At 45.2% G+C, this 224,644-nt stretch overlaps 5 protein-coding genes, 1 long non-coding RNA gene and 3 other non-coding genes across 13 annotated transcripts in view; 5 read left to right on the top strand and 4 right to left on the bottom strand.

Annotated features, from left to right (window-relative positions):
- Nucleotides 1-2,998: 2,998 nt before the first annotated feature.
- On the bottom strand, nt 2,999-55,807 carry LOC126545971 (2',3'-cyclic-nucleotide 3'-phosphodiesterase-like). Of its 3 annotated transcripts, XM_050194024.3 has the most exons (9): nt 55,718-55,807; nt 55,569-55,620; nt 28,857-29,145; nt 23,923-24,079; nt 18,285-18,459; nt 11,209-11,318; nt 5,895-6,180; nt 4,843-5,125; nt 2,999-3,482 (listed from the first exon to the last, which is right to left on the bottom strand). In XM_050194024.3, exons 2-9 carry the CDS (start codon nt 55,615-55,617, stop codon nt 3,383-3,385), a joined length of 1,449 nt encoding a protein of 482 aa, XP_050049981.2. In that variant the 5' UTR covers nt 55,618-55,620; nt 55,718-55,807; the 3' UTR covers nt 2,999-3,382. The 3 variants fall into 3 exon arrangements, with proteins under 3 accessions (XP_050049981.2, XP_054918445.2, XP_050049989.2); XM_055062470.2 differs by lacking the exon at nt 55,718-55,807 and having other exon boundaries at nt 55,569-55,656; XM_050194032.3 differs by lacking the exons at nt 55,569-55,620; nt 55,718-55,807 and adding an exon at nt 35,186-35,480.
- A 340-nt stretch (nt 55,808-56,147) lies between these two features.
- Nucleotides 56,148-118,686, top strand: Gnf1 (germ line transcription factor 1). Its single transcript, XM_050193995.3, has 23 exons — nt 56,148-56,231; nt 56,507-56,719; nt 57,008-57,062; nt 57,209-57,292; nt 61,005-61,213; nt 63,100-63,174; nt 63,638-63,755; nt 64,154-64,246; nt 67,210-67,295; nt 67,504-67,635; nt 72,670-72,849; nt 78,955-79,254; nt 80,965-81,103; nt 81,984-82,087; nt 83,370-83,472; nt 91,309-91,391; nt 95,534-95,671; nt 100,860-100,955; nt 103,650-103,748; nt 108,313-108,467; nt 109,519-109,782; nt 111,623-111,836; nt 115,026-118,686. Exons 1-23 carry the CDS (start codon nt 56,229-56,231, stop codon nt 115,227-115,229), a joined length of 3,147 nt encoding a protein of 1,048 aa, XP_050049952.2. The 5' UTR covers nt 56,148-56,228; the 3' UTR covers nt 115,230-118,686.
- A 2,130-nt stretch (nt 118,687-120,816) lies between these two features.
- On the top strand, nt 120,817-130,744 carry LOC126546035 (vacuolar protein sorting-associated protein 37B-like). 2 transcript variants are annotated; one of them, XM_050194109.3, is made up of 5 exons: nt 120,817-121,023; nt 121,414-121,561; nt 122,421-122,592; nt 124,782-124,864; nt 126,227-130,744. In XM_050194109.3, the coding sequence occupies exons 2-5, from the start codon at nt 121,424-121,426 to the stop codon at nt 126,488-126,490; spliced, it is 657 nt and encodes a 218-aa protein (XP_050050066.1). In that variant the 5' UTR covers nt 120,817-121,023; nt 121,414-121,423; the 3' UTR covers nt 126,491-130,744. The 2 variants fall into 2 exon arrangements, with proteins under 2 accessions (XP_050050066.1, XP_050050057.1); XM_050194100.3 differs by lacking the exon at nt 120,817-121,023 and having other exon boundaries at nt 121,146-121,561.
- Nucleotides 130,745-131,221: 477 nt separating this feature from the next.
- On the top strand, nt 131,222-131,293 carry TRNAA-UGC (transfer RNA alanine (anticodon UGC)). Its single transcript has one exon. It is a non-coding gene; the product is annotated as a tRNA-Ala (tRNA).
- Nucleotides 131,294-135,749: 4,456 nt separating this feature from the next.
- On the top strand, nt 135,750-135,822 carry TRNAK-CUU (transfer RNA lysine (anticodon CUU)). Its single transcript has one exon. It is a non-coding gene; the product is annotated as a tRNA-Lys (tRNA).
- Nucleotides 135,823-138,790: 2,968 nt separating this feature from the next.
- Nucleotides 138,791-138,863, top strand: TRNAK-CUU (transfer RNA lysine (anticodon CUU)). The gene has a single exon. It is a non-coding gene; the product is annotated as a tRNA-Lys (tRNA).
- Nucleotides 138,864-141,396: 2,533 nt separating this feature from the next.
- Nucleotides 141,397-159,426, bottom strand: LOC126546049 (uncharacterized). 2 transcript variants are annotated; one of them, XM_055062446.2, is made up of 5 exons: nt 159,037-159,426; nt 152,468-152,679; nt 143,680-143,775; nt 142,724-142,811; nt 141,397-142,690 (listed from the first exon to the last, which is right to left on the bottom strand). In XM_055062446.2, the coding sequence occupies exons 1-5, from the start codon at nt 159,134-159,136 to the stop codon at nt 142,554-142,556; spliced, it is 633 nt and encodes a 210-aa protein (XP_054918421.2). In that variant the 5' UTR covers nt 159,137-159,426; the 3' UTR covers nt 141,397-142,553. The 2 variants fall into 2 exon arrangements, with proteins under 2 accessions (XP_054918421.2, XP_072143292.1); XM_072287191.1 differs by having other exon boundaries at nt 141,397-142,684; nt 159,037-159,425.
- Nucleotides 159,427-199,081: 39,655 nt separating this feature from the next.
- Nucleotides 199,082-209,544, bottom strand: LOC126546104 (uncharacterized). The gene is made up of 4 exons (XR_007602519.3): nt 209,290-209,544; nt 206,559-206,608; nt 201,170-201,274; nt 199,082-199,287 (listed from the first exon to the last, which is right to left on the bottom strand). It is a non-coding gene; the product is annotated as an uncharacterized lncRNA (long non-coding RNA).
- A 12,613-nt stretch (nt 209,545-222,157) lies between these two features.
- LOC126546084 (uncharacterized) overlaps nt 222,158-224,644 on the bottom strand; it is a 16,239-nt gene continuing 13,752 nt past the window's right edge. Inside the window, exons 3-4 of the mRNA XM_050194172.3 lie at nt 223,390-223,491; nt 222,158-222,381 (exon numbers count right to left, since the gene is read on the bottom strand). Coding sequence (XP_050050129.2) covers nt 222,232-222,381; nt 223,390-223,491 — 252 coding nt within the window. The 3' untranslated portion in view covers nt 222,158-222,231. The remainder of the gene's footprint in view (nt 222,382-223,389; nt 223,492-224,644) is intronic.

Consider the following 224,644-nt stretch of genomic DNA (forward strand, 5'->3'; position numbering starts at 1 on the left):
CACCCCAGCCCATTCTTATTCTTCTGGTTATTTCAGTCTCATGATCCGGATCCGTGGTCACTACCTGCCCTAAGTAGATGTATTCCCTTACCACTTCCAGTGCCTCGCTACCTATCGTAAACTGCTGTTCTCTTCCGAGACTATTAAACATTACTTTAGTTTTCTGCAGATTAATTTTCAGACCCACCCTTCTGCTTTGCCTCTCCAGGTCAGTGAGCATGCATTGCAATTGGTCTCCTGAGTTACTAAGCAAGGCAATATCATCAGCGAATCGCAAGTTACTAAGGTATTCTCCATCAACTTTTATCCCCAATTCTTCCCACTCCAGGTCTCTGAATACCTCCTGTTAACATGCTGTGAATAGCATTGGAGATATCGTATCTCCCTGTCTAACGCGTTTCTTTATTGGGATTTTGTTGCTTTCTTTGTGGAGGATTACGGTGGCTGTGGAACCGCTATAGATAGCTTCCAGTATCTTTACATATGGCTCGTCTACACCCTGATTCCGTAGTGCCTTCAGGACTGCTGAGGTTTCGACTGAATCAAATGCTTTTTCGTAATCGATGAAAGCTATATATAAGGGTTGGTTATATTCCGCACATTTCTCTATCACCTGATTGATAGTGTGAATATGGTCTATTGTTGAGTAGCCTTTACGGAATCCTGCCTGGTCCTTTGGTTGACAGAAGTCTAAGGTATTCCTGATTCTATTTGCGATTACCTTAGTAAATACTTTGTAGGCAACGGACAGTAAGCTGATCGGTCTTTAATTTTTCAAGCCTTTGGCGTCCCCTTTCTTATGGATTAGGATTATGTTAGCGTTCTTCCAAGATTCCGGTACGTTCGAGGTCATGAGGCATTGTGTATATAGGGCGGCCAACCTTTCTAGGACAGTGTTCCCACCATCCTTCAACAAATCTGCTGTTACCTGATCCTCCCCAGCTGCCTTCCCCCTTTGCATAGCTCCCAAGGCGTTCTTTACCTCTTCCGGTGTTACTTGTGGGATTTCAAGTTCCTCTAGACTATTCTCTCTCACCTTATCGTCGTGGGTGTTACTGGTACTGTATAAATCTCTATAAAACTCTTCAGCCACTTGAACTATCTCATCCATATTAGTAACGATATTGCCCGCTTTGTCTCTTAACGCACACATCTGATTCTTGCCTATTCCTAGTTTCTTCTTCACTGCTTTTAGGCTTCCTCCGTTCTTGAGAGCCTGTTCAATTCTATCCATATTATAGTTCCTTATGTCCGCTGTCTTACGCTTGTTGATTAACTTAGAAAGTTCTGCCAGTTCTATTCTAGCTGTAGGGTTAGAGGCTTTCATACATTGGTGTTTCTTGATCAGATCTTTCGTCTCCTGCGATAGCTTACTGGTTTCCTGTTTAACGGCGTTACCACCGACTTCTATTGCGCACTCCTTAATGATGCCCATAAGATTGTCATTCATTGCTTCAACACTACGGTCCTCTTCCTGGGTTAAAGCCGAATACCTGTTCTGTAGCTTGATCCGGAATTCCTCTAGTTTCCCTCTTACCGCTAACTCATTGATTGGCTTCTTATGTACCAGTTTCTTCCGTTCCCTCCTCAAGTCAAGGCTAATTCGAGTTCTTACCATCCTATGGTCACTGCAGCGCACCTTGCCGAGCACGTCTACATCTTGTATGATGCCAGGGTTCGCGCAGAGTATGAAGTCGATTTAATTTCTAGTCTCACTGTTCGGGCTCCTCCACGTCCACTTTCGGCCAACCCGCTTGCGGAAAAAGGTATTCATTATCCGCATATTATTCTGTTCTGCAAACTCTACTAATAACTCTCCTCTGCTATTCCTAGAGCCTATGCCATATCCCCCCACTGACTTGTCTCCGGCCTGCTTCTTGCCTACCCTGGCATTGAAATCGCCCATCAGTATACTGTATTTTGTTTTGACTTTACCCATCGCCGATTCCACGTCTTCATAGAAGCTTTCGACTTCCTGGTCATCATGACTAGATGTAGGGGCGTAGACCTGTACAACCTTCATTTTGTACCTCTTATTAAGTTTCACAACAAGACATGCCACCCTCTCGTTAATGCTATAGAATTCCTGTATGTTACCAGCTATGTTCTTATTAATCAGGAATCCGACTCCTAGTTCTCGTCTTTCCGCTAAGCCCGGTAGCACAGGACGTGCCCGCTTTTCAGCACTGTATATGCTTCTTTCGTCCTCCTAACTTCACTGAGCCCTATTATATCCCATTTACTGCCCTCTAATTCCTCCAATAGCACTGCTAGACTCGCCTCACTAGATAACGTTCTAGCGTTAAACGTTGCCAGGTTCATATTCCAATGGCGGCCTGTCCAATGGCGGCCAGTACTGTATGTACTGTAGCATATTCTAGATGTCTATCCAGAAGCGACAGACGGCTTTACGGTGTTGTGCTTGGCGTGATAGCACTGGCATTCGTGAGGTAGATTCCACCCCTCCTCAGATGTCGGAGGGGTGGAAAGGAGAGAAGATTCGTGCGGGGGAGTCAATTTCATGTCAATCAGAGCATCTTTGACATGTTTTTACTCTTTGCGCCATCGGCCATTTCCGATACCACCTTTCAGTCACGCAGACTACAACCGATTTTCGCGTTAAGTGTAAAGTTCGGGATGCCAGGAAAGTGGTACGTATAGTTTTTTGCAAGGTTTTTGAACAGTTCAAAAGCATTTGCTGCATCAAGCATTTGTTACAAAACATTTTCCAGGGTTGAATTATACAACAGAGAAGAATTTCTTACTATGTTTGCTTGTGCAAAAAACAATGTTTATGATTTTTTTTTTATATACAACGGTAGACTGCACAAAAATAACAGTAATTGAGAACCATGCAGGTGCTTCGCTAAGGTATGTTACTTGCTTACCGAAGCCTGGAAAATATATGTGTGTGCATGCAGTGACATGCTGCTGAAGTGCCACATTTTACTTCCAATTTTAGGCTGTTTAGAGCTGAAACCACGAGATCAAAGTCTGGTTACCAAGAGTAAAAATTTTATTCAACAGAAGTGTACACAATAGTGATTAGCTGCCACATATACACATTTCGAGGGCATTCATTAGACAGAAAAATCTCAAATCACAGAACGATAGGCGCAGCTTATCACAGTGTGAAATAGTAGACCTGTACATTGTATTCCTTTTTTATGCTTGCTATTAATCTTTGCTCAGTTCACGATGTGATAAATAGCATTTTTATAAAGCGTAGAAAGGTGTTGGCATCAGTGAGCATGAATGTTGCAACATAACTTGAGGGCCTCCAGTCTCTGGCACTTGCAAGTCATGTACGATGGTGGAGTATCCATCTCAATACGCCGTCTTTGGTGACTGCAGATGCACTAGCACCAAGGCACTGTCACACTCAGCGAGGTCGGTTGAAAGCTCTGTAACGACCACCACTATTGTATGGCCGTCTTGTGGAGCTAGTATTTTGTGCACCTGACGAGCTGCGGCCACCGAGCCTGAATGGAATAAAAAGCAGTTCAAGCCAGGTTAAATTGGAAGCAAGTCCACATTTTAGATAGGACAGAGAGAAATTCTCCTTACTAAACTGCACATATCATTGCCCGGCCATCAGTGTAGCATGTGTATCCAGGATGATACGAGCATACCTGGTGAAGCCAATGTAGCACTAAAAGAAACCAGACAGAGAGAACAGAAGACCGAACGCCACAGATGCTAGGTAGTGCCCGTGATGTTCAGTTTTCCTTTTTTTTATTTGCATTACAATGGCTTCATCACCCCCCCCCCCCCCAACCCCAAAAAAAAAGAATGCACACAAGTAGTGGGCACGGACTATGGAAGCAAAATAAACTGTCTGGTAAAGGCCAGAGTGTTCACAAACTAAAAGAGCCTCATGAGGGGTGTAAGCCGGAGTATTAAGTGTCTTCAGCTTGCTGATAATTTACATTGGGGTTTTCTATTTATTACTTTATTATATATGTGAAAACAACATGAAATAAGTAAAACTTCAACCATATGGCATTCTGCCATCCACCAGTGCATTAACATTCATCTTAACAAAAAAAAACTGAACAAAAAAAGACGTGGGCTATCAAAGAAACGACAAACAGAGGTGCTCAATAGCCCACGTCTTTTTCGCAGTTTTTTTGTTAAGATGGAACCATGCCAACTCGCCCAAGTCTCAGTTTTGATGAAGTGCATTAACATTCTTGGGAAACTTGTGCAGCCCCACACACACATTTTAATTGTGTCACTTTTTTAGTACAGCATACTTGAGCTATCGCAAACTGCTCTATATATGCTGACAAATCTCATGGTTTCTGTGTTTGCCTATATTGAGATAACTGCCGCTACGTAACAAAGATGCGAAATAAAATCTAGTCTTTATACGAAGGTATAAACTGGTTGTGAAATTCTTGTTCCTAGAAACTTCTCGTTATTTATCTTTACAACAATTTGTGAGACCTTTGAAAGTCCCTTTAGGGGGTTGTTACACAAAGGAAATATTCACCTTGACTACATGGGGAGTGTAGAAGACAATGACATGCCTTTTTTCAGGCAACGCGGATACATGAAACTCCTACAGACAGTGGGCTTTCTGTTTTCAAGCCAAAAAAGTCCCCCATGGCTGGTGATGAATTAGCTGCCGAGCCTTCACAGTGCATCATTGGGCTTCTTTGATTACCCATCCTTGACAATCCTGGACTACCCAAGGCAGTGATTTCAGCCAACTAGAATTGGGTGTGCAGCATCTCAGGCATTTGTGGAAAGACTGGGATGACAAATCAAAAGGGCCCACTGGTGCACAATTAAAACCTAGTCGATGAAAGTTGTGAGAATGAGAAAATGGCATCTTACGATGTCGTGTGGGGCTGGTAGTAGCCTGTGAAGACAACATCCAGCTTTACGGTCGCACGGTCAACAACCAGAAGGCAGGCATCATCAGTTGGCGCCGCTGATCCATAAACCTCAATGCCACTGACACTCTTCGCACATTTCACCCCCACCATGGCAGATTCAGACCAAGATTGCAACCTTGGTGACAGTAGCTCCAAAGAAGCAGCAACAGCCTTGCTGTAGCTGTACTCAGTCCCATCGGTTAAGCCAAGGGGCATGAAGGTGATCCTTGACGGGGGCACATCTTGAAAAGATGGAAATTGAAATGTAGGCAACATCAGGAAATCATGCATTATAGACAGTTCAGGTTTTGGGAAAAAATTCTGAGTTTGTAACCAAGTGGCACACACAGTTTACTAGTTTTCATAATGCAGGTAATGTAAGTGTTTTCCCTCTACTTTTCTTATTGACGCACATATGTCAAACTACATTCTTTTTGCATCACGCTTATTCAGTGCATTCATTAGTATAGCCACTCAGCTGTCTAGACAACCTTACTTGTACCTTAAATGGATTATATTTAAAAAAAAAACAGAACAGTACAAATTCCATACTTAAAAGGATGAGGTCTGGACACTGACCAAAATGGTTTAAAAGAGTTATTTACATTTCAGCTCCCCCTGGGAGCCTTGTTCACAAGGCTCCCGTGGACAAGGCCGTTGAGAACAAGGCTCCCAGGGGGAGCCGAAATGTAAATAACTATTCTAAACCATTTTTGGTCGGTGTCCAGACCTCTTCCTTTTAAGTATGCATCATCCCGACCAGACGGGTTTCCGTCATACTCTCAACTTCATCCAGTACAAATTCCAATTTGACTTACAGACTTTCTGCTATTGAGAAACTCCCAGCCATGCTGGACCTTCTAGCTATTGCGAATATTTCAAATGTCATAAGACAATTGTGACACTGACTGTAGACATTTTCAGGTGTCTCGTGGTTCATACTAAGTATCTGTTTTGTGGGGGGGATTTCAGAGCCGAATTGCATAGATAAACTAAAGTCCCCACTTTTACCTTTAAAAATAACCTTGTCTCCAAGGCATAAATTGCCTTCGTCAGTGCAACCTTTCGTGGGCGTAAATTTGGAAATGTCGACAGTGCAGGCGACTTCTTCCCACGTTTGGAAGCCGAGGCTCAAGGACAACTGCCGTGTCACTGCCTCTACGCCTCCATCAGCTTTGTCCTCACTGCCGAGTAATGCCACTTTCTCACCGACATCCACCATGGCAAACACAAAACCTCGGGTGACAGCATAGCCAAACGCACAAAGTGTGTCACGTCGGCCGTAGGCGTGCCTCACCTGCAAATGTATATTGAAAAACACAGCACTTGAGCTCGCAGAGGAATTTATTTCAATGGGTAGGAAGTATTTAGACAAATGTTTACAGTCTGTCTGTAGGCAACTTTTAAGGCTTCTCATTGACATTGTCTGGGCTACTAAACAAGACATCCATAGATTTTCCACAGATGGCGAATGGACATGTGCTTTACACTCCTAATCAACCTACTGCCCATAGCACATCTATCTTTTGTATATACTGGAGGACAACTGGAGAAAGGCAGGTGAGAAAGATGATGTCTTTATTGGAAGCTGAAGAGCGTAGTATAGCCATAAGCTTGACAAACTACTACATTTGTAAATGAGTGGCAGGTGTCTAAAAAAGGCAAAGCAATAAAATATCCGAGCACACCTAAGCACTCACGAGCTGATCATGAATGTCCAATTGAACGTTGCTGAAAAAGTTACGAATGACATGGTGACATTTCCTTCCCTTCTTTACACTGCCACCATAACTTTTGTGCAAGAAGGGTAGTGGCATTGTAGATGTCAATTTCACCTACCAATAATCTATAGACAACATGGCTGGAGAGTGCAGCAACAGTTTTGACCCCCTCCCCCTCCTCACTCGCCTTACTCAATTCGCAATACACTTCTCACACCCTTGCTTTCTCTGGTATGTACACACAATACTCACAAAAAGCTGCAGGGTAATGTAGGAAATTGTTTGTTTATTATCCATGAACACTTTGTACACTTAGCACAACATTTATTAAGGATATATTGAATGATGACATGTAATTTTGCAACACAGTCTTTTCCAAGAGAAACTGATATACACGAAACTGCTGCCACACTCAGCATATCTCAGACTAGTGAACTTGTCCAATTTTACCGTTGGTCTAACGAACAAAAGTAAACAGGTGGAATAAGAGACACTCTAGCAAAATGCTGCAAACAATTTTTTACCACCTCACATAATTCTTTAACACATGCATAAATATAGCACAAGCTTTTTTTTCCATTCTGCCTCCATTGGAAATGTGGTTGTGGCAGCCAGAAACTGAAACCATGGTTATTAAGCAACTATGCTAGGTACATGCAGTCATCTTGCCTATACAACTGTGGCACAATTTGCAACCCTGCTGATGCATGAAGGAAATATAGACTGTCAGGCTCCCCCAACAGCAAGTGCTAAAAAAAAATAATGCTACCAATAGAAAGGCCATCCGCTATGAGAGCCCTTAACATACGCACAATCCATGCTGAAGCTTGGAATGATAGAAAGCTGAACGAGTCGATAAGGATTCATGCTTTAAGGTTAGGTGTATAAAATATGGACAAAAGAAGAAACTGAAAGAACAACACAAACATTGGCTTTATATCGAGAAGTTTTCACAGCGGCAAAAAACAACGAAGACAATAACTGCTCTTGGGAAGGCAGCACCAACTCATCAAGCAGTGACACGGGTATGCACTTTCTATAGATATTAGTTCAAGCACAATTCTTTGTGGAGGATAACTGAAGGCTAGCTTATGCGTATGCTAATGGAATTAATAATAAAACAGTGCCAAAGACCCAGACAGATAAAGGAAACAACAGGATGGTGCACGGTTTTGCTTTTAGAGCGAACCTCTTAGGGCCAAATTCTGAAACCTTCCTTTCCTTGGGCCACTTTATAACCTTATTCCAGGAGCCTTTCCTGCTTCCTTACAGCGAAGGATGCATGGAGGAGGCAAGTGTATTCTGAAAGCTTCCTTCACCCGCCCTCATGAAAGAAACCCTTTCGTTAGGTATAGAACAGATTCTATGTGTCAGAGTTCAAGGGTATCTGTCATAAGTGTCACGAAACCTCTTTGTTCAGCAAGAGTTATTTCGCCGAATACCTTTCTTACATTATAATGGTAACATATAAACACATACACTTTTTCCTGATTAACATTCAACGCTAACACGCGTAAGGACGCCTTGTGAAAGGCAACGAGGACACCTTGCGAGGGATGCCGCTTTGTTCAGATATACTAAGTTCTCACTTTGTGCTGTTTCGCCCTTCCGTTCTCAACTGATAGTTACATTTGCTTTAGATTTCTCTCATGATGCTTCGGCAGTAACCTATTGGTGACAGTTGGGCGCTGTTCCTCAGATCAGCTCTCAATTTTTTGTTGCTGTAGGCTTAACAAAAGAAGCTGTACTAGCTCAATATGGCTTAGAGATTCAACGGTCTGTGCAGCAACCAACGCATGCCCTGCGGTATCTTGGAGACCACAGACAAAGTTTGCTTGTACTTTGCACTTTGAATAGAGAGCATTACTGCCTGCTCAAACTCGCAGCCGCCGTTTTCTCCACACCGGCCAGCCGGCCACCGGAAAGTAATTGCATGTGCGCAGATGAGCATCACGTGGGCAAACATTGCGAAAAGGCCCTCGTTCAGCGAAACCAGCAAGGAAAGGAAGCATGAAGGTAGCTTCGGGCCTAGCTACGGTAAGAGAGTGCCAAGGAAGCATGTATTAAGGACGCCTTTAGAAGGAAGCTTTCAGAATTGACATAAGGTGGCCTAAACACGATGAAGGCTTCCTAAGGTTTCAGAATTTGGGCCTTAGGCACCCGTTCCTGCGTCAGCATTGGTGTCGTACCTCGTAACCAAGCGAATGAGCACAGTGAAAGATGAGAGCAAACGCAGAGCGCTGCGGGCGATGAAAGATGACGAGAGCGGAGAGAGCGTGAGGAAGAAAGCGGACGAGGAGGGGGCAATGGCACAATCAGTCGGAAAGTGGAGGAGGAAGATAGAGCAAAAGCATGAGAACACAAGCGTAGTCCCGCACAATGCTGACTATGGTGACAATGGCTATTAGATAGCGCCAGAGCAATGCGCATTGTTAGGGTGCCTCGATGCGCTCCCTTGCCTCCGCTCCTTTTGCGGGGACATGCACATTGATTACACGATGAAAGACGGCAAGAGGGAAGAGAGCGCGAAGAGAAAAGCGTAGGAGGAGGGTGCAGATGAGCCATGAGGGGAAAAGCAGAGGAGGAGGGTATGGCAAAGTAAAAGCGCTGTGCCACGCAAGACAGACTATGGCAACGATGGTTACAAGATGGCGCCAGGCTAGCACACGTCCTTAGGGTGTCTTGATGCGCTTGCCTTCACTCCGTTCGTGAAGGCGCACGCATCAACGCATTCTATGTGTTGTCTGTTCACCAAAGCGCTGCATGAGTGGAGATCGGTATGCGGCGGTTGCTGTGAACCGTGCCCATGTGTAACCCACACACACTGCCTCTCGCAATTTCCCGATTAGCGAGGCAGTCACGCCACACTGCACTCCGTTTGGAATGTGCCACACAAGACATTGTCCACGCCAGCCAATATGTTGCGAAATGAAAACCCGTATAGAGCTGCACTCAAATTTCGCATTAGGAGTCTCATAATCATCGGTTAATTTTAAAATGTTCTTCTGTTTTTCTTTTCCGTATCTTTTTCTCTGCATTCATGGTGCTGTTTTATAATTATGTTACCAAACCAGCTCGCCCCACTGTCCCTACTTTAACAACGCCATTACTGTTATGGCACTTCTCAACCATAAGATGCTATTTATTCCCATAGCTTAATGAAATCGCTATCTTCACCTCAACCTTAAGACACTTTTTCATTCCTGTGGCTGACTTTTTACTATTTTCTTGTTTATAGTAAGCACATGTGTTGACCTTTTCATTCCTCCTGTGCCAGAGCTTTAAAGGGACACTAAAGGTTACTATGAAGTCAAGTTAAAGTGATAAAGCAATGCTCTAAAACGTCTAAGGCGTCAATGTAATCGCAAACAGAGCTTTAGTAACCGAGAAAGTGAGGTAAATTCATGACACGATTTGAGACTCCCAGCGACATTCCGGTACTAGCCTGATGACAAAGGCACTCCTCATCATAATTTATTTCACTAGTACTCAATTATTCGTATTAAAAAGATCATTTCATTAGATTATAAGATGGAAGAAAACGATACTTGTCTACTATTCGATTCTAAAAAAAATAATATTTTGACGTTACCCTTGAGTAGCATGGGTGATCGAGAGGTTTCGCTTTTGCTCGACTGCGCCACACACGCTTTGAAGTTTCAGTTGTTTCGTTATCGCGTCGTGCTGCGCTGGTTCTGCTGGCTCGCGAAACTTGCATTTGGAACAAGCAGCAAGAATGCCACATTCATGTGATGTCGTGGGATGCGCCAACGGTCCACGGAACTTGGCCAAGGGCAGTTGCAGTGACGAATCCAATGTTACTTATCACTGTGTGCCAACGAGTGAACCTCTCCATTCGAAGTGGTTAAATGCCGTACCTCTGCCACAGCGCGCTGGCAAAGAGCTGAAAAATCACGTAGTGCGTTTGGTGAACTTTCGTCCAGAGGATTACAAGTTTAACGACGACTTACTGAAGTCGTGTGGAATGTCTTTCAAAGCAGGCCGCCGTCGTAGTAGTACACAATGACTGCGGCAGCGCGAACCCTCAGCAGCAGGTCACGTTCATCATGCTTAAATCGCTGAAGTCATCGTGCTTAAATCGCTGAAGTCGAGCCCAGCATTGCGAGCCAATCTGTCATTGTCAGAGTCGTCCATTGCAACGAGCGTCAAAGTTGGCGTCATAAAATAAAGAACCAGCTTAACGTTACGTGCTTTCCCTTCCGCTAGCCACCATAGTTACTTTCGCGCTGCTGTCGGCTCCTACTTGGCTCTGTTTCTGGCAGCGCGTTTGCGTTTTGCACAGAAAAGCCGTAGTGCCACCTGCGGGCGCCCTTTTATTCACCGACGGGGCTACGTCCCTATGAGACCATGACGTCACCACTCCTCGATCGGAGGGCGGGCGATTTGAACTGTGCTAGAGGTACGCGGACGCTTCAGAATGAATTTTCTCTTAAAATAAGTCTCTTCTTTGCATGAAACAAGTGTTTCGAGGTTTCTGAGATGGTATTTGAACAGTCCACGTTGACTTAATATTAACCTTTAGTGTCCCTTTAGTGCCTAACCATCCATTTCTTACTGTATTCGAGACAGTGCTTGACCCATACCAGTTCACTGTGGCAGTACTCCCTATCGCGCTCATCCCGTCCAAACCAGCACACTCTTGCGACACAGAAGGGGAAGAACTGCGTCCACTGGACAGGCTTGAGCCCTATGCCTGCAAATGAAAGCAGGTTGGGCACTTGAGCATCAACTGGCAGGATAAATCCAAACGGTGCAATAGTAACATATGCTTGACAACATTTTCATTACGCCCCATGTCTCCTTGAAGTACCAGAAATGCTGCAGACTCTGCTTAAATGGAACTCGTTGGCAACAAAACAAACAAACAACACAAAGGGGTTCGTATTGCTTTCTATTTCTATTGCTGGTTTTTCAGATTGATTTGACACTTTGAGAGGTGTCATAGTTGCCTGCAAAGTTGTTTTTTTGTATGCATGTGTTTTTCTTGCCCCATTTCCAAGCATTCGAAGCCTGTTTCTGCTTAGGTACTTCTTGTTTTCTGGGATAGGTAAGCACAGAAGATTTAGAATCTATCCTTTCACATTACTTTTTTAGTCCTCTCCTTGCTGCTGCTTTGCTTCCTCATTTCCAATAAAAAGGAAGCTCAAGAGCTGCCGGCCCCTACCACAAAGAAGCGCCCTGCCTGCAGTGGTACCCTTGTTCTTAAATGAAACAATCGTAATCGTAAAGCTATTATACTTCTCAGACTTGTAGATGAGCTTTGAAAACTAAGCACTTTACGACAAAATCATAAAGCTTAACAGGTATGCATGGCATATTTTCCCACTAGGTGCTTTTCATTACAGTATAAGGTTGGTCAGACAGTTTCCTAACCAATGTGTTGTTGCCAGCACTGCTGAAAAGTTTAAAAAATTAAATTATGAGGTTTAACGTGCCAAAACCACTTTCTCATTATGAGGCACGCCGTAGTGAAAGGACTCCGGAAACTTTACCACCTGGGGTTCTTTAACGTGCACCTAAATCGAAGCACACGGGTGTTTTCGCATTTCGCCCCCATCGAAATGCGGCCACCGTGGCCGGGATTCGATCCCGCGACCTTGTGCTCAGCAGCCCAACACCATAGCCACTGAGCAACCACGGCGGGTAGCTGAAAAGTTCGGGTGATAATTGAGAATCCATAGGCGGGAGATAGTGGTACCCACATGTATAGTTTTTAAGTGTACATACGCTATATGGCTGCTTTTCCTGCATTGCCACAGTGATGCGACTGCACAGATTTCAGTGCTCTTGGCAGGAGACAGTACATGTCGCATGCCTAAGTTCAAGAAACACTTCAGAAAAAATGCACTCTCAAATTATTTTGCTAGATAAACTGCCTGAAATCATTTATGAGTATTGCATACCCTAATGAAGCATATTCACTCTGCTTGCACATAAACATGAACAGAATACAAAAATGTGGGGTTTGTTTTTGTCTGTTCTCTCTTTTGACACTGATGACAGAACCAGTATGACACACGAATTCCTTGACCAATAGCTAGTGCAATCATTGTCAGTGTTCAAAACACATACTGCATACTGTATCAAAAGGTATTAAATAAAACCTGACCCAATATCTTGATAGTGCAAATGGCACAGCGCTGGTATACAAAGTGAGTGAGCCAACATTAGATCCCTTCAGATGGGGCTTTGTTAGACTACTGTTCATTCACAATGGCCCTGTGCAGTCGCCATAATGGCTTCCAAATGGACTACCGTATTTACTTGTGCAAGGCCCGGACCCCCACTTTGGAATGTCAAAAACCCTGAAAAAAAAAAAAAAAAGGTTTCACTGAGCGTCACAGACTACTAGATGGCACTAGTTGGCCTGCCGACAGTGGCAGTCACCATCATCATATCCCACATGGAAGCGCTGGAGATGAGCTGGATTAAACTAGGTGGAACTGAACTGCAACTTTGGTCGCCGATTCGACTATGTGGCACTGGCTGTAGGCCTAGCCGGCAGGTGGCAAGCAATCGCAGGAAATTCCCGTTTAAAATGTTGGTAGGAGTAGACAACATCGATGATTGGGTCTGGGATCACGTGCACAGACTGGACTGGCAGCCATGTGAGTGAAGCAGAGTTTCGGTCCTTGGGCGACAAGCTGGCAGCTAGTGTGAACACCTAACAATCAAGCTTGCGCTTCCTGGATGGATTGGCACAGGCTCGGGTGTGGGTATAAAGCCAATAAAGTTCCAATCTAATTTTGCGCATCACAGTCTGAACTGACAATGTTGCAGAAAAGGTTGCGTGCATGGGTATCAGCACAGAGACTCGCAACACCCATCGGTCTGCACGAAGAGTGCATGATGTGAGCGAAGAGCCTCGGCCATCCTGAAATCTCAAGTGTGTTATATTAATGGAGCTAAACACTGAACAAAAGACTGCAAACAAATCTGCTGGGCTGGAGCTAAAAAAAGAAAAAGAAAACTACAAAATCGATTTTTGCATTACAATTTGTTTCTTAGGACTACCCGATTATTCAGACATCTTCAGTGTCCAAAAAAGTAACGACTGTAAACGTTTTCACAGTTGGCCGCCAGTGGTTGTCTTATTCTGCATAGCAGTTAGGGCACAGTTCGATGCTTCGTTGAGTAGCCATAAGCCTGCCTCATGTGCAGCCTTAAAAAAAACAGAAGAAAGAAGGTGCACGCTTTGACACATGCAAATATGGTAGTCAATTCAAAACGTGGAAATAATTCAAACTAGGCTTCTGCTTATAGAGATTCTTACTGGAGAGAAAACCATTTATTGCTTAGCGAGACTCAAAGAGAAACACGAAATCAGCTTAGACTGTTAAATTATCTTTTGAAGCCTATTTTCGTTAATGTAGTAATAATGGGCTTATTATTAGAAGTGAAAATGAAGGTCAATGTTTGAATTTAGGACGAGTGGCGGTACATAAGTATAACATTACGGATTTCAGTTTTTGCATTTATATACTGTACAGAATTGTGGATGTTCCTTTTTTGTGCGATATTAATGTTACCTTCGAAGAAAGCTTGTTGTCGTCTCAAATGCACTGTTTATCACCAACAGGAGGGTAGGCCTCGTCAGGCATACACAGCCTTTAGCCTCCCTCCTGATGTGGCAATGCGTGTTTGGATGCTGTATATGAAATTGAAAGAGAGAATAAACTTGAAAGTAAACTTGAAGGTCGTTTGATGGGAGGGTAGCGAAAGTTCCCGAAACTTATACAAAATCTTTGGCTCCTCTAGATAGAACACAACGTAGTGCATTTTTACCGATAAGCAATTAACTAGGCATTAGCAAACGCCATCGAAATCCATGGTGTCCCTGCAAGATGGTATGGGGACTTCAAAGCGGAGTCACCACCCGTCTTTCCTACTTGCACCTTTTCTGGCTGACCAAGCTTCTCATGGACTGAGTGGCATTCTTGACGTTACAGAAGGGTAATTTACTCATCCAAGTGAAAGCATTTTTGTGTTTAGTGCATTTAAAAAGACAGAGAATTAAAGTGGGCTTCCTCTTATAAGGTCTCCTATTGCAGTGAAGCCACCTCAACACACGCTCGACTACATATGCACATACTCACGGATATACTCTTTCTTCCCCTAATTTTGGGGTGTTGCTAGCACCGTACAGAGGCTATCAATAGTGAAAATAACACAGACTGGAAGTTTGCAAGCCCACAAGTTTCCCGTCCTGCATCATTTCCTGCTTGCTCCCTATCGGCATATGCCACACATATGCTTAAACAAATTTACTAAGACGTTCTCTCTCCTTTTTCCTCTTTTTATCTTTTAACCACCTTTCTCCCTGTGTAGGGTAGCAAACCGGACGCAAGTCTGGTTTTCCTCATTGCGTTTTCTTATTCTCTTCTCTCTTTCACAGACACCGTAAATCATATATACATTTAATTTTCACTAGGAGTGATATTTCGGGTATTACCTGCCGAACAATTCGTTCAGAGCAGAGCTACCTTCTATCATCATCATTAGCCAATTTTATGTCCGCTGCAGGACGAAGGCGTCTTCCTGCGATCTCCAATTACCCTTGTCCTGTGCCAACCGATTCCAACTAGCACTTGCGAATTTTCTCATTTCATTGCTCCACCTAGTCTTCTGCCATCCTCAACTGCGTTTCCCTTCTCTTGGTACCCGTTCTGTAACCCTAATAGTCTAATGGTTATCAAACCTGCGCATTACATGACCTGCCCAGCTCCATTTTTTTTTCTCTTAATGTCCATTAGAATATTGGCTATACTCGTTTGCTCTCCGATCCAAACCGATCTCTTTCTGTCTCTTAAAGTTATGCCTAGCATTCTTCCTTCCATCACTCTTTGCGCGGTCCTCAACTTGGTCTCGAGCTTCTTTGTCAATCTGCAAGTCTCTGCCCCATATGTCAGCACCAATAAAATTGCACAACTTCCTTTTCAATTATAATGGTAAGCTTCCAGTCAGGAGCTGACGATGTCTGCCGTACATGATCCAACCAATTTTTATTCTTCTACGAGTTTCCTTCTCATGATCGGGGTTCCCTATGATTAGTTGACCTAGGTAAATGTACTCCTTCACAGACTCTAGAGACTGACTGGAGATCCTGAACTCTTGTTCCCTTGCCCGGCTATTCATCATTATCTTTTCTCTCTGTTAAGGCACTCAATAATTTCTTGCAACTCGTCTGCAGTGTTGCTGAATAGAACAATGTCATCAGCAAATTCAAGGTTGCGGAGATATTCGCCATTGATCCTTACTCCTAAGCCTTCCCAGTTTAATACCTTGAATACTTAATTCTTCCAAACACGCAGTGAATAGCATTGGAGAGATTGTGTCTCCCTGTCTGACCCCCTTTTTTAGGTACCTTCCTGCTTTTCTTGTGTAGAATTAAGGTAGCTGTGGAACCTCCGAGATATTTTCCAAGGTATTTACGTAAGCGGTCTGTATTCCTTAATTGCGTAATGCCTCTATGACTGCTGGCATCTACTGAATCAAATGCCTTTTCGTAATCTATGAAAGCCATACAGAGAGGCTTATTATACTCTGCGGATTTCTCGATTACCTGATTAATGACATGGACCTCTATAGAGTATCCCTTCCTGAAGCCAGACTGTTCCCTTGGTTGACTAAAGTCCAGTGTTGCCCTTATTCTACTGGAGATTATTTTGGTGAATATTATATATAATGCTAGGAGTAAGTTAATGGGCCTATAATTATTCAATTCTTTAATGTCTCCCTTTTTGTGGATTAGTATAATGCTTGCATTCTTCCAGTTCTCTGGGACCCTTGCAGTCGATAGACACTTCGTATAAAGAGCCGCCAGTTTTCCAAGCTTTATGCCTCCTCCATCTGTGATTAAATTGATTGTTATTCCATTTTCTCCTGCCGCTCTTCCTCATTTCATGTCTTGTAAGGCCCTTCTCACCTGATCGCTAGTCTGTTTTTTACGGCTTTTTCAGTCTTTCTCACGTTATAGTTTCGAATCTCAATTATTTTGCCATGTTGATCAGTTTTAACAGCGCTGCGAATTATGTCCGATCTCTTGAGTTGGGCACTTTCATTTTTGTCGTTTCTTTATTAGGTCCTTTGTTACTTGGGAGAGCTTGCCCTACTGGTTGCCTTGGTGCCTTGACTCCCACTTCAATAGCTGCCTCTGAAGCCAGCTTAGTTACAGTTTCATTCATTATCTCTATGTCATCATCATCTCTCTGTTCTAAAGCTGCATATTTGTTTGCAAGTACCAGCCTGAATTTGTTTGTTTTTACCCTTACTGTCTCCAGGTTGACCTGTTTCTTCTTGACAAATTTTGCTCTTTCTTCAAACTGAGGTGAATCCTAGCCCTCACTAACCTATGATCACTGCACTTTACCCTATCACTTCTACATCCTGCACTATGCTGAGGTCGGCAGAAAGTATGAAATCAATTCCACTTCTTATTTCTCCATTAGTGCTTTTCCAGGTCCACTTTCTATTACTATGCTTCATGAAAAAGGTGTTCATTATTTGAAGCTTATTCCTTTCTGTGAATTCTACCAGCATCTTTCCTCTAGCATTCCTAGAACAGATGCCATAGTTTCCGATTGCTTGTTCCCCAGCCTGCCTTTTCCCCACTTTTGCATTGAAGTCACCCGGCTGTTACTACAGTATACCGAGTTTGCACTTTTCTCATCGCTAATTCAACATCTTCATAAAACTGATCTACTTCATCACCATTGTGACTGGATGTTGGAGTGTACGCTTGTACTACCTTTAATCTATACCTCTTATTAAGTTTGATTACGACTACTGCTACCCTCTCAGTAATGCTGCAGAATTCATCAATGTTGCCCGCTACGACCTTATGGAATAGGAATCCTACCCCATATTGCTGCTTATCTGGGAGAGCTCTATAGCAGAGGACATGGCCATTATTCAGCAAGGTATAAGCCTATCCAATTGTTCTAATCTCACTAAGGCCGATGATATCCCAAACAACGTCTGATAGTTCCTGAAAGAGTCCTGCTAAGCTAGCCTCACTCGACAGAGTTCGGCTGTTAAAGGTTGACAGGGTCAGTTTCCATTAGCGGCCGTCCGCACCCAGATTCCTAGGACCCCCTGCTGCATTGCACGTCTGACTGCCACGTTGGTCAGGTGCTCTACAGCTGCTGGCGACTGGGGGCCATGGATTATTTGTAGAATTCATCAGGAAGGTAGTGTCCGAATACTGCACCAGGGTGGCCAATTCCTGTTCTGGTGAGGGAGTGTGTGTTCAAGCTTAGTGGGCCTTCCTAATTTGGTTGTACCTGGATTGGTAAAGCCCCACTCACTCTCGGCATCTTTTGCCAGTGTCAGGCGTCACTCCAAGCATGCAGATGTAGTGCACTAGAGGAGGTTAAACTCAAGCTCACTATCGTCAAAAAAAAAGAAGAAAAAAATGCCTTACAGAGGGATACGAACTTCCGACTATGGCAACCGAGCATTTGACATAGCTCAATCAGATGATGGACGAGGCCATGTCACCAAAAGTACTGTCTGCGAGACGTTGCCAAATTTCCGCGACTAACTGCAAAAAGTTGGTCTTGAAAAAAAAAAAAAGCCCAGTGGATTTACAGTATCTACGAAAGCAGTCATTTCTACATTTATCTTTGCGATCCCTGGTGCACTCATATGAATCGCTCACTCTTGTCGCCATTGATGAGCTCAGCAACCAGCTTCTTGTAACGACGCAGCAGGGATGCAGCATCGCGAGGCCTAGACGACCAGCCCATTGCGTACGGGTACACATGCTCCCACTGCTTCAGTCGATTCTTCATGTAATGTTGGTCCAGCCCCTTGCTGTTGGTTACTGCTAGAACCTGCAGACACGTCAATGTTGGTCCTGTCATGTCAAACTGGTCCTGTCACGGTTTCCTGCCCAAATGAGACCCGCCAACAGTTGAACAAGCCTAAAATCAGCTACTAGACGCGAGAGAAAATTCGTTAACTGGCATCATTGCTCATGGTGTCAAGATTATTTCTACGTAGTCGGGAAAGCGATGGTTGAAAAGCTTTTGAAATTATCCACCATGTTTCAAGAAATAAAATGTGCCGAGTAAATTCTGCAACGTTTCAACACAACATTTATGTTGTCAAGGACAAGGATTGAAAATCGGTGTTGCCATTCTTTTCTTTTATAGCTATAGCGAAAGTGACACCAATTTGCTAAATGAAAACATATTCTAAATAAATTTTCGAACTCTTGGCCAAGGAATGTCAACATAATTCCGACAAGAAAAAGCGCTATTCAGTAAATGCACAATTTGTCGCTAAGCAAACAATGTACTTAAAACGAAAAGAAAAGCTGTAGTATGTATTGTAACTCCAGGGCTTTTTTTTTTACCTACACTTCGTGCAGGCTCATGCAGATGAGTGCAATGCTGGGTAGAGGCTATAGCGTCGTATATTGTGCTTGGCTTACTAGACTATAGCCATTCAGAGCTGACTGCGTGATGTCTTCTGCATCAGCAGATGAAAAGCACCTGGCTCCGCACTTCGCCTGACTTCACAGTAACTGGCTGCGTGTATTATATATATATATAGGGAGTTTCTTCAAAGTTCAGCACGCAGGACCTAACGTAACATACACAGGAAAGAGACGAACTTTTTGGAAGTCTTCTTTACTTAACGTTTTCGGCTGGTGGACCAGCCTTCGTCAGAGTACAGTAACGCATGTACAACACATACACAGCTTTAAAGGAGCCGTATCACGAGCAGAGGGCGCGCTATCTGCACTCAATAGACCATACACTGCGCATCATAAATCATTATCATTGTGCATCATAAATGATTATCAATGACACGCATTTTGGGATACAAACAATGAAATGCAGATGTGTTCAGGATACAATATATACAAACATGACTCTCGGGCAAGTGCCAGCGGTTACCATGATTATGTGTAGTGAAAACGAAATGACGTACACATGCAGATACAAAGGCGTGATGTTTAGCACATGGCATCTCTAAGTGCAACCTCGAATTATCTAAAAATTGACATGTTAAGCGTACAACTTCGAGCCACAGCGACATACGTCAAAAAAGACACATGTAAAAAAAAACGAGAGAGAGAAAAAAGCGTTGAAATGATATATGTACACTGTGTGGGAAGTGTATATTTGTGCTCAATCTAAAGTTAGACAGGTTAGTTTTCCTTTGTTTTCCTTTATTTCGGACGAGACAGTGTTAAATTTGTTAATCAGGTAAGATTCGCGTATTGTTACTTTGAGATTGTTAAATGAGTGGCCCGGCATGTTAACATGTTTCGAGAGTGGTAGATTTGGTTGGGATTTGGCATGCGACCTGTGGTTGTTAAAACGGATCCTGAAAGGCGTTTCAGTCTGGCCTATGTATTGCATGTGGCAAGTGCCGCACTCGAACAAGTACACTACGTTATATGAATCACAATTGAAACTGCCTTTAATAGTGAACACGAATTGGCTGGCTGTGCTGGTAGCAGTCAATGTAGGTGTTATATGAGCGCATACTTTGCAACGTGGTTTATTGCAGCGGCTGCAACCGGTCGGGTTAGAAGTGGCGATTTTTGAAGACGTTAGTATGTCACCTGTGTTTTTCGAACGTCTATACACGACACGAGGTGGCTCAGGAAAAATGGCTTTTAACCTGTCACTTTGAGTGAGAATGTTATAGTGTTTACGGAGTATGCCTGAGACCTTGGGTTATGCGGAATGTACGAGTATCAAATTAGCCGACTGGGAGCCACTGGGCTTGTTTCTGCCTTTAAGAAAGTCAATCCGGTCATATCCTGCCGCTCTGTGTATCGCGTCATCGATAATCTTTTCTGGATATTTACGGTTGAGAAGTTTCTTTTTGAGTTCCTGGCAACAAGAATAAAAATCGTCTTCTTCGGAACATATGCGCTTAAAGCGCTGTGCCTGTACCTTTCCCATGTTACGCTTCTGTACGGAAGAAAGGGTTCTTTCAAAAGGCCTCAATTTCTGCCCAGCCGCCGGGGGCTTTGACGAATTCCAGTTAATGAAAGACATTGAAAACTTCTCCCGAAACTTAAGACTCAAAAGAATATTTTCATGACCGCGCTAGCAGCAAACAGGATCACCGAACTATACCGTCCGTGACACACTGGACGCCTGCCTCGCAACGGGACAAATGCCTAGACCTATATATCAAAGCTGTTTCTCGTGACATGCTCGACAGCTACAAGACGCGCCCCATTCCAGAGAAATCTTTCCACTAGCGAATCCGATGCTCTTAGAAGCCTAAGCACACTCGATGATATTGTTATTAAACCGGTGGACAAGGGTGGCTCGGTCGTGATAATGACAAAAGAAAATTACAAAAAAGAAGTCGTAAGACAGTTATCTGACGGCACATTTTATAAAGAACTTCCCTCTGATCCTACCGACGAATTCCTTTCCATCATTAAGGATACCATAAAAGCATTGGTGAAGCAGCAGAAGATCGACGATAAAACAGCACGCTCCTTGATCCCACTTAGTCCAATAGCCGGACGCTTTTACCTGCTGCCCAAGATACATAAACCAGGTAATCCAGGCAGTCCCATTGTATCCGGCATCAGAACAGTCACAGAAAACATCTCTTGTTACGTCGACAGTCTAATCAAATTTATTCCAGCCACATTTTCTTCTTTCATTAAGGATACTAATGCTTTTCTTAATGACATAATAGATCTAATCATTTCTGAAGGCTCGCTTCTGGTGACGATGGATGTCACTTCCCTCTACACGAATATTCCCCATAGGGATGGCATTCAGGCTGTCTTGAAATCCTATGAACACCTCCAGTGTAATAGCCCGGTTGATAGCTCAACCCTTGAGGTCCTGCTTAAGTTAGTTCTCGAGTTTAACGACTTCGAATTTAATAATTCTCATTATGTACAAATTAGTGGAACATCGATGGGAACGAAAATAGGTCCTAACTATGCGAACGTCTTCATGTGAGTGCTCGAAGACGCGTTCCTTAATAGTGTACGACTAAAGCCTATCTACTTTAAACGCTGCATCGACGATATATTTTGTATTTGGACGCATAGCGAAACAGAACTCTTAAACTTCATTGCGGCATTCAACCAGGCACACCTCGCTATCAAATTCACACATCATTACTCATCGTCGTCTGTAGACTTCCTTGACATCACGATTACTATTGCCGATGGACGCCTAATCACAAAACTTTACAAAAAGCCAACTGATAATCATCAATTTGTTCATTTTGAAAGCAGCCACGTGCATCATTGCAAGACTGCGATTCCATATAGCCAGGCACAGCGCTTTAAGCGCATATGTTCCGAAGAAGACGACTTTAATTCTTGTTGCCAGGAACTCAAAAAGAAACTTCTCAACCGTAAATATCCAGAAAAGATGATCGATGACACGATACACCGAGCGGCAGGATATGACCAGATTGACTTTCTTAAAGGCAGAAACAAGCCCCGTGGCTCCCAGTCGGCTAATTTGATACTCACACATTCCGCATCTAACCATAAGGTCTCGGGCATACTCCGATAACACTATAACATTCTCACCCAAAGTGACAGGTTAAAAGCCATTTTTCCTGAGCCACCTCGCGTCGTGTATAGACGTTCGAAAAACACAGGTGACATACTAACGTCTTCAAAAATCGCCACTTCTAACCCGACCGGTTGCAGCCGCTGCAATAAACCACATTGCAAAGTATGCGCTCATATAACACCTACATTGACTGCCACCAGCACAGCCAGCCAATTTGTGTTCACTATTAAAGGCAGTTTCAACTGTGATTCATATAACGTAGTGTACTTGCTCGAGTGCGGCACTTGCCACATGCAATACATAGGCCAGACTGAAACACCTTTCAGGATCCGTTTTAACAACCACAGGTCGCATGCCAAATCCCAACCAAATCTACCACTCTCGAAACGTGTTAACATGCTGGGCCACTCATTTAACAATCTCAAGGTAACAATACTCGAATCTGTATTCCGCACCAACCATGACTGCGAGCTTTGCAAATCTTACCCGATTCACAAATTTAACAGTCTCGTCCGGAATAAATGAAAACAAAGGAAAACTAACCTGTCTAACTTTAGATTGAGCACAAATATACACTTCCCACACAGTGTACATATATCATTTCAACGCTTTTTTCTCTCTCTCGTTTTCTTTTACATGTGGCTTTTTTGACGTATGTCGCTGTGGCTCAAAGTTGTATGCTTAACATGTCAATTTTTAGATAATTCGAGGTTGCACTTAGAGATGCCATGTGCTAAACATCATGCCTTTGTATCTGCATGTGTAAGTCATTTCGTTTTCACTACACATAATCATGGTAACCGCTGGCAGTTACCTGAGAGTCATGTTTGTATATATTGCATCCTGAACACATCTGCATTTCATTTCTTGTATTCCAAAATGCGTGTCATTGATAATAATTTATAATGCGCAATGATAATGATTTATGATGCGCAGTGTATGGTATATTGAGTGCAGATAGCGCACCGTCTGCTCGTGATACGGCTCCTTTAAAGCTGTGTAACATGCGTTATTGTACTCTGACGAAGGCTGGTCCACCAGCCGAAAAGACTACTTCCAAAAAGTTCGTCGTCTCTTTCCTGCGTGTGTGTGTACACACACACACACACACACACACACACACACACACACACACACACACACACACACACACACACACACACACACACACACACACACACACACACACACACACACACACACACACACACACACACACACACACACCCTTGCCTGAAAGTAAATGCCAATGTACGAGTTTCCTTTTATCAACAAATCTAGAAAAGCTGCAGCTAAATACATCGCGAATGCACAGTGCACAAAGACAACTTTTTTATGCCTATAATACAGCCTGGAGTCTGAAACAGTCTGCATCACTCATGAGTAAGACAATTTCATCTTCTTAGAAGATTAGCTCACCTTCCTCTGTGACCTATTTTCATGCCATCACCTCGTTGCAGCGACATTCACTATCATCACTATATCAGCACCAATCAGCACCGATAGTCACAGACAAAAGGGCGCCTTGGATTTGCAATGCCAACCTAATTGCATGTTATCTGCTGCCTACACTCATTGAAACCGCAGTGTAGAAAGTAGTTTTCATACTACACTACAGCTCTAAAAAATGGCTTCGTGTAGGTGAATGGAGCTACTTTTTCTACACAAATTAAAAAGAAAATGCCGATTTCTTACACTAGCTACACTCGTTTAGCCAGTGTAGGTAAAAAAAAGAATTGCCCTACTGGCAACAGAAGTCCACACGGCACTTACCTCAGGCTTCAATATAAAGTTCTTGTCGATATCAAGGATGATCACCGTATAGCCATACATAGCAGCTATCTTTAGGTACTGGGACGTCTCCCACACTGTCATGTTGGTGTTCCTGTTGATGATGACTGGCTCATTCTGCTGCATGTACTCAGTAATCCTGCAACGCCCAGACAGAGTTTAACTGTGCGTGATCAGCAACAGATTTATGGTCATCAGATTTACGGCCATTATTTACAGATCGAAAACTGGGCAGCAGGGTGGAACCAACCTTCTCAAGTGACAACGCACAGTACCCTGCAGAGACCTGTCATGGCGACGTAGTGGCTTTGGCATCGCACTGTTAAGCCCGAGGGCACGAGGTCAAATCCTGGCCACAGTGAGCGAATTTGGATGGAAGCGAAATACAAAAACGCCCGAGTGTTATGCATGGAGTGCACATTAAAGAACCTCAGGTAACCGAAATTTATCAGGAGCCAGCCCCCCCCCCCCCCCCCCCCCCCTACAGCATAACTTATAATGACCATAACGCTGTAATCATATCGTGGTTTTGCCATGTAAAACCCAATAACTAAATTTTTGCCTCACAGTGGGACGACTGGTTCCACACTACAGTTTGAATGTCTGGCACAGCATAGTTTAGACTGTGATATGCAAAATACTCTGCAGGTGCCCTCATCATCTTTCTTTCTGCAGCTAACAATAACCAAACAATGAATGACTTAATGAAAGTTACATGTTGTGAAACGCACATGGTCACTTAAGTGCAAATGACCGAATAACAGCACCATTTGAATAGAGTATGTGCAATAAAACGTGCTCACACAGCACCCCCTGCAGTTGATTGTCCTACTTTTAAGCCAAGCAGCAAGATAGACATTCCTGACAGAGATGTCCAATTATTCCTATGTCACCTTAACTGACCAAAGCAGATCCTATGTCCGTAAACTTCATGACCTCAGATTTCCATGTAATTATCGCCCTTCTTCAATTACGTTCATCTTTCATTGGTACCCATTTTGCTAGTAAGATAGACCACAGGCTACCAGTTGAATACATTACAATACTTTTCTACTGCACATCTCCTACTTATGACGACAAAATCATGTAGTACCTGCGTTTCATCTCCAATAACTGCTGACTTTGATCTATTAAGGGGCCCCTCACCAGATCTGGTCATTTTGGGCCGACAAGCACAGTACAGACAAGGCGTGCTAATGATCATGTCTGATAAATATTACACCTCTACACACCATGGAAAGAGCTTAAATTTCAAACCAAATGCCGTTTGCCCTTCTCGAGGGTGCCGCGCTCCCAGCTGGAGAGTTGACATTAATCACCTAAGTGCGCCTACGTTAATGGCCATGCTGTGACATCACTCTTAGTGACACGAGGCTTCGAGAATTATTCAAGGCAATATCAGTTATTTGTTTATTCGTTTAACCTCTTGCTTCAATAGACAAATTAAAGTTTAGAGAAATAAAACATACCAACTGAATGTCCCCGTGTTTTTGTTTTATTTCATACCATAGCAAAAGAGATGCACTTCCGTTTCATCTGCCTGTTCCCACGTAGTGCAGTCGCGCACACAGAGAAAGAAACCACCATTTTTTACTGTGTTCCAGCCCCGCGATCACGCTCTGTCGTCCTCTCATGCCTATGTCAGTGCTCGCAATTGTGGCACTGACTTATACCACTAATCGGCTGTTCTCATGCAGAGGGAACAAAATCGTCAGCTGCATGAAACGAGACAAATCAGCTCGCGTGCGAGACTGCCACCAGGGAACGTATTCTGTGACAATCACTTTTTGCGATAGTACCACCTCAGCTGTCAAGCGTGAGCTGGTTGGCTGGCTGAGCAAAATCGAATGAGCTGATTGGCTGGTTAAGCACTTCGTCAAGAGAAGGCAATGGTATCACCGAAGAGATCGTCGCAGAACACATCTACGCAAGTAACACTCAACAAGAACGCACGAGACGGCGAAAAAAAATAAGGCGAGGCTCGCGACGTATTTGTCATGCTCCAGTGCGAGAGAGATCAGGGAAGGGATTTCGCTTGCGGAGGCCAGACGGGGCAAGTGAAGACAGTGTCTATGTTGGTGATGATGCTCACCTCATGAAATCATAGGTTCACAGCACTTCAAACATATCTCTGCTATTAATGAATTTGAAGAATTCTTGCAGTAGAACACTTCTTAGAGGGCACGTAACAACTTCCAGCGCATAACCAAAAATTTGCTACGTGGCCTGGTGTGGGGCTTTTCAAAAGAACACCAAAAAGAAACACCTGAGTAGGCTTTAACTGGTAAAGTATGTTTTTTAAACTCTGTTATGCCACAGATTTCAGAGTATTTCGTTATACTTGGACAGTTGTCATTCTGTTAATCTTCTTGTAACTTGATAAGTTTCAAAAAGCTTTGCAGTTTCAAGATCTCTTTTGGCTCTCTCAGAATACAATGTAAAACTACAGATACAAGCAGATGCCACCAAAATAAAAGAAGTCACGACAAGTTGACGCAGGAAGCTCATGGCAGCATTGCAACCAGTCGTACGCTTTTGTGTATTCTTTTACCTACCTAAGCATCTATTCTCACAGTGAGAGTGGCTGTTTTGGTATTGCAGAAGGGTAATTAACGAATGCTGATTGAATAATCCTTCTCATTAGTGTCCTCTTTAAAGGTCGTTTCACCAGGACTGAGCCTTGTAAACACATGTGTGCTGTTCGTAATTGATCACGCGGCGTACATTTTGCCTGCATCATAGGCCGTGAAAGCACGTGAAAAAATCAACAAAACCTTGCATGCTCTTTCTCGGCGGAACCGTTCTACTCGCCAGCAGAGGCGACGTTATAGGCGTGCCGCTTCTGCATCAATAGTAGAACCTGCAACGCAGCCAGCGGCGGCGCGAACGACTGGGGGATTCATGTGAAACCCATGACAAGCATGCAAAACTGGAAGCAGGTAACAAGCGGAGGCAGTTAAGAGGAAGCTTTTTAATTAGCTCGGGACCAACTACAATGCCACCTATTCGAACATATGTAAAGCACAGAAATGCCTTTCAGAGATAACCCCTGGACAGATTTTCATTAAATATGTTATATCTTAGAGAGAGTTAAATTCTAGTGACTGGTGAAGCAGAATTTCGATTAGGAGCCTGAATTTATTTCGAAAGAATTGCAGATAATTCCTAAGTTCGAAAAAAAAATTTAAGCACCAAGTTTACAAATTAGTAACTCTGCACCAAGAACAGATGTCGAAGTTCTGTAAGAGTCATATGTTAAAACATGCAAAGTGTACAAATTTGATACATTTTTATTTTACGTGACTTTGTTACAATGTTTACGAGGGTCTTGCAGAAGTCATACTCACACATTAGTGGTATAATGCATCAATCCTGTCAGTCTTAAATGTACTATTACATGTAATTCACAGAATTGCGATATCATTTTTCATTGTCGAGTTAGAGTTGTAAACCTGATAGTTGTGTTTTCTAAAAATTCACATTTTTCGACAATGTTTGTTAACAAACTGATGGCCTAAATAGAAAAATTCGCTTCCTCCTCCAGCCACTAGATTTTAACTTTTTTCTTTTGAATACAACAAATCCATCAAATTCAGAGCATTGGTTGCCGAGAAAAACTAATTCTCCTTTCCCATGTCACTTGCGGGAGCTGATCGATGCAAAAGGAAAGAGCTGCTCTGTGAAGGGTAAATTAATTGCTATGTCTTGGTTTTCATTTGCTTCTATTTCGGCTGCAACTAAACAGACCTTAAAGATTCTTGCAGAAAGGCGCTCCCCGGGACAACACTTTACAACTTCCATTGTATAACCTAAAATTTTGGCGTCATCTGGTTTGTGAGGAGGCCCGTTAAACGTGTTAGTCTTGATCCTTTCTAGCCCATTATCGCCATTCCGCGACACCAAATCTGAGCTAGTAAATCAGAATGGGATGCTTAAGAGAGAGAAGGCCCGATTTTGTGAGGGCTTCCTAATAAAAGAAAGTAAAGAAGGAAAAAATGTAGGTGTGCCACCTTCTCGAACCCAAAAAACAATGCTCTGCATGCACATGGAGTCTTCTGATCGCGAACACCCCAAGAAATTTAACTTTGGAGGCTGCACCCATTACCGTGCGAAAATTGCAATGGCTTTTGTGGGGATGCGCGACTCTCGCGCGTCCCCTGATGTTTTTCCCGCATAGCGCGTCTCCTGCAGGGCGGCTTCGCCCGCCGCGTGGCCTGGCGCCCGCGGCGGTCGGAGTGGTTGAAGCGCAGTGCGAGAGATGGCGCTAGTGTTGCGCAGCTGCTAACGCCGCCGACAGGCGAGGTTACTTGGGCGCCGGAAGACAAGGCGCTTCCTCTTTCCCGGCGGGTCGGCGAACAGCGTGGACATTCCGCGCGCGCGCGGCGGACCATGCTTCTGCGAGACCGTCTCGCGTGGCCGCCTTGGACACCATTCGCGTGACCGTACACGCGAACGACCAGGCGTTGGGATCCAGCACGAGGCGAACATATTCGCTCGTTTTCCGGTCGCGGTGAGTCGGACTTCTAGATTTGTCGCGCGCCCATCGGCATGTTTTGCGGATGGCAACTCGGCTAGCAGGCATTTATCTATGAAAAGTGCAATAAATGCCCTTGTGATTGTTTGCACTACTGTGTTGTCGTTCCTTTGTCCCAAGAGTACGGAGGAGAACCCCATATTTCCCACACTTTCGCTGCAATGGATACTGACTGTTTGCAGGCTGGCATAAGATGCGAGAGAAATTTGCGGATATAAAGGTATTGTTTCATGTTGACACCCATTTCACCATATCGTAACTGAACCACAAATTTCGCCCAGAAACATCAACTGGTGTGAAACTAATTTTTGAAGTTCTAAAACCTTCCCTTAAAGAACTTCCAAAGGCAACTCAAGTGCTTTTTTCTTCAGGCGCATCATACTTTTGCTTGCAGAGATTGTGCGACTGCTCCAGAGTCTTCTTGGTCCTGGGCGGAGCCATGGGTGTGAGGAACATCTTGTCCGCCCAGTATAGGCGGCTGCCCGGGTACAGCTCGTGCAGTCGCGAGGCCACGGTCCCTTTACCCGAGCCCGGAGGGCCACGCGACAAGAACAAGATGCGGCCATGGCTGCGCAGGAATTCCATTGTGTCATCGTCCACAAGGCAGGGGAAGTCCACCACGTCCAGGACGTCGATGTCATCCGTGAACAGCGTCTTGCTCCCATGACCACCTGTAGATTGGATCGATCGCACGCATGGGAGCTCAGCTACGTGGCGCGTGTTTTAGGTCAAACATACCATATATGATGTGCCAAAAAAAACGATTCGACGTGATGCACAATTACAAGCATGTACAGTTAAACCTCAATATAACGAACTCGGTTACATGAGCACTTCGTTATGTAGAAATTAAAATTTTTTCATGCAAGTAACTACAGTCACCAACAAATTTTTCCTACCTGGAAGGGGCAATAAAGATTTCCAAGGTACCAGGCCAAAGAAAAAAAAAAAAGGATTTCAATGCAAAAAAAAAAAACTTATCCTCTTGTTGAATTTGAGATTCGGTGACCAGATATGATTTCTTGCAATGACAACGATATCTTGACGTTAGCGCTGTAAAGTGAAGTGTACAAGTTTCGCGTTCATTCCAATGCAGCCGTGGACACTAATGGTATCTTCGACTGAATCCCTCTATTCCCCCAACAAGAGTCTGGCAGATCCGGCATTCCACGAACTCGGAAGTAGCTAGAGGGGACAAGCACGTAAGCTGAACATGTGACTAGCTCTCAGAGGAGGAAATGGCAGATGCGAAACCACGTCGCTACTGCCTATGTCCGATGTTTCATCTATCCGAAGCTCCCGGTGCTGCCAGGAGAACTGGTGGACACGTCAGTGGGGCAAGCATTCGTTGAGATGCCAGCATGCAGTGGTCTAGGTTGCCTAGGTTAAGGTGGACCATCGCCAACAGCTGCGACACTGTTGTGACAGTGTGACGACGTTGCCGGAAATGCTCTCAATCTCAACAACTACTCTGACGAAAGGGCTCGGAGCAGCTCAGAGCAATCAATGATGGAGGAGATTGAGTGATCTTTCGAAAAGAACCAGCCGAATGCAAGGGGCGCACCCTCTTTCAAGCAGCTGAAGACAACGCCGCTAGTGAGAGCGGTTTAGAGCGCTCCGAAACGGCCAGGCGAAGATGCCATAAGTATGCACTTTGCCAGTGTGAAGCCACGGCCCGCCTAGAGGAGACGCATGCTCACCTGCCCACTCCGTCTATAGCATGCATTGGATCACGTTACCGCGCGCTCACCCTGCACGGGTGAGCGCGCGGGTGAACTGAAGTTTGTTATATCGTGGGTTAAGTGTACTACAAGCTGCAACTCTGCGATGAAAAACAATCCAATGAGCAGCGTCGTGCAGCGCTGTCATGAAAGGCTTGTTTCACACGTTCTGCCTATAAGCATCTGCAGATACCAAATGACCATACTGCACCACTCTACCGTCGACACATCAACGTGTATTTCGCACCATGCTGCCATTGGCCAAATGCATGCAGTGCCGCTGCGAAATTTCCCAAGTGCGAATTCCGCCACGCTACCTGCCGCAGCACCCACTCGGGACCGGTTTCTGTGGTCGCTGCAGTTGAAATCACAGGTAAGTCGCATCGCATTAAGAGCAATCTTTTCGACGTGCGAGGAGATAAGTTTGACGCACCCATGCTTTCCATTCGGAAGACACTAGTATGATTATGCATGTGATCCGACGTTTTATCAATTGTGACAACAACGACATTCAACAAGTTTCAACGGGTTGTGACAAGTTCTAATAGTCGGAGCTGCAATCTTTCCGACACCGTGCTGGACTATATGAATTATGCATCTCCTGCATCACTTTACTTGGTTGTTCATGCTGGAAAGCTATATAGATAGCACTGTGCTGGCATTCCAGCGTGGCCACGTAGAGAAACTCAAACATGCCTATACTCTTATTATTTCAAAGCTGTTCTATGTCAAATTATTTGGCACAAGATGGCTGAAGGCCTGGCCTGTGGAGAGAACGAAGCCAAAACTACTGTGCATTGAATTTTGCGCCGGAACCTTAACGCCCATAGTTCTGTGTGATGATGCGAAATTCGAAGTATACCTTCTCGTACTTGGACCATTTTGGAGAAGGAAAAGTTCTTGAAAGTTGTTGCATTGAGCCTTTAGATCCCCGAGCTCCCTTTCACACACCTTGGAGATGGTACTAGTGGCGTGCTCAGTTACTCATTACGGGGTGCGGTTTCTCGAAGCGGGACCAAAGAGAGGGTTGGGGATGTCTTAAAACCCCTTGAACTTCGAAAAGTAGCGACACTCCTCCTCCGCCTTCACTCCTCCTCGTTTCTCCTCTCTTTCACGCTCCCTCCTTGACTGTGGCGCCTCCTTCACTGCTACGACGCCAACGTGCGCTCCTCGCCACTCCATAGACGCTTCTCGAGTGAAAATGGTGCTGAAGCACGACTAAACAAACGAAGCCGGCGCGAGCGCCCACGTGATGCTATTAGGCCAATAGGGATGCGGCGCTGGCCTCGGCCAGAGTACGCAAGGAGGAGGCGGCATTCTTCAAAGCATGGTGCTATACTTTACGAAGTTTAAGGGGCTTTAGGATGTCTTATCTCTTGTTTTGCGAAGTTACTGTTATTGCAAGCCTCCCACCACAGTATTGTTGCAATGTATTTGGACAGAACCATGCACTCAAGAGAGAGACGAAGAAGTGCTAGTAGACTGTCTGCTGGGGGGTATGACCTGTGGACCAGCCTTCACGCTTACCACTCACATTTCACATGTACTCTTCGTAACTGTTAAGTTTTGTTAAGCCATCCCACTGACTTATACTAAATGGTTTTCCCGCTCATTAAGACTTCTGGGAATTATAACTTTACAGGCAGCCACGCTTCAGATATCTCCGTAATTTACTGCACTAAGCCTCCAAATCACAAAGATTGGTTCTCGGCAACGTATATGAGGGAAAACAAACACAATGTCAATGTTAGAACAAGTGAGCCCTCATCTTGGTGCCTTAATAGATGCAATTTTAAACTGATAATTATGCCGACGGGAGTGCAAAATTAGGCAGATTTAGGCACCTGACTACTAAAGAGTCCGTTTGAAGTGGGGAATAGCAATCTAGCATTACACTGTAAATTCCAAGCTCCGTCGTCCACTATTTTCGTTGGCGAATCTTTCACGAGCCAGCAAGGCAACATGACGAAGTATGAAAAAGAAAAAGAGTGAGTCAGATCTCAATAACAAACGCTCACATGCACAGCCACGGTAGCTCTGGAAAGCGAACACACTTGGCGCACTCCAGCTATGCAGCGTGGCTGAGGCAGAGCATGTTTTATTCAGCCTTAAAATGTCACACTCACTAGATACAATGTGCTTGACGTCGTAGAAATGCGCCACGGCATCACAGTACGAAACACGCATTGAATTATGGCTGTGAACGTGTCCCGTAACTTCTATCTTCGTCGCTATAGACACATTTTAGTTTAACATTAACGTTACTTTTTCACAAACGAACTCTGCAGAAAGACAGTTTAAGTATAGTGTGGCAGCACAGTTTATGTGCGGGACGCATTCCATTATGCTTTGAATTTTGCATATAGATAGCGCGCACCTTAGTGATACTATCTAATCATCAAGCTTTGCGTGTGCGTCCAAAAAGTGTGAGAGGCAGCGCAATGAAAGCTGGGAGTAAAGCACCGGGAGCGCATTGCACAGTGTATTCTGCAGGTCTGCCGATCCGCCGCGAAATCAGCACATGCAGCACAAGCTGTCGACAATGGCCTCCGAGATCTCCCAATCTCAGAGGCCGCACGGCGACGCACCTATCTTCCTACTTCGTCGATAGTGGCGCTGCCATCCTGAATGTTTCTGCATGTCTATTTAATGTGTTCTTTTTCGTGACATCCCTGCACGTTGCAAAGGGTTAAGCCACATTACATCATCACCATAAAGTTTCGATGCGTTCGAAAACTCTGCATGGTTATCCATAATGCTCTGTCGTCGAAAAGGCCTAAGGCTAAGCGAAAACTGTTCACATAGTCACTTGCGACGAACGAAGTGAATTCTACAAAAGCAACGCCAAATTCAGTTGGAAGTGGGCGGCCTGGACTGCTGCCATGTTTTACATAAAAATGCAACTCCGGCGATCTTTGATGTGTACCGACCTTAATAAAATATTGAACATAGGTTATACTTTACACTCTCATTATCTGTCGCAAATGATATGGCTGAAAGTCATTTAGCTTTCCTAAGAATAAATTTAAGATTGGTTGAGTGTTCCCGACTCATGCCCACGAATGTACGACTTTTTACAGGACACATTGGGTTTGTGACGTCAATCTACACCGCCACTTCGCTCAGAAACGGCAAAGCTGGCGGTTTTTATTGCGAGAGCAATTATATGGTCACTCTAGGCGCATTTCTGCTTTCTGCCTTCGCCGTGAAGTTTGTGAAGTTCGGTATAAAGTCTAAGGGCGTTAAAACTGTCGCCGCGCGCCGTATGAACGCGTGTGAGGGTGAGCCGGCGAACGCAGCTTAATTTCGCGTGCGTGGGCGAGGAACGCGGGCCGGATGCGTGCCCTCTCCTGTCGTGCGCGAGGCCGGGGGTCAGGTGATGAGGGGGGGGGGGGGTTCTTCTCCGGCGGCTGGTCAACACCCTCTAGAGAGAGGTGTTGGGCTGGTACGGCGCATCGATGTGTCCTCCTCGCCCGCCGCTCCGTACAGAGTAGAAACAACTGCGGCGTCTACTACGGCGTTGGGCAGGCGAATCGCGGACGCCGTATTGGATACCTTTGGCGGACGCCGTAGGGCTTGTCCTGTCGTCTTCTCTGCCTGTGTCCCTGTTACATGCGCTAGTCTTTTGATTAATGATGACGCACCAACTAGCCCAGCTTTCTGCCTTGATCGCCGTAGGGAAGCTTTCCCGGCGCTCGTGCGTCTTGAAAGCGATCTGCGACGTGGCTTAAGTGCGCGCCCACGTGGGCCTCATCTTCAAAGCGATCTGCAATGTTTCCAGAGTGCGCGCAGTGCCGGTAGCTTCGTATGCGCTGTGCGTTCGACGTTTCGTTCGCGTTGAAGTGACAGATGCACGGAGGTCAATTGGCTCGCGGCTGCTGCCGCGATTCCTTACTCCAGCGTTTTCAGACAGTTTCCGCTTTCATCGAGCGATGTATGTTCCTGTTTACCTGTGCGCGCGTAGCACTGTGCTGGTTAATTTAGTTAAAACACGTTGACGGGCTATAGTTGGTTAAAATCCATCACAGAATGTGTAAGCGCGATTGAATAAGGGCGTGCAAAGAAGCAGACAGATAAAGACAGCGCTGTCTCTGCGTATGTTTCTTTCTACGTCCTCGTTGAGTTACGTTTACACATTCTATCATTGTTAATTTAGTTAGTAAGCGAATGTTTACAAGCTTATACTGCCGATAAAACTGCTATCCTTCTTCGTACAGCTATGTACTAATTTGCTATCGCAATTAGTGCTTCGCCTTTCGGGCGAAAGTGCGAATTTTTTTCTACGAGACGACGTCCGACAATCATTGTTTTGAAAGGCGTGATAACCGGTCCATCTCTGTCTTGCCGCAGCACAATGCGTTGAGCTTGGGCACGTCAGTTGCTGCGCGCGGTGGCGGCGGCGGTTCAAAAGCAAACGACTAACCTTGAGCGCTCATATCGCCACTAATATCGCCGCTGTCTAGTTCGAAAGAGCTGGAAAAGCTCCCCGTATCATCAGAAGACATCGCCAGCTTCGCTTTTTTTTTTTTTTTTTTTGAGGGGGTGGGGGGCGTTAGCACCACATGTCCTGTTTAGCACGGCATTATACGGTAGTGTAGGATCTGACGTGCTTGACTCATTGTGACGTCAAACAAAGCAGCTATCCGTTTCGGTACCTCGGTTAATGGATATTTAAAATTACTGATGAGTTTCTAAGCAAACTGAACCACCCGACCGGAGACCGGACTATCAAAGCAACTTGAAAATGGCAATATCGTAATGCGCATCGAAATGCCATGCGCATTTCTTGATCCCGCTATTCCGCTAAACACGCGCTAAACTAAAGCTGTCTAGTAACTTCTATCTTATTAATCCCGCTCACTCTCCAATTCAATTGTTGCTATGTGACGCCGTCATGGAGGAAGCAGCAGCGCATAAGGCGCCAAGCGTATCTAGGCCAAAGAAAGTTATCTTTTTAACAACAACGCATTCATACTACAAATGTCCATACCGGAGAATGGTAGTTCATCGGTGAAACATTTGCGACTCGATGCCATTTCGGTCGCCTGGCCCTTGAGCCGAAAATTCCAGTCCGGAGTTGACGAACCGCTGCTCCCGGCGTTCGTGCGAGAATGACATATGACAACTACCGCGGGATGTTGCACGTGACAGCTGCAGGGGAACCCAGTGAAACCTTCGTGACAAAGCGAAATCACGAGTATGAAGCGGGTGTCCAGCTTGAACAGCGCTTATATGGGCGAACGTTATCTGCGTAAGATATGTTGCACCGGTTTACCCCCGCCCCCCTCACTGTTTCTCAGTACGGCCGATTACGATTTTCCATTGTCTATGGCTTGACGACTCGCACATTCGCCTCTAGATGTATTACTCGCTGCCGCGTCCGACGCCGAGCGCGCTTCGCGAATGTGCTCCTGCTGTTTTCGACTGTGTGAGTTCGTACATCATACAAAAGATAGGCAAGATACGCGTGAATTAACGATTTACCCATTGCCTCAACTCTAAATAGATGTTCGCAGAATGCTGAAACTTGGCAGACATGTACAATGTTCGTAAAAAAAATAATTAAGTATATTTAATATAGTTCCTCAATTTCGTAAAGTACTTGAGTAGGATGTTCTCGCTGCGCAACACTCCACATCCCCCCCCCCCCTTCCCCTACCAAAAAGTTCAATTTCTCGAAATTTCGAATCTTGGAGATTTCTCCTGTTTTTGCGGGCCAGCCGTCCTTGAAAAACAGGAGGCAATTTAAAGGCGAACGAAATTTTCGACCGCGCAAAAAGCCTAGTTTTAGATAGCTTAGACATGCGGTAGCCTATGTGCAAAATATTACGCTTGAAATGCAGTTCAATCCGTCGCAAAGAGCTCGCAAAAATCGATGTTTTTCATACCGAAACTATAGTGCTTACTACGCAGTATACCGAAACTGAGAAAAAAAAAACGACGCAATTATCACCCTGTGGAAGTAACGTACAGTGAGTGAGTGAGTGAGTGAGTGAGTGAGTGAGTTAGAACTTTAGAATGCGGAGAACCAGCGCCCGTGCTGTCTGCTTTCCTTGCTTGTATTCCGTTCCGGTGCACCCGTAGGGACAATTAAGGCTGTTGCGCTCCCGCGATGTTCTTTTAATGCGAAGTATTCTGCGAGTCCAGCCGGTTTTCTCTATGTGGCTCTCTACGCTCAACAGCGGGGCCTCGATGCGTTCTGCCTGCACTTGAAGAAGTGCGTATTGGGGTGGCCAGCGAACAGTGCGGTATTCGCAAGTTCCGTCGCCTATTAGCCCTGAGAACGAACTACAGGGGCGCTGCGAGCGCCGTTCGCGTGACGTCAGGGCACGGACTCGCGCCTGTCGTCTGCTACAGTTCGGGTACTGTTACGTTTCGCCTACGACGCGCGGTATAGCCGGCGCGGATGCAACGGACGCCGGGGCTTCGTTCAAAGCGGCGGACATTTTGGCCCGTTCGGAGCTGCCGCAAAGCCTCCCCGCCAAGCGCGTCCAGGCGTGTTTCAGTGCCACGTGTCTTCGTGTGTGCGTGTGTGTGTGTGTGCCCACGCTTGTCAAAGCGCGGCAGCCGGGGAGAGGAGCTCCCCAAGTGTGAAGCGAGGAGGTCTGACCGGCGCCCGGCCGGCGGATGCGTCACTACACTCGTCCCAACGTGTCTCTCAGCCTGTCCGTGCCGCGCGTCACGTGGGCCTCTATCAGGCGTTCCCTCTTGCCCTCGACTCCGAGACTATAAAAGCAGCTGCCCCCGGACGCCGAGAGAGGCTCCGATTTCTTCTGTTGAGTAACGTGCTCTCCCGTCTCTCCACTTCAGTCGACCTGACCGGCCGCTCTTCTGCGATGCTAGAATAAACAAGTTGTTCTGTTAGCAGTCGACTCATGCTTTACCGGGACCTTCGGATGCTTCCAGTTGTGCCCCAGGCCGCCAGGCCAACGCTACCCTTGGGGCTTGCGACCCATTTGCAACAACGGGCGTCAGCGCTGAGATTCCAACAGTACAGTGACTAAAGTTCGGGCGGTATCCGGGTATCAAGGCAGAAAGCTGGGCCAGTTGGTGTGCCATCATTATTCGAAAGACTAGCGCAAAATATCAGGGACAAAGACAGAGAAGACAGCGCTCGTCCTGTCGTCTTCTCTGTCTTTGTCCGTGCTATTTTGCGCTAGTCTTTTGAATTTTCGTTTCTTCGCCGTCGTTATCTCTGCTTGTGTACTTATGGCGGCCGTCTCCAATATATTTTTACGACTTCTTCATTCGCGAAAATTTATTTAAAGAGCTCATTTCTTAGACGACAATGTAGCTCTCAAAGGCAACGCTACAGTGCCAGCCGAAGGAGCGCACACCAGCCTATTGCGGGTTTTTCATGCGCGGATCCACAACCGCAAAAACGTAGTACATAAGAATCCAGTTATGACAACATACCTGCTGCGGTGCAACAAGTACATCACAAACGACTTCTGCACTAGAACTTCTACAACAGTTACTTTGATTTTAAACCACTAAAACAGGTTTGCTCACGACGAGTGGTTCATGGTATAATATCGAATTTTCGCATTTCTTCAGAGAAACGCTCGGCAGTAACATGAGGACATAACTAACACTGCAGTTGAGATTCTACAATCACTACTTTCTTCTTTGTCTGCTTCTCAAAATTAGGCGGTTCTTCACGTGTTTATATTAAGTGGCGGTGATTTCAAGTAAAGCTAATGAAGGCTTACAGCTATTTGCAGAATACGAAAAGGAATGTACCAATATATATTCCATTTTCCGAGCTACATGTTCAACTCGATCACTTGAGAAATTTACTGGTGCTTGTTGCTTGAGGAATATACATGACGAACCTGGCGAAATGACACAGGCTGCTCGGCCCAAATTTTTTAGTGAAATATGCCTTTTGGACCGTATGGTTGCAGTCAGAAAGAAGTCGAAGCGTCAATTGAAAGTATCATAACTCCCCAGTGGAGGGTCAAAATCAAGTGAAATATGTAAGGCTGTGGTGTTTTCTTTACGAAGGTTTGCGAGGTTCTCCTTTATGTACCAACGGAGCGAATAGTTCTCCGTTTGTATAATTAAACAACGTTGGACAAGGTGCTTGAATTTTCCTTTTCTAAGCAATCTAAGCTGCGCTGTTGTAGCTCGAGAATACTTTAGGCATTCCAACTGGCGCTGTAAAAAATGCTTTATGGTTTCAATTCGAAGTTGCAGTGAACTGTTGGGTTTCGCGGACAATGGGCGCCTGCCATACCGACAGTCGGATGCTACCGTTGCGTGAGGGGTGTGCCACACTGTTGATAAAGGCTACTGAGGGCCACCATGAAACATTTCATCTCTTGCAATTGATTGGCTCTTGATCTTAACCACGAAACTTTTCTCTCAAGTGATTGCTACTATGGTATTTGTGAATTAACTATGTAAATACTCTACATCACGCGCCGTCGTGTTAGCAGCCATTAGCAATTCGTTTTTTGGAGGCCTGTTTCATAGAGGGTTTGTGAAAGTAGCAGCAAGCTTTTTCATAAGAAATAGTCAAGTATGACCATTTCCATAAGTTGGTCAAGTATGACCAACTTCGCGTGTTGAATTTGCACACATTCTTTATACGCAAAATTTATGGTCAGATAAAGCGCATATGTGCATTGTAATACCAGTAGACCTTTTCAACGCTACATAGCTTGCGATATCCAAGCCGTAAATTTTCTCGACTCACGCGCTTTTGGAGAAGAAACTGTGATTCAGACATGGCAGCAGAAAGAAGCCGACATACCATTCAATAAGTACGGCTCGACCCACCCACACGCCAGGCATACACGAAGGGAACGAGCGCGCGCGGCAGCCGAGCGAGCCGCAGCGAGCGGCGTCCTGGCTGTGACGTCACTCGCGAGAGGGCGCCACTCCAAATTCTCGCCGCTAATAGGTGGCGCGCAAGGCGACTCATGGCTAGAGTCACTGGAAAAAATTTCAGAGTACCGCAAAGGTCGGGATTTGACTGGCAACACTGAGCGGCCACCGCCATATAACTTCCAAGCCGACTGCGTCGCGGCAAGGCCGCCGTGTTGGAAGAGCTTGATATTCGGTGACACATCGGGTTCTCATAGGCATAGACTGTCACCTCATAGGCAAACTCATAGGCAATATGACTGTCACCTCATAACTCGTCTGGTTTTTTCCCCTAATTGTACAGCTCTTAAATTTTCGTGCAACATCGCCAACTGGAAACAAGAGTCGCAAGGATTTGAGAAATTAAGCGATCTACTAAGGGAGAGAGCCAAGGCAACAGCCAAACAGGAAGGAAAAGCGAAAATAACAAATTTAGCCGTTGTTTATTAAAATATTCATCGATCAACATCTTTTTATTTAAAAAGGAAGTAGAGAAAACGCCGCCGGAAGTGGAGGACAATTCCGTGTGTTCTGAACGACGCTTCTACAGTTATCATTCGAGCCGCTTAACGTTGCCACTTCCCTACTGTGCTTATGTAGATGTTTTTCTAACCTTCCGCGGTGGGCGCAGTACGTGTAGAGTCGCGGCTTCCTGCGCCATACGCGGTTGTACGCTACTGGCGGCCACGCATCGTTACGTAACTTCCCAAATAACAATACGAGTCGGTTGTGGCACTTAACTTGTTAGAGCAGTAAATGAGGGATCCAAAAGAACTGTGATTGTTCTGCAAATATATATTTCTGTATATTTCTTCCAGAGATAATTAAAAAAACGCTACTACAGCCGGATACAATTTAAGAGGAGGCTTTAGCTCGGGCCCAACTCCGAGGCCGCCTATTCAAATACACGTAAAACGCAAAAACGTTTTTCTGAGATAATCCCTCGACCGATTTTAATGAAATTTGTTGTATTTGAGAGATGCAGTTAAATTATAGTGACTGTTTGAAGCGGAATCTCGATTTAGTGCCTGAATTTTGTTAAATAAGATTTTCAAATATTCTACAGTTCGAAAAAAAAAAAACAGAAGCACGAAGTTTACAAATCCATAGCTCTCCATCAAGAACAGATGTCGTGGTTCTGTAAACGGCATCGATTAGACCATTCAAAGTGGACAAATTTGATATATCATTTTACATATTATGTGCATTTGTTACGTTGTTTATAAGGGTTCAGCAAAAGGTGTATTTCCATATTATTAAATTTTTTGAGATTCATATGTAACATATCACTTTTGTCCGCTTTAAATGTACTATTAGATGCAATTCAGAGGATTGTGATACCATTCTTCGTTGCCGAAGGACAGAGTTGTAAACGTGATAGTCTCGTTTTCTGAAAATTTTCGATTTTTGATAATTTTTAATAAGAAATTGACAATATAAAGCAAAAGTTCGAAACCAACAGTCACTAGAGTTTAAGTTTTTCTTTTAAATGCAACAAACCTCGTCAAATTTGGCGCAGCTGGTGCTGAGAAAAACGAATTCTCCTTTTACATGTATTTATATAGGAGCACCCGAGCTAAAGCTTCCTCATAAGTCTGCAATGAAGCCCCGCCCACGCCCTCATAACCGCCAGCCACTGTTCCTCCGCGAGGCTGCAAATAATTCGTATATACTTCAAACCTCTTCTTTTACCCAAAAAAGGCGGTAACTACAAAAATAAAATTATTAGCGCGTAATTTTGTACCTTTCCCCTCGCCTACTATAGTGGGATAGCGAATGCTTAATTCGTTATTGAACTGAAATAACATGCTTGCTTGGCTACAACTATTTGTTGAGAAGTTTCACTTCAGTTGGCAGTGAAGTTTCATGAGTAAAACGGGTTCAGCGGTGAAATGAACTGCACCGCACACTTTTGAAGAGCGAAATGCTCAGACTCCATACATTTTGTCCATGTCTGTTGCACACCTCATTGCTTCCGCCGATGAAGAGACTCTTCAAGAACAGCAGACGCTCCGTAAGTATCAAGTACGATGCCATTTTGAAAAGACCGCATGACGACGATTTTGTTTGCTTCTGTGATATTGGCTAGCAAAGTAACAACTCCGCGCGGTCCGTGTGCCTTTGTTGCCAACTGCTGTTTTTTTTAAAGTTCTATTCTACTAAAGTAATCTTTATTTTACACTTTCGCTTCTTTACTTGTTCTTGGCAGTGTTCTTACTGCGCGAGTCCATTTGAAGTGGTTCTTTGTTTGCCAAGTAAAGGAGAGGTGTATCGCATAGGCTACCTGTAAAATACACCTTATTTCATTCCTCTTTTGTGGGTTTACGCGTTTTTATGGCGAATGGTGGGCGTTATTCACATTTGTACTAGTAAAGGTACCGCCCCTCATTTGCATAGAAAAGTTACCATAGGCGTTTTTGTCCCTTTTTGAACGGTTGAACTCATGGCTTAATGGTCACGTCTCCGTCTCGCACTCCGGAGACCCAGGTTCGATTCCCACCCAGCCCATCTTGCAAGTTTTTATTTATTGCCTTCCGGTATTTTTCGCTCACGACCAACGCCGCCGACACCGACTAACACAGGCTTTTCTGCGACACGAGCTCCTTAACGCTGTCGCGTTAAAATACGAATGCGCAATTTGGCCACGGCGGCCGCACTTTGATGGGGGCGAAATGAGAAAACACCCGTGTACTTAGATTTAGGTGCACTAAAGAACCCCAGGCGGTCCAAATTTCTGGAGTCCCCCACTACAGCGTGCCCCATAATCAGAAAGTGGTTTTGGCACGTACAACCCCATAATGTAATTTTTGTTAACACACAATTTACTGAAAATAGTGGTTAATGCTTGAAAGCACACCGAACATAAGTCGTGAGCAAAAATTTGGAGGACGCTTAAGCTTCGCGTTTAAGAGTGGAACGCGATAGCATTCAAATATGTCTGACTGCTTCTCACGCTTCCCGGCAACTGGAGTGTATGTAACCGTAATGTTTAGCGGGAAACGCTGGCTACGAACGCTATGCACGAAGGCGGGCTTTGTAGTAGAAACACGGCCTCTTGCGTAGGCCGCGATGCGGCGGAGGCGAGCGCCAGCTGGAGGTATTGCAAGGAACCGGGCGCTCCGCTCCGTGGCCCCTGAGACACCCACGCGCCTGCGTGCGCAAATGGTAGACGCCGCGGTCGCTCTGTGAATTGTGGAAACGCTGGAAAATGGGTTTGTTTGAGTTTTCGCGTAATAGAATAATTTTTTTCTCGTACAGTCAAATTACAATACGAGAGCTGTCATGTCTGTAGGTTGTGTGTATGTCATAGTTTACGGTTTTCCCACGCATTTTAGCTTGTGAAATTCAATTAGTTCAGTAAATTCTTTGAGTCACATGGATGGCCTGGGTATAGGTGGTTCGAAAATCATTTAGCCGAAGCGATATTCGACGCCGGACACTGGACGCAGGGTTTTCTGCAAAAATGCTGTTCCTTACTCGTCTCACACTATGCAGACGCATGCGTGTAGTGTAGAAGACATTGCATTTAATCAACGTTAACTAGAGGCAATATTTTTTTTAATATTTGCCATGAGCGCACACATCTTGTTGAATACATCATCAGTTAACTCGAACTGTGATATCTCAAAATATCGGCTAAGTTGAAATTTTTTTTTCAGAACCCGGCGTCAACTCGATGCATTTTTTACCTATCTCGAAATGATTTTACGAGAAATTTGATCATGCGCGAGAAATCTAGCGGCTATTGGCGTCTATATCGAAAGAATCGATATGTGGTGTATGCCCGGCCAGGGTCTTATATTTTCGTGAATTCGCTTATCTGGAATTTCCGTTCATCTCGAAATCTTCCTTGGCTTTTACAACTTCGAATTAACGAGACCTTACTGTACACACTTTATTACCGATGAATTACCTTCAGACACGGCACAAAAGCAGCAGCAAACTTTCAGCAGCACAGACCGACAAGTAACACATCTTGTTAGACCGCAGTAACGGCTTCGGTCACTTTGCTGTTACCGGTTTGGCCCGCTTTAGGAACTCGCACGAATAAGGTTTATCGAAGGAACTAACCCCACTGGCATATGACGTCTCGGACAGTCGCGAAGAGGGCGGCGCAGAGGCGCACACAATTTCTTATTGGTCTGAATAGTTTTTTTTTTCGCAATATGGCGCCGTCCCATCATTCAAAAGCATATTTGCCGTAAAGCTTGATGCGACATTCGTAAAATAGCAGAACGAGCCTTAATCCTGAAGCTTAACGAAAAAAATTCGGGGAAGTTGTAGCTGCAGGTATGCATACGAGTGAGTGAAAGAACTTTACTTGGTCCACAACAGACGCGAGTAAACTCAACGTCACCTGGCTAGGCCCACTCGGGGACCATCAGGTGAAACCTGATGGTCCTCTCGCGGGCCCTCTGGACAACCAGGATTTGAGAGGTCTGGTCCTAGGCCCTAATGCGCTTTATCATTTCCTCTTGGGTGAAAGGGGCACCGGCACAGGCGCAGCCCCACAGGACATGCTCGAAGTCCGCATAACCACCAGTAAAACTGTTGACTCAATACCCCATTCACACGGGAAAACTAAAGTGCACTTTGAGCAGGCGCACTTCAGCGCGCTGAGTGACATTGTGGAGGCGCATTGCTACACGATAAGGAATTGGTGGCGATGGCGATCGGGAGTCAGAAAGCAATGCATATATTTGCAAACAGCCCGAGAGCGAGAGTAGTCCTTCGCTGTATTATTTTTTTTTTTTTTGCAGTGGGGCACATTTTATTAGCTTGTGACATCAGCAATTTAAAGGGACACTAAAGCGAAACAATAAATCAGTTTAGACTAATGAAACATGGTCTGAGAACCCTGCAGGCAGTCATTTAAAAAAAATAGTTTGATTATTAGATGAGAAAATGAAGGTCCAAGTATCAGTATTTGAATTTCGCGCCGAAACCCCAGCGCCTGTACGTCAGCGTGGCGTCAGGGATTCCAAAGTATGTTTTCGTATTTGGGCCGCGGTGGCTGAACAAAGGTTCCCGAAACTTGCCATGTTTAATATTTGGTTCCTTTAGAACACAATGTAGTCAATCTATACCGCTATATATAATTAGTAGGCCCTAGAAGATGCCATCAAAATCCAAGACGTCACAGCCCCCAGGCGCGAGAACTTAAGTAGGCGTCGCCACCCGTATTTCGTTCTTGCGCTTTTTCTGGATTACCAAACGTCTTATCGTTGTGGAGTGGTGTTTTTGGTGTTGTAGAACGGTAATTTACTGATGCAGAAGAAATCATTTTTCCCTTTAGTGTCCCTTTAAGAGTTGCTCCTGACTCTACTTTCAATATTTATTTATTGTTTACTCATTACTAACGAGGCTACATACTTCGCAGCCGAGTGCGCTCTGAAGCGTCACTAAGCATTCCCGTGTGGCAGCCCGAGAATGACACTAGCGGCCAAGTGCACTCGCTCAGTGTGCACTTGGATTGCCCGTGTGACAGGGGTATTACTGTACTTTCCCTATTTTACGTTCAGGCGTTTCCGAACGGTCCGATGCTTATCAGAAAAAAAAAAAATCAAACAAAACGGAACCACTACGTGCTATATGAATTCGCGCGATCATTCTTAACTTGCCAGCTCAGATGGTTACGAGGTCGCGGGTTCGACTACCAGCTGCGGCGGTCGAATTATAGACGCGTGGGGGCATAAGTTGCTCATGTAATGAGTTCTCCACTAGAGCGTCCAGTACTGCGCTGCATGGGGAATTTAAGCACAATAAATATATAAACGAGTTGTTTTTTCTTTCTCGAAATGAGCCAAATCCACAAACCGAAACTATGCCACTAGAACTGCAATGACAAGAAAAAGAAGGCAACTTTCCTCTTGAAAAAGTGTCGCGAAATGGGTCAAATAACGCAAGCGAACTATGTGCGCAGATCTTATTTCCAATAAAAAATACGCCAGATCCGGCTAGTGTAAGGATCAAAACGAGCCACATTCGTCCAACTAATAAGGGAGCGCTTTCCAAACAATGTGAATGAGCCAGCATATCGCAGTTTCATAGCAAGTTGTGTCGATTATATTGTTACTGCCTTTAGTTGTGCTCATGAAAAAAAGAAATAGTGAGATAATACAAAAAAGGATGCTTATGCTTTGAAGAAGACAAACCTCCCCTATATATGTGATTCCCGGTGTTTATGAAGCATATCAGTACCCCTAATTGCCAATGCTCGATTGGTTATTATACTGAAATCGCACCGAAGCGTTTTTAAAAGTAGTTTCCCACAAACTTTTCGGACCAAAACCATATGGAGTCCACTGTTGTAATTCGAAAGAAGCCAAACCCAAGTTTCCATCCCAACGTCGGTCAGATATGCTGCATAATTGCTCATTGCTGTTAAGTTGTTCTAGCTGACATGTAAAAAAAATCGCATAATACATTTAAATATCGTTGCATTTCAGTCCGGTAACACACTTTCGCGTTTTCCTCAAATTCTATTTAGGTGGATTTGACTTATGCGAAAAAAAAAAAAGAAATATCCGGCTCTCACGTGCTGTTGGAATCGACGTAAGCGAAGCTTTCTATGCTGCCTGCTTTCATTGACGATAATCAGTGGTGACGTTAAAGGCAAATGCGCAATTTCCTTAGCGTTTAGTCCAACGCGAGAGTGGCGAGTTGATGTTAAGCGTTAGCTTGCGTGCACCACTGCTATTTGTCTGCGTAGTACACATGAACACGCAGGGAGACGTGCCTGCTTGAGATGTTGTGCCCCGTAGTTCATAATCTCCGAAAGCGTTCAGCATTATCATCGCCTCGGATGGCAGGTAGCATCGTGGCAGAAGTGTTACATTTTAATTGAATTATAGGGCTGTACGTGCCAAAACTACGATCGCATTGCGAGGTACGACATAGCGGCGGACTCGGGATGAGTTTTTACTTTTTGGTGTTCTTTAGCGCGCACCTAAATTTAAGTGCACTAGCTTTTTTTTTTTTTTTTTGCATTTCGCTCCCTTCGAAATGCGGCTGCCACTGTCTGGATTGAACCCGCGACCTCGCGTAATGCCACCGTCGTCAAGCTATCGCGGCGGCCACAGAAGCGTTGATTTGACGTGGACCACTTCCGCAGTGTCGCACCTTACGGTGTTTTAATGCGGCTTTGCGTCTGCACGCTCTGCATAAGTTGTCCGCCTGACGAATTTGCATGGCGTTTATTTTCAAAAATAGCAGAACTGTACCGTACCGTACCTTCAGCTGGCCCGCAACCGCTGTTTCCTTGCTTTCTCACGTCTTTTCCCTCTTCCGCACTCCCGCCCTCTACCCCTCTATTGGAACTACCATCCTATATAGCTTCCCTCTGGACTTCCACGCTATTAGAAAGGTAAGTGCTGCAGTTTCTGCAATGCTTTTGAGGGGGGGGGGGGGGGTCACGGATAATTACAGCTGTCAAGAGGCTAATGTGGCGGTACCCAGAGAGCTCCAGAGGGCATTGTGCATGCACATGTCACGCGATGGGAAAGTCGAAACAAGTTTCTCGCGTCGACTTTCCTCTCTGTCACGCTCCTGCCATATATATACACGCTCTGAACCACCTCCCGAAGCGAATTGCATTAACACAGCAGGAGCAGCACAAAAGTCGAAGGAAGAGGCAAAGAAACCTTCGCTTTAAAACTCCTCAAACATACGCGGTTAAAGAGATTCCACAACACATATCTTTGATAAACCTGTTTCTGCTTCTCCTTTTATACCTCGCATTCGTGCTGAATCGGCTCTGCGCAAGCCGGTCTGCGACAAACCGGCGCCTTTGTTCATCCTGTCGCAAATATGCACGACTCCCTCTCCCGGCCAGGAAATTCTGCAGCCGACGACGACTTCCATCCTCTCAAAAGCGATTACGTACCGCGTCCTCGCACCAATGTTTCCTAGAGATTAGACAGGGAAATCAGAGAAAGGCGCGAAGAGCAGGGGCGTTGCAAAAGCGACCGCGGGGTCTTTTGCCGCGCCTGGGCGACTTCGCGTGAACGCTCTTGCCCGGTTGCACGAGTGACCTGCTCGATCTGTTATTCGATTTGCATCAATCGTGGCAATGGCGCTTCACGAACAAATGTGCCTACGTTCGCCCCCTGTCGTGGACGCATGTGCAAGCCATCACCCATATGCGTGTTGCCTTGCGTGTGTACGGCGCAACGTGCGTCGGCAAAGGCTTCGGCTCTGCAGGGAGGAGCATCGTCCGAGTCTCCAGCGTGTAAAATGTTTGCATATACAGGCACAACGCTCACTTCTCAAGTTCTCATGCAAGGTGACTATACTTAATGCTGTATGTCAGGATAATTAAGGTGCGATATTGTCGATCGCACCGACCGATAGCACAGCGCGCTGCTATAAGCACGAGGCCGCGGGATCGAATCCCGGCTGCGGTGGCGGCCCCATTTCGATGTGGCCCGCAACGCGAAAACCGTGTGCGGGTTCTTTACCCCAGGTGGTCGAAATTAATCCCCCCCCCCCCCCCCCCCCCGTTATATGGCGTGCCCCAATCATCATATTGGTGTCGGCACGTAGAACCCCTTGAATTTAGTTTTTAGGCCTAGCACAGTTGGCTTTATTATTACTATTACTTTTTGAAGAGGTTATTCTGCTGCCAGTCGAGCAGCGTTAGGCCGGTGTGCATACCGCTCAGCTTTTCCCTAGGTTGAATCGACCTGCTTCGTTGCTAGTGTGATGCGGTCTTATGAGATCATTTAGCACGAGAAACTGATACCAACAAACGGCACGCCGCACGTGGAATCCGCTCAGTGTACACCTGTTCATCTTCAGATGAACCGGCATAACCCTGCCCGACCGGCAGCAGAAAAGCCACTTCAAAAAGTAATTGTAATAATAAAGCCAGCTGTGCTAGGCTTAAAAATTGAATTCTGGGGGACTGAATTAATTCTGACCACCTGGGTTTCCCTAACGCGTGCATCCATGTATCTCTATTTTTAGGCACGACTGGGCAAAGGTACTTTGAAATTATATCACGATACAGGTACAAGATACTGAGGCGATAAGTATCCGAAATACAGATACAAGATACTAGTGGATCAATTGTACGCATCCGATAGAATACTCGCTATTTGTATCTTAAGGTATACTTCGATACATTAGTTAACTCTTCATATAGACACACTGTAGAGAACTCTCACAGGTTTACGATAGCTGGCTTGTAATTTAACTCCTATCAGACCTCGTTCGTTTCGAATTTCTTTGTTGACATGTATAAGCATTGTTCTAACAAGGAACTGTATACCGCGGTTCCGTAACGCTCTTTATGGGTTTGTGAAAACGTTCATCAGGCCCGGTATTTTCGAGCGATCACTTTCAGAGATACCGTCACCCAGCGAGATTTCGCGTGATTTGGCGACAGATGCGTCGGCGCCTACGGCCGACAGCGCTCCTCGCATATATAGTGTCAAGTACGCTGTCTATAGGCACAGCTTCGAGAGATACGTTGTCACCGATGCGCAGGGTGACCAGTCACGTCAAATCTCGGGAAAGTGATCACCCGAAAATACCGCTCCAGGTCAATGGACGGTACGCTACTGCACAACCATTTTTTTTCCCGTGCTTCCCTTATAATGAGTGGTAGGAAGTTTATATATATATATATATATATATATATATATATATATATATATATATATATATATATATATATATGTAGTGATCTACAGGCTGCTAAACTAAGGCGGGTCAGCATCTCATTCTTCTTCGTGTTTGCTTATAAGTATAGTTTCGTAATCGCCCCATATCGAGCTTCAGATACAGTACACGCATTTCAAGCTCAACGGTAATGCCTGTAGTTTGTTATGTTAATGACAACGGCAGAAAACGTTAGCACCAATGTTCGTTAATGTGCCTAACTACGAGCACCTGTGTTGATGGTATTTCGAAATGCTCAACTTACAATTTGTCGCCGTCAGACGACGGGGAAAAAAGAAAACCGGCAGACCGCTTAACTGCAGGTGACGCTCCATCTACGATAACATGTCGAACACCAACAGTCGATAACACGCCGAAAATCAACCATATCTGTGACATGGTGCATTGTCGTGTGACATCCGCCTCCTCGTGCGCCCCTAAGTGGGCCATTCTCGCCGAATGTCCTTCCTCAGACGACTTAAAACGAGGCAGTTAAAAAAAACAAAAACAACAACAACAACAACCCAGCGTGGATGGTCTGGCCATTCGGGACACTATCCTGATGCAAAATGCCGTGAACGTCGAAAGAGGCAGACTTGCGCAGCGACTTTTTTTCGGTAGTGGAAACGTTGGGATTTTCTATACTGCGACAACTGTTGCTTCGTCTCGAGAGTCGCGCCCGTACACCTAAGTTTCGCCGATATAGCGATGATCGCCGACGTAAAAGACACTGGTTAGTCGCCAGGTTTCACTCCCGCTTAATTTTGCTTTTTTTTTTTACCCAAAATTAAGATCGAGCTCAAAAAGGTCGCTGTTCTGACACTATTGCTGAAAACAAGTCCGAGTCGAAGAAGGTGCTCAAGTAGTTCCGGAAAAGACGCTTCCAAAACGTATTAGCAAAGGGGCAGGATCGCTGGGAGCGCTGTTTTGCATGCGCAATGGGATTATTCCAAAGGTCGTGAAAGTGTTTGAATGCGCTACAATAAATTACTTTCCTGGAAACGGAGCCAGTCTCGAGCAACATTTTTGATAGCACTCCGTACGATAGTGTGCGCTAATTATGACGGAGTTTCGACAGTGCCCCCGACAGCACCTTTTAGGCTACGTTCACGGTCTCGGAGCAGGCGGAAGCGGGAAAAAAATTGACAAAATCCGCCCGCCTAGGCGGAGAAAAAATTGGTCTCGGACCGGCTTTTTCGCCACGGCGAAGTGGAAGACGGTTCCGCTTCACTGGAAGCTGCACTAGCATGTAAACATCCGGTCGTAAAATTTAACATTTTTCGTTGTTTATTTTTAGGAAAAGCAACTAGCTAAAGCTATCGAAACTATGTCTTGTTTATCTTCCATGGTAGACGAAAGTTAAAAACGACACGCGCAGTTGCGCGAAATGATAGCTTTTAGTAACTGATGGGTCAATGAATGAACGTATGTATTGAAATAGTGTGATGAACAGCGCCACCATGCGGACAAACGTACGCTTTAGATGGATGTGGGCGAAAGCGGCAGTGGTCTCCGCTGCAGTGGCGAAACAAATGTGAACATCTTGTACGTGTGCGCAAAAGATTTTCCGGTCGCTTTGGCTTTTCCGCCCGATTGCCATTTCTCAAGTGTGAACGTTAAGGTCACAGCAGGATAGAAGTGACTCGAAACGTTTACGTGCCTTGGAAGTATATCGGCATATCCGCCCACATGCACCAGTGTCTCTTAGAAGAACTTTTTGTTGGGAAGGAAGGAAGGAAGGAAAACTTTATGTGGTCCTGCAAGTAGTGATAATTAATCACTAAGCGGGCCGCTCCCACGTTGGGACCGGAAGGCCAAGCCTCACGGCCACATCGTGAGCCCATCGTGAGCCCAGTTGGCCCATATTAGTGAACAGTTTTATAACTGCGCAAACAAACAACCACAGAGAGAGCGCACACAGAGACGGCTCTCTCTCTCTCTGTGGTTGTTTGTTTGCTAATATGCACCTGTATGTTGCGGACGCCGAGCGTGCTCTCGATTTCGAAACTACCCGTGACCCGGTGTAACTGCACTGCACTTATTTAGAACGAAAACTCAACCGCAGGGCATCCGCAAGTTACTGGCACATTGTCAGTCAGCGCCAGTGAAGCGGGCTGCTGATGAAGCAAAAAGGCGAGCTGACGCCGAAAGGAGCAAGTCAAGACAGCGGCTGGCGAAAAAGCCTGCAAAGGCGAATGCATGGCAAAAGAGGCAAAAGAAGACTTCACATGTGAAAGTTCTCACGGAAAAAAATCAGGTACGAGAAAACAGAACTTCGCAAGGTTTGTTCTTGTGTTTAGTTTTCCCTGACGAATGACGTGACCATTACCTACTGTTATACAGTAGGTCGTGGACGTGACGCATCCTTACCGCTTGGTTTGGAACGGTTAGGTTAGCTGTACTAATTGAAGTGTGAACTGAACGCAACTAATAATCTTAGCAACTGCATGCAACTCCACAACGCCCTTATAATCGCTGGCGCTTTCACGTCAATGCTGAAAAGTGGAAATACTATCTACAGAAGCAAAAAAATAAGGAGGGGGGGGGGGGGGGGGGGGGGGGGGGGAGACAACGCTGTATTTTGGGCAGGTCAAAGTAATACAATCGGCAAGAAAAAGAAAAGCGAATGAAATATTGGTTCACGTGATTTACTTTAAGCGGAAGTATTTCACTACGGGCAGCAGTCGCTGCAGCGACTGCCAAGTTTTTTTTTTTCCTTGGGGACGCTGAAGTAGAGAGTTACAAAAAAATTATTTCGCAGCGTAATATATCAGCGGTGGACGATATAAGGTGGATAGTGAGAGCTCTGTAGTGAGAACTACTGAACGGTACAGGTGGCTATGATTACTTGAGTTCCTTTTATTTGGTAGCTTTGAGGAACAAGCTGCAATTGCGGAGCACATCTATTGCGTTATGAAAGTGTATAGGCCAGCCTCTAGATGCCATTCCTTAATTAATGTGCCGCACCAATGTATTTCTACGCAAAAATTTGGGACGGATGTATATAATCGACATATTAATGATATAAACGCCTGGCTCCAACCCGCATTAGCAAGTTACATGAAGGGCTTAAAATAAAAATTTTTAACCCCCTTTGGCATCCATCAACGTCACCTCTGAAATTCTTTCAAAGCACATACGCGACGCTTGCTATGCTTGGAATCGCTGATATAAAAATCATCCTATGCAGTACGTGCGTAATCTCGTGCAATGTTTTTGTTTATAGTGCGCCCGTTCAAAACGCGCTTGTTGGTCAACAAACGTAAGGCGAATATATATATATTAAATCAAGCAATTAAATGATTAATAATAATTAATTAATAGCATTGACAATTATCGACCTGTATCTATACTTCCTGTGCTATCAAAGGGACTCGAAAAAAATGCTAACTTTCGTATTGATAATTTTTCGCAAAAACATGGCTTGCTAACCGACTGTCAACACGGGTTTAAGAAAAAACGGTCTACGGTAACTGCTTTAAGTATACAGAAGTAGCTTATTCTAGAGAACATTGAAAAAAAAAAATTCTGACTTTAGGGTTATACTTAGACTTCAGCAAAGCCTTTGATAGAGTCAACCATAAATTGCTGCTGATAAAGCTGGAAAAATATTGTCACGTGGTGGTGACGTTGAAGAACACAGTAGCAATACTGTGAAAGACAAAACTAACTTTTATTGGGCGAACCTGTGCCCACAAAAACAGGCTACACTTATAGCACAACGATAACGGCGAACACGGTCGGCGATCGTCGAAATTCTGATCAGCGGGTCAAGCGCGTCGGCTTTTATATAGCAGTCGTCGAATGTCACAGACTAATCGTTGGGACCCGCGTGCCTACCACAAAGTTCTACACCATTCGCGTCAGGCGATGAAATCAGATAACACAAGGTTCGGCGACAACAGACAGCGGATAGAAGCATCACTTTCCAGAAACTTCGGATACATGCAGGCGCGTCCCGCGCTGTGCGATAACATTTGTTAGGTGGCGAAACGTGGTCGCCTGATAAAGATAAGTACACGTGTCACACGAGGGCAGATGACGATAATCGTCATCTGCCTTGATGCGTTTCCTATGCTGATAACGGCACGCGCGTTATCAGCATAGAACAGTTTACACCCTTTGGAGTGCCCCTTCTGATAACGCGCGTGCCGTTCGTTACAGGGAAGTTCCGGGCTCGCAGCGTTAAAGAAAGGAAACGCATCAAGGCAGATGACGATTATCGTTGTGTGGCAGAAGGGGCACGCCAAAGGGTGTAAACTGTTCTTAGAGTGCAATATGGCTTAATTCCGAGGAATAACACTCGAACTTACCCGATCCTATTTAGAAAGCCGACATCAGTTTTTTTAAATTAATGAGAACAGATCGCAGATAAAACCTTTGACAGCGGGTGTGCCCCAAAGTAGCATCCTTGGCCCGATACTTTTCCTGTATTACATTAATGATAATGTACAAGTAAGCGATATGTGTAAATTTGTCGCGTATGCAGATGACTGCTCTGTTTTCTTTACAGGGAAAGATTTAAAAGAAATAACGCCTATAGCAAGTTCCGTTTGTTATGGACTTCGAGCATGGTCTAAGGCAAACAGCCTCATCCTCAATGAAACCAAAACAAAATGCGTTATTTTTCATGCTCCGGGAAGTTCTACTGAATTACCAGATAATATTGTTTTGGGTCCATATAAAATTAACATTGCATCATCCATAAAAACCCTAGGCGTAATATTCACAGCGCAGATGTCCTGGAATGAACATGTTAGTCATGTTTGCTCAAAGGTACGAAAAGTTGTTGGTGTGTTAAATTGGAATCGAAGTGCATTACATTATCAAGTTAAGCGTCTCATTTATCATGCTTTTTTCCATTCACACCTCAGTTACTGTTCACTTATATGGGGTAACACTACAGCGCAATATATTCAAATACTGCAAATACTTCAAAAGAAAGCGATTCGGGCGATAGCGAACGTGTCTTTTTTCGAGCATACGCAAGAGCTTTTCCAACAAAACAGAATAATCGGAGCTCGTGACATACATAAATTCAAAACATTACTAAGTTATAAAAATGCTATGCAGTAAAAACTCGATTCATTACTTACCCTGGCAACTTTACAAGAAAATAGAAGCACATATTCATATCGTCACCAGGCACCATGGCAGATCCCTTTCTCACGTACTAATTATGGTTGTCAACGCCTTAAACACACACTACCTTCCCTACTTAACTATTTCAACCAACAAAGTGTTGATGTGTTATCCCTAAACAAAAATAAAATATTGGACTTATTCTTATAGATGTGTATTGTTAACTGCTCTAACAATTCTGCAGAACTTATCATGTATTCTCGTTGTGTCTATAGTTCACACTTGTAACTATTATTCCTAGAAACCAGGTTTCCGCTGCATCGATTGTGCCTGAACTACGTGGGAGTGTTTTAGTTGTGAACTGGATGCTGCAAGGGCAGTCTTCGCGTTTCTAAAATTCGAGGATGTGATGACGCCCTGGGCTACGTTGCCGGAATGTCTATCGCGAAAGCAGCAGCCTATATGCAGGTTTTCTGTTTCTATTTTTTTAACATAGATGCACATATATATTTGCAGGTATGTAAAATAATTTCTAAAAAAAAAAGAACGTTTCCTGGTGGAAACTTGTGTTTATTGTACACTTCTATGAAATTTGTTATATTTATGTGTGTATCTGTATGTATATATATGTGTATGTATATATGCATGTGTGTATATATGTGTATGTATGTATGTATGTATGTATGTATGTATGTATGTATGTATGTATGTATGTATGTATGTATGTATGTATGTATGTATGTATGTATGTATGTTGCTTTTGCATTCTTGCGATATGCGAGATTGAGTCTGTGTTAAATAATATGGAAGATAACAGATTGTAATTGTATACTGGTAGTTATTTTTCACAACTGTATTGTAACTAGTTTCCATAACATGAAAGTATCTGCATATATTTGTTTAAAATGCTGTTATATCCTCACTTTATGCGTGATTGTATTGCACACTAGCCGCTACCGTGCCCGTCTGGGAGACCGGAGCTTTGTCAAGCCGAAGAAATTTCGGCTTTTTTTCCGGCTCTCCCCTTTTCACCTTGTATGCAGTGGTGAAAATAAAAATGATGATGATGATGATCATAATTCCAAAAAAGAAAAAAAAAAGAGAGAACTTATAAGTAGTCAACATCCACTACGTTCTGCCACTGATGCCTTTCAATAGATCGAATAGGTATCGCCAGAGTACTTTATGAAAAGTATCAAAGGTTCCCGGTTATCACGAAACAGACACTAAAGAAAAAAAAGTATAGGATATGCGACTAAGGCTTGCACGTTTTCTTGAAATATCCTGAAAAGAAATTTACTCTAAATTTTCAGAACATACCAGTCAATCCACGCGGCAAGATGAACGATCTTCTCGCATATTTTGATAATTGAACCATGGCACTCTAAGCGTTGCAGCGGATGCAGTTCAATTTTCGCGGGTTTCGCAACTAGAGCCTCGTTTACTTTCGCTCTGGGCAAACGGGTGGAAACACGACACCGAATGCACTTCCAGGGGAAGCTTCCGGTAAAGAAACCTAACAGCGCAAGCACTGCATTTAGATTTTTCATGACGAGCCGTATGTGGCGAGCAAAGCAGCCGAGGGCCCCGGCGTCTGCACTTTCGATTGCACACGCCGTCAGGCGCCTAATTCACGCTTCTTCTTCGTCAAAGCAGTTTTTTATTGACCAGCCTCCTTCGCTAATGCGTTACGATAAATCCGTAGCTGTTCTTGCAAACACTACACCATACTATACCACAAATACCAGCTTTCTTACCTGCAGGAGCCGGCGGCTGACAACTGAAGCCCTCCTCGTTTGAATCCATTTCCTATAAGAGCGGCAGCGCGTTGAAACAAGTGGTAAAGAAACAGAGTAAAGAAACTGAACCATAAATCGCGCGTCCAAATGAAACAACTCTCACCAACCTTTATATGGACTGGACCCGCCCGACAACCCCAGACCACACTTCACAGCTTCGAAACGAAACTATGAGAGACTAGCAACAGCGAGCAACGAGAGTCATCAACGCAACTACAAAAAAAAAAAAAAAAAGCTATTTGAAAAACAAGCAACAGTGGTGGACGTGAACGTAGCTCTCTAAATCATTAAATCCTGTGCTCGCGTCTGTGCGTTACATATATATTCTTACAATGATATCTTTATAATTGTTGCAATTATATCAATTATGGCCTAATTCTTCGCAAAGAATCAGCGAGGTAATCAAACGCACTGATTCAAAGTTTCTTGAGCTCTGCTGGCAACCGGTCCCAAGACATGGCGCGAAGCATGGCTACAGTGTAGCATGGCGCGAAGTGCTGTTTTTGTTACGGTGGTATCGTAAAATGGGAGCTTGTTTCGTTCGTAGTTCCCGTGTTAAAACCAGCCATACTGCGGCGCTTTTCTGATGCGGTCGCGCGACAAGCAACAATCCTAATAATGGTTTGTATTCTCGCTCTACGTCTTTTACGGATGTCAAAAAGCCAGTACGCGCAAGTTACAGATTCATCGTGCGAATCGTGACAGTTAATCACAGTTCGAGATTCGGCATCGCGGCATGTCGACTGCATGCACCTGTACGTTCACGGTCGCCGACAGGTTCTCGAATTTAAATGTCTCTGTGGTAAAGTAATTCAACGGAGTGTTCCTCGACACTTCAGTCGTATTCCAGCGCTAAGTTGTAGTTGTTGCCCTTACAAACGGAAACTCAACCGCAGGACATTCGCAAGTTTTTCACTTCTTCTGGGTCAGCGCCTGTGAAGCGAGCTGCCGATGATACAAAAAGACAACCTGATGAGAAAAGCAAGCCCAAACAGTTGGCGAAAGCGGAGAAAGAGCCTGCGAAACCGAAGGCCGTGGAAAAGAAGAAGAAAGCTTCACCTGTGAAAGTTCCAAAAAAAGAAAAACATGAGCCGGCAAAGTCGGCGAAGGTACGAACACTTCACAGCTCTCTCTTTCTTAATTTCTTTTTTTTTTTCTTTTGAGATATCTGGTTATCTTCAATCAGGCAAGAATGGCGATTGGTGACAAAAATAACGAGAATCAAGGAATTTTCTCGTTTGTTGAACTTATCAAGGCTAAAGTACAGTCTTTTGTGATGCTGTTAAATAAACTTGCACTTGTTTCATGGACTCCTTCTCAGCGTCTTAACATTCCACAGTGATGTGTTCACCAAAACAGACTTCAGTGTTGCTGCTCTCTATTTCCCTGCTTTTTAGGAAAAGAAGGAATCTGGAAAAAAGCCACGGCAGAGGATTGTCATGCTTGATTCCGGTTAGTTGACTCTTAATGAAGTTGCATGTGCATGAGCTGCATATACTCATAATACAACTGTCTCAAAAATTACTAAAGTACAGAGTTCTAAAAAGCTCTTCAGTGACAGACGTCATTAAAAAAAAGAGGGCCTTTATTTCGTTCAGATTCGGAAGATGAAGAACCAATCCCCAAAAAGGCCAAGAAGCAAACCAAAGAATGTAAAGCTGCAACTGTTGACTCTGATGAAGGTAGGTGCATCATTCATGGCTGACAATGCCTTTTTCTGTTCTCTGTGACAATGAATGTGAAGCAATATGCTTTTTCATTATTGCTCCAAAATAGCAACAAGCTGTCTGGTTTGATAAAAAGGAAAACTACTGTATATGCATGTGAATAATGCAACCATTAATATAACATGCTTTTGATCTCTCCAAGAAAGAAAAAACTATATATATTATGCCCTTACTCATGCCATGAACCCAAATATAACATAAAGTTCGTTCTGGGGCTGGCAATCTCGAAAAAACAAACTTGCTTTGTATTCATGCGAGTTTGGCAACTCAAGACAACAGGCACCAAAGAACTGCACTGCTGGTCTGTGACCTCGCACAATGTTTATTGCTATTCACTCTCCTTAAGGAGGTTAGAGAAGGCTGTTTTAGAGAAACGAGGAGAGAAAATAAACTAGGGGAATTTAACTATTTATGTACTGTACAGTCAGGTAAAAAATACATAAATGAAAGCATCTGTGAAAATGTGAAAAGCCACAGTTTGCTTGTGTCATTTCAGTGAAGTTGGGGAACCACCAAGCACAGTTAAGAGCAAAGGGGTTTTTGTACGTCCTTTCGCTTCACCTACTCCATTGTTTTTAACTCCTCATCTCTTAAGCCATACCCTGCTGCTCGCTCATGTCTAAAACCAGTGACATGCAAGAAGAAAAGTTTGCCACAGGTGGCCCTCTTCCCCCCTGTGGACAAGTGGCTGTGGTCACTTGAAGCACTGGTCAGACAGAAGTGTTGATAATGGGAGCTGGTTTAATCCTTGCAATAGCAACTGCGTCTTCTTTCCCATTGTGCAGGATTGTAAAATGGTGTTCAGAACGTTTGAGGGCGGGAAAAGGGCCGTCGTAGTGGAGCTGAAGAGAATGATGAGGCGGGTCAACACAGACAAAGTGTCATGCTTATTCATATGAGCAGAGGTTGGCGATGGACGCAAGTTGTGCATGAAAATGCTTATATCCTGGACGAAGGAAGATGGATCCGAAACATTCGGCATAGATACGGGGTTGACGAGGCCACCGGCCAAACGAAGGGTGCAGCCATAAACCATCTCGCCTACAGAGCAGCCGAGTTCTGGTGGGAGTGTTGACCGAACATTGAGCATCACGATAGGAAGGTGCGATATCCAACCCTCCGCGTGAGGCTGAGTGGCGAGTGCAGCTTTCAAGTGTTGATGTAGCCTCTCGACGCCGCCGTTGGATGCAGGATGGTAAGCAGTTGTGCGAATGTGCGCACAACCCAGAAGGGATGTTACAGACGTGAAAAGTGCTGATTGAAACGGTCTGCCTCGATCAGTGGTCACTGTTGATGGTGCTCCAAAATGGCTAATCGATGTAGACAAAAAAGTATGTGCAACTGTCTTTGCCGTTATGTCAGGCATTGGAGCTGCTTCAGGCCACCATGTGTTCCTATCAATACATGTAAGCAAATGCATATGACCATGGCATGGTGGCAAAGGGCTAACGATGTCCAAATCAATGGTGTCGAAACATACATTGGGGAGAGGGAATTGACCAATGGAGGCTTGATGTGTCATTGCACCTTGATACATTGACACGCTGTGGAAGTGCTGACCCAGTCGCTTATATCAGCGCGTATGCGTCACCAAACGTAATGTTTGGTGATAAGGTGTTGCGTGGCATGTACGCCTGGATGGCAGATTGAGTGCAGTGTATAAAAAACAGCATGGCGAAGCATAAATGCGGGTACTGTTAGGTGAAATGTTGCATCAGAGTGTGACGTCGTGGTCATGAAAGTTGACTTGCTCCAAATGGAGGGATGTAGAAGATCAGAGACATAGAAGTTCATCGTTGGATGCTTGTGCTGGCGTGAGTGAAAACAAGGAAAGGTGAACAGAACTTGTGGCTTTGATGTCAATACGACTGAGAGTGTCCGCTGCCCTGTTAAGACTGCCTTTGACATAGTGTGCATCTGTCGTGAATTCGGCAATGAAAGCAAGATGTCGGAGCTCTCTAGGAGTACGGGTGGCACTGCAGGACTGTAACGCCAAAATAGGTGGTTTGTCGTCAGTAATAATTCTAAATTGTAGCCCTTCAAGGAAGTACCTGAAATGCTTCACTGCAAGGTAGGCTGCAAGGAGTTCCCATCCGAAAGTACTGTATCGGCATTCACTGTAACATACCTGGCAAGAAAAGAAGGAGATGGGGACTCTTGCACCATTAATCCACTGATGAGTGGCTGCCACGGCTTCCAAAGAAGCGTCCACCATAAGGCTAGTGGGAGCACTCTGTGAAAGGTGACGCAGGAGGGCAGCTTGTGCAAGTTCGCTCTTAACAGCGGCGAAAGCTTGATCAATGGCCGTGTCCCAAGGAAGTGCGGTAGACTTGGCTTTCAAAAGGCAAAGGAGTGCTTCAACAGGATGCACCAATTTAGAGCATGCAGGGATGAAACAGTGATAAAAATTAGTGTGTCCGAGAAAACGTCGCTAGCCATGTGTGGACTTTGGTGGCAAGTAGTCGATGATGGCCGGAACCTTGTGAGACAGCAGAGTGATGCCATGATTGGTGATGTGATGTCTGAGAAAATCGATCTCCGGAACCCCAAACTGACATTGGTCAACATTGATGACAAGATCGTAATCACAAAGTTGAGTGGAAAGTTGGTGTAGATGTGCTTTGTTGGTTTCAGCATCGGTGCTGGTGACGAGAAGATCATCTATGTAGGCAAAACAAAATGGTAAGCCTCTGGTGACTGCTTCTGTGAGATGTCGAGAGGTTTGAGCTGCATTGCGCAAACCGAAAGGCAAAAAGGCCAAATGGGGTAGTTATAGCAGTTTTTGGATTGTCGGCTGGCTCAACGACGGTCTGGTGATAAGCTTTCACAAGATCGATTTTCGAACATATTGTTGTGCCGGTTAAAAAGGCAGTGCAATCCTGAATATTGGGTAGCGGGTATCGGTCAGGAACGGTGACTGCATTCAGTGCGCGATAAACACCACACGGCCACCAGTCATTTTTGTTCTGAGGCACCATGTTTAGTGCTGATGACCACAAGCTTGATGACGGACGAATGATTTTTAGTTGCAACACATGTTCGAATTCATTGCGGGCAACTTGAAGTTTGTCAGGACTGAGTCAGCGGAGGCAGCAATGAATGGGCGTGCCTGTGGTAACAATACAATGGGTTACAGTGTGTTAAGAGGTTTTATCCATTGGAGGCTGTGTAGAAATCTCCAGGAACTCGTTGAGTAGACCTGCATACGGTGAGGTGGGCAGTTTGATGAAAGTATGGTTGAGAGCATTAGCATGCTACAGCAAACCGTTGACTGACAGATCCGAGATGTTATCCACCAGGCCACAGCAGCTCATGTCTACAAGCAGATCAAAATGGCTCAAGAAATCAGCCCCTAAGATGGCATAGTGGACGTCTCTGTGGGTCTGCTCAACCTCTCGCTCATGTCTAAAACCAGTGATGTGCCAGAAGAAGAGTTTGCCACAAAATGTTCATAAACCCAGCTCTGTACGCTAGCACTGGCCTACAATTCGATTTTTATCTCATGTGATTTTGCCTTGTGACAACCTGGCATGGATGTCAAGTGATATTACTCGAAAATGTTGTAATGTTGTGTGTGGCTCTGTTGAAGCTTGGGACGTGTAATTTTTGTAATGTAATGTATTGCATGCAGCCCTGCGAGTCATTTGCTTTGACCTTTTCTTTAAAGGCTTGGAAGACCCAGTTGCATCGAAGCCTACCAAACTATCACAGGCTGCAGTTTCAAAGGATGCATCTCCAAAGAAGCCTGTAAGGAAAGTCAGTGGCAAGGAACCTCCAAGTCAGAAACTTGTGCCCGTTTCTGCTGATGATTTTTTCACAAGTGCTTCCTTAAGCCCCGCCTCCAAGTTGTCACTCAAGGCGGCTCAAGCGAAAAAGGTGCATACCCTCTTTAAACACCTTCGTATTTTATTTAATGTGAGCACGTAAATGGAAAGTTTTATTTCATGCACATTTGTATAATGCTCATCATTTGTATATTATAGCTAATGAGGTTTGCAACATGCTTTGTTATGGGAGCAGTATACATTAATGAAGCACCTATGTTATGCGTTCATTGTGATTCAGTGGGAGGGGTAACTTTCTGCCCATTCACTTACAACAACAATCTCGATCAAAGAAAGGAAGGATACATACTTGCATTCGCATATACAAATATTTTTATTATCGGCACAAAATTCAGGTATATCACATGCTCACAGAAGCACAGGGTAATTGTCGGCAGGATGTTGCACAGCAGAGTTGTTTACTGCCAACTAAAAGGAAAATGGGAACAACAGTGTGGTTACACGAAGTTAAAACATGCTGGCATATGTTGACCACAGGCAGCAGCCAGAATGTTGGCATGTAAAAGCTCATACGAAGTACCATATGTTATACGAGTTTCAGTCATATGAAAACCTTAATTTCCCAAATTCTTATAAATATTATTGAGTGAATGAAAAACTCTTCTATCTGATTTTTTATACGTAATCTCTCCCTTGCTCAATACGAGCTTGCAGCACCTGCAGAGCGCCTGGACTCCCGCTGAAAAAAATTTTGTTTGACTGTGCAACCATTCGTGCATTGCTTGGTGTACCTTTTCATCTGATTGAACTCATTTCCCTGCATTGCCGCCTTGAGCAGTTCAGACAGGTGATAACCACTTATTGCGACATCTGGCGAGTAGGAGAATGCGGTAGACACTCAGCATACAGGCCTTGAATGCTTGCACCTGTCATTGGGCTTTACGAGGACCAGTATTGTCATGCTCTGGCATCAAAGCTCGGCATGCTTGACCCAGGTGACAAGCATCTTTCAGAGATGACACACCAGTTTAAATTTTCTCTCTCCATTCATGTACCTGCTGCTGTGACAGACATGCATTATTGTACGTTCACTCTTCGATGAACTTCACTAGATTTTACTTCTTCGCAAATCTCGGAAGTAACAATTTTATTGTGTGGTAGTACATGCCTCGAGTGTGGCAGCCACACTGACACTGTGACGTTTGTTCAGCTACACACTTCTGCCACCTACTCAATATGTTTTGCACCAGTGACAGCAGCTTTTCAAACTTTCAGGTCAGTGGTATGAAATTTTAAAATCTTATTAAAACATTATAATTTTATAAATGTGTTTGTATGGTGGTAAACAATAATGCATAGCTAAGGGGAAAACATTGAAAAGGCTTTTACTTATCTGTTCCAGACACGGCACCTGGAGGTGCAACTTGTTTTATTTTGTGTTGAGTTAGTGTTTGTGTTCTGAGCACGTGTATGTGTGCGCACACACATGCACACACAAATGACAGCTAGAACGCAGCAAGATGTAGCATGAACACTTTGTTGCTAAATGGCTCCATGTCACAGTAACTGCTTCCATGTGCATGGGAGCACCACACTAGCCATGCACAGATTACGGCCTCTCAAAACGCCTATAACTAGCACAGAAACAGCCATGAAACTACACTTGTGGGCAGCTATCTGAAACTAGGCTGGCCTATTAGGCGCCGTGGGAATTGGTCGCTGTAGTGAGATGACATGATAGTTGTTCTAATGTGTTAATTCTTTGTTTTCTGAAAATATCTTGCAATAGGTAATTCTTGCCAGCAGTAGATAACAATTCATCACCTATTGAGGTAAATAGAGGGACGTCCAAAGCATATGGCAGAGTTTCTTTTAATACATGCTGCCCACAAACGCACATCGGGAGCTGCGAGTTCTGTAGAATGTTCTCAACAGTGTTTTTGCAACAACGTGTGGTGTGTGCCACACATTTTGCAGGTTTCGACTTCAAAGGAGTCTCATGATGACAATGATTTCCAGAAAACACTAGAAACGCTTGATGAAAAGCCAGAGGTGAGCAAAGCCTTTAGTGTCCCATAAGTTCTGCTTGAAACATTTGGTCTACAGAAAGGCCACTAGTCATTTCAGTTGCCACTGGCCTCTACTATTGAAAAAGTGCAGCAACTAATATTTGAAACCACAATCCCAACTGTATCAGTAAATGAAAGTGTGATATTTTATAGATGTGCCTAGTAGGCGAAATAGTATTGTCTAAAATTGTTGGTGCAGTAGTTACAGTAAAACCTTGTTTAATCGGATTTTGTGGGATTAAAAAAAAATATATGAGTGATCCGAATGCCAGACTATTGAAAGAAACATGACAACAGTGAATATCTACACACACTGCATTAACATGCCTTTATTTACTGAAATTTGTTTGCCCTTGTTTCTATATTGAGCAAAATCTACATTGAAACTCCAAAAAGGTGCAGTATGTTCCTCTGTAGTCTCACTTTGACGTCAAATATTGTTTTAGGAAAAACAGCTGGCCACACGTTCAAGTCCCCGGAAGGCCATCAAAGACACTGAGAGGTCCCAGAAATCTGGAAAACCTACTGAGAGTCCCAGTGAAAGAAAGGCGTCACCATCAAAAGGTGGGAGTCGTGTTTGCATTGTATATAATGGTGCCAGTGCTAGAAGTATCGAATTCTGCAAAAAAGAAAAGAAAAAGAAAAGAAGCTACAAATGATACCGTGATAGTATATCTTTTTAGAGGTGTGTCTGAGATTGTCAAGCCCTCCTGTAATAATTACAGTGACCTTTTTAAATTTTTTTTTATTATTTTGCCTTTCAACGTTGCCATATACTCTCAAACACAAGCACCCGTTACAAGAAGATGCATGACTGATTCGGCACTGTCACTTCTTTTTCATGCTAGTGTGTGAATTGCACATGTAAATGGAACATAATTGTTTTAGAAAGCTTCTAATGACAGTGTCAAGGGCATGATGTTTTATATTTGAAAAATTGTGAAAAATTTTCGTTGTTTCAGGTAATGCACAGAAGCCAGAAACTAGCAAGAAGCTGGAGAAGGAAAAGGCCCCAGTCAAGCTCACACCAGAGAAACGAAAAGCTGAATCACAAGGTGTGCACAGATCTCATAATTTGTTGAGGCTGCATAGACATGTGACAGCGCTCATGCTCCCATGTCCTTTGACGACACCTATTGCACTTTTGATCGTTGCTCAGGGGCAGTGGCGTGCTGCTGCTCTGCACGAGCGTACAGGTTTGGTTATGACCTGCAATCGCCACATTTCAAGTTACGCTAAATGCAGAAACTGCAATGTATTGTAAATGCGCTTTACAATACATTGTGCTTTAGATGCCTGTTTAGAGCACCTTAGAACACATTTTCTTGAAACCTGAGCAGCGTGTTGCAATGAGTGTGTTGCCTTGCACTTGCAGGGAATATACTACCAAACGAATTTTTGAAAAGGGCCTTACATAAATGGATATATTAGTTTGTTTTGCCCCACGGCCCCTCAGCTTATTAGTAAATCTCGGCTGCGGCGGTGCTTATGGCAGTATTCTAGCTATTGCGTATTTTTTGTTTTTTTCCCCCATACTTTCTGCTGCATGCTGTCAGTCACCTTCCTATGTGGGCCTCTGCAGAAGCTGCCCTCGACTAAGCAGCAGTCATAGGCTGCGGGGAGCGTGTCAAGAATCTCTACTGCCCTGTTTTGCAGTAATCCTCGGGAGACCTAGGGCCGTATTCTGTAACGATTCGCTTTGGAACCGATTCGCTCTGGCTGTTGTATCTGGGTTACATGACTCGGAGAAAGAGTGGAACGTCGCAGCATGAAGGAGACTAATGAATGAGCGGCGTTCTGCCGTTAGGTCACGTCATCATTTTTATTTGTACTTTGGGGGCAATATAGTAATTGAAGGATGTTGCTAGTTTTGTAAAAATATATTGGCTTGTATACAACACTTGCACATTTAATTTCCAATATTAACTGTGAGCTTCCGACGCAGTTGGCTGGTGGTTTAATTTTTTCGTTTGCGTCTTTCTTTCCTCTCTCTCTCTCTCTCTCTCGCTAGGTGGTGCACCATACGTTAAGCCGCAGCTCTAGGAGGATTTCGTTCAGCCGTGGCTAAGCTTCTTAGGGAGGGCGGTTGCGATGAGAGTTCGGTTTACACATCCCACAACTTCAAGAATCTTGTCACAGTCAAGGAAGCATTTTTGACTGCAGCTTTTTCCTGCACCATAGAGCGAAATCTCACATCCCTTTCTCTTTTTCCTACACCGTAATGACGCCAGCGACAGTGGTAATGACAACTGACTGACAGTTGCAACAACCCAATAGCTTCTACATTCCAGATGCACTGCTGAAAACAATCCGTGACAAAAAAAACGTAGCACGCACAGCACTTGAGTAACAGTGCCAATGCTACTAAATCTTGTGGTCCATGATATTCTAGTTCATCACAAATCCATCACACTATCTTTTTGGATAGCCTAAAATGCCTTCAGAGCTCTCCTTCACTCATGTCGAACGCGTCGGGCCATTGCCTCTTGTCTTTGGCCAACGCTCACTGGCAACACAACAAAAGAAGTCGCTATCATAGTCTCTGTTGTCTCGCCAGTCAGTGGGAGACTAGAGAGAAAGAGTGTGTGATTCAGAAGGGGAAGAGGCGCTGTTTTGTGCAGCCCTTTAGGGAGCACGACTCAGCGCCTTGGGAAAGGGGAGGGGGACATAAAGAAGAAAGAAAAGAGAGAAGGTCGAGATGATTGCAGAGCAGACGGCCATGGTTGCCCTAGCAACCCTCAAGATCATGTTTGCGACTGCATGCAACCCTTGAGCGATCCACTTCTCCGCAGTTCCACTCGTAGCAGACGATTGGTTCAATTCCAGATGATTGACAACCTGTGTGACGACAACAAAATTTATAGTCACGCCCACCAGGGACGACAACGAAGTGCCGACCAATGGCATTCGTGAGAGCAAACCGGTTCCAAAGCAAACTATTACTGAATAAGGTCCGGGGTCTAGGAAAGTGTGCATGCGTGCACACGCAAGTAAGCAGAGTTCAAAAATCGCCCTATGGCCGGCATCACTGAGCTGCTGCCACCTGGCATCACCTGGCTGCTGGCTGGGAGTTTGGAACGTGGTTGCAAGAAACTTTTATTCAACTGCAGAGCTTTCCGAAAAACCCATATGGGTTCCCTGTGTAGCTTTGCAGTGTTGTCAGGCGGATATTATTTACCTTTCACGGAACTTCCATCACCTTGCGGATTTTCTCAGAACTCATTTGCCGTTACTAAAGCGCCATGATATACCACAACCGTAATTTTATGGTGATAATTTTATCAGGAAAAATGAGACACAGTGTAATCTTGAAAACTTTCATGTATTACAAAATTATGCAGAAAGGAGAAGGGTTCACTGCCATTTTCTCTGCGTGGCTGAGACAGATGTACATACGCACATTTTCTAGCGTGATACAGAAACTGTGACCTTGGCATTTAAAAGAAGGTGAAATTCCTGCCACATTTTCTTTCCCCCTTTTTCATCTCTCTCCCTCTTTTTCTTTCTTTCATACTTTTTTCGCGCAGAATTGAGGGGTCTCTCCTAAGCTTTTCCTCTATGGCAGGGTCAGAGCAATGCTGGTCGGATGAGACGCCACCACATGATTTGGCACACTGCTGAGAGCATTGTCGGAGCGCAGTACGTTCGAATTAACCGCTGCAATTGCTTGCACGTTCGAATTATCCGGCGTTTTTATTCAGTGGAATGCACAACTTTGATGGGACCACAGCGTGAGTTTGAATTAACAAGATTTGACTGTACCATAATACAGTATCAGCGTGTTACATTTAAAATATTTTAGCCCACTCTGTTGCCTTAACTTGACCAAGTTGAATATCCCCAAGATATGTTCATGCTTTTCTAGGAACATTTTTTTCACGTCGAACCTTGTGTATTCTGGACTAGCATTTCCTGTCCCACTGATGTCAAGCTAATAGAAGCTGACTGCATGTGATGTCCTTGTGCTTTTTAAAACAAGATACCCTTTTCTGATGTAATGTTATCAATTTTTCATTAGTTGCTGCCAGCCCACTGTCAAAGAAGCCTGAGGAAGCAACACCTGGCAAGCAAGCTGTGAAGAAAGAACAGCCTGCACCTTCTAAGGTATGCTTTATTTCCAAAAGTTCATGTTTAGTATGCACAAAGAAAAGTGTGGCGGGTTAGTGTGAGTTGCATGGATTTCATCTGGCATGGAAAGTACAGTACTTTGAGTTCTGTAGGTTCAAAGGTAACGTTGGACAGCTTCGTGATGCTCTGTAGATATTGAAAAAGTCATTTCTCTGTTAATGTTTTTTTTTTAACTGTTCCAAAGGAAGAAGTACCCAAGAAAGGGAAGCCGGCTGCTGCCACCACGCCTTCCTTTCGGAGAGGAAATGCCGCTAGCTACCAGAGTTACCTCAACAGAGAAGGCCCGAGGTTGCTGGGAACACGAGACATACCAGAGGTGCTGTCGGCATAGCTCTGATTTTTATGTGTTGTCCAGTTCCTCAATCATTGATGCTGCCAGCACAAGGAATCATGCATGATACATGTAGTGATGGAACCACACCTGTTTGATTACCATTATTTGTGAATTTAGATCATCAGCATCATCATCATCATCAGCCTGGTTATGCCCACTGCAGGGCAAAGGCCTCTCCCATACTTCTCCAACTACCCCGGTCATGTACTAATTGTGGCCATGTTGTCCCTGCAAACTTCTTAATCTCATCCACCCACCTAACTTTCTGCCGCCCTCTGCTACGCTTTCCTTCCCTTGGAATCCATTCCGTAACTCTTAATGACCATCGGTTATCTTCCCTCCTCATTACGTGTCCTGCCCATGCCCAATCTGCTCTTTTCTTATCCCTTAACGTTACACCTATCATTCTTCTTTCCATAGCTCGTTGCGTCGTCCTCAATTTATGTAGAACCCTTTTCGTAAGCCTCCAGGTTTCTGCCCCGTACGTGAGTACTGGTGAGACACAGCTTTTAGATAGCAATTTAGATACGTGGCCTAAACAAAGTCAATACTGATGGCTTTCGTGCATGATTTCTTGAAGAAAAAGAAAACCATGTTACTTGAATCAATGCTTGCATTCGATATCACACTGACACTTTGCTTGAGTGCACGTGCAGTCGAAACCACTTATAACGATGCCGGCTTTAAGGGGAGACGCGGGTCGAAAAACGGCGATTTTCATCAGAAAAGTCAGTTTTATGTTTTTGACTGTTTCAGCAAGATTGATCCCTCCTCTTTCACATATAAAGAAATCAGAGCCGTAAATGATAGGGAAATTATAAATAAACTCGGTGAAAACACCCGAGGTGGCGAGAAAAGGTGCAAATCTGGCCCATTTTTCAGCGCGCGATGCGTCAAATCGCGGCGTCGCAAGCTATTGGGCTTGTGCAAGGCAGTAGGCCTACGCTTTTTCTCTCCGAGGTCGGCTTTGCCGCGTCACAATCTCGCCGGGAAGTAATAATAAAAACATTTCACCGCCAAAACCGAGCGCTTTCGCTGGATTTCTAAATCACGTGGTGCGATTCCGGCCACGCCATTGGCTGCTAGCGCACGAGGCGGCCGCAGGTTGTCTGCTCTTTCTGCGACGCGCCGCTCTCTCGACGTGTTCCCAGGCTTTCAGGCATTTTTCTGCTCCTTGTTTCGATGGATCCCGTGAAGAAACGCGATTTTCAATCTCGAAAGCCTCGGTCGAAGCACAAGTTCAAGGGGACTCGCCGCAAAGTAAAGCGGCGTGCAATGGAGACGTCCGCGGCAGCTAAGCCTAACCTAGGTGACGGCGACGCTTTCGACGGTTCAGAGCCGGCCGGCCGCTCAAGTTTCGTTGACAGCGCAGACGAATTCGTCAGCACATCGGAGAAAAAGTAGATAATCTTCGACAATCAAGATAGGAGCGGCGAGGAGACGGCAAGCACCTTTATCTGCGAGATCGGCGTCGGGAACGTGAGCGCCGCGGCATGTCCGGCGTGCGGACGGCGCGACCTTTTTATCCGTGAGTTGGCCAAAAAACGGAAACGACTCGCGTCGTTTTTGTGGTTATGTTGCAACAATGCAGCGTGTACCACGTCCGTTAATCTCGTCAACGTATTCGTCGCGGCGTGCATCTCCGGTAGACGACGCTAACGGTGGAGCGCGCCCTTCGGCCAGCCCAAGAGAGAGTTTCGCCGTGAATATCAAGGCAGTGGTTGCGGCGCGCGCATATAGAGCTGTACACAATCAACTCGTCCGATTTTGTGCAGTTCTTGGTTTACCAAAACCGATGCACCATAAATCGTTCACCGCCATAACAAAGAAAGTGCACCTCGCTGCTACAAAAGCAGTGGCTGAACTTGGAGTTGGCTCGGAAAGTAACAGCGCAGGAAGTGGGTCAGCATGGTGCTCACGAAGACTTTATGAGAGAACAACATATGGCGCTGGTGAATTCTAAAGTAGTGCACTGGATCTAGATACCCTGGCCTGCATTATGTGCAATTTTTATATAGATTTCAGTGCTACAACACAAATAAAGAACTTTTATAACTTTCAATCGTGTTTTTCTCAGCTTCATATTTTTGGCCAAACATGGCTTTTGTGCATGACATTTAATGTATTTATTGTGGTCCAATCAAGACCAAATTTGGTGTGCATCATCTTTAAGATGTGTAGAATGCACTGATCTAGATTTTAGTGCAACCAGTTTATTTTTAAGAATGGAAATGTTCAATACCCTTGGGTACCAGTCACTGAAAACGAAGCATCAGATATGAAATTATCTCAAAATGTTGCCTGTCAAGGGAATTGCATTATCTTGGTTATTAGCACTCAGTGGAGTGTTAGGGACAAGAAAAGCCATTTTGCACTGCTATATCATGCCAACTGCTAGGTCCAGTAGCTGCACAAACATGCACTGTTTTTCACTTATGCATGGCACTTAGGACATGAAAGCATCAAGCTATCCTAAAACTAAGAACAGATTTGGAATGAGGATATCAAGCTATATAAGTGGTACAATTTTCATTTGTCTAGCATTAATATAAAAAAAAAAAGGTTTCTGAGGAGCGTCTCCCCTTAACACTATATCGGTTATAACAATGAGAAGCTGCTGTACCGTCAACTTTTGTATGTTTTTTATGGGGAAATAACCTGCTTACCCGTAGCTCAAATGCGCACCACCCTCCGAAACGTTAATGAACCAAGCCAACTGTGCTGCTCCCAGATTGCTCGCTGGCCCCTCATTCTGCGCAGTTCTGCCAACGGATTAGGTCGTTCACGCTCGTCTTTGTTGGTTCCGTCAAAGTCATTCCTGGCCACATGGTTTCTCGGCGTCGTTTGTCTTGCCATCAAAATGGAAGATGGCTGATCTGCCCGCTGTTCATTGGCAGTGCACGACGTTGCTGGTGAAAAAAAGTGCACTGCTATAGATTTGGAAACTAAGTGCTTCTAACCGAGGAGGCGATTGTTGCAAACGTGCTTGCATCGGATAGCGACAGCAGCGATGGCTTGTTAGGGCAGGCTGCCACAGCGTTGTCCTCACAGAAGGCCCAGCAGATGAATCAGTTCCTCCAGGAATTTGTTTTCAGAACAAGCCTTTCACTGCACTACGTCGAGCACCTGGATGCCTTAAAGAAGGATGTCAGCGAGCTTCATGTAAAATAAGCGAGGCTGATAGACATGGAGTTTTCTCGTGCAAGCCAGGGAAAAGTATGTTGGTGGCGAGATGCTTGTGGCGATCTCGCCGCAACGTTTCTTCTGGATTTCTCAAGGTGACAGGCTGCCGCAGCAAGCTTCTCGCATTTTTTAAGGGGGGACACGGGTCTTGAGGCAAAAGAATCGTGAAAAAAATAGATTTTTTGAAAATAACATTTTCAGTGCCATTTTCAGGGCCATCAAAGTGATGCCTCGATGTAGCTCGCATATTGCTTGTCGCCCGCGTCTCCTCTTTGCAGTTGTTATAACTGTGCTATTCTTGAACACCGACAGCAACGACTTGTTACATGTGATCGTAACATGCAGGAAGCAGAGTTAAACAGTTAAACGAGTTAATACAATCAGCAGCCAGATGGAAGAGGGTGGTGGGGAGGGGCACTGCCCTCCCCGCCATTATAGTTTTCTCACAGCTGCTCTGCCATCCCCCTATTTCGATTTTTTTCATGCAGCCCGGTTATAACAACTGAATTTTTGTGGCACTTAAATGTTGTTATAAGTGGGTTCGATTATATATGTCAAACACATAAAATTCACTCACTTGCAATCATGAGCCCAACTGTGGTTAAGTTACCCACGTGTCCACTTGTCCCACTCACCAAAAGTGCAGCATGCATGGACGACTTTTGTCCAGTGACATATTCTGGCGCCGTCTTATAGTGTGTACATTGTAGCTCAGTCTGTTCGTTTCGTTGCTGTTGAGCGAGAGAAGCAGCAATGTCAATTCTGGCACTTGGATTTTGTTCACATGATTTAATCTGGCTGGACCACTTAGGGTTAAAAAAAAGAAAAGAACTACCGTAAAGGTTCATCTTTTGTGTAAAATAAAGATATTGTGGGAAATATAATTTAATAAAAGTGATAATGACCGAATATCTACTACCATCTACATTGTGTGGAGGGCTTGTTCTAAGCCAAAAAGTGACGATCACTCATGACGAGCTGAGGTCATCTAAATAGATCCCTTACGAGGAAGCTTTAGCTGCTAGTCACTTTCTAAGCACTTGGGAACGCAGAAATTGTTTTTCTTGGCAACCACTGCACAGTATTTCGTGAGGTTGGCAGCATTTCAAAGAAAAAGTTAAAATATAATGACTGAGAAGCGGATATCTTTATTTAGGTTGTTCATTTTTTGCAAAGATCCTTGAAAATACCCAAGTTAAAAAAAATGAGACTACGAAGTTTACAACTATCAAACTCAGCAATGAAAAACGATATCACAGTTCTGTAAACTGCACCTAATAATACATCCCTGTGAAATTTATTGCTAATTGGCGAATATAACTTTTGCAAAACCCATGTAGATATTGTAAAAAATTCATGTAAGCTGTAAATTAATAATGCCAAGTGTGTCTGCTTTAGATGCTTTAACAGATGTAGTTTACAGAATTGCTATATCTATTCTTGGTGTAGCTATGAATTTGCAAACTACATGATTTTATGTGTCCTTTTTTTTTTCTATATATGTATTACCAATTTTTGTCAAAAAACATCAGCCCCTAAATCAAAATTTCACTTGATACAGTCACTAGAATTTAACTTTCCAACAGAAATGCAGCAAACTTATTTAAAATTGGTCCAGGCATTTTTTTTACTAAAGAATTTTTGCATTTTGCATGTATTTGAATAGGTGACATCAGAGTTGAGCCTGGTCTAAAGCTAGCTGTTACAGGGTTAGTTGCGATAATAAATATATATATATATATATATATATATATATATATATATATATATATGCAATCGGTAAACTGCCCAGCCCTAGTACTGAGGCCTGAAGTGTGCAACTCAACGCTGCAGGGCACTCCTGGCTGCCTGAAAGGTGTGACATTAGTGGTGACCGGAGTGTTGGAATGCATCGAGCGTGATGACGCTAAGGAACTGTTGGAACGCTGCGGCGCCAAGGTCACGCAAAGTGTCAGCCGCAATACCACCTACGTTGTTGCGGGCCGGGACTCGGGCCCAGCCAAGATACGCAAGGTACGTAATTTGCAAACTTAAGATTATGTAGCACTATGTGGGGCATCTCTTTATTGGGTTCCGAGCATTGCAGTCATTAGAGTTTTAGCTTGTAGTCATTGTTGCAGCTTGCTATTATTACCTTTTACGGTTTACCGGGTTACTGGAGCCATGGACGGCAGTAGCAGTGCTGCTAGCGGCATCTTGTGGCACTTTGTCCAACTGCAATGTGTTTGAAGCGTCTTTGTCTTGTGCGAGTGTTCGCTTTGAAGGAAAATCATAGTAGGACTGCGTGCTGTCAATTGTGCTACTGCCAACACTGTACACCAGAACATAAGTAGGCTATCGTGATCTAAGTAGGCTATAAGTAAGCTGTCGTGATGATCACTGCAGTGAGCATCTTCAATTTTCCACCTCTGGCTACCCGCAGGCTACTCGAGCCAGCCAGAGTGCCTCTGTTTTTCTCGGGTTGCTTCATCCACCATTTCATTCACTCGGGCTGGATGGTTCTGGCTACCTGTGGGCTGCCAGAACCAGGCAGGACGATTTCGGTCTGGCTGCTCTCTGGAAGTTCTCTGGCTAGCAGATGACAAAACGAGGCAAAAAACACTCGCCGCCATTTTTGTGGAGACTTGATGGATTGCAGCGTGACCTCTTCAGAACTTTTACCTCGCTTAGTGAACTTGCTATGGTCACCTTTGGATCCCATTACATCTAGTGTTATCTTCTAAGGTTTGGCTTGCACAGTTTTGCTTTGTGAGGGCAGTGTGATATGAGCCATAGAGAACCGTTTGAAGCTTTTTCTTGTCTGTGTATTCTGTGAAGGCTTCTTCACGGCTGTGAACAGTACACCTTGCTATCATGCATGCATGCTATCTGCGTTGTGTTCTGCGCAAGTTGTAGATGCTCATTCCCACACATTATGGTGCCTTTTCGGTTCATCTTTCTCTGGTGGTATCGCTTTTTACAGCTCTCACATATATCTAGGGATACCTCCTTTTTCTGAAGTTAGCGAGGGCATCGCAGCTAGCCATTGTTCGAGGGCATCGTAGCTAGCCAGTGTTCACTCTGTCTCTCCCTCATACATTTGTCTGGCAGCTCGAAACTGATGTGTTCTAACTAGGTTAGGTTGCACTGATTGATTAATGGCCACTTGTACATAAGCTTATTGCTCTCATGGTTGACTAATATAGTAGATCCTCGTTCATACGGTTTTGGCAAAAACCATGAGAAAAAACGTACTAACCAAAAAAACGTGCAATCTGAATAACTAGAAAATTTTGACAGACTCAACTATTGTTGACATCTACGTGCCGCGAAGCATCACGCAGATCGTTGTAGCATGAGGTGCCGATTCATGCCAAGCTGGCAGTGCTCTGGCGGCCTGTGGGGTGGGTGTTTTGTTGTTTTTCTATTTCATTGTGTTTTAAGATGGCGATGGGAAACCGAAACGAAATCGAGCTGGTGGGCAACGCTAGATGCCGCCGAAGCGAAACGGAATGCCCACATCGTGCCGCCTGCAACACGGAACAGCGGCGCGTTTAGATTATCACCTACTAAAAGCGTGCTGTACATTACCAATGGCACTACACACCATGCGCTGTAAAACAGATAGGTGAAGATGCGTATTGCAATAGGTTTGGCGGCGATAGCTGTGAATGCGGCGTGCGATGACCCAGGTAGAGATTTGCTGGTACCAGAATAAGAAACTGTGCGCATCATCATTATCATGTGAGACGGGCAGCAATATACTGTTCTTGATTGCGCACACCTCGTGCCTTTTCTTGTTCATGTGGGATCTAGCGGCTGGAAAACTTATATGATCGCAATCTGCAGTCAGGAACAGCGGCGCATTTCGATTATCGTCTATTAAAAGCGTACGCTACGCTTCCGAGGGCACCACGTGCTGTGAAACAGATAGGCGAAGATGCTTATCTCAGTAGTATTGGCAGACAGCTGTGAATGCCGCGTGCGATGACCCCGGAGAGGATTTGCTGGTACTGAAATGAGAAAATGAGTGTGTGCTGGCATTTGCACGTGAGATGGGCGGGTGAGTATTGCGGTGAAACTGCCACGGCGAGCAGCTGTATACTGTTCTCGATCTCGTGCACCTCGCACATTTTCTTGTTTATATGGGATCTAGCAGCCGGAAAACTTATCATGCGATCGCAATTTGCCGACATTGGTGCCGAAAAATAATTCTTTCTGGTGACGTATGAACCGGTAAAAAATTATTGTAACTCTATTGGGTCCTTTTCTGTGTTCTCGATAGTGAACTTGGGTGCCGGGAAAACGTACGTAACGGGAACGTATCAACGAAGTTCTACTGTACTGTTTCTTGTGGGAAACTTTTCGCTGGTCACATGCGGCATGCATTTTCATGCACCAGCCACAGCCCCAGCTCCTCGAGTGCAGGGGCAGAAGAGAAGCACTATGAGCTGAAACGAACTTTCTGAAATCGATGCCCAAGCAGGTTGGCATAGAATTTTATGTGTATAAGACATGCCTGATATCCTGCTTTCTTGTGTCTTGTCAAATGATGACAAAATACCAACACATCAGTGTCGCCGGTGGGGCATCTTTTGGGGCATGATCACTTACGCGCGCTTTTGCATCTTGGCATCGGACGCGTTGGAGGCCATTTGTTGTGCTGTGCAAAGTGAGGTGCCCAGTGCACGTCCTGTGTTGAGTTGCGTGAAATCTCGCAAAAATGATCGTATCCCTGAATGCAACTGTATATTTTCAAGCTGGCAACATATAAATGAACAGACTGCACTGAGCGCAGCTGGCCTTGTCAGCCGCTGCCATCCTGATCGCATGTTCACATTGATCCCGCGGCCAGCTGTCCCGGTGTTCAATTTTGAAAGCTTTGGGCAGGTTCAGTTTGTCTTGGGATCCCAGCCCATGTGACTTCTTATTAGGACTGAAACTAGCTGGCTGCCGTCTGGCTGCCAGCGGGTTGCCCAAACTCCAAAAATTGAAGAGGCCCACTGTTAGATTTGTGTGACCTTGCTTCAGCTTTGTGTGAGGGGAGAGTGCCCTTTTGCTTGAAGAAAGCTCTCACTAGTTTCCAGGCTTCCTCCTAGCCTCCTCCTTCCTTTCCTCACATTCATTTCCCTTCTCCCTATTCACTTCGCTCAGCCATCGCATGCCTTTGTCCCTTTGTTACCGTCTCATAGCGCTTTCCCTCTCTCAAAGTTGTCTCTCTGCAGCACCTGCTCCCATCACTGGACGTGTTCGCAGATGCATTCGACAGCGTTTTTAGCATTGTGCCAAGCTAGCTATCTTTGTAAAGTGCCAAGAGTGCTGTCAGCCACATATTCAACACGTTTATTGCCAAGTCTCGCGAAAGTGAAACTATCTCTAAAAGTGATCACGTAAGAATACTTCCCCGGCACGTATGTAAAGTATGAATGCATGTGAGAACTTATCCACCAAAAGGCACACATCATATCAGATACGCATGTTGCGTGTCCACACATGCAATTCAGAGCTTTGTATGTGCGCGAGCACACAAGACTTCTCAGGCATCTGTCGTGGGGTTTCTGGTTTCATACGGCTTGTTGTATCATGCCGACACTGCTGGCTGACACCTCGGAGGAGGACTACACCACAGATGCTGCGGTGCTTGTGCCCACGTTTGCGGATATGTGCTGCATAGCATCGACAACATTCAGAGATTCGTCTGTGCAGGCGATGCAAACCATAGGTGAACTTAGTCGCCAATCGATTTTTTTTTTTTTTTTTTTTTTACGGAGAGGGGTCGCAGAATTTTTCACATACTGTTTAAAAAATGAATCTGGGACCTCAGTGTAGTGTGATGCAATGCTAACACATTTCTCTCGTATTTACAGCTAAATTGCCTCTGATATCTTTTCCCAAATTCCTTACAGGGCACAGGCCTGAAACAAGGCATGCTTATGGCCACTCACTGAAGCCTCAAACTGTGCTCAGACTGCTGTGTAAAATAATGCAACTGCTAATGGCCAACCACGAGCGCTTTTATTCAGTTTTACTTGTTGCTTTGGCTGCTCTCATTATTTGTGAAAGCGCTAATGCACTTTTTAAAGACAACCAGACTAGATGAACATCGTGAGTGAATATTAATCTGCAAGGGCGCACACAATGACTCTTCTTCTCTCTATCTTTTCTTGTTCTTTCTTTACCTTTCCCCGCATGTACAGCAGCCAACTTGGCATGACCTTAGTTAACCTCCCAGAATTTCCTTCTCTCTCTCTCTCTCTCGTTCAATGAGTTCACCTCATTTACACTTTCCCAAGCTGATTGTCATGTCACCTTGAAGCTCTTGACAACATTCTTGGAACAGAACTGCATGCAACGAATTTGAAATCCTCGCACCCACTTCTTCCAGCGATGCCCTCTTAATGTGCCCGAAAGCACTGTGCAGCTAAACTTTCTAAGCAATGCAGCTAAGCGCAGCTTTTACCCTTAAAGCATGCTGGATTTATTTCGCTTGACTGTGACCCAATGCATATCCCATCGTTGGCACAACAGCAACTGTAGCACAGTTAAACCTCGTTAACGAAGTCCATAAAATTGGCAATTTGCTTAGTTATATATAAGTTTCGTTATATTGCAATTCAATCTTTTATGCAAATAAGTTCAGCCACGAATTAATTTTTCTTGCACGATAAGGGCCACAATAGTTTCCAAAATATAGGGCAGTCAGAAAAAGCAAGCTTGAATAAGAAAAAAAGATTTTGTTTTGTTTTGTTGAATTAGAGAGTCAGCGATGAAAGATGTGGTTTCATGCTTATTGACAATATCCTCACATCAGCAGTACGAATTAAGCGAAGACAGCCATGCTTTCTCATCCATTCCGCCCCCGCAGCTGATAGTGTTGCCCGCAGTGGGAAGGTGCAATCATGAGAAGCACCGGGAGTGCAAGGGAGGAATGCTTTGTCTGCCTTTCACTTCAACGCATCTCTGAAACTTGGGATGATGCAACCTCCAGCACTCCGCAACGTCCGCAAGACGACAGCGCATAATGCCACACTATCTCCCCTTGCCCGGTCTTTGCATACACAGCAGATTACCTCTACAACGGCCTGCAGGCTGCTAATGCGCTCAGCCATACGCAGCCACAGCCACGCTAGAAAAAAAGATGTGTGCCGGCTATCCCCCTGCTTTAGTGCGCACTTGATCACGTTATTGCGAGTGAGCTCCCTCCTTTCCCCTTGCTCGCTCGGGAAGACAACACTTATCAAAATACCGTCTTTCTCAAAGCATGCAGCTCGCAGGGTGCAATAGGATCTTGTCGCACTTGGACTTTATACGGAGGAACATGACACTGCTCCACTTCGGCTGTTACTCTCGGTCGCGTGTGAAGTGTGTGATTTGAGCAGTGCATTTGCAAGCAATCGATGTAACATAACCATTTGATCATCCACATTCGCAGAAGTTTCCGTTTATTGTCTAGGTATTCAATTACAGTGGCAGTGAAATTTCTTTATATTGAAATTATGCATAAACACACTTTGTTATGTTAAGGTTTGAAATACGTGGTTTTCTATGGACAAGAAATGATAAAAATGTTAGACACCTTTTTATATCGAGAATGTCAAATGATGTATTATTTGTCTAACTTTGTCCTTCCAGCATGTGTTATACTAAGTTTCGGTCACGAGAGCAAGGGATGCATTTTTGTGGGTAATTGCAGAAACCACTCCCTTTGTTTGTTGGCAAAATGGATTCAGATTTCAGACGCCTTTCATGTAATAAATATGCATGATTGCATATTTTCATTGTGAATATGCGCAGTGAGAGAAGTCTCTCTACTCTAGCCTTCGTAGCGTAGTTCACTATCTATGAAGTGGGTTATGATGTCATCTAGCAGTGGCTCGCAAGGATTAACCAGCATGTGTGCGTGATACTTAGTGAATTATTTTCCCCAAAAATGTTCTCTCTCCAAAGTGGTGTGTAGCTCTTGCAGCCTTACATGAGTGAATGTGGTATATTATCAAAATTTCAGTATATTGTGCAAGAGGTTTTTATGTTTTTTTTTATGTAGCTCTTATATTGGAAGTTCGTGCTTGCATTGTTCATGCACTCATTGCCTCTCATGCAAATGTAAGAACCTTCTATTCATTCGTCATTTCATTTCAGGCCGAAGAATGTAAGGTGGAAATAATAGATGAAAATGCTCTGTACGAGCTGATTGAAAGTCGTTCAAGTGGTGATGGCAAGCGCAAGGCTGAAAAAGCAGAAGCTAAGGAAGAGCCAGAAGAGGCAGATACCCCGAAGAAGAAACGAAAAGTGGAGCCTGAAGACAGTTCGGAAAACCATCAGGAAAAGAGGGCACGAAAAGTCAGTGAGCGTGTCATTTCCTCGAACAAGAAGTCAGGAGATACTGCTGCCGAGGACCCACCGTCGGCATCCAGCAGCCAGAAGACACGGACATCTGCTGTAAGCTACTCCTTAGCCTCCCCTTGCAAATCTCCCCTTGCAAATTTCTCCTTGCAAATCTTTAGCTGCAGAAGTTTCCAGGGAAATACACTTATTAAATAAAAGAAAAAAAATAAGATGGGCTAGATATTTTTTGGAATGCATTATGTAACCGCGCAAATGACAACGGACGAAGAAGGAAACATACAGGACAAGCGCAGAAAATAGGGTGCCGAAAGTCCTGGATGTCCTGCTTGTCCCGAGTGTTTCCTTCTTCGTCTGTTGTAGTTTGCGCGGTTACATAATGCATTCCAATATCGACCACCAACTAGCCCACCTCTCACTGTTAAATAAATATTTTTAGTTGTCTGACATTGTGCTTTCGGTAATTCGTATCGCAGACTGCATTTAAATCATTTTGTGAATGTTTACGGCAAGGTGTAGAGCTTTTTGAAGAGAATGGAACATACCCTGAGAGGGCTCTTGATCTCTTCGTACTTGTAGATGGTCATCTGTGAGTTGAGAGGTAGCAAAAAAGTAAATTTTAGTGGTTTGCAGGTGACGTCTCACAAACAGGAAGACTTTTGCCACAGCACCTTTTATGCAAGGGAGCCAGATCCCAGGCGTCGCGAGAGAATAGAGCATTCTCACAGGCTGTTTCTGTGTGCAACTAAAAAGTGCTGATGCCATCCAACAGGGATTCTATGAAAATATTGTATCACAATATAATTTGACCGACTTGTAACAACACCAGTTTTAACAATACATCAGATATAACGATGAACAGCAGTTGCACCGTCAACTTTTGTCTGTGTTCTGTGGTGCAGTAAACCGCTTACTACAGTACTCCCATGCCGCATTATTGGTTATGACAAATAAATCTGTCTACTGGGTGCGCCAAAAGTAAAAAAAAGGCAAATTTCTTTAAAGAAAGAAGAAAGGGGGAAAAAAGAACGCGAGCCGCCACATTCGCCTGTGTACCCTTTGTGCCTTTGTGCCGCACACCCCGCACGGCATGCTTTGTTCACATTGTCCTACGCATTGCCGGCCTCGTGCACCGCTCTCATCTTGTTTCCACCCCTTTAATGTCAGCGCACTCAGCCATTCTATCGGAGAGGTGGAAAGGAGACAGGAGAGCATTGGCACCAGTCCGTACCTGCAACAAAGTTGCACGATTGTTTTTAGACCTACCAAATCATGATTTACAAAAGAAAAGTGCAGTAATTAACTGGCCCCACGGGTACCAGTACAGATGAAGGTATACTGTAAATAAAATGGTTAGGGCCCACAACAGTGCTAGAACCATGACAAAAACGAAACTGCTTTTATGTTTATGAGAATCCAGCAATAAGTATGTGCAGCCCTGCTGTCAGGCATGTTATAAGAAGGAAATGTGGTTTATTATTGATTCTTATACAGAATAAGCAATTCAATATTCAGGACATTTGGCTGTCCCGACTGGGTCAAGTCGGGGCTCGAGGGTTTTATTCAAAATTGGAACTGTCTTGTTAAATCCGGGATGGTTAGCAACCCTGTTTGGAAGCTACAACAGTCAATACTGTAGCAGACAAGGTCGATGGTGCATCTCAAGAAAATTTTGTTCTTGAAAAGATGGTGGTATCATGACGAGAGCCTGCTGCCGCCATAGTAACCGAGTTCAGAGCCAGAGTCATCGCTGAAGTATGCTGCTGATTTCTTGCTTTCTCTCACCGATACCTGTCCCTCCTGCAGGAGATGTGGGTGGACAAGTACAAGCCACAGACGACCAAGCAGATCATCGGCCAGCAGGGAGACAAGAGCAACTGTGGCAAGTTGCTCCTGTGGTTGCGCAACTGGCACAAGAGCCGTGCTGGACCCAAGAAACCAATTCGTGAGTGTTGCTCTGCTGCGCTTCCACTGCCCCTTTATGTTCGCTGTATGTGGTTCTCGATATCAAGTGCCTAGTACTTGCCTGAATAGTAATATATATATATATATATATATATTATACACACACACACACACACATAAAAGGGCCACTGAAATGAAGCCTCAGTGCCAGGGTTAGTGGGGGTAGCTGTTCCCCCATTTGGCTTTCCAAAAGCTTGTTCTTGTGGCTCCTTGCTATGATGCGTTACTTCGTGTAGTTCAAAGTGAGACTGTTAAGTAGGATTTGCTTTTAATGTGGCACCAAGATTCTTCTTGGGTGGCTCTTAAGAATGAATCCTTTTTTCTTTTTTCAGATTGAATTTAAACAATACTTGTATGCAGTATTTTAGCAGGCCATTCTAGTCAGTTACATTGTTTACAATATGGATACTTTTATTTGCAGCTGCTAAAAACACTTGCCTCACCAATTGGTGCCCACTTGGGATCACGTTTACTGCAACATCAGACCTTGTAATGTTGAACATAGACCCACTTTTTCAGTCGTGGCGATATTTGTTTAAGAAGTTACTAGAATTGCCCATTACTATGCTTAGTGCTTTATTACTGTAAGGAGTGTTAGTAGAAAGGTTATGGCAACCTCTACATGGTTACCTGAACCAACTATGGGGCGTAAGGTACCTGTTACTGTGCCAAAGCTCGGATGGACATACACACTTGTTGAAAGCCAGAGAAAGTGATGCTCCCTGTCAAGAAAGTAGTCCTTTTAGTCGCAGAAGCTTGGCTGTCTTTTACAAATACTACAATGTAGCTTGTTGTCTGCAAGGCGTCAGACCAGAACATTGTCCTTGCCTGTGCTCTTCAAAAAAATGTGTATAACGCAGCTAAATGGGGAGGAGGTGGAGGCGATGGTTCCGCCTTCAAGGCAGCACTTCTGTCTGGATCCCCTGGCATCGGCAAGACCACCACTGCTACACTCGCAGCACGGGTGAGGCAACTTTAGAGTAAAGCCGGCTGCTGACTGGTTTTTCAGTATGCCTTGGTGGCATGCATTATTGTGTCACTCTCAGCCAGTAAAGCACCCTTTATTCAGCATAGTATTTGAGTAAACATCATAAATGTACAAGTTTCTGCACATCCGGACATTGACTGTTCTATGTGCACAACTTTACATGCTGCTCATAATGCACGTCATCTTTTGTGGTCCTCAGCTTCATGAGAGTCTGTCAACACACAGGTTAATTGGTAAATGAACAGCATCCACTGTTCAAGATATGCCATTACCTTACTAAACTTCAGGTATTAAGATTGTTTGACTGGCCTGCTAGCTTTCCTTATACAGTCTACGCTCGTTACAACAGACCCGCGTACAATAGACGTTCGGATATAACGAGCCATATTTCAGCCTTCGTTCGTTCTACCTATTTTGTTAATGCAATGAAGTTCGCTTTTAACGGACCGCGTTTTGGCTACAGTGGAGGAGAGTAGCAGAACTTTTTTCAATATTGGCCGATAAAATGTTGATCCGATGATCCGTTGATCCGAAACCAATGATCGCAGCTCAATATTGTGTGCGCAAAGGAGGAAGGTGGTGTGGAAACGCGCTATCTTTTTTTACTCACAAGGCACGCGGGGGGGGGGGGGGGGTTCACTACGGCGGCTGCTGCTTACGGTGCGGCCACCGTATCTTGAAAGCGATCTGCGATGATGAAGTGCTCACCTGCACGGGTGGCCATATATTGAAAAGCGATTTGCGATGACAAAGTGCTCGCCCGCACGGGCACCTTATCTTGAAAGTGATCTGCGATGTTGACAAAGTGCGCCCAGTGCCAGTAGCTTCGTATGTGCTATACTTTCGACGGTTAGTTCGTGTTGAAGCCAGACACCGCACAAAGGTCAATTCGATCACTGCTGCTGCCACGCTTATCTTGCTTAATTTGCTATCGCAATCAATGCTTTGCGTTTCGGGCGAAACTGCAACATTTTTTGTTTGTTTTTTTACTTTGAAAGTTCGTCACTCTCTCTTTGCAATAAAGTTGTTAGACATCGCGATGAAAGTTTCGGAAGTGAGGCGTTTAGGGTATTACTGACTTCAGATACAACGGACGTTTTTTGTTGGATTATCATGGTCCGTTGCAACGAGAGTTGACTGTAGTACCAAAATAGGACAGAGATGTGCAGTGCAGTTTCCTTGTCCAATGCCCATTCTGTCCTGCTGGTTGTGACTTGTATGTAACCTTAAATGGAAATTGGCCTGTCTTGAATTGCAGGAAGCTGGCTACAGCATTTTGGAGATGAATGCTTCAGACACTCGTTCTAAGAAGAGTCTTGTTGAACACGTGGCTGAGACCCTGGGGAACCTCACGCTTACAGGTGTGTTTTAAGACTGCTATGTCGTCTTCATTCGGCAGGAATATTGCTGCATGGGTTTGTTTATTGACATTACAGGTTCATTAAAGGGTCAAATGAGTAAGGGACGTAAAATGCAAAAGGTTACAAATAGAGCAAATAATGAAGAGTATTACATTATCAGACAAAGCAGACATATACATACAGTAGATCCCCAATTTTACAACTTTCTTGGGACCATGTGAAAAGCGTTATATAATTCAGGCATTGTATCATCTTACCAACAAGAATGATGTTTATAATACAGTCTTACGCGAAACAGTTGTGAGGAGCTTCAATTTAAGCTATGGGCTAATAACCTGCAGGACTCAGAAACCAAAACAGCTTATTTAGCGTACCGTGTATTGTGATATGCGCCCACCAGGATGTTAAAGCATTATTCTCTCATTTACAGACTTTAACAAAATTGGTCAATTTCTTACAGTCTTTCTTTGAGCCACTCAGCAAGGAGGTCACCTATGACGTGGTTGCCTGCACAGACGAATCTCTCTATGCTGTTGCTGCCTCGCAGCACATGTGCTAACGTAAGCACGGACATGGCAGCATCTGTGGGGTTGGCGTCGTCCAAGGTGGCAGCCAGCAGTGTTGGCATGATATGGCGAGCTGTGCGAAACCGGAAACTGCGGGGCAGACACGCGAGAAGGCTTCTGTGCTCACACGTAAACAAAGCTCCCAACTGCACGCATAGACACGTATCGGATACAGTCTGTGTGCCTTTCAGTGACTAATCAATCCGATCTTCGCACATGCGTTTGCGTTTTCCATATGTGCTAGGGCGGTGTTCTCGGGTGATCACTTTCAGAGGTTGTTTCACTTTTGCGAGACTCGGCACCAAAAACGCCAACGGCTGCTTACGTAAATGCATCTGATGGCAGTAGCAGTCGCTGCTAAGAGAAAACAGCAAGAGAAAGAAAGCACAGTGAGACAACAATGAAGGGACGAATATGGGCAGTGGTTGAGTGACATGAAGAGGGGAAGAGAAATAGAATGATGAGAGGGCAGCGAACAACGCTAGGGAAGAAAAGAAGAGGCTAGGAGGGAGCCCCGAAACTAGGCGGAGCTGTCCGCATGCGAAGGAGTGCTCTCCCCTTCCGACTCCAGGAGGGAGCTGCCAGAAGCCAGCGGCACTTCTCTTGCGTCGCCATTGGGATCGCAGTTTTATGTGGGCTGTTGTATGAAATGGGGTGTGCGTAATCTTGCCGTCATTAAATCGAGGTTTTTAATACAGTGTCTCTATGGCTAGTTTGCTGGGACTGCACTTATCTGACGTAAAATCGGGGACATCACAGAATTGGCGGACATATAACCAGGGTTCCACTGTACTTAGAAAAGGAACTATTCGTGTGCTTATATTTGAAAATATTAAAGCTAGTCAGCAGAACAGATGAACATAGAAAGCAACTCACAAACATTGTTATGCATAAAGATGAATAAAAAAGCTTTGCAGTTCTTCATGAAAAGCATCATGATTGGGTAAAGAGGCACTGTTGTCGGGAAGACTGTTCCAGATTTTTATGGCACAAGGCAATGCTGATCAGTTGAATGACCATGTGTTACTGAAGATGTACGAGAAACTATGGTTATGTAAAGTGCAATGCACTTTCGCGAGTGATAATTCAGGTCAACATGTGTGTGTTCAGAGGGCTGCCTGCCCTTAACCTTTTGAGGGTCAATGGCATAAATATATGGCACCGCGGCGTAGAGTCTGCATTGCCATAGTCATCAGCGGTAATCATATGTGGATAACAGTAACGCCGGAACACTTCTTGCCTACTTGTGCCTTTAAAGCCTTTATTCTTGCGTTGACCACCGCATTGGCCGCGTGCTTCCGTAATTGTGCAGTCACCATCCATGATTGCGTCGATAGCGGCTGTGGTTTTTTCCGCAGTGGTTGCGGAAAACAGTAGTTTTGTTTTCACTCGGTACGTGCGTCGGCCGTGTACCTAAAGAACTGTGTAGTGAACAGTAGTTTCGCTCTGACTCTGTGTGCATCGGCCGCGTGCCTTCAGCACTGCAAACTTGCCGTTCATAATGGCGTCAGCAGTGGCCGCCGTTTCCTCCGCAGCAGTTGCGGCCAAGAGTTGTTTTGCTTTGACTTGGTGCAGAGCTGTCGAGGATTAAGAGCACTGACTACATCGCGATATACAGACGACCTGTTGGCGATCAGCTCACTAGCGAAAAAAGAAAGAAAAAGTTGGGATGTGCTCACGGTAGTGCAAAGCGTGTCACAAATGAAGGTGCGCACCGCGGACGTGCTGCAAAGGAATTCGCAAGGCCTCGATCGCTGCTGTGTGAGCCAATGTGTCACGAGATGACGAGAATTGCAGCTTCCGCACTGCTTTTGTGGGAAATAGAAACATCATTTGCTCATTCATCACCAAATAAAAAGCGTGTTGATGTAGTAAGCATTTGCTAACTGTTTTCTGGATACCCTCGATAATTCGATGTTCGGTTAATTCAGAAATTTTTTCAGTCCCGTGAAATCTGAATTAACGAAGTTTTACTTTATATCTATTTCAGTGTATCTACTTTTTTAGTCTTATAATAAGTATTTATGGAAGCCCATTTGTATTCATGAATAAGCAATGCATATTTACCTACGGAAAATATGTTTTGTCACTTTATGGTCTAATAAAGAAGATTGCCGTATACATTTTTCGAAATGAGTCAGTCTGAATATCTTAAATCTGCAATAAAAAAATGAGACCCCGGGGGTCACATTTGGCGAAAAAAAATTTCCCTCAAAGGCTTAAAACAGTTACTGTTAGAGCTTGGCTTGAAATGAAGTTCCATCCAGGGTAAACAGTACACATTGTTGGTCAGCAATCCAATGAGGAGACACTTTTTGAAGTAGTGGCAAAACAGCTAATAATTTCCATGCTTATGGCCGCTTTTCTGCTTGCTTAGCGCAAGGTTGCTGGTTAAATTCCCAGCTGCAGCAGGAGCATTCCAATGCAGGCAGAACGCAATAACGCTTCTCTTCTTATGTTTAAGTAGTTAAAGAACCCCAAATGTTCAAAATTTAATCTGGAGCCCTCAACTACAGCATCCCTCATGACCACTGTGCAGCTTTGGGATGTTAAATGTAAATCAAGCAATCAATCAATTTATCAATTGCCTCTTTGTAGAAGACATCTGATGCCATTATACTCTCGCAGAACACATATCGGAGCTGATATCTTAATTATCATCATCAGCCCATTTTATGTCCACTGCCGGACGAACGCCTCTCCCTGCGATCTTCTACTACCCCTGTCCTGTGCCAAGCGATTCCAACTAGTGCCCACGAATTTCCTAATATCATCGCCCCACCTAGTCTTCTGCCGTCCTTGACTACGCTTCCCTTCTCTTGGTGCCCATTCTGTAGCCCTAATTGTCCAACGGTTATCTAACCGGCATACTACATGACATGCCCAGCTCCATTTTTTTTCTCCTAGTGTCAATTAGAATATTGGGCTATACCTGTTTGCTCTCTGATCCAGACTGCTCCCTTTCTGTATCTTGAAGTTATGCCTAGCATTCTTCGTTTCATCGCTCTTTGCGTGGACCTTAACTTGTTCTCAAGCTTCTTTGTCAGTCTCCAAGTCTCTGCCCCATATGTCAGCACCAGTAAAATGCACTGATGGTACACCTTCCTCTTCAGTGATAATTTTGAAGCTTCCAGTCACGAGCTGACAATGTCTGCTGCGTGCGACCCAACCCATTTTTATTCTTCTATGAATTTCCTTCTCATGATCAGGGTTCCCTGTGATTAGTTGACCTAGGTAACGTACTCCTTCACAGACTCTAGAGGCAGACTGGCGATCCTGAACTCTTGTTCCCTTGCCTGGCTATTCATCATCATCTTGGTCTTCTGCATATTAATCTTCAACCCCACTCTTACACTCTCTCTGTTAAAGTCCTAAATCATTTGTTGTAACTCGTCTGCAGTATTGCTCAATAGAACAATCTCATTGGCAAACCGAAGCTTGCTGAGATATTTGCCATGGTTCCTTGCTCCTAAGCCTTCCCAGTTTAATAGCTTGAATATTATACTTCTTCCAAGCACGCAGTGAATAGCATTGGAGAGATTGTGTCTCCTTGTCTGACCCCTTTCTTTATAGGTATCTTCCTGCTTTTCTTGTATAGAATTAGGGTAGCTGTGGAATCTCTGTGGATATATTCCAAGATATTTACGTAGGCGGTCTGTACTCCTTGATTGTGTAATGCCTCTATGACTGCTGGTATCTCTACTGAATAAATGCCTTTTCATAATCTATGAAAGCCATATAGAAAGGCTGATTATACTCTGCAGATTTATCGATTACCTGATTAACAACATGGAAGTGATCCATTGTAAATTATCCCTTCCTGAAGCCAGCCTGTTCCCTTGGTTGGCTAAAGTCCAATGTTGCCCTTATTCTATTACAAATTATCTTGGTGAATATTTTATATAACACTGGGAATAAGCTAATGGGTCTATAATCTTTCAATTCTTTAATGTCTCTCTTTTTGTGGATTAGTATAACGTTTCCATTCTTCCAGTTTTCTGGGACCCTTGCAGTCGATAGACACTTTGTTTCCAGGCATAATGTCTCCTCCATGTTTGATTAGATCAACTGTTATTCCATCTTCTGCCACTCTTCCCCATTTCATGTTTTGCAAGGACCTTCTGACCTCATCGCTAGTTTTATGGGAGGAGTTTCTGTATCCTGTTAATTACTGTTCCGAATGTAGGCTTTCCAACTCCTCTGGGTACTGCACAGGTCAGTATAGAATTCTTCCGCTGATTTTACTATATCTTTGGTTTGTCCTATGGCAAGTTTCCTTCTGACCGATTTCAGGCTGCGTCTATTTTTTATGGCTTCTTCAGTCTTTCTGACGTTATAATTTCGAATATCTCTTACCTTTGCCTTGTTGATAAGTTTTGACAGTTCCTTCAAAGCTACTTCAAAGCTACTTATGTGGGCTTTAGGCAGCAGGCACAAAATATGGCCGTGCTTTAATCACTTTTATTTAGTTATTGGGAGCTTCTAATTAGTTTTTTTTTGCAGTTTACCGTTGACAAAGTGATCAAATTTGGCTACTTGAATCCTTGCATTCTGAAACATTAGAGAGTTTTAGAATAGTGACCCCATGTTTTGGGGCCCCAAAGAAATAGCGTCGAAGCCATTGCGCATGGGCAAGACGCAAACTTCATTTGGGTTTTGCATCGGGCACTCTATTCAGTGAATTTTGCATCGAGCACTCTATGATTTAGTGGGAGACCCAAAAGCTGCCCCGAAAGCTTTGCATCAACAAACATGGCAGCACATATCGAAGCAACAGCTCTAACCTAGCACCAAACTGGGCTTGATTCAGGGTAACACCTCAAGTTCGTAAGCTAGGTTAAGTGACTGCAGTTATCGCTTCGTCTCAACTAACGTGTGTAATGAAGATTGATCCATTAGATGCTGCTGATTCTGAATTCAATTGTCAATTTCATGGCTCATAGGCCTAACACGGCTTAATGAAGCACAACAAATTGCTTGCTGCTGATAGAATAACATCAAAATTGTAATTGAATCCGAAAGCACGAAATCAAAATGACTTTTCTTATCATAAAACTGCATATTTTATTTAATTATTTACACTAGCTTTTCTTTGATGCCGTAGTGGCGCTGCAAGTGCAAGACGTTATATGCAAACACAAAGCCCTATTCTATAACTCTTCACTCCTGCGTGCCCCAATGCTAACACCCGTAAAGCTCCTTGGTGCCCTTAATTATTGGGGCCTCTATTCTAGAACTCTATTTTCAGTGCTGCAGCACATACCATATAGGCTCATGTAAGGACCATGCCTGTGCGAGGGTCACACCCCCAACCTGGCAGCCTAAAATTTTGAAAAGATTTCCAATAATGAAGCCATCACATTCAGTGTCCCAATGATGCGTGCACGCACCGATTAATTTTCAACCGCCGCTTACTTCCGTGCGCTTCTACAAAATGGCGAGAGCTGCGCATTGACCTCTGATGCAACAGCACATCCGGCGATCCGGGGTGGGCACAAGTCGCCGACTGCGCCAGCACCATATTGAGCAAGAGGTTCGGTGCCTTGTAAGGGCGGTACCTCATCAAAATTGCGAAAGACGGCTCTTCTATGAGTCTATACGGTAATAAAGCAGGTTCCCGACTTATTTTAAAGGGACCCTGAAATGGTTTTCACGATTTTGTACAAACATACTGAGTCGTTAGGGTAGGTGCTTCTGATCATTAATTGCCGCATCCAAGTGCTCTGCATAAAGGCTGTAATTTATTATGAAGTTTTAAAAATGTATGTCGCTACCGATCGCAGCAGTATGCCACTCGGCTGAGTTTTCTGCCCCCCCCTGACCATGTGACGTGAGGTGACCATATGACGCCAGTAGGGTGAGATATCCTACTGGCTGCCCAGGCAGCATCAGCAATAATTTTTCCAACTTTATGGCAGACAAATGTTGTTCGTAATAGTTGGAATGTTAGTTAATTTGTTTCTATAAGAAAGAAAGTAGCAGAAAGAGAACGCGCTAGGACAATTTATCACTACACTCATTACTTCCGACACACAGCAAGGGTCGTCTGCTTGTGTTACAACGTGCTCCTTGTTGATGAAAGCTCCGTGGTCAGTGTTGGTCTCGACCTTTCTTTTCGCAAGCACCATGGTTCGCCCTTCTTAGGTTGTGGGCTGCAAACGTAGCGACTGGCAATATGTCAAGCTGCGACATCGGGTCCCTCTGCAAGGCAGCAGACGAGCGGAGTGGCTGCAGCGCATGGGACTGTCGGTATCCAATCGGTGCCAGGATTTGCGCATTTGTGGCCATCACTTTACACCAGAGTATTACTACCACAATAGTGTTTCGCGTGTGTGGTATTCAGATAAACACAAGTGCAAGCTGATGTTTCACGGGATTAGCGGAGGCGCAAACGGTCTGCACAGTGCAGCCATCTGGTCGCACTGGTCTCAACCAAACACAGAAGTGTATTCGACTTTGCTGCTGGCGGAAATTTTTGGCAGGAGTGTAATCATGAACACATTGTTTTTCTAGACGTTTCAAATGTTTTACAGATGGTTAGAGCAATATTCTTTGGCTGACCTTGCAGACCGATGAGGGCGCTCACGCATGTCTATGCTAAAGCTCCTTCATCACAGCAATAAGAGTATGGAGGGGCCTTAGTTTACGCCTCCACCCATCCTCCGAAATGCCCAGCTCGCCTGCGGTTACCGGAATACCAGACACGCTTGGTGCTGCGACAGAATGCTCACAATGCCCACAGCTTCGATAACCCTCGCTTGGAATCGACTGCCAGGCGACTGGCGGAGAGGTCAAAGAGGCTTGGCATGCTGATTCCAAGACAACCAGAAGTAGACAACACCATGATGCAGAGCCAGTGAAGGCGTAGCTTAGCCCTGATCACTCAACAAACGAGTTGAGGAGAAAATGCATGTCTATAAATGAGGGAAACTTGTAATCGTCTGTAGCTATCTTAATATGAGACGCTTCACACAAATTGTACGGTGTATGATATACTGTAGCTGTACCCTACGTGCCTACAAAATTTGTCCAAACCATTTCAGGCACCCTTTAAGGCATATTTAGTTAAACTGAAGAAATGTGCCTCAGTTCACTTTATGGTAAAATCCAGTTGGTGTGCAAAAATGGGAAAATGTTGTCATTTATATTTTACGAGCACCACTTTGTATATCTTCTTCTTCTTTGTGTACCGTTTATCTGGTGCACCATAAATTAAAAAGTGCATTGTGACATGTCCACGAAAAACTGAATGTCCACATTTTTTTACCAGGATCTGGCATGACATCCAGACATGTACTCATCATGGATGAAGTGGATGGCATGGCAGGCAATGAGGACAGGGGTGGAGTTCAGGCAAGTTCCAGCGCATGACCATCGAACTCATGGCGTTGTCTGCTGCAAAGTCTCGCTCTAAATTATGGAAAGCTGTGGCTGCTAAAACCTTTAATTGACGAGATGTATGCTGAATAGGAGCCTTTATTGCTGTAAAGCTTTTGTTTTCGTTCTGCTTTGGCTGTCCTGGAACTTTTCGTCCATTACTGCACACCAAGTTTGAGAACTTAAGACGTCTCTCAAATGTGCTCTTAAATGTGTTGCCTAGCCAAACACGACGTTGGAATGAAAGATTATATGCAAATTTTGCCTTGAGGTGCAGCTTCACAGCAATGCGTTCTGCACTGCCATGAAGCCACACCACGCATCAACGGAGAGCAGCAGGGAAGGAGGTGTGATAACTGGACATACAAAACAAAAATTACTTCTGTAGCTTGTGGGATTTCTTTCGGTCTACCGGGGCGCAGTCGTTGCTGTGCCTAAGGCTACGGACTCATTCGCCATTGCGAGGAAAACCCCTCCCAAATGACTGCCCCTCTACCGCGCGCCGTTTCCCCGGGCGCCGCGACCGCGTCCCGCGACGTCATGCTACGCGGCCCTGCGATTGGGTCGTGGGGCGTGACGTTGTGGGAGATACGGGGTTCTCCTCCGTACTCTTGGGACAAAGGAACGACAACACAGTAGTGCAAACAGTCACAAGGGCATTTATTGCACCTTTCATAGATCCATGCCTGCTAGCCGAGTTCATATCCCCAAAACATGCCGATAGGCGCGCGACAAATCTAGAAGTCCGACTCACCGCGTCCTCGCGAGCGAATATGTTCGCTCCATGCTGGATCCCAACGCCTGGTCGTTCGCGTGTATAGTCACGCGAATCGTGGCGCGTTCCAAGGCGGCCACGCGAGGCGGTCTCGCAGATGCATCGGTCGCCGCGCGCTCGCGGGAGACGTCCTCCGCCGCGCGCCGACCCGCCGGGAAAAAGCCAGCGCCTGTCCCTCGGCGCCCGAGTAACCCCGCCGCGACGGTGGCGCCATCTCTCACACCGCGCTTGTACCACTCCGAGCGCCGCGGGCGCCAGGCCACGCGAGCGTGCGGGAAAAACAGCATATCAGGGGATGCGCTATGCGGGAAAACATCAGGGGAGGCGCGAGGGTCGCGCATCCCCACATCCCCCCAACCTTAAATCACTTCTTATTCCGGCGAAACATGTGACACGGTCTAACATCAACACGTGCTTCGCGAACAAGGTGGTACATGCAACAGTGGCCGCGCCGGGGAAATGTCCACACGCTGTCCATAACATGCGAGCTGACTGTCCTTGGGGTACACCGCTGGCGTCCGCCGGTCACAGCAGTAGCTTTGCGACTCGACGGCACGATCCCAGGCCAGGACTCCGGAGACGACGACGCAGTAGTCGGTACGAGCAAGCGTCGCTCGCGCCGACGCGCCCTGCTGGCAAGAGCCGCCGTAGCTGTCGGTGACCGCTGGCTCCTTTGTCCGCCGCCGAGGGTTGTGAGCTGGATGCAGGAGGCCGCCGAAGTCGCTGCGCCGAACTGGCCACAGCATCACCATCGCCCGGGGTGACTCGATCGTAGTCCGGGGCAGCAGCGCAGACGATGTGCAGGTGGCAGCAAGCCAGGGGTGACTCCAATCACGCTGCGTACACTCAAAACACTCGGCAAACACTAAAGTAGTGCAAGGGAGAGGAATTCTGCATGCGCATCGCCCACGTGGTACGATGTTCAACTCGGCTAGCAAAGGATCGGGCAGCTACTCAGATGCTAAGTTCACGTGAACGAAGCTCGCTTCCTTGAGCCGAACGAGTAATTTCAATTCGTGCGAGGCTAAACAGAATGAGGGAAGCAAATTGCAACGCCTCAACGCCACGGTCCACCAGGTTGTGTCCCTCCACGTGCGACAGGCAGCTTCGTAAAGCCTTAGGCCTAAAGCGTCGCTACCCTGACAACAACCGGCATCCAAAAACAACACCCAAAATGGGCGCAAAACAGGCAGCCGCGAGGAGACGTCAGCTCTGTGAGGTGGTCCTACTCCGCTCGGTGCACACAGCATCCGAGTTGACGGCGCCCACCGTCCCAGACGGTGTCGGAGCGCCCGGTGCCAGACCGCAATACCAGTCAGCCCGTAGTGGCACCCGTGGCCCGCGGCCACCCGGCTCCCTGAGCCGCGACTTCATCCGAGTCAAAGAGATAGAAGAAGCTATTTACATAAGAAATTCGGACCGCCCACGAGGCTTCCGTACTCACTCGCTTCAGGCTTGCCACTACTCCGCGGGCGCTCAGCCTCGCTCTCCCAGGATGCAGACCACGTGGCTCTCGTACCGACGAATGTCATTAAAAAAAACACTTGCGAAAAGGCTTAGCATGCTAACATGTTCAAACACACTACAGCCTCCGTCGCCTCGCTCAAGAAAGCACGCCGCCGATGCTAGCGATCAAAATCCACGCTAGCCCTACGCTTCGGTTCAAACAAAGGTCTCGAACGAAGCAAAACTGTTAAATCTATCGTCCGATGCCCCAAGAGGTCCACGTTGGGCAGCCAGATGTGGGAGATACGGGTTTCTCCTCCTCCGTACTCTTGGGACAAAGGAACGACAACACAGTAGTGCAAACAATCACAAGGGCATTTATTGCACCTTTCATAGATCCATGCCTGCTAGCCGAGTGGCTATCCACAAAACATGCCGATGGGCGCGCGACAAATCTAGAAGTCCGACTCACCGCGAGCGAGCGAATATGTTCGCCCCATGCTGGATCCCAACGCCTGGTCGTTCGCGTGTTCGGTCACGCCAACGGAGGCGCGCTCGAAGGCCGCCACGCGAGGCGGTCTCGCAGAAGCATGGGTCGCCGCGCGCGCGTGGGACGTCCACCCGTGCGCCCGACCCGCCGGGAAAGACCCAGCGCCTGTCCCTCGGCGCCCGAGTAACCCCGCCGCGACGGTGGCGCCATCTCTCACACCGCGCTTGTACCACTCCGAGCGCCGCGGGCGCCAGGCCACGCGAGCGTGCGGGAAAAACAGCATATCAGGGGATGCGCTATGCGGGAAAACATCAGGGGAGGCGCGAGGGTCGCGCATCCCCACAACGTAGAGGGAAGAAGCCCCGACTGGGGACGATCGCCGTGCGCGGGGGAGTCGTGCTGCGACAGGGACAAGCGCCGGTCACGAGAGGCAAGCTGCAAGGTACGTGAGCGACCAGCTATTTGTGTCCCCAACGGCCCCGGCCTGGGGACGTTCACGTGCTTTGTCAGCTTGCGTAGGTGTGGCTTGCTGAGTGGCTCTGCATTCCGCCCTTGCGGTAGTCTCAGGTGCTCAGTGCGTCACATTTTGCGTGTCCGAACCGTCGCAGACCATTGTCGGTGACGGGAAGCGCTAGGTAGCGTTTGCGAACGCATTTCGGCCCGCGTGCGCGAACCATGGTTCGACGCGGCGTGTAACCAGCCTTCCCTCGCCATCGGGGACCGCGGGCGCCGAGTGTACTCCATGTGTTTCGGTGCAGTCTGGTACGTGTTGGCCATTTGCGATCAATAAACGTCTTAACTGTCCTGAGCGCCTTGTGTTCCTGGGAGAGCGCCCATGCGTACGGCCAGAGCCGGCCAGGCCTTTCGGCTCGGTGCTCGAATCTGCGGTGGGTTTATCGCCGCACGCCGTCGTGCTGCGTCGTGAGGCTCCACTTCTCGGGGGCCACTTGGCGACGCCGTGCGCGGAGACGTACAGTGAGCCCACAAGCTTTACACTCTGCTGAAAATGACTCAGGATTGCTTTTACAAAGATTTTAACATTGTTGTAGGAGGTTATTTGCACCTTTTTTGTCTCCTTCTAGAAGTTGTTCTGATTTGGAGTACAGGTTGCACTTGCGAAGTGACAGTACTTAGGTCTCAAAGTTACAGTCAGGGCTACAAGAGATGTAAGGTAATTACTGCGCTAAACCAATGGCTTGTGCAAGTGGTCAGCCTGGCTTATCATAGCAGTGACTAACTTGGCCAAACTGCTGCTACAGTATCCTGTAATTCTAGTGCGGTGGACCTTTTCTTTTTGGAGTATTATGGGATGCTTATAAGACAGTGTTGTATCTGATTTGCGAACTCGAATGTTAGGATGTCATGCTTATTTCGTGCTTGTTCATTGCATTTCTTGTGTCTTTTCAGGAGCTAATTGCCCTGATCAAGTCTTCACGAATTCCCATAATATGCATCTGCAATGACCGCTCACACCCGAAAATGCGCTCTTTGTTGAACTACTGTTTTGACTTACGATTCCAGCGACCGCAGGTCAAGCAAATTCAGGTGGGTAAAAATGTGCTTTAAAGGATGTTAGGGTTTTAAGGCTAATCCCTTTCTTTGCCTATTTCACCTGCTTTTTTCATCTCGGCTGCACAAGGGAAATAGGCGGGGAGGAAGTACGCCGTCTTCCATTGCACGCAAGGCAACGGTGGGGGATTCTACTCTAGCAGCGAGGGCGTATTGCTTGGCTGAGCGCGGCCACATAGGCCCTATCTTGAAAGCGATCAGTGATGGAGACAAAGTCTAGGTGTGCCAAGGGCTGATAGCTTCGTGTGTGCTGTATTCTCGCTGCTTAGTTTGTGTTGAAACGAGAGGCAGCACGAAGGGTCGCGCTTTCTCACGCCAGCGTTTCGACAGCGAGCGTCCGAGGTCATCAAATGAGATGTGTTTATGTTCGCTTGTGTGCGCGGGACACCATGTTTGTTAACTTTTTTAGTAAGCAAACGTTTGCAAGTTTATATGGCCGATAAAACTACTATCCTTGCTTCGTATAGCTGTCTAATAATTTGCTTTTGCAAGCAATAGTTCACCATTAGGTGAAACTGCGACCTTTTTGATGTTAGCTATCGGTCAATAGCAGCCGTCTAGGGAATGTTGCATATAACGACATATGCAACATACTTCAAAACTATGTAACATAGCTTCCAAAGTGGTAAGGAGCAGGAAAAGAGGATGTTTGAGGAAAAAGTAACTTCACACACTCAGCTTATAAACTTCACGTGACAACTGCAAAATTTGTCTGCGATCTTTACTGCAATGTATGCTATCCACTGAATGTGTTTTATCACTAAGACCGACGGGTGGTTCGGGACGCGTTTAATTTCACTGCAAATATTAGTAAGGACATTTAAACTCAGCTAAGGCTTTCTCTTTCATACCTGTCTACACTATACTTTCTCCAGTGCCAGCAATGATTTTTGGGCACAGAAAATGAAATGTTGAATTGGGATAGACATGTAAATTACAATAGAATCTCGTTACAACAAACTTCGTGGGACTGACAAATTTAATTAGTTATTTCGAAAGAGTAGTACTGAACAACCATAATTTTCGTGTCAGTAACATAACACAACAACAAAAATCATGTACATTTGCAGCAGATACACATGTTGGTATGTAAGTAATAAACGAAAACGCTGGGCACAGTTCGACTACAATTGATTGCTGGAAAAAGTCTGTTATCTCCTTCTGACGAGTAGACAACAAGAACTGCAGGACAAATGCCTCCACATCCTCGACTATTCCTGTGAATGTCATAGGGGACATCTTTGAAGCACCCAAGGAATGATCGGGTCTTCTCGAGAAAAACTAGAACATCCGAACTGGAAATAGGCTCTTTCTCTTCATGTGTTGATCCAGTGTCGACATCATCTTCGTTGCTACTACGTTTTTCTTGCTCACGCACTTGATTCACCATGTTTTCGCTGGTGAGCTCCGTGGATGTGGCTGCCGTGCTGTTGCTATCAACGTTATCATCGAAGGAGGTCACCACGGTGTCTATGGGAGCTTCTTGGTAAGCTCATTCCACAGCTCTCAGTTGAGCTTCGCTGTGTCCTCACAGTCTCACGGTGTAGCTGAAGCCTTCAAGAGGCCTGCCTTTCACCAGCTGATCGTGCTTGCCTTGATGTTCCACTACAACCCTGTAAGCATTTCTGCAGCTTCACGGGTATTGACCTCTGTGGGCAGCTTCAGTGGAATATTACCTAAGCGGGAGGCACTGCATAAGCAACTTCCGAAATTTGGCTTTCACACATCTGATGATGCCCTGGTCCAAAGGTTGGAGCAAAGAACTACACTTCAGGGGCATCAATTCAAGTTGCACATTTCTCAATCGCACATTCACTATATGTGCCGAACAATTGTCAACAATTCGTTAGGTTGTCAAGCTGCACCAGCCACTGCGTGAATAATTCTAGTATCAGCCACGCTTAATGACAAGTTGATGCCGATGCTGCCGGAGCTGTACCCATTGAAACGAATTCTCCCAGTGCATGGCTGCTGCTGCGGATGATGATCGTAGATGCAAGTAAGATTCAGAGATTTGGTACCGAAACTTCAACATAAGTTTGTGACGATGAAGCGTCTTGGTGATTGATTGCTCGACTAAATTACGTACATTGTTGTGAAATATTTGGTGTTCTGAAATTCGTAGGACTGAAAGTTATTATGTTGAAAATTTAGGCATTTTGTGGCGATTAAAAAAAATTGTACATCTGAAAATTTCGTTAATCTGACTTTTGTAATAATGAGATTTTATGGTACCTGTTTCGAACTCTCTTAAGGTTTGCTTGGCAGAAAAGATTACTTGTTGGCTCAGGAAATAGCAATTAGAGGCAAAATATTCTTTCCTCAGCTTAATAAGAATAGTGATGTGTGTGAGTTGGTTTAAGTCCATGGTGTAAATTTCTGCAGCCACATATGTGTGTTTTGTGACCAATAAATTCAGTTGGCAGTCAGCACTCGTCATAGATATGTATATATGCGTGTTTTGGGACCAATAAGTCTATTTGGTAGTCAGCGCTCTTGTTTGTACTCTTGCAATTCATCTTCCTTTGTCCTTTTTTTACCTTTATTTTTGGACTTCAGTGCTTTGCGCTGTAGAATGTTACACTATCTCCTCAGCTTCTCTTGCTCCTGTACCGCCACGCTGTTGATGTCATTATGCGATGTATCAAACTTTGTGGTCTTTTCATAGATTCTTGCTGCTCTTTTTCCGCAAAAAGTCAGTCAAGTTTACAGCGCTGAATTGTTCTATGCTTTCGAACAGATTGTAACTATACTTTCTTCTTTTTCATAGCTGGAAACTAACCCCTCTTAGTCATAGCTGTGAGCTTTGATGTTGTAGGGAAATTCTTCGAAAGTTAGAAAAAATGTTGCCATCCCTATTTAGGTACTTTTAATCTTAGGGCTGATATCAGGCATTCTGTGACTCTTGCTTCCAGTAAATGTGACCTGTATGCTACTCCAGCTGTGGGCAAGCATTCTCTCACTTGTGAGCTTAATCTAGCGAGAATCGTTACTTTGGATTAATTGCTCTCTAATAGTATAATCAATGTCTCATTTTTCAAACTCTCTAGGGACCTATCAATGTCCCATTTTTCAAACTCTCTAGGGACCTAAAAAATTTTCGTAAGATCAGGCAGGCTGCAAAAACGAATGCATGTAGAAAACACACCATTTTATAAGTATTCCTTGGATGGAGAGGGTGAAGGATGGAATAGCAGACCACTACAACTCTTCCATTGCATCATTGAAATTGGCTGTGAAGAAAACTACTGAAAAGAAAAAAAGAAAGGCATACATGCCGACATCTGATACTGCCACTAAAGTAGCCGGCACTATCTTCAACTGGGTCAACGCCAGTCAGAAGGTTGCCTTTTACTACCCTAGTGGCTTGAAGAAACTGTAAATTCACTTTTGTACCACGTTTCGCTTGCACACAATAATGTCTGCTTGAATTTGGACTCGGGTCATGTCGTCATTGTGCACTCATGACCGCGCCATCAGTAGTCACGTCACTTCAGAGCTCGGCAGCAGCACAGGTACTGGCTCTTCATTTTCAGTCTTGGAGTCGTGTGAACCTTCACTTGATAGACAATTTTATTGTCGGGTAATTATGCACAGAGGTGGAGCTTGTTGTCAGCATTGGCAAATCGTTCAAATGTTATCTCAGTGGGAATCGCAACACAAGCAGCGTGCAGGTCGTTGATTGCAAGTTCCATGGCAGAGGACTGACCGGGCATGCTGTCGTCATCTTTGGATGTGATCGCCGTCTAAGGACCAAGCATGAACCTTACATGGTGAAAACAGCTTCGAAGAGTGTCTTGTAACTGCCTTCCATGCGTCTGAAGGTACGCCGACAACAGACCTGAGGTCACCATTGCAACTTTTGCCCCTTCCAATATCGTCACCTTATTTTTCAAAAAAATATGAAATCATCTGCTTGGACATGCTGAACTCCTTGCTCATGTTGGTTTGTGACCGGCTGCTTTCAACTTGCTTGATGATGTAGGCGGTTTCCTTTCCCATCAACCTACAGTAGGGCTTTCTATCTGTTCGAAGCCATCAGCGGCGACGAAGGCAGAGTCGGCACCATTGCTGACAGCAGCAAATCGCTACAATGAAAAACGGCACCGAACAGCAGGAAGCTTGTTGGTGAACGTCGAAGCAGCTAGACCTTGCATTGCAGAACGCATGACAACACAAAGAGACCACACAACCTCGCACTAAACACCATATGGCCAAACACAAAAACTATGGTAGGAACAATGGCTCTGCCAGCCGTACGAGGAAGGCAAAATGCAACCGCTCATCTTGTGCTTTTACGTTTTCGAGTTCTTGTGCTCAGTGCATTTTCCTATTTGACAGTGTTTTCTAGTTAGCCCAGGAAGAAATTCTCAAACATGTTTTATCAGATCAGTGTCAATGCCGTTCTTTAGGTTTACTCTCTGAATTTGTTACGTCACAGTGGTGCCGTGTTCCTTAAAAATCACCGGACTTGCGCTTGGTTGCCATTGCTGTTTCTGCCAATGTTCAGACATCGTTATCATCAGCCTATTTTATGTACACTGCAAGATGAAGGCCTCTCCCGGCAATCTCCAATTACCCCTACCCTGCACCAACTGATTCCAACTAGCGCCTGCAAATTTCTTAATTTCGTCACCCCACCTGTTTTCTGCCATCCTCCACTGCGCTTCCCTTCTCTTGGCACCCATTCTGTAACCTTAATGGTCCACCTGTTATCCATCCTATGCATTACATGGCCTGCCCCTCACCCGCCGTGGTTGCTCAGTGGCTATGGTGTTAGGCTGCTGAGCATGCGGTCGCAGGATCGAATCCCAGCCACGGCGGCCGCATTTCGATGGGAGCAAAATGCGAAAACACCCGTGTACTTGGATTTAGGTGCACGTTAAAGAACCCGAGGTGGTCAAAATTTCCGGAGTCCTCCACTACGGCATGCCTCATAATCAGAAAGTGGTTTTGGCACGTAAAACCCCATAATTTTTTTTTTTTTTTTACTGGCCTGCCCAGCTTTATTTTTTTCTCTTAATGGCAATTAGAATATCGGCTATCCCTGTTTGCTCTCTGATCCGTACCACTCTCTTCTTGTCTCTTAACGTTACGCCTAGACATAGTGAATTCCCAAAGACTTAGTTTGTTCATGTTGTTCATGTTTTGTTCACATTGACAGGCTGCGTTGATGTCCATTGCATGCAAGGAAGGTCTCTCTATCAGCCCGGCCATTGTACAAGAGATTGTCATGGCCTCCAACCAGGACGTGCGACAGGTAAGTGTAATTTTTCTGTTATATTTCCCTACACTTAAGAAGGTATGCAGTTGTCAACTGATAATTTGGGCACCAATAATTTGGACTTGCTTGATTATTTGTAAAGCTCCGCCAGTAGCCCCATAGATTTAATGTATAAGTAAGACTAAAATTTTGGACACCTTACAGCACACCGTGCGATAATTCGGATTCCACCTGTGCAGCCATGTGATAATTTGGCCTCTGATTTGGCCAGAAATTGCTATATTTCTGTCTTGATATGTCGCCAGCATAGTCATCGGCCATATTGCCAGCGCCTCCTCTAAAGCAAAGCTTCCGAAGGCTTGTTGATGTAGAAATCACCAATAAGAACTTGGTGCGTGCATCGACTGTACTTTGTCTGTCAAGCTACAGCATGACAATGGTCAAGGTATGGGCCATGATTTTGTAGCAATGCCTTCCGCTCAGTTCTGTGCCACTTTTATCATCCACCATTCATGGCCGGCTGATTTTGTTAACACATGTGAACCGTCGCTCTAACCACCGACTATGTGTGAAAAGCGTGAAAAAGAATGCAGTTGATCCCAGGTGCACGTACTGTAAGGATCAGGCGAAATAGTTCTATATGTCGGTGGTGGTGGTGATAAACTTTATTGAAAGGGTAAAGGGTAAAGGGGTGGTTTGAGATATAAAATTGGCCTATCTGAAGCTTATCTCAAAGTTCCTCACGTCATGGGCACTCTCCTCGTGTCGTGAAAAGCGGGAATTTACCAATTTGTTTCTCCAAGGCCATCCAACTCGCAAAACTTTTCTTTTTTCTCTGCATGTTACTCGCACTGCGGTGTGGTCTTCGATAATAAAACTGATCACAACTTTTCTAATGGCCGACCATCATACATTGGCAACAAGTCAAACAGCAGACACTTATATGCAAAAGAGGCTTTCGGCCTCAGAACACCCGAGTCCATTCCCACTGATGTGTCCGTTGCGTCGCATTGTGTCACGTGAAGTTGCTGTGAACCTCTCGTTTTAAGACTCTTTGACAGGTGGCAAATCGCACCGAACCTGATAACGAAACAGCGCCTTCTCTTTACCATCAGTGCGGACCTCGGTTGACCAGCACGGCGTCAACCATGGTTACGCGCTGAGCGATTGTTCAGTAACATCATGCGCGGTCCACCCTCTCATTTGTTGTGCAGATTGGCCTTACGATAACCCACCTGCAGGAAAAATGGGGAAGCCCTTCTGTATTTTAGGGGAAAACTGGAAAGCAATACTTTCTGTCCAATAAAAGATTGCCACAAAACACAGGTCCACTATCATAAAAACCTCATTGGTTAAAGTACTATGCAATATACGCGTAGCGCTTTTGCATGGCATTTCCAAAGGAATGTTACGACTGTTCAGTATAGACCATAATTCGATATGTCCAAGTTTGGTATATCCGGGATTAACTGTAGGATAAGAGGCATTGCTAGAAAATTGCAGCCACAGAATGCCTTGGCCAAAGGCAAGCGTATGTGTGTATGGCAACGTGTTGACAAGTTTGGGTCATATTCTTGGACGATCCCTCTTTAAGATACGCTTTAATTTTTGCAATATTTCGCGTGACTAGCACCGGGTGCGTCAATGAGTGGCAGCATTTCCATACTGCCATAAGGTAGTGTGCCTGGCACTGTGCCGAGAATGCTGTCGCTCGTAGACACCAGTGCATCTTGAGCTAGTCACAAGAAAGTTGAGGTACTCTTCCTGAAAGTGGCGATACCAGAATACAGCACTCCGTTCTTGGCCACTTGTGGAATAAAGTCACTTATATTTTTTTGAAAATCTGGTATTTCAAACTCCCAATTATCTATACCTTGTGTTGGTTCCCATCGAGTCTGAGTTATCAGTAAATGACCGTACAGGTATCCACAAAAGCTTACAGGACAGAGGATTTGCAGGGAAGGGGGCGGGGGTACTGAATATCCATAAGGCGGGGACACACAGCCTTGAGCTGAAGGTTTCGATGTGTAGTGAGTGACCGTTGCAACCTCCACGGTGATATATCGGATTAGAAGCACCATGCCTTAACAGAGCAGGAATGTGCATTTATTGTGCAGCCTATGTCCTGGGAACTTTTGTGGCTGTCTGTATCTGTTGCTGATATGATTTGTGCAAACTTTGCTAATTCCTGTCATGTCATTGCATTTGCTTGGATGTAGACGCAGTTGACAGTTTATTGGTAGTGTTTAAATTTTGCTTGTGTAGGTGTCTGGCAGTCTACACGGTACAGGGGTGTAGAGGAGGAGAGGTGAAGGTCAGCTACCTGCCTCGTCCATCTTCCCAGGCTCTTCTGCTTAATACATTGAGATGGGGGAAAAAAAAAAACATTTTTTTAGGTTAGGCTAACACATGAAATTGTCAAGTTTCGTGTCATTCCGTTCGTGGTTGTTCTTGTGTCATGTGTGTACAAAGTAATGTACGCAGACAGAAGGATGAACAGAATAACAGACTTCCTGAGGGTGTTTTTGCATAAATGCATAAATCCTCAATGCATAAAGCTAAATGTTTCGTTTTCTTACACTTCTGTACAAAGCACGGGAAAAACTAATTTTATGTTTATTTACATTGTTGTTTTCTTACCTGTTTCCATTTTTTGTTGTTGTTGTTGTTGTTGTATTATTGTTATTAATTAATGAGTGCCTTCGGCCGAAATGGCACTTTTGCTTTTAGGCACTGCACAACCTCTCGCTTTGGAGTTCCCGAACAAAGAGCATGAGTGTGGCACAGGTAAAGGCTGATGCGGGCAAGGGCACCAAGGACATCAAAATGGTGAGGCCTTCCGTAATTTCGAAATCCTACCTGACATTTCTTGGCTGTGGCAACTGTAGAAAGCAAAGGAGTGCTGATGGCAAGGCTCCATTAAAACCTTTGAGAATATACAGTATAATCTTGTTGATACGATTCGATTTCACACGATTTTCCGGCACTAACGTTTGCTATTGTAAACACAAAAAACGACTCAATGCAGTAGCTCTTCTTTTTTATTAGTTAATACAGTCTCGGAAAACAATCTTTCGGCACCAACGTTCAGCACATTGTCAAACTGCGATCGCATGATTCGTTTTTCGGCTGCTAGATCCCATATGAACAAGAAAAGGTGAGCTCCACGTGTGCGATGGAGAGCAGTAGGCGCTCACCATAGCAGGTTTGCCGCCGTACTTGCCCACCTGTGTCACGTGAAAATGCCAGCGTGCACTCAGTTTTCTTTTCCAGTACTTGCAAATCTCCTCACACATCGCATTCACAGCTATCGTTGCCAGCCTTATCGTGATAAGCATCTTCACCTATCTGTTTCACAGCGCGTGTGGCGTAGTGCTGTTGGAAGCGTACTGCGTGCCTTTAATAGGCAATAAACCAAACACGTCCGCTACTGCAGGCAGCGCCAACTGCGGGTCACATTTCACTTTGGTAGCATTATAGCCGACCAAGTCGAACTTGAGGAGCTCGTACGTAAGCTTGCCCAACCTGCAATAACAACTATGCGCGTCTCGGGCCACTCGAGGCACCACCAGCACGGTGCATCAGCATCTCGTGCGTCAATGTTTTGCATTACATTCGTGTCAACTACATTTGAGTCTGCCAAATTTTTTGTGACTTCGGATCATACGTTTTCCCCGTCATGAAATTTTTTCTCACATTTTTCTTTTTTTTTCACCCAGAACACATGGACAAGATTCTACTGTACATGTTTCCTGCATCGGATATGTGGTTTCTTCTTGGCTGTTCGCAGTGAAATATCCTCTCCTTTCCTTTTGCTTAGCCATAATTGCCCCTCATAATATAATTAAGCTCATATTATATATGCAGGCTTTTACAGTGCTTAGTGACACCAAGGTTGGCACGCATATTTACAATGTTTCATGAATAATGAACCAGATATAAGTGGTTACTCCAGCTAAACTGCTGATTTGTTCGCACTCAAAATTCGGACAGACATGGCATTTTCATCATCATCATCAGCCTATCTTATGTCCACTGCAGAACGAAGGCCTCACCCTGTGATCTCGAATTACCCCTGTCCTGCGCCAACTGATTCCAACTAGCACCTGCGAATTTCTTAATTTCATTGCCCCATCTAGTCTTCTGCTGTCCTTGACTGCGCTTCCGTTCCCTTGGCACCCATTATGTAACCCTAACGGCCTACCAGTTATCTAACCTACACTTTACATGACTTGCCTAGCTCCATTTCTTTCTCTTAATGTCACTTGGAACATTGGCTATTTCTGTTTGCTCTCTGATCCACACCGCTCTCTTCCTGTCCTTTAACATTACGCCTAACATATTTCATTCCATCACTCTTTGTGCACTCCTTAACTTGTTCTCGAGCTTCTTTGTCAGTCTCCAAGTCGCTAACATTTATGATTTTATCCTAAATGCCAAATCTTTAGAGGTTGCTTACGCTTGTCATATTGACGCCAATAATCGTATGATTTTTCATTCATGTTCTATTTAGGGCAAAACTGATCTCAATGAAATGCATAGTTGTTGAGCCATTTTTCAGAGCCTGACATTTCGTACTTACACGATTAGACTGATCTTCTGGCAGCAGCACGACAAGTAAAACAGCAGGTGAAATTTTGGCCGTCGTTACATGAAAATTTCATAAACGTATGTGATTAACGTTGCTATTTTTCTTCTAACCTTTTCTTTTGAACATAGAACAGCATGCCTTTTCACAGCGTCTCTACAAAACAAAGTCAGCTAATTGTTCTTAATAAACAGTACATCGTGCGTAAAAAAAATTTTTTTAGTATTTTCAACCAGATTTTAGCATTTGCTGGCCTCGATGGTAGTATTTTTTACGTTCAAAGGTTCGCAGGTCTGCCCTTTGCAGTATACGGTAGAACCTCGTTGTTATGTTCCTGTGTTCACAATCGACAACACAAAAAATGACCCAATAGAGTTATGCTCATTTTTTTACCGGTTCGTATGTTCTCGGAAAACAAGATTTTTGGGCACCAACGTTCAGTGCGTTGCCCAACTATGATTGTATGATAAGTTTTCCAGCCGCTAGATCCCATGTAAACAAGAAAATGCGCGAGGCATGCGCGATCGAGCACAGTATATAGCTGCCCAACACAGCATCTACACCGCAATACTCGTCCGCCCGGCTCACGTGATAATGCCGGCGCACACTCAGTTTCTCATTTCGGTACTTGCAAATCTTCTCCGGGGTCATTGCACGCGGCATTCATAGCTATCACTGCCAATCCTGTTGCAATAAGCATCTTCACCTATTTGTTGTGTTTCACAGTGCGTGATGCCGTCAGAAGCGTAGCGTATGCTATTAATAGGCCACAACTGCCGTTCCCTGCTGCAGACTGCGATGTATACTTTTTCCGATCTCTAGGTCCCATGTGGACAAGAAAAGGTGCAAGGCTCGGGCAATCGAGAATAGAATAGTAGTAATCGAGAATAGTATAGTATAGCCTTTCTCACGTGAAAATGACGGCGGGCACAGTTTCTCATTCCGGTACCAGCAAATCTCCACCCGTGTCGTCGCACTCCGCATTCACAGCTATCGCTGCCAAACCTATTGCGATAAGCATCTTCACCTATCTGTTTTATAACGCGTAGTGTGTAGTGCCATTGGTAGCATACCGCATGCTTTTAGTAGGCGATAATCCAAAGGCGCCACCATTCCCTGCTGCAGTCGGCACGATGTGGACATTACGTTTCACTTTGGCGGCATCCGGCGTTGCCCACCAGCTCGATTTTGTTTCGGCTCCCCATCACCATCTTAAAACACCACACAATAGGAAAACAACAAAACGCGTCACGGGCTGCCGGAACACCACCAGCTCGGCATGCGTGGGTGTCTCATGGCGCAACGATCTGCGCGACGCTTCATATTACGTAGATGTCAACAATAGTTCAGTCGGTCAAAATGTTTTTATTTATTTGGATCGTACGTTTTCACAGTTTATGTATAAGTTTTCTCTCACTTTTCCTTTTCTTTCCCAAAACGTATGATCAAGGTTCTGCTGTAGTTGGTTTAATACCGTGTCTAAGTGCAGTGCTTGCTTGGTCCATCCAGAATAAATCTGAATTATGCATAATGTGTGGGGATTCTGGACAAGAAATATAACTGGAGCAGCAGAATGATGATGCTATCTGTCGTCATTACAGTAAAATACCGCTCGTGCTTTTTTTTTTTTTCTGGTAACAGTGACAGATGCCACCACTACATCTTCTGCAAGTGGTTTTAACTTGTTCTGCGTGTTGGCCAAACAGATGGCTGTATGAAGATGCTGCCATGGTAAATCACATAGTTAAATGCAGCACTGGTTCAGTCGGTGCTTGTGAATAAAAGTAGGGTGCCCTTTTCTGTTAGCACAGAAGCACAGATGTCTTCAGTTTACCTGCATAAGCCACTGGCTAAGCCAGCGGCTAATGAAACGGATGTTCCATGTCTGCCTCCATGCCACAAAGCAGTGCTGGCCGATGCTCAAAGGCAAGGCAAGGTAGAAACGTGCATTGCAACTACTTGAGCAAGTAGAGATAAAGGGGGTGCTGCCATTGCTCAACTGCTAGAGCACCATAGGCATTGTGTGGTGATTGTAGGCTTGATTCCCGTCAACGACATGCTATTTCTTTCTCCACTTTCATTTTTTTCCCTTTAGTGTCTTTATCTTAAGCATGCAAGAACATAAATTATGTTAAACTTTCCTTTGCCGTAGAGCACTTCATGATTTCCCCGTGCAGTGACTTGTGGCTTCTTTGTTAATGGCTTAAGTCAAGTAAAGCCCTTCAGTTCTGCATGTTCTTCCTGCTAATCATATCTAGAGCGCTTTTGAACAACTGTTTTCCAAGGAGTGTTGCAACTCTTAAAGCAGTACGCTGACACATAATACATTTTTGAAGTTGTAGAAGCTCTACAACATCCTTCTCGGATGTCTAAGAATGGCTGGGAGTGTGAAGATTGTGAAACGCTTCTGAAATATTCTTATTTGATGCTAAAGTCAGTCTCGAAATGCTTGACCTCGCGTCATTGGCACCATCATGATGTCATGACACAGAGGGATATTTGCTGAAATTAAGTAGAAGTTGGTTACGCATGATAATTTTACTCATAAAAAAAAATAAAGAGCACTGCATAAGTTTCTTCTGGCTGCGCTCACGTGTGGCAGCCGTGGCAGTTGCAGGAACGATGTATCGTGACGCTATGACACATCCACCTCCTGGGTGCTTAAACCGAAACTGGTGCTGTGATGCTCACCAGTATTTTTTTCTAGGGTTTAGAGAGCTTGGGCCTTCAGATAACGCAAAAGAAAAGAAGAACAAGTAAAAAATGTCAGGTCAGTAATTTAACTTCACTGTCTCTTTCTTCCAGGGACCATTCGACGTAGTGCGCAAGATCCTATCGAGCTCTGAGGGTGGCCAGTCTATGACACTGAATGAGAAGGCAGCACTCTTCTTTCATGACTACAACATGGTGCCGCTGTTTGTTCAAGACAACTACTTGCATATTCAGCCCCTGGAAGCCAAGTGAGCCTACTTCCCGCTTCTCTTGAGGCTGATCAGCATGGTGCATTTGACATGCAAATCGTGTATGGCAATTTTAGTTGGGCCAAGTTTCTGACATGGCCTTGTGCAGTTTCGTGTTGGTGACAGCATTCACTGGGGCCTAGTATATACCACGTGACACAGGCGCATTGAAACTGTTCCACCAGGCAGTTGTCTATGTTGTGTGCAGATTGACGGGTGCTTGAGGTAAATTTGACAGTTTGTATGCCTAGATAGGTATTTGCATTGTCAATGTATGTTGCTTTATTTACATATATTAGCTATCTTATGTATTGGATAAAAAATTCAATTCTGGGGTTTTACGTGCCAAACCATGATCTGTATGAGGCACACTGGGGTGTGGGACTCCAGAATAATTACGACCGTCTGGGGTTCTTTAAAGTGCATCCACAATTACATGGGCTTTTTTGCAAATTTCGTTCCCATCAAAATGCGGCCACTTGTCCAAAATTTGATGCCAAGACCTCGTGCTTAGCAGTGGAACGCCAAAGCCAGTATGCAACCACGGCAGGTATTATGTGTCAGGTAAACCCATGACCCTAAACAGAACTGCAATGGACGCATGGAAGGCAACTAAAATTGCATTTTTGTGCCATTCGATATAGTGGCAACTTTTTTCATGGCCTCAGTTTTTGTGGCATTGCGCGCACAGTTCATGTCCGAAACACCGTGCAGCATCCCGAATTTCAGTTATTGCAGTTACATATTGGTGCTAGGGGTAGGCGACAGTATGGCAGAAATCATTGGTAACTATGTTTAACACATGTGCAAAAAAATTAGTTTGCTTTGCTATAACCGATGCCATGACGAATCCCACTGTTGCGACTTTGCAATGTCAGGAGAATGCCCCACTTTAATAAAGCAGAACTAACCAGATTATCATTACTTGGTTATATCCCTGTTTGTTATATCAAGGTTCGACTGTATACGGTAATCATGATGACTGGCTAGGTGTGGAGATTTCGTTTTGCCTTGTATCCACATAACTTGCATTACTTTTTCCCTTGGTCAGGGGTGACCGTGAGAAGCACCTCCGATTGGTCAGCGAGGCGGCCGACAGCATCAGTTATGGCGACGTAGTGGAGCGGCAGATCCGGCAGCACGGCAACTGGTCCCTGCTCCCCATGCAAGCTTTCTTTGCCAGTGTGATCCCTGGAGAGCTCGTTCGGGGCCACATGCGTGAGATGGTTAGCTTCCCAGCCTGGTTTGGCAAGAACTCCTCCACGACAAAGCGACACCGCCTGCTCCGCGAACTCAAGCATCACACGTACACTCGGTGAGGACTTGTGGTGCCGAGACTGTAGGTATGGCACTGAGCCTGGAACAGCAGCGATCTGCACAGAAAGAAAGCTAGTCTGGTTGAATTACCTGTTAAGTTACCCAGCCAATTGCCATTTGCCAGTTGTATTTAGCTATGACCCCTGCATATATATATATATATATATATATATATATATATATATATATATATATATATATATATATATATATATATCATAACAGGACAATAGGCTTTTGGCTTTGGGTATAACTTTGTTAAATTAAGTTGACCTTTTTGTTTACCACACAGTTGAACCCATTTATAAGAGTATTCAAGTTTCAAGAAAACCCAATTGTTATAACCAGGTTGCATGAAAAAGGCAGAGGGAACAAACATCGAAATAATTTTATGTAATAGTTCTGCGGAAACCCGCAAGATGGGGAGAAGTAATTAATAAAGGGGAAAATCAGACATCCACCCGTTCGTAGCAATTGCTACAAAGGAAACCTGTACGGGTTCCTCGAAGGGGGGGGGGGGGGGGGGGATTTCCTTTGAGGAACTCATACGGATTTCCTTTGTAGCAATTGCTATGAATGGGTGGATATCTGATTTGCCCCGTATTAATTACTTCTCATTTGCCCTGCCATCTGCTAGCCGTCTGGTTAGCTCAGATAGTAGAGCGGCTGCCCCGGAAAGCGGTGGTCGCAGGTTCGAGTCCCGGACCAGGATTCGCCCTGCCATCTTCTAGCCGCCTGGTTTGCACAGATGGTAAAGCGGCTGTGCCGGAAAGGCGGTGGTCCCGGGTTCGAGTCCCAAACCAAGACGAATTTTTCTTACAATTGCAAGGCTTTTCTTTCAAGAAATCCGTACACGTTTCCTTTTTAGCAGTTGCTATGAACGGGATGTCTGATTTTCCTCCTATTAATCCAAATAATTTAGTTGAACAGAAATAAGTGCAGTGGCCCCCACTTATAGCATCACCAGTTTTAAATGTTTAAGATACTCGGATGTAACAGTGAGCAGCTGCCGCGAAATCCAGGAAAAGAAAAGAAAATGTAAGCCACTACGCCTGCCTGCATGCTCCACACCTTTATCATACCCGCCTTCATTCGTCGCATCGCCCTCCCCATCACCGACCGGCCTCGTGCACCACTCTCCTCTTTCCCTTCCACCTCACTGATACACAAGTCGACTGCGCCGCTGTCAAAGGAGTAGAAGAGAGATGGGAGAGAGCCGCCCAAGGCTGGCGGTGTGTGTGGCAATGTGACAGAAGTGTACCATGCAAGGTGCGCGACACAAAGGTGGGTGCCACAAAGGTGCGCGGCACGCACGTGGGCGTGGCGACTCACCCTTCGTTTTTTCCCCTAGGATCTTGCTTTCTTTTCTCTGGCACACGCACCCAATAGCTATATTTAATTTTTATAAGTGATAATGCGATATGGGAGCATTGTGCTAAGTGGTTCATTTCACCATAGAACCCAAAACTTTATGGTGTATCGGCTGTTCTTTCTTCCTTTTTTCCATGCCTGCTTTGATGTTGTTGGAATGCCATGTGTAAGGGGATATCTGTAGTGCTGGTACTTCAGGAAGACAAGAAAGAGGAACAGAGACAGAGTGAGACAAAAATGCAGCTTATTTTTCTATTCAACATCTGTTCATCCACCCTGTCTTTTACTTTTGAACATTTACAATACTAGTCCCAAAATGTGCCAATGCATGCCAAACACTCTTTATCTGTACCTGGCATCGTTGTAATGTTTTGCACATTCTGGCAGAAATGGGCTGACAAAAGCCAATGGAGCTTGTATTCAATTCCGTTTGGAACCAGTGGCATCCCTGTTTTATCGCCGTGCAGGGTGTCTGCTGACCGCACACAACTGTCCATGGACTACGTGGGTCCCTTGCTAGAGTCGCTGACCAAGCCGCTGATCGACAAAGGCGTGGATGGCGTGCCAAGCGTTGTGCACCGCATGCACCACTATTACCTGCAGCGAGCCGACCTGGACAACCTTTGTGACCTGGCTTTGTGGCCTGGCATGAGGGACCCGATGGGACACATTGACTCTAAGGTATGGCCATAAAGAAGCTGCCTGTGCGCCTGCAAACGTATGGCGAAATTTTATACCCTCTAAATAAATTGTCTTAACTAAAGGGAAGAATTGCTTGAGCTGTATTTAGTAAATGACCCTTCTGCAACACCGCAATAGCCTCTCGTACTGCATGAAGAGGCTCGGTATGCCGGAGAAGGTGCGAAAATGAGAGATAGTTGGCAATGCTGCCTTCAAGTTCCCGCACTAGCTTTCCAGGATGTCGTGGATTTTGACGGCGTTTGCTAAAGCCTGGATGAGTTTTTATTGGCGCAGATGGTTTACATTTTATTATAAAAGAATGAAGGGCTGAATTGAGCAAGTTTCGAGGAGATGGAGGGAACTTTATTATTGCAGAAATCGTTGCGCGGTTTATTCCTGGGTGGTTCCCTCTGACAGGGCTCCACTGGCGATCACGGCTCACCAGGCCTGGTCGAGGAGCTTTAGTGAACCACAGTGGCCCAAATATGAAAACGAAATTTGTGACGTCAAATTGACTGTACCAGCACTGCTGGAGCTTTGGCACAAAATTCGAGATATGCAACTTTGACCCCCCCCCCGCTTTCTTTTTTAAATATTGGACACAACAATAGCGCGAAATTAGCGAAAATAAAGTTCTAGAAGAACTGTTTGTTAGCCTAAATCAATTTGATGTTTCTCATTAGTGTCACCTTAACCTGTCCGCTTAGCTTTTAAAGGGGCCCTGAACCACTTTTTATCCAAGCGGAGAAAGGCATTTGAAGTGAAAATAGGCTATTTCAGAAGTGCTTTGCCTCAAAACGTACTTCAGTGCGTTCAGCAGAAGCGGAGTTATTGGCAATCAAACACGGCCTCCGCTGTGCTCCCGTTCCTTCTTCAATGCTTTGCACTGCGAAGGCTATGGCGCAGTGGGGCGTGCCCACAACACTCTGCCTTCCAGGTGTCACTGTGGCGCGCAGTTCAAATTTCATTTTAGATGTTAACGTAGCCACCACGACTTCTGCCTTTGGTGCCTATGACGTGATAAACCTAAGCCAAACACTGTTGTCCTCAGTGAGCCGCAGTGCGCTTAGCCAGTGGACTCGTGGCGAGACCTCGTGGCGAGACCTCGCGGCAGCCGCGGTATCTATGCCATATAGCTGACCGCAGCTTGATGTCAGCTGTCAGCCAATAGCAGCTGTCTAAGGGAATGACGAAATAAAGTTTCCAGAAGAGAGTGTGGACAGGGCCTTCTGTTGAAAAGAGAGCGTTTGAGAGAAAGGCGAGTTCGCAATCCGCTTGCGAGCTTCACGCACCGCATACGACAGCAAAACCACAGATGTTCGCACCAGCGTATGATACCCGCAGACGATGTTATTTCACGAATCCCGAGGGGTGGTTCAGGGCCCCTTTAAAGCTTTCTTTGCAAAGCTATAAGGTTTATGATGCTGCAAGGGTTAGTTTGTTAACAGGGTGGGGGAATGTAGAGAGGGAGAGGAGGAAAGGCATATGCAGGTCATCACGCTGATTGATTGGTTGTTTCAGTGATAATGTCATCTCTGCACACCTGCACTTGGTCACCGCAAAAGGGACACGTCTCAGTGGCGCGTGTTACACTGGTGCTCCAGTTTGGTACTTTGTGTAATGTTGCAGAGATGGCCACTCAATCGAGTGGCCCCTCGATGAGTGAGGAGTGTCGCAGACAGATGAGGCTGCTTTAGCCCAAAGATGAGAAGCTTGATGGCGGCAAGGGGCAACCAAGACAGCTGAATGATGGGAAGCTTCGTTTACTTCAACAGTCATCTATCTTAAATGGTTTCTTCATAATTTTAGAATTTCCATCGTACACGAATATGGTCTAACTAATGTGATATATGAATGCTCTGAAATCTTCAAAGTGTTGCCTTTACCAAGAACAGAGTTTGTACAGCAAGAAGATGACGTAAATTTAACAGCAGTTTTTTTTCATGCACAAGCGAGACGGAGACACATTTGCATATTGCATTGCCCATCTTGTACTATGTATCCTCTTTTCCCATGACTCTTTTGGCAATGTCTTCACCCTTCCTGATGTGTAAGGTGCTTGTAATAGTGCTTCTGTTTTCAAGATCCACTGCTTTACTTCACTTAATGCTGTGTATTCTGTACAATACCTAGCTTTTTTTTTTCTTTTTTTAACTGTAGCAGCTGTGATGGGCCGCTTCACCTTTGACACTTCTGTACATTCATTCAGTCACTCCAGGAAACTAGCTACATTACATACCCTATGTAATTGCTTTGGCTACCTGCATGGAGGTTGTCTAAAAGGTTGTCAACCCACCAGAGCACCAATCCACTGGTGGGTCGGCACTTTACCCATCTGTTGGCACAAGACCAACAGAAGCAGTAAGGAATTTCAGTCCAAGCTTACTCCTTTTAACGTAATGTCATGGATACCGCAAAGCTAGGTTCTGTTCCTGAAACATAGTATGCAATGTTGTCGTGTTAAAAGGAACTCCGAAGGAGCCCCATTGAGTGACTTCAAGGTAGCAGGAAACAAACGTGATTTTGATGAAAGCAAATGTATATGTTCATCTTTTCAGTGATGTGACTGCGCTACAGTGAACTAATAGGGCTCACTAACTTTACCACATACACATATATAAATAGCACGCATATAAAGTTGATTAGGAAAAAGTGTTATCATAAGGGGCTATTAGTGCGAGGCCTTGGTACCACTGTTAATGGTGAAAGTTGTTTCCATGCCTAGCCTCAAGCTGTGCACAAGGTTATCGCTAGAACAAGGCACGATCATAATGACAAGTCATATCCATGAGCCATGAAAAAAAAGTCACAAAAACTAGGCAGGAGAACAACTACTACCCACCGCGAGGGTTCAGTGGCTATGGAATCTCGCTGCTGAGTATGAGGCCATTGGTTCAGCCTCCAGCTATAGTGGTTTCATTCTGATGGGGGAAGAATGTAAAAACACTCGTGTACTACTTAGTTTTAGGCGCACATTAAAGAATCCTAGAGAATTGAAATTATAATCTGAAGCCCTCCACTACAGCATCTATCACAGCCTGTGTGTTACCCTCAGACGTTAAACACCATAATCTGTCTCTATTTTTAGAGCAGATACTGCTGCTGCCAAAGTACTGCTTTGGTGGCCCTTAATAATTTTCTTCCTTACCTTTCTGACCCATTTTCTTAATTTGTCGTTGTTGGTTGCAGGTAAAAGCTGCACTGACACGTTCCCTCAATAAGGAGGCCTTTATGATGCCTTATGCCACTGGCGACTTCGTCAAAAAGAAGGCCAAGAAAGGCGCAGGCAAAGCTGGGAAACAGGCCTCGTTGCAGGGCGACGATGAAACTCCTGAAGAAGAAGCAGAGGATGAAGACGACGAGCCTGACCCAACCCTTGTTGATTACGATTAGATGGCCATCTCGTTTTTGATATCTGGTTGCATCATTTAGTGCTTTTGTTGTGTGGATCGACTGCCATGTGTTCACAGCTTTTGTCACCGTTGCAAAGCTATCATGCGAAATGCTCTGTGATAAGATTGCATGGAGCCTTGCACTTCCTAGCATTTCGACCACTACTACCTCAGCAGCTCTCCTTTGTGTGTGCACAGCAAGGGTAGTCAAAGTCACTGCTGTGTTCATTAGACATGCCGCTCTTGGAAAGTGATCATATTGTTGACTTGGAAATTGTACTACCAGTAATTCGTGCTTTCACGGCAGCAATCGGAGCTAGTTGTCATGCATTGTTGACTTGCGGGCAGGCTGTCCTGAAACACGAAACTTGGCGATTGTGCTCACGCTGAGTGTGGGTGTCTCACGTTTCCTCTCATTGTGCTTTGTGCTCTAAGTTGGTGTACCTGCAGTGTATTGCAATGTATTGCAAATGACAGAGCGTTCCGGCCAAAAAATGGCTAAAATTCTGTTGTTGCTAGATTATCTTACATTTGAGGCAAATTCCAGATAATTAAAAAAGTAATATTCGGCTGCTCACAGAAGTGCTCATTGTGGGAAGCCACAGAAAGCTGTATTTTCTCGCAGCCTAACGCTGAACATGTGTAACCTGTGCAGCGCGTCTTGCAATCCCAAGGTTCGTGTTGAAACTACAAAGAAGTTGAGTTTTACTCTAAAGCTGTCACGTTCCAAAAAAGTATGTCTAAAACACAGTGAGTTCAGTTATCCCAAGAATGGCTGGCTTCTGAGCTCCTTCTTTGCTTGTGCACGAGGAACTCGGCAGATTGTGTGGAAGGGAACAACAGAATCGAACGGCAGTTGAACGTCAAAACACGCCAGTGTAATCAATGTACAAAACAAACAGAAAGAATAATACACTTAATGTCTAATCATTCAATTGCCAGTCAGTTTCTTAAGAGTGAATTCAAGCTCACTTGCCAGCAATCAAATGCACCGTTATTCACGTGGTTATCAGCAAGGTGTCATATCCATTCCCTCCTGCTGTCCCTGTCCGTGTCATCTGCAGAATATTTGTCAAGCACTAATCGTCTCCTTTATGCTTGTTAGTACGCCATCCTTTCCATTGACAGGGCCAACAGGCACAGTGAAACAACATGCATGCAAATACTGTACTAAACAGCATTAATTTGTATGACACACATGATGAATGATCAGGAAGACTAGATTTTTGTAAATGATGATGTCTGAATGTGCACTACTAATTGAGATCTCATCTCGGTAGCACTGTATATATATATATATATTCACATTGTGTGATGACGCTGCAATCAGTTTAATGCTTAGATGGCCTCCTTCAGTAAGCCCTTCAAGACTTATGCTATGGCTCTGGGCTTGACCATTGATAGTGCTCTGGGCCTCAGTAGACAGTAGTGCACATAACTAATATATGCTGTTTATTCAGACTTGCAGGGCCACTTTGAAGACAACCAGCCTGTTCAGACCTGTTCACTAATGAGCCAGTTTGTTATAATCCCCCCCCCCCCCCCTCACTCCCCTGCCCTTTTTTTTTAACGTTTATACAGTTGAGTGGTGTTCATGATTACGATTTTTCATGCGCCTAATGCAGAAACCTTGTGCACAAGTTTACATGGTAGTTGTTGTGCCCAAGAAGCACATACAAATACAAATGACTCACTAAGCTAACAAAAGAATTGACCAACATAAATTGGTGCAGGATATTAGTCATGTTTCTGACAGGTAAGCATATCAAATATGGGTGAGTGAAAGAATGCCACTTATAACGTACAAAAGCAGCAGAGAACAGCATAGGTATCTAAAAGCAACAACGGGGTTTTGAAGAAGGGCCCTGCCAAGCAGAAATGGCCAAGCCTGCCACAAATGATCAAAAAACAGTAATGCCATGTTATGAAACTATTAAAGCAGTCTTTCTACACTGCATTACGACTGTGGCATGTTAGAGTTCAATAGCTGTGTCAGACATCTGAAAAATGTATGTTATAACCGTAATGTCATGTTGCAACAAGGTGTGTTATAACAGTGCTAGCCAGGCGTGGTTGTAATACCATGACTCCTTATTTTAGTGTGAGATCTGGATATTGCTCTGTGCTCTTCATAAGTATGCACAGGTGCTAGTGCTAATTATGTTTTCACTGTCACAGCTTATTTGACTGCACAGATAGTGCATTTGTAGTACTATTTAGCCAAAATGAGATCTGGCATTGAATATCAACAAAAGGTCTCTTGAAGCACACCTTCAAAATAGATTCACTGATTGCGTAGACAGGCAACCCAGTGTCATCCCACAATTATTGCAGCGAATTGTGAACATTTGCATTGTTTTTATTCAATCAAAGCTACATTTGTTGATTTTATAAGCATTAAAGAAAACTTGTACAATTATGCTTAACTTGTTTCTTGTTGGGTCCTACGTTTGCGGTCACCAAATTTGTGCTTTGTGGGCCAGCAATTACGGCACATACAGTTAAACCTCGTATAATGAACTCAAATGGGGCAAATTATCGGATATAACGAAGCAAATCTAGAATCTTTCTTGCCAATGTGAACATTTAACAAATATACTGTATGCTTATAACGAATATCAGCTATAACGAAGATATTTTTGTGTCAGATACGACTTGGTTATAACAAGGTGTGACTACAGATGTTTGCATTTGTTAATGCTTCTCTGGAAGCAGGTATGTGGAATAGTATTTCACTATCAAATATGAGCCAATTACTTTCCTGATATATTGGATGCATGTGCATGCTTTGGTTCTTCCTCTTCAGTGTATGTCTGTGTATTATGCACTCAAGTGGCGTGCCATTGCATGCTGTGCTTTTTCGTCATTTGGCAGCTAGCCCTTAATGCCTCCATTAGCATTTTTGCCCTGAAACTCGAGGTGTAATGCTTCATATTTGAGGTACAAATGTAGAAGGTAGAGGTGTACATTAGTTGGAGAGATTTAGTTTTGCCTCTCGTGAACAGTTGCTTGGAAGAATTTCTGTCTTTTTTTTTTGAAGGAAAGGCTGGAAGAGAGCTCCAGATTTGAAAATAACATCGTTGTTTGGTCAGTAATGGAAGCGGCAATGTGGAAATTCGTCTTTATTTCTCCGTTTATTTGCATACATGCCCTATAGCACGCTTTCGAAAACCAATGCCTACACTGCCCTTCATGAGCTGATCACACTACCGGTGGGCTATGACCACCTGTAATGCCACAGCATAAATTTCCTTCCTAACATCATTTCAGGGGTAAAACATGCCTTCAGTTGGTTTTACACAAGGCTTTATACAAACACGTACACATTTTTTTGCCTGTGCCCATCTTGTTCGCGACATTTATTTCAAGCTTTGTAGAATGGCTACCTCTGAAGCTGAGTGCTAATTCTTGTGCCACAGTGGTCATTTCTATTGTGAATAAACAACTGTTTTTCTGAAGACCGAGCGAGCTTTTCTTTCTTTCTTTTTTTTACTTGGCTTTTTTCCCACTTGCATTTGCAGATATCATTTTAGCCATGCACGGTAAGCCAAGGTGCGAGTGCAGAAATCCTGCTAATACAGCAGTAAATTATTTACCTACTGTGATGACTGCCAAACTTCATTGTAAGTGGGATTTCAGCAAAGGTGAAGTGGTCTCAAAGTGCCTTTAAGGCATTCTTCGGGCTTTGAAACGAAAAGCATGGTAGTGTACCTAGAACATAGAGACATGAGGAGAAAAAGTTGCATGCTGTTGTTTCTGCAAGTCACTTTAATTGGAAGTGCCACTGACCTGCGGCTGGGCAGCCCATTTATTTTAGAAACTTGCGGCTAGGATAACTTCATGCACCTGCTGAATCTGGTTGGCGACATGTAAGTGGTAAGTAACAGCCTGCGCTAGCTGTTGTGGCACCTTGGTTTTGCAGAGGTCTACCAGAAATGCACTCTAGTCGCCAAATAAGCAATTTGAACAGGTAGAAGTGAGTAGGTGTCTGCGTCTGGTAGCATGACTAAATGTGGCAATTGCTTTTGTAAGGTGCCAGTGCTTCTTGTATTGCCATTAGCATTCTTGGGATGCTTCACACAATATCCGGTGTCTATTTACCTGTCTGCCTGGGCCTCTAACCTTCCCGGCTAATTAGTTAACTGGGTAGTCCATGGCCTAATGGGTAGAATATTGGGCTGCTGTGCTGAGGGAAGAGGGTTCGATGCCAACCATTGACACTGCTTGTACCACTAAGTACGCAACACTGGATGTGTGCCTCTCTTCAAAGAAACTGTGTGATACCAACCTGGGTACCTGGGTATATGCCACTGATTATGTGTCACTTTTCAATGAACCTCTTTCATGCCAACTTGTCTCACTAGGTACGAGCTGTTCTTCAATGAAACTGATGGCAACTTGGATCACTGGCCATGTGCCACTTTTCATAAATGACAAAGAAATTATTTAAAATTTCTCCTGTGCTGGGCAGAATCAAGCACATGCCATATATATTCAGACAATCTGGTTTGAATATATATTCACATGTGCGCCACACCTTTGCAACAGCGCCCATACATGCTGCAGCACGTCCAGAGGGAAGCGCGAGAGAAGCACGGCTGCATACATGACGCATCTCCACATTGGCAATACATTGTTTAGCTGCATTACTTCAATGCTATTGCATTAACGTCGACAACCATCATGAGATCGCTGCTGCTGGAATTTTTTCAGTGTCTTGACTCGTACAGGTATGCTTACTGGTTCTGCGTTATCGCCTGTTGTGGTGTAAACATGGTATGTTTAACATCCCCAGAGATGGGAAAGGTATGCTGTGGCATAGCATAAAGAGGCCTACAAAAATATTCGGTGTTCAACCTTTCCTGTTGACATTTAATTTACCCTCCTGTTGCTTTAAATGTTCTTGCCCTTTCCCATTGTGCTTTGACCCTTGGATTGAATGTTCTATGCATGCACAAACAAGGTCTGAAGTTCTTTATCCTAATTCCGGGTTGCCACATGACATGGCAGTAAGGTGAGATAAACAGGCATATCATGGAAGCATGTTTCCTAGCACTGTTTGCTATGAAAGTAAATTAACAGAACTCGTAGAAATCTCACCATGGATCTCTTTCAGTGGAAATGCGAAATTTCGCAGCTTTTTTCTTTGCACTATAGATAGAGTCCGCCAACACTACATTTTATAGAATCTCCATGGCCTATAGACCATGACAAAGTTTGAATGAAGCGGCTATTCGAATAATGAAATGTGACTTTATTGTAGCAAAGGGTGACAAGCAAGGTTCGATACAAGTGGCGACAAATATTTGGATACGCAAGCCTTATTCGAATGAAGAGAATATTTTCTGTAGGATTTTGTTTCGTACTTTCTGTCAGTAGACCAGCTAGCTTTTGCTGTTTCGACGGCGTTCTTTCTGCATTACTTTTTTAGCGCTTGCACCAAATGCCCACTCTGTGCTCGAAGGTAACTCGCTCGTCCGTCCACAAAACGTTTAGGTTTAACGAGAGGGAAAATGAACACGACTGCGTTTTTAAACATTGTACGATGGGGACCACAACGCCCAGAGTTTCGCTTAGGTGTTCTCTGGTGGCACGGTTTATATGATCTAGCAACACTGCGGCCATTTGTTGTCGCTTGCCATTGCTCGAATTTGCTCGCTCGCTGCTTCCTCTCAGGAAGAGCTATATCCCAACTCATATATGCTCGTATTGTTTACGTTCTCCTGCCTCATGGATCTGTAATTTGAAGCACATGTTACGAACGAGCTAATACGCGAAGACGTCCGAGACCACAGGTAATTCGCCGTTTCCTTTATTCCAAAAACGAAGCTGCTGCAATGCCTTGAAATGCCCGTTCGTCAGCGCAACTAAAGTTCGTCTGACGCCGGGAGGCTGCATCGGCCCCCTAGGCACGCCCGCAAGCTTCGTCATCTTCCTGTAATTTCTCTTAGCGTCACGCATAAAGTTAGCCGAGCTTTTCCGATTGGCTGTTGCCATAGAAGCTCCAGTGTGCGCGTCACAGTGGAGCAAGCGATGCGATAACCGCACCTCCCGTGCCGTGGCGTATCCTCCCGATGAGCGTTCTGTATCGGGCAGTCGAATGACGGACGGGCCGTCATTCACTGCAACTAGCGGCGCAATATGCCTCGTCCGAAGCGGCCTCCACCACCTGCTCCTGCTCGCAGGTTGGTCGAGATGCCTTACTACGTGAGCGACGTGAACCCGGACTATACGGCTGCTCTGGGATTATTCCAGCACCTCAACACCGAGGAGCTACAAAAGCTCCTAAACGACGATGACCGAGTCGACAGTATGGTCAAGGATCTCCAACAGGTGCGTATTGCCCGATCGCATGTTCGCACTTGTAATCGGAGCTTATATTCGCGTGTACTTTCCGTGCCTCGCCGTCTGTGGTGAATTTAATACCTCTAACACGTTGGTTGCGGTTTGTGTTTGCAGAGCTAGAGAACCCTTGCAACCGCGTCTCGATGTTTTGAAGTCAAAAAGCACAGCACAGCGTGCTCTGATTCGGGTGTCATGCAGGAGCTGTCATTGTTGATTAGTGTGAACCAGAAGACCCATGACATAAAAGACAAACTTTCATGTATTCGTGCTGTGAAGCGTCGTATGATATTGTATCAGTGTGCGCTATTGCAGCTGCGACTTTCAAATAGATGCACTTTAAACTTTAAACCACTCAGAAGCTCGTCAACTGAGTAAAATGTGGTTCTTTGATCATACTACTTTCTGCACAAGCTGTTTATCATTCAGTAACTGTGTTTCTCTTTCTCTCTTTAGTTTTTTTGCCTTTGTGTGATTATTCAGCCCACCTTTTTTTTTTTATGTCGAGCTGATATATGCAGGTTATGGCTAAAACTATTGATTGTTGCACTAATACAAATCAGAGGCCTCTAATGCCAGTGGTGACATGTTGTGAAGCTGAGATCAGCATTTGAACACAATGGCTTTCATCGAGCTCTCTCCCATGCATTGAAGCGACAGTAGGGTTAGTTTTTATGTGTTGTCGTCTGCTTTTCTCCTCGTTAGTGTGAATGCTGGCTGTAAAGCACGTCATGGCATCAAGTGATTTGGTGTACGTCATATGTCATGTGACTGACTTTTCTGCAGTTATGTCTGTCATGTGAATACAGCTTTATAGTGTTGTCATTGTACTGCTGTGCGGTTGCAACAGGTGAAGAACGCCGAGAATGAACGTGAGATGCTGCTGGCCAGCAACAAGAGTTTGGCTGACTTCAACCTGTCCCGGGAGCCCAAGCTCAGGCAGTCGCGGCAGCAGCTGAAGGAGCTGTACGAGCAGGCGCAGGAGCTAATGGCTGAAGTGGAGCAGAACAAGAAAGCATTAGGTCAGTCTGTTCATTTGTTTCAAACTTAGGTCAACGTTCACTTGAAACTTGCTTGTCTTAGTCCTTTGTGTACTGTACATTCTCTATTGTTCAAGCATTGTATGACAGTAGCAGTGCTGACTGGCACAACAAAGTTTGCGTTTGCTGCGTGTAAAATTAGTGCTTGCCTACTCAAGCGCAGAGCAAGATTGGACTCTCGGATTTTTTGCTATATTTTGCTTTGTTTATGCGCTTTCAGTTGTTCGTATTAAAGCAACCTGAAACTGTTTGATGGTTGTGTAGAAATGCAATGAGTCAATAGGGTAGGCACCTGTGATCATCAAGAGCCAAATTTAAATGCTCTGCACAGACTGTGTAAATATTAGGGTTTAAACATCGGCATCACCACAGATCATATCAGTGCCATTCCCTGTGTTTTCACCCACCTCTGCCCATTCTACATAGATTGGGCCAGTGTGGTTATTCAGGTGGGCGGTCCATTTAGCTTCCCACGTGACATAGTTGGGAATACTTAAAGCATGTCGCTGTACTAAGCTTCTCTTTAATAGTATATGCATGCATAGTAATTTGTGGACCTGTAAGACTAAAAACCCTAATGCAATGAATGTAGACATTTTTTTTCAAACCAATGGCTCATTTACACTTGAGAATGCAGATCATCTGCTGCAGTGGTTTTCCGTAAACGTGCAATTTGCATGTGTATTTGCATGCAAGAGAAGGACGGCAATAAAGAGTTCCTTCCAAAAAGCAGATTGTGAGGCTGCTAGGAGGAAGAGGTGGGATGAGAAAGAATTCGACAAAAGATTACAATAGCGCTTTGGTGATGCTCGCCCATGGGACATGGGGAGGTTACCTCACATGAACATAGGTGCAGCGATGGTAAACCAGCACTCGTCTTTTTGTGCTGCAGGTGTGTGCAGGATGTAAACTGCAATGTCAACACATGCTGTAAATGACATAAGCACTGCGCATGAACTTCATTTTGAAGCCTCCATCACCACAGTGACAAGAAAAACTGCATCAGAAAGAGACGTGGGAACACAATCAGTTCAAATCAACCAGAAGTAGACAACAGTTGTGTCACACCACAATGTAATGCCCGAGGAGGCGGAACAGCCTTGATCACATGGAATACACGTTGAGGGGTAATGCCATGGCTTGAGAGGAGGATAATGTTTAGAAATTTGTAGGTCTTTTAGTACACCATGCTCACGTAAAATTCTTGTGATATATAAAATTCACACATTCTACGAGAAGTGGTCTTTGCGCGGTACTTTTAGGTACGGCTAAAATTGTTTCAGGGACCCTTTAGGTTAATACTGCTGTGAGGAAAAAGCAGGAGTACAGTCGTAAGCAGGGGTGTACTTACAGTACCACTTGCCAGATTAGATATCAAGGGAGCTTAGCCAGTGATAACAGTTTTGTGGTTGTCTACCCATGCATCATCACCACCGTCCTGGCAGTATAGATCTGTCACAGTGCAAGCTTATAGTGGAGCTCGTATGGCTGGCATAGGGTTTGAGTCCGGTGATGTGAACAGCATTGGTGCTTGTGTTGGGATGCAGGGAGCAACTATTACTGGTTGGAGCAATCTTATAGGCCAAGCCGAAAAGTAGGTGCGACGTCTTGTTGGGACCAGAGTAACAAGAAAGCAGTTTCTCAAACTGCTTATGGTTGCATGCCTGCTTCCTTTTTGGAACAATATGCATGTACACTCTGTAGCAACATTCTCTTGGTCCGTGGAGAAATCAGCATTTCATCCCCCTTGTATGAAACCTGCAATAATCATCAAATCAAATGTGCACCAATGAGCACAAATCATCAAATGAGCACCAATGCATGCCATGTCCTTCTATCCAGCTAGTTCTCAGCACAACTACAAGTCTTTCTGCTATGTCTGTTGAGTGCTTAGTTATATAAAATTTTATCTCCCATACCCAATCCGTTAAGCTCCACTGTTGGATTATGAATCCCAGAGCCTCATGGTCAGAAGTACAGTACCAGGAGCTACAACTATACATAAATGGTTCTTTGTCTTGGCAGCATTGAGTGCAAAAAAAAAACATAACATAAAATAAAATGTGAATTCAGTGTTTTTGTAACAAATAGACACAGGATTACAACATCACTTCATACCTCCTCACAACAGTGAATTTACTTTTGGGATGAATGCTTTGTCTTCCTCTCAGACTCACTGGGAGGCCAGTCATCCCTTGAGACAACGTTGGCGCTACTACAAACCTCAGCAGCTGAGGCAGAGGAAGAGTCAGAGGTAAGGTAGTTTATTAGTAGTGGTGCTAGTTCTTGGCCATTGGTTGTTTGTGCATGTGATAAAAGATTAATCCAATTATTGGCTGTTCACTTCTTGAAAGCGTCTGGGAATCTGGCCCCATAGTAAAGGTGCCACAAAGTGATAACAATGACTAGTGGGTACAGACACCATAATTCTGATTGAATTTGTTTTCTTAGCGTTCATGAGCTGTCAAAGAATCGCTACACACAATTTGCCACTGTACCATAGTTAATAAGCTATTGAGCCTGGTTACAGCCCGCTTCAGTGTGATTTATACACCATGTGCAGGAACCTGCATACAAAAATAAGTTATTGTGATATGTGCAGGATGCGAAAATGTGTACTGTGGCCTAAACTGCAGGAGAAAACGAGCAGTGAACCTGAGTCGTTTTCCACATCTGACAGTCATGCCCGAAGTTGTAGTCTGGTTTCTAAATAATGATGAATGGTGGTCATGGTTTTTCTGCTCTTCCTAGAGTAAAGGTTTATCAATGACAGAGTCAGGTGTGCAATTCCCATATTCTAATGAGTGATCGAGTGCAGATTTTGAGCTGTGACCACTCGGTGGAACAGTCAAAGCTGCTCCCGCAAAAAGCAGACAAGTGAACCGGAACTCCACGTGGCATATTTCTGCATGGTAGTTGTGACTTCCCTGATAATGACAGATGCCATGGACGACTTGTCATGGCATGCAGCATTGCCTTGGCTGCTCGATAGTGACTCGGTTATCATAAGTTCTGGTGCGTGCAACAAATAGGACACAGACAGCGACGCTGAAGCCACCGACCGCTTCCGAGCGGGCATTTGACAGGTTGTTTCGCCTCTACTGGCAGCAAACGCTGGAAGTTGATGATCACACACAGGATGTCCTGAGTAAATCTTGATCCGGTAGAGCACTTCCACTCTCACGCTATGCTCCAGCGGTGTGGGTTGTGTTCCAATTGTGGAATAGAGAGTGGTTCTATACACGAGGAAGGAGTGCTCACTCGCTGAGTCAGTTGGCTATTCCGAATCTGCCATTGGAATTCACTGTTTAAGCTCCAGTCAAGCCTCCCTTCAATCCTTGGCTGGGGCTTAAAGTGGAATTGCTGACTCCAAGAACTTATGCTGATTGGCTGGGCAAGCACTCAGCTCTGCACACATTTTATGGCTTACAAGTGGCGGCAGAGAACACAGACTAATAAGGAGGCATCAAGATGATAACAAGGCACATCCATCCATCGTCTTCCAATCATCTTGATGTTCCCACATTTGTCCTTTGTGGTCTCTGGTGCTGTTTGTGAGCCATAACAAACCAACTAGCTCATCAATTTTGATGTTTTTTTGTTTATGGCATTGCAGAAGATAGCCTCAAGCTTCCTGGATGGCGAGAAGACGGTAGAGTCATTCGTGGAAGAGTTTGTGGAAGCACGCAAGCTTGCACACTTGCGTCGCGTCAAGGCAGAGAAAATGACCGAGCTACTGACATGCCGCCTTCCGAGGCCCATGGGGGGCAGCATGCCTAGCCGGCCCGCACCACCCGCGCCTGGTTACCCCCTTCCGTCTGCTGGTCCTATGCCTCCTTACCCCACCACACACTATCCAATGCCCATGCCTTTCATGTGAGCCTTAGAGAGTTATCTTCTTTTTCTAACTTCAAGAGTGCCTGCTCCAGGATAGGCTTGGCCGCGTGCTATATTACGCCGAGGAATTTCTATCAACGAGCAGGAATAGCCGACGAGCGACGGGGACATTTGAAAACCCCTCAAGTTTGCTGCCTGCAGAGCATATTGTTGCCATTGTGGCTTGTTGCCTTGTGAAGATTCTGTCTCTGATTGGTACTGTGGTTATGTTGACAGTGTGATATTTCTTTCACACTTCTTACTTTCTTTGCTGTTAGCTTATCATGAGTGTAGGGGTGTGTGAACAGCAGTAATTTTTTAGACGGAACCGAATACGAATCTAATAGTGCCAGATGCTAATTAATATAAGACAGTGTTCACATCCTAGCATTTATAACGTTAGAAAGTTTATGTCACTACAGTACGCATTACGAAGCATTGTTTACTACAAGCGCAAATGGAGAAAACGGGAAAAAAATAAGCAGTTTATTCGCATGCACAGGGCTCTTGACCGAGTGCGAATTATTATAATATAGTCGGTAAGGTCTGGCTCCCTGAGCATTGTCGCCTGCTCCACTACATACAGTTCGCATGTTTTATGCTGCCTATTCTATTCCCGCAGGGATTCAATTTATTGTACTTTTGTTCCAACTTTGTTTGATTATGCAAAACTATGAAAAAAAGTTGTCTTTATAAATAGTAACAATTCAGTTTGAAGACCAAATTCAATAGGACAATGTTTCATTCTTTATTCGAAAATTTTGAATTCATCGACCACTAGTCACGACCTTTTTTGCACATTACTGTCATTTTTAGAATGTTATTTGCGGCAGATGAATTGTCCTTTTATGTACTGTAGTTGCCATGAGGCCATGTTTATGTCCTAAATCTACACTAGACATCTTGCTTCAGTAAAACTGTCATACAGTAGACAAGTCAAGACCAAGCGAAATGTTTACTGAACCAAGTATGTGGGCTATACACTAAACCATGCCAGTAAAACTTTTCAGACCTGCTTCTTCAGTTGGTAAGATGTTGCGAAGGGTTTGGCATTGTGCTCTGCAAAGTAGTTTTCGTGGAAAATTTAGAGTGTCCCCCATGAGCAAACAGTTTTTAATGTTGTGCCCATGGTGATGTAATACGCCTACAAGCGAGGATTGTTTTCTCCTTCAGGAGGTTGCTGTGCCTACTATAGTCTGTGTATGTGAAATCGCTTACTTTGCACAGTTCTCTAATATGACATCTCCTGCCTGGATTCTCTGCACCACTCCTTGCTGGGCTGAAGCAAAGGTGTGAGTGTGTGTGCAAGCTTTAGTTTTAGCCGTCGCATTTGCTTCCTGTGCTGATGCTTTAGAGAAATTGTGAAAGACTTGGGCTATCTCTCACTTTAGAAAGGACAGGCGGAATCTATTTACTATATTCAAGTATAGGGTAGGAACAAGTGGTGGCAGGAGCGGGTTGGCTTGATATATAGAGAGAATGTAGTTTCGCAAAGTACAAATGTTGGGCTAGTTGGTGCGTAGCTGTCGATGTTCGTGGCACGAAAGGTTAGCAAGAGAAAGAATAAAACGGACAGATATTTCTGTTCTTTTCTTTGGTAACCTTTTGTGCCACAAACATAGATGGCACACACAGGAAATTTCGTCTCTGAAATAAGATTGTGCGGTTCTTCGCACTTAGGTGTGATTGAATGCACTCGTGGCGTCAGTCATGTGAACGAAATGACTTGAGTTTTACTGTGTTGAAACTTCTTTTGATTCTGCTTGACATTGACGCTGCGATTTGTTTGCAGGGGCTCAATTTATATGTTTCCCCTCCACACATTTTACATGTGTGTGTATGTGGAGTACATTGCATGACGCACTCTGGTTGCTTCAGCACACTTGCTTATAAGTTCTAGTTCCTCTGCAGAGTGCACCATGGATATTGTATCACTCCAGAAAACTGTATGCTATGTTTTTAGCTATTTGTGTGACTTCTGGGGTGAATACCTCATAGAATCGTGGAGCCTATGCAGCGGGGGTGAAAGGGGGAGGGGGGGGGGGGTGAGAATAGTGTCACAGTGGACAACGGTCACTGGATCTTGGGGATGGGTGATGACTCAGGATATTAGGGTAGAAACGGTTTGTTCACTAGGACATTGTCGTGTGACCTTTATGCCGTAGTTTCTTTGTATATTTAATCTTTCAAAAGGGCGAAGAGTGTGTCTGCAGATGCTCTGCCCCAACTTGACTTACACTATCTTGCAATCGGCACAGCCAATATAGCGCTGCCTAATCTTGATGGCTTCCCTGGCTGAAATGTACTAGGTAGCTTTCGTCGGTTCCGGCTCCATAGCACATTGGCACTGCGTGCTTTCGTGCGTACACAGAGTATCTTGGATGAAAAATCAGCCTGCTGGCTTTCCAGTCAGTTGTACTATGAGAGGAGTGATGCTTTAGTGCAAACTGTACAGTGCAGAATGCAGTACACTGCAGGTGTCTCATGCTGGAGTCTAGGTATAGCATGTACAACTTTTTAACTTGAATCATATTGCATCTGGTTGCTGCTTGTACGGATTCTGCATATGAATGCGCTAAATTGATGTACAGTGCGAATTATGTGAGTTAAGCAGTGCAAAGCCATTGTGTTGCACAATTCTTGCATAAATTTATGTTTAGTTGCACTATTTAATGCTGAAAAGTGGAGTGCTGGAACTCTCTAGAGCTGCTCTTTGTGTGTACAGTTAAGCCAAAATTAATCTCCTTGCTCACATCATAAATGCTGAAAAAGGAAGAAATTGTTCAACCATTGAGGCAGCTCTTCGAGTGCACTCTATAAAGCTGCTTTGTTTGTTTTTCTCAAACTGACTGTCGTACAAACAACAAAAATACTACTACTGAAGCCGCTGTGAAGATGTGCTTGTTGCGAGTGCACTAGTGTGATGAAAAAAATAACAAAATAAAAGGCAAATAAAAATTATTCCTGGAGCTATATTATGTAAGGGTTCTTCTCCTTCGGTTCTGTTCATTTCTTAATACCTGTTGCATCATGTGGGTGATGCTCCTGCTAACAAATATGCGGCCTCGTGTAAGTTATCGACAAAGAGCAGAAAGACTGGAATGAGAAGAATTGTTGCAAAATACAGCCCTTGGTTTGCCTGGCAGTAATCTAGAGGCCTGTTGTGGCCATGTAAGAACATATCAGTGCTGCTGCTGTTAGGAATGTGCCATTAGGTCTTTATCTTGTGGAGAGCCATTGCTCTTGAAGAAGCGCATTTTAATTTTAGCTCCATTTGTACATGTAATACGTATATGCATATCTGCTCCTTCAATGAGAGGTCTATTACTATTTTTTTTTTAATTTGTCGTGCACGCACACAACGCTGAAGGCATCCAGCTGAATGAGCTCTTTTAATGATGCTATTTGCAGGCTCTGTTCGGTCACATCTTTCTGAACCTGGAATAACATGATGCTACTCAGCTTTGTTTTTTGAAGCTTGTGAAAAGCATGGCATACTTCTGCGTGATTACATCAGTGGCTGGCAGAATATTTTGCATTACTAGTGTGTGGCTCCAGTTTATGTGGAAAACACAGGTTGCAGCGTTTTGTTTTGTACTTTTTTCTGCCGACTGCAATAACTTTGGACCTTGGTTTTGTAAAATTATGTGTGAACTCATTCGTCCTTCGTAATGGAATGTATATTGTGCTCTCACTGATGGATACTATGTTGTGGTATCTTATTTGCCAAATCAAAACGCAGTTGTGCGTGTCCCAAGCACAAGTGTGGAAATGCAGTGGTCATTTGCAAATAAAAGGCACATGGTTGTTTTCCTGCTTAGGAGTGACTGCCATCTCAATAGGCAAGTTGATTGTGCTTCTCTACTGCTGCATGAAGTGGCTATTTTATGTGGGCGTTTGTTTCTACATTGTACATATGTCACTTTAAATGGGAAAAAGAAAAGAACAGTACATGTGGGCCTGCAAATTGTTTTTCTTTCTGGCATCCCAGGAAGCCCTTACTTATACCAGACTTCTCCAATGTTTTTTTGACTGCCCACTTCAACTGGCTTAATTGACTGGCAGTCATTAAAGAAAAGTAGCTGGAGGAAGAAGAATTCGGGGATACCCACGACTTATCACCAGTGGGGCCCTGGACTGAGGGACCCACCCACTGGACCTGAATGTGATTTTTTTTTAAAATAAAAGTGTTATACTACTACACTTCTACTTGCCTTTTGTTCACGCAGAAATGAATAAATGCTGTTTCACTTGGTTGCTTAAGCTTATGCTTCATTATTCCGTAGGAATTCGCCACGATGAAGGCACCGAAAGGAAGTGCAAGGTTGATGCGATATCGCTATCGTACGTTAAGTGGGCGCACGCTGCTGTGTGTTGTCCACTCGAGCGTAGTGTTCGTTGCCAAATTACTATACTCATTGTAAACGTTTGAAAGAAAACGGTTCACATAGCGCGCGTGTCGCGTGTTAGCGCTGCGACTGTTGGCGCCTCCGCCTCTGCACGCGAGCATTGGCCTTTGCGCACCTTTGCCGCGTTGAATCATCTCGCAAGCCGCTGTTTTCACTGCTTTTTTAGATTCTACAAACGTGGTTGCGGTAGCGTGGAGGAACGAAACACAAGTTAGCTCCTGCGAAATAGAACTATCGATAGCAAAGTTGCACCGCTACAAGAAACTGGAAAGCAAAAATACACACATCGCTGTTTATATATAACTCCGGCGACTCCCTTTGCATCTGGGGGTGTAGCTCAGTGGTAGAGCGTTCGCTTTGCATGTGAAAGGCCCCGGGTTCGATCCCCGGCACCTCCACGGATTTTTTTGTTTGTTGTACGTCTTTTTTTTTTCCTACTTACTACATTGGCATTACAAATAATGATAAGCAGGTTCGCAAGTGTCGTATCCTCGATTTTAAGCTGCTCAATATTTCGATGAGGTGGCAATTCATGGCACCTGGAGATGGCACATCCTATATTTAATCGGCAACAGGAACTATCACGCGTTCGTTATTTCGATATCCGATGGCCTGCACAACACGCAACTTATTGGGAACAGGTGCCCGGCAGACAGTGTAACGTGAACGCAAGGTCCTTCCATACGTTTCATGTCAGGGTCCTTCTGGTGAAAGCATGCGTGACGAGTGCGTGTGTATATACTTCGCAAATGTGTGAAAGACAAATCTGTGGATTCGGCGTTTTTTTGTTTCAAACCGGGAAACGTGCATCGATCTTTAACGGATACTGTAATCGAATTAAGAGCTATTCTTTCGCCTATTTAAATCTTTATATAGAAACAGCTGATGTCCTTCTCTATGATGGCCGCTATATTTGCCGGATATTTGCGAGAACTGCTCAACATGGGCCAAAATGTTGTGCTTTCCAAGCTCAGCGCGTGGTATTGCGGGGCAAAAATAAAGCTTTTGGCAGATAATATGCTTTGTGGAAGTGCCTATGAAAGTATTTTGGAGCTTTCGTATTCAATGAATTTTTTTTTTTTTTTTTTTGCGCATAGCTTTTAGAAAACGCTGTATTTTTGTCATCTTTCGGAACTAATTAAATATCGCAAAATAATAAAACAAGTTTCCTTAATTGTTTTCTAAAGAAACTAGTTTATTTCTACAAACTGTAATAATGTAAGTCTGGTGACAATGAAGAAGGTATATACAGTCGATTTTTGGAAAACATAATTTTCTCCTACCTATTTGGTGCCGTTTGAAAAGAATTCAAGTTGCCCGCAAGTGTACAATTTCTTCTTCAGTAATATTTCGGCGAAAGGTATTTCCTGTCACTATAATCTCGGATATGCTCCTATCTAAATACATGTAAAAAGAGAATTCGTTTTTCTCGGCAACTACTGCACCAAATTTGACGAGGTTTGTTGCATTTATGGTTGCATTTAAAAGAAAAACTTAGTCTAGTGACTGTTGGTTTCGAATTTCTGAGTTAGGTTGTCAATATTTTATTAAAAACTGGCAAAAATCTAAACTTTTTAAAAGACAAAACTATCAAGTTTACAACTTTTTAACCCAACAACGAAAAATGATAATACAATTCTGTGAATTGCATCTAACAGTAAATCTAAAGCGGTAAAATCGATATGTTACATGTGAAAATAAACAAAAATTAGTAATATGGAAATACAGCTTTTGTAGAACCCTTGTAACCAACGTAACAAATTCACGTAAGATGTAAAATGACATAACAAATTTGTCCGCTTTGAATGCTCTAATGGATGCCGTTTACAGAACCGCGATATCTGTTCTTGAGGCAGAGCTATGAATTTGTAAACTTCGTGCTTCTATTTTTTCAAGCGGTCGAATATTTGAAAATCTTTTTAAGAAAAGTCAGGACATAAGTCGAAATTCTGCTTCGAACAGTCACTAGAATTTAACTTTCTCTCTGAATTGCAACAAATTTCATTAAAATCGGCCCAAGAGTTATCTCAGAAAAACGTTTTTGTGTTTTACATGTATTTGAATAGGCCGCGTCGGAGTTGGGCGCGAGCTAAAGCTTCCTTTTAAATAAACCCGTAGATGGTCAGGCGCACCGGATAAGTGGGAAAGTTGGCGAAAGCGAAAGTATCAATAAGTGTACAATTATTTAACCAAGCAATAAAAAAAAAATATTCTCTAAATTGTGTCTAATGGTACATCTTGGGGGACACCATTGATGTTTTTACATAACTTTCATAACATCTGTGAGTGGGACTTTTGCAAAACCTTCGGGAACATTGTCACAATTTTACGTAAACTATGAATTCATATATCATATTTGTCCGCTTGAGATATATGCTGTGACAGATGAAGTTTTACTGAAACTATTTATTTACCTATTCTATTTTCGAAGTAGAGTTTGGTGTTTGCAAACTTCGTGCTTGCTTTGTTCTTAACCTACAAATTTTGGGCAGTTTTTTGTAAGCAGTTTGACGTCCCAAATAAAAATCTTGCTTCCCGGAGTTCCTAGAGTCAAACATTATTTCTAATGAAATTTCTAATGAATTTTTTAATGAAACAAATTTCTTTCAAATCGGTATAGCGGTTGCCTCAAAAACATTTCCGCGTTTTACATGTGTTTGTAAGGAAAATAATTTTGATCTAGTGTAGAGTAACTCTAAAGTAATGTATAACAGGGTGTTCCAACTATCATGCACCAAATTTAAATATATGCAAATGCCACGTAGCTGTAGAGAACCAAGGTATTGTTGTTTGCCGTCGCTTGGAGATACTCAGATTAATTTTTTTTTTGCATTCCGCCTAATTATATAATTAGTCCCAATTAATTAATCAACTTCTCAAATATTATAGTTATATGAAACTTGTCAATGAGAAAATTGTAGAGCAACATGAAAAAAGCCGGCAGATCCCACGCCCCGTGGGAATGATGTTATGCGAAGCAGTATGAAACGGCAATGAGAGCACCAAGACGTAGGCGTCTGTTTCATGACCTACATGACACGCATGTCACGACATTCATGTCATGATCTATCATTTATGTTCGCATAGACTCGTCATACTATGCCAATTTTGGTACATACCAAGGCGCAGGCGGCTGTTTCATGACCTACATGACATGCCTGCCATGACCTATCATTTATGTTCGTCATACACTGTTGTCATGCCAATTTTGGTACATACCTAGTTAAAGGAACGACCATGAGTGCACCAAGACGTAGGTGGTTAGATAGATAGATACTGTTAAAGCGGCAAATGTTCGCCGCTTCGCATTTAAAACTCCCGATACAGCTTTGTGATGCGCAGTCATCATTATCAGCAGCAGCCTATTTTATGTGCACTGCAGGACGAAGGCCTCTCCCTAAGATCTCCAATGTAGCAATCATCACGCAGGTAGTGGCCGAATACCGCACCAGGGAGGCCAATTTCTGTTCTGGTGAGGGAGTGTCTTTGTTCAAGCCTAGTGGGCCTTTCTAATTTGGTTGTACCTGGATTAGTCTATAGCCCCACTCGCTCTCGGCAGCTTTCGCCGGTGTCAGGCGACACTCCAAGCCTGCAGATGTGCACTACGTGCAGTTGCGCAATACGTGCTACATAAAAGTGTTTTTCCGAGCGTGAAAGACGCCCGCGAATACACGCAAAACTGTCGCGCGACTGGCCGCTCGAGGCACTTTGCGTGTATTCGTGAATGCTGTCGATAAAACGTCTACGACACCCTGAGGCACGATGGTTACGTAAGTGCGTAGCCGCGTTAGTGGCACGCCATCTGATTGAGGCGCAAAGTTCAACCAAGGGAGAAATACCCATTACATAATCTGCCACTATCTGGGAGGTTATGTCTCCGATTAACTGCTGTCGTAAAACGCCGGTAGCGATATTCGGAACTGTTAACATTCACTTCTTTAAATTTGTTCTACGAGAACCTGCAACGTAAAAAAAAAAAAAGATAATATAGCCTCGAGCGCATTATATAGTTGCACAAAGCGTCATAAGATGTCATCACCAACTTCGCTACTGCCATCCTTGATCAGTAGCCCCCGAAGCCTCTATTTAATTCATCAGACACGCGCCAGTAATCGCTCCAGCACGCTGAATAGCTGCTCTCCACTGAAACTTATTATGGTAGGTTTCAATGTAGCACGCGTCTCCATTCACTCGATATTCAAGAGATGCGACGGGCAGACGCTGTCGCCTCGCGGTGTGGGGGCAACCACTTGGGACGACATCGGGAAAAGTAGTAACAATTAAAGTACAAGACTACGCTCGAAAAAAACAAACAATAACGGTTTAGGCCTAGCAGCATCAAACCAAGCAGTTCACTCCAATAATACTGACTTAGGCCTCAGCGTGAAATAAGGCTACGTGAAGGCTGATTTCTTTATATATATTTATTTATTTACCTTATTTTTTTTCTTTCACGGCTTGGAGAGAGAGTATATCGTGACCGAAACGGGCAGCCTGGGCGCTGCCATAATGTTACGCAATGGCGATAACTGCCGGAAATGTATTTAATGAAAGCTCGCACAATTTTTGTTGCAATGAGCGTTTGTAAGAGGTGATACACGCAGGTGTGTGTGTGTATTTTTATACCCTTGATTCAGAATCGTGCAACACACTAGAACTTATGATGGCCGTCACAAGATGGCACTAAATTATATTTAAACTACTTTTTACACTTTTTAATCCAGACTAAACGTAGGCGTCCGGATTGTGAACGTTTTGTTTAATCCCTCGCTACTCTCTTCTAGCCACCCTGCCTCTTCCTTACTTATGCGAAGGATTAGCTTGGCATGGTCCCATGATGGCGTTGCAGTCGGTGCCCGGCTAGCTCAGTCGGTAGAGCATGAGACTCTTAATCTCAGGGTCGTGGGTTCGAGCCCCACGTTGGGCGGGTTTTTTTTTCTTTTATGTGGTTGAGGTGGCGTGAGACTGATGGCTGGTATGGAAGAATTGGATACGTATGAGAGAGAACACGGTTGTGCTTTTGTAATTTCTCGATGTGGTATCAGTTATAGCTCAAGATCTTGAAATAATCATGTTTCATATTTAATTTGGCACTTTAACTGTAGATACGTAAAAAAACTAAGACAGAAATTTGACGTCCCAAACAAAAATTTCGCTTACCGGAGTTCTTAGAATTTAACTTTGTTTCTAATGAAACAAGTTTCTTTCAAATCGGTCTAGTGGTTGCCTCAAAAGTGTTTCCGCGTTTTACAGGTATTTGTAAGGAAAATAATTTCGATCTAATGTAGAGTAACTCTAAAGTAATGTATATACACGGTGTCCCAACTATCATGCACCAAGATTTAAGAATATGCAAATGCCGCTTAGCTATTCGTTACCAAGGTAATGTTGTTTGCCGTCACTTGGGGATACTCATGTAATATTTTTTTGCATTCCGCCTAATTACACCATTAGTCTGAATTGATTATTCAACTTCTTAAATATTCTAATTAGATAAAACGTGTCAATGAGAAAATTGTAGAGCAACATGAAAGAAGCCGGCAGATCCCACGTCCCGTGGGAATGATATTATGCGAAGCAGTGTGCGAGTAGCCTACCAAGTTAACGAACCGACCATGACAGCAGCAAGACGTAGTCGGCTGTATAGATAGATACTGTTAAAGTGGCAAATGTTCGCCAAGGAATGCTTCGCATTTAAAACCCCCGATACAGCTTCCTCGTTGCGCAATGCGAGCTGCACAAAAGCGTTTTTCCAAGCGTGAAAGAAGCCCGCCGATACACGCAAAATTGCCGTGCGACTGGCCGTTCGAGGCACTTTGCGTGTATTCGCTGGATGCTGTCAATAAAATGTGAGGCACGACGTTTACGTATGTGAACAGCCGCGATGGTGGCGCCATCTAATTGAGGCGCAAGGTTCTACCAGGGGATAAATACCCATTGCATGATCTGCCACTATCTAGGATGTTATGTATCTGATTAACTGCTGTCGTAAAACGCCGGTAGCGATATGCGGAACTGTTAACGTTCAGTTCTTTAATTTTATTCTACGAGAACGCTTGAAGTAAAAGAAAAGAAGAATAAAAAATAGTCTCGAACGAATTATATAGTCGCACGAAGCGTCATAAGATCTCACCATCAGCGTTGCTACTGCCATCCTTGATCAGTAGCCCCCGAAGCCCCTATTCATCAGACACGCGCCGTCAATCACCCCAATACGCTGAATAGCCGTCTTCCACTGAAACTTATTATGGCAGGTTTCAATGTATGACACGCGTCTTAGGCAGAAGCTCCACATGTGTGTCACACACCTCGCTGGCGGCCGACTGAACGCAACGGCTTTTTGTTTGAAGTTTCACCTGCTTTCGGCCCTACGTCGATCATCAGGCACTGCGCCTGTCTGTGACTCTAGGCCTACGCCCGCGATATTCAAGAGACGCGACGACCAGACGCTATCGCCGCCTCGCGGTATGAAACAACCATTTGGAGGCGACATTGGGGAAAGAGTAATAAAGTACAATACTACGCCCGAAAAAAAAATACAAACAAACAAAAAACAGTATTGCCGTTTTAGGCCTAACAGCGTCAAGACAAGCAGTTCACTCCAATAATAGCGATAAAACATGACTGACTTAGCCCTCAGCGTGAGATGAGGCTACGCAAAGGCAGATTTTTTCTCTATTTATTAATTTACTTTTTTTTTTGTCACCGCAGAGAGCGAGTATATCGTGATTAGAGTGTACTAGACTGGTGCACTCTAATCGTGATTGAAACGGGCAGCGTGGGAGCTGCCATATTGTTACGCAGTGGCGATTACTGGCGGAAATGAATTTAATTTTTGTTGCAATCACCGCTTGTAAGAGGTGACATCATCATCATCATCATCGTCATGTTTATGTCCACTGCAGGACGAAGGCCTCTCCCTGCAATCTCCAATTGCCCCTGTCCTGTGCCAACCGATTCCAACTACCGCCCGCGAATTTCCTAATTTCATCTTTCCACCTTGCCTTCTGCCGTCCTCGACTGCGTTTCCCTTCTCTCGGAGCCCATTCTGTAACTCTAATGGTCCAACGGTTATCTAACCGGCACATTACATGACCTATCCAGCTCTATGCTTTTTATCTTAATGTCAATTAGAATATCGGCTATACCCGTTTGCTCTCTGATCCAAACCGCTCTCTTGCTTCGTTCTATCGCACTTTGCGCGGTCCTCAACTTGTTCTCAAGCTTCTTTGTCAGTCTCCAAGTCTCTGCCCCATATGTCAACACTGGTAAAATGCACTGGTTGAACACTTTCCTTTTCAATGATAATGGTAAGCTTCCAGTCAGGAGCTGACAATGTCTGCCGTATGCGATCCAACCCATTTTTATTCTTCTATGAGTTTCCTTCTCATGATGAGGGTTCCTATGATTAATTGACCTAGGTAAACGTACTCCTTCACAGACTCTAGAGGCTGACTGGCAATCTTGAAATCTTGTTCCCTTGCCCGGCTATTTATCATTATCTTTGTCTTCTGCGTATTGATCTTCAACCCCACTCTTACACTCTCTCTGTTAAGGTCCTCAATCAGTTGTTGTAATTCGTCTGCTTTGTTGCTGAATAGAACAATGTCATCGGAAAACCGAAGGTTGCTGAGATAATACTCGCAAATGCTTTTTTTTTTTTATACCCTTGGTTCAGAGTCGTACAACACACTAGGACTTCTGATGGCCGTCACAAGATGGCACCAAATTATATTTAAACTACTTCTTACACTTTTTAATCCACATGAAACGTAGGCGTCCTGATTGGGAACGTTCTGTTTGATCCCTCACTACCCTCTTCTAGCCACTCTGCCTCTTCCTTACTTATCCGAAGGATTAGCTTGGCATGGTCCCATGATGGCGCTGCTGTCGGTGCCCGGCTAGCTCAGTCGGTAGAGCATGAGACTCTTAATCTCAGGGTCGTGGGTTCGAGCCCCACGTTGGGCGGATTTTTTTTTCTTTTTTTTATGGCTTAGGTTGGCTGAGACTGATGGCGGGTATGGAAGAATTCGCAATCAGAGGACACATGGCAGAACACGGTAGTGCTTTTTAATTTTTCAATATGTTATCAGTTATAGCTCAAAATCTTTAGATAACCGTTTCATTTTTAACTTTATTCTTTCTGACTTATCGCAAATGTATCATATATATAACCTTTAAATTTTGCAGAAAGAAGGACAATCTTATTTGGAACGCTAACTCTGTAGATACCTAAAGCAATCATAAGGCAAGAGCTTTTTTTCTTCTTCTTTGTCATTGTGCGACGGCTGCTATGACGTGCTTTTTATTTGTTTACTAATCTCTCATTAGCTTGCGGATGTTCATTGCAGTTCCGAAGTTGTGATAGCGCTAACTGAACTGTTCACAAAATTTATTTTACATACTCCCAGCATACTTAGAAGAAAGGAGAAAGGTCTTCTAAAATCGCGTTCCGAGAGAAATGCAAATAGAGCGACGTCAAACCGCTTGAGTTTAAAAAAAAATCCTAGGGTGATTTCATAATTATAGCATTTTTCGTGGTAACTGTTACTGTAGCCTCACTCTCTGTTTCTGCGGTCTTTCAATTGCTGTTTTGCGTCGGCTTTCAGTCTGAAGTCGCCTTTTACCCGCCGTACTTCCCTCGATAGTGTGCGCATTAAAAAAGTAAATTATGGGGTTTTACGTGCCAAAACCACTTTCGGATTATGAGGCACGCCTTAGTGGATGACTCCGCAAATTTCGACCACCTGGGGTTCTTTAACGTGCACCTAAATCTAAGTACACTGGTGTTTTGGCATTTCGCCCCTACCTAAATGCGGCCGCCGTGGCCGCGATTCGATCCCGCGACCTCGTGCTCAGCAGCCTAACACCATAGCCACTGAGCAACCACGGCGGGTTAGTGTGCGCGTGGTAATACACAAAGGTCCAAGAGTGACCACTATGGGTGGGTGTGCTCAGATAAGGACAGACTTAGGGGGGTTCCCTTCAATTTTTAGTTCTCGGCGAAACCTTTATATGAGGCGGGAAAATGTCTCTGTAGAGAGGAATCAACCTTCGTCTCGCTAAACTTGGCACGGATTTCCTGAAAAAAAAAAAAAAATCTCATTTTACTAAAGTTGGAAAAGAGCGCTTAACGACTTGCAGATTTTACAAATTCGAAGCCATGTCACGCTAAAATTAACGCATTGCACCCCGCCGAGTTTCTGTCCTCGGTAAATGTACACAACTCGTAGTACTATTGGTCCACGGGAAGTTAAATTTCTGTCAGACATATAGCAATTTTTTTTTTTTTTACCTTGCCGTACTCTTGTTTTTGAGGAACTGCCTGCACTCTGACTCGGGCCCCTCAGATTCTTTTTTGGGGGGGAAGGGGGGGGGGGGCATTTTAGATAAGGCGGTGAAGCTGAAAAGTATTTCTGACAAATCTACAAAAGCTTTCTCGCAAACTAAAAGAGAAGTATGCATCTTCTACACCACGTATTTATTTCGTTATAAAATCCAAAAACGCCAAAATTGCAAAAATATCGATAATTGGAACATCTTATAGGCAGTTTAAAAAATAATTACCGTCGATCTTGATGAACATATTATGGTATACCCACCTGGGACTGGTAAATCTAGCAGTAAAACACATGCTGCATTATTTTACTTTAAGTGAGAAAATTGAGCCTATTTCAAGACCCATGTATGGTCATCACAACGATGTGTCTCGTTACAGTAATAAAATAAAATAATATATTGAATTCTAAACTCATTCTTTCTGTTGTAGTAAAGAAGAGTGACTCATACTGTGCCCTTTTTGCCAGTTTTTAGCCATCAAATGAGTTGAGCCACAGCCTCCTCTATATCAAGCTCAACCATGGCCTCTTGAGGCCATGGTTGAGCTTGAGTTCTCGGGTCTCCTGCATCCCTATTCCTACTACGGTATACGTTGAAGTGTCAAGCACGCGAGAGGAACCTGTTTCTAGCATTGACCTCTAATTACATCTGCTATCTGAAACGCTCCCTGTGTAGATAGATGAACGATGCACCAGCCTTGTGGGAAAGCGCGATGACGCCACTGGAGTGGATGAGCCAGCTGAATATGTTCAGAGGAGGACAATCGCAAAACGGGTCCCCAATATCTTTAATTTTCGCTTAAGTATTTATATTAGGCATAAAAATCCTTCCACACCTCGGAACTGCGACTACTTTTCCAACGCACAGTATTTTTCTCACACAAAAAATCTGAACTGAGAGAAGGTGCAGAAATGTCGTTAGCGAGTCGGAAAACGTCGCAAACCTCCAAAAGCTCGTGGCATAGAGAACAAAGATTTCTACACGTTGACCCTCTTATTCCACATCTATATCAACTCTCACGCGGAGTTCATCACGAGAAAGGTCTCTCCAGATTTTTTCCCTCGCACTCATTCATCCATCGGTGCGAGACGATGACATTTTTCTTAGGAGGCCGCCAAGGATTGGCCACCGCATTTATTATATAGCCTACGCGAAAACACTGTCGAAGCAATCATACACGTCTTTATTATCGGATTACTGTACAACGCGACGATGCCCGTGACTACACTGCTGCAGTCCGACGACGATGGATGCTCGCCATGCGCATGATAATTTCGTATACTGTGCGTCCACTCCCTTCTTCGGGTCGCCACACGCGACGCCTATTGGACGTGGTAGCACTCTTCTACTTTCGTAAGGTCTCGCTTAGCGAGTTAGTCATAGCCTCCGAGATTGCCGCGCGGTGCAGGCCGCGCACAGTTCGTGTCAATCTTGGATTTAACTGCCCTTGCGATTCAGCCGTCTCCAGCGATCGTTTTTGAGAGCTAACAGATATATGAGTAATGCACAAACAAGCGAAACTTGAGGCGTACCTTCTTGTTTACTTCTGTTTTCGCACAGACGGCGTGACAGCTTATTCTTTTGTCAAACGTGGCACATAATGAGCTAAATTTCAAGATTGCGGGCTAAGCAGGCGTTTTGTATATTGAGGGGGCCCCGTACCGAATGCAGTGAAAAAAATTTTTTTTTTCTGAGTTATTGTTTAATGAACCTTCTTTTGCAAAGGCGTTGTTACTCTGAGGTACAAATGTTGGAAGTAAGAAAGAAAAATATCTTTGCTTCGTACTTTTCTATGCCTCGTCCCCACGGTGCATCCAGCCTCAACAGGCCGTAGGCAAGTTACGAGTCTGCGCCGGAGTCCATGCAACGCTATAATCTTTTCTATTTATCCCTCCCCTTCTCTCTCTCTCCTCTCACACCCTACCGTTGCCTTGTGCTTCCGCCAGTACCGCCAGCTCATGCACCGTGCAGCTCCCCTGGCTACCGCTACTGACGTCACGATGTCGACAATGACGTCAGCAGCCGCGACCGAAGAGTTCACGAAGAGGTAGACAGACAACAGCGCCCGGCTCTAAGCGCTCTGGCTCACGCTTGAGTTCGTGACCCTTAGGCGCTGAGAAATATCGAGTGACTCCCGCAGAATCACGACTGTACACATTTCGCCCGTTCACTTCTGCAGGTGTGTGTGTGTACAGGGGTCCATGAAGCCTATATGGGGAAGGAGTGTTGGAAGTTTACGATTGAAGAGTTGCGCAGCGCGCCCGTTCGGCAATCTCGGAGGCCAGTGTTGGGCAGGTACTTCCGCACGCTCTAGCTCTCTCAGGCCTTCTTGTGCTTGGCAGCGGCAGCAGCGGCATGTGCAGGGGGGGCGGCCGGATGACCCGCCGCGGGCGTGACTGCTGCTGCTCCTGCGGCCGCGGCACCCGGCGAGACTGCGGCTGCGGCTGCGGCTGCGGCTGCTGGTGCAGCCGCAGCCGCACCGGCCGCACTGTGTGCAGCGGAAGCGCCCTGATCCTTGACCATGCACAGTCCCTGGTGGCAGGCGCCGCTCAGCAATTGGCCGTCGAGGGTCCGGGTCTGCGAGAGGTGCACAGAAAGGGCCATATATAGGAAGTAGAAGCTGCGTAGTGACCGAACAAATATTATTCTTAACGAAAGAAGAAGAAAAAACTGTAGGGACACAGAAGCACACATTGCTTACAGCAAAAAGAAAAAGAAAAGAAAAACCCCGCAAAAGCAAGTAGCGTACGACAGGATCATCCTGTGTCCCGTGTCCTGCACTTTCATAAAAATCTTGCAACTTTTGTTGTTGATCATAATAGTTCACCAAGGATAACAGTAATCGATCTTGCGCATTTCCTTCCTTCAACGCTGTTCGCCCGGCACTTTTAGGTCACGAACGGCATGCGCGTATCAACAGCCATCGCAGAAACGCAGACTTAAGGCATATGAAAATTATTGCTTGGGAACATGATAATAAGCCCCCAATGTGCGCAAACAATTTCTTACAGCGTATACTCCGTTTGTGCTTGCGCTGTTCTTGCGCTGCAAGAAATCTGAATCTCAGTCGACTCGGTCAGCTGTACAGTTGCTGCATGCGAAAGTTCACAATCGGTTCTAGAGACCCGCCGTTTAAAAACAAGTACACTGCTTTTCCTTGTTAACAATGGGAAAGCGGGAGGGGGGGGGGGGGTGAAGGCGACACCTTTCGCCACAAACTGCAAATGTCATACTCGGAGCGGACACTTGAGCGGCAGTTGGAAATACAGCAGCACCCGGCGTTCCGATGGTTCTCCTCGTTTAACTAATGGCCAGTCACAGCGCCGCTTAGCTTCGGCAATACGTCGAAATATGACGTACTCAACACGACATGGCCGTGCGCGAATTCCGGAGACGTTACGGTCTTTGCTTAGTCCACAGTAACGTGAACACCGACAGAGCTCACCTTGCAGGGCACGCCGTCCTCGCCGTCAGTGAAGATAAAGTAGGCTCCCTTGCCTTCGACCACGTACTCGCAGTTCACACGGCATTCCGAGAAGAGCTGCGAAAGAAACAAAAGTGAGGCTCTGTCTTGTTGTTTTGCGGCCCGGAACTCGAGAGGCGAAGCGCTACGCGGCAACCACATGGCTACAATGTACTAGATTAGTACAATGTACACTCACTACCCCGAATATTATATGCGCCTTCAAGTGCATACGGTTTCTTTACCTTCCTCCCTTGATATGGCACGTCCGATCGGCCGCTTTCACGCCGAATAAAGTGGATCGATCCCCCAGATATGTTACTAAAACTGGGCCGTAATCCGCGGCCGCAGTGACTCCACGTGGTGGAGTCACTGCGTATATATCACGCCGCTCTCTTCCCGAATGTCTCACGCGCTTGAGCTTGCCACGCATCCTTTAGGTGACATTATATAAAATGTCACTGAATGAAATTTTATCGAATTTCAACGAAGCTGACGCTGTCCATGACCATCACTACCGATAGTCTCTACTGGTTTAAAAAGAAATGAGATCGTTTCTGTACCTCTTACAGCGACAACTGTTACCGGCTGTCAACTCGCTTGAATTTGCCAGGCGTCTGCAGCAACGTATTGCATACGAACGAGTTCGCGTCGATACGGGCTACGAACTAAGTTGGAGAACCACCACCGTTGATGAGCACATCCTGCGCAACGTGCAGATTTCCCCTGCGCGGCGACAACCATTAATCATCACGGAGTCATTAGAGGGTCTGCTCTATGATTGTGTGCTACACGTGTGCTTTGGCCTAGGCGCACATTTTACGATGCGTGCGAAGAGTAACTGCCAAACGCCGTGAAAAGGTGGGATGCAATGGAGCCCCCACGAAATGTCAACGAAACTGCGCAATTTGCGACATGCTTGTGGGGAACAATGAGTTGTCCGCTCGGGCTATAAGGCAGTGCAGTCGAAGTTTGGAAGTGAGCCGTTCCTGAAGGCAATGCGTGCTAAGAAACGTGTCGAACTCGAATCCCGTGGGGGCGTAAAGGAGCGCTGAAGCCTTTGTTATGTCCAGAAAACGTGAAAAGGAGCAAACAACGCACAGACACGAAGTGGAGCAATAAAGAGAAAAAAAGGAAAAGAGAAAGACGAGCCTCTACATATTTGCTCAAGTTGTCAATTCCACATAGTGTGTACGAGACAGATGCTTGGTAGGAAACAACAACAACAGCAACAACTATACCGCTTTGAACGTTCCTTGAAACTGCTAATCTATCCTTCTAATTGAGCCAATCATCGTGTCAGTAGCGGCGACAGACGCCACGAAAACTGGAGGAAGTACTCTTAGTAACAGCTGCCTATGTTAAAGAAGGAAACAACGAAAGAGAAAAAGAAGAAGAAAATCTCCGACAATTACGATACTCACCAATGCGAAATTTGAGCGCAGCTGTTTAGGTGTATTCAATTCGCGATATATTGAGGCAAATAATTTTAATCTTAACGGCAGGGTTGTCTCGGCGGCGGCGCTGAGCCTCTGCTCGGGCAGCTCGTTTAGCAGCAGCGGCAGACGAAGCACTTCTACCGGTTACGTCTCTCATTGTTCAGAGAGAAAGCGTGGACACAGGAACGCGTGGCTCGCACGGAGCGCAATCTCTATCGGTGGCGCCGCAGGCAAAGTAGTGCATGCGGAGCGGGTCCGAAGCCCACGCCAGCGCTTTGTTTCCATGTGTAGTCTAGGTGGACACGCTCGTCGCATGTCTTAGTAATGACGTCATCGACGACCGGGGAGCAGCGCACGCTACTATGGCGCCATCTCGTAGCGGGTCGCCGCCGTTGAACGCGTCTCATGCGGCACGCCGCTTTCCCCCTCACCCTTTCGCCATACCCACCTTCTCCAATTTCCTCCCCATGCTTCTATTGTATCCACCTCTTCCGCTTTCCTCATCCCGTTCCTCGCTGTCGCCGTCTTTCATCCTCCGCTGCGCTCCGGGTTCGCTCTCGGCGTCCTCCCACGGCGTAACCGCGCGAACGAGAGCAGCGGGAGATGAAGGGGACGGCGACAGCAAAGAGAGTGCCAGGAGGAAGGCGATGGAGGAGTGTGCAGCGGGACCACGAGGCTGAAAGCGGAGGAGGAGAGTACGGCGAAAGCGTGAGAAGCGTAGTGCTGCGCAAGACGGGCTCTGCGGCGACGATCGCTACGAAATGGCGCCAGAGTAGAGCACCGTCGTCTGTTCACCGATGACATGCGGAGACCGCGTCGACCGATACCACGGAGACGGCGGCACGGCCGTGACAATGTCGCCTCAAGTACCATTTTTCATGTAGATTCTGCTTGGGAGCTGCTTCATCGATCACAGAACCGTGGGATGGGCCGATGGCGGGCACCGCTCCGTGCATGTACCGCTGGTTTCAGCTTCCTACATCGAACCCAGCCGTCTTCACGGCGCAAGCTCCGTTTTCGGCAAACCGTGGTTGAATCTGCACGTCAGCAACATCTACTGCACACAATCTGCGAGCATCTTGACGTCGCCAGGTTGATACCGGCTTACCAGAATCTTGGGCTTAAAAGCGGCAGCGCCAACAACGGTCTTCAGTGGACACGGCAGCACGGCCGTGACAATGTCGCCTCACGTACCATTGTGCGTGCAGTTTCTTGCCAGCCTTCTGGACTCCTCGGCGCACTGGGTGGTCCGGAGTGCGTAAACCGATGCAAAACAACTTGCCGATCATTGTGGATGCATGCGGATTGCCCTTCCTTTCTTTATGCCGAGTGATAATCTTAGCTTGTCCGCTGCGCCTGCGCTGTTCTCAAGTGTCTTTGCTGACTCTCCACCGGCTCAACAAATCGTTGTCAAGGCCAACTTTGTGACGTCATCAGCATTGGATATCAAAGACCCCCAGCCACAGTGCAGCTTCAGTGGGCGAGGCAGCATGCAGTACAATGCTCACACGGTGCTTCTTTATCGTGCAGGTATGTTACTTAGACAACGATCATTGTATCCGTTCAGATAACCGTCACTTGCTGCTGTTTACTTGCCCACAAACCATTGTTCATTTATTTGTCTCCGTTTGTGCTCGGCTTGTGCATTCTGTGAGTTGTTTTGCTTAAGTGGAGACGTTGAGCTAAACCCGGGATCAAGGGGACCTAAGGGTACTTCTGGTGGAAATTCTGGCACTGGCTCTGGAACACCTGCACTGTTACCGAGTGGAGATGTTAATGGTTCCGACAGCGACTCGGCATCCACTCACAGAGAACGTTCCGTTTCTACCATGTTTTCCAGACTGCTTGCTGCACAAAATAAAATAGCACAGGATATTTCTGAACTTCGTTCTTCTGTCAATTCGCGCTTCGAGGCTACTGAGCTGCGTCTTAAGGCTCTTGAGTCATACCGCACTGCATCTAGTGTACCTAAGAAAAATGATGGATGAATTAAAAGGTTCAGTTGGTTCTCTTAATTAGAAGTGATTCAGCTTTAGGTTCAGAACGACGACCTAGAAAATAGACTGCGCCGTAATAATTTGATTCTGCATGAAATTCCTGAATCTTCAGATGATGATAATGGGGCATTAGTCAACGTTGTTTGAAAATTTTTCACAGTAACTCTTTGCATGGACTGCCCACAAATTAAAAGGGGTCATAGGATCGGTAGACGTAACACAGGCCACACCCACCCCATTGTTTTGAAACTTCTGGATTTTCGTGAGAAAGCTCAAATTCTTAAAAACACGTCTAAGCCAAAGGGCTCCGGAGAACGCATATCTGAGCACTATTCAGACAACGTAATATCTATCAGAAGAAAGCTACGGGAGGCAACCGGAACTTACCGCAACAGCGGCTCCTCCGCGCGCATAGTATACGAGGACGTGTTTATTGACAACGTGCGCTGTAACTGGGACGCGCAGACTAACACGATTGTGTAGTCTCGTAATCACGATACCAGGGCGTCTCCTTCAGCTACTGCTTCAAATTCTCGATGACGCCCACGTGACTTCCCCGATAATCTCCCCATTTTAAATATTAACGCCAGAAGTTCAGTCAACGAGTTTCCTGATTCCTTGTCGTTAACTTTGTCCTACTTCTCCCATATCATTGGAGTCACGGAAACGTGGTTTCATAGTGGAATTTGCAATGCCGAAGTATCGCTACCAGGCGTTAATGTTACAAGAACTGATCGAACAGAAGGTGGAGGCGGCGGCGTTGCCTTATATTTACACTACGATTTAAAATTTTCTGTGCTTGCTGCTCTTTCTCAAACTGAGTCGGTTTGTTGTAAAATTTATTTTGAGTGATTAACTTTTGTTGTTGGTGTCTTTTACCGCCCACCCAACTTGATCACAGACCCGTTGTTTTCCTTGAATGCTTTCATCCAAGAAATAGTACCTCATGGGCCAAATGTAATATGCATATCGGTGATTTTAATGTCCCCGATATACACTGGTCGTCGTTTTATCGGCTAGGCCGTGATTCCCAACTATACAGAGAAGCGTTGAACTTTTCGCAGGCTTCCGGCTTAAGAGGAAGCTTTAGCTCGGGCCCAACTCCGACGCAGCCTATTCAAATACATGTAAAAAGAAGGAACGCTTTTCTGAGATAACCCCTGGACCGATTTTAATGAAATTTGTTGTATTTGAAAGATAAAGATAAATTCTAGTGACTGCTGGTCGCGGAATTTCGATTTAGGGCCTGAATTTTGTTAATTCTTTTTTCAAAAATTTGAAAGTTTGAAATACAATAGAAGCACGAAGTTTACAAATTATTAGGTCTGCATCAAGAACAAATATGGCGGTTCTGTAAATGGCATCCATTAGATCATTCAAAGCGGACAAATTCACTATATCAATTTATATCTTACGTGACTTCGTTACGTTGTGTACAAGGGTTCTGCAAAGTCTGTGTTTCCATAATACTAAATGTTTGAGATTCACGTGTAACATATCAATTTTGTCCGCTTTAGATGTACTATTAGATGCAATTCACATAATTGTGATATAATTTTTCATTGCTGAGTTACAGAGCTGTAAACGTGATAGTTTTTGTTCTCTGAAAATTTGCGATTTTTGCCAATTTTTCATAAAAAATAGACGACCAAAATGAAAAATTCGAAACCAGCGGTCACCAGATTTTAAGTTTCGCTTTTAAATGCAACCAACCTAGTCAAATACGTGTAGTGGCTGACGAGAAAAACGAATTCTCCTTTTACATGTATTTAGATAGGGGCACCCGAGCTAAGGCTCCCTCTCAAAGCAAATGGTCAGGGATGCCACAAGAGGCACGGCGATTTTAGATCTTTTTTTCAGCCCTAAGGTCTGTGATTATGGTTACGAATGTGCTGTCGTTGATGGCATATCGGATCACAAAGCGGTCTTTACATCGATTTCCTGTACTGTATGGAAAGCCTGAAATATTTATTGTACTATCCGCGATATGAACCGTGCTAATGTTGGTATAATTGATACACTTAGTGCTTCCTTCAGCCAGTTTGAAGCAGTTAGTCTTTTTGACGATACCGATACTATAACTACATTTTTTAGTGATCTCGTTACTTTTTGCATCATGCGTTTTGTACTGTTAAAAAAATGACGAATACAGAGCTGGCTTGGATCCCACGGGAAATTTCGCACCTGTTGCGACAACTTGGACGTTTTCGGCGTACTAAACGTACTGGTGACTCTGCTCTTATTGTAGAATACATTGCTCTTAAGGAGGAACTTTGAAGCAAAACTAACGCTGCTCGTGATTTTTACTTCCAGGTAACACTTCCAGGTTTGCTTAGAAATAATCCACGCAAATTTTGGAGCTTTGTTCTGCCAAAAGTATCTGCCACTGATACTTTTGAAATAAACGACACAATACAAGTGATACTTCTATGATTACAAATGCATTTAATAGTTACTTTAAATCTGTTTTTACATTTGATAACTCCGTTGTTCCTCCTTTTATAGAGCAGACGCATAGTTCTATTAACGACATTGTTGTTTCGAACCAGGGTGTGCTGTATTTGATTTTAAAACTGGATCCGAAAAGGAAAGGTAGTCCCGACAATATAGACATTGCATTTCCCGTTAGACACTCTTTATGGAGTAGTCAATATTTAACTGTTATTTTTCAGAAATCTCCCTCGACGTCTGTTGTCCCTTCTGTTAAATTTCTTCCACTATTGAAATCTGGGAGTAAGCAGTCCTCACTAAACTACAGACCCCTCTCTATCACATCTCATTCTTGTAAAATATTTGAACACATATTTTGCATACATATCATTGAATTTCTAGGGTCCACTAATGTTTTATCTGATGCTCATCATGATTTCCGATGCGGATTTAGCACCACAACCCAGCTTAGTGAATTCACTCATGATATCATCCAGGCCCTCGATGAAGGTGATCAAATTGATGCAATATTTATTGATTGTTCAAAAGCTTTCGATACTGTGTCACACTCCAAATTGTTGAAAAAGGTTACTGTTATTCTTAACAACCAAGCATTAGTTATCTGGATTTCTTCTTTTTTATCCAATCGGTCTCAGTACGTACTCTTTAGGTCTTCTCAATCCTCCACTTGTAGTGTAACGTCTGGCGTGCCTCAAGGTTCAATACTAGGTCCGCTTCTATTTCTGATCTTCATAAACGATCTACCAACTAATATTCCTGTTAAAATCCACGTGTACGCAGATGAGCGTATTTTGTACCATACAATTAAAACTCCTCATGATCGCATTATCTTTAATGATTCATTTGCATCATTTCAATCATGGTGTTAGACTTGGAAGATGCAAATCAACTTCTGGAAAATTGTGTCTATATCATTTAACAAACGTTCTTTCCCTTCTCCGTTTACCTATTCGTATAATGACTACCCTCTAGGAGATGTTTCACAATATGAATAGCTAGGTCTTCTATTCACTAAGGATTTATCTTGATCACATCACATCGAACTCGTACCACCGTGTGCTTGGAAGGTTAGGCTACTTGCAACGCACATCACATTCAGCCCCACTTAGCACACGACTCCTCACTTATAGCAGACTTATTCGTCTAATATTGGAGTATGGCTCTGTCGTATGGAACCTACACAAAATATCTGACATCAACAAAATTGAATCGGTCCAGAAGAAAGCTGTACGCCTCATTTATCGTCGCTTTGACAGGTCTTTTTCATCCAGTTCCCATCTTTTTAGTCTACAACTCGCCAGTCTCTCTTCTCGTCGTCACATTGAATCTTTGAAGTTTCTTTATACTCTAACTCCCCACGATTTTCCCTACTTTGCAAATACATCGCACCAACTAGACCCACAACCGTCAGACATCACCATGAGTTGAACATGTCCACTTTTCACCATCATACTGATGAGTTCAAATAGTTTTTTTGCTTGTCCGTTCCATAGAATTATCGATTGCTTTGCCTGGTTACGTAAGATATTTACCCCTCAATGAAGTTCTATGTACATTGTTAATCATTGACGTTCAGTGCTCTTTTTATGCTTTTCCATGTATTGTATTTCCCCCCTCCTGCGATAGCCCTTCGGGTCTGCAGTATGTTGAAATAAAATAAAATAAGATAAAATAAATAAATAAATAAATAAATAAATAAATAAATAAATATGGAAACAAAGCGCTGCATGAGCGGAGGTCTGTCTGCGGCGGCTGCTGCGAATCGCGCCCACGCATCACCCACGGGCTGCCTCTCGCGATCGCTCGGATTAGCGAAGCAGTCGCGCCACTCTACGCTCCATTTGCAATGTTTGCTCCGTTTGCAGATTGTCTGCACCAGCCAGTGTATCTCGAAATAGCACGTATACTGCTGCGCTCAAACTACGCATTAGGGAGTATCGTAATCACCGGTGAATTTTTTCATCCTTCGGTGAGCTCGTTCTTTCTGCCGGTTACGCCGACGCCGAGGCCGACGCTCAACGTAGGAACGGGCGCCTAGAGCTACGCTATAAAAAAAGAAAGAACTGTAAGATAGACGTGTAACCAGGAGCTGTATTCTTGCTCGATTACTTTCTGGTATTTCTCTTCCGGTGCGCGTTCATTGCATATGACATCAGACAGAATTCAGACAGAATGCCTATCGCCACAATGAGACACCACTCCGCACGTTACGTCACGCAGAATATACTGTTTCCGAAAGTGATCAATTAAGAATACATCTTTAGATTGCTATAACTTACCAGAATGCTGTGTACCTTACTTTTTTACTGGCTAGCTGCAGCGGTCTTCTGCTCTGTATGCATTACATGACCTGATATTACGTGACAATAAAGAAGTGGAGTTGATGAGGCCATGCATTGTGGGGGAGGAAGGGAGGGGCGGTAGCGTAGAGTAGATCAAACAACTCTGTTAGAGTGACAGAATGAGTGGCCAAGGGAAGGGAAATGCGGGTATCTCGAAATAACACGTATAGAGCTGCACTCAAATTACGCACTAGTGGGTATCGTAATCGCTAGGGAATTTTTTTCATCCTTCGGTGAGCTCGTTCTTTCCGCCAGATACGCCGAGGCCGACGCTCAACGCAGGAACGGGCGCCTAGAGCTACGCCATAAAAAAAAAAAAAAAATAAAGTACCGTATGATATACGTGTAACCAGGAGCGGTGATGCAGGTTAGAAAATTGTAGGACGAAGTCCACTGACACAAGGCAGGTGTAAAAAGTGGCGATCGCACCGGGAGAGAGGCCTTCGTCCAGAGGAGTGGACGTAAAAACGCGGGCTCACTAGGAGTGCGCCAGTGTAATTATTGTCATTCGCGCAACACTACTCCCTCGTGAGCGCGTCACCTTGATGTTGGTGCACTTGTGTGTCTTGTGCCCCGCCCCGTGGCGCGCCATGTCGGCTTGGCCGTGGCCTGCTGGCGCCGCCGCCGCGGGCGCTGCCGCCGCGGCCGTCGCGCTCTCGGCCGTTCCGTGCTGCGGCGAGCCGCTGGCAGCGGCGGCAGCGGGAGCCGCTGCTGGGGCTGCGGCCGCAGCCGGAGTCGCGCCATTGGCCCACGCTGAAAGAGTGAAGAAGAACGTGCGCGCTTTGTATGCGCGATAAAGATCGAAGAGACAAAGTGAATCGGGGCCAGCCAGCAGTACAGCCCTCCATGACAAGCTTTCGGCTCGTCCGAATGTATAGCCGCAGAACGAACGTAGTGTTTCACCCCCCCCCCCCCCCCCCTCCAAAAAAAAGATAACCAACCGTATAAGCGAGCAGGGACAGCCTCAGCCTGGAGCCAATGTTTGGACAAACGGACTTGTCCTTGTCAGGGGTTGACAATTTGGCTTCGAGACCGGGCTTTCCCTTACGCGCCAACTGTTGGCTCAGTTGTGTAAAGAATTAACGACGACAACACAAACACACGCACACACACACACGCCAGAAGTTAAAAAGAAATATCAAAATACGCGTACGTTACTGCTTCCGCACAACCTTTATACGACGGCCATTGTTGATCAATTAAAATCTCCCATCTTCCTGTAAACCCTTTGCCTTGTTTGATGTTTGCCCGAAAGAATGTATCTGGATATACATTGTTCTTGCGAGATGAACATAAGCTGCATCATTATAGCAGATGGTCGATTGTATCAGAAACAGTGGGAAACGACGGCCAGTTAGAAATTCGTGGTGGCTGTGGTGGTGACGTTAGCCCAGGACCGTCTGAGCGTCTCTCTTTTTGTCATTAAACACAGAATGAGTTTAGACTGAACAAAGTACTCCTTAAGAACTCACGTTTTCGTTAACGTCGCGGTAATATGTCGGTTACTAAAAGAGAAAATAATCGAAGTTTCATTCCTAAACCTCGTATCCCAGCGCCGGTACGCCACAGTGACGTGACGAATCCCAAAGTATTTTTTTTTTCATATTTCGGGTCACTCTGTCTAAAAAGAAATGAGAACATAAAACTTTCCAAGTTCAGTTTTTAGATACTTTAGAGTAGAATTTGGCCTATCTTTATTGATAAATTATTAAATAGGACCCACTGGAAGACGGCGTCAAAATTAATGACGTCACGGCGCGTTGGTGAGGGAATTTCAAGGCAGCGTCGTGACCTGTCTTTCCTTCTTGCACCTTCTCTTGCTTGCCAAGTTTATTTTCACGACAACAATGGCGTTTTTTTGTGCGATGAGGAAGTGTTTAATATACTAATGCGGCTCAAAATATTTTTGCCTTTTAGTGCGCCTTTAATAAGCGTCACCATGAGTTGATCAGTTTGGTACAATAGCCGACGCGTCATCGCGTATTATCTGCTGTCCTTCCGGGATACTGTTCTGAAGAAAACTCTCTTCTCACGCTGTGCAGAAGCCTTTTCTTTTCAATTCAGAAGCGCTAGGTTATTGAACCAAAAGCGTGCAGTTGAGCTGAGAAGGCATCACTTAGAATTTTATCAGCGCTACAACGGTTTATGGTTGTCGGAAACTGCTGACAGACTTAATTATGATTAAATAAATAAATAAATAAATTCTGAGATAGATGTTGTAATGGGGGGAGGGACAGCTTAGCTCATTTGGCTTAGCCAGGCGCACTTTGTCGAAACAAACAAACAAGCAAGCAAGCAAACATAAACAAACTGGCATTTGATTCTTCCCGTCACCTCCCTCTCCCTTAGCCTAATCTGTCGTTTTTTTCTTTAACGAAATAATGGAAGGGGAAATGTTGCCAACGACATGACCTTGCACAGAGATAGTATATTGTAATAGGGAAGCTAGCTTCAATATGTTCAAGTATAGTTCAAGTATAGATGTTCAAGTAACTGCTGAGTTGCGTGAGCGATGTCAAAAGACCGAATACGTGGCTGGGCAACTTTTGGTGTGAGCGCTAATAATATTAAACCACAAGCTCCTCCGACAGCTAGACTTCGAGTTCGTGCGGTCAGTTCTGCTTGTTAAGTTCTTGTTCTTTGCTCGTAAAGCGGGCCGATGTTCACCTAGCGACAACAGCTATAGTATCCTGCTTATGAAATTGTGAAGGCTGTTCCTTACTCAGTAAGTACCACAGGCTTCAAAGAAAAAGCCCACGTGCGCCTTTACATTTTCCGCAATAGAGAAGTGCAACAGGGAACAATCAGTGCCTGTGAGCAGCGCAATAACAACAGCTGCGGCAGAGCAAAAATTTCTTGTGAGCTCGAAGCGAGAATGCGCCTCCGGCGCCGCACATGAGTACGCGCCGCGGTTCCAAAAAAGATAAAGGAGGAGGAGGAAAAAATTCAGCATGATCCAAGTAGATCCTTAGCAAGCATACATCGACATCAGCGTCTGCTGAACATGAAACCCTACAGGCCTGCGACAATTTTGAAATGTAATCTAAAGCTCATATGCTGTGGGCGCAGCGATCATCAAGTCTAACGATGTTTACGTGAAGGAAGTTATACACTATTGGAAGGCTTTCCTCTTTAGCAATGTTCATTGGGAATTTCGTGAACAATTGTGGGTTTTGAGATTTCACCACACAATATATAGATAGGTGCACTCAGTTCCTGTGAACTTCGAAACGTCATCTCGACTTCGTGTGACAATGTGTTGAAATTTTACCGTCGCACAGCCCATGCGATGCGGCAGAACCGGATGGGCGGAGAACGCGGACAAGCGTGGTTGAAATCTTAATAGTATATTGCGATGTTTCCGTTGTACCGCGACGCCGATGGCTGGTACATGGATTTTTCCGATCTCCGTGCTTGTGGCTTCAAACGTTCTTGTGGCGTTTACGCTTTATCTTTCTTAATGTCCAAGCACTCAGTCTCTGCCCGCATGCTCAATCATTCTGAATTGTTGCATGTATATCGCAATATTTTGTTGAATATGGTTAAATTGCAAAGGTACAACCCCCTTTGATGACAAGAGGACAGTGATTAGGCAAATCCATTTATACTGCCCATCATTCCCACGCTGCCCAAACAGCCGTACATTCAGCTTATGTATACGCTAGCGCCAGTTTCTCCTAGTAATTCCTGTAATTTTTAGCAGTAATTATAGGCTTAACAGCTATCATTATCACGCGCACGTTCCTTATGGGCCGAAGACGTGACAGAAAAGGCTTGCTGAGATGCGGATTGGCTCAAAAGGAAGCTTTAGCTCGGGCCCAACACCAACGCGGCCTATTCAAATGCATGTAAAACGCAAAAACGTTTTTATGAGATAACCACTGGACCGATTTTAATGAAATTTGTTGCATGTGAAAAAGAAAGTTAAATTCTAGTGACTGTCGGAAGCGGAATTTCGATTTAGGGCTTGAATTTTCTTAAAACAATTTTCAAATATTTGACCGTTTGAAAAATATAGAAGCATGAAGTTTACAATGTCATAGCTCTGCATCAAGAACAGATATCGCGGTTCTACAGCGCTGATTCTGTAGAGGTGACCATACGCCATGGCAGATAAGGCGTGCCGGAGTGCAGATTGACTCTTAAGAGCTGATGCTGTAAAAGTGCCCGTACGTCATAGCAGATAAGACGTGCCGGAGTGCGGATGGGCTCTTTAAGAGCTGATTCTGTAAAGGGGACCATACGTCATGACAGACAAGACGTGTCGTAGTGCGGAATGGCTCTTAAGAGCTGATGCTGTGGAGCTCAGCATACGCCATTGCACATGTGTCGGAGTGTGGTTGGGCTCTTAAGAGCTGATGCTGTAAAGGTAACCATACGTCGCGAGGGTCTATACCCAGGTGGTATAGACGCATGCTATTCATGCTTTCTGAGTTGCCAAAGTGGCAGTTGTACACACTTCGTGTTTGTGCGCAGTTTGCAGGCAGTCGCGTAGCGCCACGTTATGAGGCTAGGAAATATGATGTCGCCATGCTCTCGTGGCACCATCTTGCGACACCTACCTGGAATACATGCGCACTGTTCTTCATCAATACAACAATAATTTTTGGCAAGGCTATCTGGGCGTATACGTTATGAATAATTTTGCTACTACACTGCGTCGACATGGAGGGAATATTGCGCGCAGGACGCATTGTATTGTATGCTTTACAGAATACCCGAATGGGTTGCACTACCAACACCGCGTATATAGTGCTTTCTGTTCGTTTTGACAAATTTATCGTTGATGGAAACCGGGTGAATCGTGCTTTTGCTTCCTCTCCTTGGAGTCTCAAATGTATGATGGCTAGTAAAATGCCGAATACTGAAGACGTGTGTATAGAGAAAGAGGGAGAGAGAGGGCTTGGAATTTAACCAGACGATAGTTTGGTTTGCTGCCCTGCAAGCGTGTTGGGGAAAGCGGGGTTAGAAAGAAGGAAGGAGGAGCGAAATAAATAGCTAGAACTTAGTAACTACTGATATAGGCGTTTGCTGAGTTCGACCCATGGAGAAAAAGCGCAACAGTGCTTTGACGGTCTTCTGATGGAATATTGGGTCACGTCTATGTTCGAGAATTATCTCTTCCGGCGAAGGACGGTCGTAGAACTTGTTGAGCACAGCGGTAAGTGAGCGTCTCTGTGCATAATAATAGAGATGTTTAGTTTGTCCGGTATTCCGCTAAAACGTTGGGGCGTTGGGGCGGAGTCGTAAACGTGAGCGGTCTGAAACTCCTTAAACTTGTAAAGTAGCGACACTCTCTTCCTCCGCCTTCACTCCTTCTCGTTTCTTCTCTCTTTCACGCTCCCTCCTCGACCATGGCGCCGCCTACACTGCTCGAGCGTAGCAACGGCGCCAACATGCGCTCCTCGTCACTCCGTAGATGCTTCTCGAGCAAAAATGGCGCTGATGCACGGCGCGAGGGCCCACGTGATGCTATTAGGCCAATAGCGACGCGGCGTCGGCCTCGGCCTGAGCGCGCGAGGAGGAGGCGGCATTCTTCAAAGCGTCGCACTACTTTACGAAGTTTAAGGGGTTTTAGAGTGGTCTGCATGGTGCAGCCACCTGGTGGCGCAGTGCTCAAACAGACAGAAACAGCTCATATTGCAGTGACCAAGTGTATTTTACTTTGTTGCGGGTGTAAATGTTTGGCAGCAACACGATTACGTCAGTACCGAAAACTTACACCAGCAGCAAAGAAGAATGCGCTCGGTTAATACAATATTAGCTGTTTCTGTCTGTTTGAGCACTGCGCCACCAGGTGGCTGCACCATGCAGACCGCTCACGTTTACGCCTCCGCCCCTCCGTCCGCCTGCGTTTTACCGGAATACCGGACAAGCTAAACCTCTCTAATACTTCGGACCCAGACAAAATTTCTTTGATAGGTTCCTCTTCACTGCAGTAGTCACGGGCTCTGGTGTCGGCCATCCCTATGCGGAAGGCATAGCCATTGCCACACGGGGGCAGGTATGGTGGTACGCGAAGGCTTAAGTTAGAGTTCCAGGGCATGTATAGTCGCGTATGTCTCAAGTTGGGCCTGTTCGAATTAGATAGCGTGTGTAAGATTCAAATGTGATCAAATGTATTTCGCAAGCGCTTCACGTACGGGACATTGATTTTTATCTCGCCTACTTCTGATAACAGGTGTTAACGTGCTGAAAAATTCACTGCGCAGTGACACCTAGGACAGAAAATGGGTGCATGCCGATTGATGTGGTGCATCAAAGGTGCAGCACCTATTGGAGCCGACTATAACCTACCTGTGTTTGTCAACGTGTTTCTCCCTACTTGTGTCTGCCAATAAAGAACCAACAGTTTTCCTATGACATGTTCAGCTCAAATGTTTGTTTTCAGGCGACTTGCATGTTTGTAATTAGGGGTTCAGTTTCGTTCACAAATGCACCTATAGGCTAAAATCCCCAGTTTCAGGGTGGTTGAGTAAAAGCTTAAAGTGGTATCGCTGAGGCGCCAGATAGAAGCGAACCACTAACTATACTTCAATCCATGGGTGTTACTTCACTTTAATTTATGCGTTTATTTAGGCTAATTTATATTTTCTGCATGACAATTAGAGCAGCCGCAGACGTACTGCTTCCAATTTCTTCAGTGTGACGTCCCCTCGCCCCTCTGCCATGTAACCCTAAATGCCTACCCTCCGAGGTTTCGGTGGATTCAAGGAAAAGCGTCGAATCGATGCGCATTTGCGCAAACTACGGCCCTCTGGGACATGGAAGCCTACACGTAACAGCTGCGGTGGTTCCAGGTCTGGAACGCCCATCTCCGCGCCGTTTCTTGTCCGTCACGTCTACTTGCTGCGTCACTATTATCTGACTTAATAATTTTGCGGGGCCCTAGCTCTTGCTGTGTACAACACTCAAAGACATCTTGTCTAACTGCAGTTCGTCAAAGGTCTGCCATACGCCCCCCCCCCCCCTCATTAACACTCTTTGCATTACGCGATACACATTCCGAAAATTGTTAGCTTCCGAGATTCGCTCGAAAGGGGAAAAAAAAGAAGGAAAAAAAAGCTATCGCGGTAGCCTCAGACGGCGTTGTCGGATGCGGCGGCTCACCTGCGGCGACCTGGAGCGCCAGGACGAGGCCGAACGACTTGAGGCAAGCCATCCTGAAAGCCGCGAACGCTTCTTCCGCTTGCCTCCGCCGCCGCAGCATTTCGGTATGGGAAGAAGACCGAGAAACCCGGCCGAGCACTCCTTCTCGGAATAGCGAAAAAAAAACAACAACAAATTAAATAAATAAACGCTAAGAGGAGCTAGCTGAGACGCTCGCAACTCCACCAACAACCGGCGTAATTGCCACGCGCCGGCGTCACGGTTTTATTCCGTGCGTGTCAGCTCTGGGCATGCCCCACCGGCCCGGAGCTGACTGGCTCGAGGGTTGGCTGCTGCGACCGTGGTCCGTGAGGGCGAGCGCAGCAGGCTTCTTTCTCAACGTGTCGCTCGGCGCCTTACCTTCAGTCACCCTCCTCTCCCATACCTCGCGTTTCCTCTTCCACACTTGCCTTCTTTTTTAAAAAAAATATCTTACTTATGTGTTTACCTTCGTTCTCCCACACCCTCGCACACGTCCGCGAGCTACGAAGCGTTTAGTACACATTCACTCACCTCGCTCGTTCGCGTGCGCCCGTGCACACACTTGCTCGAGACTTGAAAGGACTCGGGCGGCGGCGGCACTCTCACCTTCGACGCATTTTCTTTCTTCTTTTTTTTATTTCGAGCGCGCTAGCGGTGTAAAAGTAAATTGCGGTTCCGCTGGGGAGAAAATTACGTGCGCACCGATCACCGCCACGGAGTCAGTCCCGGTGCTGTCAGCCGGGTTTCCTCATATCTTTTTGTTGTTGTTGTTGTTGCTTCGGTGTCCTAGCAGCTTCGTTTTCTCCGCCCCCAACTCCTTGCCCTTCCACCCCCCCTTTGCCCCCCCCCTCTTTCTCTCTCTCTCTCTCGCTGTGTTTTAGGTTTTAATTAGACGGTCGCGTTCCGTCACGGTTCGCCTTTCGTTTGCGCTTGTTCGTATCTGCGGTGCCCTCATAAGATATAAGTGTCTCAAACAATTACGCGGCTGCACACTCCAAGCCACAACACGAGCGCGCAATTTGGGGGTCGCTGCGTATACCTTGTTTCACAGGTCCCATGGACGACAATGTGCCTCCTTCTAATAATAGAAACATTACGTCAGCTGCGCCTTTGCGTGTGTGTATGCACGTAACTGCACCTTTGGTATGTGCCAACGCGCATGCGTGTTTAAGGATCGGGGGAGGAGGCAACGGAGAGACGACTAATATTTATCGTTTCGCAACCGCCGAATTATTCGCGCGGAACTTAATTACTCGCAGAGCAGAGCCGCACCACCCGCAGTAAGCGCGAATATCAAGTTTTCGGGCGCTGCCTTCGCACTCGCAAATGAAATCCAATGAGAGAGCGTGTCACCCGCTGTGCAAGTTACAACGGCGGAACCTTTGAAGCAGCGCGGGGCGAACAAAGTTTCAGACTTTTATAAAACTCGGAGAGCGTGTGTGTTTTGACTTCTCGTAAGGCGTCGCTCGAAACTCGCATGTGGGGGAAGGCGTTACCTCACGACCGCTCACACTGCCTTCAAAAGCAGCGTGTGCAACCCAGCTACGGCACCACTTCCGCTTAATCATGCTGTCACGCATTCCTCATGTATTGGTGTTTAGGTGCCCCCGTTATATATATATATATATATATATATATATATATATATATATATATATATATATATATATATATATATGAAGGAGAGGTTGCCCCTAGCTGTAGACTTCGTTTCGCATTTATCGGCAAAATAGTAATGGCGTTTGCAAAATAACATTTTTTGTTAGGCGTTCCCTATGTCGACGGTTATGATATATCTTACGACGGCTGATTGATTAGCTGGCCGTATTAACACAATGAAGAAAAAAGAAAATAGACCTTTATCGTATAATAATAGGCCGCAAATTGTTTTAACGTAGAGGTAAGAAACGTGATACTATGTAGTTTATATGCATTTTCCAGGCTTTTATTAAGTTCTCCGTTTAAGGGGCTTCCAGCTGTAGGAATTTGCGTAATAAAAATAGCGCTGCGTACAAGAATAAAGGTTGGGTATTGTCTTGAATAACTTGTGATGTGCTTTGTTGTCGACCGTCGGTCAGTCGGTCACTAATTAGCGCAGCAGAACCTTGGTCATTCTAGCTTAATCAGGCTCATAGCAGGATCGTGCTAGGTCTTTATGTTTATTTCATCTACTCGTGTCGCAATGCGGCTTTGCACGAAAAAAAAAATAAGTGCAGCACATACGGGAGCTGGAGACATATGGCTTTCGCGGCGACAGTCGTGCACTAGTGCTTTTGTTTTTTCTTTATTTCTTTTTACTGCAGAATATGTTTCAGGCAAAGCTTTCTTTGCCTACATCCTGCTGGTTTTGTTTGTGGCCGAGTAAACCGGGCCTACACCGTGACCGAGCCGATGCCGGAGATGGTCTAATTAAAAGTGGACCGATGCTGGATTCTGTGTCATCAAATGTTATGGCTTCGCGAGCCGATCATTGGGGCACTGCGCGATATGCGTTTACCTCCCAACTTTTTTATTGCGCGTTGTAACGCGAGCCGATCCTCAACCAGTGCAATCTCGATAATCCCCGTAATGCCATCGCATATTAAAGTCGCCCAGAGGTAGCGTGTATACTTGAACTTTTTACCTCGTCCTTCGCGTTTGGCGTCGGTGCCCAGCCGCGTAAAGACGTTGCAGGGTACCTCCCACGCCTCTGTGGCTCGGCGAGGGAAATCGGGAACGACACTTCCAGGACAAAGGACGCTTACGAAGGAAGTGATCGATTGATCTCGCGGTTATTCAGAGGCGTTGAAGCGTTAAATATAAGGGACTTCTAAACCTTGCGCAATCAAGCGGCTCTGCGTACCCGCGAAGGGACCTTTGCGCACCCAAAGAGCCACTCCTTGCTTGCGTTCTTTCGTTCCCCTTTTGCTTTGCCTTTGTATAGACCCTTCTGCGGAGTATAGTTTCCTCTAGAGGAACTAGACGGTGCTTTCGGCGGCGCACCGAAAAAAAGAAGATAAGTAAGACATTAGGCAAAATAAGAAAAAGAGCTTGGTGGCACAACCCACTGTCCCCGTTTCGAAGGGGACGCTCACAGCATCCATCCACCCGGCCATCCTTCCTTCCATCCATCCAGCCGCACATTGCCACGAGCGAAAGCGCACAAAAGCGAAACCATGGCCGTTTCTGCGCTGCTGCCGCGCGATCAGATGTCGGAGATGCAACTGAGTGATCGCTAATGCACTGTGCTCCATTTATGGTGCAGGATGTGGAACGATGGAGGGAGCACGTGTTCTTTAGTTGACTGCAAAGTTAGTAAAGTATATATTAAGGAACGGAATGAATATGGGCAGCCAAATTCACGGACCGTTGTTGCACGAGGACTGCCTGTATGGTCGGCCTTTCGCGATGCGCGGCTTTCCTCGAGGATTAAAAAAATTTCCCTGATGCTCCAGCATTGTATCGCTAAACGCTGACGAGACAACATAAACACCGAAACGTCCTCAAGAGTCAGTACCGCTGGTTACACAGTGACAAATGGAGTAGCGCCGCTTCCCGGCATAGCAAGTTTTTCGCACGTTACCTATACACATCCACCCCAACTCACACAAAAACTTATGCCCATTTTATCGCCAACGCACCAAAAGAATAAGTGAATGAGCAAACACTTGAATCAACGCGTAGAAGCATGGCTGACGGCGACTACAACGACAGCACACGAATCTTCGACGCTGAACGTTTCGTGACGGCCCACCCAGTAAGCGAGTGACTAGCGATAATACGTCTTTGTTACAAGCTATTACAAAGTACAGAACATCTACGTTCCAAGCCTTGCACAAGAACAAATTTACCACAGCCTAGCACACCCGAGAGCGATTCGGCAGAAAATAAACAGTCAGATAGTGACCGCACCAAGGAACGTTAGTTACTGAGTCTCAAACATGACAAACGACTGCTTCAAAATGATTGGCATAGCAGAACGAAGAGCAAAAAAAAAGAAAAAAAAAAGGAACACTTATCTTGATTTAATTCAGAAGCGAAATGTTTGGACAGCTTCGAATGTATTTATAGCCAATCATCTAGTACACGCACGTACATGCTGTTTGCGCCGTTATGACAAAACGTAACGAGCTCAGAAAGCGCTTACATGTCCTCTGAAGCTGTGGCCAAACCTTCGTGTCGTCCATCCAATCACCGACTACGATATTCGCAATAACAAAGGTTTGCTGAGCGACATCCACGTCATGCTCATCCATTGAGAAAACACGCCGGCTACGGAGGCAGATGAGGCAAGTAATGAACGCGTCACCACGTGATCAAACATGGCGGCGCCCCCAGGATCACGGTGAAACGGCTGTATACTTTTTCGAACACGCTTGCAGTTGTCACGGTCATCGTTGCAAATCTATCGTTACTTAGCGCATTCTATTCGAAGCACCTATCAGTGTCGTTTTTTGGAGCTATATTTAACCTACGCAGCGTTCGCTGCAGACGTAGCAAATATTTTTTATTTTCGAGTGTACACGTGTTCTAAGCAGTCTTCCTACATTTTCAAGCATGAGCCCGACCACGGCTGCAATGAAACCTACTGAATCCGGGTTGTGGAAATTACAAATGGTTTGTTGCTTTTGAACTCTTTTTCTTTGACGTCAAACATTCTGCTGCTGGTGCAAACACATAGTCAGAAAAGCAGCAGCTGAAGTACTCTCCAAACTGCCTCCTTAGTTCATCCGCACACTGCATGCAAATCTCCTCTTTTCAAAAGTCGCCTCGTTGCTAGAGGCCAATATTTTAGCGCCTTCGAGACACCTTCATTAAGTCTGTCCGCCAGTGAAACTCTATTCGCCCGCTCCGTAAAAAAAGAACAAAAATATTTTTTGGTTGAACGAAAGTAATGAAAAATGCCCGCAGCTTGCAAGTTTTTGTCGCGAGAAAACTATGGTATTGCGCCCAGTTGTGCACGTTCGGAGGGCTAAAGAACTGCCGTATGTTAGAAAGAAACTAGCGGAAATTATGGGGGTATAAGGGAAAATACGTAGATATCTTTTATTTCTCTGCCGTAGTGCGACGGAAAGCTTATTTCAGCTCGTAAACTTGGACGTTGCTGAGACGAGACGGTGATGGCCCGTTCCTTTGCCAAGGGAGGTCGAGGAGCGTCTCTCACCTGTACTGAAGCTTTAAAGAAAACGAAACGCAAAAGCTCCCATCCGTTAGTTTCGTGCTGCGTTGCGAAATCTCAGAGGCTAACCACATTCGCGCGTCCTGACGCGTCTGCGCGTCTTACCACCACACCTAATGAAGTGCAGGCCTGATGACCAGCGTCCTAAATTTATGGCACATGCATCTTTTCATTTTATTCCGCTCCGTCTGCGCCCTCCTCCTCTCTCGTGGCGGGGCTGGCGACGGTGTTCGGTGTGAGAGCGCGTGCTTGACCCATCTACGAGGTGACCGCTTCGTGCTATGCGGAGATGCACCTATAACTCCAACGAACGATGTGAGGATGCTTTACCATTGGCGACGCCATATTATCGTTATAGTGCCAATGACCACGTGTCAGCGTCGCACGCGCTTGTAATCCGCACCGGGTGAGCACGTGTTGTGTACGATGATTTATTTATGACATGCACGGAGCTGCCATGCAGCAACAGTAACTGTAAGCAATAGCACCCTGCCGTTTTGCTGCATTTTCTATGAGTTGAGGAGAAATTGTCTCCGGCTATAGAATCATCAGCACGTGCTCGCAACCTTGCTCACCATCTTCACCACATCGCATATTTCGGCCTCACAGAATTCGCACTCACCGAAACACGCCGCCGACCTTTCTTCACAGCCTTGATACTATAGCCTTTTTTATGGTGCCATCGCGACCTTGCCACTTCAGAATAAATTGTGTTCCCCGCACTCTGCAACTTTATTTCATCTCCTTGCTTTCAAAGCGAGCGGGGTTATCATAGGTCTCAGTGACAAAGCGCGCGCTGACCGAACACATGATGAGCGGACAGGCTGCGGGTTTGACGCCTGAGTTGCTGCCAGCTTTCGGCGCCAGTTTACAGTTTATTGCGCCCAAAAACAATTAGCAGATTATAAAAGACTTTGTTTATATATAAATATATATATTACGAGATAAAACCGGCAATATCGTTACTAATATGGATGAGGTAGTTCAAGTGGTTGAGGAGTTCTATAGAGATTTATACAGTACCAGTAGCACCCACGACTATAATGGGAGAGAGTATAGTCTAGAGGAATTTGAAACCCCACAAGTAACGCCGGAAGAAGTAAAGAATGCCTTGGGAGCTATGCAAAGGGGGAAGGCAGCTGGGGAGGATCAGGTAACATCAGATTTGTTGAAGGATGGCGGGAACATTGTTCTAGAAAGACTGGCCACCCTATTTACACAATGCCTGACGACCTCGAGCGTGCCGGAATCTTGGAAGAACGCTAACATAATCCTAATCCATAAGAAAGGGGACGCCAAAGACTTGAAATATTATAGACCGATCAGCTTACTGTCCGTTGCCTACAAAGTATTTACTAAGGTAATCGCAAATAGAATCAGGAACACCTTAGACTTCTGTCAACCAAAGGATCAGGCAGGATTCCGTAAAGGCTACTCAACAATAGACCATATTCACACTATCAATCAGGTGATAGAGAAATGTGCGGAATATAACCAACCCTTATATATAGCTTTCATTGATTACGAAAAAGCGTTTGATTCAGTCTAAACCTCAGCAGTCATGGAGGAATTACGGAGTCAGGGTGTAGATGAGCCATACGTAAAAACACTGAAAGATATCTATAGCGGCTCCACAGCCACCGTAGTCCTCCATAAGGAAAGCAACAAAATCCCAATAAAGAAAGGCGTCAGACAGGGAGATACGATGTCTTCAATGCTATTCACAGCGTGTTTACAGCAGGTATTCAGAGACCTGGAGTTGGAAGAATTGGGGATAAAAGTTGATGGAGAATACCTTAGCAACTTGCGATTCGCTGATGGTATTTCCTTGCTTAGTAACTCAGGAGACCAATTGCAATGCATGCTCACTGACCTGGAGAGGCAAAGCGGAAGGGTGGGTCTGAAAATTAATCTGCAGAAAACTAAATGTTTAATAGTCTCGGCAGAGAACAGCAGTTTACGATAGGTAGCGAGGCACTGGAAGTGGTAAAGGAATACATCTACTTAGGGCAGGTAGTGACCACGGATCCGGATCATGAGACTGAAATAACCAGAAGAATGGACTGGGGTGCGTTGGGCAGGCATTCTCAAGTCATGAACAGCAGGTTGCCACTATCCCTCAAGAGAAAAATGTATAACAGCTGTGTCTTACCAGTACTCACGTATGGGGCAGAAACCTGGAGGCTTACGAAAAGGGTTCTGCTTAAATTGAGGACGACGCAACGAGCTATGGAAAGAAGAATGATGGGTGTAACGTTAAGGGATAAGAAAAGAGCAGATTGGGTGAGAGAACAAACTCGGGTTAATGACATCTTAGTTGAAATCAAGAAAAAGAAATGGGCATGGGCAGGACACGTAATGAGGAGGGAAGATAACCGATGGTCATTAAGGGTTACGGCCTGGATTCCAAGGAAAGGGAAGCGTAGCAGCGGGCGGCAGAAAGTTAGGTGGGCGGATGACATTAAGAAGTTTGCAGGGACAACATGGCCACAATTAGTACATGACCGGGTTTGTTGGAGAAGTATGGGAGAGGCCTTTGCCCTGCAGTGGGCGTAACCAGGCTGATGATGATGATCATATATAGAACTTGAGCGTTGCTACAAGGTAAACAGAACAAGTATTTAATTTCAACAGTTTCGACCGGTGCACCGATCTTCATCAGCTTGTAAACCCTGATGAAGGTCGCTCCACCGGTCGAAACGGTTGAAATTAAATACTTGTCCTGTTTACCTTGTAGCACCGCTCAAGTTCTTTACGTCTGAAAGGTAGCCTGAAGAATTCCTCTTTACCTACTACATATATATATATATATATATATATATATATATATATATATATCAAAGAGAAGAAAAAAAACCGAGAGGCCCGATTTATATTAGTGATTTCATAAGCAGCCAACAAACGATGACACCACGGACAACATAAGGGAACTTACTTGTATTTACTAAATGAGTTAAAGAAATTAAAAATTACTGTAAATGAAAGCGGAGGAAAAAACAACTGGCCGCAGGTGGGGTACGAACGCACGTCTTCGCATTACGTGTGGGATGTTCGTACGAATTCAGCTACCGTAGCGCCGTTTTGCCATCCACTTTCTGGGGCATTTATGTCTGATCTACTAGAACTAACACTGGAAGTGTTAGCCAGCGTCAAAAGGATGTTCCACATCCGCTGCCAAGGCTTTGAGTGGTGGCGTTGGCTAACACTCCCACGGTAGGTAAAACATAAATACCGGGGTAGTTGGAGAAGTATGGGAGAGGCCTTTGCCCTGCAGTGGGCATAACCAGGCTGATGATGATGATGATGATGATGATGATGATGGTGACCCCAGAAAGTGGATGGTGAAACGGCACCGCGGTAGTTCATACATAAGAGCATCGCACGCATAATGCGAAGGCGTGGGTTCGTACCTCACTTGCGGCCAGTTGTTTTTTTCATCCGCTTTCATTTCCATTAATTTATAATTTCTTTAACTAAATTGGTAAATACAAGAAATTTCCCTTATGCTTTACTTGGTGTCATTGTTTGTTGGCTTCTTATGAAGTCACTATACAGGGTGTCTTTTTTTAGATGCACGAATTAAAAAAAGATATGGCAGATAGCACAACTCTAACCCTTGATCTAAATTACTCGATGAAGCGACCGTTACTTCTGCGAGAAACCAAAATGTTAAATTGAATAATAATGTAATTAAGCTAATTATCTTTCCAATTAATTACTTTATTACGTCACATATTTCAATCTAGTAATTATAGCCGCTGAGTTAACACGGCGTATCCACTTGCAACGAATTCTCTGGACAGCACCGGTTCCGATATATTTTCAAAGTGTCCTTCGAAATGCATTCGTGTTCCAGTTACTTTCGTGCTTCGATGCATAAAAAGCGGTTTCTTAAAAGAAGTATCTGGAACAAAAATTAAATTATGGGGTTTTACGTGCCAAAACCACTTTCTGATTATGAGGCACGCCGTACTGGAGGACTCCGGAAATTTCGACCACCTGGGGTTCTTTAACGTGCACTTAAATCTAAGTACACGGGTGTTTTCGCATTTCGCCCCCATTGAAATGCGGCCGCCGTGGCCGGGATTCGATCCTGCGACCTCGTGCTCAGCAGCCCAACACCATAGCCACTGAGCAACCACGGCGGGTATATCGGGAACAACAATGCATTTCGTCGGACACATTGAATATCAATATCTCGGAACTGACGCTGTCCAGAGAATTCGTTCCAAGTGGATATGCCGTTGGAATTCAGCGGCTATAATTCTTAGACTGAAATACGTGGCGTAATGTAATTAAGTGGATAGTTAATTAGCGTAATTCCTATAATTATTCAATTGAACGTTTTGGTTTCTCGCAGAAGTAATGGCCGCTTCATCGAGTAATTTATAATCAAGGGTTAGAATTGTGCTACCTGCCATAGAAAATATTTAAAAAGAGAATTGGTGCATATAAAAAAGATACCCTGTATATATAGGCCTAAGTTCGTAAAGGCAAAGATATGCAACGATATTGTGCTCGCACGCACCAAGAATGAGAAGAAAAAGCGATTGGAAAAGCTTCCACAAATCTGTAAACGCTGCACTCCGCCTATTGCCGCTCGTCGCCGTCCCCGCGTGACACAATTGCTCGGCCTGCGCGAGGCACGTATTCGCGCAAGCATGTCCCATAGAGCCTCCACGTGGCGTCGTGGTTTGACAGTTAAAAGAACAAGTCACGTTAGGCTATGGGTGTAGGTCACCCTTTACTTGTATCGCTTCGTTTATTGCGGCATTGAGCAAGCAGAGAAAGGGGGCTGCGTGCAGGCTTGTCATGCCTTGGCCACGGTGAAGTCTTCGTATATTTGGACAGAGTCGTCGCTGCCCGTGGAGCACCGCCCGCTGCGACAGGTGCCGTCTTTCAGAAACAGCGTCTGCGCCAGAGAGCGTCGGCGGTATCGTTAAAAATGACTGTTGACTGTTGCTGATAGCGCGCTACGGGCGCTAACAGCAATCTCTGTTTTTAATCAGGATGAGGGATGATGATGACGACATAGGAAGAGGGATGCGCAACGGTGAAGGCAAGTTCGACATTCTGATATGATAAACATTCAGTAATGTCATCCGCGAAGCCACTGCCGGATTCCATATCTTCTCTGTAGTCACTAGTTCAAGTGAACTTAGAGATAAAAGCGCAAAGACGAAGCTGGTGTGTGGGCCTCTCCTGCGCGAGCAGCACAGGCTGCTAAGCAAAAGCCTTACAACCAACACGGCCCTCCTCCTGTGCAGAATAGCAAGCTAGAGCACGCTAGCTCCGGCCGACCTCCTCGTCTTTTTTCACATAAGTTCTCTCTCTCTCTCTTTTCAAATATATTTGCAGAGCTGACGATGGCCATTTCAATGGCCGTTGATTCATTCAAATGTACTTCTAAATGCCTTCAGGTCAGTATGCATACCATATAGAACGCACGCGTGTGTGTGTGTGAGAGAGAGAGAAGGAGAGAGAGAGGAACAGGGACACTAGTAATCAAATAAACGAAATATAAACAACCGCATTAGATTGGGTCACAAACAAGTCTAGCTTTGTAAGAAATAATAAATATGAAGTGACAACAGTAACTTAAGCTTTAAAAGAATGAGACTAAATTTGAAAACGTATATTTACGCGCATAGAAAAAGTGAACATAGTCATAAAAAGGCCCATAACAACAGGCAATATTGCGCCTCGCAGTTGATAAATATGAATACTAAGAGTGGTTCACAACAGAAAATGCAAATCGTCAGAGTTAGTGTGCAGCATTTCAACGTAAGAAAGCTGTCATAGACGCACGCACTGAAAGGACACGAACGCTTTTCTAGTAATCGTCCATTTTTTGGAAACTTGATACAGATACACAGAGCGTATCAAAAAATTTCTTCAGAATCTTTTAAAACTTGTAGGTGCTTGATATAGTTGAGCTGTGTGCCTATTAAATGCCTCAACGTAGCATTTTGACCGGGATTATAAAAAGTGAACCCATTAAAAGTTTCGTCGAAAGAGTCATATATCGATTGACCACAATGCGAGACTTGAAGCCCGTAGTCCGATGAGTTCATAACAGCTTATAGAATTGCGATGATGTGACTCCAATTTATTTGGGCCAAATAATCTTGGCACAATTTCACCTAGTTCATCGAAGGTGGAACGGCGAATACCACAGGGAGACCATTGTTTCAGTACGCGCCATGCAGACTCGCTCTGCGCATGCTCCACCCAGCAATGGACATAAACGTCAGTATAAATCCCAGATGGATATTTTACAATAATACAAACTCGGATTAACAACGTGTCGCTATTCAATGGTGTGCAGCCGCTAAAGCGGCATCCACCTAACCTAACGTGACCAGATTTCTCGGACGTCAAAGCGGGAAGGTGGGGGAAAGGGTTTCAACAGTTATTCAAAATTTCGTTTATGTGAAGGGAAGCTGTTTTTCCAAGCTCTTCAATAAATTTCGACTTGCGTTTTAGCGTTATTCGACCTGCTTCCAACACCACAAACTAGAGGTGCGCGAGTGTAAAATTTTTCGAATACGAGTCGAATGCGAACAGTCGAATCGAATCTTATATCGAATATAGTCAAACGCAGATGCACAAGTTTACAGCTGGGGTACTAATTCCGGTACAATTAGCTACCATGCTTGTACTGACTAATCCAAAACAGACAATTAAATATCTTAAGTACAAATTATCAGTTTTAAATACGGTATCACTAATTCGTCATAGAAAAAAACTACAAATTGCCCGTCAACCGCTTTTTGAGCATGGTTTCAAACAAGCTCTTCAAAAAATTAATGACTGCTGTATGATTAGCTGGCCACAAAAAAAAAAAAAAAAGATTAATAAATGGTCGCCGAAAAAGAAAAGGCTGGACAAAGACTTGTCTGGCGTAGACCCGTGTAAAGGCGATCCGCCGCAAGGAAAACGTCAGTGGTTGTAGCGTACAAAAAACAAACAAACAAAAAACTGATGCATGATTAGACTGCCAAGAACTCTAAATCACAGAATACAAAGAAAAATCACAGGTAGTCATGTAGGCTTCCGCCGCAAGAACCTAAAACAAGGTTTGCATTATCCATTTCGTTTGTTCATTGCTTCAAAACATTTGTCATTGTTTCATTTCCGGTAATTTGCTATAACTTTTTCCAGCAGACGTAGAGCAGCAGCAAGACTTTAACAATAGGTTGCTGCGAAATGGTAGGTAATATTATTATATTGTAAATCACCGAATAGTTAATCAACGCATACGAATATTGGTGTGAAATATTTGATTGGTATTCGAAAATTCAAATATTCTCCCTCACTCCTCCACCCCTTACCACAAACAAGACAATCAAGATGGCAAGAACACGGTGGGGTCAATGCTCTTTGGCTTGGCTACGGTTCGTTCGCCAACGCATTGAGACGTTCATTGTCGCTGGATCGAGAAAACGCACGAGCCGCAAGCGGTCATTCGTTCTACGAGGGATGCGATTTTAGAACGGTTCGGAAGGCGAACCACTCGCTTGTCCCCGTGTGCTGTTGATCAGAATCGGGTTTCGTCCGCAAAGGAGCCAGGATTCGCTTCCTGAACCGTTATAAGGTCGCACCACGGGTGTCACTGCCCCATTTTCGGCAGCGTTTTGCCTTTACACCTGCCTCTCGAGTATTTTTGAAGGTGGCGCCACCGCAGCCGAGAAATAGAACAGCCGATTCGGCACCACGGGAGAGGTATTTCGGGACAGCTCGGGGCCGGAAAGGCCAGAGCGGGTCAAAACACCGTACCACACGTACGCCGTGCACGGGAAAGCGGGACCACGGCGCCGAAAGCGGGATGCGCTTGCCTAAATCGGGCCGTCTGATCACCTTAACCCTTCCTGTTGCCTGCTGACAGCCTCCTTATTTCCCCCCTATCTATCTATCTATCTATCTATCTATCTATCTATCTATCTATCTATCTATCTATCTATCTATCTATCTATCTATCTATCTATCTATCTATCTATCTATCTATCTATCTATCTATCTATCTATCTATCTATCTATCTATCTATCTATCTATCTATCTATCTATCTATCTATCTATCTATCTATCTATCTATCTATCTATCTATCTATCTATCTATCTATCTATCTATCTATCTATCTATCTATCTATCTATCTATCTATCTATCTATCTATCTATCTATCTATCTATCTATCTATCTATCTATCTATCTATCTATCTATCTATCTATCTATCTATCTATCTATCTATCTATCTATCTCAATTGTATGTTTTTAAGCAAAATAACAAGATAGCACGTGGAGAGTTTATTGATATTTTTTCATCTTGCATTCTCTTAATTTCTTTTTTCGCCGAGTAGTGTATTTACAATTCTACGATAGCCGACCATAAAGAAGCCTCTAGTTTTTTTGCTTCAAGTCACGAAGGAAGAGCCGGTATACCTTGCAAGGCGAGCCGTCCCTCTTGTTGTAGATGTTGTAGCCTCGGCCGTTCTCTTTCTCGCAGGCAATGAAACACTGCCTGAAGTTCTGAAAGGGAGGAGAAAAGAAGATGCATGTGCAATGCTAACTTAGCACAAAGCTGTCGCAACTGGAGAAAAATGTAACTGTAACGCAGGTTTCACATGCCCGGTTACTACTCGCGCGCAATAGATGGGCCTGTACCGCTCGACATGGCATTAGATTCGTCGCCCTTGGGAGACACGACCACTGCTGTCTCAAGAGACCATGCAGTGATATTTTTGCGTATGATTTATTCGCTTTTTCATCAAACCTTTTACTTCACTTCATTTATCCTTTATTTTTATTCGCGCCTTTAGCAGGAAGTCTGGGCCCTGTCGTCTCGAATCACTGAAGGCATCCGAACGCGGTTTCCTTGGCATTCGCTTTTGATGCGCTTCGATATCATTGCACGATGAGAGGGATGGATCTGCACACAGGCAGGCGTGATATACCTGAACAGCGACAATAAGGCAGAGGCAGGCCTCAACGCTACTCAAGGATACGAGCGTATAGGTATTGCTTCTGCAAGTTGTAGCAATCAGAAAAATAAAAGTAATCTCTTGCCTGTTTAGTCTGTTACTACCAAAGTGTTTGAAGTTCATTCCTTCGCTCGTTAAAAATGACGTTTTGGACAAGCCAGTATTTCTTCAAGGATAACGAGTATGTGACAAAGCGTATAATGGCGAGGAGCGTACGATAAATTTGTGGTGCAAACTTATTCCACTTGCAGGAGAAGACCCCCCCCCCCCTCCCCTCCCCTCCACCTAACCTTTTCTATTCGGCACGCACGAAACTCTTCGTGCAGGACGTGCTTAGATGCCACAGTCTTTTAAGTAAGCTGTCTAAGACTAAGCTAGTTTTCTTACAGGAACCTTGTAGGCTAATCTACGTACACTGAATTGCTCGCCTTATCCGGAATAACGTAGAACAGCCTGCTTGACGTTCTGAGCACGCGTTTTTTTGCTTGAGTCAGAGAATACAAGTCCACGAGTACTTTCTGCCACACCGCTAGGTTTTTGGATACGCTTGACAGTATTTCCTAATTCTTCTTTAGGCAGATGAGACCGCGAACCACTCGAAACAACCAATTGTAGGGAGTATCGGTGTACAGACCATTCGAACGACAAGGCGGGAAGTATCACGAGAAGGTCTGTCATTGGTGTCGTGGTTTTCAAGAGCTTGAACGCCCCCTGTGATCCCTTCGTAATATATGAGAACTCCGATTTAGAGGACATTTTTCTCTGCTATATGCGAGCATCGTCAGCTCCGACATCGCTGCCACCCCCCCCCGCCACCCCCCCCCCCTTCCCACTGCGCCTACAATCTCGGAAGCCATTCCTGGTTTCAATTGTCGGTAATGCACTTAACTTCGAGGCTCCTTGGCGCAAACAAGTGCCCTGGTAGCGCTGAAATGGAAGCCATATAGAGGCGATACAGCGGCAAGATAGACAGTATTACCGAGGCAAGTCAACGAAGCCGAGATGCAAAATTTAACGAACGGAAATTGAAGCTATATACAAACACACTTGGCGGATATCCGCGGTCGTTGCCATCCACCGTATGAGCCCATGCATTTTCTTTTTTTTTTCTTCTTTCTGTTGGTAATAACCTTTCGTTTGTTCTTCTGTTATTTCCATTCTAGTCAACTGCGTGTGCTACTATGTATTTCTCCCGTATTTCGTTAAGCATTATTGTGATTTCAGCGGTCTTTTCTTTACGAAAGAGAGATAGGTAAGCACCCACATGCGCTGAGGGAAATGTGTACTGACGGTCAGACAAGCACAAGAATTTTGGAAATTGCCCCTGCCGCCATCTGTCGAACTTCACCTAAATGCATCAGTGTAACTCTATGGGCAGCGTCTCTCTCTCTCTCTCTCTCTCTCTCCCTCTATATATATATATATATATATATATATATATATATATATATATAATGATTTCGAATGGCCGCCCGAATCTGAAAATATTTCAATTAGCAACGTCGAGAGAATGCGCCCTTTCAATAACATGCGTATTTACGGCACCTATTCGTTATTTCCCTGCTGCATTATAGCAGTGTTTTTTTTTGTCTATTTATTTATTACAATGCCCAGGGCAAGACGACGGTAACACAATCGAAAAGAAGTAGGTAAAACGAATCAAAGCCAGTAAGCAAGCAACCGAATATGCAACTATGAAGAAACAACGGTTTAGATTCGAATTCACAACCACACAACCAAATAAAGAGAGCAGCGCAATTCACAAGGAAGCAGCACTATTTACAACAAGGAAGCAACGCCATTTAGAACCATTGTGGAAACAACTTAAGGGCTTAGTTACAATGCCCATTCCGCAAAGAGGAAGAAAATACATCAGGGGAAGTAATGGTGGCAATATCATGTGACAGTTAATTCCTTTCGCGAACTGTTTCGAGAAAAAAAAAAACGCCATCCAGAAGAAGTTCGTTTTGCATCTTATCTCTTCAATTTTATAGGCATGATAAAGACATAATGAGACGTATACAGTCAGGATTGCAGAGATATTGCTCCAATTGATACCCGTCTTATTATAATATGTACCGTGGAGAAATTTTAGTCTAAAGGATTTTCTTCCCTGCTGAAGTGGTTCCCATCCAAGGTTATCCTTTCCACTGAAATCACTAAAATTGCGGGAATAATTGGCATGAACAAATCGCACAGCCAAATTCTGGATCCTTTCAACCTTATGAAGGTCTACAGTCTTTGACTATGGGACCTCCTTCTGCATACTAAGTACTTGTAATGTGACCCAACTTCTAATAATAAATTTTTATTCTGATTCTGATTCTGCATCCAAGGATCCCAAACACAACGAGCATATTCAAGTACTGGCCTAATGTTAGTTTTATACAACACTTCAGCGGTAAACAACGGCGGTAAACGGCGATTTCTTCGCATTTCTTATAAGAAAACCCAATACACCGGAGACCTTGTTGGTATTGCAATCTATATGAAGACGCCAGTATAATTGACCAGTAAAGTAAACATTAAGGCATTTATGCTTGAAAGTTTCTGCCCTTTCTTTTGCGTTTTATTCCTGACCAAAAATTCTGCTGTAAGACAGCAAAGACCTTACTAATAAGTGCAGTAAGTGTACATGCTAATAAAAGGGCGTAGCGTCGAGACATTGTTAACTGAAAGTTGTTGAAATTCGGGCGGCTTTCTGAAATATCATTTTTTTAGGAGGAAGCGTTAGTCCGGGTGCTCCCATATAAATATGTGTAAAAGGAGAATTCGTTTTTCTCGGCAACCACTTCACCAAATATGACGAGGTTTGTTGTACTTAAAAGAAAAAGAAAACCTAAAATCTACTGAATGTTGGTTTCGAATTTTCACTTATATCGTCAATTTTTTTCTTCAAATCGTGAAAAATCAAAAATTTTCAGAAAACGAAACTGTACAGTTTACAACTCTGTAACTCAGCAAGGATAAGTACCACAATTTTGTCAATTGCAACTGATAGTACATCTAAAGCGGACAAAATTAATTGTTACACATGAATCTGAAAAACATTTATTAATATGTAAATACGAATTTTGCAGAACCTTTGTACACAACGTAACAAGTTCACCTAGGATATAAATTGACATATAGCATTTTTTCCCTCTGAACGATCTAATGGATGCCGCTTACAGAACCGCGATACCCGTTCTTGATGCAATTTGTAAACTTCCTGCTTCTATTTTTTTTCGAACTTTCGAATTTGTGAAAATTCTTTCAACAAAATTAAGGACATAAACCGAAATTACGCGTCCAACAGTCACTAGAATATAACTTGCTCTCTCAAATGCAACAAATTTTATTAAAAACGGTCCAGGGGTTATTTCAGAAAAGCGTTTCTGCGTTTTAGATGTATTTTTGAATGGGCCGCGTCGGAGTTGGGCCCGAGCTCAAGCTTCCTCTTAAATGTTGCACATGGAGTTACGCTGTAGGGGGCGGAAGGGGGGGGGGAGGGGCTGAGGGGCAGTGCGGTGAAGTTCGACAGATAGACGAAGGGGCAATGTCCAAAATTCCTGTACATGGGCCCGACTGTTTGAAAGCCGCCGAAAAATCTGGCGCACGAACAGCGTTCGTTGCTGTTGACATACGCACCTGACAGCGCGCATATACAAACAGTCGAAAGTTGTGCGGGGTGACGTTTACGCCCTGTGGCGGGAGGAGGGGGGGAGGCAAAAACGTACGTCTATGGGACTGAGCAAATGCGGACGACATGCATTATGAACGAAGTGTTTTCACAACGGTCTCTTGCATAAAAAAATCACCTTAAGCAGGGAACTTTCAACACTTCTTGACTTACGACCGTCAGCCTACTTGTGAAAGAGAGAGAGAGAGAACAAAAATAAAAATAGAAGAACGGACGCTTGGCTGTTGCACGTACGTTCTTAACGGACTAAGTCTGGCGCCACCTGTGAGCCCATAAGCACACCAAAAGCACGGCATTAGAGCGTTTTTGCGTTCTGCCCCCATCGGAATGAGGGGCCGCCGCCGTTGGGAACCGAACCGGCAACCTTGTGCTCAGTAGCAGGACGCGAGAACCACTGGGGCCACCGTGGCGGATTTAGGGGACTGATCGTTCGACACATGCGTTCATTTATTTTTGCGTACAATTTGTACAAGAGCTGTATGACTAGCCAGATCGATGTACTCTGAGTGTTCTGATTAAAAAAAAGAGAAAAATGAAACAACTAGCTTAATAATTGCGGTGTCAGTCGTGATGTCACGGCAAAAGACATCACGTGATAAATATTGGTGTGGCCGCCATGTGGCTGCATGCGCTCGACTGCTTATGCCGGAAATTGCGGTGCTATTTTCGGAGTCGGAAAGCAGTGTTACCAAACGACTTTGCTCTAATATAACCGCGCTGTTCTGACAAATCTCGTGTTCACGCGCACTTATACATTCAGAAATCGCGCAAGTAAAATTCATCACGACAGAGAGACAGAATAAACGGGTAAACCAGCAACAAACAAAAAACGCCTATGATGCAACCGTACTGAGTTTCGGCTTCGTGCTCGTCTTGTCTACTTCGCTGTGGTGTGTATTCTCTATTTGCGCGATTCTATTGTCCCGAGTTCGCAGTTAGCAAAGTAAGTGTGTGCGCTTAAGTTTTTTTTGAAAAATTCTTGTCAGTGTTCCTTCGGAGCACAAAGTCTTATTTCGTCACTTACGATCTTCCCGGGACAATAGTCGGGGGCGTTGCTCCTTGACATCACGATCAAGGCTGTGCAGAGAACAAACAAACACTGTGAGAGACATCACGAGAGAGATATGTAGATTAGAAACCTAGAGAGCGATGCAACTGTAGGCAAAATCTGCAAGAAAGATTGATTAAATTATGGGGTTTTACGTGCCAAAACCACTTCCTGATTATGAGGCACGCCTTAGTGGGGAACTCCGGAAAGTTTGACCCCCTGGGGTTCTTTAACGTGCACCTAAATCTAAGTACACGGGTGTTTTCGCATTTTGCCCCCATCGAAATGCCGCCGCCGTGGCCGGGATTCGATCTCGCGACCTCGTGCTTAGCAGCCCAACACCGTAGCCACTAAGCAACCACGGCGGCTAACCTGCAAGAAAGAAAACCAGTACGAAAGTATAGGAAAGGAAATATTTAACAGAGTCCCGATAATTCAAGCTTAAGAACAGCGCAAAATGAGAGACGGACGAGAAAACACACACACACACACACACACACACACACACACACACACACACGCACACGCACGCACGCACGCACGCACGCACGCACACACACACACACACACACACACACACACACACACACACACACACACACACACACACACACACACACACACACACACACACGCACACACACACACACACACACACACACACGCACACGCACGCACGCGCACACACACACACACACACACACACACACACACACACACACACACACACACACACACGCACGCACGCACGCACACGCACGCACGCACGCAGGCAGGCAAAGAACAGGACAGGCGCCTGTCCGGTTCTTCGTGTCCGTGTCTTCAACTAGCCCAGCAGCCAGCCGGAGTTCTGATAAACGTTGGCAGAGGAACAAGCCGACCGGGGAGGAAAGACTGCCATTACTGTACGCGCGTGGTTACTGCATAAATTATGGTGCTCCGTTTTTTTCCCCCGTCGTTGTAGCTCAGTGATATGGCGCTGTGCTGCGGAGCACGAGGTAGCAGGTTCGATCCCGGCCGCGGCGCCGCGTTCATACAGAGACGGAATGCGAGAACAGTCGTGTACCGCGCGCTATAGGTGCGCATTAAAGACCGCCAGGTGGTGAAAATTAACCGGGAGCCCTCAGCTACACGGCGTCCTTCATAACCAACTGGGCAGTTTCGGGACACGTCAGACCTCACAGTTTAATTAATAAAATTTGTTTCCTTTGTTGCAGTCGACATCATACTTCTCACGTCTTATACGATACAGCTGGCGCATCGTTGTCCTGTTTCCTTTCCCGCCATGAAGCAAGCAAGCAAGCAAAGCAAGCAAGCAAGCACATTACATCACAATATGAGCCAATAAAACGGGATTAAATAACACATCTGCTCATCTAGGAACTTTTCAAGTTAAATTTATCCTATAGCGGTATGGCTATTTTGACTAAAATTGTGGAAAATACTGTGAAGTTTACGCAAGGGCTGACCGCCTGTAACTAAGCATCTTAGATCGCATTGCAGTTTCCATTTTCTCTCGCCGTGCGACGCGGACAGCAGTCTAGTGTAAAGGGAGGGGTTCCTGACTGGTTGTTCTTTGTTTGCAGAGGAGTGAGTCGCCAGGAAGAGCGCACGTGACTATACGGAAACTTGGAAAAAGGACGGTGAAGCGGGGCTAGCTTGAAGTGAACCTTACAACGACTGAAATTTGAGCAAGTTGGTGTGGGATTGCGTTATACTGAAAGGTAGGCGGTGCTAACACAGAAACAAGCTTGCGAAAACGAAAAATAGGTATTCAGCGGCGCTTCTGTTGTCCCTCTCCTTTCCTTTTTTTTTTGTTTGGCAAGCGTGCCTTCAGAAACACGGAAGCGATCCATTGTAAAGCTGCGCGCTATTGACAACACGTCGGTAATGACGTGGCATCGCGATGCGCGTGCGCGTGAAATATGAATGCAAGGTTTCACGTTGTAAAACACGAGCGCATGGACGTCAGACTGGCTTGGCGACAATGCCTTCAAGAGAACAAGTTATTCTCATCAATAGCTCGTGTTTTCTTTTTTTGTTCGTGCGACCTTTAGAAATTTTCTTGAATTGTTCTGAAACTGGGGTATTCATATTAATACGAAAAGAAAAAATGAATCTTTCAGTTGATTGACAGCGCTCGTCCTGTGTTCTTTAGTCTCCTCGCCAGATGGAGTTCAGCTTACAATGTGTGACTACTTGCAAGATCATAAACGGTGTCAATACGCGAAGACATGGTAGAAGGCCTTACGTCACGAAGCACTACCGGCGCAATGCTTTAGGCATTGAAAGACGCGAAGCTGACCTTTCGATCGCTTTTACTCCCCACCGCTAATGATTAATATTTTCCCGGCGAAGGACGGCTCAAAAGTCTACAAAAGGCCGACAGGGCTATACAGTCCTATACCACACTGGTCCGACTTGACCCTTTCAAATATTTTTGTAAATGCGTAGTTGAGCTACTGCGATTGCGGTGGTGACGGTGGCAAAGTGAGCTATTTAGTTCTGGCTTAGAGCTTTAGGCTTGCGGAAACGCCCGGATGAGATTAAGGACAACGACAACATAAGCGCGGCGTAAATTTCTATCGAAGGTCTCTTTCAGCTGAGTGCACATTGTGAGCGTTGCCAAAAAAAATAATAATAAAGAAAATGTCATAGACTTTCATTGTAAGTCCAGGGAGTGGAGTTATCGTTCTCTCCTTTCTGGTCAGCTGTAAATTTCCTCTTGAGGAATGTACATGTACATACTCGGTGATAATGGCGTATCCATTCGCCTGTGCTATACAATGGAGTTTACGGCTGGGCCATAGTCATTATTCGACTCCTCCGCTAATGTTCTTTTCGTTCATTAAAGACAAGGTTCTGGGCTTCACTACTTCACGTAGCAAGATGTAAAGCGCATGTTGTCTAAAAATAGTTGCATAAAATTTACGTCCACTGCCATTAGGAGATAGAGTTTATGGTTCTTTGGTCGTTTCGGTTGGGCTTGTTAAAGGGGCCCCGAACCACTCTTTACCGAAGTGAAGAAAGGCAGTTGAAGTGAAAATAGGCTATTTCAGAAATACTTTGCCGTAAAAAGTACTGCAATGCGTTCAGCAGAAGCGGAGTAATTGGCCATAAAACACAGCCTCCCCTGTGCTCCCGTTCCTTCTCCAATGCCTCGCACTGCGAAGGCTACGGCGCAGTGGGGCTCGCCCACAACACTCCGCCTGCTAAATGTCACCGTGGCGCGCAGTCCAAATTTCATTTTGGATGTTAACGTAGACGCCAAGACTTCCGGCTATGGTGCCCTACGACGCGCTAAACATAACCCAAACGCGGTTGTCCTCAGAGATCCGCAGTGCGCTTAGCCAGTGGACTCGTGGCGGCACCCCGCGGCGGCCGCGGTATCTACGCCATGTAGCCGACCGCAACTTGATGTGAGCTATCGGCCAATAGCAGCCGTCTAAGGGAATGACGAAATAAAGCGTCCGATGACGAAATAAAGCGGCCAGAAGAGAGTGAGGACAGGGCCTTCTGTTGAAAAGAGAGCGTTTGAGAGGAAGATGACTTCGCGATCCGCTTGCGAACTCCACGCAAAACGTGGCTGAGATGTTCACAGCAGCGTATGCTACCAGCGGACTATGTTACTTCACCAAGCCCGATGGGTGGTTCAGGGCCCCTTCAAGCACGCAGGCGTCGCAGTTCGCTGAGTGCAGCCTGACTTTTTCGTGTGCCAGAACCACAAGGCATGCTCGACCACAGGATGGACGTGCCTCTACCTCCATTAGAGAGGTCTTCAGTAGCTCCTAATTTTTATATCCCAGTCACATTGAACAAAAAAGATGCTTCAATCGGTTGCGGCATGCCGTTTCTTGTTTCAGTGTTCCGATCAATTTTTTTGGCTCTTCTTAGACTTATCTGTTCGCGATGGCTGCGTTTTTTCTCAGGCATTTTAGGTTTTTGCATGAGAAGTCATAGCTTGGATTGTGGACTACACTGATGGCAATTCTGGGGGAAATTCCGAAAATTCCGCGTAGCGATACCTTTATGCAATTAACTAAAATCCGTTCAGGCATTGTTGGGTTAACTCCAGCTTCTTTATCCGTGTATGTCCAGAACGTTTGTTATAAGGAACTGCGCTGTCCCGACTCGCAGCGAATCAAAGTAGTGAGGAACTATGGGGGTTAAGGAACCACAGGTGGTCAAAATTAAATCGCCGAGGCCCGCACTGCGAGGTGCCTCAAAATCAGATTGCGGTTGGGGCACACAGAACCCCATAATTTAATTGAATTTGTAATTTCCGGGAATTGTAGAGTCACATTTGGGATAGTTATATATATATATTTATACATAAAAAGACCGTTTACTTGTAGTTATTTATTGCTGAGAATCGAAATAATTTCTCTTTGAACTCCGTATGATGTTAGCGCATGCCGGGAGTTTGAACATATGCTGCTGAACTCGGACAATATCCGTTGATTCTCTATTATAAAGAGCTTTACGCTAGGGGGTGCAAATGGTTTGCGAACTCGTGAACCCAAAGTTCGAGTTTTGTCGAACTCAAGCGAGGGCTTTTTGCGTATACGGAAGTGAAACGAAGCCCGTTTGCTTTCCCCATTCTAGAACTCTCTAATATTAAAAAAGAAAAAGAATTCGCACCTCATCATTTAACCTTGCAGACAGTTTCGTGTTCTTGCATGCACTTTTGGAGAATAAATGCTGGCGGTGAACCTAGACGTTTACGGGAACGTTCACTCCTGCAGTGAACTGAATTCAGTGCGATGGCACTGGCTTCTTCGCATCAATTAAACTGATGCAAAGAAGTCAGTGTAATCGTATTGAGAGGCTGGTAAGGGCTTCGTAAGAGCTGCAAAAGAAGCGGGTGCTTCGTCGTGGACCGTATGGCGGTGTGTCTGCACAGACGCCTTCAGCGCAGCTCCGTCCAAAACCTCCGTGTCACGTATTTATTTTTCACAACGATCTAGGCACTTCAATGTAGAAACAGACACCGACTGATCGCCAAACTTGTATCCCTCTCGCCTCCGGGACGATGATTTCTTTGTGCCGTGTAAACGATAGCTGCGATACGTAGCAAATTGTTAGCATTTGGCGCTGTTCACCTCTTTAGGAGCCACACTTATTTTTTGCGATGTCATGAACAGCTAGGTAAGACACCACTTGAAGCTTTGAAAGGGTTATTCTTCTAAGCTTTCTTCAGCTGGCGTACTTACGTGAGAATTTTCCTTTGCTTTTTCTTTGAAATTCACAGTGCAGCCTCATAGCGGCTCATTGCGTGAAGCTGTTAAAGGGCGTGTTAACGTAGCCGTTGACATTCTGCGTTAACACGTTGTCCCTTCAGTTGTAGATTAAAGGAGGTTATTGCGTCATTCAAGGTAAACGGTTGATGCGGCAAGTACTATATACTATAGAGGTTTGCCGTTGCTTTCTTCAAAGAGCTGTGTCGTAAGAATGACAAATTCTACTCAAAAGCGTACAAAGGTTCAGAGAAATCACGAACATTAGTGAAATATTCACCGTAAAAGGCCTGTCCAGCTCTGAGCATTCGACATGTGCATTTCATCTGCGTATCGTAGCAAACCAGTTTACGTAAATATAAAATTAAATTATATGATCTTACGGTGACAAATTCACGATCTGATTATGAGGCACGCCTTAGTGTGGGACTCCAGAAACTTGGACCACGGGTGTTCTTGCATTTCGCTTCCATCGAAATGCGGCCGCCGTGCGACCCGTTTATTCTTCATGTTACATGGAAATCTCTTTCTCGCGCACATTATGTGGACGGGTTGAAGGGAAAAAAATATGTATAGCAGCCGTTTCTGTGTCTCTTTTCCTTGCATGTTTTCTTTTCTTTCAACCACGCCGGCAAAGAAAAGTAGACCTTCACTGACCTCCGGCAACCCCTCCCCCTACAACAACAACAACAACAACAACAACAACAACAACAACAGAAAGGAATTTTGACTACGCCTCTACACACGCACTACTAATTTGAGACGTGCGTGGTTTAACGAATTCCAGCGTATTACGAAATCCTTCACGGATCGGCATTAATCGGCTGCCCGGAACTACATAGTGCACCAGGAAGTATACGAACATTGCCTCACCAACGAAGCAGAAGATGCGGAGCTGCAGCGTGTCCCACGACCACATGGCCACTGCCGACAGAGGTCAGGCTCCGCTCTCTCGACTAGAACGAGAACAGGGGACACGGGCCGTCAGGAAATCGCGTACGGCGATAAAGACAACGCACGAAGGAAAGGAAATAAAATGCATCCTTTTATCGTCTTACGCAAAGCAGAAAAGAAATAGGTAGACAAAAAAGACGATAACGAATCGCTCCCTTGAGTGCAACATTGTTTCCCCCCGACGTTGTTCGTGTCCGTCCAGTACAATCAATCTGGATCTGTAATTCAAGAAGGCAGCCGCAAACCGTGTTCCTGGTTAACGTAACCGGCAGGATTGCTGCGTTGTTTGACCAGCGCTTTAACCTTTCCCTTATTCAGCCACCCGGCGGCACGCGAGCCGCGACAGACCGTTTTGTGTGGCGTCACAAGCGCCGCACTTTCGCTCGCTAGTTTACGGGTGTCACATGAGTCCGCGTCCCTGATGAGCAGCGCCGGCAATTGGAAGCGTACTGCATGCAATTTCGCACGCTGACCCCTAGCTCTCGTAGCCCATTTGTGCGGGCTTGCAGTCAAGCACAGTCGCGTGGAGGTTGTACAACATCGTCAAATTTCGCTTGCCGAGGTATTCAAAGTAGAATCGCAGGGCGTGCGTAGTGGCGCAGTGTACAGGCTTTCCCGACGCATCTTTCGGCATCCTCTTCAGGTGCTGCATGCAACTCTCGAGGCGAATTACCGAGTCTCGGCATAACGGCCGCTAATTTGCTTACGACGCGAAAACAAGTCGGTGTACACCTTCTGTTGGCCGTAAGTCGCGCGTATGATAGTTTTTCCCTCGGTCGTCGTGAGCGCCTATTTGAGCGACGAAAATGGGCTGCCCGCTTCCTCTGCCACATAGACAAGCTCAGAAAGAAAGGAAAAGAAAAAAAGAAAGAAAGAACTACTACGCTTTAACGTTGCTCCCGTTCAAGACGTCGTTCAGCTCTGTTTCCCAGTTTTTGTGTTTCGGTGGCTTCCTCTCCTTGCACGGGGTATTATCCCCGCCCACTATAGTAGCGCGGGCTCGTTCAGCTAGACAAATCCGTTAGCTTGTAGAGGCTCGTTTGGCGAAGCCATAGTAAATCTCGCAGCACCGCCTGGCGCTCGCGCGCCGAGTATTTGCCGCAAATTTACGGCGTTCCCGCTCGCTACGCGGAGTCGTGAGCGTCTCACCCTTTGGCGGCCCACGTAAACAAGGAAACATGGAGGATGGAGAGGCGGGGCAGCTAACGCAGCCTGATTGCCGCCAAAGGATCTCTCTCTCTCTCTCTCTCTCTCTCTGTGCCCTCCCGCCCGACTCCAATCTGACCTGTCGCTCGCCGTGAAGTGTTTATGCCGCATCAACAGCGTGGGATGAGTGCTCAGATAAGCTATAGCTTCCTGCCGGCTTTCGCTCGTTTTGAATTTACAACCTCGTGGCGCCTTCTCATTACGGGAACGAGGTGTTCCGTATAGCGTGGGCGCCACCGCCGCCGCAGCGTCCGTCGGGTTTTAGCCACGGTCTCGGCAGACCCGCACGTCAAGAGGAGAGCTCCTCACGCCTCGGTTGCCTCGGTACCGTCGCCTGCCGTTGACTCTCCGCGCGTATAGTCAGCACATGGGCGGTGATCGGGAAACCGGAAGGACGACGTGGAGAGCTGGCGCGCCATGTGGGCCTGATTAAATTTACATGCGAATAACTTTCGGGGAGAATCATTGTTTCAAGATTTCGAGATTCACGTATTACGGTTTCATTTTATTACGACATACACAATATACGAGACTAATTCGACCCGTGGCCGGAGGCTATATACTCTGGTATCTAGTGTTCAGGTATACAAAGCGGGCTATACGAATAAAAGACGTGCGAATTTTCTGTCGTAGCTTGCAAGTAGCTACATTAAGAAAAAAAGACAGTATATGAGGCTTTCAGAAACATAACAGAGAAGTGGCAATAATCGGGTTCAATACAGGTATATGAACAAGAGCAAGGAATGCATATATGCATCGAGAATTGACAAAAAAGCTCGTGTCACTTTTGCCGCGTCGAAAAGCACTCGTGTCGTGCTTTTCCTTCTTTGTCTCTTTAAATATATGCGCTTGCGCTGAATTTTTGTAACAATATAAATCGACAAAAAAGTTTTTTTGTGCTCATAAAAAAAGCAAAATAAAAAAATTCGCAGTTCCGCCCGAAAGGCGAAGCACCGATTGCGATAGCAAATTAGTAGACAGGTGTACGAAGTAAGGATAGTGGCTTTATCGGCCGTATAAACTTGTAGACATTCACTTACTAACCAAATTAACAATGATAGAATTTGTAAGCGTGACTCAACGAGGACGTAGAAAGAAACACACACACAGAGACAGCGTTGTGTTTGTCCGTTTGCTTCTTTCTACGTCCTTGTTCAGCCGGGCTTGCACATTCTATGATGGATTCAAACCAACTAGCCCGTCAGCGTGTTTTAACTAAATTAACAACCACGGTCTCACGCGTGCGCAGGTAAACGTGAATACATCTCGCTCGATGACCGCGGAAACTCGCTGTGAGAATTCTGGAGTTAGGAATCGCGGCAGCAGGCGCGAGCCAATTGGCCTCTGTGCATCTGTCACTTCAACGCGAACAAAACGTTGAAAGCACAGCGCATACGAAGCTACCGGCACTACGCGCACTCTGCAAACATCGCAGGTCGCTTCCAAGACACGCGAGCGTCGGCAACGCGTTCCTACGGCGTCCGTCAAAGGCGTCTACTACGGTGTCCGCGATTCGCGTGGCCACCGCGGTAGTAGACGCCGCGGTTGTCTACGCCTTACGAGTCCAAACTCACTTGCTACGAATAAAGTTTTTCTGTCTGTCTGTCTCTCTGTACCTCCATCGCATTTCCGCGGCGTGCTGCTGTTTCTGGTGCACTTTCTCTCTCTCTACTTTCATTCCCTACCCCCTGTGCAGCGCGGTTGAGGTGTCCTCTGCTGAGAGACAGTTACTGCGCTGCACTTTACCCCAACCCTTCCTTCCCATCAACAAGAATCTCCTTCTCTCTCTGTACGGAGCGGCGGGCGAGGAGAACATCGAGGCACCCTAGCAGCCGCCGGAGAAGAACGCCCCTCCTCCCACCGCCTGAACCCCCTGTCTCGCGCGCCACTGGAGAAGGAGGGCAGCAATCCGGGCCGCGTCCCTCACTCGCGCACGCGACATTGAACCGCGTTCGCCGGCTCACCCTCACGCGCTTTCACTCATACAGAACCTCACGGCAACGGCGACGCCGACGGCATAAATGCGCCTGTATAGTGTCGATATAACTGATATCTCAATAGAAAGTGACAACGATCAGTCTAATACGCACAATAAAGAGGTTCCGTGTTCTGTGTTGTGCGCTAAATTGTAATAGGTGTCTTTTTACTGATCTCGGGAATCTTATTGCTAATTTTACGTCTCGTGGTTTGTTATCTAAAGATCGTTTGACTCGAGCGAACGAGTTATATGCGCAATATATCGAGGCGTATAGGAAGGTCCGCGCAAAGGGAAAGTTGACAACTAAACCCGATTGCAGCACGAAGTCGCACAGGAAAACCCCGCGTGGGTTCTTCAGACAGGAAGCTGCGCAGTTTAAGAAATATTCGTTGTGGTTAGGGAATAAATACACCTTCTTCCTTTCCGAGTAAACTAAACGCGTTTACATTGCGTGTGCGAGATAATTACACGTTGGTGTCAACTTTGTGTTCTGCTCCGTTATAAATGTGGTGCTGCAGAGAGATTGAGGCAGAGAGTACCTCGACTACTCCATTTATCTACGCGTGTTAGGCAGCAAAAGTAAATGAATAAATTATAATGCTAGAACAACTAAAGGTATGAAAATTACGATGGAATTAATAAAGATAACAACGCCGCCACGGAGAGTTCACTTGATGTCTGTCCATACCGCTAACCGAATTATATGCACACTTTGTAATGCTTATACATTGCCGCAAGAGTAATCCGTGTACTAAATGAATGGTGTATGCAGACATACAGCTCAGTTCCAGTTGTGTACAGTGCAGAGTTTAAGGACGTAACTTCTTGTATAATTAAATTGGACTATACTTATCAGGTAAGGTTATCTCATTCACTAAAAAAGTATTTTTTATGTATGATGGCATATTGTTGCAGATGACTTGCTGACCACGTGCTGACAAATTTTTGCATTGTAAAGGGGCGCTTGTCTAAAGTTCCGAGCGTTTTGGTTAACGTCCTTCTTTTCACGGCGTATTTAGAGCACTCAAGAAGAATGTGGCAGACGTTCTGTTTCATGACCACAGAGCAAGTACTCAGAAGAAGTGGAGCAGCGCGTATCCTGCACAGAGAAACACTTGTATACACCAGTTCCAGGTCGAAGTCCGTGAATTAAATAGTGTATGTATGTAAATACATCTCTGTGTGCGAGAAATTCGATGCTATGTTGAATTACCTTTGCGCGTCAATTTCATATAACAATTAATGATGGTTTCGCTTTATCACTGTCAATTCACTTCTTCTTGGAACAGAAAGTAGATTCTTGCATAACATCATAATATTCTCGATATCCGGCTTAGACAATTGGATCACACTATAATTTCTTTCGTTCAGGGCTCCTTTTTTTGTGACTTTTGACAGAACATCTTGTTCTTGTTCTTGTTCCTCGGTGAAATGGCGCAACCCAATCTGGGGGATCGGCGCAGGACATCTGCTTATAAGCCCTGTTACCTGTCTTCTTTTTCTTTCTTTGTAACGCGAAAACGTGGCTATACGCTTACAGTTTGCACGCATTAAAAAAAAAAAAGACTTGGCTGTCTTCTTTGCCCCTTATTATTCTTCGTGCCACTCGCTCCTCTTGTTAGTGCGGTTGTGCGCTACATTTCGCGACCTACAGCCTGTTTACGACGTAAAAGATAGAAAGGGATAAAGTTATAGAAAGTACTCGCAGCACATGTGAGAGCATTGCGTCGGTGGCCATGTGAATATATCTCATTGTTTAAGAGATTCTAATACAATCATTTACAACGTGACTACCGCTTTGCCAGGTCATGCGTGATCGCAGCCTCATTTAGCGGCGCGGATTGGAGGGCGATGCGAAAACCGACGCTTGTGGCTTACCGACTATGACAGCAATTCTATACGTATATAGGAACAACAATGACAACGACGTTGACAAAAACAAACAGATGAGCCACCGTATCGGTACTTGTACTATACCTACCGTGATCCAAAGATGGCAACAGAAAAAAAAAAGCATAATTTTTGAAAGGATTATACAATGTCACCAGTGGGTCCTTAGAATATGATTAGAAATGATTGCAAGCTGTGACCGGTCTACAACCTTCTCGTTAATTCGTTAAAAAGGCACCGCGTCATCGTTCTTTCTTTCATTTTCTTCCGCGGCATCAACGTGAAAACTTATGGGTAGTACGACGCAATTGTCCGACAGCTTTTCCTTCCTTTAGTGTATACTGGCCTCGTCTCCTGCGTCATCTCTCTTCAGCACGCATAACAAGCAATTGAGATTTTGCAGTATGAGACGCTCTAAGGAGCCATCCACATTTCCCACGCTGTGCTCTCTCACGCACCCTCGCACTGCGCAGGCTGCCAGCCGTAATGACGGGCAGAAGGAACCAACTTGACTGCGGCGAGAAAAGAAAAGGCGAGAGAAAGATGGCGCGAGCTCAAGAAACACGGTCCGACAATGTTTCTAGGCGGACGTGAAGACCGTTCGCAACGTGGGCGCCGGAAGCGGACCGCGTATCTCATGAATACCGCTGCTAATGAATCTAGTGGAGCTCAGGGTACGAGTGTCACGCTGCCCCCCCCCCCCCCCCCCCCCCCCGACTTATGCTCGGGCGCTCCGTATTTGCACACGCAGTATAATGCCGAGACATTCGTTCCTGTATAGCTTCTTATGTATTACGCATTCACCATGTACGGGCCGACGCACGCTTACACTCTCTGAATATGGCGTGCAAGGCTGTGCCTGGTCACTTTATTTCTTTTATACTGGTTACCTCACTACGCCAACGAATCAGTCTTTCTGGCAAATATTGTTTCATTAGCCTTCCCGCGTACAGTGCTACAGAGTACTTCAGTACAGCTGTATGCGTTTGTTGGACCTAAATCTCGTCACGTTCTCGGTGTAACGCTTGGATGAGTTGCGTTGTTGAGAAAAAAAATGAGAGAAGCGGGAGTGACAACGCAACAATGACAAACGAGTAATGACTCGCACATGGTGTGAGTTTTGCCTGTCTTGTAGTATATTTATATAGTCTAACATATGACAAGTTCTCTTAGGAGACCGATGCGCTCTGTGCAAAGTCACTTTTGTGAGCAGGGATCTGGCATTTCTCTCTTGACCATTTACTGTCAACTTTGCTGTCATACAAAAGGAAGTTGAGATGGTATTGCATGCGTTTAGTTTCGTACGTTCAGCGTAAAAAACGTGATGACGATTACGAGACTAGCCTGTTCAATGTGTAGATTAGATGTTCACGCATGAGTGTTATCGTTTATCGGTTTACATGGCTCACTCTTCTCAAGTGCCTCCTTATGGGTGCTCGTCAGAACAGTAAGCGAATTTCATACATTTTACTATTATTCTAGCGATCTTCGGAAATTATAGTAGAGTGCACAGGAAGCTTTAAGCACTGAACGGGCTTGCACTCTACATGCGCTAACTGGGTCTATCTGCTTATCGTCTTGCTCGCATGTTGATGTAATAATAGCAACAATAACGTACTTGTGCCGCTAGAGGTACCTATACACACTCCATCAGAGTCCACAGCGCCTACTCCTGGTAAATTGTCTGAAGAAGACCGACAAGTGGTTGCGATGCTTCGGTCCCTCATGCCTTCGTGTACTTTTCAGTAAGTTGCATACTCCGTCAGCCCGAAGTGCAGTGCAAGTGCTAGATGCCCTTAATCCAGTGCTTGCTGCAATTCTTGAGTAAGCACCATAGCTCACCCGCAGCCTCCTATTCTCGCAACGACCACTGGCTCTTTGGTCGTCCCAGATGTCATAACGCAGATCACCAGCTATGGAACTCCACTTTGGTGTCACGGCGCTTCACTGCACACACAGTCATCACTTACTTCTTCTTTTCTTCTTTCTATTTCCCGTTTCCCTTGCCCCCAGTGTAGGGTAGCAAACCGGACGCTCGTCTGGTTTACCTCCCCGCCTTTCCTGTCCTTGCTCTCTCTCTCCAGAAGGAACTTGTTTGGCATTCTTTGCCCAGACCTGGCCCTAGCGCTACTAAAAACACATACATCATCGTCATCACTCCAGAAGAATTCTTCAATGGGCTACTTGGTACGTTGTTCTTGAGCACGAGAATTGCGGAGCGAATGTACGGCGAAGGAAAGGAACCCGAAAGCGACGTCGACAGGCACTGAATCTCGGCGCTTGCCAGCGTCGTTTTCGCGTTCTTTTCTTGTTCAGTCCGTTCGCGCTGCCGTTCTCGTATCTACGCTGCTCATATGCCAACTTCAGACCGCTCGTGGTGTGACCTACCCCCTTTATATATAAAAAATGAAGCCCGTACCAACTCACGGGTTGTCGTATACTGTGCAGTGATGAAACGCAGAGGAACTGTTTTTTTTTTTTATGCGAAGCATATTACTACAGCTCAACCCAGCTCCTCAGGCGCGGCGGTGTCGCCTTCAATGACCTTTAGTGACCCCATGCCATACCACGTGACACCGTGACGTCACGACAGAGGAGAAACGGGGCTCCACAACTCGCGCCGTCGCTCGCGGCGTCGCGGCGGTATATAAGCAGCTGCGCTTGTTTCTAGGTGGCTTTGGCTCAACTCTTGCAACATGGGCTGGGTGGGAATCGAACCAGGGTCTCCGGAGTGTGAGACGGAGACGCTACCACTGAGCCACGAGTATGGTGCTTCAAAGCGGTACAAAAGCGCCTCTAGTGAATGCGGTGTTGCCTTAGAAACGAGCTGTTTCTAAGGCTCAGGCGTGCGTCGCTTGCTCAGGCGCACATTTCGTTGCCGCGCCGAACGCTGCGTTGCTCGACGCTCACCGCGTCCAATGCGGGGCGCGTAGTCGCAGCGCCGTAGCCCATTGTCTTACACCCCTTGGCGGGTCGACGGGAACGCTGTCGAGTTCCACTCTTGAAGGCGAAGCAGAGTAACGCATGAGTTGTTTCTTCGTCTAGCCGAACCAAAGATAGCCAAGCAACAGCAGTTCACCAGGCTAAACAGTGGTTCAACAACTAAAATAAAGGCTAGTATGCTTCTCATCCTGGGCTTAACCTTAGCTAAGCCACAGCCTTTTTTCTTTGGCCGGGACTTCTGGGTGAGGAGTGCGCGAAGCATTTTTTTTTTCGTCATCTGTGAGGATGAATGCGACAGCCTCGTACACTGGAACACCAACCACGTGTATACGTTTCCTTCCAGCTGCGGAATGTTCTTTCCACCGGCTGCTGTACGTCATGGTTTCAATCGTTATCAGACACAAAGTGTGTTTGGAAGCTAGGTGAAATCCCGATGTACCTAACTGCTTAATAGCTCAGTTGACAGACATACAGTCAACTTGGAAGTATACTTGCAGTCTGCATACGTGGTGCAACAGCAAAGATATCCTGCTCCATCGCTTCCTTAACAAAGAGAAAAAACGCGAATGTGAACAAGGTGTATACTGGCCCACCTGAGGTGACGCCTGTTGCTTCTTGTTTCATAGAGCGCAGCGAAACAGAAATACCGGCAAAGAATTTGCAGATAACTGTAAACATTGCGGAAACACCTTAAAGTTGGAGAGCCGAGATCAACCCAGAAGCACAGTCTCAGAAACGCACGGCGTAGCCCAGGAGCAGTTCAGTTAAAAGGACAACTAAAGAGAAACAGAATCTTACTTATATTCGTGAACTGACCCTCCCTCAATGCAAAAGAAACAGAAAAAAAAACGCAGGCTCACACACACAAAAATATTACTCTTACAGCGCGAAGGCGCTCCGTAAATCAGCTTGGAAATCCGCTTCGAAAGACGCTGCCTTGAAGTTCCCGCAACGGCTTGCCATGACGTCATCGATTTTGACGTCGTCTGCTAGGGTCTAAATCATTGTTTATCGGCGAAAAAATTGAATACATTGCATATTCTACCGATACCCTACGTAAATTGAACGTGACAAGTTTCGGCAACTTGTAACTAAGCCAACGCGGCCCGAACACACATAAAAAGAAATACTTTGATATACTTGACGTCACACTGACGTATACCTGCGTTATGGTTATCGATTGAAAAAATAAAAAATGCAACAGCTTTGATCTTAACTTTCTCTCCTAATAAGCAACCTGTTATTACGAAATGGACAAAAATGGAGTTTTCCAAGAAAAATTTATCAGTCTACATTAATTTATTGTTACTCTTTAGCGTCACTTTAAGAGCAACGTTAGTACAGTGACAAACATGATACGAGTATCCCGTAAAGACTTTTATGAAAGTAGTTCGCAATTCACAAATAACACACGATTACTGCAAAGGCTACAGTGTGCGACGTACCGATTTTAGTACCACTTTAGTAACAACAACAAACAAATGAGTGCTTCCAACGGCATAAATAGGGCCTGTACCTCCAAACCAACGGAGCCTATTCTTCTTACCTTTTCACCGTCCTAACACGTCATCGCAGCGGCGTTTCTGGGAACAAATAGGGCCTCTCGAGGTCCGTGCACGGCCGCTCCACACACGGGTGCAGATCGACGTCACTCTCGAAGAGGGGGAAAATCAAAACGGCGAACTCCGCGAGGGGGTGGACGGCGACGTTTATCTCAGCGTGCCCGTAAGCGTCGTCGCCGCGTGGGCAAAGCGGGGTGGCATCCTGCTGTACGCAGTGACAGGAGCCAGGCCCGTTCAGGCAACGGTCAACACGGAGGCGCAGTCGTGAGACGGATCCAACGTGTGCCGAACGATAGTGCGTGAAACGGCAGCAGCAACAGCTGCTGGGGAACCGTCGTCGTCAGTTTCCCTGCAAACTTGATCGGTCAAAAAAAAGAAAAAAGGAAAATTGGAGTCTGACGAACGCGTATACAGAAAAAGCATGGAAAACAAGAAAACCAGGTGTCGCGCGGTTTAGGGTGCGTGGGTGTTGTGGGGCTTGAGGAAAGCCGAGGAGGGGGGGGGGGGGTATTCGCGTTGCCATCTTGTTTCCGGCTACTTGTTAAAACGAAACGTCGCTTGTATAAGCCCGTTAAGCGGGCCCAGGGCGAGTGCGTTCGGCGTGCCTGCTTGTTCAGTGAGCACGGCGGCCCGTGCGGCTCCTGCGTGCAGCGGTGTCGCCGGGCGCATTATTCATGAGGCCGCACTTTTTACGGCGAACTCGTGTGTCTCCACCTTCTGGAGGGATGGCGTGTGTCGGCGCGAGCGCGTACGAGGTGTCAATCACCCGATGCGCGGGTAGAGTGGGCACGAGGTGTTGCTCTTTGACCGGCGCCCAGTATCGCCGAACGTGTGTCGCGCGCGCGAGAAAGAGGGAGATAGATGGTTATTTTGCCGGCTGGGCAAAATAACCTGGGCATGCGACGCTTAACCCTTCCCCCGTGCAGGGTAGCCAACCGGAACTACCTCTGGTTAACCTCCCTTTTCATCCTTTTCTCTATCTCTCTCTTGAATGAGGAAGAAGGCGTCTATGCTCCGAGTATCACGCAATACTTGCGCTTTCTTTTTATTATGTTAATTCTACTGGAACAGATATTGCCGACAGGGAGTAGCGCGCGCAGGAGGAGAAGAATAAGGCAAAGACAAGAAAGAAATATACCGCGCACTCTTTGCATGAAAGCCAAAAATCGGAAGGAATGAAACTTTGCAGTAATACGGGGCTATATACGTTGCATATCATCTGCAGGAGAAATGATATATATATGTGGGTTACTTAGGTAGTAACACGTGCATGTTAAAATCTCGCTAATGACGAACAACAAACACTAAAAATCCTGCCATGAGCTATCGTTAGTCGTTCACGCTCAAGTGCGACACCAACTTGGACGTTTGACTTGAAACAATTGCTGCAGAGAAACTATAAAACGCGAACGGGAACGAAACTTGAGAAGAATACCCGGGAGACGTGCAGCATCACCTGCGGGGAAATTTCGAGTGTATTGTGTAATGACTCGGGGCTCGAAGACTATAGAGAGGGACTCTTGGAGCAGACGAAGAGGAGACGCCACCAGCCACCCCGTCGGTCTGGTGCGCTATAACTGCTACTTGTATGCTATTACATGCTATATCTGTATGTATTGTATAAAAAAATTTCGTCTCCTCTTCGTCTACTCAAAGAGTTAGCCTCTCGACCTCGGAGTAGCAATAGTGGATGGCAGCTATGGGATTGGCGAACCGGCATCTCAACAGGGGGTCACTCGAGGAAGACGCAAGAAATCCACAACATATTGAGTGGCCCAACTGTAACCATACCCGAACGCGCGAAATTAATTTAAAAACTGTCAGTATAAACAGGAGAACATACGTGCAGAATTGAAATTTCGCGCAAATATAGTTAAATCTAATCACGAGCCGGTGTGGTTATAGACAATTTTTGTGAAATTGGAAATATCTAAGAGCGTCAATCAGAGCGTAGTACACTGAGTGGCGATAAATGAGACATCCCGGTGAATCCTGCTAGTTGGGAGAACGAAATATTATCCAGAAAGCGCTGTGAGTCGCGGTCACGTCTTTTAAAATCGGTGTGATATTTCGTAATGTTTTGTCAGCTTGCTAAAGGAACTTGTTTTATTTTTTTGCGAACGCAGTTATTGCGTGACAGACAGAGTCGTAATTTGCTGTGTGCTAGCTACTGTCCTGTTCAACGCGCTTCCTTCTAAATGCTAATTTCAGAAGGAGGGCGTGTAGATTAATCTTTAAACAATAGTGCCTGTCAAACGCGTCATATGGGCGACTCCACCACATCATCCCACACAAATAGGACGAAGTATTCAAGTTATATCGGCTTGAATATTAACGACATGCTTCCCTTATGCGGGGACAGCCCTTTTGGTCAGGGGCTCATCACTTGTAATGCTTAATGCGTTCGTGCTCCTTCAGTACAAGGAACCGCACGAAGGCAATTTTAAATGTGAGTTAGCGCTTGTGACATGACGTGGCCATCTTTTGATGCTAAACATCAACCCCCGGAAGGCGAGTGCTAGTTTCGGTTTCAAGGAACGTGAGCGCTCCAAGCGGTTGCCGGTCATCCTAAACGCATTCTTTTTTTTTCTCTTTCTGTGAATTTTAAATCGGGCGAAGCGCGTGAAGTGGTTGTCTTCGTGCGTCCGTCGAGCTTACCGCCGCTCACCCTTGCCACTCGCTCAGCGATATCACAAGTCGGATCGCGCTTGGTCATCTGCTTCGATTGTCGTCCCAAGCATGAAGATGGGAAAGATAAGACAGAGAAGCTTGATCAGGCGTGCAACGCACGGAAGACGCAGGAAACCAGGTCAACAAAGCGTTAGACGAAGATGGCTAAATCGGGGCATCGCTTGTGTTGCGCGGCTCTGTGCTGTTCGAACAGCGGGAATTGCAGTTTTGCGAAGTTTTTCGCGTTTCCTAATGGACAGCAGGTAAGCAAAAGTATTTCACTTTATTTTCTGACCGGGGATTCATTTTGCATGAGTAAACCAGTTCTGTGCAAGCCTGAGTGGACTGACGTAGGAGCAGTGTCGCTCGACCTATTCGTCATGACGGCAGCCCATCTGCTGTCGGTGAAATACTTGTACTGAGGGGCTTGAGCACGTGTTTGTTGAGCTATACAATTTCTGCACTCTTTGTCGACACATACAGCCAAGGCTAAAGTAAAGAAAGACACAGCCTGGTGTTCTATCAAATTTCAAGAGACGGCAAAAAGATGCACGCACGTAATTTCTTGTTGTGTTCAATGCATCACTGCTAAGATATCGTATACTGAAGAAGGTTTAAGCTCTTTATTTTATCTGAATTTTGGAGCGTAGAAGGCACCGTACGCTCCGTTAGCTTGCTTTAGGCATAACTTCGGTGTGTGCAAGTTTTTGAGCACCTGTATTATAGACGAGGCGCAATGTTGTTTGTTTCGCCGGCAAAACGTATTTAATGATACCAGTAATACAAGCATAGACTATTTAATGCTAATTAAACACGAACTGGTAATGCCCCTTGTGTTGAAGAGTGCTATTAAGGTTTCTTTTATGAATAGCTGGTTCTTTGCGTTGCTGATGAGTCAAAATAGTGTCCTAGTACTCGCGTACTTTTCTGTATATATGAATATGACGCAATGTATGACGACAGGCCAATTATATGCGCTTGTAAGCGCTATAGAAATATGCTCCCTCATTCGGCATGTAGTTCAAATAATGAGAGCAATTATAGGCTACTTCCTGTTCATGCAGATACATGTAGCAAGTTTAAAAGTCTGTGGGGTCCTTACTTTTCATACTGTCAATGAAATGCATGTATTGTACTCTACCTTCTTTCTGTAAGCCACACCATGTGTCGCCGTCATAACATACGTGATAGTCAAGTTCCGTGTGACCAGCCCGTGATGGTTAATTTTGGCATTGGTGTAGATCTTCTGGAATCTATGCTCGCTCATTATGCACACAAGTTCACTTGTGAAGGAAAATTGCTTCTGCAGATTGACACTTTCGCGCTGCATGGAGGTCAGTCTTTCTGCAGTACGGAATGTGTGAATAAAAATAAAAACGTTCAGCTTTTACATGTGTTGAGTTTTGGCTGACTGAGAAATCGGTCAGCTTTAGTTGATCCACTACACAACACACGAACAAAATTAACGATTCAAGGTGCCAGGAAGTTATTTTCTTTATGCTACCCACCACTATACATGTGGACTAGTTGGGCTGTAGCCCTAAACTTAACCACAAGTTAGGAATTTCAAAGCGACTACTTTCACGAGATGACGAAATGTACTATATTACCTGCAAACATTGGTAGTTAACGAGGTTTGCTATGTAAGTATTTTCCATTATAATTGCTTCGAACTGGTGTGTACGATCGCTGTCCCAGTGCTTTAAAGAATGAATAGAAGCTTCCAAGGTAAACGCGGCAGAAAAAAAGCGCTTCGTAAAGACGACACACTTCAGCGGATTCTGCTCCGCGATTTGGCGAATGTCGCCGCGCGGCCAGCAGACCTGCAAGAGAGCACGAACACAGTCCGCTTGCATGCGAAGCGGGAAAGGAGGGCTTCGCGGCAAGCTTCCTCCTCCCGGTGGCGCGCCCTCTCCCTCTACCTTCTGACCTCATCAGTGACGTTATGGAGGCATTGTTTGTTAATGATTTCCAGTTGGATATCCAGCAACTGCCACTAGTGGAAGCGGCGCGGCCGCCGCGTATCGGCATGACACCGAGTGCATCAAGAGAGGTATAGGGAGTTTCCGCACCATGCGAAAGCATCAAATGGCCCATTGAGCGAGTAAGCCGGCATCGCCTGTAGCAGCGAAACGCGTTCTAAATTCCCATTGGCCGCGACGCCACGTCACCGATGCGCCTCGGCGGAGCAGATACGTCGACGCGACGCAGAACGTCTTCGATGTGCAGCGAAGTTTCGCTCAGAACGCGAAGATCTGTTGGCTCGAAAACGTGAAGCGGAGCGGCGTAGAGTGGCGGTGATGTGCCCCCTGGAACGAATTTTATTTTATAGTGAACGTTTAGCACAGAAAGAAGAAGTGCAGATGCGTCCACCCGATGTAATGAGAAAGAAGCGTATTTGCGAAAGTCGACAAATACCCCGTAGCAAAACTCGAATGCATTACTCGCGGCGTAAAACTCGAAGGACCACTCAGCGTCATTTAATTGAACAATAATGCTTTCACATTCCAAGCCGATAAGAAGTGATTAGGTGTCCTCGGATTTTATTTTCTAGCATTCGCTCACCAGACAGGGGCAGTTCATTTGGAACTACAGGCTTATACCAAGGTCGATGGCCAAAACACCAAATGTCGAACGCCAAAATTCCGGTCATCTCTTCCCCATGGGGAACTGAGTCCTCACTGCTCGCGAAAAGGTGCCCACAAGATACAGCATTAAGTTGCGACCGGCCAGCCGCCTTTATTACAGTATTTCCACATCAGACGTAAAGTGCTTTCTACGTCGGAGAAATGCCCATAGTTGTGTCAGGAATCGCTTATCCAATATGCTTCAACGGAGTCTTATTAATAAAGAAACCCAGCACGCCACCAAGTATGCACCTTCCTTCTTTACAATATCCCTTCATTCCGGTCAATAATCTCTGCAAGAAAAAGAAGAGAAGAGACGTTACTTCACGTGTAATCCACAGGGGGCGCACTATGTAACGATATTGGGCCACTGCATCATACATATGCTCCTAGAACACATTTCTTTGAAAACTTTTAACACATTGGTGTGAGTTCGATATCGTTTGATGAATATATCCCACAGATATTTCTGGAAAGAACCCAACAATAACGAAGATATAAGTATCGCGACATTTACTTCTCCCCAATTCCCCTTGGACGCAACGTTCCCGTTTGGCTGCTGCGGCGCTGATAGAAATGCCCTGCCTGTTGCTTCACTCTTTTTGCCCTTTCCGCGATGCTCTTATGAGCGGCGTTTACATCAGTGCGGGAAGTGGCGCATCGCATTGTATTTCTATTAGCGCGTCGCATTAGTGTAAACGGCGGTAATGCGCTACGAAGACGAATCGCACTGAAGTAATTAACGGGGAGAGAGGCGGCTGCAGCCGTGTCCTCTCCTCACCTGAGCGGCGGAATGCAAACCGCTGGAAACACTATAGCTATTTTTTTTTTCGGATAAAGGGGAATGAGCTACATGTAAACACATAACTACTACCGCGATGCGCTAAAAAAATGCGACACGCTACGGTCGCGTCCATATGAACGCGGCTGAATATTGGTGAGTTGCGAATGACGTGCCCAAGCCATCGCTCGGGGGCATGGGAACCCGCCCTGGTGCGGCGACACACGCCCTACACTCTTTCACATCTCGGGGGGGTGCGAGGGCAAACCTCAACACTTAAAGACGCCTAGCACGTCATTTGAGCTGTGGGAGGTACAGCTGACCGGCGATACCCTGGCGGAACAAGAAGCTCTCGTCCAGCAAGTGCGTCGAGCAGCCATGGCCAGTGGAGTCCTGGAATGAGGACACCACCCACTCGACCTCAAGAACAACCACCTCGATGGTCCGAATAAATGTTTTTTTTTCTCTCTCTCTCTCTCATGATCGTACACAATCACCCAAATGCTGGCCTCAATGGGCTGTCTTGTGGGTCTGTGCCGTCATGGGAAGCACGTAGTAAAGGTGGGGGGGTGGGGGGTGGAGATGGTGTATGCTCAAAATTTAGCCACAGGACAGAGATCGAAGGACGTTTTGTTTTAGAGTGTGGATATACCTGCTGCTTGCAGTGGGAATAGTATTTAGTGACATATTCTTGGATTGTAGCGCGAAGTGACGCACACAGAGACTAGAAGCAGAGAGGACAAGCGCCCTGTCCGCTTCTAGTCTCTGTGTGTGTCACTTCGCGCTACAGCCCAAGGATATGTTACCCAACCAACTCGTCCAACTTTCTATCCTTTTGCAATAGTATTTGGCTTGTATGTTTACGGGAGCGTTGTCTAGAGATCGCGACCGTATTTCTTACCAGGCTCATAAAGTATTTACTGGCAGATCAGGAAGGTTGTCAGGTGAATGCACAAAGCCCAGAGCCGCGTGTTTTTTTTTTTTTTTTCCGCTTGTAGCGTCGTCTGCACAGTTGCGCATATAGTCGTAAGTACCGTCTCGAGCAAAAGATTCAAACGCTATCTCGAGTGCAAGCTTGAGCGGTATAGCTGGTAGCTTCAATTCTAGTGCAGTTATTAGAAAAATTAAATAAGAACAAAACAGAGTGAGCGGAATATTCAACCGACGAGGAAGACAGGTTATATTAACGGCGTTCCCTGCTAAATTGCTGGCTTGTCAACGTTAAAATTTGTCTTCGTCGGGGTCCTGATGAAGACAAGTCTTGTTGTGGCTACATTGGGTTCAGCGTAAATCCTTCTTTGACCGCTGTTCATCACTTCAAGTCTCGATCCTTAGTTTTATCTTATAGCGTATATACTGGCTGTATCACAGTTCAGTGCAGATGGCGTGTTTACCTTGCATTTCGTCCCATCAGGCTTGTTGATAATTCTGAAGAGGGGTATAAAGCGAGCGGCGAATCTTGTGAGGCAGATCAGCTTACATCGGCGTGCGGGTATTTTCTGAAAAGAAGGAAGCAGTTCAACAGAGCACTTTCAGGTTTTCTTTGGCTGTACCTTCGTACGCGCCAAAGGTGCATTGTAGAGATTTACCCCTGCCGAAATGTGCCCGTTACTCACAGGCAAGCGCTGCGACATTTAGAGGCATGTTATAAAGGAAATTAGTCAGATTAATAAAAATCACTTATTTTATTTCACTTATTAATTTTCTGAAAGTGTCCAAGAACAGCTTTACGCCTTAATATTGGTGCACTTGTCTTGCACACAGAACATGAAACCGGAAAACAAAACAGCATATCTCAAGCAACAGTGGTACAAAGCGCAACAAAAAATTGAATTAATCAAATACAGAAGTCAGATAATGAGTAAGTAGTAGAGCTGAATATATAAAGATCACGACGCAAGGTATTTTGTTGTGTTACAAGACGTGTTATAGCGCGTCAAAGCATTACACAGGGGACCAAGCACAATTCCAGTACACAACTATATAATATAAAGAAGCACAGTTGCAAATAAACTAAAACGAATTATAGAGGCTAGCGTAATATAAGTCAGCATATGTGAGGCATGACAAATCGTAATAAGAGAACAGATGTAAAATAATTAAAAGGAATTGAGCAAGTCAACTAAATAAATCCTAAAGTAAGAGACGCAAGCAAGAATAACAATAACGATAAGTTAATAACACTCCCAGAATCACGAATAGGCCAGTATGATCGTGAGCACACAGAAGCTCGAAAAGATGAAAAAAAAAAAAAAAGCCTGGTGGCAACGATTTGTTGTAGTTTTCGCATTGGCTTCCCATGACGTCACAAATTTCGGCAGTGCCTGCTTGACGCGATAGTCAAATGCTTGTCGAGAAGAATTGCGTGAAACTCTAAATCATTTGTTTTCCTGTTCGCCCGAAAAATCAGGACTTTCGTCCGGCTACGCAGGCTTTAGCCTTTGCTCCTGCTCCCTTACGCAGGTACGACAAATGAACTTCAATTCCAATTTCAATTAAACTTCAAAGCGATAAAAAAAAACTCAAGCTAGAAATCCTTCCCACATTTTCTGAAATGAAATTAAATAATGTGATAACTGCGACGTCATATTGCGGTTGGCGACTGCATCGGTTCGGAGCTGAATTCAATAAAGGAAGAAAGCTTTGGCTTTCACATTCTTCCCTGAATGGTCCACTTTCATTAAATCGGACCATTTTGTACCAAAACAAATGCATGCGGAGTTCTCACAGATTAATCTACCAGACTAGATTAGACTGGTCGTTTGCGTCATAAAAAATTATGGGGTTTTACATGCCGAAATCATGATTTGATTATGAAGCATGCCGTAGTGGAAGACCCAGGAAACATGGACCACCTGGGGATCTTTAACGCACACCGGAATCTAAGTATACGGTTGTTTTCGCTTTTCGTCCACGTTGAAATGCGGCCGCCGTGGCCGTCATTCGATCCCACGACCTCGTGCTTAGCAGCCCAACACCCTAGCCAGTAAGCAACCACGGCGGGTGTCGTTTCCGTGCGCTCTTGCGACGTTTCCTAAGTCGTTTACTCAAGTGACTAATCTTATTAAGACGATAAGCAATATCCTATATGGTGTTAACGAAGCCGGAATAATGCTACCACAGTCATTTGTCTGCGTAGTACGGCTTAATTGTCATATCACACGACCATTAAAGAACTGTGAGAGCACGCTCAAAGGACCAGTCAAATGTGCCATCAGCCTCTCGCTTTAATGCCCTTCAGCGCAAACAAGAAACCGTCATCGCGCCTTTGTCGAAACCCGCAAGCAAGCTGACCCGTAGACGCCCACGCAATGTAAACGTGCACGGAATGTTACAGGTGAGTGAGGTATCCGGGCGGATTATATCAAAGTGTGTACCGACAGCAACATGTTCTCACGATACGTGAACCCTGGACTGACGTTTTCTACGTGAGCGCCCCCGAAGTGCGAAAACTTTATTACGGCGGAGCTGTCTTAGGTTAGTTTCCACCGTTTCGTGGCGTGAGCTAAAATAGCTTAAGCATACGACAGCATTGTATCAGCCTATGTGTCCCAGCTGCGTTTGAGGCCATATCTGTCAAAACCGGTGATGGATGATGGATGATGGTTTGATGCGCTGCGATCTACGAAAACAACGACAACGCTGCCGTTGCGCTCTATGCCCTAGCGACGACGTGCAGACTTAGGGACGGAATCGTTGTAGCCACCGTATGCGTTCATCCCGGAACGTTAAAGAGGGATCTTGAAGACTTTATGATCGACACATTTAGGTGGATCCTCCCGGTGGACCCCAATGCCATCGTCATTGTGGGTGACTTTAACATCGATGTGTCTCGTCCCGACGGAAAGTGGGTTTGTTATTTCCCTTCGCAAGGTTCTGCCTTCAATGTTATACCAAGACCAATGTCTCCACGACGCGCCATCGGTCGTGCATACACCTAACGTTCGCTAAGAACATCTCCGGTGTCGTCACAGAGCTCGTGGCTGCCTATCGTAGCGACCGCAAAGTCATAATTGCTGTGGTCACGAGATCAACGTAAATACAAATAAACGTAAAAACGTGCATACTTGTGCTATGTTGTTTTGTTTTTGTATATTATTTTACTTATATACAGCTACGCCGGTCATTCACCTTCACAGAGTGGAATGGCTCTGACTTTTTTTTGGTCGTCTTCACCTTGCTGTTGATTACAAAAGTCATTCGGCTTTCTAGAGGTGGGCGAATACCAAATTTTTCGAATATGCATCGAATACGAATAGTAAGTATCGAATATCGAATAGAATATCAAATAGTCAAGTGCAGACACGTACGCGTATTTACAGCAGGAATATTTGTGTCTTTTTAATGAAGTGCCAATGCTGTATTGGCTAGTCCTAAAAAGAAAGACAAAAAAAAATAGAAGAAAGACAGCTTATGTCAGGTACGAAGAATGAGTCTTAAACAGAAGATTACTAATTGCCAAGAACTTCAAAAATAGCCTCTTAACATCTTAAGAGCCTGGTTGAAAACAAGCTTTCTAAGTACGAATGGCTTCTTTATCTAATATATATTAAAAAAAAACGCCATATGAGTGGCTGCCAAGAAAAGAAAAACGAACAAATCGGAAGTTGTGGTTAAAGAAAAAAGAAATAAAGAAGATGCTGAAGGACTTGCATGGCGTAAACACACGAAAAGGGGCCAGTTTCAAGGAAAACATATCTGGTCGTAGCGTAATAGGTTAAAGTACTACATGACTAGACTACCACAATATTAAATGAGACTCGACAAGCAGTACTCACAGACTGTCATGCAGGCTTCCGCCACGAAATCGAAAACAAAGCTTGCATTATCCATTTTGTTTCCGCATTCCTTCGCAAATCTTTGTCGTTGTTACACTTCCGACAATTTACGATACTTTGTTTACCAGATGGGAAACAGTAACAAGACTGTAACAGTCGGTTATTGCGAAATAGTTCGTCAGTTTCAAATATTCGAAAGTGCCGAATAGCTACTTTTTGAACACGAATATACGAATAGTTAGTGTGTAATGTTTGATTCGTATTCGAAACCTTGAATATTCGTCCACCCCTGCCGTTTTCAAAACAAACTGCGTAATTTATTCATCTCACGCTTGTGGCGGGGCGGATGAAGGCACAATGCATCTGCTATTGGGGCTGTTCGCATTATGTTCAGCGGCGGCAGAAGCTACGCCCCATATTGAGAGCATTGGGCAACGAGCCCTTGTCCATTTTCACTGCACTGTAGCTCCGTTCCATGCCTAAACAAGGGCATGCAACAAAGGAAGCCTACTCATTCCTTATTGGAATATCCGACACACCAATCTGTGACTCGTGAAACTGGGAAGAGACGATTGAGCCGGTGTTGTGTTTTTGTGATCTCTATGATAACGAACGCGACGTTCTTCAAATGGCGTTAAACCGGTTAGCTAACAGACCATTTTCAGAGACCAAGATTCTTGGACCATGGCCCCGTGCGGCGCAGGCTTACAAGGCGACGCGGGCACTGCTACATTTTATGAAAGCGACTGGCCTCAGTGACCAATTATAGATGCGAAGTTATGGACATCCGCATGTACTCACACCAATAGTGCTTTCTTCCCTCCCTCTCCTTTCTTTTCTTCCCGTAGACCCCTTCCCCTGTGCAAGGTAGCAAACCGGACGTGCGTATGGTTGACCTCTCTACCTTTCCTTCCTTCCTTTTCATCCTCCTCCTCCTAAACAAGAGCGTTTACTATTTTCAAAAGGTTTCAAGTAGCTCGGACATCTGACCGAAGTATTAGCGCATATTACCTGTTTAATACATAGAGAAGTTCTTCGAATAATGTAACAAAAATTCTGGAGCTTTAGATCCGAAAGTTACGATCTGATTGCGAAGCATACAAGCCGCAGTGGGAAACTCCGGATTAATTTTGAGTACCTGGGGTTTTTTAACGGGCACGTAAACCTAAGTACACGAGCGTTTTTTTTTGCATTCTGTCCCCACCGAAATGGGGCCGCCGCTGCTGGGATCGAACCCACGACCTCGAGCTGAGCAGCACAATGCCATAGCCACTGAGCTATCGCTGTGGGTAACAATAAAAAAAAATTGCCTATTGCCAGGCTGCAGAGTTACACTTACTGACTTTTATTGCTCAATGATACGGACAGTACATGCATAAGAAATGGAAATGAACAGTTGACTGAATAGTTTCACTAATGACCCTTTCTTAACTGATCACTTTAGGCGCCTACTCTGGAATTTACAGACTGGAGCCGTTGACTCATGAGGAAATCTTTTTAGAAAGAGCTTAATCTTCCTTAAATGCCATCATTAAAAGAAAGTTCGTATTATATGCGCATGCGCAATGAGAGCAAGCCGACCTAGAGCCAAGCCTTCATGCGCAGGTCGATTAAAACCTCTGTGAACAAGGTATGTAGGGCCTGTTTACTTCGGAGTGAAGCGAGCCGATGGACAGAACCAAAATCGCGTAGTCATTGTGCTTTTTTTTCTTATTTTTTTAAAGGAAGGTGGTGGTTTTAAGCAGCGTCACCAGTTAATCCGGTAAAGCTAGATTGATGTAAAGAGTCGACAAAAGCGCTAATTTACCACTCTTTACAGCCATAAACCTTGACGAATGTTTACAAAAAGAAAGGAAGCAAAGCGCCACGGATGTAGCTAATGACATTACTCTTAGCTTCAAGCGTGTTATCAGCAATAGACACTGCGCGCGTTGCCAGTACAAAAAGTGGACAGAAAACAAATTACGAGGTTTTTTTTTTTCATTTCTGGAAGCTATGTACTTACAAATGTTGTAGTGCAGTTGGGCGGTGGGACGTCTGTTTCACTTGCCTGTGCTGTGAGATTTAAAGATAAAGTCATCGAAGGCTCATTTAATTGTTTTGTTGCGCAATCGCAGAAACGCAGGTTCACCATTTCGCGTGACAAAAAAGAAAAAAGAATGAAAGAAAGAAAAACAGAGAGAAAAAAAGAAAAGAAACGAAGAAAACAAAAGATGAGAGATGCCTGCTATCTTGCTCATCTTCGCAAGCAAATTCAAGCGATAGGCCGTCTGCTCAGTTATATCATCAGCGGCGTAGAAAGGAAGAGGCTGGAGAGGTGCATGTGACGCTCGGTTGTCAAAAGATTGTCGTCTCCCCTTCTCCCACGACCAGGTCGCTTTAAGAACACTTGTGCAAGGAAGATAAACAGGACGTCTGTTCACAAAAGCGTTCTTACTCTGGAACATTTTGTGATATCAAATAAAAAACAATCGTTACGTTGGACAATATCAGCAACGAAGGCGGCCCGTCAACGGTAAGGAGTACTTACAAACGAAATAAAAGCTCTATGTAAGTTGGGCCGAGGTTAAGAACTAGCGAAAAACAAACTTCCTCCTCTTAACAGAACCCGGTCATAACGGTCATAACGGAGTCCAGTTTATCAAAACGAACACCTTTCGGCTACGAACATGCGGCTGTTCGAAGTGAGACATCAGCAACACATTACATTACCACCACCAGTACCCCCACCCCTACTAGCATCACTGTCGCTGAGAACGAGCACGCGCACAAATCACGGTGAGCCGGCACCTCCTGGGATGCGCTATCTGCACTCAGCACAGGCAAGGATCCTTGGTGCACGGCATGGATGAAGGAAAGCGTAGGAGAGGCCCCGGCCAGACTGGATGAGTTAGAGAGAGAGAGAGAGAGATGAAGAGGAAAGGCAGGCAGGTTAACTAGATATCAGTCTCCGGTTTGCTACCCTACACTGTGGTTGGGAGATAGGGGTTAGAAAGAGGACAGAAAGTGGCAGAAGCCAAGCGGTGTTTTTCGCAAAGTGGCACTGGGGCTGGTGTGCCAAACATCCTCGTTGCCATAGCAACCGTGCTTGTGAAGCTCTCGCTGCTGCTCTCGGTCTCCGAAAACTGGGTTAGGATTTTCTCGGTGGGGGTTTTTGTCGAAGCACGCTCAATTCGCCGGACGAGCCGTGCTCGTAGTGTGGTCTGTGAGCTTTAAAGTTTGTGTTTTGGTTCTGTGAGTGTGCGTGTCAGCCAGCAATACGTAATCGCGGTGCGGTTATTCGTCGTCTTCTTCAACGTGCTACGGAATAACATAGGAGCGCGTCGGCTTCACTAAAACTGTTACAGATGTTTCGTAGGTTGTGTTCTGACGCGCGTCTACAGCGCACACTTCCTGGCGGCGCGTCGCAACACAAGTTCAAGGGTCGCGCCCATTTGCTCCGGCGAGTTGATTGGAGACGAAAGGGAGACGGAACACGAAGGTGACTGCACTTCCAGCTTCAAAAGGTGATGACAGAGACTTTCCTATTGTGTTTCTTATCTCCACGGGGCACGGTCTCACACATCACCATCCCAGAAAGCTGGGAGAGCTCTCATAACTTTCCTGAAATCAACAGACCTGGGAAGACGCTTATAAACACCCCGTGTCGAATACTGTACTACTACTGTGTCTGACTACTACTGTACACCTGAACTCTCTCGTTCTTTTGTCTGCGCCTTCCCCTTCTTTCTTCCAATCCTTCGTCCCCTTTCCACCGTGTTGGCTAGCCAGCCATGCGTCCGTGTGGCTAACCTCCTTGCTCTTTTTTGTTATCCCCCTGCCTCACTCATAGGGTGTCCAGAATCAATTTTTGCACGAGAATCAGTTGATCAAATTGGAATTCATGGCAGGCGCGCAAAACATGGACATACGCAGCACGAGTGAAAACAAAGCAAACATCACACCTGCCAATATTGGAATCAAGAGGTCTGAGTTTGCTCGGGATTATTGTCTTTCATTTACAACGTTGTTATTGTCATTCAAGGCGCCTACGCAGGAACACGATCCTATATACGATACTGCCGCGCAAAACCTACCGCTATTTGAAGGAGCAAGCTTAGCGCCAGCGCCCTTGTCAATGCTATACAGCCACGCTGGCAGCTTATTACTGAAGCCGACGTATTACTAGTATCCAGGACGCCTTAAACGAAAGCAGAACCTTTTCCCCGTGCCTACGATATTTAAACATGGCACGCAGGGCTTTGCCAGGTGGAACAGAAACAGGCGACGCTATTCACTTGCATTAAGGTGCAGCAGCTACGGGAAGAGACCCGAATGCAATGGCGTTTTAGTGGCACAAATATTTAGATTAACGGGTATATCGTGCAAGGTCGTACTAGCAAGCACTAGGCTCTCGGTGCAAGCATACAGAAAGACCCCCCTGGTGGCATCTCGAAACATGATACTTTCTCCGCCGCTTTTCTGATACGCAGGATCCGTACTCACGAAATGCCATTGAACTAGGATCGTTTGCAAGAGAAAATTCCAGCCAATCATGATGCTGGACGAAGGCGGCCGGCCAATGACAGAAATAACTCATGAAAGAAAAAAAGCCTCGTGAATTCGGCCATGAGCCCCAGAAAAAAAGTGGTTGTCAACAACAATTTGCTTTTCCTCACTAATGCAGGATTGAAGAACGACGGGCTTGCAGTTTCATAAAACAGAGCCGGGAGCACGACGTTAATCACTGTACTCACCAAGCGAAAGTGACGATAGCAACAGCAAGACCAACGGCGTCATCATAAAGAGCGTGTTCATTAAGCTCTCAGGTCACCGGCTGCCTACCATCACAGGACAGTGCACGTTGTTGCGGCGGCGCCTGTGAAGTAAGTAGGCGGCATAGTCCTGCGGACTGCTGTCTCTGGCCAAGGCAAAGCCTAAGCTTTTTGCTTGAATTCGCGACTATCGTTAACCCTGTCAAGGCACAGAGAATGCGAATTCTGTTATAATGCTCCCGGTGGCTCACGTTTGTTCTGCAGGCTTGGTAAGGACGTCACGCAGAACCTAGAATATATAAGAGAATAGAAAAAGAATGCGTGTAGAGTCAGCGCTGTAAACGTTCAGGTGGCGCGGAGGCGCTGATGTATAAGCCATTGTAACGCTTCTTTTGTTTTGATATACACTTTCGCGAAGATTTTTTGTATATATTTTTTTAAATTTCTTCTTGTGTAGCAGATGCTTGCCAGTGAACATTCACTCGTACATGACCATAGCTTGCCGACAGCTAGAAAGGTTAGCTAACTTATCGTTTTCTTTTCGTGACTGCAAAGTTGTGTTTTCCAATAAAAGAGCGAAAAAAAAAACATTCACGGGGGTTCAATTTTCGCGTTCACGTTGAAGCTGCACTTTGTCGAAGTTCAGTATGCAAATCGCGTCTATATGTCGCAAAAAATCAACTTTGACGACAAAGTTGTGCAATTCCAAAAAATGTATTTCCAGTAAATTATTGCGTAATTTCGAGCTGGTCCATAAACGATCACAAATAAAGAAGTTGTTTAGGACAATTCAACAATTTGAGATTCGATATGCTATGAGGTTAGGGTTAGGGAATAGACAGCCCTGGCATTTGCCTTACAGCGTCTCGGGCTCCCAGCGGCATGGAAACAGGGATAAAATTTGGAGAGCGCTGAAGCTTCGCCTTTAAGAGTGGAACGCATTAGCATTCAAAAATTTCTGAGCGCTTCTCACGCTTCCCGGCAACTGCAGCTTGTGTAACCGTAATGTTTACCGGGAAACGCTGGCGGCGAACTTTGTGGTTCTTATTTTGATGGTGTGCAAAGAACCGCGAGGGGGCCGCGCCGCTCCTACTAAGACAGACCTCAAACGGCAGCTGCAGTGGAAAACGCAATCTCGTTAAAAGTGGTTTGTGTTTGAGCTTCCGCGTAACGAATTATGTTTTCTCTCACGTACACATTACAATCCGACGCTATGATGTCCGTAGGTTGTCTGCAAGTCGTACTTTACGATTTTTCTGACGCATTTACTTTGAGAAATTCAATTATTTCAGTGACTTCTTTGCGCTACCATGGATAGCTTTAGGTTAGGGGACGCAAGCGGCTTGCGTACGCAAGAACTAGGGGCGACGATACTGCGCACGCGCAGACCCAGACGTAGGGGGTTGCGCATGCGTAGTACCGTCGCCCCTAGTTCTTGCGTACGCAAACCGCTTGCGCCCCCTAATCTAAAGCTCTCTAATAGAGAGTTTTAGAATTGGGGGCCCAAGCGGCTTGGGGACCCAAGAAAATTGCGCGACACAAGTGCACATGCGCAGAACCCAAGCAACTCTTGGGTTCTTGTGTTCGCGTTAACCCAAGACCCAAAAATCGAAAACTAGCGTGGGCCCCCAAGCCGTCTTGGGCCGCCCTCGCGGGTGACAGCGATGGCGTACAGCGGATGGTCGCAGAGCAAACTTGCTGTACTTCGACTGATTTTTGCCATTTCATGCAGGTGAACTCGCAGTTTTTTCACAGCGCGTCACAAGAAAACACCAACTAAGAGCACTTGGTTTCGATTTGCTTTGCTTGGCTTAGAATTGCACACTTAATTCGTAATACTAACCGGTACTAACGCAGTGATTACGTTTCTTACATTTTATTGCTCGCTCCTCTTGCTCAAAAATGCATTCTGTTCGTTTTCACTTGTAAGAAAAGAGTTTTTTTTTTCTTTTAAGCACCTTTCTATTTTCCACACTGCGGCCTCCCGAGCGCTCAACCCAACGCTGTCTGCGTTCGACCCAATCCTCAAACTCTGCTGCTCCTCTAAACCCAAGAGCAACCGACGCAACGCGGCTTGGGGGACCAGAGCTTTGCGCTCCCAATTCTAAAACTCTCTAATGAGGGCCTGCGTCATTGGGTATGCGTCGTTCGGAATGATTATTCCCGAAACGACGGTCAACACCGGACGCCGACGCCGGATTTTCTGCGTCATGGGGCCCTTAACGCTATCACGTTAATAATCACGCACACACTGTGGAATTATAGGGTGAAAAAGCGAAAGAGAAATGAACAGCGTATAGAACTTTTTTCGAGAACATGTACCTGTGCGCTTAGGCACGAACAGAATGGACGTACAGACGAGGTAGACGAGACGTGCGTTATACATAACCGCTGACTTATTCGGAGCAGAAAAAAGCGTACACATATTGGAGCCTCTTCAAAATGGGCAAATGCGTAAAGTTTCTGTCGCCTCCAGATGAGTTGCTCCCCGAAGGTAAAAAAAAAAAGAAAAGGAAAAAAAAAGCACAGCCATTGCACTCTGTGGAGGTGGATGACCAGCGGAGCTGTATATAACTGTAAAGAAACTATAATAAAACAACACACCATATAAAATAAACGTGCACGTTGTTATGTTTATTTGTATTTACGTTTTTCTCTTGACCACAGTAATTGTGGCTTTATGGTCGCTGTGATGGACGGCCATGGGCTCTAGGACGACACACATATGTTCTTAGCAAACGTTAGGTGTGTGCACGAGCGATGGCGGAGACGTTGGTCCTGGTGTAACATTGAAGGCCAAATCTTTCCAAGAGAAACGCCAGGAACCAATTTCTGCCGGGACGAGACACATCGACGTTAAAGTCACCCGCAATGAACATGGGATTAGGGTACACGGGAAGGATCCACCTAAACGTGTCGATCATAAAGTCATCGGGATCCCTCTTTGACATTCCGGAATGAACGTACACGGTGCCGAAAACGATTCCATCCCCAGTCTGTACGTTTCCACGTGTCGGCACATTCCACGCGTCAAGGCTCACGCTCGACGTCCTTTTTCATGCTCCCCAATTCCACCAAATTTGAACATGGTATCACTTGCGGTTCTGCCAGGACATTGGGAAACATTGCTAATAACGACCGCATAAAGCTTTGAAGCACTTAAAGAAATTTTGGCAAAGGCTTCTAATTTAACTTCACACATTTAACTTCGCGTGGACATTATTCATAAAGCTTTCCCCGTTTTTCTAAATTTCTCTTGTGGCTGTTGCAGTTCTCCCATAGCCGCGGGTAAATTTCTACGTCATTCATAAAAACAAAGAACACACTTATAACGTTCTGAAGGTCTGCAAAGGCCGTGAGCGCGGAGATAGACTCACGGCCTTTGCAGACCTTCAGAACGTTATAAGTGTGTTCTTTGTTTTTATGAATGACGTAGAAATTTACCCGCGGCTATGGGAGAACTGCAACAGCCACAAGAGAAATTTAGAAAAACGGGGAAAGCTTTATGAATAATGTCCACGCGAAGTTAAATGTGTTCTAAACACAGAAGGTGCCGCTGCCTGGCGTAGGCTCCAGACAGGCACTTACACGAACTTACACATATTACATAGGACACACCCCACAGCCTACAGGGACGAATGCCCATGGTGTGGGGCCACACCAACCCTATACCACATTACGTGGGAGTGCGCACTACACAACATAGAACACCCAGACACGAACACCACGAGGGAGCAATGGGAGGCACTGCTGTCCAGCTCGGCCCTGGACGACCAGCTCAAGCTGATAAAGAGAGCTGAGAAGGTGGCAAGAGCCAGCGGAGCCCTGGACTAAGGGCCCCGACCATTAGCTGTTTTTTTATTATTATATTAATAAAGTTTATCTATCTATCTATCTATCTATCTATCTATCTATCTATCTATCTATCTATCTATCTATCTATCTATCTATCTATCTATCTATCTATCTATCTATCTATCTATCTATCTATCTATCTATCTATCTATCTATCTATCTATCTATCTATCTATCTATCTATCTATCTATCTATCTATCTATCTATCTATCTATCTATCTATCTATCTATCTATCTATCTATCTATCTATCTATCTATCTATCTATCTATCTATCTATCTATCTATCTATCTATCTATCTATCTATCTATCTATCTATCTATCTATCTATCTATCTATCTATCTATCTATCTATCTATCTATCTATCTATCTATCTATCTATCTATCTATCTATCTATCTATCTATCTATCTATCTATCTATCTATCTATCTATCTATCTATCTATCTATCTATCTATCTATCTATCTATCTATCTATCTATCTATCTATCTATCTATCTATCTATCTATCTATCTATCTATCTATCTATCTATCTATCTATCTATCTATCTATCTATCTGAAGGTCTGCATAAGTAATTTACTGCAGAGGTCATAATTAACCCACAAACTCTGAACGTTGCCTACGCATCACCTATAAGGTGCACCATACTTCCATTAAATGTGCATGAAGTGCCTCGTTTAATTCACTGAGGATACCGGGGCAACCCATTACGCGCCTGGTTTAACGCATGCAAATGGGGAGAGAACGAGCGTTCGGTAATTATTTGGAAAGCGCACAAATGAACCATAAACGCTAAACGTTCGGCAAGTTAACATGCCTCTAACATGCCCCCTACCTTCGCTGTAAAACAACAACTTTTTTTCTGCAGAGTATACGAAGATGTTGAAACACGGCTGATGCAAACATGGGTTTGCATACGAAAAATTACTCTAGCAGTTCGTGCGCTACAGTGTTCGCGCTCTTTGTTAGAATGCCGATTTCTTGGCGCACTGAGACACTGTTTCGAAAGATCAGCGTTTTGTTGTAGCCGGGGCTCTCCCACAACATGTGTCTAGCCGTCGGTCGGGCGCCTGTGGAACACGCCGAACAGGTGAACACGGTTGTATAGGGCGGCTGTATCATAATTTTGCCTGTCTTCGGCTTTACCGCGTCCATTTCCCTGCTGGAGTTTTCCTCGCGCTTGTCGTAGGCTAAAATTTTTATGGTGCGGGTACTTTTCGTAGTGACGCAACTTAGCTAACGCGTTCTCCGTTAGGGGACCATTTTGCTGTTTGTAAACAAAGGAACAGAGGCCCTCGTAAGCTTCCGGCTTTCTTTAGAGAACCAGGGTGGGCAGGAGAGACAATGGCGAGGCGCAGCAATGCGGCATAACAGAAGCCTGCGAATTTTCGACAGTCTTCCTTTGCATCTAATCACACATTTGCGAATCAAGTTTTCTGTATATCACGCGGATAATTTTAAATATCTGTGCTTGTTGGCGCGATACGCATTTCTTTTATTTATGAAATGTAGAAAGGAGTGTCATGGTTCTGAAACAACACTCTTTTTTTTTTTTTTTTACACAGTGCAGTGATAGAGCACACAAACGAAAATTTCTCACTACTGCTACGGTTTCGCAAAACCGGGGGGCAAAACATTTACGAAGCCAGACATGGGTTCCACGTGGTAGATTTGACGGAAGCGGGCGCCCAATTCTGGGAGTTTGCGCCACCAGTCGCCGAGTCTTCCAGCTCTACTCATTTTGTGAATTTCTTAGACTTTGCCAGTGGACTGCGATGGAGATGATGGCTCACGCGCGTCCGCCGGCTCGGCATTGCCCGCGGCGGCTGCCTCCAGGAAGCGTCGTGCGCCGTGCCTCCGAGAGCGACACGACACCATGCAGTACTATGTCAGCAGTGAAGATTCTGGTGACGACACCTTGGAGCTGGTGTGGAATCGTAAAGCAAAGCGAAGGTTTCTCAGCGCATCATCGAATTCGAGTGAGTCCACCGTGAGGTCTTCGCGGAATACCGAGGTGCTCACCCTCCTGTTCGCGCCAGTTCTCGCCACTGACAACCTGAGAGGCACCTCAACAGGCAAGCCGTGTCTTCCTATCTAGAGGCGCTGGTTCCGAATGAAATCAAAGACATCAAAGGGAGCACCCGTAAGAACGTGCTAGCCATTGACGTAGAACACGTGGCTGCGTTTGATTCTTTGCGCAAAGTCACGGAACTTGACGGGTTGAAAGTCTGCCCTCATATTCCGCTGGGCAAACAAGTCAGTACTCGCGTAATTTATGATGTTGACGAGACTATTGTCGACTGCGATCTATCGGTCTTAATCAAGCCGGCTACAGAAAACACCATCATCACAAACGCGTTTCGTCTCGGCACGTCACGGTGTGTCAAAATCATATTTAAAGGCGAATCCCTCCCATCGCATGTAAAATCGGGCCACTTCCGACACGCAGTTCGCCCCTTTATACCAAAACCGCTGCAGTGATGGAAGTCCATGAAGCTTGGCCATGTGAGTAGTGTGTGCAATAACACTACCATCTGTTCTCGCTGCACTGGGACCCACACCACTAACACGTGCGAGGCCAATGTGCTGAAGTGCACAAACTGCAGCAACCCTCACGATGCATCCCCGAAGGAATGCCCTTTGATTCGAAAGGAAATGGCAATATTGAAGAAAATGTTTAGAGACCACTCGTCTCACCGAGAAGCAGCTAAATCTATTAAGCGACGGCGATCACGTCGCCAACGTCGATCAAGAGCCTCCAAAGCCTCTGCAGAACGACGCCCACGTGCATTACCACCCAGGCCAAACGCAGTCAGCTCACAGGACAAAGGTGCATCGAACAACACGGCTGCTGACGCTTGACCTGCACTCCCGACTCTACATGCCCCTACTGAGCGAAGTCAGACTTCTACAGCAAGGGAGACTTCGCCTGTTCCTGATAAATTCACGGGCCAAGATCAACAAATTGTTGTAATGATCAGCTCTCTGGCGAGTGCTATTCGTGTTCTTCTGGACAAGCTACAGACACCAACAGCTCGAAGTGCTTTGCAAGTGCTGGATGCCATGAATCCGGCTCTAACGAGCCTTCAGAAGTCCAGTTCTTGATAACTTCTACAGCAGAACTATGGCTCATCGACAGAAGTGCCTCCATATTCCAATGGAATGCGAGAGGCCTGAGGTCACGTATTTCGTATTTTCAACAGTTCGTGTTTGAAAACCACTTTCCTATACTGGTCATCTGTGAACCCAACTTATCAGCCTCCATAAGATTATCAGGATATGAACCTTTTGTGTCAAACACGTGTGTCCGTTATAGTAAGGTTCTGGTTTACATTCGCAAGGACCTTATGTATTTTTCCCCACCCGTAGCGCCACAGGACGCTGACCAATACGTCTGTGTTACTGTGAAAAAGAAGAGGCTGTCTTTTACTCTGATAGGCGTCTACCTTTCCCCGACAAGTCAGTTTGATAGCAAAAGATCAGAAGACATTATGGCTGCTACTCCCGGTCCTTGGATAATAACAGGGGACTTCAATCCTCATCCCCATATATGGGGAAGCTCCAGGATAAATTCGAGGGGCAGGTCATTAATATCCTTTGCATCAGGCCACAACTTGTGTCTTCTAAATGACGGAAGCCAGATATTTCTGCGAGGAGCAACGTACAGCAGCTGCCTTGACTTGACTTTGGTGTCACGTTGCCCGACTTTGAGCGTGCAGTGGTTCACTGATATTTAAACCCATGGAAGTGATCATATTCCGACCTATGTGAGAATCGATCGACTAGACGCCGCATTACCGATTGTATCTCGCCAAATCGACTGGTCAGTCTTTCAAGATCGGGTAGAAGAAACATGCAAGAAACATATCGCACGCAGATTAGAAGACATAATTGCAGACGCAATGCAAGATTGTACACGCTGCTTCACTCATTCATCAAAGTGTACAGAGAATGACATTGAATTGGAAAGGTTTCGTGGACTACGTCGCCGAGCTGAAAAGAGGTGCAGGCGCACGAAATCGATTCTTTATCTCAGAGAAGCTCGACGCATGCAAAAGAAGATAAAACGCCGAATGGATAAGCTAGCAGATCAAAGATGGTAATGCTTTTGCGACTCACTGGACCCCCGCAAGCCTTTGTCCCGTGTGTGGCGTACCCTACTGGGTTTTTGCTCAAGTCCCCAGCAAAGACGCCCTTTTAACGCCACTGCTCTCTATCGAAACCGCCGTGAGATAGACGTTGCAGAGGAATCTTGTGCGAAAATCGCCGGCGGCACAGTTTTAGTCCCCGACATGGCTTTAAGCGACCTCCCCGGTCCACGAGATACAAGTATGGACGCTCCATTCTCTATGGAAGAGTTAGAAGTTAGAGTTAGATGGCGCTCTGTAGGTGTTCGTCTTCACCACGGCCCGATGGCATAACATATACTGCTTTGCGCCACCTAGGTCGAGAAGCACGACGAGAACTCCTTAGCCTTTTTAATAGTTCATGGCAAGATGGTGTTGTCCCACAGAAATGGAAGCGCAGCCACCTGGTACCACTTCTAAAAGCAGGAAAGTCACCGCTCGAACTGGCATCGTATCGGCCTGTAGCTCTTGCCAGCTGCGTCGGGAAGCTCATGGAACGTATGATCCTCATGCGTCTCGAATGGTACCTTGAACACCACAAAATTTACCCTGACTCTATGGTGGAATTTCAACGAAGTCGTTCGTTTGACAGTGTCATCGATCTAGTATCATCTGTAGAACAGGAAAAATCTCGGAAGCGATTATCAGTAGCACTCTTTCTTGACGTGAAAGGCGTTTACGACAACGTTTCCCATCAAACCATTCTAGCCGCACTTTTGAGAGTTGAATTAGGAGGGCGACTCTGTCGATGGATCAGAAACTACTTCACACAAAGGTCCTTGTTCGTATGTACGGAAGATGGTCCCACTACCGACCACTGCACATGCCGAGGCGTTCCCTAAGGCGGTGTTTTAAGCCCTATTCTTTTCAACCTCGTACTTCTTGGGCCTGCCGAATCGCTACTGGAAACAGTGAGTGTCTGAATCTACGCCGACGACATCTGCATCTGGACATCAGCGGTCACTCACCTGCATGTTCTCCCAAGGCTACAGAAAGCAGCAATACAGGCATCTGACTATTTTCACAGACAAGGCCTTACCATCTCAACAGAAAACTGTGCGTTAGTCGCTTTTACGCGAAAAGCGATGACTTGTTATCCAGTATGCATCAATGGCCAGCCTATCTCCTACAAGAGAAATCATCGGTTTTTGGGCGTCATTGTTGGCCGGTACCTTGGAGCCTTCAGGTTGCCCACTTGAAGAAGAAGCTCACATCTTTTGTTCACGTATTCAAGTTCATCGCCGGCAAAACATGGGGATCGTCAGTGGGCTCCATGCTACAGTTATATCGAGCACTTCTCGGATTCCTACGCTATAGCTCTACCGTGCTTGTTATAACATGCAAGTAAAACCATCGAGAACTTCAGAGCGTGCAAGCAAAGGCACTACGTGTTCGCCTAGGCCTTCCACGGAGCGCTTTAATAGCCGGAACCATTGTAATGGCTCAAGATCATCCGATCACGACTTATATTAGCACCGACACGCTTAGGGCCCATGTTCGTCATGTTTCTAGGATGCAGTCAAGCTGTCTTGCCTGCCTGCCCGAACGACGACCACATGCGTCCTTCTCCAACAAGGTCAGCATCCATCGGGCCTCCTTACCATCGGGCTTCACACCGTCAGCACGTTCAACCTGAGTTTTGTGGTGTTTAAAACAGCCTCAAGTGCGTCTTACGATTCCAGGGATAATAAAGAAGACCGACCTTACTACCTTGGCCTTGAAGATAGCAGCTCTGAATTGTTTGCGCACTTTCTACGTTGACTGAGACCACATATATACGGATGGGTCTTCCACTCAGGTATAACTCGTCACCTACAGCGCAAACATAGACGGAGGACAAAAAGGACGACGTAGACAAGCGCTGTCTGCCAAATGATTTTTATTTTTCAGAACCAAACATATATACCCTAAAACACCAAGACAAAAGCGCCCTCTAGAAGCAACACCCGACATGAGAATGCATTCAGAATTTTACCTAAGATGAACGAGAGCGCATGTGCGATCTCAGGAAACCCAGTTCTTTTTCTGTTAGTGCGATAGATGGCTTACTAACCGAGTCGTCATCGGCAATCGCTGCTGCTAGAATTATCATTGAAGCAGCAGCGATTGCCGATGACGACTCGGTTAGTAAGCCATCTATCGCACTAACAGAAAAAGAACTGGGTTTCCTGAGATCGCACATGCGCTCTCGTTCATCTTAGGTAAAATTCTGAATGCATTCTCATGTCGGGTGTTGCTTCTAGAGGGCGCTTTTGTCTTGGTGTTTTAGGGTATATATGTTTGGTTCTGAAAAATAAAAATCAGTTGGCAGACAGCGCTTGTCTACGTCGTCCTTTTTGTCCTCCGTCTATGTTTGCGCTGTAGGTGACGAGTTATACCATGGAATTCCAACTAGCCCGTAGTCAGACCTTGCTTCCACTCAGACCAGCTCCACCGGCGCAGTGGTTATACCATCATGATCAATGAGCATCCGACACAAGATTTCTCACTTGTCAGCATCCACCGGTTCGGAGCTTGTTGCCCTCCGAGGTGCCGTTGATTATATTAACAACCAACTGGCTAATCGATGGGCGATATTCTGCGATTCGAAGACGGCCTTACCATGTCTTCTGTCATCTCTTCGTCGCGGGTCCTGTGAACAACTCGTGTCGGAGATACGAGAAAGGCACCATCATATGATCGCGAAAGGACACGACGTCGTGTTTCAGTGGCTGCATGGCCATTGCGGTATCTCCGACAACGACCTCGCTGACGAAGCTGCTAGGAAAGCACACGAAGGAGCAACCCTTGTTTCTGTACCTTTATCGCGGACTGACGCAGCCCAACACTTAAGCAAGCTAGTGCACCGCATGACATTGGAGAAGTGGCACACCTGAATTCACTCAACATCGGTTGCATTCCCTCGATCCATCTATGCAACTGCGGCTGTTACCAGGGCTTCCGCGTAAGGAGGAAACAATGCTGTGCCGCTTACGCTTGGGCGTCGCATTCACCAATGCATATACATTTTTGATTGGAATGGCTGATAACGCCGAGTGCAACGCCTGCGGTGTCGAGGAAACTACAGAACATCTACTGTGCTACTGCCCATCTTTTCAAAGTGCAAGACATGACCTCTGCACAGCTCTCAATCAGTTAGGTAGAAAGCCGTTCACCTTAAACAAGATCTTGGGACTATGGTCTCGCATATCGGAGCTACAAAAAGCCACTAAAGCGCTGCTGCGATATTTGAATGCTACCGGATTGAGTCAGCGTCTGTGATCCGGACTGAGTGACCGAATGGTATCCCCAGTGGACTTTCTCTTCTTCCTTTAATCTTTCCGTCCCCTTTTCCCTTTCCCCAGTGTAGGGTAGCCAACCGGGCTCAGTGCTGGTTAACCTACCTACCTTTCATTTATCATTTGCTCTCTCTCTTTTGCGCCACCAGGGTACTCCTCCACTGCATGCTGTCTGACAGCGTTGATACGTGCGGCAAAAGCTGCTTCTTCAGTGTGGGCTGTGACCATTGGGTTTCATACAATTAATAGAGCGAACTGCGGCTCTATTGCCTACTGGAGGTGCAAGCAGGGAGGTTCAGCAAGCACGGGGAATGGGGGGGCAGTACATAGGTTTGCCTAAACTTCGTCCTTGTGGCTTTAAGAAGGCTTCGTTACGTTGCAAAGTGACAATTTTCAAGAAAGTGCTGCTTTATAAATAATTAAATAAACATTAATGAAATTGTATGACGGCTGCATTAGAACACAGGGCCTCTAGCACAGAATCTCGATATTGAAACCATTACGCCACGGCGCATGGACAAGCGGAATCGCTGCAATTAGCAGCGGTTGTGCGTGTTCGCCGAACAATGAAGGCAGATGACGCGTAATAAACGAAGTCACAAGAACGTCCGAAGCCACAAGCACGAAGATCATACAAATTCATGTACTAGGCATCATTCTGATGGTGACTAAACGATCGCAGCGCCAGAGTTCCCTCTAGTAATTATTGTAGGAAACTGTATGGCTTAGACTGAGCGCCATATCGCCTCCTTCTCGATCTCCAACACGTGCACGGCCTCATTAAAAACGCTATCCCATGTGACCTATACTACATCGTGTACCCTGCGGAGCCTGCTGCTCCAGATTTTTGTCTTCTCGAGTACCGTTCTTACGTTCGGCTTACCCCCGAGTTACCGAAATCTGCTGTTAGTGAAGACGATCACCTTGCCCCCCAATTCAAGCAAGTCTTTGAAGAAGTCTTCTGCATCCTGACGAGATCTGCGCACGAGCTCGAGTTGGCCGTAGCTGGGCGTGTGGCCATAAGCCTACTGGTGCGAGATTTTAATGTTGATTATTACGTAGCTTTCTATCCTGTTCTTTTGTGTTTTTATTGTCCTAATTGTTTTTATACCATAATTTCTGGTTGTTTTGTTTTGCCTATCTACCTATTGTTGGGTTTTGTTTCTTTGTGCTGCAACCCTCATGACATCAGCGTTTTTAATGGTCACGTTAAATAAATTATTTCTTGATTGATTGATTGATTGATTGATTGATTGATTGATGACCGTAATGGTGGCGAATAATCCCGATGGGTATACATATACATACGTGCCGTTTTCTGAGGCAGCACAATTTCGCCAAGCTGCATCTTGGAAAGGAGAGAAAACTTGGGATGCATCTGAGAAACAGCTCTTCATAGACCATTTCCCTTTAATTACTTTTCATAGATTCATGCGTCTGCTAGTGATGAAGTGATGACGAAAGTAACACTGCAGACTTTAAGAACATCTTGCTCTAACAACTATAGCACTGAAACGCTTTCGTATGAAAAAAGGAAGCCCTGTAGAGAACTATCTTGAAGGCTGATCTACATGATGTACAAAAGTGAACCGTCGATGCCAATGTTCTTTATTACCATCGAGGTGCATGGACCATGCGTGTTCTGCGCTGGTCGTCGCTTTAGTCTTCTCTCAGAGGGGCCGGCGTGGTGGTGGTTGCCTCGGCGGTCATCATTATATCCGTGAAGTTGAGCACGGGTGCTTTCGTGACTTTTCCTTCCGGTTTTACGCATTTTCCGTGAGAACAAACGCCTTTCAAAACGAGCAGCCTCTGAAAAGGGAATAAGAAAGATGTAGTCGTTGATTCGGTTTCGTTCCGATGCCTGGCACCAGTGAAGTTGCTACGAATTAGTAAGAATTGAATATAAACTACGGAGTTTAACTGTAGTGGGCTATGAAGCATGACGTAGTGGGGGACTGCGGACTAATTTTGACCACCTGGGATTGTTTAATGGGAACTAAATGTATGGTACATGAGCGTTTTCGCTTCTCATCCCATCGAAATGAGTCCGCGGCGTGTCGCTTAGCAACACGACGTCATAGCCATAAAGTCGGCGTGGTGGGTCGTGAAATAACAATGTTAGGGACGCATCGCAATATGCACATAAGGTACTTGCAACTGTATTGCGCAAGAACTCTCGTTAATTATGAGGAGCGCCAATAGCATCGCAAATTTTATACAAACTATTGTGATATTTCATCAACTCATTAAAACGTCAGCTAAATCTCACTCTCAACATGGCGTAGTTTTCCAAAGCAGTTTCAAATGGAGGAACGGCTTTCACTCTATAATATCTAAACGAGAGAGTAAGTGAAGGTAATGGTCAAAATTATAGAACCGATATCAAGACAAACTAATTTTGCGAAGACGTAATTAAGCAGGGGACACAATAATTACAAAACAAAGTCAGGCAAAATTAATTTAAATTTACATTGAAATTAGTCCTGGTGTGGAGGTCAAAGCCAGGACTAACGCCTTTCCGGGCTGGTCGCTCAGATGGTATAAAACGGCCGTCACGGTACACAGATGGTAGAGTCACCGGCCCAGGAAGGCGTTGGACTCGGGTTCGATACATTCGGACCAGGACAAATTTTTCTTCAACTTCGGAGCTTCCCTTCCTAGAAAACCGCATGGGTTTCCTTTGTAGCTACCTGGTGCAGTCCGCTTGGGTGCCAATTTTTTTTCTATTTGATCGATAACGCGTGTGCTGATGTCATATATCCTCTTCTGGATGTGTCAATAAGTAAAATAATTGTGCCCCGGGATGAAAGTGCTTACCTTGCACGGAGTTCCGTCTGCAACTTCTACTTGTTTATAGCTGGGCACGATCAAAATCCATTTCACTCGGCAGTATCTCACGCACGGCTTAAATGGAATGTACTGAAATGAGATGGATGCGCTTGGTTACACTAAATTTGCGTGCGTTCCACGAAGGCTAGTGCAGAAACCAGGGGCGCTATAGAGCAAAGCTATTCCAAGCTTTTCTATTCCAATTCTGCAATCAGCCCTCCGCGATTGGTCACTAACTTTTTTTGGGCCACCTTCACCTGTCTGTCACGCGACGTCACGAAAACCTCGATAGCTCCTCATCTGATATGACGTGCACACACTGATTATGCATGGTTGGACTGAACAAAAGAAAAATAGTTATTTCTGGTTCGACGCCCTTTCGCCATTAGCCTTCTGCTATTGGTCAAAGTTTTCGGGCTGCACCCACTTCATCTGCCCGTCACGCTACGTCACACAACCGCAAATCTCGCCGCGTCAAAGTGACGTGTACACGTTAAAGATGCATTAATATGCCAAACAAGACTGAATTTTTTTCTGAATAGCTGCAGGCTGCCCCGTTCCGAAAGGAATAAAAGATGGCTGCCGCCGATCGCTCAAGCACTGGCTACTCGCGCCTGCCGGAGAGCTTGGGTTTATTTTCGTATAATAAAGCTTTTGCGTGGCCGCGTAACGTTTTTTAGCATTTTCGACACGTTCACGACCTTGCTCTGCCAACTGTTCTTTGCTGAGGATCAGTCCTAGCGGCCTACGCCGCCGCGATTTTCGACCAGCCACAGCAAGCTAAGTAAGGGAAAGCGGACCAATCGCAGACGCGGACACCACCCTCTTCACTCGGTTATCTATTTTCAGTGCGCTGGCTCGGCCCCGTCGAAAGCCTCTGCACTTGAACGTGCTCCTCGCCTCCTGGCAGCCAATTACAAACGAAAAACCGCTCAATCTAGGCAATATTACTCATTTTGAAAGCAAAATTACCTCCTATATATAAGCTAGAAGAGCGTTTGATTGGTCTGTTTAGGCAACGCTGCGGATCACCGCCCGATGCTTGCGTCGGCGGTTACGCAAATGGGACAATAGGAGATTGGAATAAAAACATATTGGAAAAGCTTTACGTTATAGGGCCCCAGAACAACAAATAAATGTAAAAAAAACACTTTGTACTGCGACAACAGAACTATGGTTGCGGTATCCGTCCGCCTGTCTTTAACACAGTCACGTCCATGTCAGTGTAATCGCATTGCATTAC

This window comes from Dermacentor andersoni, chromosome 3 (assembly GCF_023375885.2).
Source record: "Dermacentor andersoni chromosome 3, qqDerAnde1_hic_scaffold, whole genome shotgun sequence".
Classification (NCBI taxonomy): Eukaryota; Metazoa; Arthropoda; class Arachnida; order Ixodida; family Ixodidae; genus Dermacentor; species Dermacentor andersoni.

What these genes read in the sequence shown, in the direction of transcription:
- LOC126546035 (XM_050194100.3), top strand. Translation starts at nt 121,370, where the DNA reads ATGCCTCGTCCGAAGCGGCCTCCACCACCTGCTCCTGCTCGCAGGTTG. An exon ending in TGGTCAAGGATCTCCAACAG is followed by an intron (nt 121,562 to 122,420) that starts GTGCGTATTGCC and finishes CGGTTGCAACAG; the next exon opens with GTGAAGAACGCCGAGAATGA. An exon ending in GCAGAACAAGAAAGCATTAG is followed by an intron (nt 122,593 to 124,781) that starts GTCAGTCTGTTC and finishes TCTTCCTCTCAG; the next exon opens with ACTCACTGGGAGGCCAGTCA.
- LOC126545971 (XM_050194024.3), bottom strand. Translation starts at nt 55,617, where the DNA reads ATGGATTCAAACGAGGAGGGCTTCAGTTGTCAGCCGCCGGCTCCTGCA. An exon ending in CACAATCTCTGCAAGCAAAA is followed by an intron (nt 24,080 to 28,856) that starts GTATGATGCGCC and finishes TGGGCGTTGCAG; the next exon opens with GATTACTGAGTACATGCAGC. An exon ending in AGACAAGGTTATTTTTAAAG is followed by an intron (nt 5,126 to 5,894) that starts GTAAAAGTGGGG and finishes CATCTTTTCAAG; the next exon opens with ATGTGCCCCCGTCAAGGATC.
- Gnf1 (XM_050193995.3), top strand. An exon ending in AACAGCCTGCACCTTCTAAG is followed by an intron (nt 67,296 to 67,503) that starts GTATGCTTTATT and finishes ACTGTTCCAAAG; the next exon opens with GAAGAAGTACCCAAGAAAGG. An exon ending in GGGGAACCTCACGCTTACAG is followed by an intron (nt 83,473 to 91,308) that starts GTGTGTTTTAAG and finishes TTTTTTTACCAG; the next exon opens with GATCTGGCATGACATCCAGA.
- LOC126546049 (XM_055062446.2), bottom strand. Translation starts at nt 159,136, where the DNA reads ATGCTGCGGCGGCGGAGGCAAGCGGAAGAAGCGTTCGCGGCTTTCAGG. An exon ending in GGCGCTCCAGGTCGCCGCAG is followed by an intron (nt 152,680 to 159,036) that starts GTGAGCCGCCGC and finishes TCACTCTTTCAG; the next exon opens with CGTGGGCCAATGGCGCGACT. An exon ending in ACAAGTGCACCAACATCAAG is followed by an intron (nt 143,776 to 152,467) that starts GTGACGCGCTCA and finishes TTTCTTTCGCAG; the next exon opens with CTCTTCTCGGAATGCCGTGT.